Consider the following 245,417-nt stretch of genomic DNA (forward strand, 5'->3'; position numbering starts at 1 on the left):
AATTAACTTTTAGTATGACATAGACATTGCTATTCAGAGACAGTTAGGGTCTTATTTACCTTCGCAACCAGGCAGTGGTTTGAATGAGAGGGAGAAATATGAATAGGAGAGGGACTGAATAGACAGATATGGCATAAAAATTAGCAATAATAAAATTGTAGTCTCACAGACCAATAGTTTTTTGGCTGCCGGGGTCAGTGACCCCCATTTGAAAGCTGGGAAGAGTCACAAGAAAAAGGCAAATAAAAAAACTATAAAATATAAATAATTTAGACCGATGACAAAGTTGCTAGAAATAGGATGGTCTATATCATACTAAAAGTTTATTTAAAGGTGACCCACCCCTTGGAAATATTTGAGACATTTTGAGAGTGCTCCATCACCCTAACATTTGTTCCTGCTAAAACAGATTTATTGAAAAAATAAAAATTTAACATGAACTTCATCTCGGGAAGCAAGGAACTTCCTAAACGTAATTCTGTGCTGTTTCCAGCTTCTCCTCAGATTCCCCCTTATTTCTTTCAGAAACAGTTGAGAATTGATTATATTTCCTGTGAGATGAAGCTGATATTACATTTGCATTTTTGCAACAGTTCCCCTTTAATGATGCATCTTGGCAGCGGGGCATTCCATATCGCTGACTGGGGAACCTGGGAAATAGCTGACACTCCCTCGGCCAGTTTGGCCATTTGTTTAAATTGCCACCAATGTTTTCCTATAGGAGAGGGAGAAATATAGGAGAGTTGATAAAACATCGATCAGAGTCAAGACATTTAGCTGCATCTACTACAATTAAGGGTACTTTTCCTTGTAGGAATTGCAGCCATTGCAATGGCATCATTGCTGGTTCCGCTGTTACCCATCCGCAGCACGGCACTAGACATGAAGTGGGTGGTTTTTATACTTGCGATAGCAAGGATGTCATCTACTGTGTCAAGTGCCCGTGCGGATTAGTTTATGTTGGACAGACATCCAGGCCCATTAAGATAAGACTCAATGAGCATAAATCTACCATACGGAATTATAAACCTCAATCTCAATCTCCCTCGAGAGTGATGAAAAATGTGAAAAGTAAGGAGATCGAAAGGAAGAGGGAGACCCTGCTGGCAAAGCACTTTTTTACATATGGTCATCAGGTGGCGCAGGTTAGGTGGCAGATTTTGGAAAAAATCAATGTAAAACAGGGTCAAGAAAAGAAGAAACTATTATCTCAGAGAGAATGCTATTGGATTTGGCTTTTACAATCTCGCCATCCAAAAGGGTTAAACGATGAATTTAACATGGCTTGTTTTTTATAGTTAACATTTTTTGCAGTTTTTGCTTTAGATAGATGTAATTTGTTTTTTCATTTGTGTCTTTTACAGATAATTTTTTTCCTGGGGGGACATCAGGGATAAATATTCCTTTTCGACGTGTTAGGGTAAGAGGTTCTGTATTTTTGAGCTGTGCTTATCCTATAAGGAAATAGCAATGTTTTTAACTAAGGTTCACTATGTAACATTTTAATCTGATAATTGTTACTTTATTTTTTAGTATCCCATGGGTCCTCTAATGTGATACATTGTTGTTATTCAGTCATGGGACTGAATTTAGAACTGACAGAAAAAGAAAATGAGTGTTTACATGTTTGCACAGAAAAAAGGTTTTTTATTATATTACATTTATATTGCACTTGTGTTTTTTATACTTAAATGTATAATATGTACTGTATTGCACGGATAAATTCACTTTGGTCCTATGTATATGATGCACTGTTTTTATTGTAACTTAATACCACTGTTGGTGTGGAAGTATTTATTCAATTGACCAATTAACTGTGGGATGTGGCTATTGTATTGGTATAAATGTCTTTTGCCTTCACTGATTTGTATGCTTGATAAAGGGGCTAGGTTTGCTCCGAAACGTTGCACCTCCGCAATAAAATTTTTTTAAAGGGTTTTCCCTTGTAGCCCTGAGTGCTTTTGCTTTTTGTTGCTTTGCAGTTTTGGGAGGGTGCCGATCCCTCTAGCAGAGTGCACCGGGCGTTCAATTTTGGAGAGCCAGGGTGTGCGGAAACGGTCTCTGTTGGACTCCCTCGGCCAGTCACAGTGGCAGGACTGATAGAAGCCCTTGCATGGTATCACTCCATTCAGCTTTATATAAGGTTTGTTGGCATAATTATAAATTATCTGTCTAATGAAAATGCTTTTTCTCTTTAAGGATGACTGTGATGTTCTTTTCAGACTGTGTGTTCTTCCTGAAATTAAATGACTTATCTTTTGATGAGAGGAAAGCGATAAAATTCATAATTACCTCGAATGGTGGAGTTATATCCTTTGTGCTAAATCAAAAGGTAAGTGGGCTGTACAGTAAGTGATAAAGTTGAATATGTGTGAAGTGAGGGTCCATTATATATGGCTGACTGGCTGTGACACTACTAGGGACGTCATTAGAGATCACCGCAGGCCACAACCCTCAAAACATCCATGTACAACAGGCTTAAAGTTTTTTAAAGGGGAAGGAAAGGAATTTTGGCATTTTACTGCCAATAGATTAGCCACGTTGGTGCCACCTAGAACGCTATACAGTATTTATTCTGCAGAAAGCATTACCAAACAGCACTAGAAGCTCCCTTTGTTTGTTTAAGATAGAAGCTGCCATTTTAACTTGGTCTCAGTAGCTTCCATGCTGCAGCTCTAGCTGCTGGTAGCTCAGATTACACAGAGTTGGGAGTAAGAAGCAAATTCTAATGGGAGGGGGAGGGAATTGTTATGGGAGGGGGTGGAGGAGAAGGCAGGGGGAGATGGAGGGAGGAGCAAACTGAGCAGACTGCCCTGAAGGATTTTTCTGAGAGAGGAAGTCTGATACCAAAGATCATGTGTACACAAAACGAGAAAAGAAATCCTGTGTTTCTTTTGATAGAGAGAGACAGTTTTTACCTTTCCTTCTCCTGGATTCTCAATACACCATTGCCCATAACCAAACACTTTATTTCACACTGTTACTAAAACCAAACTCAATTCCCTCTCGCAGTACTCTGCCTTCCAACCCTCCTATTCTGCACTAGGGTAACATCAGGGACTGCTGCACCCCCCACTATATTCAGTGCTTTGGTTCATGATTGTTTCTCATGCAGTGTCCCTTCTCAGCATGGATTTAAACAAGAAGTCAATGGTTGGGTTTTTGAGCTGTAAACCTACATTTAAACTGTTTATAAAAGCATCTCCCGGTGCTCAGCTCTATCGAGCAATAGAACCAAACAGAGAAGCAACAGGAGACCTAAGGTGGCCAAGGGCCTGAATCAGCAGCTTAAATCTGCCTGTGTACGGCCACCTTGAGTAACTGAAGCTTCTCAATTGCAAAAGTGCTCAGAAAATCAGTCTGACCAGCTTCATATGACTTTAAACACATGCACTTATTTATTAACAATGGGCATATTTGCACCTGAGCAGTAACCAATGGCAACCAAGCAAATGTGTGATTTCATTGTTTAACCTGCAGCTGGTTGAAAAAAAAAATTGCTGGTTGGTTGCTATGGGTTACTGCCAATGGGCAAACTTGCCAAGTGTTTATAAATAACTCCCCTCACATATATTTTATAAGAGGAGGGTAGTACACTGGATGTATATAAAGCCCTTCCAGTTGTTAGGTGCTGCTGGTCAGTTAACTCATGTAATAATGCATAATGACAAATTCTGAGTTGATTATTCTATGTAATATATACTGTACATTCCCCTGGTTTAATGGCTGTTTAATTCTCTGTATTTTAGTGCACACATGTTGTGGTGAACGCCATTGGCTGTTTAAGTTCTGCTCAGCAGAAGAATGCCCAGAAGCATCAGATTCAGATTGTGGACAGTCAGTTTATATGGCAATGTCTAGAAAAGAAGTGTCTTATCCAGGACTATCAATATCCGACTGCTGGTGTCAAACCAAGTGAGAAAGAACCAGAAGGCTGGCAAGGTAACAATGTTTGGTGTTTAGTATGGTTCAATCTGCTATGCTATTCTTTGTATAATGGTGCCCATACACAGGCTGAGCTTAGGGTTCACTGAATGATCAGCCACCAGGCTAGTTAAGGTGGCCATAAATACATGAATACACTGTGTCATTTCATTAATAATTCAATTCTTACCCTCAGGAGGAGGGTTGCCCATCCCCTGTTCCACCATGTAAATGCAGAGATTGGCAGCGGGCCAGAAACTTTTAGCAATGACTGCATGACAACACTACTGTGTGTAACGCTGCAATGTCCTACTGTAGATTCTTACCCACCGCCAATCTCTGCATCTTTGCTTCACGTCAAGATAAGAGCCGTCTTTAATTTGAAATACATCCAACCTCCTATAGTCTCTTCTAATCCAGATGAGTGGGAGGAGGGGTTTACTTATGGGAATCAGGAAGGATTGGTTTCCAGTGCTATTTAAATTCATTGTGACCTTGGGGAGTGATTGGCTGTGGCTGGGAAATCTGACTGTGTACAGTGATATGTGTAGTACAGTGCTAATTATGAATACAATCCAGCTGGCACTTAATACCGACCCCTCATAATGGCTACTACCTGCCAAGCCTGTATAAATATGGTGATCAGATTTACCTGTAGTCATTTCTGTCCTACTGATATAATGCTATGTGCTGTACATTGTAACTGTGCCTCTGCCAATCCTAGTTATTTCCATGTGGCACTGATCCTCAACCATGCTATAATAGTATTAGGCATGTTAGTGATGTCCATTGAAATGCATCATTTTTATTTGCCTGTCTGTTCAGCCAAGTCTAAAGTGTATCTTTATATTTCTGTAGTTCTTGCTGAATTTGCCTTCATATTTCATCAGATCCTGAAAAAACTGTTGTCCGTGGAAAATTCCCAACCCTGCAGAACATGAATGAATTGGACAGGTAAATTAATTCCTACATAGTATCCCTACTAGTATGTAGTAGGCATGCACCAAACCCTTTGTTTCAGTATTCAGCTGAATCCCCAAATCCCTGAGTTTGGATTCCACCAAACCAAACCATGATGCCGTATGGAAATAGCTGACTTGACTGGAAATGGCTTGGTGAGCGCAAGAAGCGCGTGCACAAAATAACTCGCGGCTGCACACGTAGCACACGTGTTTTCAATACATAGGGTTCTGATTTGGTTTGGCCTGCTCTTGGATTCCGAATCCTGCTAAAAATGGCTTGAATTCAGCCAAATCCCAAACTGAATCTGGGATTCTGTGCATCCCTAATATGTAGTGTACTCAAGGAGTTAAGTCTGCTGCTAGGCCACAAAGTCCCTATTAACTTATAGTAACTTATGCCCTGGTCGAGAAAGGTGTTCCCATAGCTCCAGGAGTAGAGTGAGTTGGTCCTGCCAGGAACTGCTGCTTTGGTTCCTGATGCCCCAGAGACTTCCCCAGTGAGGCTGCACTTAGGCAAGTGGCGTAAATAGATGTTACTGGGCCCCACATCAAATTCAATTTAGAGCCCCAAAACACTGGAAAGTTGACCTATTTTACTAAGATATATTGAAGTTGCTCATTATTTGGGGCCTCACAGGGCCCTTTACACCATTTTATTATTATATTTATCTATAAAATGCCAATATTTTGTGCAGCACTGTACATAAAGGTACATACAAACAAAGTGATACATTAGGTAATGAGGGCACAGTCCACAGGGTTACAATAGGGGTGGGTATAGTTACAACACAAGTTATAAAATTATATGGCTGTGGACAAAGTATATGTTAGGAAAATATTCAGTGTTAGTGAGGAGGTAAGGAGTCAGTAGTATATGACATGTAGAAATGGATGTGCTATGGGATATGCCATATCTGTTTGGTTAGAGGGAACTTTTAAAACTTTGCAGGGTAGGAGAGTGTCTGATGGTATAGGGTAATAAATTCCACAGGTAGGGAGCTGATATCCTGAAGTCTTGGAAGTGTGTATATGAGCAAACAAACCACTCTCAAACCATGCTCTAAAATGTTGAGTTTCAGAAAACGAGAAGACATCCAAGAGAATATGGGAGAGTGGCAGTTGGGCACTTGAGATATATTAGAGGAGGAAAGATTAGGACAAAAAAAATAGATGGTCAAAGGAGCTGATGAGATGACCCAGAGATGCAATGTATAGTAAGAAGAGTAGTGGTCAAAGGTACCCCAAGTGCAATATAAATGTAACAGTATTCTGCTTAGGAGCAGCTGGATTCAGGCCAGTTCAGCCAAGAAAGGATTACAATTATATAGATTTTCTATGGCAATCAGCATTTCACCAGATCCAGCAGGAGAGCCATGGAGGGAGTTGGATTTAAATGGCATTGACCAGAATCTGCTTATGTCGTGCTATTTACTAGGATGTCTCAGCTATTTCTCTGACACTGATTGGCATTATAAATGTTTCATTAATTATTGTTATTGCCTTTCTCTGTAGGGATTACAGTGAGTATGATGCAGAAATCTTCACCAACCCTTCAGATACTGAAGTAGCAAAATACAGTTTTTTTCAGAACGTGAGTGTCTGTTCTCTCAGACTGATATTATTGACATTTTTTCTGGATAAAAAAAAAAGAAATATTTGGGTGTGTGTATTATTCCTCATTCTGCTGAATATTATATACAGTAAATATGCCTGCAGTAAGTAATTTCTGCCTGTGTAAGCCTGCATGAATTTGACAGCGCACATGTGCTGTTTACATATGTAAATGTCACTGAAGATGTGTGAGAGGGAAGATGGCTGCCGGAAGAAAGCTATGTGTTTTAGGAAAATGTGATAGTGCTTGGGGATATATAAAATACAAATGGTGTTGTTTGGGAGAGATGTGCCCAGCCTATATACATGGTAGGAAAAGGTAAGGTTTACAGGTTTACATGTCCTTTAAGGGCATGTACTGTATTTGTGTTTATACCTAGATGTACATGGTGACTGTAGAAGCAGACAAATAATGTGGCTGGAGCATATACATGGCACATATCACAGCACCAGGGCATATGGCATTAGGGAACTGATATTTATTTTTAGGTTGTGAAAGCACTTCAGTTGCTGCTTCTATGGGAATATAGTGGTACACAAGAACATTTTAGTATTCTACCAAATGCTATTAAAAACAGAAATATACACGTTAATGTTTAAACTTTAGTACATTTCGTCACTCAATTTAAATTGATACCAGCACATGTGGCCTAATTGCTGCACTGGATTTCTGGAATAAAGTATCCCTAATATCTGCAATTTAACATGGAAGTCCCACCTAATGACGCTCTGTTATAAATGAAATTAGCCCTGGGATACCATGAAGATGGCCATGATGTGCATAATAGGTTCATGCAATTATTTTTTTCTTTTACAGGGTCCCAATGTGGCAGTTCTGGAGCTGCTGTGCTTTACAGAATCCTCTTCATTACTATTTAAAATATCTAAAATCATTTGTGATTCCAATGGATCTGAGGTAACTGGCACTACAACTGTGTGTGTTTGTGCAGACCCCGCCCCCTCCCACAACCGCAGGATCTGCTGTTTGGTAGTTACGCCACTGTTTGTGTAAAATGTGCAATTGTCTGGTGTTAAATAAAGTTTTTATTAAAAAATGTGCTTCTTTTAATGATCAGTATCTAAATGTTGTTGTATTTTACTATTTATATTATGTAAATGATCTTAGAATTAATAAATTACCAGTTAGGTTTCAATCTACTGCAAGGGGGCCTATGCTTATGGTGGCAGCTTTAGGGGACGGCCTTTGGGTGCCGGTATGGTAAATAAAAAACAAAAATGTTGGTTCTGCTGGATGCTTTCCTATTAATTCTGGAGGCAGAGCTGGGGGAGGGAACGTAACTGAGGGTCTGTGTTGGTGCACTATATAATTAGCATCTGTGCTCAATATTGTATATACTGCTTTCCCCCATATACACACACACATGGAGCAATGACAACTTAAAAGTACAAAAACAGGCCCATCAGTTGCTCTGTCTGATCAGCCTAAGGTCGAATGGACATGCATGATTCCGAGGCATCCTAGGCCATTGTTTTATAATAATCTTCCCTCCACAGGTGATTATTTTACTTGATTGTTCTCTTTCTTGATTGTCGATATTCTATTTTCTGTGCAGCCTGACAGCTCCTTTATGTTCGCAAACACAGCGGAGGCGGCTTGTAACAAGTATGAGAAGTGCACTGAGGATTTAGAAAAAGAAGGCTTTAAGAGAGCAAAGCGTATCCCACCAAAGGTTGCCCTGCTCACATCTGAGGCTCTGCGGAAGGTAACCAGGCTCTATATATCTGACCTGCTTTTAATTCTAATGGGTTACGCAATAAAATACAGCAGGGCTGGAACTAGGGGTAGGCAGAAGAGGCAGCTGCCTAGGGCGTAAGGATTCGCCTCTCCTGCCTACCCCTAGTCTGCGCTCCCTTGTCATGGCCCCCGCTGGTTGTCATTATGCAGTGGGGGCAATGACAAATAACAAAACAAAACATGGTTCACAGGAAAGATAGAGAAATAGGCATGTAAAATATCCAATAACCAGTACAGAGAAAAGCATATAGCATACATAGTGACAAACTGTAGAATAATACTGTCACTTCATCAACTTTTGTTGAGGGAAGCATAATGTTAAAGAAGAAGAAGTTGAGATAGACCACATAAGTGGCTATTAGGATTCAGAAAACATCTATCAGATAAATATCAAGCCAAAGGTTCCATATTTTTTTTACATTTTTCCAGACACCCTTTGAGCTTCATAAGTAAGTTTAATGGAGGAAAGAACTTTATTAATTATGTTAGCTCATTGCTTGATCTTAGGGTGTTATTTCCCATCCGGTGCTTTGCCACCAGTTTTTTAGCATAGTACAGGGTTGCCCTTATAAAGACTAAATTTGGTTCAGAGGTAGTAAATCGTCTATCAGTCTGAACAAGCAAATTACGTGTGCCAGGTTGTCAGCTAAATATTGTATGACCTCCCCCCAAAAGCTCTATATTGAAGGACTTTGCCATTATAGGAATAGGAAGGATGCCCCAGGCTCCTGACATATCAGACCTCAAACACTTGGCCTCTCACTGCTGGCCCAGCACTGGGGTAATGTACAGCTCGTGGATACATTTGTACTGAATTAACCTATTTTGAGGGAGGTTATATCACCATATAATCAATCTGTGGCCTCAACCCATTGTTTCTCGCTCAGGGCTGAGGAGGATTGGCGCTTCCGGGGGGCGGGGTGACATAAGCAATATCAACTGTGCTCTTAATGCATGGCAGAAATGGAGCAGGGGGCTGGGGTTGTCAACATGCATGTAATGAATATGACTGCCCAGAAAATAGAAACATACGTGAGGGAGGTGAGGCCATCTTTGTTGATTGCAGATGTAAGAGAAGTCCAGGCCATGTGTGTAGATTTGTTGGCCCAAGAAAAAGTTGGATAGAAATCTCTTTTCAGAATAGACTCTCAGGGATCCATTTGGGGGAGCTGTGTATTATGCCAATTTAGGCAGGTAGATCACTTGTATAGATTTATCCTACCCCACAAGGTAATAGGTAGCTTAGACCAGACAGCTGTTGCACTCCTGAACTGATCAATAACTATCTTCAATATATAAGGACAGGTCTGCGGAGATGAGAATACCAAGGTATTTAAATTTTGTGTCCCATTTAAGGCTCTGGTTTGTAGGGGTGCGAAAAGTATGCGAAAGGAATATAGTCATGATATGGAAATATCAAATCATGACTAAGATTTAATTGGCTCATTTTCCAGACTGGGGCTGAAGACACATTAGGGCTCATGTATAAAGTGAAAGACTGGGTGCAAACTCTTGGACAGCTTTGCTATAGGTCAAGGGGACAAGCCTTTTCTAGAGATTTCCTTCAATTCTAGTAACAATATGTGTTTTCAATAGCTCCTGCTTGAAGAAGCCATAAATGCTACCAAGTTATCTCCAGATGTTGGATATTTTGTTGAAAGTGTTTGGATTGAGGCTCTTGGCCATTTGGATAACATCCTCTCGCGTCCCGTAAACAGCATCAGTCTGAATGATGTAAGCCTTGTAGGAGACTGGAAACGTTGTTTGAAAATCACAATTCTGATATTACCTATCACATTATAGTATCTCATTTCATTTCTGTTAACACTGACAGTACGAGCAGTTTTGGCATACCTAATGCTGTATATTACCTTCTTACTCATACCTTATGGTTTTTGTTTGTTTTCCCCTAATTTATTTAATAGGTAAGCAAAGCAGAGGGTGTTCTGCTCCAGGTTAGGAAAGCTTTTGACACAGGAACAGAACCTGGAGACATAAGGAAAGCAATGGCTGAGTTTTATCGGCTCATTCCCCATAAGAAACCTCTGCAGGCCAACATTAATAAGAAACTTTTGTCAACAAAGCAGGATCTGTGCCAGGTATGGAACAAATCTTTACTATATAATATATTGGCAAGAACGTAAGATTTAGGAGGGTGAAGCAGTTCAGATATCACTTTATAATCTGCTTTTACACTGGGTTAATCTAAGCATGAAACAAGGTTGGGTCTGGAACCTTCACATCTTGAAGGAAACTTGACAAACTGGTGGCTTTCACAGGTAGCATTTACTGGTCACCTGTATAAATGCTAATATTTGATTGGATGCTGTGGCTTATAAGGCCTGAAAAAAAGTTTACCATTTATTAAATTACCACCTATATTGTGAAACTGCCCTCTGTATGCCGAGTACCCTTAGTTGTGAGAGCTGCTAGGGACACTGATGTAGTTAACTGGGAAACACTTTTTTGCATAATTAATGAGAATTTGGGGGGCCCAGAGTTACTATTCCTTGCTTGGCTCACTACATCAGTGTCCCACTTTACATCTAGGCCATCCAGAGGGAGATAAGTTAATTTATATTACCTGAATCTATAGCATATTTCAGCCTTGATCTGCATCCCTGTATGTGCTGTGGTTATGGCATAATGTAACCTGTAAGTTGGTCTAAATAGGAATTAGGAATCACAGTTCAATGTGGCATTGCACCTTAGAGAGCTGTTAGACTGAGTGGTGAGGATCTTCTATCCAGTGCATGAATGTACTTGGCCACAGTAAAGATGTGTATGTACTGCTAGAACTTGTATGCCATTCTCATAATTTTTACATTAGGCTCTTGCAAACAGCTGATTGAATGTCCATTTATATGTGTATCATTGCAGCTTATTAGAGATATGGTGAGTGTATGTGAAACCAACTCATTGAAGCCAAACCCAAGCAGCCTTGCCAAATACCAGGCCCTGCGATGCCAAATAGAGCATGTGGAGCCCAATACTGAGGAATTTCATCAGGTGTCACAGCAAATTATGGAGAACAAACACTGGTATGTACATACAGGAGCACTAAATATTGTACATAATATGTATCCTGAATAGAGAGGTTTTATGCCACGTTCACTGCTTCAAAGTACATTACACCCGACCTGGACTGGCAATCTGTGGAAAGGCTGCTGTAAGATGCTATAGATAGTCTCTATTTAGTGGGTCTGTGGGGCTGTTGGGCCTCTGTGTACTTGAAATGCACAGCAGAGGTGGGCCAAGACATCCTAGGCAACCTGGCCAGCCACCTCGCGCCCACACCCTCCTCCCACCATAGTGGGTGGAACCATGCAATGACAAGCAGCAGCGGGGGCAAGAGAGCACAGCCTATGTGTAGGCAGGAGAGGTACCTGCCTAGCGCCCCCGTTCCCCCCCACATGGTTGCCACCTGTCCAGTTTTGACCCAGACAGCCCGGTTTACGGGAGGGCTGTCTGGGTCAAAACCTCCTGCCCGGTTTCCAAAATTAGGAAAATCCGGCAAGACTCGGTAACATAGCCCCGCCCCAGTGACGTCACGGCCCCGCAGACCAGTCTGTTGGTCAAATGTTGTGAGGACCATGTGTTTGTCAGTGAGCTGTTTGCTTTAATGAAACAATGTGTATCATTTTGAATGATAACTTGCCTAAGAAAGAATTCTTGTTCATTCTTTTGTCTCTCTGTCTAGTCATTATATTGAGTAGACTCACCACCCACAATACTGTATATGGAAACACAAGACTTCCTGCATGTTATTTGGTTTTTCCTATAGTGAGGAGTCAATTAACATACTGAAAATATTCCGCGTTGGGAAATTAAGTGAAGCCACTGGGTTTCAAAAGAATCTTGGGAATGTCAAGTCCCTGCTCCATGCATCTTCCCCACGTCACTTTGTGGGGATCCTTTCCCGGTAAGAGGGTGCCTTCATGGACTGATATAACAGGGAAGAAGGACACTGAAGACAGCTATATCAAAAGTAGTAATTTACCACCTAACTAAGTAAATGATCGCACCAGTAGTGCTCTTGGTTCTAATTGTACCATGGGCCTTAGCATAGGGAGCACACACCAATGCATTCCACCTTTGTTAATCTAAAGCTCATATAGAGGCAGATTGCTGAGAGTAAATTGATTATTATAGCACTTGTATGGCATATGTACCCCTATAATACGTATAAAGCAGCAAGCAGTGATCATTCATATGTACTTACTCAGTGCAGTTAGCTAATGGAATGAGCTTTATATTATAGGGGTATTTATCTTTAAATGGCTTTAAAGGACAAGTCAAGTGTTATTCCCTAGTGGGGTGCCAATTTGTTAGGCACATCCCCAGTGAATGTAATCACTAACCTTAGGCTGCAGGTCAGAGCTCCTGTTCACTGAAAAGTGTCACAGCTTGTGGTTCTATTCATTAGAGCAGTATGCCGCCATCTTTTCCAGTGTCCCAGCGAACCCCATCACTGTCCTGGACCACACACGTGCTGTAGTATACAAATTCTAATATCTATCTGTGTAGTCCAGGAAGCAAAGGCAATCACTGGGACTTCAGGAAAGATGGCGGCATGGTGCTTAAAGCACAGTGTTAAAGATGGAGGCACAGCCTTATTCAGTTCTGGCATGGGGTTTGAAGTCTATGGTTTCATAAGTCAATAAAGTGAATGTCAGGGATTGTTCCAAGTTTTTGTTACACCTTTAACCCATTTCCAGTGGAAATTCTTACATGTGCATTGAACTGAAATAAATTAAATAGGGTGTCATTTGATAATACTATCTGTTTTGACATGACAGATCAGTAATGGGCAATATGAGCTATATGAGATATGCTTTACAAGATATGCTTAAGTTGGTATTAATTGTTAGTATTTTTTAATAACATTTTTGTATTGTTCTTTTCCCCTCAGTGGACTGCTCTTGCCAAAAAACGTGGAAGATGATTTGGGTTTGGAAAGAACTGATATTGGAAATCTTGGAAGTGGAATTTACTTTAGTGATTCCATAAGGTTTGGAATGCAATGTTTATTCTTTTACACAAGAGAGGCCAGAACTGGGGTTCCAAGGCTGAACTATCTTTCCTAAATTCCAATTCCCCCTTCCAGGTGAAGTGAGGTGCAGTTCAACGGCATCTAGAGAGGTCCAAGGTCTATGGTTTGGACTAAACCATAAATGAACTGGTACTGACAAATTGCTTGAATATCAAGAGGGACATTATAGTTTTTGAATTATTTGTCACCTTCTTCTGAATCTTTCCAGCTTTCAAATAGGGGTCACTGACCCCATGTATGGTTGCTAGGGTAATTTGGACCCTAGCAACCAGATTGCTAAAATTGGAAAGCTGCTGAATAAAAAGGTAAATAATTCAAAATATAAACCACGAAAAACAATTGCATATTTTCTCAAAATATCATTCTCTACATCATACAAAACGTTATTTTTAGTATAGTAAGGTGAACAAGCCCTTTAATTTGATTAAAATGGAGTCTTCGAGAGATGGCCTTCCCGTAATTTGGAACTTTCTGGATAACAGATTTCTGTGTAACAGATCCCATACAGGGGTGCTGCTGTTAAGAGGCAGCAGTGCCCCTGTAGTTACCGAGGGTGGCAAAAAGCCACTCCTGGTAACTTTAAGAGCCAAAGGATCTGCCTCAGGTGGGCTCTTGTCCAAGAATTGCCCCTGATCCATTACTTGTATTATAAAGCTGTCTGTAACCCAAAAGTAGGAGAGTGTGAAATAGGTGCCTGTCACTGTTACACATGTATTATTGTGCCTTAATGGTGTGTAGCTGCCATTTATTCTCTGTCACAATTTATTCTCTGTCACAATATGGCTGCTCTGTGTAACATCTTGTGCTCACAACAAAAATCAACACCAGTTAATTCAGTGGCAAAGTTGCAGTGTCCCAGATGCTTCACTCTGTCTGTTTAAAGCAAATTTGTACCACAAAATGATCTGGCAATTTACAAATATAGCTGGAGGTCACTATAAATTAGCTATATGGTCATAATCCCATTTGTCTGCCTTTGTTTTCCCACAGTACAAGTGTTAAATATTCGGAACCCAGTGTAACCAATGGGGCGCGTCTCCTGTTGGTTTGTGAGGTGGCTCTGGGGAACTGCAAGGATCTCTACAAAAGAGACTTCTCCCTTACTGGAGCTCCAAGTGGCTTTAACAGCGTTCATGGTGTCCGACAAGTGCCACGGAGAAAATCGGATTTTGAGGTAAATCTAAAGAGATTAATCACATTAAGTGCTTTTATTCATAAAGGACCAATCAGCAGATTTATCAAAATGGAAGCTAAGAGCTTACTATATAAAAATTCACCCACATTCTACTCATCCCCATGGAATTTTTAGAAGAATATTTATCAAACAGTGAGTTGTAACTTTCACCCATTGATAAATACACTTCTAAAAATCCCATAGGAATGAATAGAACGTGGGAGAGTGTTTATGTATTCAGCTCTAAACTCACATAAAAAAGCTGCCTCTTAGAGTTAATAAAGGAATAAAATACACCTTTTCTGGGCATGGCATCCCCTTGTGTTTAATACAGTGCAAACTCTACAATGTACAGTATATCTGCTTTAGTAATATGTTATTGTTTGTAGGGGTAAATTGCTATGTCTTGTGTTTGTCTCCTTTTACTCTTTAAAGCCCTGCTGGAGTCGATGGCTCAGTTATGATTTTGTATTTAGCAAACTCTTTATAATGGCCCCATCCCTTATTAATGCTTAAGGATGGTACTGTTTACAAAGATCCCCCAGTCAATTGTATTGCAAAATACTGTGATTAGAACAACACGTTTTGTGCTTTATGGGGGATTTATTTATAGGCTGCCTATGAGTAAGTGCCCCATAAGGCATGAAACGTGTTAGGCTGTATTCCTTGTCCAAATAAATGATCCTTTGAATTTTATTTTTTACTACTGCTTCAATGACTGATGCTCTTTTACATTTAAGATATTCTAGATGTGGGCTTTGTAAAGCTTAATAATAACCCTATCCTCCTATGAATCTATACCCCTTGTAATACAGCTCAAAACCTTGTTTGCCCTTGCAGCTGCTGCCTGGCATTGCTTGCTACAGCCAAGTTTATTACCTACAAGGACTCCAAGGTCCTTCTCCATTATGGATTTGCCTAGTGCAGTCCCATTAAGGGTATAAGTGGCTGCATATTTTTACATCCCAGGTGCATGACCTTACATTTATCCACATTAAATCTCATCTGCCACTTAGCTGCCCAGATTGCCAGTTGGTCAAGATCCTGCTGCAGGGATGTCACATCCTGGATAGAATTGACTGGTCTGCAGATTTTTGTGTCATCTGCAAACACTGATACATTACTTGTAATAATCTCCTCTAAGTCATTAATGAACAAGTTAAACAAAAGTGGACCCAGTATAGAACCCTGAGGGACCCCACTGAGAACCTTATTCCAAGTAGAGAATGTACCATTAACAACCACCCTCTGTACCCAATCCTGTAGCCAGTTTTCTATCCAGGTACAAAGAATATTACTAAGCACAAGAGACCTTACCTTAGAAAAGCAGCCATTTTTTGGATTTTGCCAAAACGTTTGATATAATGCCCCACAAGGGCATTATATCAAACGTTTTGGCAAAATCCAAAAAGATCACATCTACTGCACTCCCACTGTCTAGCTTCTTACTCACCTCATCATGAAAATCCCTTAAATGTGTCTGAATGGCCTATTCTCAAACTTACTGGCCTATAATTGCCAGGCTTAGGTCATAATCCCTTTTTAAATATAGGAAGTACATCAGCTTTCCTTACCATGAAAGTAAGTCTGAGAAAATCATACCCTAATGGGGAAACCTAATACACTTTACAGTTTTAAAATGTTGTTCAAACAAAAAGTAATATTCTTTTTTTTTTTTTTTGAAAGATTTTCTTTATTGCTTTTCAATTTTTAACACATTAACAACAAAAGAAATAAAAGGAGAATAGAAAGAGAGTGAAGGTAGGAAGGAAGGGATGTATTGGGTAAGGGGTGGGAAGGAAGGGGGGGGGGGAGGGGATTGGTTGGGCTTCCTTGTTTCCCTTGAATTCCTAGAATGTACTCATATTTGTTCTGTGATCTTGTTTCATGTCCTTAATAAAAAGTCTTTAAGTCCATATATTGGTCCATTGCTCTTTATTTGTGTTAAGGTATTATGTGTCATTGTCTGGGGTCCCTGTTTCTGAGCCCCCCTTTTTTTTTTTATTTATTTATCCAGTGTGCATTCTCACCGTGATTGCGTGTCTTTCAACCAGTTGTGCCATATTTTGTTAAATTTATCTGGGCATCCCCTAGCCTGGTATGTCAACTTTTGACTCGGAAGAGTGTCGTTTACTAGCTTTTTCCAGAATCCCAGAGTCGGGGGAGCCGTTGCCTTCCAGGTCATTAAGATTGCTTTTTTGGCAAAGTGTAGGATTTGGAGAAGACATAGTTCATCCGTTTTGTTCAGTGATAGTCCTTCTGTGTACCCCAGTAGGCATAGTAATGGAGAGCGGACGTTTGGAAGGTTTAGTATTGTAGTGCTGTAGTCCAGTAGCTCTGTCCAGAACTTTTGGATCTCTGTACAGTTCCAGAAGATATGCATATAGTTTCCTTGTTCCAGGTTACATTTGGGGCAGACATCCGGATATCCCGGGTATATTTGGGCCAGCCTGTGAGGTGTCAGGTATACTCTGTTCAGAAACTTAGTGTGTATGTACCTGTCTCTGGAGGAGATATTGGTGTCTGGTATTTGACTTAGAATTTCCTTCCAGTTAGTCTCATCTAATTGAGGGAAGTCCTGTTGCCACTTATATACAAAATGTTTGAGTGGATCAAACTCATTCTGCAGAAGGATAGTATATAACCAGCTAACCTGTTTGGTGAGGTCAGGGCGCCTCAAGTACTGTTCTAGTGTCGTTATTGTGATATCTGGGGCGTTACCCTGGAATTGGGAGTTTAGTGCATGTCGTAGTTGAAGAAACCTGAATAGCATACGATTATGCAGCCCAAATTCAGTCTGCAGTTGTGTGAACTGCTTGAAACCCCCAGTTGAGACCACATCCCCGAGGAAAAAGTAATATTCTGATGGAACTTTGGTATCTGTTGGTTTCTTCTAACAGGACAATGAATTTGTGGTGTATAGGAAGGATCAAATAAAAATGAGATATGTCGTGCAGTTTTGCACTGCTATTGACCAAGTCAACATGGAACACGATAAACTACATGATCAGGTTGAGCCCCTGGAGAAAGATATTGGAGAACAACCAGTGCAGGCAGAAGGTAAACCATTTCATTTGTGTTGTTACCATGATTAATGTTGTGCATAAACTGAAGCAACAATGCATGTACTTTTTTTATACTTAAAAAGAGCTTGTGTGGTTTAAAACCATGATGATAAAGCTAAGCAGCGGGGAATTGAGGGCTTGAAAGCTCATCTCTTATTCCATGATTGGATGCATGTGTAGAGGGGCAGTGACCATGCAGGCAAGTTGATGTGCAGCAGCAGCAGCCTTCTAGACTTACTAGTCATGAGGGCAATATGATGGACAACACCAAACACTTGACCTACCAAAATGTGCTACTGAACAGCTGTATTTGAGATTACAAAATAAACCCCACAGCTCAGTAGAATGACATCTGTTTGGGACATCCACCCATATTATCATCCCTCTCTTATCACTGTTTAGGTAGGGCAGTGCCCAGTGTTGGAGTGGCCAACCAGGATACCAGGAAAACTCCCAGTGGGCCCTTCTGCTCCTGACCATTTGGCCTACTTCATGGTCATTCCCTATTTCTGAATGGGAACAAAGAGGAGAAATAGATGTAAGGATTGATGCTAGCATGTAAATAAAAGAGACTTGGAGAATAAAGTGGTTGAGTGAGGAAAGTGGGTCCATGGTCTAAGGTTTTCTGGTGGCCCCTAGGGTCCCAGTCCAACACTGGCAGCGCCATAGTAGATAAAGGGAACAGGCTTAATTGTCCCCGTGCCATGTTACATAAGCTTCTTTCTTAACAAAAGAATCAGTCTTAAGCTGGCCATACACGCACCGATAATATCGTACGAAACCTTGTTTCATACGATATTTGCTGCGTGTATGGCAACTTGGCGAGGCGACCGATATTGCAGAAGGCTGCGGATATTGGTCGACTTGCCGATCGGGCAGGTTAAAAGATTTTGATCGGGCGCCATTGAAGTTGTCTGAGCAAAATCTGCCTTCAGGGCTGAATCGGCAGAAGGAGGTAGAAATCCTATTGTTTCTACCTCCATATCTGATGATTCAGCCCTGAATGTCAGTGGAGGGTTGGAACGATCTTTCGTGCGATTGAAAATCGCCTCGTGTGTGTCCAGCTTTACACAACCAAACCATCACTTTCTAATGTGGAGGCATATCCATTGATTAATTTCTTCAGGCAGTCAAGATAACTTTGCCTTTTTCTCATGCTGATCCAGTTCTATAGCAGGTTTTATTGGTAGATCCAGAATGAGTTACATTAATGACCCGTACTACATCATGAATTGCATTACATCAATTTTTTTTATACTGAGTTCTAAGAATTTGGAAAACTATTTTTTTTTAACAGCTCCCATGTTGGAAAATCTTCCGGAACCACAGAGCATAAATGGCGGCCTCCAGAGTGTTCATGGCAACCAGATCCCTTTAAAAAATATTGACGTTAAAGGCAGAATTATAGATTTTGTCGCAGAGGTAAGTACTTTTATATGTTTCATTTAATAAAACAGAACTAACGTTCTCCTATTACTGACAGTAACACTCCTTTTTTCTCTTAGATTAAAATATTCCAGACCTACATAAACAAATCCTCTGTTCCCATCGAGGCTAAATATGTTTTTCCCCTGGACGGCACAGCCGTGTGTGGCTTTGAAGCATTTATAAATGGAAAACACGTTATCGGAGAGGTACAGTGTATTATATGTTGAATACTTTGGATAAGAACATTTCTGTGGTGTGATTAATATAAGGGACCCTTCTGGCAGGTTAAAGAGAAGGAGCAAGCACATGAGGAGTACAGGGCTGCTATCAGCGAGGGACATGGGGCTTACCTTATGGACCAGGACGCTGCTGTGAGTTTGCTTTAGCAAAGTCCCATATAAGCATGGATGTGGGTTATGATGCAAATGAAAGAAGCTCATTCCTAAGAACCCAATTAAGTCTGTAAAGAAGGTGCCCAAGCTTGAGAATATTTATTTCACCTTTCCTTCCCCTTTAAGATAAATGTTATAGAATGTCCATAAAAAATGAGGACCTACTGCATATTGTGTCAGACTGTCACTGTCTGCATCATACTTAAATAAATGTAAAGGTGAACCACCCCTTTAAGGATCTAAAACCATACCTAATTGCTGTGTTAGAATTATAGCATTGACTTTCACAACATACACGGTGAGGTTCAAATAGCACCCTACTGTCTTAAGCTGTGGCCCTCTCTTTGGGGAGCCACCCAGCAGCAACATTGTGCTTACACACACTGTACAAAATAGATTTAAGGGACACTATGTCCCATTGGTACCCAGCATTGTGTGACAGGCCATTGGTGCCCAGTATTAGAGAGAAATAAATGAAGGGTGATTTGTTTAACCCTAAATGCAATACTGGAGTCATATAAAGGGTATATTTTCTTTACAATTTAAAGTACAGGTATGGGATCCATTATCTAGAAACCCATTATCCAGAAAGCTCCAAATTACGGAAAACCTGTCTCCCATAGACTCCGTTTTAATCAAATAATTCAGATTTTTTTAAATTGATATCCTTTTTCTTTGTAATAATACAACAGTACATTGTATTTGATCCCAACTAAGATATAATTAATCCTTGATGCAAAACAGTCCTATTGGGTTTATAAATATTTTACTGATTTTTTAGTAGACTTAAGGTATGGAGATCCAAAATACAGAAAGACCCCTTATCCGGAATACCCTTGGTCCCGAGCATTCAGGATAATGGGTCCTATACCTGTATTGCATTGTGCAGTCAGCTAGACACATATATTATAATGTGCGGCCCATTTGTCTACTCTGGGGCCATACGTGAAGCCCCTGAAATCTTGCAGGTAGTGAGATGTGACCATTCTCCTGCTTTATAGGACGTCTTCACTGTAAGTGTCGGAAACCTGCCCCCAAACGCCAAAGTAATCATTAAAATCACGTACATAACGGAACTGAATGTGGAGCATCGAAGAGTGACTTTCAACATTCCTGGCACAGTGGCATCTTGGCAAAAGGATAAAGCCCTGAAAGAAAATACTCAGGTTTGTACAGCTAGAAGTGTTATTTATCTGGGGCTCAGACTAAGGGCCATGCTGCAGAGTTCATCAAACCATGTGGAAAACAGTAGATTGCTATAAATTAAGCTACATGACCCATAAGCCGGAATATTCATGCAGTACATGATCCAGCCTTTCAGGATATGCTGAGGAGCAGAGCCAGGTTAAGTAGTATTAGTGCCGGAGTCAGTACTGCTTGGCCCCCTGTTCCCTAAACACAAAGAAAATGATATATATCCAGGGTCGGACAGGGGGGTGAAGGGCCCACTGGGGCTCCTGCAGGTGCCAGAACCACCCCCCCGCAGGGGCCCCTCTAACCCCTCTCGCAGGGCCCCCCCACCCGACGATCTCCCCCGAGCACGTAAATATAATGCGTCAGGGTCCACTAGAGCCAGGGCCTACTGGGATTTGTCCTGGTGGCCCAGTCCGACCCTGTATATATCCTACGTGCAGTAGGGGTAGGCAATATACATATTGCTTGGCCTAACATTACAGGCACAATACGGCAAGAAGTGGCCTCCCTTAAAGTTGGTTATGGCCCCTGACAGCTTGCGTTCCACAAGATTCTACCATTATAGTGGCATTTATTTGCCCTTTAATCAATATATTTTCTTCTTTTTAATTGTTGTACATCTCATGTGCTCATCATTTTTTTTTTTTGCAGGATACAGTAGAAAAAATCGGTATTGAAGAAAGTGGCGTAGCACAAGGGTAAGAATGTGACTCTGCTTTAAGGTACCAAACCAGGGAGTCTGACAATATTAGGGATGCAATAAACCCTCAGCTAGACTAGGATTTATATACTGACAGGAACGTTTTGGGGGTTTGTATTAAAGGATCTTCCTAATGAATACTTAGCCAACAGACAGTTTATATCTATTTAGGATTACCCAATGGCACATACTACTAGAAAAGAATATTGTTATCAAAATGGCTTTCTAACTCCTCTCTTTTCTCATATAGAAATGGGTGGTGCCCATTATTTAGGCACACAAGGCTATACGATTGGTAAGAGTGAAAGGCCATTCATACCTGGGCCCTCCGGGAGTTTAGCTGGTACCCTAGTGAGCCAGTCTGACACTGCCTTTAGTTTGTAAAGCCTTGGTTCCATTGATGTCATTTGGCCATTTGGTTTTTGCCTTGTTCCTATTGCACAGCTTTTCTGGCCTTTTTGGTTTAAGCTCTAATTAGTGATTGAACAATTAGCCACATCTAACTTAGCATTTAAAAAGTTACAGCTTTATGGAAACACTGTTATAATAATCACTCTGCTATATGGTTCCAGGATTATTCAAATTTAACACAGCAGCCCAAATTTCAGGTTTCTTCCTCTATGCACTGCTTTGAGCCCACTTAAAGGAACAGTAACACCAAAAAATGAAAGTGTATAAAAATAATTAATATATTATGTACTATTGCCCTGCACTGGTAAAAGTTGTGTGTTTGCTTCTTAAACACTACTACAGTTTATATAAATACCCTGCTGTGTAGCCATGGGGGCAGCCATTTAAATTGAAAAAAGGAGAAAAGGCACAGGTTACTAAGCAGATAACAGATAAGTAGCATAGATTCCCATTGTATTCTACACAGTTATCTGTTATCTTCTTATGTAACCTGTGCCTTTTCTCCTTTTTTCAATTTAAATGGCTGCCCCCATGGCTACACAACAGCTATTTCTATTAACTACAGTAGTCTTTCTGAAGCAAACACACAACTTTTACCAGTGCAGGGCAACAGTACATTATATTTTAATTATTTTAAAACATTTTTATTTTTTAGTGTTACTGTTCCTTTAAAGGTCCTTACATCAGACATTAAGATCATCTAATGCTTTTGACGCATTTGATATTTATATGTGTTATATGTGTCTGTTTTCTTCCAGTTGTTTCTCTCTGGAGATGTCTGTTGAGATGTCTTTCAAAATCGAGACTATATCATGCTTCACTCACAAGATTTTGATGAAAGTAAGCCATTCTGTTGCGACTAGCATTATAGTTCATTTGACTAGTAATTCTTATATTAATATATACCTCCTTGCCTGGGCAAATGAACACTCCAACTAAAAGATAAACCTAAACAAGCAGGGTAGAACCACTAGTTATATAAAGAACAGACTAGTGCTGAGTGAGCTGGAATTTTTGAACCTGCTACTATGTCCAAGGGTGCCTTGGAAACCCTGGAGCTACTGCCTGGTTAGGAGGTGGCATTAGCTCCTGGGTTTCGCCACATCAAGTTGGAACGGGAAGGACTTAGTGGTACCCAGCTCAAGGATATCAAGTGCCAAGAGTGCCCTTTAACTGAAGCTGGCAGGACCACAGCTGCAATATCGATGTAAATAAGCCCTACTGTGTGCAAGCAAAGTTCATGGGATTTCAGTGGGGGCTTTTATCTAAGAGGTTTAGAGCTGTTGGTGGTGGGAAATGGTAGAGCATCTCTGTACTTTAATACTGTACTAAAAAAGCTTACTTTTCCTTATTTACTGTATTTTAAAATTAGGGGCAGATTTTTTAAAATTCAAAAAGTGATTTTGATTTGTCTTTTTGAATGTCATTTTGAAAAATGCAGCAAAAATGATCGCAAAAATATAGTAGGAAGAATCATTTTCAATTTACACAACTTTTCTATTGGTAGAGATGAAAAGATCTAGAAGTCAGGAGTGCAGGAATAGTTCAGCTGGAACATGGAATTAATTTCGGCAGATTTAAAGTAATTTTTGTCAAAAAAAAAATTACAAACCAATGGACTTACCTGGTGTTCTCTCTTTACCCCAATTTATGTCCTCAGTTACTAATTCCCCTCTTTTCTTCTCCTACCCAACTAAAACCTCACTATAAATAAAGGTGAACCATACTTACACCTCCAACCTATCCCTACATATGTCTTGTTATTAATAATATATATGTCAAAGAAAGCAGTATTACATGCTTCACTAATTGAAAGAAACTATGTAAACTGTCATTATTGCTTATGTTTAATAAAAAAGAAGTTTTTTACAAACCAAAAAACTCAATATGTGCAAATCTGATAACTGGCAGTATTTAGTGAGACCTGATTATAGTTTCTTATTTTTCACTGACGTTCGTTCGTTCGTTCGTTCATTCATTCATTGTATTGCCATTTCTTTACAGAAAACGGATTGCACAGCTGTGGTTGCAACAAAAACACCCAGTTCATGGGACGATGAAGGGTTTCAGCTCTACGTCCTACTGAAATGCTCCAGCCAGCCAAGAATGTGGGTAGAAAAACATCCTGATGAGGACAGTGAGGTAAAGCAGTGTTATCGTTATAGCAGGTGTAGTAGGTAAACCACATTCACATGGTCTTATCTACAAAATCAGCATAGGATGCTGTGTAAAGCTGAACCTATAATTCACTGTATTTTACAATTATCTAAGTGTGATTGTGACAGTGAATACAGGGCAGGTTATAAAATTTCATCTGCTGATACACCATGTTGGCCAAAGCATAGGTCGATCGGCTGGAGAGTTCACCTTATTGGTCTGGGTATGGCCGCCTTAGCAGACAAAGCCACTCCTATTGACTAAGACTGTCCATCCCTGCAGTTTCCTCCCAAACTCAAAAACATACAAGAAGGTTAATTGGCTCCTACTAAAATTGCCTGTAGTGTGTGTGAATGTGATAGGGACCTTAGATTGTAAGCTAAACTGGGGCAAGAACTGATTGGAATGATTGTAAGCTCTTTTGGACAGGGCTCTCTTCACCTCTTGTTTCGGTTATTGATTGCTTTATATGTCACTCTGTATGTCCAATGTATGAAACCCACTTATTGTACAGCACTGCGGAATACATGGGCGCTTTTTTAAATAAATGTTAATAATAATGATGTATGATCTCTCTACAGCATTGTGGGATATGCCAGTGCTATAAACATAAATGGTAATAAATAGTCATTTAAATCCCACTATCTGAAGTGTGACTGCTAGTAAAGAAACTCGGAAGCTCAAGTATTTATTTTTCCTTACTTCTACCCTGAACTAAAGAAAGTACTTACAGCAATACCCACCTGGAATTATAGCCACACGGACTGTGAAACAGGCCTGTGGATATGTACTACTGGGAATAGACTTACATACATGTATGTATCCTTCTGTTCCTACAGGCATGCATGCTTGTGTTCCTGCCTAGTTTTGAGACAAGCAGACATTACAGGGATTTAACCATCTTACTTGATTGCTCCAATTCTATGGAATCCACTTTCCAAACTGCAAAATTGATTGCTCTGCTTGCAGCCAGCTCGTTAAACCCATGGCACAACATAAACATAATCAGCTTTGGTACAGGTACGTCATACAATTAAATCTTAAAGAAAGTGTTGTGTTCCTCATCTCTGTGTGGGACATGTTTGCAAAGGAAACACAAGCTATGAGCAAAGGGGTTATTAGTATGTCAGGGTGTGACTATGTGTTTGGGAATGGGGGGGCCTCTGGGCGCCCTGATAACAAATCTGGCACTGCTGAATACTTCACTTTAAGCCCACACACACGCTCCTTGCTAAAGGGACACCCACAAGCAATAGGAGTTCCTTACAATTGTAGGGAATAAAATCAGTATTTACATATATCAGCATTTCTTTAATGTGTTTTTGAGGTTACCAACCTGTTGCTTAAAAGTACAAAGCTGACATGTCCACCACTGATGTACATTTTGTGACTTTCAGGTTATAAGGAGTTTAGAATCCGTCCAAAGGAGAACAAGAACTTGTTACCAGAGGTGGAACAGTTTATTAAAGTAAGAGCCATTTCTTATTGTAAATTGCAAGTGGGCCCCCCGCCTCTATGCTCATAGTTTGCCCCCATACAACCCACCCTTACTACTGCTACTGTATTATTTTAGTGCTTTCAGTTGTTATATAACTGTTCAACTGTTATGTACAGTAGCTTCCTGAATAATTTCTATTTTACAAAATGCATGAGTTAATGGTGATGCTTCAGCAGAACTCTGCACTGAAAAACATTTTTTAAAAGAGCAGATCCCTGTATAATGTAAATAATTAAACACTCCTGACTTATTACTCAAACAGATAAATAACTTAGCTCTGGAGCACCCTCTTTTGCTTTAGACTTGTCAGAAATAGGTCTTATGGGGAAAAGAGAGAAGAAAAAAAGAAAAAGGAAAAACAGTACCATAATACAGCAAGCAACTTTAGCTATTACACTCTCTAGTATATATTTAACATTAATTAGTGACCACCAATATTAATAAACATGCTCAGAGGTCCAGGGTATTAAATGAGCTGAGCGCTGTGATTGCCAAGCCTCTTCACATAATTTTTCAGGATTCGTTGAGGTTTGGCATGGTGCCGAGAGACTGGCGGATTGCTAATGTGGTGCCATTATTTAAAAAGGGATCTCATTCTCAGCCTGAAAACTATAGGCCTGTTAGTCTGACATCAGTAGTAGGAAAGCTTCTGGAAGGGGTAATAAGGGATAGGATAGTTGAATACATTGCAGTTCACAATACTATTAGTTTGTGCCAGCATGGTTTTATTCGTAACAGATCTTGCCAGACTAATTTAGTCGCCTTTTATGAGGAGGTGAGCAGGAACCTTGATGCTGGAATGGCAGTTGATGTCATCTACTTAGATTTTGCTAAAGCGTTTGATACAGTACCTCACAGAAGGTTAATGATCAAATTGAGGAATATTGGCCTAGAACATAATATTTGTAATTGGATAGAGAACTGGCTGAAGGATAGAGTACAAAGAGTGGCGGTAAATGGAACATTTTCTAATTGGGCCAGTGTGGTTAGTGGAGTACCGCAGGGGTCAGTCCTTGGTCCTTTGCTTTTTAACTTGTTTATTAATGACCTGGAGGGGGGCATAGACAGTACTGTTTCTATTTTTGCTGATGACACTAAATTGTGCAAAACTATAAGTTCCATGCAGGATGCTGCCGCTTTGCAGAGAGATTTGACAAAATTGGAAAACTGGGCAGCTAACTGGAAAATGAGGTTCAATGTTGACAAGTGCAAAGTTATGCACTTTGGTAGGAATAATATAAACGCAAACTATCTACTGAATGGTAGTGTGTTGGGGGCATCCTTAATGGAGAAGGATCTAGGGGTTTTTGTAGATCACAAGTTGTCCAATTCCAGGCAGTGTCATTCTGTGGCTACTAAAGCAAATAAAGTGCTGTCTTGTATAAAAAAGGGCATTGACTCAAGGGATGAGAACATATTTTTGCCGCTTTATAGGTCCCTGGTAAGGCCTCACCTTGAGTATGGGGGGCAGTTTTGGGCTCCAGTCCTTAAGAAGGATATTAATGAGCTGGAGAGAGTGCAGAGACGTGCAACTAAACTGGTAAAGGGGATGGAAGATTTAAGCTATGAGGTTAGACTGTCGAGGTTGGGGTTGTTTTCTCTGGAAAAGAGGCGCTTGCGAGGGGACATGATTACTCTGTACAAGTACATTAGAGGGGATTATAGGCAGTTGGGGGATGTTCTTTTTTCCCATAAAAACAATCAGCGCACCAGAGGTCACCCCTATAGATTAGAGGAACAGAGCTTCCATTTGAAGCAGCGTAGGTGGTTTTTCACAGTGAGGGCAGTGAGGTTGGGGAATGCCCTTCCTAGTGATGGGGTAATGGCAGATTCTGTTAATGCCTATAAGAGGGGCCTGGATGAGTTTTTGAACAAGCAGAATATCCAGGGCTATTGTGATACTAATATCTACAGTTAGTATTAGTGGTTGTATATATATAGTTTATGTATGTGAGTGTATAGATTGGTTAGTATAGGTTGTGTGCTGGGTTTACTCGGATGGGTTGAACTTGATGGGCAATGGTCTTTTTTCAACCCTATGTAACTATGTAACTAGAGGAAGGCAGTATCGGCAAAACGCTTTAGCCCGCAAAAAGGACAGATAAGTAAGAAAGGATCCGTTGCTGGAAAAGAGACTCTTGATGGGCGTAAATTTTATGACGTTAGTGCAATTTGAACTTTAAACAATACATTTGCATACAGGGTCACTGTAACACAACACACACTTGTTTATTCATTTTGGTGGTCACTAATTAATGTTAACTATACACTAGAGGGAGTAATAGTACAAGTTGTTTGCTGTATTATGTATGGTTTGGGAGTTTTTTTCCCATAAGACCTATTTTTGACTGAAACAGAAGAGGGCGCTCCAGAGCTAAGTTATTTATCCATTTGAACCTTCACACAAGTTATCATTACATCTTTTGAATTTTTTATTACTCAAACAAGAGGCCAGTATGCTCTGTAGCATTGGCCTGGCGCTGAGCGTACTCATATACCCTATGAGTGTTTTTTTACAACTGCTACATCTGCCCCAACAGCCAAAGCACTAACTCTCAAAGGTTTGTCTTTCCCTGGGGTACATCAAGTTATTTGGAGGATAAAAATCTGCTAATAGATACAGTGTAGCTGAGTGTAATTTGGCTGCCCTTACCATTCTGTCCTATTAAAATAGAAAACCAAAATGGTGGTGGTCTTACTGTATATCTTCCATAAACAAGTGGTTCCATGTTGCATAGATAGAAAAGGAACACTGGGAATCTATAACTTGGTATCTATTAGGACAAAGTCTTTTTATGTTAAGGTTTAAGCTCTATATATTACATGAGATAACTGAGTACAGGTATGGGATCCATTATCCGAAATTCACTCCGAATTACGTGAAGGCCACCTTCCATAGACTTTTATTTTTAAAAATGACTCCTTTTTACTTGTAGGAATAAAACGGTACCTTGGACTTGATCACAACTAAGATATAATTAATCCTTATTGGAGGCAAAACAATTATTTTTTGGTAGACTTAAGGTATGGAGATCCAAATTACAGAAAGACCCCTTATCTGAAAACCCCAGGTCCGGAGCATTCTGGATAACAGGTCCCATACCTTTATTGATTGTCTGGAATGGGTATATTTAACTTTACCAAACAGAGCTCCTGGAGCCTTTTAATGCGTTGCCTATGAATGTGGGAACCCTGCTTTATGTGAGATTGTCCAGTACATAATGTACACAGTCAGTCCTATATTTTACTTTACTGATATTTGGTTTGTGTGTTCTCTTTGGATTGTACTTACCAGATGGCCAAACCAAACATGGGAAACACGGAACTTTGGAAGCCTCTGCAGTCCTTATGTTTGCTGGCTCCTCCCAGTGACATGCACAATGTTCTGCTTATATCTGATGGACACATCCAGAATGAGAGCCTCGTCTTTCAGATCCTCAAAAAGAATGCAGGGAAAGTGCGGCTATTCACCTGTGGCGTTGGGTAAGTAATGGTCACCTTTCATTTGTCAATCACTTTTTGCCTTTGTTGTACATTATTACATGTATGTGGCACCTTTAGATACTCTCAGATACTGACTCCGGCCGGGAATGAAGGATTTTTCTTAGACAGGTACTCAGATACCAAAGTACATCTTTACACAAAACAAGAAAGAAATCCAGTATCACTTTAAGCTGCACCTATACACAGGGCCAATCAGACCAAGGATCACTTTATAATAGAGACCTATGCAGGCCTGTCAGGAGAGGACTGCATCAAAGAGCCGAAGCAATGCTCAATTCATGGGATTTTCAAACCTGCCCATGCTATTTGCAGAACCCATTTGATCATATTAGGATAGTCTGCTGACTTGGGCATTTTCTGCTTTTGGCATTATTGTTAAGGTTGTGATTGAGGCAGAATCAAATCAGCATTGCAATGGCCATATAAATGATATGTCTGCTCAGCAATCTATACAGTTCAGGCGTGTGTATTGTGTGTTTAATATGCAGTTGCTAAAAGTACATTATAACTGGCCAACAGACTAAATATTATGTTTAATGTGCTCTATGGTGTGTGTGCTTTCAGTGCAACAGCCAATCGCCATATGTTGCGGTGTTTGGCTCGGTACGGTGCTGGGTTCTTTGAATTTTTTGAAGATAAAGCTAAGTCCAGCTGGAAAAAAAAGGTAAGTCGCCTATTTATTGTATTCATTTTTTCAAAAAAAGATAGAGCAGTACTCTTTTTAATTACACAGGGCAGCCCCACAAAAAGTTTTTCCACCTCTTCTTTTTCTGTGCTGCCCTTCATTTGATTCCAGCACAGCCCAGGGTTTCTTATTAATTGCAAAAATAGCCAAAGGGGTGGTTCTTCATCAAGTGGTGGGTTAAAGCAAGATCATCCAATCATTTGCCTTACACTGCCCAAGTAAGCCAATGATCAGATCACTTGGGGTTCCATGCTGACCTGTTGTGCGAGGACCCCATCCACAGCCTGATACAGTCCTTGCTAGACAGAATTTCCTAAACTCAATCAATATCCGATGGAAACACTATTCAGTATCAGTCATACAGGTAATACTCTGTACAAGCCAGTAAGCTGCCACTTGGTTTGGCAGAGTTGGCATCCAGTATTCCCCTGTGTATTGCTTTCCTTGCACAGCATTTATTTTTTATCTACATTCCTTCACCCACGGGTACCACAGATGCTGGGAGCCTAGGGCAATGACACACTTGTTTTAAATCTGACTCTGATAAAATGACACTTAACAACTTCCTTTGACAGATGGAGGCACAACTGCAAAAAATGGATTCCCCTGCATGCACTAGTGCATCTGTTAAATGGATGCAGTTCAGTGATAATGACCCAGAGCCCGTTCAAGCCCCAGCACACATACCGGCTTTGTTCAACCCTTGTTGCCTTCTTGTTTATGGCTTTGCTCATCACTGCACCCAGGTAAGGATTCTCTCTTTTCCTGTGCATGGGAACCACAGTTGCTTTCCTTTGTCTGTGTATGTATATGTTTCTTGGGTATTAGGGCTTATTGTATACACCAAACCCACATCCGCATACTGCATTTCCAAGTCCGGCTTTGCCCTTAAGTTTTTCCTATTGGACCAGTTCATTGGTTGCTTGTGCACTTTAACCCGTTGCATTAATTAACAGGCCATCGGTTAATTTCCCCCTTGCAATGGCATAGGCAAACAGACTCAGCATATCACAAATCCAACACACCGTTATTTGCTTTATGGCACTACCACTCCTTGATCTATTTATTAATAATAGGGATTATATAGGAACAGGAGTGGGCATGGTCGTTGTAGGGGTCTAACCTATAGCAGCCAATTATCTGTAAGTAGTAAGTGGTCTAGAGCAGTTGGAATAAAACAAACTATCATTTATTAGACCTGAAAGCCCAGGTCTATTAGATCTCAAACTATGGACTGGACTAAAAAACCTCTAAGGCAGCTTGCAGGAAGTAATTCACAAATACTGTAGTTTGGAAGCCAGGGCATCATATAGATATTTAAAACATAAAAAAAACTTTTTCACATTCTAGGCCAAGCTACAAGCTTTAATTGATGACAATGAACTGGACACTATGGTATCAACTACGGAATTACAGAAGACCAGAGGAACGGTAAATATAGGGACATGGGGTATAGGCAGTTTGTGTAATATACATTAATTCTGCTGTTGGGACTTTCTGCTCTATATATCATTGCTATGAATTGTCTTTGTGGGCCTGGCCGGATACTCCTTGGAGGAATAGAACCTGTAAGTAATATGAAGTAGGTGGAAGCTGGGACTCAACAATTTTAATTTCACGTTGTATAGTGCCTCGTGCTAAATAAAAATGTACTAAAACCCATATTAAATGTATGTGACTGTTTGCGCCTCTCTACTGTGGCCTTGTTAAAGTTGTCCTGATGGAATTCATATCCATACCCAAGATGGAGGGTTAAGTAGAAAAGCCAAGGATGACTGCTAAGTATTTTCAAGAACTTTAGAAGACCACAAAGAACTTTTCTTGAACCACAAAGAACTTTTTATGCTTCAGTTGGTACAAAGTCTGACCTGTGGCCTGTAGCAGATGGGGCAAATACAGGCACTGAGGGGTGCTTTTAGTTTGCATTCAGGGTGCTCTGTGGTCATACATTTCTTCACCATGTGCCCAGCTGAACAATTATTCTTTATTTTGCGGCAGTTACACTATTGTCCCAAAATGTAGGTCTGTTGGGTGCAGGTTAAAGGAGAAGGAAAGTCCAAATCCAAATCACTAGGGAAGCCAAATGTTAGGCACCTCCCAGTGATTGTTACCTGATATGCCGGGCTGGTGCTCCTGTTAGCAAAAAACTGCTCCGACCCAGGCTACTTCTGCAGATATTTCTTCCTCCTCTCTCTTCTTCTCACCGGGCCGCGGGCATGCACATGTGCACTAGAATGAAAGAGCTGGCTTTGTTTGCAAGTTCACATGGAATGCTCACGTGCTGGATGGACTGTAATGAAAAGAAGATGGAAAACTCCATAGAGGGTGGCAAGGATCTTCTGCAGAAATACCTTGGGCCGGTGCAGTTCTTAGCAAACAGGAGCATAGGCCCAGGGTATCAGGTAAGCGATTTTAATCACTGGGGGGTGTCTAACATTTGCCCTCCCCCCTTCTCCTTTAAAAGCCCACTCAATAAAACCAACAATATATACAAGGCAGGTTGGACAGTCTAGTAATAATTTTCCCATAAAGCCTAGTAAATTAGCATTGCACTTTACTACTTTGTCATTTTCTTTCTATGCAGATGCTTCATAAACTGACGGCAAGGGCTGTTATTAGGGATTATGAAGATGGAATCCTGCACGAGAAAGAACATGAACATGAAGTCTGTATTGTTTTAATCTGAATACATGTTATCCAAGATCTTATTGTGCCTAAATAGTTATATTATTCACAGGGCCACTCTATTACCATCACCTTGCCTTGGCAGCATTGTCTCTGCGCCCCAGTTAGTAGCTTGAATTAGCAGAGTGATTTAGATCTTCTAAATCTAAAAGGTCTGGGTTTCCATGAATAGGTATAATGGTTAATTGTGATTGTGAGGTCTGCCTGTCACTGTTCCATCAGCCAAGTAGCCTTTCATTAAGTAACATTTGCCCCATTATGTAATAAAAGGCATTTACTATTCACCTGTTGAAAAGCAAAAAAGGTAGCATTTTACTATTCACCTATTTAAAAGCAAACATGTTATTGGTTGCTAAGGGTTACTGCTACTGGGCAAACATCACTATGTAAATGCTACCTGCTGATTGGTTGCTATGGGTTACTGTTCCTGGGCAAACTTAATGCTGTTTATTACATAACCCCATAAGAATGATATGGATGTTTTTGTTGCCTGTTTGATGACAGCTTTGGACAAAATGCCCTGTGTGCCATTAGCTGTCTGAATCATTAATACCCAATGCAAATTGCAACAATTCAAAAAAATGTTCCAGTGGTGCAAAAGAAGCTGTTAAATGAAAATGCTGGGTATTTTGGAGTGTTAACCACATTACTGATACTATAAAAGTAGCAAAATTACTCTAAACTGGCCCCTTTATTCTTGCTCTTAAGCAGTAAAATGACATATTCTGTGTAGTTTTCAAACACCAGAAACCACAAGATTACCATGTGTGTGTTATATACCTGCTCTGCCTTTGTCTCCTTTATGTAGATGAAAAAGCAGCAAATGAAGTCCTTTATTATTGAGCTGAGCAAGAAGTACTCAATCATCACTCAGTTTACAAGCTTTGTCGCTGTAGAGAAACGGGTAAGTAACTGAGTGGGCATTTACCTTTTTGTGCAACATAAGAGGCAATTTTATTGGCTCACGCTGAATGTGATTTGAGTTCCTGTGTGAATGGCAAAGGGGTTTACCAATATGAATAAAGAATAATATGCTGCCTATTTTTAGGTGAGACAGAAGCCCCCTAACAGTGCATTGACCTCAGAAAATCATATATTTTTGGAAAGTATATATTGTGGGCAGTTCCTGGCCCAACACCAGGGCACACTTCCCTCCCACAGCAAAGTGACAACTAGGGGGGGAGGACTGCTGAGGAGCGGGAGTGGTGGGGGTGTAATGCAAGATGGAAGCGATGTACTGTACTGAGGAGCACACTGAAGCCAAGTTAGGGGTAGGCGAAGATGTACGTGTCCAACAACCTCTCCCCCCTCCTTTGTTGCACACTAGGCACGTGCCTTTTCTGCCTACCCCTAGTTTCTAGGCCTTGGATAGGGGTGACTCCAAATTGCCACTCCAAATTACCAAACTGAAAACCACAAATGTACATAGCGCTTTACAAGGCTTAAACATAAACAGGGGTAAGAATATTATAAATTAAACAGTGAAATGGGGTGTGCCACTCCCTGCGAAATACACATGTCCTTTAAGAAAGATCCAAACTAAGTGAATGTACTTTCCTTTTACAATCAGGATAAAAAAAAGAAATCAAAGGACTATGTCCCAAATGAGTCTGTAATAATATCTGCAGTTAATATATTACCGTACATGACATGGGAAACACAGGAAGGTGACCAGGAAGCTGCTCTGCAGGTAAGTACTTTCTGTGTGGAATACTTGGATCTGCATGGGAGGAGGTGAGTGTCTATCTCTATCTACAGGTATGAGACCTGTTATCCAGAATGCTCAGGACCTGGGGTTTTCCAGATAAGGGGTCTTTCTGTAGTGCGGATCTTCATACTTTGTCTATTAAAAATTAATTTCGACATTAAATAAACCCAATAGAATTGTTTTGCCTGCAATAAGGATTAATAATATCTTAGCTGGGATCAAGTACAGGTACTGTTTTATTATTACAGAGAAAAGGGAATAATTTAACCATTAAATAAATCCAATAGGATTGTTCTGCCCCCAATAAGGGGTAATTATATCTTAGTTGGGATCAAGTACAGGTACTGTTTTATTATTACAGAGAAAAGGGAATCATTTAACCATTAAATAAACCCAATAAGGCTGTTCTGCCCCCAATAAGGGGTAATTATATCTTAGTTGGGATCAAGTACAGGTACTGTTTTATTATTACAGAGAAAAGGGAATCATTTAACCATGAAATAAACCCAATAGGATTGTTCTGCCCCCAATAAGGGGTAATTATATCTTAGTTGGGATCAAGTACAGGTACTGTTTTATTATTACAGAGAAAAGGGAATCATTTAACCATTAAATAAATCCAATAGGATTGTTCTGCCCCCAATAAGGGGTAATTATATCTTAGTTGGGATCAAGTACAGGTACTGTTTTATTATTACAGAGAAAAGGGAATCATTTAACCATGAAATAAACCCAATAGGGCTGTTCTGCCCTCAATAAGGGGTAATTATATCTTAGTTGGGATCAAGTACAGGTACTGTTTTATTATTACAGAGAAAAGGGAATCATTTAACCATTAAATAAACCCAATAAGGCTGTTCTGCCCCCAATAAGGGGTAATTATATCTTAGTTGGGATCAAGTACAGGTACTGTTTTATTATTACAGAGAAAAGGGAATCATTTAACCATTAAATAAACCCAATAGGGCTGTTCTGCCCCCAATAAGGGGTAATTATATCTTAGTTGGGATCAAGTACAGGTACTGTTTTATTATTACAGAGAAAAGGGAATCATTTAACCATTAAATAAACCCAATAGGGCTGTTCTGCCCCCAATAAGGGGTAATTATATCTTAGTTGGGATCAAGTGCAGGTACTGTTTTATTATTACAGAGAAAAGGGAAATATGTTTTAACAGTTAAAGTTATTTGATTAAAATGGAATCTATTGAGACGCCCTTCCCGTAATTCAGAACTTTCTGGACAACTGGTTTCTGAATAACAGATTCCATACCTGTATACTGTATATTGCTATCTATCTATCTGTCTGACTAATATAAATGTTTATGGTTTTTCGAGAATCAAAATGATCAGTTTGTTTCACATTATTATCAAACAATGCTTTCTTGAAATGCCATTTATTATATCACATAAAATATGTTTTTCTTTGTATTTGCAGGAAGAAGAGTTGGCGGAACAAGCTGTAAGTAATTTATTAACACTAGATGAGCAATTTGCTGTTTTAACAGCAACACCATGGTTCTGGCCACATTTAGTTGCATGCAGTTGCCGGGGAGAGTCTTTTATTAACATTTCTGCAATAACATGCAGAAAATTGGGTTTAACAAATGTGCTATGTCCTCTTTCCAAAAATACAAATCAAAATGATGCCTAAATTCCACCTAAAAGCTGCAGAGATGCCATAGATGTCAGTGGGAAGTGTAAACTAAACAGTTTAACCAGGTAACCTCTTTCTAAGCTTGCCTGAAAGTTTGTTAGTTTTCACTTACATAACAAGATATTGGACTATAAATACCAAAAACTTCACAATGACTTAGTTTTCATAATACAGATAACATATCTGTAACAGGCAGTGTCATTCTGTGGCTACTAAAGCAAATAAAGTGCTGTCTTGTATAAAAAAGGGCATTGACTCAAGGGATGAAAACATAATTTTGCCCCTTTATAGGTCCCTGGTAAGGCCTCACCTTGAGTATGGGGGGCAGTTTTGGGCTCCAGTCCTTAAGAAGGATATTAATGAGCTGGAGAGAGTGCAGAGACTGCAACTAAACTGGTAAAGGGGACGGAAGGGTTAAACTATGAGGTTAGACTGTCGAGGTTGGGGTTGTTTTCGGCGCTTGCGAGGGGACATGATTACTCTGTACAAGTACATTAGAGGGATTATAGGCAGATGGGGGGGTTCTTTTAGATTAGAGGAACGGAGCTTCAATTTGAAGCAGCGTAGGGGGTTTTCACGGTGAGGGCAGTGAGGTTGGGGAATGCCCTTCCTAGTGAGATCACTGACTTATATGGAGTGCTTCAAAAACTTGGTACCAACAATTTTACATCCATGATAATTTAGTCACCTGAAAACCATAACATTTTTAACCAATCATTAACAAAAAAATTTCTGAAATACTTACTATGTATTAATAATATATATATATATATTTTTTTTTTTTTATTTTCTGCAGAGAGATGATAGAGCGGAAGGGATACAGGTAAGTGGCTTATTCTTCTACTTAGGAATAAGAAATGTGCAAAACACCTAAAATTTTTCAGTGTCTCATTTCTCTTAATGATCAGCAAAATGGACATACAGTATCTGAGCCCAAACTGAAACTTTTATGGATACTGTATATATTTTTTACCAGGCAGAGAATGCTGCCCAATAACAATACAAACACAATAACAGTGGTACATGTTAAAGTGCACCTATTACCCTCATGTTTACAGTGTTATACAGTGTCATATATATTGAAATCCACCATTTCTCTTTTTAGCAGGGGCATGGTCTAATAGTTTTTTCTTGTGTTCTTCTATTAGGCTATTGCCGAGATTATGAAGGTAAGTAAATTATTCCTTTTGTTAATGCTACAAATAATATCAGTTGGCTAGAATACTCTTTGTCATGGCATAAAGTGGCTTTATTTTTATGGTTTGTTGTACAATTAGAATGAATAACCCAGTACCCCTCATATCCGGTATATACGGTATTTGTAAAGGAAGGCCTTTATCAAATGGACAAACTTTTCTTTTGTTACTAATTATAGTACAGTTATAGGTCTATTATCTGGAATGCTCTGGACGTGGGGTTTCCCAGATAAGGGATCTTGCTGGACTTTATGGGAGATGGCCTTCCCATAACTCTGAGCTTTTTGGATAATGGGTTTTTTGGATAAGGGATCCCAAACCTGTTTCCTCCTTTATTACTTTACCATGCTTTAATATGCCATACCTTACCATACTTTCCATACTATGTAGACATTATGTGGCTTTGCACTTTTGCAATATACTTGGTTTTGAACTAAGCTATACATTGCTTTATACCAGGGGTCCCCAACCTCTCTCACTTGCACTTGGGGAGCAACACAAGCACCATAAAAGTTCATGGAGGTGCCAAATAAGGGCTGTGATTGGCTATTAGGGAGCCTCTATGCACATCAGCTTACAGGGGCTTTATTATCCTTATAATCCTTATTGGAGGAAAAACAATACTATTGGGTTTATTTAATTGTTAAAATGACTTATATTTAAGGTATGAAGATCCAAATTATGGAAAGACCCCTTATCCGGAAAGCAACAGGTCCCGAGCATTCTGTATAACAGGCCCCATACCTGTACAGAATACAGGTAAAGGATCTACTATTCAGAATGCTCAGGACCTGGGGTTTTCTGGATAAGGGATCTCTCCGTAATTTAATTCTCCATACCTTAGGTCTACTAAATAAAATTTGAACATTACATAAACCCAATAGGATTGTTCTGCCCCCAATAAGGGGTAATTATATCTTAGTTGTGATCAAGTACAGGTACTGTTTTATTATTACAGAGAAAAGGGAATCATTTAACCATTAAATATACACAATAGGGCTGTTCTGCCCCCAATAAGGGGTAATTATATCTTAGTTGGGATCAAGTACAGGTACTGTTTTATTATTACAGAGAAAAGGGAATCATTTAACCATTAAATAAACCCAATAGGGCTGTTCTGCCCCCAATAAGGGGTAATTATATCTTAGTTGGGATCAAGTGCAGGTACTGTTTTATTATTACAGAGAAAAGGGAATCATTTAACCATTAAATAAACCCAATAGGGCTGTTCTGCCCCCAATAAGGGGTAATTATATCTTAGTTGGGATCAAGTACAGGTACTGTTTTATTATTACAGAGAAAAGGGAATCATTTAACCATTAAATAAACCCAATAGGGCTGTTCTGCCCCCAATAAGGGGTAATTATATCTTAGTTGGGATCAAGTACAGGTACTGTTTTATTATTATAAATGCATTCTGGTTAATAGATCCCATACCTGTATCATATTCACATTATATTACCTAGAGTACTTGTGTTGTGATATATATTTGTGTCTATTTAAATCCACCATTTTATTTTTAGGAGCGGTATGGTGAATGGTCTAATAGTGTTTTCTTGTGTTCTGTTATTAGGCTAATGCTTCCTTAATTGTGGTAAGTAAATTATTCCTCTGTTAATGCTTCAAATAATAGTCATTGGCCAAAATACCCTTTGTCATAGATGCCATGGCATTTGGTGGCTTCATTTTTCTGGTTAGTGGTGAGTTTACTGCTTAATCCCATACCCCTCACATCTGGTATGTACGGTAAAGAAAACGGAGTTATTAACTGGCCGAACACAATTGGCTCAAACACAAGGCAGTAACCCATAGCAAACAACAAAACATAGCTTTTATCTGCCTCCTTACGGTATAATAGCAAGCCTCTGGTTGGTCGCTATGATTTACTGCACTAATACAAGTTTATTTGTAAGGCCGCCAGAATGAAATTCTAGGTAAGGTGTCAATGCCTGTACTTACACAGTATCTAGCTTGTATCCAACTGGGGCACACAGAATCCTTGGCCTTGCACCTCCCATTTAGTAATTGGGTTAATTCCCAATTGGGGAACAGAGACCCCCTGAGCGAGGTGCTTAGATATAAGTATTGCACCTGTAGGTATAGGTATAGCACTGCTAACAGTGCACTCAAGGCAGACAGGCAGGATAGAAAGAGCAGCACTGAACTCCATTATAGGATAAGGTCATAGGACAGGCTCTCCTGGGTGCTACTCTGCCTGAAAGTGAAGGGATCACAGTTTGGAAAGGGATTCAGGCTAAAGGAATAAAGAGAGGAAAGGTAGCAATCTGCTTAGTATTTGTTTGTAGACTTGGCAGGATAAGATAAGGGCATGGGTGAGTGTTTTAATAGTTGCTTAAAGGACATGTAAAGCTTACATTTGCCTACAATGTATATCAGTTGGGCACGTCTCCCCCACCCAAATGGCACCATTTGTACTGCATATATTCCCTCCGTTTGCCAGCACCATCACATTTTCCTAAAGCAAATAGCAGCTTTCACCCGGTGGCCATTTTTCCTTTGATACATAATCAGATACATTTAAATCTGCAAACAGCATACACACACACAGACCCTTATTCAGCATACATCTAATCAAGAATATAGACTCACACAGGCACAACTGACTCTGATAGAAGTTCTGCTTTGTTTGAGCTGAGCTCAGGAGAGGAGGTTAGGAGACAACAATGAAGCAGACAGCTAGAGCTGAGTTTCTATGGGAACCAGCAATACCATCTCTTTACTGGCTGCTAGACTGGGGGCATGTTTAGGAATCTGAGCTTAGAACAACTGAGCATGCTCACAAGCCAGAAGGCAAAGCGAATTCCCAAGGGGGGGCCGAGTGGGTTACAGGAGGAGAAGGAAATCTAAGTAATTAAGGGGATACTGCAGCCTTACTATTAACCTCTGGACGACCAGTGTGGCAGGTATTGAAAGATTTCAAAGAGGCTGTTCACTGATTACATTTTTGTGTGTGGGGTTTACATGTCCTTTAAAAGTAAAAAGAATGAATCTTATAAATAAGAAAAAGTGGCAGGTTATGGCAGTGGTATCAGTACTCTACGGTATGATGACAGAATAAATGGAAAAAGCCAGAAATTACCCACAAGCATTGTGCTGAACAGGGTTAATGAGCATGCCAGTAATGGTAAAAATGGGAGCAGGAGCAGGGTTGGGATGAAGAGAAGAGGAGGAGATAGTTAGGAGGTGTCTGGATACCCATGGTGTGGACATTTTCTGCATACACCAACTCACATCATACCATATAGAATCCACGATTCAAGTCTGATTAGTAATAAATTTAGATTCTCCTTACATGGAAGCTCAGAAACCAGTAACATTTGTATCAGAATTTAATAATCCCAGGGGCCCCCCTCTACCCCGCCCCCCTCCACCCCGCACAGGATCCCTTACAGAGCACTGGGGACAGGACACGCTTAAGTTTTCTGCGCCTCCTGTTCCCAGTGCTCTGTATACAAGCAAATTTACATGCAGCAGGGCAGCATGCCGACCCTAAATTTGTGCCACCCTAGGCCAGGGCCTTAGTGGCCTTGTCACAAATCCGGGCCCGCAGAGCATACTGAGCATGTGCAGAATCCAAAATGGGGAGCTCCAATGCCAACTATAAACACCTGAATCATTAATACTAGAGATGTTGAACCTTTAGGCTGCTGCAGTAAGTTCAGTGTATAAAAAGTGATAGCCATATTCATTCATGGGATTGAATTCTCCTTTACATGATGATTAAGACATAGGATTTAGGGGCCACAAGAGAAGCTGGGATACCTCTGACACTGTAACAGCGTCAAAAGAATCATAGAGGGGGAATAGGGTTTAATGAGATTTTAAAGAAGTCTTGAAATCATTTTGCTTCTCTTTACAAAAACATCCCCAATATGTTTATATAATATGAACTATTTTTAAAAACCACTCACACAGCATCTTTTACATCTGATATATTTCATGTGCAGGAACCCAGTTACTCGCTAGCAGACGTAAGTCATTTTCTTTTCCTCTTCATGGGCAAACTTGGGCAAGCTTATAAGTTCTACAGTGGCCAGAAGTCAATGACTATGGGCACAGAAACATTTCTTGTTGCTGTAGTTTGTTTGTGGGCCTTGTTCATAATATCTGGCCAAGTGGTCAAATGTTTAAAACTCAGGAGAGAGCTGCGTGTCTCTGGCACAGGAAAAAAAAGAGACAAGTAATCCTGTTTCTTTTGACAGAGGACCAAGTGCAGCGTTTCTGTGAGTGCTTATGGCTGTATTTACACTGACCTTTCTGATAGAGCTTACTTAGTTTTTACTTTTCCCTCTCCTTTAAAGCATTAAGAAATAAGTGTGTACAATGCAACATTAAGGGCTCTGGCACACGGGGAGATTAGTCGCCCGCGACAAATCTCCCTGTCCACGGGCGACTAATCTCCCCGAGTTGCCATCAGTTGCCATCCCACCGGCAGCAATGTAAGTCGCCGGTGGGATGGCACACGCGGCGGCGCAATTTCGGCAAATCGCCGGAAATGCCTCGCGAGGCAACTTCGACGATTTGCCATCCCACCGACGACTTACATTTTCGCCGGTGGGATGGCAATCCGGGGAGATTAGTCGCCCGCGAACAGGGAGTTTTGTCGCGGGCGACTAATCTCCCCGTGTGCCAGAGCCCTAAGGGCCTGGGTGATCTTGTTATCTAGTTGCCCCTGATGCAAGGGAATAGGTAGAGATGTAGGTAGGCAGGTTATTGGGTAGATTTTGGATAGATTGGGATAGAAAAGACTTTAATCGGAGCTGAATTGGTGTGGATCTGGGCCAGGGGTGGAACAAAAGGGAATTACAACTTTATAGACAAGTGCATTTCTGGTAAATTTCTAAAACTGGCCCAGTCTTGGCAGGTGTTTTACTGACTAGTCTGGTGAAATACTGCCCAGGTGGCAACACTAATGGCACAACTGAGCTACTGCATCAGAGAATCTTGGCATCTGCCCTGAAGCAAGAGACCAATATGGATGCCTAGGCTGTATGCTTGTGTAAAAATGTCAGTCACAGTGATTATAATGTGATATTTGTATTTGCAGAAAAGTGCTGAAATACCAGCCCCTGCTTTCCAAGGTCCGCTTATAAGCAGGTTACACTGAATACTGCCACTGCATGGGGTATCTACAGCCTGACCACAACCTGTACATGTATGACCCACATACAGATTGTCCAACAGCAGATATGAACTCTACCATTGGTACCGGCCAATTGCCCTAGCAAGCAGGCATTGGTCGAATTACAACGGCAAGGTATAGGTGTGGTCGGATCGGGAACTGCATCAACGAACTTATGCAGTCCCCAGTCTGACAGACATTCAAACCTGCCCAATCGAGATCTGGGTCAGGTAGGCCCATCCGGGGTTGCACATCCAGGACAGATAAGCTGTCGAACCAGTCTGAAGGACCCGAATCAGCAGCTAAAATCTGTCATTGTAAGGCCACCTTTATTCTTTGTAACTGAAATTAGTGCTTAGAATTGCTTGTACAATCTGTATCTTCATCTCACTGCATATGGGAAAGGGTTAAGTAAGGAACTGTGAACGTAATCAGGGCTGAAGGGGAGGAACATTACAGCAGTTTTACATGCTTTTATCCTCTTGGACAGCTTGGTGGGCACTGTACAGGGCTTGGTTAGGCTATTAGGATCAAATTATTATTAACATGTATTTATAAAGCACCAACATATTCTGCAGCGCTGTACAATAAGTGGGTTTCATACATTGGACATACAGAGTAACATATAAAGCAATCAATAACCGATACAAGAGGTGAAGAGGGCCCTGCCCAAAAGAGCTTACAGTCTATAAGGATAGGGGGGTTAAGACACTAGAGGGTTGATTCACTAAAGGTCGATAAGTTTTATCGCATGCTTTTTTGCGCTAAAATTGACGCGGGAAAAAACGTGCGATTCACTAAAGTATTAACGCATGAGTTAAGTTGCATATCGCGTGTGTTAAATTTTGCGTTAATTAGCATGCAGAAATAACACTAACGCATGATTCACAAACACTTAGACGCGCTAAATATCGCATTAGTCTGCGCGAAAATGAACACCTACTTGGGGCAGGCGGTAATTATAGAAAAGTACAGTTCATGAGCTTTTGGCAACACAATAAGGACTTTGCAGTGGGATTTATTTAAGTCTGTGTTGGCCCCAGAGTGATGCAGCCTCCAGTTTGCAGGGAAATGGTCATTTTCAGTACAGTAGTTTTTCGAAAGTAATGGCGTGTATGGAGCGTTAATTTGCGAAAAATTAGACGCGATAAAATTTTTAACACGCTATAAATAATGCACATTTTATCAACCTTTAGTGAATCGGCCCTTAGGTGTGGGAATGGGCAAGATCAGAATTGGGCAGGAGCAGCAGTGTTTCCAAGATACAAGTCCGGGTGGTCCCCTTCCTCCCGCTCTGGAAGGCCTATGAGCCGGATGTTACTCCTTCTCCCCCTGTTTTCAAGGCCGCCTAGTTTTTTCCGTTCCACCTGCTGCTAGAGATTGTGGGTGGTTTGCCGTAGGGGGTGGCTCATGTCTTCCAGGGCCGAGTTTCGGGCCTCTGCGGCCGTTGTGCGCTCTCTTATGCGTTGCATGTCACGTTTTGTCAGTGACAGCTCGGCTTTCAGCTTGTCTGTTTTTGTCATAATGGTGGCTTGGTAGGTTTGTTGGCATTGCTGTACTGCCTTCAGCAGGTCGTGCAAAGTTGGTTGCAGCGGGGATGCCTCAGACTGTGCGCCTGGTTCGGGTGCCGTGGGCTCGGGCGCCATATTGGATAGTTCAGTGGCGTGTGCGGCCTGTCGTACAAACTGTTCCATGCGGGTAGGTGCCTCTGATTTTCGCTTATTGTGCTGATTTTTACCTTTCATAGTTGGTTGGTGGGGGGGGGGGGGTTGTTACCCCATCAGCAGCCAGTCCCGGTTTCCTCCAGCACAGTATTAAGACAGGAGTACACGAAGCTCTCCCAAGCCACGTCTTACTCCATGAGCAGTCAGGCCATGCCCCCTCACACATGTTTAACCATCAGAAACAAGTAATCCAGAACAACGCAAAGTAAAATGAAAAATAAAATCAGTCAATAATAAAAAATGATTGCGCGTTGAGACAGTCCCAGAGTCCCAGTTGCGCTGGTCTAGCTGTGCAGTGAATGTTTTACAGGCAGAAACAAGCAATCAGCAAAACTGGAAATGCAATAAAATTGCTTAGAGTGCAATAAAATCACCAACTTAAAATAAGAAAGTAATAATACAGTGCAATCACCACTCATATGTTTAAGAAACAGAAAGAGGGGAAACTTGATATAAAAATACAAAGGTGTGTAAATGTGTGTATATATGTGTATGCTTAGAAAATTGTGTGGTCCAATGCCGTGCCTAGAGTTGGGGGCACCCAAGGCAAGTGCCCCGCACCCTCCCACTAGTCTCCTTTCTTTACCTTTTTATACTTTTCTAGGAAACACTGCCATTGGCTGCTCAGGTGAAAGGGAAAGCACTGACCTGCACCCTCTGCCACTGCCCTCCTTGCACCCTTTAGTGCTCTTGCGCTTCTGCTGGGAGAATTGTAAATGCCCCATTATATGATTTAATAAATGTGTGGCAAATTTATCAATAGACATAGAAATATTCTTTTATAATAATGATTTTTTAATTTTGAGGAGATTACAGTTTCTATATAGAAAGCCTTTTAGTAGCCCAGGCTTGTTTGTACCCTGCCTGTATATGTTATATAATGTTTTTAGCATTTTATAGCAATCCTATGTATCAGGATTGTATCACTGGATGACTGTGGATAAAGAATGGTATAATTATGTCATTATGGAAAGCAAAATGCAGTAACAAGAGCTGATCTGTACCCATAGATGCCAAGTGCAAAAGAACATGTGCCCGAGTCTGTTAACTTAAATAATAGCTTTCTGTGTTTTCAGAACTATTGCTACTGTAAATAATAAACTGACACTAAATATATTCTTTGTATAGCCAGAATTTGAACTTAAACGTGAAGGAGCCCCTCCATCTTTGTTCTCCTTTTGGGGTCTACAGTTTAAGGTAAAATTAATATTCTTTCTAATGTTTCCACTGGTTCATGCACTCAATGTACTTGTGTTCCTGTAGAACCTAAAACACAATAGAATTTCAACTGCAGAAAAACAGTTATAGTTGTATTTGATTTGGTTCTTACTGATGCCAAATGCAATTAAAAAAACCCAAAGAAGCTGGGAAGCTGGGAGAAGGCAGAATAGTTTAATAAGAATACATCACATTTTTTAGGTTTTACCTGCACACAAGTTTTAAATGAAAAGCAAGTATAATGGTAAATTGCTCCTTAAAGGGAAAGGAAAGGTCTAATCACCAGTGATTGTAATCACTTACTTTCTACCCCGGGCTGTTAGCAGAAAACTGCATCAGCCCAGGGTACCGGCAACCAAGCCATCCTCTTCCTTTGTCTACCTGCGCACTGCTAGTACAGGTATGGGATCCCTTATCCAGAAACCCATTATCCAGAAAGCTCCGAATTACGGAAAGCCCATCTCCCATAGACTTCATTTTAATCAAATAATTCAGAATTTTAAACTGATTATCTTTTTCTCTGTAGTAATGAAACAGTACCTTATACTTGATCCCAACTAAGATAAACAAATCCTATTGGGTTTAATTAATGTTTAATTGATTTTTTAGTAGACTTAAGGTGTGGAGATCCAAATTACAGAAAGACCCCTTATCCGGAATACCCTTGGTCCCGAGCATTCCGGATAACGGGTCCTATACCTGTACATGCACTGCAGAGTGAAAAGCTGAACGTAAAAAAGAAAGTTGCCTTTATTACTCTACTGAACATAGGCTGGCCCCGGAGATCCGAAGACAGATGAACCCACTCCTGTTAGCAGAAAAATGCACCGACCCGGGGTATCGGGTAAGTGATTACAATCACTGGGGGGTGCCTAACATTTGGCATTATTTATATAACTTATAAAACTTTTATCTATAAATCTTTGAACTTTTGTTGGGCTTTCTAAAGATGCAGGTTGAGGGTGTGGCCCCATTGAGTTATAATAACAATATGGTTACAGCGGATACAGAAAAGGCAGATGTGCTTAACCAGTTCTTTTCTTCTGTGTATACAGTAGAGGAGCCAGTGGGCCAAGTCTCACCCAATAGCTTCACTGTTGCCTCAGCTCCAACTACACAGTGGTTGGCACAGGATATGGTGCTTAAAGGGTTACACACGATAAATGTAAACAAGGCACCTGGGCCAGATGGAATACACCCTCGGGTACTGAGAGAGCTAGGGGCAGAATTGCAGTGGCCCTTGTTTCTGATGTTCTCAGACTCTCTTTCATCAGGTATGGTACCTAGTGATTGGAAGAAGGCGAATGTCACTCCCATATTTAAAAAGGGAATAAGATCTCAGCCTGGCAATTATAGGCCTGTAAGTTTGACATCCGTGGTGGGCAAGTTATTTGAAGGCTTGTTAAGGGATCACATTCAAAATTATGTAGTGGAGAATGGCATTATGAGCAGTAATCAGCATGGCTTTATGAAGGACAGGTCATGTCAGACCAATTTAATTGCTTTTTATGATGAGGTAAGTAAGAAGCTGGACAGTGGGGATGCAGTAGATATAATCTATTTGGATTTTGCCAAAGCATTTGATACCGTTCCCCACAAACGACTGCTTTCTAAGCTAAGGTCTATTGGTCTTAGTGAAGTCGTTTGCACATGGATAGAAAACTGGCTACAGGATCGGGTACAGAGGGTGGTTGTTAATGGCACATTCTCTACTTGGAGTAAGGTTCTCAGTGGGGTCCCTCAGGGTTCTGTACTGGGTCCACTTTTGTTTAATTTGTTCATAAATGACTTAGGGGAGGGTATTATGAGTAATGTATCAGTGTTTGCAGATGACACAAAACTCTGCAGACCAGTCAATTCTATCCAGGATGTGACATCCCTGCAGCAGGATCTTGACCAACTGGCAATCTGGGCAGCTAAGTGGCAGATGAGATTTAATGTGGATAAATGTAAGGTCATGCACCTGGGATGTAAAAATATGCAAGCCCCGTATAACCTTAATGGGACTGCACTAGGCAAATCCATAATGGAGAAGGATCTTGGAGTCCTTGTAGATAATAAACTTGGCTGTAGCAAGCAATGCCAGGCAGCAGCTGCAAGGGCAAACAAGGTTCTGAGCTGTATTAAAAGGGGTATAGATTCACGGGAGGAGGGGGTTATTCTTCCCCTTTACAGAGCACTGGTAAGGCCCCATCTAGAATATGCTGTTCAGTTTTGGTCTCCAGTGCTCAAACGGGACATTATTGAGCTAGAGAGGGTCCAGAGAAGGGCAACTAAGCTGGTAAAGGGTATGGAAAGTCTCGGTTATGAAGAAAGACTGGCCAAGTTGGGTCTGTTTACACTGGAGAAGAGGCGCTTAAGAGGTGACATGATAACTATGTATAAATATATAAGGGGATCATATAATAACCTCTCTAATGTTTTATTTACCAGTAGGTCCTTCCAACGGACACGAGGGCACCCACTCCGTTTAGAAGAAGGGAGGTTCCATTTAAATATTCGGAAAGGATTTTTTACAGTGAGAGCTGTGAAGTTGTGGAATTCCCTCCCCGAATCAGTCGTACTGGCTGATACATTATATAGCTTTAAGAAGGGGCTGGATGGATTCTTAGCAAGTGAGGGAATACAGGGTTATGGGAGATAGCTCTTAGTACAAGTTGATACAGGGACTGGTCCGATTGCCATCTTGGAGTCAGGAAGGAATTTTTTCCCCTCTGAGGCAAATTAGAGAGGCTTCAGATGGGGTTTTTTGCCTTCCTCTGGATCAACTTGTAGTTAGGCAGGTTAGGTATAGGCATTATGGTTGAACTTGATGGACGTATGTCTTTTTTCAACCCAACTTACTATGTTACTATGTTACTATGTAGTCCAAGTCATACAGATGTATTTTCTACAGCTCCTCTTTAGATTGAGGAAAATTGTATCATACTTACCGTGATTTTCCTTTCCTGGCCACTCCATGTCAACACTTACTGGGATAGCCCCTCCCCTCTGCTCCCATCAGAAGGACCCTCCCCAAAGCTTTAAAAGACCAACCCTACCTCCGCTCCGGTGTCTAGTAATGAGCTTCTAGAAACTTACCGAAAAAGGGTGGGAATCTTGACATGGAGTGGCCAGGAAAGGAAAATCACGGTAAGTATGATACAATTTTCCTCATTCCCTGGCCACTCCATGTCAACACTTACTGGGACATAGCAAGCTAATATCCCTAATCGGGAGGGTAAAAGTTCCACAAAGGAAGGAAGTCTGGATCCCAGAGTATAAATCTATTCCAGAAACATCCCAAACCAAGTGAAAACCCCACTGTGGGGTGTAGAAACCAATATCTGGTAAAAACCTGTGAACCCTATATCTGCCCAGGAATCGGGGCTGAAATCAAAGATGATTGAGCTGTGTGAATCGCCAGGGTAACTACTTTACCTATAAAAAGGTAAAGCCCACACCAAAATAATGATACCAAATGTGCAACCCACATCTGGGGAAAGAGGACCAAACACTTACCGATAAGGAAGGAGGATAGTTAGACCCGAAGGTCTTTTTACTTCCACTACTTACCAGCACGCCTGAAACAACGTGCTCTCTCAGCGATCACTGCTGGAAACCGCTAAAGTAGTAAACACCCGAGGAAAAGACTTAGCAGGGGAAACAAAAAAAAAAAACCCATACACATAATTTGAACACCTGTAGCATGCCAGTGCATACGCAGTGTGTAATACCTGTCTGCACTCCGAGTGTGGCCCTTAGCATCTACACAATATAACAGTGCATATGAAGCCAAGATGGCTGCTGGTTTCAGACCAGTGTATCCTACCTAAACACAGTCTTGGCTGTTTGTACTGGTCCCGTATTGAAAGAAGAGAAAAATACATATACACTGTGTTGTTGCCCCCTCAAAATTTAGCTTTTTACAAATATACAGTATAATACCTGCATGCAACACCTCTGTTAGATATAATACATATACAACCACAATTCCGCTTGGTTGTACCCTTAAGTCAGTTGACCACTACCTTAAACACAAATAAAATACAGCGTAGGGACTGCATTAACATGCAAACTACATTATCCTGCTTGGCTGTTGCTTCTACATAAGCCATAGTCAATGGGTGAGCAATACCCAAACAGCCCGTTTCAATAGAAACTATGCTGTAAACCAAAATAAATGTTGTTTAAACAAGCATGATACCGGGTCACTATCAGTGATAATGTTACCCCTACTTACCTGGAAGCTGCATAAGCCAATATGACCCAAAACTGAATCAATACAGTATGGACATTGCCTTAACCCACAGAACCGATAAAATGCTGCAACATATACATTCAAATTGTTAGTTATCTAAGCCCGCCAGGCAACTACAGATGTGTTTCAACATACATATCAGTTTAAATGGCATATTACCCTGCATGAGGACCGCTCAAGTGTTTGAACCTATACATTCAGTATTACATGGAATATTACCCACTAATATGTTTACCCTATACATTCAGCATCGATGGTATTTTACTGGAATGACTTAATCTATACATCCAGTATAAATGGTAAATTGCCCATAGCAACCACTAAAATGATTTAACATATACATTCAGCATAGATGGTATATTGCCCATAGCAACCACAGAAATAATTTAACATATACAATCAGCATATATGGTATATTACAAATGGAAACCACTGAAATGGTTTAACATAGCAACCACTGAAATTAATTAACCTATGCATTCAGCATAGATAGTATTTTACTGAAATGATTTAACATATACATTCAGCATGGATGGTATATTACACCTAGGAACCACTGAAATGATTTAACATATACATTCAGCATGGATGGTATATTACACCTAGGAACCACTGAAATGATTTAACATATACATTCAGCATGGATGGTATATTATGCATGGGGAACCACTGAAATGATTTAACATATACATTCAGCATGGATGGTATATTATGCATGGGGAACCACTGAAATGATTTAACATATACATTCAGCATGGATGGTATATTATGCATAGGGAACCACTGAAATGATTTAACATATACATTCAGCATGGATGGTATATTATGCATAGGGAACCACTGAAGTGATTTAACATACGTTCAGTAGGCTGTTCCAATAATCTGGCCCATAAAGATTCTGCTACAGAGCCATGCTGCCCATTCCAGGCTAGCACATATTCCCATGTACACACTGGCTGAACCAGGTTACATATAAATATTGCAGACACCAGTTCCCTAGCTTAAAAAGACTAGCCCAACTCTTTATGAGAAGCAGTATGAAGGGAAGTAACAGCAACTTACGGCACCAAAACATAAGTGTAACACAGAGACCTTACCTCATACTCCTGGGGCTTCATCCTCACAGCCAGGAAGGAGAAAGGGAAGGAAGGAAAGGGGGAGGGGACCTATCTACCCCATTACCTACAGCTGAATACTGCCCTGCCAAGTAATTACCCAATTACCTGCAACTGGTGTCTGCTCCAACAGGCATTGCATTTGCACAGCTCCCAGAATAGACAAAATTGCAGACTTACCAATTTGCTCCAAGTGTTGAGATTTTGGAAATCAAGCTTGCATCTTGAGCATTACCTCCGTGTGCTGGCTTGAATGGCACCCTTTTTTTTTTTTTTTTTTTTTTTAAATTACCTCAACCTTGGAAAAGACTTGTGAGGAAGGCAGCTGGCTCTGAGACCTGGAATCCTCCATTTAAAGAAAAAAATAATGCCCCAGTATAGGGGAAATAAGGAAAGGAGGCCATAAGGCTCAGGCCGCTAACTAAGTCCATGTTTCCTGATGCTTAGCTAACTGCCACCTCCCTCTCCCATCTGTAAAAATGAGGAGGAGTGTAGGGGCCTCACACTCCACTGCCGCTGGACGCTTCACAAGCAGGCCCAGTAGGGCACACAGATGGGGGGATAAGCACCTGCCACCAGACCTGCTACCCGCAGCTGGGAGGGCACATGGATCAAGGACAAACAAGTGATACCTGCCATAGCACCACGAGCCCTCCTGATCCCAGAGCCCAGACATCAAGGACTCCAAAAAAAAATGAGGTAATGTGCTTGGGGGGATAAAAGATCTCCATGACCAAAAACCCCCAGTCCCTAGGACGCTTTCAGGCAGTCCTAATGCTTCCCCAAGGCTAAAAAGAAAAATTTGCTTCCAATGGGAGCAAAACAAAAAGTGAGGCAGAAGGACAAAAAAGACACCGGAGTGGAGGTAGGGTTGGTCTTTTAAAACTTTGGGGAGGGTCCTTCTGATGGGAGCAGAGGGGAGGGGCTATCCCAGTAAGTGTTGACATGGAGTGGCCAGGGAAAATGTTTTCCAATCTGCTTGGGTGGGTGTTAGTGTATGCAGTGTATAGTAGAGTGGGCAAGCAAACAGCGCAACTGTACCACACTATATCGCTCGTATGATGGGCCCGTTAAAAAGGAACCTTGTAGAGTCATTTCCTAGTATATCCAGTTCTTCCATTCTGAGCTGCAGGCGTACAGTCTCCCTTGTAACTGTCTGTGCCTGAATCTGTTCCCCAGGAGGGATACTGGTTGCTGGATGAAGAGCTCGGATCTCTATTGAACATTAATGTCAATTACTTGATAGATGTGTTTTTATCCAAGAACGGGATTCAGTCTCTTGGTAAGTCTTTTGTTTTATATTTTACTAATAACCTTCTGTAGCACTGATAATCCAAAATCCCATTCCATGCTAAATATTTCAAGTGCAAAGCGTTGAAATGGATGCAACAGTGCACAGTGGGGAAAATGAACAAAAGTCAACCAAATTACCAACTCAGCCTTTTCATTTCTTGGTGATTTAAAGACATGTTTATGATTTTGTCATTAAAACTGAGTACAATGGCGTAAAGCTCAGTGTAACTCTCCCCCACCCGTCCTTAGTTCTGTGTTGCTTCATCTAGTCTCCATCCACCCCTATGCCAACACAAAATAGGCAACAAAAACATGTTTTTCCCTTACATTTGCATTATTTTGCTAGTTTTTGCTTAAAGAATTAGACAGTATTAGTGTGTAGAGTGGATATGGTGTAAACATATTTATGGAAAGGAGACGTAAAGCCTCCCTGGCAAATTTCTGGTTTTAGTACCACTACATAGCCCCTTCCCCAACATTTTACTGACACCTCCCCCAATTTATCTGTGCTCCCATAGCATGTTCAGATTACAGAGCTGCTCAGCAGTGTTGGCCATCACCTTTAGCTGTGTTATTTATGTTCCCAACTGTGAAACTAGCCTACTGCACATGTTCCTAGATGAGACCCATGGAGTGTAAGTCACATGGTCAATAATGGGGGATGTGGCTGTATAGTTCTGGATGTGCTAAGGGCCACAGTTTAGTTGGGGCAAGTGTAACTGATGTGGTGGGGGAGGGGGTGGGTGATGAAGGATCTATGCACTAGCACTAAAACTAAAAGTTTGCCAGGAGGTTTTACTTCCCCTTTATGAAGAGACAACACCTAATGGATAGAATTACTGTGATGCTGCATTCATCAACTGAGAGATGACAAATTAACTGAAATTATAGATGATAAAGCCTATCAGCCTTTATAAGGCTAATATCAGATGAGGTGTAGGGCGGATATTTTCGGTAAGCGGAGAAACGCTTGCCAAATATTCCGCCCTAAGCCTCCTACTTGCGCTTTTCCGCTTACCGAAAATATCCGCCCTACGCCTTGTCTGGCATTAGCCTAAGAAGCAGGGAATCTCTTCTCTGACAACGCAATCATTAGTAGCTGGGAGTCACTTGTGTGAAAAAGATAAAATTGGAAAACTGTCTGTTCAAGACAAGTAGAGATTTTGTAAAGATCAACTAGAGAGGTTTGTGAATATGGCGGGAAATCCAACAAATCTATCTCCAGTTTTATTTTGTCTCAGTATCACCACTTTTGTGAATTCCCCCCATTGACTCCATTTATAAATGGATGCCTGTACTGCTCCTAGCACTTACAGGGATGTGACAGTATTGCCAGCGACACAAATACATCTATCCCAACTTGAGAGTGATTTGCTAGAGGGACACTTTGAGGCCTATATTGAGCTGTACTATTTGGTTTTTATGTTACAGGGAGGAAAGGAAAAGAAGAGGTGCTGGCACTTATTGCGACCCTCTTGGTGCTGCAAATGATTCGCACGTATAAGTTGGTGGACATAACATTTAAGAGTCTGATGAAACTGGACGAATCATTTTGCACAAGGTAATCATTCTTATATCCACAAAATACCAGCATTTTGGAAATGCCAAGAAAGACCTTTTTTACCTAAGGTAACCTGACTGAAGGCTGCATTTCCTTATTGTTTTGAGTTAATACCGGTCACCTTTGGCCGCAGATCACATCCCACAGGAGGTACCAAATGTGCATAAGTACAGGGGAGTTGAAAAGGGATCAGAACCAAGTATGGTGAAATATTGGGTGAGATTGGGCAGACAGCTGAGAATCAAAGCAAAGGATTGGCCTTTAACAAAAGTTAACATTTAGTATGTTATAGAATGGACAGTTATCAGCAACTTTTCGATTGTTCTTTCATTTTTTTTTACTGTTTCCGGCTTTCAAAATGGGGTAAAAAAAACTATTGCTCCTTGAGGTTACAGTTTTTTGTTCAATTATTGTTCCATTTTATTATCTTTCTATTTAGACCCACTCCTATTCATAATCCAGTTTCTTGTTAGAACCACTGCCTGGTTGCTAGAGTAATTTGGACCCTAGCAACCATATAGCTGCTAAAATTAAAAACTGGAGAGTTTCTGAATATAAAGTAAATAAATAAAAAAACAAATAATAAAAAATAAAGACCTATTGCAAATTATTTCAGAATAGCATTCTCTACAACATACTAAAAGCTCATTTATAGGTGAACAACCCCTTTAACAAATATGGCAGAGGATATTCTCATGAGATCATGTAGCAAGCAAGGTGATGCATGGTTAAAGTACAAGGAATATGTTGTCCCTGTAACATCTGGATATGTTGCTACCTTATAGACATACCAAGAGGAGATAGCTAGCTGCATGTCCCCTACCTGGACAGACCAATGGGTCGGTGGGAAAGTCTGTCCAAATTGCCTCTGGGGTCATCCATACATTGATAATAGCTGGAGAGTAAAATTGATATTGGCCATTCTGTCTATCTCAGAGCTTTAAAAGCCACTTTTAGTGTCTTGGCTACTAGTGATGTTATTGAGTTAATGGTTATTGTTATATAATGGCTTTCTGTTAACCCTAGTACTTCTTGTATGCATTTATATGTAAAGCTGGCCATACACGGGCAGATCCGCTCGCTTGGCGATGTCGCCAAGCGAGCGGATCTTCACCCGATATCCCCACCTATGGGTGGCGATATCGGGGAGGCATGTAGGTGAATTCGATCGTTTGGCCCTGGGGCCAAACGATCGAATTCTGCACGCGGCAATGGGGCAGTTGGTTCGGGGACCGCATCAATGAGCCGATGTGGTCCCCGATCCGACAGGATTTTCTAACCTGGCCGATCGATATCTGGCCAATTTCAGGCCAGATATCGGTCTGCCAGCCCACTCGTTTCTGCCCCAAGTCGGTCCAAGGGACCGATATCGGCAGCTTCTATCGGCCCGTGTATGGGGACCTTTAGGGCTCTGGTACACGGGGAGATTAGTCGCCCGCGGCAAAACTCCCTGCTCGCGGGCGACTAATCTCCCCGAGTTGCCTTCCCTCTGCCATCCCACCGGCGAACATGTAAGTCGCCGGCGGGATGGCAGACGTGGCGGGGCGATTTCGGGAAATCGCCGAAAAAGCCTTGCGAGTCTTTTTCGGCGATTTGCGCGAAATCGCGCTGCCGCGTCTGCCATCCCGCCGGCGACTTACATGTTCGCCGGTGGGATGGCAGAGGGAAGGCAACTCGGGGAGATTAGTCGCCCGCGAGCAGGGAGTTTTGCCGCGGGCGACTAATCTCCCCGTGTACCAGAGCCCTTAGGCTAGTAAGTTATGTACTGGGCTGTAATTGTTTTATTTGTTTATCTATTGTTTGTTTATCTATTTAAAACAGAAAATCAGCTGGTATCCAAGCTACTGAATAAAACAGTGTGTACTGGCATATAAATTATATTGGTATTGTTATATAATTCATATTATGATATATATATATACATAATACAGGTACTGTAGATCATTCATTAGTTTGGGGTTCAGGGCAGTACAGTGATTAGGTCCCTATTAGACAGACAAAGTATAGGTATTGGCTGTGTAACAGTAAGGAGCTTCCATATTGTCCCTTGCATGGCCACATCCCGTGACCTTATGGTAATGGCAGGAGGGCTGAGCTGATGCTGTCAGTAAATACTTGTAATATGTAGGCGCAGGAGATAGGATTGGGTGCATTATTACTAGTACAGGTATGGGACCTGTTATCCAGAATGCTCGGGACGCAGGGCTTTCCGGATAAGGGATCTTTCCATAATTTGGATCTCCATACCTTATGTCTACTAAAAATCATTTAAACATAATATAAACCCAATAGGATTGTTTTGCCTCCAATAAGGGGTAATTATATCTTAGTTGGGATCAAGTACAGGTACTGTTTTATTATTACAGAGAAAAGGGAATCATTTAACCATGAAATAAACACAATAGGGTTGTTCTGCCCCCAATAAGGGGTAATTATATCTTAGTTGGGATCAAGTACAGGTACTGTTTTATTATTACAGAGAAAAGGGAATCATTTAACCATGAAATAAACCCAATAGGGCTGTTCTGCCCCCAATAAGGGGTAATTATATCTTAGTTGGGATCAAGTACAGGTACTGTTTTATTATTACAGAGAAAAGGGAATCATTTAACCATTAAATAAACCCAATAGGGCTGTTCTGCCCCAATAAGGGGTAATTATATCTTAGTTGGGATCAAGTACAGGTACTGTTTTATTATTACAGAGAAAAGGGAATCATTTAACCATGAAATAAACCCAATAGGGCTGTTCTGCCCCCAATAAGGGGTAATTATATCTTAGTTGGGATCAAGTACAGGTACTGTTTTATTATTACAGAGAAAAGGGAATCATTTTTTAAAATTAGAATTATTTTCTTATAATGGAGTCTATGGGAGATAGCCTTTCTGTAATTCTGAACTTTCTGGATAACGGGTTTTCCCAATAAGGGATCCCATACCTGTATATAGATATGATAAAAGGATATAATATAATATACTATTGCCTCTATACCTGAAGCTTGTTGCTTTGACTTACCGTGGTGTCATTTATTTAACATATTGCTATCCCCTTGCGCAGCCCCTTTTACCAGATGCTCGAGAAATCCATCAAATGGGCACGAAAAAAAGATGAACAATATCCTGGCATCTGTTCTCGACTTGGATTGGGCAAGGATTGGGAATCTGCCACCCGGAAGTTATTATCCATTGATCCAGTGGATCCTTCCTCTGATCTCTATCCTGCTGTTGTGTAATCTGTAAAACAAATATATTTTGAAATGACTTCATATTACTTTGTGAGAAATATATAAGAGCTTGAAGCTTACAGGGACATCTATATCTGCCAGGTACGGGCTTTTCTGAAAGAGCCTATGAGCTGTTTATGCCTATGGGTTGGGCTCCATTCTTGTACTGTTCATTGGTGCATAGACTGAGCCTTCTGCCTCCTGTTTGCCTCCCCCCCCCCCAAGCACCTCTACACAGCACATCCCTATGTCAGAAACCCACCCTTAGGGAGTATATTATTAGAAGACTCCTTGGAGTCCCTGTATGGAGGCACTTGGATTGTGGCTTTATGCATATGGCCATGCAGTATCCCTCATATAACTGTGCTTTATTAATCAGCTGATACACACATAGTGCCCATGATCACTCTACATCTATCATTTTCCAGGCCATCATACACATTCATATAATATAAATATACATTTCATGACTGCAAAGGATAATAACGCACTTAAAGGAGAATGCAAGTCAAAATTTAAAAAGCATACTGCCCAATAGTCCTCCTATTATTTAGTAAAAACGCCACACTTTTGGCTCACCTAATCAAATATTTACTCAGTCACACTTACTTCACATTTTCTAGAACAGGCAGCCATCTCTAAAAAGGTATTCTCCCTTCCTTTCCCTCCTTGCTTCATACTGCACATGTGTTTCATTCCCTCCCCCCCCCCCTCTGGCAGATCTGCTTCTGATTGGCTGGTGGGCATGTGTAGCTCAGAACAGGAGACAGGATCAAGTTACACACATGCTCAGAGAATAATAAGGCTGCCGCTGGCACCTACAGGAAGGGGAGAGAGATTTCAGTGATGTCACTGTAGGCTTCACACTGCTGTAGGCTGCCAGCACCATATCTCAGAGAAGCAAGCAGGGATCTGGGAATTTAGATATGCAGTAAGTACTTAAAAAGAATGCCTTTAGACTTACTTTTAATTTATATTAACCTTTCATTGTCCTTTAATATGACTTGAATTAACTCTAAATGAAGTACAGGGAGCGCGTGGCACAGAACCCCCACTCCCAGAAAGGGAAAGAGCCATAGCAGCCATTGATGTAATTAGCTTTTTTCGTATTTATCATCACAGTACAATAATCTAATACTGTTTTCATTGTTTGAGTCTCAAATACTGTCTGTATAGTATTCTAATACGTGTGTGTATAAAATGTGGCAATGAATAATGTATAAATATTTATTGAAGCTCTATTTATGATTCAGTTATTAAACACAATCCTTACATTACATTACATTAACATTTATTTATAAAGCGCCAACATATCCTGCAGCACTGTACAATAAGTGGGTTACATACATTGGACATACAGAGTAACATATAAAGCAATCAGTTGCCGATACAAAGGGTGAAGAGAGCCCTGCCCAAAAGAGCTTACAATCTACAAGGATTGAGACACAAGGTGTGACAATATGCAGTTGTATTTCTCTGAATCTTACAGTTCTACAATGGGGTACTTTAAAAAAATATCTAAGCTTGAAAAAGGTCTAGTTACCCATAACAACCAATATGTGGCTGAAAGCAAAAGGCGGACACAGTAGTGTCTATTAGTGATGTGAGGGCTGGCTCTAAACCTATGGAACCCACGGGAGCTTCTAAGCCTTTCCATCAGCCGCTTACCTGATTTTCAGTGTTTAACCCCTTCCCTTCCAGCACCTCAATCCACCTTCAAATTGTTGCTAGGAAACGTGTGTTTTTTTCTTTCATTTGCAGAAATGAGTTTTCTTTGTGTGCTTGGGCTCTTTCTGAGCAAGTGTGGGTGGGAAAGGGCTAATGGCTGTGGAGGTGTGAGTGAGGCCTGCTAGGAATCATGCATGATGTAAACAGCGGTATTCTAAGACAAACAGCCATAAGTTTTTATTTTTGTATTTTTTTTAGGCTTGACATTTCAGCTGCTATACAGTTGTCAGGGCTTAATAACCTTAGCAACCAGGCAGCAGTTTGGAAGCCAGAATGCGATATAAATAAAGGAGTGCCTGAAAGTAAAGATTCACTATTAGAAAATAAGAGACCCCAATTGATCTGTTCTTTGGTTGCCAGGATCAGTAACCCTGACAACCAGAAATCTCCTTCCCAACAAACGCTCTCAAAAGGCCCCGCATACCATCACTGGGCTCTGTAGGAATCGATGCTGTGAAATGAGCAGAAATATGAAAAACCGGATTCAAACCAAATATAGACAGGAAATTACTAGGACTGCAATGCTGCCTTTAGTAGCCATGGTGATTGTGACCGTCAGTGACATTCTTAGTCCAGAAGGTAAATTGTATAGTTCATCTCATGCCCTGGAATAAAGGCAGCTTTCTGTAGCAATGCACTGCTTTCCTTAGCAACTGCCTGGAGTCCAGCAAGGGATTTACTCTCTGCAATATCCCTAGTGACTAAAGGAAAAAAGCCCAGGCCAGCTTGGGGGCCATCCGTATTCTGCACAATTTCCCCATCTCTGCACCTAAACCTTGTCCTCTCAGTATTGGACACTTTGCATTTCTGTAAGTTATAACTCACAAGGTGACATTTACCTCTTGTCTCCTACAGGGGCCCTATAAACTGAAATGGTATTATAAATGTATCAGCTTAATGATTTTTGGTAAAGGGCAACTAAATCCTACCATTAAGACAAGCTATCTCAAAGGGGCATTACATCCTCCTTCAATATTAGTGCAATTAATGGCGTGTACTGAGCATTCTTATTGTTTAAACTAGGAATTGTATTTGCCCTAAATCTCTCCCTACTATACCTGCTATCAACAGGATCAGAATGTTCAGAGGCATCTCCCAAATTCCTTTTTCATTGGGAAAGCAAGGGGTGTCTGTTTCTATGTGGGCCAGCCCAGGCTATGCTATAAATGTGGGTCCAACAGGCATTATGCTGTAAAGTGTAACATACAGAAATGTGCTTTGTGTGGCGAGACTGGGCACCCAAGCAAGGAGTGTGTAAAGGCCATAAAGTGCAACCTGTGTATGCAATCCGGCCATGCTTATAGGGCCTGCCCCGACGCCTGGCGCAACATTAGCAAGGCTTGTCCCAATTTGGAAGAAATAATGAGTACCCCAATGCCAGGGGAGAACTTGCCACAGACTGAGGAAAGGGGGGAGGAGAGGGCAGGTGGGGGAAAAGAGACAGACAAGGGGCGCCCAACAGAGGTGAGAGTGAAAGAGGGAGAGAAAGAGGGCGGGGAGAGTGAAAGGGGGAGGAATACGGGGAATAAAAAGGCAAAGGTACAGATATCCCAAGGTGGGGAGGATGGTTGGATAGTGGTGGGCAATAAATCAAAGGAAGTTAAGGAAGATCAGTGCCCAGGTGTAATGACCCTCCCAACTGAAAATAGATTTGTTTTGCCAGGAGGGAAGTCATGGGGGGATTTGGCAGAAGAACAGGCAGAGTTGGAGAGAATGGAGGAGGAGGAGGAGAGGGAGAAAAGAAAAAGTCTCTCTTCTGATAAGTTCTCCAGCAGAAAGAAGAGCAAGAGGGAAGGGGCTTTTCAGTCTCAGGGGGCAGATTTGGAGTCCTTAGAGGAAGGGGAGTTGGAGGAATAAGGCGGGATGGAGAGTCAGGGGGCAGGTGTAAGGATACAGGTAAAAAGATCAGGTGGGAAAAGTTCCGATAGTTCTCTAAACAAGAAACATAAAGATGCCTCTTGATATACATTTTATAACCATGAATGTTTGCAGCATTAAGAACAGAAAGACTCGCTTTATGGCTTTTGATTTCCTAGAGTCAGTGGCTGCAGATATTATCTTTCTGCAAGAGACTAGACTGACCTCTATCCAAGAGATAAGGGAGGCTAAAAGGGATTGGAAAGGGGGGTTTTCTTTTTGGTCGGTGGCTACTGAGCCAGCTGGTGGGGTTGGTATCCTCTTTAAAGGGGGTAGAAAAATTGAGGTAAAGAAGGTAGTAGACATATGGCTGGGAAGGTGTCTGATGCTGGATGTGCAGATTGATGGGTCCCTGCTGAGGTTGATAAATGTATATGGGCCCCAGACAGTCTCAGAGAGGAGGAAATTATTATCAGAAATTAAGCAGTTCTTATACACATCTGCTCCTGTGATTCTAGCTGGGGACTTTAATCAGGTTCTCAGGGATGTGGACAGAACGGGAAGGTATAAAGGTTATGAGAGCCAGTTTCTGGTGAATTTGGCGGAAGAGACCGGCCTTCTAGACATCGCTACAGCCCATGGGAGAAAGGGGAGGCACACTTATTATTGTGGTGGGAGAAGCAGCAGAATTGATTTGGTTTTTGTTAAGAAAGGGGAGATTTTCTCAGAAATTAAGGAAACAGCAGTAGAATTTTCTGATCATTTAACCCTGTCATTTTGTTATGGTTGTGTAGGGAAACCCAGATTTGGGAGGGGACTGTGGAGATTGGGGGCAGGTTCCCTAGAGGATGCAGAGGTAGGGAAATCCTTTGAGTGTTAATTGCAGAGGGAAGTCACAAAGGTAGATTTTTTCGGCTCACTATCAGAATGGTGGGATGCTACCAAGGATTCTTTTAGAACCTTTTTCAAGTCTGCAGTATAGCCGCTACAAGTCCTTGGTTTTGGAAAGGGATTATGGGGTGTCCAACTCTCCGGACCCTTACCAAAACTGTAAGGAGACAGTTAAGAGAAAGTTGGTGGAAGGTCTGTACGACTCCCAGGGTCACTTACAGTGTACTAGGGAGGGGAATCTGGGAGTTGCAAGATCATACTATGCTGAGCTTTTCAGAAAAAGAGCTTTGGATAGGGGAAAGATGCAAGCCTTCCTAGAGGCGACCCCAGGCCCTAACCTGGATGGTTTAACAGCTGAGTTCTATAAAACTTTTAAGGTGAAGTTGGCACCAATTCTGGTGGAGGTGTTTAATGAGAGTTTAGTGAATGGGAGCCTTCCTTCTTCTATGCAGAACTCCTCGTTAATTCTGTTGTCAAAGGGGAAGGATTCGAGACACATTGAGAATTGGAGGCCTATTGCACTTCTCAACTGCGATAGGAAGCTTCTTGCAAGGATTGTTTCTGTAAGGCTGGGTAAGTTTGCTGGGCTTCTTTTGTCATCTTCTCAGTTCTGCTCGGTGGAGGGACGTGACATCTATGGGGCACTTCTACTTCTCAGGGAGACTTTGGAAAGGTGGAAACTAAATAAATGGGGAAGGTACTTTCTCTCACTAGATCAGGCTAAAGCTTTTGATAAAGTCGATCACGAATACCTATGGGCTACTTTGCAAAAGTACCACATCCCGGGTCAGTTTATTGAATGGTTAAGAGGGGCAAAGAGCTTCCCTTGATGGTTGGCAGGGTGAAGACTTTGAAGTGCAGGCTGGGGTGAGACAGGGATGCCCTCTTAGCCCACTCTTATACATATTTGCTCTGGATCCTTTTTTAAGGGGTTTGCAGACTTGTGGTTTGGAGGGTGTTCCGTTTCCCATGGGTCAGTCTTTTAAGTCAGTAGCCTATGCGGATGATGTGACTTTGGTTCTGTCTTGTCCAGAGGAGGAGTCGCTGGTGTCGGAGCACATCAAAAGTTATTCAGAGGCCTCTGGGTCTCTAGTCAACCAGGAAAAATCAGAAGCTCTTTGGGTTTTAGAAGGGAGACCAAGTTTTAATCTTGAGAATTATACCTGCTATCCCACAGCCCCAGTCCCTTCCCAGAGGCTATTATCCCCCCACTGCTACTATAGGCACCATCTCTCCCTACTATACCTGCTATCCCACAGCCCCAGTCCCTTCCCAGAGGCTATTATCCCCCCCACTGCTACTATAGGCACCATCTCTCCCTACTATACCTGCTATCCCACAGCCCCAGTCCCTTCCCAGAGGCTATTATCCCACTGCTACTATAGGCACCATCTCTCCCTACTATACCTGCTATCCCACAGCCCCAGTCCCTTCCCAGAGGCTATTATCCCCCCACTGCTACTATAGGCACCATCTCTCCCTACTATACCTGCTATCCCACAGCCACAGTCCCTTCCCAGAGGCTATTATCCCACTGCTACTATAGGCACCATCTCTCCCTACTATACCTGCTATCCCACAGCCACAGTCCCTTCCCAGAGGCTATTATCCCACTGCAACTATAGGCACCATCTCTCCCTACTATACCTGCTATCCCACAGCCCCAGTCCCTTCCCAGAGGCTATTATCCCCCCACTGCTACTATAGGCACCATCTCTCCTTACTATACCTGCTATCCCACAGCCCCAGTCCCTTCCCAGAGGCTATTATCCCCCCACTGCTACTATAGGCACCATCTCTCCCTACTATACCTGCTATCCCACAGCCCCAGTCCCTTCCCAGAGGCTATTATCCCCCCACTGCTACTATAGGTACCATCTCTCCCTACTATACCTGCTATCCCACAGCCACAGTCCCTTCCCAGAGGCTATTATCCCACTGCTACTATAGGCACCATCTCTCCCTACTATACCTGCTATCCCACAGCCCCAGTCCCTTCCCAGAGGCTTTTATCCCACTGCTACTATAGGCACCATCTCTCCCTACTATACCTGCTATCCCACAGCCCCAGTCCCTTCCCAGAGGCTTTTATCCCCCCACTGCTACTATAGCCACCATCTCTCCCTACTATACCTGCTATCCCACAGCCCCAGTCCCTTCCCAGAGGCTATTATCCCCCCACTGCTACTATAGGCACCATCTCTCCCTACTATACCTGCTATCCCACAGCCCCAGTCCCTTCCCAGAGGCTATTATCCCACTGCTACTATAGGCACCATCTCTCCCTACTATACCTGCTATCCCACAGCCCCAGTCCCTTCCCAGAGGCTTTTATCCCCCCACTGCTACTATAGCCACCATCTCTCCCTACTATACCTGCTATCCCACAGCCCCAGTCCCTTCCCAGAGGCTATTATCCCCCCACTGCTACTATAGGCACCATCTCTCCCTACTATACCTGCTATCCCACAGCCCCAGTCCCTTCCCAGAGGCTATTATCCCCCCACTGCTACTATAGGCACCATCTCTCCCTACTATACCTGCTATCCCACAGCCACAGTCCCTTCCCAGAGGCTATTATCCCACTGCTACTATAGGCACCATCTCTCCCTACTATACCTGCTATCCCACAGCCACAGTCCCTTCCCAGAGGCTATTATCCCACTGCAACTATAGGCACCATCTCTCCCTACTATACCTGCTATCCCACAGCCCCAGTCCCTTCCCAGAGGCTATTATCCCCCCACTGCTACTATAGGCACCATCTCTCCTTACTATACCTGCTATCCCACATCCCCAGTCCCTTCCCAGAGGCTATTATCCCCCCACTGCTACTATAGGCACCATCTCTCCCTACTATACCTGCTATCCCACAGCCCCAGTCCCTTCCCAGAGGCTATTATCCCCCCACTGCTACTATAGGTACCATCTCTCCCTACTATACCTGCTATCCCACAGCCACAGTCCCTTCCCAGAGGCTATTGTCCCCCTGCTACTATAGGCACCATCTCTCCCTACTATACCTGCTATCCCACAGCCCCAGTCCCTTCCCAGAGGCTATTATCCCACTGCTACTATAGGCACCATCTCTCCCTACTATACCTGCTATCCCACAGCCCCAGTCCCTTCCCAGAGGCTATTATCCCCCCACTGCTACTATAGGCACCATCTCTCCCTACTATACCTGCTATCCCACAGCCACAGTCCCTTCCCAGAGGCTATTGTCCCCCTGCTACTATAGGCACCATCTCTCCCTACTATACCTGCTATCCCACAGCCACAGTCCCTTCCCAGAGGCTATTGTCCCCCCACAGCTACTATAGGCACCATCTCTCCCTACTATACCTGCTATCCCCCAGCCACAGTCCCTTCCCAGAGGCTATTATCCCCCCACTGCTACTATAGGCACCATCTCTCCCTACTATACCTGCTATCCCACAGCCACAGTCCCTTCCCAGAGGCTATTATCCCCCCACAGCTACTATAGGCACCATCTCTCCCTACTATACCTGCTATCCCCCAGCCACAGTCCCTTCCCAGAGGCTATTATCCCCCCACTGCTACTATAGGCACCATCTCTCCCTACTATACCTGCTATCCCACAGCCCCAGTCCCTTCCCAGAGGCTATTATCCCCCCACTGCTACTATAGGCACCATCTCTCCCTACTATACCTGCTATCCCACAGCCACAGTCCCTTCCCAGAGGCTATTATCCCCCCACAGCTACTATAGGCACCATCTCTCCCTACTATACCTGCTATCCCCCAGCCACAGTCCCTTCCCAGAGGCTATTATCCCCCCACTGCTACTATAGGCACCATCTCTCCCTACTATACCTGCTATCCCACAGCCACAGTCCCTTCCCAGAGGCTATTATCCCCCCACTGCTACTATAGGCACCATCTCTCCCTACTATACCTGCTATCCCACAGCCACAGTCCCTTCCCAGAGGCTATTATCCCACTGCTACTATAGGCACCATCTCTCCCTACTATCCCACAGCCACAGTCCCTTCCCAGAGGCTATTATGCCCCCACTGCTACTATAGGCACCATCTCTCCCTACTATACCTGCTATCCCACAGCCCCAGTCCCTTCCCAGAGGCTATTATCCCACTGCTACTATAGGCACCATCTCTCCCTACTATACCTGCTATCCCACAGCCACAGTCCCTTCCCAGAGGCTATTACCCCCACTGCTACTATAGGCACCATCTCTCCCTACTATACCTGCTATCCCACAGCCACAGTCCCTTCCCAGAGGCTATTATCCCCCCACTGCTACTATAGGCACCATCTCTCCCTACTATACCTGCTATCCCACAGCCCCAGTCCCTTCCCAGAGGCTATTATCCCACTGCTACTATAGGCACCATCTCTCCCTACTATACCTGCTATCCCACAGCCCCAGTCCCTTCCCAGAGGCTATTATCCCACTGCTACTATAGGCACCATCTCTCCCTACTATACCTGCTATCCCACAGCCACAGTCCCTTCTCAGAGGCTATTATCCCCCCACTGCTACTATAGGCACCATCTCTCCCTACTATACCTGCTATCCCACAGCCCCAGTCCCTTCCCAGAGGCTATTATCCCACTGCTACTATAGGCACCATCTCTCCCTACTATACCTGCTATCCCACAGCCCCAGTCCCTTCCCAGAGGCTATTATCCCACTGCTACTATAGGCACCATCTCTCCCTACTATACCTGCTATCCCACAGCCCCAGTCCCTTCCCAGAGGCTATTATCCCCCCACTGCTACTATAGGCACCATCTCTCCCTACTATACCTGCTATCCCACAGCCCCAGTCCCTTCCCAGAGGCTATTATCCCACTGCTACTATAGGCACCATCTCTCCCTACTATACCTGCTATCCCACAGCCCCAGTCCCTTCCCAGAGGCTATTATCCCACTGCTACTATAGGCACCATCTCTCCCTACTATACCTGCTATCCCACAGCCACAGTCCCTTCCCAGAGGCTATTATCCCCCCCACTGCTACTATAGGCACCATCTCTCCCTACTATACCTGCTATCCCACAGCCCCAGTCCCTTCCCAGAGGCTATTATCCCCCCACTGCTACTATAGGCACAATCTCTCCCTACTATACCTGCTATCCCACAGCCACAGTCCCTTCCCAGAGGATATTATCCCCCCACTGCTACTATAGGCACAATCTCTCCCTACTATACCTGCTATCCCACAGCCACAGTCCCTTCCCAGAGGCTATTATCCCCCCACTGCTACTATAGGTACCATCTCTCCCTACTATACCTACTATCCCACAGCCCCAGTCCCTTCCCAGAGGCTATTATCCCCCCACTGCTACTATAGGCACCATCTCTCCCTACTATACCTACTATCCCACAGCCACAGTCCCTTCCCAGAGGATATTATCCCCCCACTGCTACTATAGGCACAATCTCTCCCTACTATACCTGCTATCCCACAGCCACAGTCCCTTCCCAGAGGCTATTATCCCCCCACTGCTACTATAGGCACCATCTCTCCCTACTATACCTGCTATCCCACAGCCACAGTCCCTTCCCAGAGGCTATTATCCCCCCATTGCTACTATAGGCACCATCTCTCCTGACAGGGAGAGGGAGATCCAAATCAGTGTACCCATCTACCCTAGAGAAGTATTTCATAATAATTGTATTTGGTTGCCTAAATTAATTTGAGGAATTAACTGTGCTAGAAAAATTGGTTTAAAAATAATTTTAATTTATGTTTTCCATTGTAAGAAAACATTTCATTGCATCAAGAGTATTAAAACAGAGAAAATAAACATAGAGGATGAACACAGAAAATAATAAAACACTATAAATACACAGATCTAAGGGCACTGTGGTAAGACACATAGTAAGCAGTAGGATTCTGACCCATGGAGCTTGCAACCCAAAACTTCCAAAAGTTGGTGATTTATGTTACTAAAATAAGGGCTGGTGTGTCTCACCCCGCCCCAAGCAAGGAATGCTTCTCCTAAAGTAGTTGGCCGGACCGGAGCCCTAGCGGTAACCCCAGCCGCACGGTGCCCGGTTAGTCTGCCCCACGTACCGACGCAAAGGGATTCGCGCATGCGCAACCAGAGCCAGACGGGCACGCATTGCCTCAATTTACCTTTTAGAAAAAATACCTCCCGCCCAACAGGAAAATAAAGCCCGGGGCTCTCCGATTGGCTTAGCCCTTCTTTTCATGAGATATTCCAGCCAATCACAGATAATCTAATTGCCTTTCAAGAACGCCTTACACTCAGTGACGGTGATTGGACAAGCGAAAGTGTCCGGCGCTCGGGCCTTAGTTGCTGATTGGTTGAGCCCCGCTCGTCCCCTTAGAGACGTATTTGGGAGAGGTGTGTGTGAGTGTGGCGCAGAAGGATTTTCCAGTTGTCGTCAATCCAATCCGGAGCATCATGGCGGAGGTCGAGGGGAGCGATGCGGGATTATCCGGCTCTGTTGGAGGCATGGAAGGGGCGCCTGCAGCTGGAGTATCGGATGGAACAGCTAAGGCTGAAACCGTGGAAAGCGAACAGGAGGATGAGGATGATGTGTTTGAAGTGGAGAGTATCCTCGACTCCAAGATAGAAGGGGTGAGCAGTGCTGTCTCTGGGGGAGTGCAGTGCGGGGCTGTCTCTGGGGGAGTGCTGTGGGGGGGCTGTCTCTGGGAGAGTGCAGTGGGGGGCTGTCTCTGGGGGAGTGGCAGTGGGGGGCTGTCTCTGGGGGAGTGCAGTGGGGGGGCTGTCTCTGGGGGAGTGCAGTGGGGGGGCTGTCTCTGGGGGAGTGCAGTGGGGGGGCTGTCTCTGGGGGAGTGCAGTGGGGGGGCTGTCTCTGGGGGAGTGCAGTGGGGGGGGCTGTCTCTGGGGGAGTGCAGTGGGGGGGGCTGTCTCTGGGGGAGTGCAGTGGGGGGGGCTGTCTCTGGGGGAGTGCAGTGGGGGGGCTGTCTCTGGGGGAGTGCAGTGGGGGGGGCTGTCTCTGGGGGAGTGCAGTGGGGGGGCTGTCTCTGGGGGAGTGCAGTGGGGGGGCTGTCTCTGGGGGAGTGCAGTGGGGGGGCTGTCTCTGGGGGAGTGCAGTGGGGGGGCTGTCTCTGGGGGAGTGCAGTGGGGGGGGCTGTCTCTGGGGGAGTGCAGTGGGGGGGGGCTGTCTCTGGGGGAGTGCTGTGGGGGGGGGCTGTCTCTGGGGGAGTGCTGTGGGGGGGGGCTGTCTCTGGGGGAGTGCTGTGGGGGGGGGGCTGTCTCTGGGGGAGTGCTGTGGGGGGGGGCTGTCTCTGGGGGAGTGCTGTGGGGGGGGGCTGTCTCTGGGGGAGTGCTGTGGGGGGGGCTGTCTCTGGGGGAGTGCAGTGGGGGGGGCTGTCTCTGGGGGAGTGCAGTGGGGGGGCTGTCTCTGGGGGAGTGCAGTGGGGGGGGCTGTCTCTGGGGGAGTGCAGTGGGGGGGGCTGTCTCTGGGGGAGTGCAGTGGGGGGCTGTCTGGGGGAGTGGGGGGGCTGTCTCTGGGGGAGTGCAGTGGGGGGGGCTGTCTCTGGGGGAGTGCAGTGGGGGGGGCTGTCTCTGGGGGAGTGCAGTGGGGGGGGGGGCTGTCTCTGGGGGAGTGCAGTGGGGGGGGGGGGCTGTCTCTGGGGGAGTGCAGTGGGGGGGGGGCTGTCTCTGGGGGAGTGCAGGGGGGGGGCTGTCTCTGGGGGAGTGCAGTGGGGGGGGGGCTGTCTCTGGGGGAGTGCAGTGGGGGGGGGGCTGTCTCTGGGGGAGTGCAGTGGGGGGGGGCTGTCTCTGGGGGAGTGCAGTGGGGGGGCTGTCTCTGGGGGAGTGCAGTGGGGGGGGGGCTGTCTCTGGGGGAGTGCAGTGGGGGGGGGGGCTGTCTCTGGGGGAGTGCAGTGGGGGGGGCTGTCTCTGGGGGAGTGCAGTGGGGGGGGGGGGCTGTCTCTGGGGGAGTGCAGTGGGGGGGGCTGTCTCTGGGGGAGTGCAGTGGGGGGGGGGGCTGTCTCTGGGGGAGTGCAGTGGGGGGGGGGGGCTGTCTCTGGGGGAGTGCAGTGGGGGGGGCTGTCTCTGGGGGAGTGCAGTGGGGGGGGGCTGTCTCTGGGGGAGTGCAGTGGGGGGGGGGGGCTGTCTCTGGGGGAGTGCAGTGGGGGGGGGGCTGTCTCTGGGGGAGTGCAGTGGGGGGGGGGCTGTCTCTGGGGGAGTGCAGTGGGGGGGGCTGTCTCTGGGGGAGTGCAGTGGGGGGGGCTGTCTCTGGAGGAGTGCAGTGGGGGGGGCTGTCTCTGGATGGAGGGCAGGGGGGGGCTGTCTCTGGATGGAGGGCAGGGGGGGGCTGTCTCTGGATGGAGGGCAGCGGGGGGCTGTCTCTGGATGGAGGGCAGCGGGGGGCTGTCTCTGGATGGAGGGCAGCGGGGGGCTGTCTCTGGATGGAGGGCAGCGGGGGGCTGTGTCTGGATGGAGGGCTGTGCAGTATCTATTAGGGTGCAAATACTTTGCGGAGCTTGTTTGTTATGATATAGGAGAAAAACGACATCACTTGCCTGTGAATTGTCAGCTTCATGGAAATGGGCTTTACACAGTCCATGTAGTGGGTTCTGGGATTCCATGATTTCCTATGGGCGGCTGTGCTGTTCCACCCCTTGTAGAGTTATTACCCTTTTATACAGATACATTTACACATCAGTCACTGTCCCAGTGGAGCTTACAATCTAAGGTCCTTATCACATTCACACACAGCATGGTCAGTTTTATCACAGTGTGTGAGGGGAGGGTGTGAGGGAAGCAGAGGGAACCCGCCCAGACACACAATTGCACATGGATGGAATCTTTCTCGGGACCAGAGCTGTATGGGCAGGGTCCTCTGCATCTTCTATCTGTTATTATTTCTTGTTTTCTTTTTTCTGTATGCACACTAAACACCCATTTATTGTACAGCACTGCAGAATATGTTGATAATTTATAAACACATCTTAATAATAATAATAATAATAATAATAGTGCAGTATGGCATGCATTCTAACTGGTGTCTATTTTAGCCATGTGCAGCTACTAGTCTCCTATGGCCTATAAGGGCAGCCCAGAGCACTTTTCCCTTTGATTCATTGGCATGCCCTGGGTTAAAGGACATTTATATATGTAATAGTTGTTAGATATCTTCATTGTATCAGAATTTTCTCTCCATCTTTTGGGGCTTTGAATTTGTAACTTGTTTGACAACCGCTGGAGGGCAGCAGTCTAAACATTCCTTATTTATGTTTATGAACCTTTTTCAGAATGGGCCCCTGACCTCCCTGCTTTACCAGTGCCCCCTCCTTAAACCCTGATCCTGCTATTGCTTAATTGCAGTTTTCCGTTGTGGGGGATGCTGGGAGTTGTAGTACAGTGAAAGTTGAAAAGAAGAAGGCCACACTGCAGATAATGAGTTTTCAGTTGGCATTTGTTTCCTTACTCCCTGCATCCATAAAGGTCTTCTAGTTCTAAAACATTGGTTTATGTAGCAACGCCAGATCCTAGCCCATAGCCTTAGGGTGGCCATACACAGCAAGATCTGCTTGTTTGGTAAGGTTGCCAAGTGAGTGGACCTTCCCCCAATATGCCCACCTAAGGTGGGTGATATCAGTCTATTCGATCACTTGACTCTAGGACCAAACTATCAGATTAAAATGGCGAGTATAGGGGCTGTCGGACCGAGGGCCACATTAATGACCTGATGTGGTCCCCAGTTCAGTGGGAAAATTAAACCTGCCTGATTGACACCTGGCTGATTTTCTGCCAGATATTGGTCAGGGGGCCCCATACGGGCAGATCAGCTGCTGAATTGGTCTACTCTAAAGGACTTGAATTGGCCACTTTTACACATTAACAGGCATTGGAAAGGCTTCAATTATAAATGATAATTTCTGATATTTGTGTCTGTGTGCATGTGGCTTGGAAGCAGGGATGTGCAACCTGCAGGAGGGCCTCTTGTTAAGCACGAAATGATAGTTTGTAGCCAGGGAAAGCACTGATTATGTCTGGGGGATTAGTGACTAAGTAAAGTTTGTCATTTGGCCTGTCTGTGTGGGCTTCACTCTCACCCAGTGGCAGACAGCATGGCAGCATTCCCTGTTCTATATTAGTGCGGCCCTTTATATAATGCGCTTCATTAGATAGAAAATCAAACTAAATCAAACAATGGAGCTGCTGTGCCACCCTACTAACTGTGGGCTGAGCCCTGCCCACTGGAACTCGCAGTCTGCCCTACATTCATTCGCTTATGCCGTGCAGTCACAGTGACAAAGAAGGGAGCGCAGTAGCCAGGGGAACTCTCACAAGAACGCTGATTTTTCCCTTATCTGCAGTAGCAAAAAGCCAAAGTGTAAGCGGTGCCTTAGTTACAATAGAACTCTTGGATTATTTCCCACAGTGAGAAGCTGCTGTTATTGCTGCAACCTTTCATATCAGAGAAACAAAGTTGAGGGCTTGATGCAGTGTGCCCAACCTCCGGATCCACAGAGTAGCTGGTGATATTGGAAATCTATTTGGCATTTGTCACATTGTCCTGCTGCTATACAGGCTAAAGAGTTGGAATACATAGATATATACTGTGTGTTGCTCAGTAAGATAGTGCTGTGTCAATTACACACCACAAAGCTGCACCCTGGCCAGTGCCTTTGCCTACAGCAGGAAACCCCCAGACTTGTACAGCCCGTGGCATCTGTGGCACCTTACTGTCCTGGGCTGGCAATCTTCTCTCCTGAATTCACCTGCTTGGTCTGTTACAGGGGTGAGGGCCTTGTGCATTGCAGTAAATAACACCTGTGATAATTATTTTGTGCTGAGAATTGTGCTTTTGCTTATTGTCTTTTCATGTTATAATTTTGCCTTAAAAGTATTTGCCTGATGCTTTTACATCACCTATCTGATCCCCCATGTTCCTCTATGAGGGGGCAGCCATATTTGTGCAGCAGGAGTCCGTTAGCATTAGAAACTATAAGGGTGAAGATGCACAGAGCTACTAGTAGCAGCTACTTGTTGTTGCTACTAAACAAGACAATGCTGATCATTTACTGTTAACTGTCTCTATGTGTGTTTTAGCAGAGGTAATTCTCAGTATTGTCTATGTCGATTGGGCTTAAACAACAGGGTTAAAAATCCTGTTGGGGGATGGAGCATATCAGCAGACTCCATTAAGGGGTTAAACATTATCATGTTTTATTTATGTTTACATTGTTTTTAATAATTGCTCCCATAGTTCAGTGTTAATGGAAACACAACCAAAACTCCTAATAGCTGGTACACAATGTACAATGTAGCTGGGTCTTTCCTTGCAAACCTGGTTTCTAGGTGCTGCACGGATACAAAATCTGGCCACCAAGGTGTTGGACTATGTAATCATTTGGCAGAGATCTAATATTATAAATAGCCTGTGCGTACCCCAAGGGAGAGGTGCCATTGGTCACAATAATGGTCTGTGCAGCGGGAGGTGTACCACCTATGGGCAGATTAGGAAATTTCCTGCCAGCCTGACTCCTGGCCACACTCCTACCAGATATCAGGCTGCTGACTTAGTTACATGTGGCAGTATTGGCCAGGTATGGCCAGCTTTATATGGGAAGCAATACAGTTCTCTTCTGTCTTTTCAGATAAGTGCTTAAATGCATGAATTGTGTGAGCATGGTGTTCGTGACAAATTGTTGTTTGGGTTTTTTTCTTACCCACAATGCCAGCCTAACAGCAGGCACCCACGAAATAGCAGGTGTCATGCAAATGTGTCTGTAAGTCACGCATAACTAGTGGCAGCAGTTGTTCTTAGTTATTGTAGATGTGAATGGCATCATTTTTGGCGCATCAATGCTCACACCCCCAGAAATGAATAAGTATTCCTAAAGCAACATATCCGCAGTGCTGTACAGTACATGGGTGTATACATTGTACATGCAGATCCCAAACAAACAACAACCATTAACCAAGGAAAGCGGTAAAGAGGGCCCTGGCCGTCCAAATGGCTTCTGCATTGGATTCAGGCAGCAGGGAGTGTGTATAGGCAAGTAACCTTGTAAATACTGTTGTCATACATGAATGCTAAGGTTATATACATTTGCTGGAGCATTATATACATTGTGTGTGTTTTTCCATAAATGTAGTCCGAAAACCTGGGTTTTTAGTATTTGTTTATATTTTTTTTTAGCTTTGCACCGCTTTCTTCATACATACACTGTACTAACATTGCATATTATCTGCTTTACTCTTCTGCTAGCCACTTGTCTGCTAGGCTGTTCCTAACTAGAACTTTTTGGCCTTTCAGGGTGAAGTATTGTACCGCGTGAGGTGGAAGGGTTATGACTCTGAAGGGGACACCTGGGAGCCTGAAGCCCATCTTGATGACTGTAAGGAAGTCCTGCTTGAATTTCGGAGGAAACAGGCCGAAAACAAACCGAAACCTGTCAAGAAAGAAATGCCGGTAATTGGACATCTAAGCGGTGGTTCTTAATATTGCTTATTAGAATAATCTCTTAACAGCAGTGTGACCAAATCAATTTTCCTGCACATCACTTTGGCAGATGCTCTCAATTTCACAGTAACCCTAATATAATAATTCAGTCATTTCTGCAGCAGGGGATATTTAAGGCTCGTTTCTGCATTTACAGTGGATAAACTGAAATTGGTGGAGGGAAGAAAAAAAAAAAAAACAACTAAAATAATGTGGTTGCATAAGTGTGCACACCCTTAAACTAATACTTTGCTGAAGCACCTTTTGATTTTATTACAGCACTCAGTCTTTTTGTCTATCAGCATGGCACATTTTGACTTTGCAAGATTTGCCCACTCTTCTTTGCAGAAACGCTCCAAATCTGTCAGATTGCGGGGGCATCTCCTGGGCACAGCCCTCTTCAGATCACCCCACAGATTTTCAATCGGATTCAGGTCTGGGCTCTGGCTGGGCCATTCCAAAACTTTAATCTTCTTCCGGTGAAGCTATTCCTTTGTTGATTTGGATGTATGCTTTGGGTCGTTGTTATTCTGAAAGATGAAGTTCCTCCTCATGTTCAGCTTTCTAGCAGAAGCCTGAAGGTTTTGTGCCAATATTGACTGGTATTTGGAACTGTTCATAATTCCCTCTATCTTAACTAAGGCCCCAGTTCCAGCTGAAGAGAAGCATGATGCTGCCACCACGATGCTTCACTGTGGGTATGGCGTTCTTTTGGTGATGTGCAGTATTGTTCTTGCGCCAAACATAATTTTTGGAATTATGGCCAAAAAGTTCAACCTTGGTTTCATCAGACCATAACACCTTTTCGCTTTTGGGAGACTTCAGATGTGTTTTTACAAAATGTAGCCTGGCTTGGATGTTTTTCTTCATAAGAGAAGGCTTTCCCCTTGCCACTCTACCCCATAGCCCAGACATATGAAGAATACGGGAGATTGTTGTCACATGTACCACACAGCCAGTACTTGCCAGATATTCCTGCAGCTCCTCTAATCTTGCTGTAGGCCTCTTGGTAGCCTCCCTGACCAGTTTCTTCTCGTCTTTTCATCAATTTTGGAGGGATGTCCAGTTCTTGGTAATGTCACTGTTGTGCCATATTTTTTTCACTGTGTTCCATGGTATATCTAATGCCTTGGAAATTCTTTTGTACCCTTCTCCTGACTGATATCTTTTAACAATGAGATCCCTCTGATGCTTTGGAATCTCTCTGTGGACCATGGCTTTTGCTGTGGGATGCGACTAAAAAAATTTCAGGAAAGACCAACTAGAGCAGCAGAACTGTATTTGGGGTTAATCAGAGGCACTTTAAATGATGGCAGGTGTATGCTGACTCCTATTTAACATGATTTTGAATTGGTTAACATGATTTTTTTGGTTTTCTTCCCTCCACGTAAAAGATTTCAGTTTGTTTTTCAATTGAGTGATACAGTGTATAGGTCACATTAAAGGTGGAAAAAGTTCTGAAATGATTTATCTTTGTCTCATTTTTGTACAGCACAGGAACCTGACATTTTACCAGGGGCGTGTAGACTTTTTATAGCCACTGTATTTTACAGATATATAAAAGTCTAGCAAAGCCTGGCTGTGCAAGTCATGCAAATGCATTTGTTGCCACGTTCATCCATTCTCTGGAACTCCATTGATTTTACCCTTTCCTACAATTTTTCTGTCTTAGGGCAGCGGGGGATTTGTGTCAAAAAGCTTCTTTCAATTTCATTAAATAAATGTAAAAATTAAACATTGTAATAAACCTTGTAAACTGTTAGGGCTATAGCAACAGAGGGGGCATATTAACAGCTACTGCTATCCTAGTGAAAAAAGTCCGGTTGTCACTGCTCCATGTTGCTTTCTGTTGGGCAATTTAAATTCAGCACTATCAAAATTGGTGACAGACGGACTGGGGAGTTTGAGCTCTATTTTCTTTTTTTTTTTTTTTTGCCAAAGAACCGCAGGAATCACACAGGCTATGTCCTACTGACCATAGGCTTGTAGTTTTGCCCTGTCCTATAATGCCATTTTGAATTCAAATGAACTCCTTAATTGTTCTATGTTTTTTTTGTCTGATATCTCTTTGTTGGAATGATACTCTTCCTGTACTAATACATACTGGATCATGTTTTCTTTCTACCTTCCCTTAATCCTCACTTCCATTTTAGATGAAAACCCAAACTTTGTTTTTAGAATTGTCAGCTATTTATTCTCCCCAATCTCTTTTCAGCAGCAGAAATTATCTCCAAGTGATCTTTTTGAGGCAGATTCTGAGAGTGAGCAGAGTGACCAAAAGGTCGACTCCCCTCCAAAAAAGAAGAAAAAATCCAAAGAGGAAGATGAAGAATTAGCAAATGAAGAGATGAAAAAGAAAAAATCCAAGTCTGGTAAATCTAAGGAAAAATCTAAGGCAGAAGCAGAGCTGTCTGATAGCTCATCCCCAGACCTAAAACCAAAGAAGAGACTATCTGAAAGCAAGGAAGATTTAAGTAATAAAAAGCAAAAGAAGGATGATCTCAAAGAGTTAAAAAAGGCAAAGAAAGAAGATGTAAAAGACTTAAAGGTCAAGGGAAAAGATGAATTAAAAGACAAAAAGCAGAAGAAGGACAAAGTGAAGGACTGTGACCACCCAGGTTATGCCAGGCAGGTTTCTGAAGAGCTTTCCGATTCCATTAGTGTGAGTTCAGCCATTTTAACAGAGGAGAAAAAACAAACCATAGAGGAGCAAGAGGAAAAAGAACAAGAACCAGTTCAGGATCTGCCAGAGGAAAAGCCGAGTGAGTTACCCGGTATGGAAGAGGAGGAGGACGATGATGAGGAGGAAATTAAAGTTAAAAAGAAGAAGAAGAAACACAAAAAAATAAAAACTGAGAGAGGCGAGGAAACAAAGGCCCTGTGTGAGGAGCTGCACATTGAGAAAAAGAGCTCACAGAAAAAGCAGAAATCCTTTGAGAAGGTAAAAGAGCTTTCTATATTGGAAAGACTGGCACCTCTTCCTGCTCCAGTTCAGAAGGGCTCGCGAGCAAGCACGGAAGACAAGGGAAGGAAGTCCGTGGACTCTGTGTCTGAGGTATGCGTAAATGTCTTCCCTGTTAGTCCCTAGTTACACATTTATTGTTCTTGTACCAGATATTAATATATTTGCTATGCGCTACACATTAATCCTTTGTGCTATAATTCCTTAAACATTTTTAAAATGCAATGGTTAATATTTCCTTTTTGCATCCAATAAGGGTCACTGATCCCTTTCAGACCTTCTAATATTCAATTTCCAATCTCTCGTTCAACCCACTGCCTGGTTGCCAGGGTAAATTAGATCTTAGCAGCCTGACACCTGAGAGTTTTTAAACTGTAGAGCTGCTGAACAAAAACCTAAAATATTTAGGTGTTTCGTTATCTTTCAATTGCAATGAAATATATATGTATGAGTATACTTGGTAACTGCCTGATTTAATTCCTAGGAAAAAGAAGGTAGAAAAACAGACACAGGAAAAGAGAAAACCAGGAAGAAACATGAGTCTGAAAAAGAAGGGAAAAAAGAACAGAAGGTGGTTAAGAGTGAGTGTGCTTGAATTTCCTTGAACGTATATTTATTCCTACATTTCATTGTGAAAGTGCTCTGCACAACACAGAAATCCCTGATATCCCTATCTCTGTAATCTGTTCATTCAAAAAAGAATGAATAAATTCCATTTTTAAATGCAGAAATCTAGCTGCAAAACAGTTCTTCTCTTTTTGAATTGTTTGAAATCCTGGCAGGGAAGGAGGGACTAAAACACTGATGTTACAAATTGTAACAACTTCTCCCCAGCTTACAGACAGCATGCAGGAACTACATAACCCACAATGCATTGCACTGTGATGTTCCTTTCCTTTTTGACATCACGTGTGCAGGGAATTGTGGGATTGGGAGGATGCAGGCTGAGGACAGTCGACTACTGTTACATTTTATTGGAGTCCCAACTTAGTCAGCCAGATCAGCAGGGGAACAGGGGTCCGGGCTTAGGGAAATGTTCCAAACTGTATTATTACATTAAAAAGTCATGAAAAGGCTGCATTTTTTTTTAACCGACTGTATAATGCAAAGTTGCTTGAGATTATGTTTACTTTTCAAAAAGCTTAAGTTGTGTTTGGGTGGAGTTCCCCTTTAATATATTTTATGTGCATTATGGATGTCTTTCAGGTTGCCTTTCTTTTCCTGCTGTATTATTGGCACCTAAAATATATGGAATTATGCCATAAATATATAGAATGAAGGGGAATGTAAAGCTGATACTGATTATTGTACAGGGCAGTTTCTCTGTGTTCACTGGAGTGAGCATACAAAAAGAGGGGTTTGATCAGTGCACATTCCCAGGTCCATAGTCTTACTACTAATGTAGTATGTGCAGGCGCGTGTATTTTAGTTACAAAGTTATGATTATAAAGCTGACAAGCCACCGTCAAAGTATACCCAATAACTAACTATTATTCTCCGGTCATATTTTTCAAAGGCTGACACCTCTCTGCATGGTAGCATTTCTTGGGATAATTGTTCCAGTGTCCGGGCTTAGTCCTCCCCTGCCATTAGCGTTAATAGGAGAGAGATTGCCAAGACCACAGAATTGGTTCACTGGAACATTGACTGATATGCACCAGCAGCATATTGAAAAAATTTTCATCGATTCATTTACAAAATTTGCTTAATTTTAGCGTAAAGCATTTTTTTATATTTAATAGCTGAAGGCAAACACTTCCTGGGTACTTATCTTCGACATATTTCCCAGGGCAGTGTCACACGTGGCGCTTTGTTACCTGCTTAAAATCACATGTTCAGGCCATTTTCCAGGGAATATCAAAGTAATTGCGGTATCACTGCTGGTGCATTTGTGTTTTTAGGGAGCTGCATTAAGAGCTTAGTTACACTAATTACACATTAATACACTTTATATGTTATACTGTGTTTTTATATTATTTACAGCTGTAAAGGAATCAAAGAACATATTTGATGCCTTCACTGTAACTCCCGAAGACAGAAATGAATGCACCGAGTCGTCTAGAATAAAGGAGGAGGTGTCGCTTGACTATAGACCTGTGGAAGAATGCAAAACGAAAGAACTAAAACAGGTTTTCAGGGAAAGACAGAACACTAGAGATGAGAGCGAACCGTGGGCATTTGCAGCTTCAGAAGGGGATCAGGAGGTTGCAGACCCACTTTGCCAGATGCATGATAATACTGGTATGTACGTCTCCCCTAATAACAATGGCGTCTACACTTCCTGTGTATTAAATCATAATATTTTACTGATCTCTGTAATATTAATGTTAACAAAAACATTTGGTATCACATATCTAGTATAAATAAATTTGAAGCAACTGGACTTGTTTAGTAATCATTGAAGACGTTTCACTACTCATCCGAGCAGCTTCTTCAGTTCAACTGACTGGTATGGGAATTTGGTATCACAGTACCCAGGCTTGTTATAAAGTGGATCCTGGCCCTTAAAATACATTTTGTTTTATGGACCTACTCATACTGCAGCCAGTGAAACTAAACAGATATTCAGTAGATATGAGAAGCCCCCTAGTCTATTTCTCTGTTACATTGCTATCCATAGTTCTATGTTAAAACTAAGGGTTACACTGTTATTACACCTGGTTAATACTGAAACGTTGGTCATTGTGTGCATTTACTGAATGTTTAGATAAATATGAAATTCAGATGCCCACACTGCAGTTTAAATGAAGGAAAAAAACAAATGCATTCTAAAGATGGTTGAAGTTGGGTGCAGTAGAAGTCCTTTGGCTGTTGGCTCAAGCTGTGCCATCCAAGTAGTAGTACAATATCCTGCCATGTAAAAAAGTGTTGGATTGCAACCAAGAAGACTTCTCTTCCCCTAGTCCCAGAGGGTAGAACTCGGAATCTCCATCAGTTATGTATGTTGTTCATTTTAGCACCTTTGATGAGTAAAGTGCAAGTTGGCTTAGCAATGGACCTACAGCTGGAGTGGATGACTCTGGAAGACTTTCAGAAGCACCTTGATGGAACTGATGAGATTCTTCCATCTGAAACTATATCCAGTAGTATGTATCCCACTTCTGGCAGATCTTTTCTTCTTCCTCTGTGTTAGATTTTCTTTCAGCTCTGAATCTCTCTTCTTTTCCTGCTAGGTGCACTGAAAGATGCTGTAAAAAATGGAGATTACGTAACTGTGAAGTATGCACTTAATTCAAAAGAGGAATATAATTTAGAACAAGAGGTAATTTCCTGGTTATCCATTTTGTTTGTCGCTCCCCCTCTCCTTTTCATTTATTTCATTAGGCTCACATGTTCCTAATAGTCACATTACTTCCATTGTTACCAAATGAAGTGTTAATGATTACATAGCCCTCAGTATTGGTCACGTAATTCTCACATACTGTAGAAGGTGTTGGATTTTGCTGTTTGTTGATTAAAAAAAACCACTAGACTTGAAATGCCAACAAGTATAGTATTCCACGATATTCTACATTGTAAAGCAAGAAGTGAGTCAGTGAGCAAGCGATGCTTCATTCCTGCAGGATTCTAGCGGCATGACGCTGGTGATGTTGGCTGCGGCCGCAGGGCAGGATGATGTTCTTCGCCTTCTAATAAAAAAAGGAGCGAAAATTAATGCTAGACAAAAAAATGGGACCACCGCTTTGATTCATGCTGCTGAAAAAGTGAGTCTTTCCATCACTCCTCCGGTCTTGCATATATCCACTGGCCATAGCTTTCAGATATTTATACCAAGATTTGTGCTTGTCTCTGCTTTAGTTCAGAGACAAGCACAGTGTTTGGCTACTCATTTTACACTCCATTTTATTGAATAGTAATCGCCTGGGCCCTGTGACACCCTGTGTGCCATTGCCTTTATAGTGCTCCCAGTCAGATGAACTGCCAGTTGGTATGTTCTTCTATTGGTAATAGGCAAGTTACTTTCTTTAAAATGGCATAAACTTTTCCTTAACTTTGCCTTTACTTGCTGCTTCCATCCTTAGTACTATTTAAATAGAGGCATCTCCATGTTATTACTTTGTGGCACACCTACTTCCTATCCAGCACTTGTCATGTTCCTCCACCTAGATCAGCTGTTGGGAACGTGTCAGGGGGGATAATCTATACACATTTTACGCATTTATATAATTTTTTAATACAGACTTTAGATTTGGGAGTTTGTTTACTTTATGATAAAAAAAATGGATTTGTAATGTTTGTGTACGTTTTTTTTTTTTTTTTTAAGAACTATTTAACAACGGTGGCACTTCTTTTGGAAGCTGGTGCTTATGTCAATGTGCAGCAGGCATCCGGTGAAACTGCTCTGATGAAGGTAATATATTGTTTTCTTACTATGTAGGTCAGGGATCCCCAACCTTTGTTATTCGTTAGCCACAGTCAATGTAAAAAGACTTGGAAGCTCATGGAGGTGCCAAATAAGGGCTGTGATTGGCTATTAGGCAGCCTCTATGCACCCTATCAGCTTACAGGGGCTTTATTTGGTAATAATCTTGTTTTTATTCAACCAAAACTTGCCCCCAAGTCAGGAATTCAAAAATAACTCCCTGGTTTGGGGGCACTGAGAGCAACATCCAAGGGGTTGGGGAGCAACATGTTGCCCTGGAGCCACTGGTTGGGGGGTCGCAGATGTAAGTGTTAGGATCCTGTTTAGTTTTTTGCAGATCAAGTCCAACAAATCATGTTTGGTGCTTTCTTATGGGTGTTTTTAGGATACAAGATGATAAAATAAATTAGTACGTTTATTTAAAAGAGGTATATAACATTTGTGAGACCCCCTTAATCTTGTAGGCAGTAATGAATAGTATTTTTTGCTGTGTTGTTTTACTTTGGGCTAAAAAGGATCATGAACTTTAAAAATGGCTCATTTATTGGCGCTCTATAGATCTGATGCTGTCCCTGTCCATGGGGTAAATGAGGGGTGTTCCCTACTAGGATCACAGCAGGAGGGGGATAGCCAATCACAGCCCTGCAGTCACACAAGCAGAGACCGGCCATACCACAGAGAGACATACCACAAAAATGTGCATAGCCAAAAAAGAGAGACACAGGTTAGCGGATACACTTGCCAAAGATGAGAATTACCCCAACGTTTCGGCAAAGAGCCTTTCTCAAGGGGAATCCATATTCAGTTCCCTATCAGGCCAGCCTAATTGCTGTTTGGCATCTGGCCAAACCCTGAATCCTTTTGTAAAAGATTCGCCCAAGTACCAAATCCAACAAAATCATTGTTCCCTTGTTCCTGCAGGCATGTAAAAGGGGCAACTCCGATATTGTGCGGCTCCTGCTGGAATATGGTGTTGACTGTAACGTGCTGTCCAAGCATCAGGGCAACGCCTTGCAGTTTGCTATGCAAAGCAATAATGTGCACTTATATGAGATGATAAAAAGCCATTTAGAAACGTAAGTATTTCTTCCTCTGCTCCTCCATCATGTTCTTCTGTTTTTTTCCTGTACCTCCTTGTTACGCTGATGAGCAGAATGCAGGGTATGGTTCCTCTGCACCACTGGCACAGTCCAACTACATTACACAACTCCTTATCTACACAATGGTGTGTTCACGGGAGTGGCGTTCAGTGTAAATCCACTATGAAGGGCTCCTCCTCCTTTGGAGTAAAGTTAAATGGGAATTCAGGTGACTGAGGCAGTTTTCCCTAATGCCCATTAATGCCTTTCCCACTTAATGAGGTATCCCCTTCCCATAGTTACCAGGCTCAGTAGTTAATTTACCCTCCTTCTCCTGGTGCCTGTAGTGACCTTACTAGTGTATGTTTGGCTGTGGTGCTAGGTGGTTATAGGTGCCACCCTTTAGTAAGTCCTTGGCAGATCCCTAATCCAATAAATGTCCCATTAGCCTTTCCAGAGTGGTAGAAGATGCAATAAAGGATTACTTTGACACTCGCCTCTCTCTGCTGGAACCAGTTTTCCCGCTTGCATGTCACCGACTCTGCGAGGGACCAGATTTTTCCCTGGACTTTTCCTACAAAGCTCCATTTACTACCCCAGAAGGTAAATGGCTTATTGAATGCACTACCCTTTAAGATACATCACTTTTAATTTTAAATGATTTTTTTCATGTATTTGTATATGTGCTATTGAAAGCCGTGTGTTTTAGTGTTCTCTGCGCAGCTTGCCCTGACTGTTTAACCAATGTAGCGAGAGCTTCATCTTCTACAATGAAGTCTCCGATTGTGGCAGTTCCTTGCATACTTTATCACAGAACTTGCAAGGCATTGCTGGACCTGGTGTCTCGGCCGGAGGAGTGTTTGGTTCTGTTACAGTGTTTGCGCAGTCAGGAGAAGCCGTTACATAACTAATTAGCCATACATATTGTTGCACAGACACAGAGTCTTTTCATCCCAGGTCCAAATCATTGAATGGGTTTGTATCTGGTACCAGCACATCATATGACTCACGTTGCCCCGCTCAGCCCATCAGATGACTTACTTCTAAGTAAAAGGCAAATAGGCTTCCAAGAATAGGGAATAGGAGTTTAGTGACACCTGTTGGTGAGTGTTGCTATTGCAGCTGATCTGTTTGTTATGTTAATCCACTTTGTAGAAATCCATCCGCCTGTATTTAGCCCCCACCTAACATGTTCAGTTAGAGAGGCCCAAGACTTGTTAGTGTTTGCTCTCTTTTTGCATCATCATATTCCTGTGTTCTATAGGATCTGGGATCCTCCTGTTTGTGTTCCATGCAAACTACTTTGGTAAGGAGGTGGTGGTGCGACTGTGCGGACCATGCAGTGTACAAGCTGTAGTATTAAATGATAAATTCCAGCTGCCTGTATTTTTGGTAAGTATTTGGATTTTCCCCTTCCCAGTTTTTGTGTAGCGGATCCTCGCTGTTGTGCTGCAGCTGTTCCTACCCCTGTGTATGCAGCATTCACTCATTGCCTGGCTCAGTGTCTGCCCCCCCCCCCCCCTCCTCCATTCACTGAATACACTCATTCCTTTGTGCACCCTGGGCTTTCCCTCTTTCAGTGAATGGAGGTGGTGGCACCGAGCCAGACGGTGATTAAGGCCTCTCTGTTACACAGCATCCGGCTCACTCTGCCAAGGCACAAATGTGAGCAGCTGCAGTGGCGCATCCCCTACTGTAGCACTGAGTAGGGCTCTATAGGGCAGGAGGAAATCACCTATTAACACAGGTGGAGAAGTTGTTGGGAAGTGATGGTCCGTCATATGTTTGCTAAATGCTTTTTATGCACTTTTATTATTAATTTTTGGACAAAAGCTTTAATTTTTTTGCTTATTCTTGCTCTTATTGTACAGTGCTGGTCTGACCATTCTCAATTCTGTTTTCTTATAGGATGCTCACTTTATTTATTCCTTCAGCCCTGTGGCTGGCCTTAATAAACTCTTTATTAGACTCACAGAGGTCCCGGCTGCAAAGGTCAGTCCCTTTCATAGTCATGTAATATACAATAGTGTCATATTAACATAAAGGTTTCCGTGTTAATTGGCTGTGAAATATTCTGTAGGAGCTGTGTGTCGTGATCTGGGGTGGCATGCTTGGCACCATTCAGTCTTGGTTGCACCAGGCACTGGGTGGAAGTGGCCATTGTATAACTGTCAGTATAAGCAGCTAGAGGCAGGCCCAGACTTGGATTTCAAAAGGCCCTGTCATTTAACCCTTAAAGTGCCACAGGACGTAGAATCTACGTCCTGTGTATAAAAGTAACTAAGTGTTACAGGATGTAGATTCTACGTCCTACTGCACTTCCAGGTTTGGGAGCAGACGCTCCTTCGCTCCCCAGCCCCTAGGCAACCAGCACATGGGGGGAATGAGTGGCCCCGGGGCGCGATTGCCCAGGGGCCCCCTAGCAAAAGCCAGACACGTGCATGGCTTTTTTTTTTTGTTCTCTCATTCCCTTCCTCCGCACACTTTCACAGCACTTAAAGCACTCACACTTGCACACAACACATTTTACCTAGTGTACACACACACACACACTTAAGGTCCCTGTACACTGGCCGATCAGCTCGCTTGGCGATGTCGCCAAGCAAGCGGATCTTCTCCCGATAGCGGGAGAATCCAGACTAATTCGATCGTTTGGCCCTGGGGCGTCACACACCTCCCGTTCCTGACAAAGGGATTCTGTTATGATTTTTATGGGGTACTTTTTTTTTTATTTCTAAATGACACTGTTTACATAGCAAATAATTCCCTCTGCCATTTCATATTCTATTCTTGAACCAACAAATGAATTGTTTTTAGTTGTAATATTGGTGTGTAGGTGCCATCTCAGTGCATTGTGTCTGAGTCTGAGCTTTCACAAGGAGCCAGCGCTACTCATTAGAACTGCTTTCTGGCACTTGCCAGAATCTCCTGATTGCCAGTCCGGGCAAGAGGTCATGTAATGAGTTGCCTGTATGAAGCATAAGTTACATGTTGGTAATGTTATATTTTCACTAAAGATCATTCCCCCCCCCCCCCCCCCCCATTCTCTCTTAAAGGTGAAGCTGCTGATCTGTGCGTATAGAGTCCAGCTGCCATATGTGTGACGTGTGTGGAATTGCGATAAAATCGGCGTATTTGGCAATGGGATCAGCGCACAGAATGTTCCTGGATTGGCCTTGCACTGAAGAGACAGGACACTTTGTCTGATCATGTCGACCCATATAACAGCTTTATTTTCAGCTCTGTTTCTGGGTTTTTGTACAGAGCCCCCAGTCACCATTACTGAGCAGTTTGATAACTATGTCCCTACCTCATAGGGCCAGTAGCACCGCAGAATGACTGAATTGTGTATGCCGTTAATAGTACGGTTGCCCGGCATTGGTTAAATGCTTGTCTGTTGCTGTAGCTCTAATATATAGTTTATAGCAATAAGCTACTGTGTAGCCACGGGGGCAGGCATTGAAGTAGGGCAGGAGGGGGCCACACCTGCATAGCACATAACATAAGCTTTATAGGGTGGAAATGGTTTGTTATAAACGGTCACATAGTGGTGTTACTCACCCTTTGGGGAATATTTGTGCTTTTATATACCTGTTTTATTATGGGCCATTCAGTATGTCCCATACACTTCTTCATTTATGCACCTTGTGATCTATGTAATATAGGGACGTTGCTGCCCCCTATTGGGCTGCTGTTGCTGTCAGACTAGTGGGTGTGGTGACATCTGGGATTTCCCATAAACCTTACACAATAGTCTCCTGTTCCTGGGCTGAGATTATACAGGGGCATGGCTGTAGGGAGAACTGGGGGGTCTCTGCTCTTATCTTGCATTTCATTTACAGTTGTGAAAGCCGGGGGCAGAGTAGGAGATAATGTGACTTTATTGGCCCGTAGCCATACTATGATGGTGAGAAACTGACAGATGTATTTCCACAATGTGGAACCCTACTGTTGTTTATTTCTGATGTTTTGCCTAGAGTAATATTTAATGTTAATTATATGGTATCAGTTGTTTTTATCCAATGTGTTGGACAATGAAGAGCAATCTGTTTGTGTGTAAGTACATTGAGTGCAGCCCCCAAGGAACATCTACATTCCCATTCCCCCTAGCAGAGTACCGAGTGGGCTTCCGCCCCAGGTAACCGACTGCTGATACATTGTACCCTGCTGAACCACATGATCCCCCAGTGGGACGGGGGGCTCAGCCATTACTGCACTCTTTCCATTGCTCTTCAGATATGTGGGATCTCGGAGAAGGAATCAATGACGTTACAGTATTTGAAGTGCATTTGTTCATGTTTTGCTTAAGAGTAAAACCGATCATCCATGTGAATAGCAATAGTTTCTATTTTTGTATGTTAGTAAATCCATATATTCCTCTGTTTCGGTACAGTGCTTTAAAAGACTTGTAAAAAAAAATGCAAAAATACAACATACTATAAAATGTAAATTAAATGTTTCTGTGAAAAAACGTCTCCTTTTGGTTTGCTCATGATTTGTGTTTTCCTGGAAAGTTCTGATCCATGTACCAAGTCTTACAGCCCACAGGAACCATGGAACCTAAAACCCTTTGTTTTTTCAAAAAAAAAACCCCCAATGAGCAGGAAGCCGAGGTCTTCGAATGAAAAACTGCGCAAGTTTAGAAAGTCTCGTGTGGTAGTAGCCAAAGGCTCCAGCATTCCTACATCAGCCATTTTGAGAGAGGGGGGCTGCTTATCCCCATGTGTGAAGGGCAGGTGGGAGGTACTGGCAATAGGGCTTACTGGGCTGCCATTACAGGGGGGGAGCTTGTGGCTGGATCAGAACCCAGTAGAACTCTGATTACACACAGAGTAGGGCTGAGTGGAAAACTATGAAAAAGCTGCTTCTCACAAACAACCTGCAGCCACATATTGGATAAAGGAGTTTGTTGCTCTCCATCCTATCGCTCACTATTCACTTCATTATAAGTTTATGGCCTGTAATTCTGATTGTAGGCATTTGTACTGGGTTGGTTGGGTATTGGCTAAGGAGCCTGTGGGCAGGTTACAATAAGGGATCATGGCACTCAAACAAGAAACTTGCTGCCCTGATGGTAGAGCCCTTTTTTTCCTGCAGCCCCTTAGACCCAGCACCTTCCCCATGTGGCATTCTCTGCACCAGCTGTAGGGAACGTAGTTTGGATCATAGGTCTGGGACACCAGTGGAAAGTGGCTCTGCCCCTACAGCACAAGGTCTCCTCCCCTGTGTCCGGCTTCCTAGGAACCTTCGGCCTAATCTGGGCCAGGGCACAGTGACAGGCAATTTAGGCCCCAGGTTTTTGAGTATCGTGGGAGGCACAGATCTCTACCTAAATCTCTTTCTGCAGTGGGACTTTCATCTCAGGGGTTATTTGGCACACAGCCATCTTTATGTTTTACATGTTAATATTATATATCACAGCATGTAAATCTAAATGACTGCCATTTTAGGGAAGGGCTACCTGTGACCTCAGAGAGAAAGGACCTAAAGGAAAAGCTGTACATTCAGATAGGTAAGAGACGGTTTTAAGGGCCCATGGGCCTTGCAGGGAGAAGGAAGGACTTGGTGTATTTATGATTAGTGCTGGCGTTTAATGGCAAATGGAGGTGTCCCTGAATTGAAGCAAATATGGTGTCCCTGCCACTAAATCTAGGTGCCCCCTGCTGTACCTAATGCTCACAAAGCCACGGACTTATTCTCCATAAACCTTACTTAATACATTGTTGGAAAGTGGCCTATCAACTGTCAGTCTAACAACTCAACTCTGTGCCGGCCATAGAAATGGAACCAGAGCAGCAGCCTCTATGCACATGTGGGCTCAGTGCCCAGCAAGGTAAAGCGCCACGCACCTCCCGTTCCTGACAAAGGGATTCTGTCACGATTTTTATGGGGTACTTTTTATTTCTAAATTACACTGTTTACATAGCAAATAATTAACTCTACCATTTAAAATGTATTTTAGCTGTAATATTGGTGTGTAGGGGCCATCTCAGTGCATTGTGCCTGAGTCTGAGCTTTCAGAAGGAGCCAGCGCTACACATTAGAACTGCTTTCAGCTAACCTATTGTTTCTCCTACTCCCATGTAACTGGAGGAGTCCCAAGCCGGACTTGGATTTCTTACTATGAGTGCTATTCTGATACCTACTGGGAGCTGCTATCTTGCTCCCTTCCCACTGTTCCGCTGATCGGCTGCTGGGAGGGGGGGGGGGTTATCACTCTAACTTGCAGCTCAGCAGTAAAGTGTGACTGAAGTCATGGGAAATTTCAAAATTAAATATAAAAAAATCTCATTGTGCTTTTGAAAAACAGATTGCAATGCAGGATTCTGCTTGAAAAGCTCTATTAACTGATAGGTTTAAAAAAAAAAAAAAGGTTTCCCCGTGACAGTATTCCTTTACGGGGTTATGGTCATCCAGGTTTTGTTTGAGGACAAAGGAAAGGAAAGCTCATGTAACAGTGGAATGAATGAGGGTGACATTCTCTCTCCTGGGATTAAAGTGATACTGACACTAATAAGCTACTCTTCAAAATATCAGTGTATATATAACCTTCCCTATAGGTGGCGCTGATCATCTCTCACTGATAGAGCTGCTTTTGTATGTAATTGTTACTATTGTTAATATGGCCGCCCCCTCAGGGGAACATGGGGGATTAGATAGGCAATGTAACAGCATCAGGCAAATACCCTGTATCGCTAAGGTTTGAATTGTTTTATTGAAGGATTAAACAAGCAATTGTGTTAAAACATTTTATGTTTAAAAAAGAAAAGAAAAAAAAGGCACAAATTTTAAAAAGTTTGTTAAAAAAGTCCCATAAAAACCAGTGGACATCAGAGCAAAGCGCCCATCTCCAGGTCTCGGCTTCCACACTGCCACCGATTCTGTAAGAAACAGCAAAGCAAGAGTTAATTCAAGGCACTGGAAGTTGGCAGCAGGTACTGACAGTCTCATTGGCGCCAGGAAATAGTGATCGACCCAAGGACCAGATCCTATTGGCAGTGATGTCACAAAGGTAAAGCTCCATTTTTCTGCGCAAGAGCCATACGGGTGAGTTTACGTGACTGCTAAGTGGGGGGAGCGGCAGTTTCATGCTCCATCAGGTGATATTTCTATAAACTGCCATTGGCTAGTAAGATGCTCATTATAATGGACATGTGCGTCTCGGTGGAGCTGAATCTGCTTAAGCTCCATGTGGAAATGGCCGAGTGAGGAATGCAGGGGGCTGCACTAGTGCAGTTGCTAGGAGCAACCAGTAATGTCTCTGAATTCATTTTCTAATTTGGGAAACTGCCAGTGGAGAGACCTGTGCAGCATCACTTTTTCTAAAGTAGTTTCTTCCTGCGTGCAACTTTGTGCAACTTCGTAAAATCCAAGTGATGTGCAGGCCTTTCTGCTGGCGACTCCGACTATCTCTGGTGGAAAGGCCTGTTAGAGCGCTCACACTCTGAGCAGAGAATACCTGGATTCTCACAATTATTCATCGAAAACTCCAAGGAAAATCTCCAGTTGCAGTTGTTTAACTTACCCTGTCAGGATGGCACGGAGCCAGCTGGGCTACACGGTATGGTGCCTCCCTGCCCCCAACAGGAACCTGCACAGAGAGAGGAACAGAGGCAGCACAGGTTATACAATGAGCATTAGGCCTGCACTGGATTTGTTGGGGTTACATAAATAGGATATTGCCGCACTGATGCATTAGACATTTGCCATATTTCCTACTAAATGCAACGTGTTGGCTCCCAGGGTGGCACAATCCAGTGCATTTGTAAGAAAATGGTATTTATCATGCAGGCCCACTGACCATTCACAAAGTGCTGTTTACAGTCACCAGGCTATTGAGACCACCAAAACCACAGGGATACAGGCTGTCAAAGTGAGGAACACATTAACAAGTCAATGCAGTTCTTGATCCAATGGGAAAAGTCAAAACCTGCCTGATCCACATATTGCTAAAGGTGGCCACACACATGGCGATTTGGCATCTTTCGCACGAAAGATCGTTCCATCAGCCACTAACAGTCAGGGCTGAAACGGCAGATAAGGAAGTAGAAACAATAGGATTTCTACCTCCTTCTGCCGATTCAGCCCTGACGGCAGATTTTGCTCAGGCGCCTTCTATGGCGCCCGATCAAAATCTTTTAACCGGTCCGATCGGCGAGTCGACCGATATCAGCAGCTTCCTGCGATATCGACTCGCCGACTTGCCATTCACCAAATATGAAACGAGGTTTTGTACGATATTATCGGTGCGTGTATGGCCAGCTTAATTTTTGCCCAGATATCAGTCGGGCAGACCTGTCAGATGTCCCCAAATCGGCAGCCTAAATCTACCTGTGAATGGCCACCTTTAGGATAAGTCATCCGATAATCTCATCACTGACAATCCTATAGGCAGCCCCCTAGTGGCTATGGTGGGAAGTACAGAATCACAGGCTGATCACAGTGCTTTCCTAAACTCTCCCATCGATACTCTGCTAATGTTACAATATTTAGGCCCAGATTACTAATTTGGCTCTATATCCTGGTACAGCCATATTATGGTGCAAGTTTTATGTCAGTTTGGGAACATCATTTCACCTAACTTAAATTACATGGTGCGCCATCCCCCCAATAAGGCATATTGGGCCTACAGACAAGGCATGTTTAGACTTGTTTAGACAGGGGCATAATTATCAAAGACCAAATTGGGAATCCCGCAATATTCCTAGCATTTCATCCATGCTGGCATTTTAAAACCAAAGTTATTCAGTTTAAACCTAATAGGCCAATTTGATTGGTTAAAGAAAAAAAATCCACGTCATTGCCCAATTCCAAATGACTGCTCTGAGACTGCACAGAAAGCAATAGACACACGCTTCTTTCTTTCTTATTTATTCTTTGTTTTTTTTAGAAGGTCTTTAGTTATAATCAACTGGCCCATAATGAGCCCGGGGATATGTGCCTCTCAGGGTAAGATGGCGGCCTGGCCTTGCTCTTTGGGTCATTCACTCACAAAGACTTTCCCTTGGAGAGAAGGAGCAAGTTGACTCTTACACCAATGACAGGAGGCGGCCTAGGGAATTTCTGCCACTATTTCCTCCTTGTGGAACTGCTAAAGGCAAAGGATGGATAGTTACGGAGACGCGCCTTACCTGCAGAGTGGGTTGAGGACTTCTAACCAGTAGTAACTTGAGTCACGTGGCTTCCCAAATCAGCTTCATATTAAATCGCCTATCAATAAAAAGAAATATAAAATTAAGACAATAATTGGTATGTTAAGGGAGTATACTATGAAATGCCACATCAGCAAACAGATACTAGAGGGGGAATAGAACTGGGAGTTGTAGTTCTAGAGCAGCAGGTTGGACAGCGCTATTGTACAGTATGTGGGGAGAAGTGAATGTGCTCCCCTCTGCCCCCCGCGTCTCTGTACTGACTGGCACAGCGCTGGCCGGTGGAGCCAATAATGGTGCCGAAACGACCAACAGAGAAACAGCATTTTGCTGCTGACACTCGCTCTGCATGGCTGACACTGTGCCGGTCAGTGCACAGACTTGGGGTACAGACACTGGCATTACAGACTTATTTCAGGGTACTTATTTGTAGTAATGCTACCATCCCATCCCAATCAGCGCAAGGGGCAGGGATCTCCGTGGGATTAGCAGTGGGGACTCAAACTCAAAGCATGGTTCAACAGTTCAGCTGTAGGAGAGAAGCAGTAACTAGAGAAATAAACCAAATGACAAGCAATGGGGCTCTTTCAGCACCAGAAAAGGCCAATATTGTGGTACCAAAGCTCCTGATACCGCCTCCTATAGGCTTGCACTGGAACTGCCTACAGTCCTTGTTTCCTTGCAATGATCGGCCAACAAGCACCAACACTGACAGGCAATTTTAACGCAAGTCCATTGGTGGGAGTTTCAGGAGCTTTAGTGCCACGTTTTAGGGCTACATAAAGCACCCTTGTGCCATTAACCTCATTCATCTTAGTCACTAGCCATGAGCTATTAGCCATAATGTGTATGAATCAATAATGATGTAAATATTATGATGTTAAGGGGCTCACCCCTTAGGCAGGCCACTAGGGCATCTTTGCACATGGAGTACTTTATTCTATTATAGACTGGCACCGGACCAGCAATCTGTGGGTACTAGCAAATGCTAGAGGGGCTGCTGTAAGGTGCCATAGTCACTATTTATTGGGCTGGTGGGGGGCTGTTTGGGCCTCTGTGTACTTGAAATGCCAGGGCCTGTATTGAATCCCAGGTCAGGACTGATATTCTAGTGTGATCTGTTGAGGTCACATTGGTTTCACATGGACATTTATACTGAATTCAGCAATGTCTCTCTCTCCTGCTGCACGTGGCTGCGCACCAAATACTCTTTGGTAAAGTTCAGACTGAGGCTAAATTTTATAATATAATATATTGTGCTACATCCTCGGTGTAGTGTCATATATAATCTATATAGGCTGCGGTTGTGTGTAGGACAGATGTGATTGGCTGCGGTTGTGTGTAGGACAGATGTGATTGGCTGTGGTTATGTGTAGGACAGATATAGTTGGCTATGGTTGTGTGTAAGGCAGTTACACAATGCTGTGTAAAATATCATAAAGTGATATTGACATGTAAAAAATACTTTTCAAAATATTAATGTACATAAAAAGTTCCCTACAGGTCATGTTTATCATTTCTCACTAATAGAGCTGCTTTTGTAAGTAATTGTTACTTGAAGTCCCTAAACCGGACTTTTATGCCAACCTGACTGTCCCTTCTCAGCCTGTCAGTTACAGCTTCTAATGCTAATGGCCTCCTGCAGCACAAATATGGCAGCCCCCTCATAGGGGAACATGGGGGATCAGATAGGTAATGTTAAAGCATCAGGCAAATACTTTTATGGCAAAATTTTAAAGCTCATGGAAGGACAATATTATGATATATTTAATAAACAGTTTAATTTCAGGTGTTAGTATCTTAAGACTGACCAGCCCCCAGGCCAGGCAAGCCCCTACTGAGATACTGAGAGAAGCATCCATTACACTAACTTACCCCCTACAAACTTACTGCCATTTAAAGGGGATTAAAAAGGTCACCTACCTGATGAATTCAGTTATTTAGCAGAACATATGCCTCTATCAGTAAGGGCTGACTTATACAAGTAATACATGGGCAATTTACATGGATATATTTAAATAAAAAAACACCAGACAATAAGAAAGAGACATAAATGAAATGGGATGCCAGGGAAATTCAGGCAGCACACATGTGTGAGCGCGGGCAAAATGATAAAACACAAATCAAGAGAATTTTGCAAAACAATAATACAGAACTATATTATTAGTAAACTATCCTAGTAACCCTATAGAGAAAAAAAGATGCGCAGAAAGGGTGCTCTGAGGGGCACGGGATGGACAACATGCCTGGCACTGCCCCTTATACCGGGGAATGACAAACGCACAATGTACTGGTGCCGGCAGTTTGGTGCCAAGCGGGTTCAGTAGGGCTCGGCCTCCTCTGGTATAAGGAGAGGGGATAGGCAGAGGGGAAGGGGACACCACTGTTTTCTGCCTTAAGGCAGTGATAAACACAGCAAGGTCCCCCCCCCCCCCATATAGAGATGTACAGATTCACTCTTACTACATGTATATTAAGTGGCCTCATCAGATACCAGCTGCTTCATGGTGCCCTCACTTATAATGTGCAGCTTAGTGGTTCCATTAGGAGGTAGTTGCTAGGGGTTACTACACCCATTACATATTCGGGTAGGACCAGAAGCTACAGACCTGGAAGCCACCTTTAAGCCTTTGAACCCAATCCCACGCACTGTGTCCTGTATCTGCACTGTGTTGGTGTGGGTGCCAACACACAGTGGTTTTTGGGGTGAAAATGTATCTTCTTGAGTTTCCGTGCCAGAATCCACTCCATGCGTCTGCACCCTGACCAATGTCAGTGCTGATACAGGATAAATCCAATTGGATCAGGTTGGTAGTTACCTGCATTTAAACACATTTGAGGAAACAGCAATGTCTAGCATTAGCCTTAAAGCTTCAGGAACAATTGGAAAATGAAAAATGAAATCCTGCCTTAGCAATAATCTATCTACAGAAGTACATTTTGGTTAACTACCCCTTTAACAACTAAAATTCAAGATATTTGTACATAGCGTCCAAATGAAGACACCTGGGCCTGAGTTACTACTGGGAAACATGTAGATGGTTTGGAAAGACAAATATAAGACTTTGGGCAATTTGAATTCAAACAAGGCAAATGCAATTAAAGCAAGTTAATTCTAATTGGCAGGAGTAAGTGAGGAGCGGCAGTATATCCCCGAGTGCTTGGCCATGGTGTTCCCCGCAGAGAAGAGAAAGGAACATGGCTTCCGTGCCAGTCTGAAGCAAGGGAGGCCCCACATATGAGGCTAATGGTTAGGTTAGTGCTACTAGAAGGGATGCGGATGAATGAGAATAGACAGTAGGAGTAAAATAATATCACAGAAGCTGAATATGTGACGCAGGAGACTTACGCGGAATTCATGTTGTGCTTACTCTCAGTCTGAAGCTGCAGAATTTATCAGTCATTTTGCCCTTTTGTTCCCTGTGCTGTGGATCTGTGTGGAACTCACATGTGCTCCAATGTATCTCATCACTGACAAATGGCGGGACATCATTTTCTCTCATCCATGTTTGGCTAAAGAATGGTTTAGCTACTCATTGACTTTTTCTTATTCCCATAGCCCCTACACGTGTCTATTTCCCTTTGTCTCGTATATAGATCTTTATCACAAACCAATGTAACAATGGTGACTTTATATAGATGTGTGTGACAGGGTCTCTTGGAACCCCACCCACTAAATAAATTAAATATGCATGTGTTTAATGTTCATCCAATAATGATTGGTTGCTACCTGCGCACTACATCACCTATGTTCATAAATCATCCCCAACAGATTTTAACCAATATTAAAGGCGACGTCCTCCCAAAAATGTCACTTTCTGGGATTACAATTCTTAATTTTAATTGAAGTGGAACTCTGTGCTATTTCCTTCTCAGTTGGGCAGACGTCAGAATTCAGCTCTTTATCGGCCAAGATCCCAATACGCACAATGTGTATATCTATGGGCAGTGCAGGCAGCAGCGCTCTCAACACGCCGTAGCATCAGCCCAAGTAGGGACAGTATACAAGTATCTTTTTAGGGATGCACTTAATCCACTTTTTCGGACTCGGGCGAACCCCCAAATCCTTCGTAAAGGATTTGGACAAATACCGAACCAAATTCTAATTAGCATATGCTAATTAGCTTCCGGAAGGGTTAATGTTGCCACGTGCTGCAGCAACATGTCCGTGTTTACTTGAAGAAGTCACATGATTCTTAGGATTTGGCCAAATCTGAATCCTGCCGTATAAGGCCGAATCCCGAACTGAATCCTGGATTCGGTGCATCCCTAATATTCTCCCCCCCCTCCCAAACTTAAGATAGTTATGTCAAAAGCATGTCCGATGGATAATTGTAATGCGTGCTAACGTCAGTCTGACAGCACTGAGCTTGGCTTGCTAATGGGATGGAAAGATTTCTAACTGCCCTCAAATTGCACAGCTAAAGGTTATTCCAATGCTCTTCAATATGACACCCCAGCCTTGGGCCGACAGGCTGCCCTCACTCACCGTTCCCCAAGTCCTACGCACAAGGTCTGTGAGTGGAACCCGGATACCGGAGTGGGGTGTGGGTTAAGGTAGGTAGGTACTTGACAATTTAGTTACAGTGCAACCTCAACTTTACATCCCCCAATTTTAAGTTTTCCCTCATTTTACAGTTTTTTTGTGGCCCCACCAATATATAATGCATTTCCCTGATTTTTAGATCAGACCATTTTTTCCCCCATCCCCTGAAAAACATAAAATGGGGGTTCTACAGTATATGTACTGTGATTTCCCAACAATGCAACCATTTAATAAACCTCTAAAAAGCCTATTTACATATTCAAGTTAAATAAGCAATGTTCCCAGTACGGCTCTAGTCCCAGGCATTGTCATTTGATTGTTTGACCCAAGGGCCAAAAGCTCGACTGAGACATGACTTTCAGGAGATTGCTCGCCCACAGTAGAGAATATATATCACGGGCAACTAATCTCCACCCATAATATTCCGTGTCCCGCAGGTATAGTTTTTCGTGTCAGGATTATTATATCAGTGGTACTTACACTTGAGCCTCAGCAGATTTAACATACAAGTGCAGTTCACTTTACAGCAAGTAGCACCGATGTAATCAATGATATTCGGAAGATATTTGCAATTTGTTAACATCTTCCACTTGTGGTGGGAAACTGACCCAAATCACCATGTTTTCACCCTTTTCGTATCATTCCTTCCCAGAATTCCAGCAAAATTGCACTGATCGTGCCTGACATGACATGTGAAGGGGGAAGCACAACAACAGACGATGGTGGTCTTGCTTGCTCTGACCTAGGGGCAACATGGAGCTGGTGTCTGGTACATAATCCCTGCTCAGTTCTGCCCTTACTTTATTATTGAGCTCTTGTATCTTCAACATAAAAACTAAAACTGGGTCAGGGACACCTGCAAACTAGAATACAGATGCACACTGAGGGTATGTCTGTCTGTGCCGGCCAGGTCCAACTCATACTCCAGCTTGTCATCCAATCGACTGCCTGATTGCTGGATTGAACAAAATCCTGCCAACTGGTTACAATTGCAACTGGAGAGCTAAAGAACAGAACATTTGAAAAACAGAAAAAATTAGCCCTGATGCACTAAATCCAGAATTCCGTCTGGCATTCGGCCAAGATTCAGGCTTTCAGCAGGATTCAAATTTGGCCAAATCCATGCTAATTGGCGAACAGAACCCTTAAAATCATGAGACTCTTTGCCACATAGACATGAAGCTGAATATTTTTCATCACGTGTGAAGCATGTGGTTCTCTAACACTTCCTTACTAATTTGTACATGGGATGAGGAATCAGTCCAGTATTTGGTGGAATCTTTCAGATACGGGATTTGGCCAGACCCTAACATAGTGGATTCAGTGTATGTCTAGGAAAAATAGCGTTAATTTTGTTTACACCGTTAAGGGAAACTATAACCCAAAATTAAAGTCTGTATTTGTGCCGGAAGAGTAACTTACAGTAAAAAAAACTTTTTTTTAAAGGTTGAACAAGTATGTGGCGTCTCCTTTACTCACAAAGCCGTATTTCAGCCACACTTTATGGCAGAGATTGTCGCTATTTTCATAACATCACTTTTTGAACAAGTTTTCTCTGCAATAATCTGAAGCTTGATGGCTGTTTGATATTACTGGGTATTAGGGTGTGTGTTTAGCAATTCTGTAATGCATTTAACAAACAAAAATTAGATGTGCATTACACCTCCGACACATAATCTCTCTGTAAATCACTGCCTAGGCACAGTAACACTATATATACATAATAAAAAGGCATTTTAGAATGATCATGGACAATGGCACACTTCACAATTTGAAGGTAAATCTCAAACAGATTTCAATGAAACACTGGGAAAGGGTTATGTTATGACAGCTCTCCCGTATGGGAATACACTCTTACAAAAAACATTGTTTTTATCATTCAGAATTGATCAGAGCAAGGTTCCATTGATGAGACTTAAAATTGTAATCCAAAAATAATTAAAAAACATTAAAATAGTTATATCAAGTTTCAACTTATATTTACACCCTGGGTGCAACCACTGAAAGTGTCTTAAACATGAAAGGGAACAGGGCTAGTGATTAACGAATCTGTCCCATTCTGCTTCACCATAAAATTCGCAAAACGGCAAGAAAATTAATGAAACGCGTCTTTGTTGCCTGTGCCCACTTAAAGGCATTCTTGTCATGATTTTCATGTTGTATTTTTTACTTTACACTATACCATTTAAAATTTATTCCTGAACCAACAAATGTATTTGTAGCTGTAATACTGGTGTGTAGGCGCCATCTCAGTGCATTGTGCCTGAGTCTGAGCTTTGAGAAGGAGCCAGCGCTACACATTAGAACTGCTTTCAGCTAACCTATTGTTTCTCCTACTCCCATGTAACTGGAGGAGTCCCAAGCCAGACTTGGATTTCTTACTATTGAGTGCTATTCTGATACCTACTGGGAGCTGCTATCTTGCTCCCTTCCCATTGTTCTGCTGATTGGCTGCTGGGAGGGGGGATATTACTCCAACTTGCAAGCTCAGCAGTAAAGTGTGACTGAAGTTTATCAGAGCACAGGTCACATGGCGGTGACATCCTGGTTATGAAGAATATGGCTAGCCCCATGGGAAACTTCAAAATGAAATATAAAGAAAGATCTGTGTGTTTTTGAAAAATGGATTACAATTCAGGATTCTGCTGGAGAAACTCTAACTATATTACTGTAACTGATGGGCTTTGTAAAAAACATGGTTTTCCTGTAACAGCATTTATTTAAAAAAAAAAAAGAAGATTTAATGCAGGGCTCCTAACCAGAGCAGTCGTGGGATGAGAATTTCTAGTATTCTTTCTTTTTCAATTATTTTTGTTAACATTTTGGAAAATAAACAGGTAGTTATGTACCAATAAAAATATCTAAATAAAGCACGTATTGCCAGGGTGCAAACATTATGAAAAACAACAAATCAAAACTAAACACATTCTCTCTCCACTTGTAACCACAATACTAATCTAGAAGTATGTATTTCTGTAATGTATAAAGGGTAATAATAAAAGAAAATAAAAACATTTAAATCTGCAATAAATCTAAGGAAAAAGTAAAAAAAAATCTTGAATGTGCCCTTATTAATTTAAAAACAACTCTCAAAATGATCACAAAAATGTAAAAAAAAAAAAAAACTACTCGAACACAGCAAGATCACATTCTACCCTTCAATTTTTAATCAAATAATTTTAGACATGAACTTTAAATGACTCCCATTAACTTTTACATGAGACTCGATAACTTTTTTTTGCACTTTTTTTTCAACTGTTGAGAAATCTACCCCAAGTGTTGTAATTACATTTATAGATTTAATCTCTAGCGCTATCTAAGTTTACGTTCGTTTTTTTGTTATTAGAAATTGAACATTCACTTTTTTATATTCATTATTTACTTACATGTTTTTTAAACCAAAAAAGCTTGAATCGTGGGGAAAAAAGGAATGTGGATACATTTTCCCTAATGGTGTGGAAAAAAATCAATATGACGTTGGATTTTATTTTATAGATACAGTTGAAGTATAGTCGTAGAAGATTACCTCCAGCAAGCCCATAGATAGCGGAAATACAGCGAATCAATTTCAAGTTTTCCCGAATTCCCGCTTTAACACATTTCCTTCATTTTATATTTTCCTGGATTTTACTTTTTTTTTTTGCTGATCCCCTGGAAAGTTACATTATATATTTTCCGTAGAAAACAGACATTTTTGTATAGACTATGGAATATAAAGTGTTATGGAACAATATGTGTGTTAGTACTCAAATTGTTTTCTGAAGCAGATTATCCAGTCACATTAAAGGGAACTATTTGCTTTACATAAAAAAACAATATTAATGTGATGTCTAGCATGTTAGCCGAGGCAAAAAGTAGCCTGGTTCTAACTGTAATGGCACTTAGTGTGGGAGTTGAAGACATTCCTCACCCCATTAGTTATCTCTACGCATGCCCCGTATAAGAGCTTGTAGGTTCCAGTCACATGATGAGACTTCAGTAGTGTTTAAAATATATCCTGTTTTATGTAATATGTAATGTTCAGGGGGTGTAGCTTCCCTTTCATTTTGCCAATCCAACTGCACAGTGCGTTTCAGTTTGCTATTCCCATTTAATAATTAATGAGGGATATATAGGATTTCATGGAACACCATATGCACTTTAATGTTATTTTTATAAATATATATATATATATATATATAGAAAAACTCTTTCATGAGCTGTTCCAAGTTGGGCTGATATGATAACTGCTCCAGGTGTCCAACAATCTGCTCATACTGCAAGCCTACAGGGACTCAGCAAAAACTACACGCCAATGTGGTCCTCACCGAACTGATTATCAAACCGGGTGATATATATTAGTTACACAGCTCTTCGGGGGGCCCCCATAAACAGTTCAATAAATTGGCATGGTCTTCAGGTGCCGCATATGGCAAAGATATTGACTAACTATAACCATATTACACAGCATTTAAGAAGCATCTTAGGACACAATCTGGACATGTAACTGGTGCTAAGATTACACACATGCCTATGAATTTTTATTACAAATGTATCCCCATAAAAACAAACCTGCTTCAAGATAACTCGTAAAAGGCCAGAAGGATGTTTCCCAGTCTAGTGAGCAGTACTAATTGCTCCATCTTTCCTTTGGGTCGTGCCAGGTGGCTGCCCGTCTTCAGATGATGAAAGATCATTGATCTATTATTATTACTAAATGCAGAATCCTATCGCATTAAGGAAACATCTGATGGTAGAAAATTGCAGGAGGGAGACAGGGATCAGGAGAATCAGTGCAATACGAAAAAGGAGATACCGAACAAAGACAAGAAAAAAAGGAAAGAGCAGTAAAGATGGCAAAGAATGCACAATTTTGCACAATGGCAGACTATAGAAACATTTTTTAAACAAAGTAATTAGAAATAACATTATATAATTCACAGACTTACAGCTAAATAAATTTGTGCTTCTGACATGTACCTACCTGAAGGGGCAACGCAGCTTTCTATAAGCCAGTACAAAAGTTGCATGGGTTCGAAATATATTTCGGATTTACAGTAACCATAAATAAAATGTAGGTAAATCACACAGTAATTAAGTCAAAACATGCAGTAAAGAGAAAGACCTTAATCATCTTCCACTTTGGTAATTGCTTTAATTTAAAGCAGAACCGCTTGTTTATGGATACAAAGAAATTGTCTACATCAGTGCTGCCGGCGGCCCTTCCCTTGTGTTGCCCCCCCACCTGTCTGGCTACTTTGATGGCTTACCTTTGTGTAAGCTTTAAATGGTATCAGTACTGAGATTAACTAGCTCCTGCATTGTTTACACCTCAGATTCAGGCTGCAAGTCCCTGCATTGTTCACACCTGTTAGGCCTGCCTTGCCCTACCCTACCTGTGTGTACCATACTCTGCCTGCCCTATGCTGCCTGTGTGGGCCATACTCTGCCTGCCCTATGCTGCCTGTGTGGGCCATACTCTGCCTGCCCTATGCTGCCTGTGTGGGCCATACTCTGCCTGCCCTATGCTGCCTGTGTGGGCCATACTCTGCCTGCCCTATGCTGCCTGTGTGGGCCATACTCTGCCTGCCCTATGCTGCCTGTGTGGGCCATACTCTGCCTGCCCTATGCTGCCTGGATAGATATATATATATAGATATATATATTATATATATATATATATATAATATATGAATTTTACATGACACAATACACAAAAACATGGTTAAATATGAAGCGGTGTCAAAAGGAATAAATGCAATTTGAAGCCACCTATATGTGAAGTTCAGTGAAGGGCTCTATCCAACAGTGGTTATGGGTTCGTCAGGTCCACTTCAGCATTTAACATGAAAAATAACAGCTTCAACCGGAGAGCCAAGCAAGTTCTGTGTGTTTATTTAGAAATGCATATGCATCTCTCAATAAACACACATAACTTTCTTAGCTCTCCGGTGGAAGCTGTTATTTTTCATGTTTAATATGAAGCTCTATGACTGCATGCATTAATTGTTATATTACAGGAACATGACATGTTGCTACTGTTAAAAATTAAAATAGTACAGGTATGGGATTCTTTATCCTGAAGCCCATTATTCAGAAAGCCCTGAAATATGAGACGGCCCTCTGCCAGAGTCCATTTTAGGCAAAAACTACTTTCTCTGTAATAATAAAACAGGACTATGTACTTGATGGTAACTAAGATGCATGAATCCATATTGGTGGCAAAACAGTCCTACTGGGTTTGATGTAAGAAGATATTTTTAGCAGACATAAGGAATGGTGTTCCAAATTACAGAAAGATCCCTTATACAGAAAACCCCAGGTGCCACTTAATTCAGATAATAAATCCTATATGTAAGTACATAGGAACTAAACAATTGATTTTGCAAAGATAGATACATATTACCAGATTATTTTCTTTTAAACCAAAGCTTATTTTGTTTAGTACAATTTAATGCTATAATAATAACACACAGCTTAATAGTTAATTCAGTGAACAAATATTAGAACTCATGTTACATTTTCCCCATGGACAATGGGTGCTTAAAACAACACAGGCCCATTGCTTATATAAATATTAGATGAAGATCTTTAGGTTTAATAACCTTTTATTTTAAGTCAAAACATGGACCAATGGGTGGACCAAGCAGTAGAATCACATTTGATTTGCCCACAATTGTGGATGCCAAAATATTTCTAATCCAATTATTTGATTTGTGGGCAGACAAAAAATTCTCCTTCCTTTAGGTTCAATAGTCCTACAGTGCTTACAGGGTCATTGGCCAACCAAATTTACCATTCAAATTGCTTCTGTGATTCCATCAGTTTGACAGTTCAAATACTTGGTGGAACAACCTACGGTTTGAAGTCTCTTGTGTGGACACCTAAAAGGTTACAGAACTAAGAGCAGCGGTTACTTGTGCACCATTTTGCCCAAATGCAGGAAAAGAAGTCCTATCCTTTTGTATACAGGAGCTCCAATAACAGTGAAAAATATTTATTCCACATGAGATCACCAAGTGTAAACATTTTCTTGGAGACAATTTCAGTGCTATGGCAAATTTTTGTTGGGAAATGCAAAGACACTTCAAAGTGGGAATGGATGTTCTGGTATTCTGTTGGCTAACAGGGCAAGGAGATATAGCAGCCCATTGCCTTTCCCCATGCTATTCTAGACTCCAACTTAAATACAGTAATGTTCATATAGTATTCATAACAATAGTCATTTAGGTTTTCAATTACACTCTTGCGTTCTTGAGAGCATTGTGCCTGGCAGTAGAGACTGCAGTCATGTCATGGAGTCATGGAGACTGCAGTGGTTTGCCATGCCTTCTGGCTCAGACACTCTACTTATATTGACATAATGCATATGGCTGCAAATGTCTTGTTCTTCCCACCATGCTTTTTCAAGTTTACCACAAGGAACTGCCATGATTATATACAATTCACTCAAAAACATGGCATTTAAAGCGACATTTTGTTATCCCATGATTGGGTCATAAACTCTTCGGTTATATAGCAAAACAATAACCTTTTGTTTATATAGCAGTAGCAAATAATACAGGACTTTACATTCATAGAACAAAGATTACAGAACAAAATGGCACCAGAGTCCCGCTTACAAGAGCTAACAAATGCTTGGCAGTTCTCTTATTTTTGCACTTTATATTGCCATCAAGTTTATAAGCTGGTGGCTACATTTTTGAACAATTATTACAGAATCTGGGTATAGATCAGGTTCTACCTAAAAGCCAAGAGTTATCTAAAGGAACAATACACAAGAATATTACACCGAATGCCAATGAAAAGGTCTTATGTTCATGAGGTTCACAAGCTCCCTGAATACAACGTGGAAGGTTTTATAACTTTTATTTTTTGCTTTAAATAAACGTGTAAATGTGTATTAAAGAGGTAATGTTGATACTGTGATAGCCTTGAACAGGAAGATTTATTAATAATCTTAAAAGCTTTGCAAATTGTCTCAAAGATCACTAATAAAAATTAAAATGTTACATAAACTGCAATTATTACAGACATATCATAGTATAGATTGCAAGATTATAGTTGAACTATGAAGCAGTGTAGAAGACAGTGTGGAAGTATGGCAGTGCCTACACGGCCACATGAATACTGCCTGATTTATATTTTTTCTAAGGCCCAATACTTGGCACACATTTAAAGCAGGGAGACAGTTTTCTTGTATGGGGTACTTTATATGTATATTTAATAGGCTCTAAGATGTTTCTTAAACTACTACCGCCAATCAATATTGCAAACACTTATTAAATGACAAGTTTTAAAGTGAACCTTCCACTCTGCCATCAAGATGGCCAATAGCATTGTAGCACAGACAGCATCCTCATTAATGTGCAAATATGTATTAGAGCTGATATATGCACTCGTAAACACAAGCATCAGAAGTACAACATACTACCATGTTATTTCTGAACCATTGACATCCCAGTGTTATATTGAAAACAAAGAAATGGTTTACTAGAATAAGCAACATATTTAGATATCCTTTTGAGTTGAAAAAAAAAACAGTTGTCAATGGTCTTTTAAAGAACCGTCCAGTGTAAAAATTAAAACTGGGTAAATAGGTTGTGCAAAATATAAAATATTTTCAATATAAAGGCTGGAGTGAGCAGATGTCTAACATAACAGCCAGAACACTGCTTCCTGCTTTCAGCTCTCTAACCTCTTAGTGATTCAGTGACTTAAGAGGGGGCCACATGGGACATAACTGTTCAGTTAGTTTGTGAGCAGGAAGGACAGATTTAAAAGCAAACTAAATGAACAGCTATGTCCCCACATGGCCCCCTTCAAGTCACTGATTGGTTACTAACTGGGAACAAGTTAGAGAGCTGCATAGTAGGAAGTTGTGTTATTATATGAGACATCCTTTACATTATTGGACAACATTTTTTATTTTTCACAACCTATTTATCAGTTTCAGTTTCTTTAAGCCTACTAGCTTTATAGAAGCTCACTGGAACTGTAATTTTCCCTATTCTCCAGCACCTCTAAACACTATGGATGCACTGAATCCTGGATCTGGTCGAATCAGAGCCTTTATTTAGCAAAGTTCAAATTCAGGCAAATGCAAGTGCTTGGCTGAGACAAATGCTGGAAATCATGTGACACATACAAATTTGGATTCAGTTTGGCATCCCTACTATGTAAGTGTATGGGGCACATTATCCAGAATGCTCAGGACATGACATCTTCCAGGTAAGGGGTCTTTTCAAAATTTGGATCTTCATATCTTAAGTCTACTAAAATATAATTAAACCAAAAAAAATTGGTGTGCTTCCAATAAGGATTAATGAAATCTTAGTTGTGATGAAGTTCAAGATTCTTTTTTATTATTACAGGGATATTTATTTATTTTTTTTTAAATTTGAAATTTTTGATTATAATGGAGTCTATGGGAGATAGCCTTTCTGTAATTTGGAGCCTTCTGGATAATGGGTTTCCAGATAATGAATCCCATACCTGTACTAGAAGATCTTGAAAACAAATTAAAGTCTTCTATTTATATCTGCTGTTCCCAAATACTCATTTTTTTCCCATTGAGCTGCATGTGTTCAAGGTTTGACATTTTAGACACGAGAGACACAGCATGTACAACTGAGATACAACGTATGCATGCCAAGCATAATGTTAAATCCTCTTATAATCCTGCATATATTTATTATTGAAATCGTGTAGTGTCTGTCAAGTGAATTATTTAAATTCATTAACGTTTGATAATATTGTGTTATTGTATTAGTTCATTAAAAAGCCAAGGTTTACTGTCTATTTATAGGGGATAATACATTTGCCTTATCATAAAGGTTCCTCAGATGTAGCCCCGACTAAGCTCTTTACATCACAAATTTACAGAATCAGACTGCACCTTTTAAAGAGACATATTGGATAAATGAGAAAAACCCTAATTTTGTAGGCAATTATGAATAATATACGGTGCTGGTTTCATTCTGTGCCAAAAATGAATCCTATCTGCAAAAGTGGCCCCTTTATTGGAGCTCCCTATAGATCCTATTAGTTCTCTGTCCGTATTTGAAATGAAGGGTGGGCGTGTCCTAACGGTCCCTGCAAGAAGCACAGTAGGAGGGGGGAGAGCCAATCACAGCCCTGCACTTCCCTATCAGGTCAGCCTAGCTGCTGATTGGTTCCTGTCCTACAGTGCAATGTACCAAGATATTCCATGCACATCCAGAGAATTCAGCCAGCAGGAAGTGGCACAGATGGGCGGGGCTAGAGGGGTTTTGGTGGAATTTCTCAATAAATCAGTCTGAAACAACTTTTTTTTAAGCACAATCCTTCTATATCTAGGAGTATAATTCACTGGCACATTCATAATTTTTTATAGGATATGTCTCCTTTAAAGTAAAAGTCTAGTTATCTCGCAGTAATTTACATACACTAGATGCATTGATGAGTATGCAGAAGCTGTGAGCTGACCCTGCATTAACTCGGCATATACACACATTATCAATATTTTGAAGTACACTTAGGTGGTAATTTATTACAATTCAAGATTTGATGTTTTGCGGAGATCCCAGAAAATTGTGGATTTTTTTTGTCCACAACCTTTTTAAGAAGACATCCCCCCTAAAACCTAGCAAGTTGCATTCAAAAAGAGCTGTTAATTAAGGTTTCAAATGTGCTTTGTGGGGGAAAAAAAATAACTAATTAAGGCTATTGTCATCCCCATAGGCAAGCCACACAATGAAATTCAATTTTTCTGTGTTCATACTTTTCCACATCCACCCTACTGCAGATCTGACTTTCAACAAGTGATTATTTCACTACTAAATAAACATACCACATGGCACTTATTCCCTGTGTATTTATACATTTATTGTATTTATTATAACACTTGTCCTCCCTGTGTGTAATTCTGTATATTGTAAGATTCTACAGCGTTGTGTACCCTTGTGGCGCTTTATAAATAAAGTTATACATACATACATACGAACCTCAAGACACTGACAATTACTTTCAAATACTTCAAAAACGTAAGAAATTGCGATAACCTTACAATGCAAATTGCCATTTTTACCCACTGGGTCCTTAAGATGAGGTGGAAGCAATTTTGTGAAAGCTTGCAACACTTATTATTATAACACTTATTATTAAACATTATTATTATTAAATATTGTTAATCAATAAACACATAGGTGTAAGATGGGAAAGCAACCAATGTGACCACTGTTAATAGTTGATCAGAAGAAGATATACAATGAGGCCGTTTTAATTTGTTCATTTTTTATGTTTATGGTGCTAACAGTTTCAGCACTGGCATTCTGTATAATAGATCAATAAATGTCCCTTATGACAGTCATTCAATAGTAATTTTTTTTTTTTTCAGAATTTTAGAGAAAGTATGACGGCGGCCATGCATGCACAAATATAGTTGGGGAGTTTAGCAGATTTGTACCTCTGCCTAATCACCTAGGCAAGCATGGCAACCTTGTGGACTAGAATAGTCTATCCAGCCTGATGGTGTGTGTGTGCTCATCTTTGTGGATGGAGTGCGAGCAGATAGTGAGTTTCCTCTCACTTTTGTTACTATGTATTGGTTGCCATAAGGCCCAGGAGACGTCACCATTTCAAGGTTATACATGACTTGATTTTTATAGTTATAAAAAGTGTTTAAAAGTTAAAACATTAGAAAATCTAACAATGATTAATGATTATGAAGACTGTAGCCTCTGGATAGTGATGTGCGGGCCAGGCTACAACCACTGGGTTGGGCAAGTTCAAATCAACACTTGCACATCAAAAGCGGGTCACGGGCGGGTCTAGGCCTTCTGCCTGCCTTCCCATGAGCAACTTAACTAAGCTCCACTTCCGGCTTCAGCAGCATCTATTTATAGGTATATGCCTGCCTGGCCGCCAGTGACATTATAGGTGGGCTAGACTCTATAAATAGAGGGGGGAATCGAAGCCGGTTTGGATGCGGGTTTAGAAGGGGCAGACTATTTGTCAATCCACACATCACTACAACTGGACAAAGAGGAAGAAATATCAGAGCTTGCACAATTTTTATAACTTCTATAGAACCCATGTACTATAGATATCAGTTGGTTTGATGACTGGCCAGGTTTCAAAGGTTCTTCTGCTGATGCACCATTACACTAGGGCTGCACTTAATTTAAATGCAATTGGCACAGCCCAGCAACTTACATTTATTAGAAATGTTCATGATTTGGTATTTTTAACCAATTCGGTAACCAGGGCTATTTTCTCCTTTTGAACTGATGCAACCAAGCGATGGTCTGGGCAAAAGAAGACAAGAGTCAAGGAATCATATTCAGCATTGGCCAGTACAAAATTAAGACTAACACCACACACCCCTGATATCCCCCCATCATTGACATGAATGGAAATTGCTTGTCCTGACTAGTTTCCTTCATGTCAATGACAGAAGGCACGAGGAGGGTTAGTGGGCATTTTTTCACCAGTTGAAAATACAAGAGGGAATAGGTCATCTGCAGCGACTAGCAAATCAGCAATCCCATAGTTTCCCAGGCAGAATTCATCATCATCATTATTATTATTATTAATCATTGTGCTTTCACTCACTGGTTACCTTCTGACTGTTGTCATTTATAACTGGGGAAATGAACCAGCCCAAAGTACAGAGAGAAACACACTGGAGCTACACGGTGATGCAGGTCTTCTGACAATAACGCATTCTATATCATTTAAGTTACAGAAAAACTGAAAACATTAAACATATAACTTGTGCAGAGCAAATAATCTCATGTCTTCAGAAGTGTAAAAATGTCAAAGACACATGAACACACAGTCTGGCATGCAGAGAACTTTATTTACTCTTCTATTTACTTTTGTATATGAACAAGACATCATTTTGCTCAGAGCCTGAAATTATCAATAGGCTTCAGCAGCTGCCATATTAGTCCAGTTTCCAGCAATATTGGAAGTTACTGATATAGCAAAGTAAATGTAACCCAAATCCCTTTGCTGAGTAGGTATCAATGAAATTTGTTTGAAACATTGGCAAAATCTTGGTTCTACCATATTAAATTACATGACCTGTATATACACACAGGGCAAAGAGAGAAACAAACATACATTTGACTTTTTTTTCTTTTAATTCAACACAATCAATGAGCCACATAGCCTTGTATCTTTCTATTCATGGATGAGCCATATACATGGTTTTTGTATTTGGCAATGAATCCTTTAACTTTTTAATAAAAAAAAAAAATTTGGATGAGAACTGAACGACAACTTACACAGTTAATTAATAAAACTGTCCCGATTCATCTTTATGCACATCTCTTAGCATCACTGACAAGCAAAAATATAATATTATATTGAACATATTCCATACTACCTTACAAAAAGAAAAGTGAAAATTCTGTGAGCAAAATGTTGGTTAACTTAAGTCGGCCATACATGTACTGACGTGCTGGTCCAATAAACCCACCTAATATCTATGTAGTATGGATATGCCTCAATTTGGGCAGGGCCCTCTTTACCTCTTGTATCGGTTATCAATTGCTTTATATGTTACTCTGTATGTCCAATGTATGAAACCCACTTATTGTACAGCGCTGCGGAATATGTTGGCGCTTTATAAATAAATGTTAATACTACATACATACATAATTCATCATTCAGACAGGTTGAAACATTTTACTTATGAATATACCAGGTCGGCAGATAAGAAGTAAAGAGGTGCAAGCAGCTCTCCTGTTGGCCCAAACAAGCAGAACAGTAAAAATGGCCGAACAGTAAATAGTCTCTCGTCTAGTATCTGAGTTCAGGCCACAGACCCATCAGATGGATATTTTTTGGCCTTTATTGTCACTTCTGTCTTTATTTCATCTCACAAAACATTGAGAGCTTGGTTTAGGTTGATGCTAAAGGGGGCTGATTCTTGGCTTGTGGGAAAAAAAAGCATCAGCCTTTTTCTTTGCCTGCACCAGGAATCATGGCATTGGCCTGAGTACAGGCACACAAGAGTTTGCACTTCAGAGGGAATATCCGCCTGCTAAAAATGCCTGTAAGCATGGAGTTAGTATGTAATTTATACTGCAGCCTGTGATTAAAAAAAAAAAAAGTGGTCCTGCATTTTGAAAATTGAATTATACCTCTTTGATAAGAGGTAATAGAACCCTTTAACTAAGTCCAATTGCAATAATAAGCATACAACCTATAAGACAGTGATCCCCTAAACCATTGGCCCGGGGGCAACATGTTTCTCACCAACCCATTGGATGTTCCTCTCAGTGCCCCCAAACCAGGGAGTTATTTTTGAATTCCTGACTTGGGGGCAAGTTTTGGTTGAATAAAAACAAGATTTCCTACCAAATAAAGCCCCTGTAAGCTGATAGTGTGCATAGAGGCTGCCTAATAGCCAATCACAGCCCTTATTTGGCTCCTCCATGAACTTTTATGGTACTTGTGTTGCTCCCCAAGTCTTTTTACATTTGTCTGTGGCTCACGAGTAAGAAAGGTTGGGAACCCCTGGTGTAAGACAAAAACTCTACTTCTGTTAAAAAGCAGTAGTTAGGTCCTCATAGTTCTTTTTAATTAAATAGCATAATATAATAACATAATAATGGAAGCAGTAACTATTTCCAACACACTGATGTATAAATATACGGTAGTCTTACTGATAATGCAATTAGTAAAGGTATTGGACCCCTTATCCGGAAACCCGTTATATAGATAGTTCTGAATTATGGAAAGCCCATCTCCCATAGACTTCATTTTAATCAAATAATTCACATTTTTAAAAATGATTCCTTTTTCTCTGTAATAATAAAACAGTACCTGCACTTGATCCCAACTAAGATATAATTACCCCTTATTGGGGCAGAACAGCCCTATTGGGTTTATTTAATGGTTAAATGATTCCCTTTTCTCTGTAATAATAAAACAGTACCTGTACTTGATCCCAACTAAGATAAAATTACCCCTTATTGGGGGCAGAACAGCCCTATTGGGTTTATTTAATGGTTAAATGATTCCCTTTTCTCTGTAATAATAAAACAGTACCTGTACTTGATCCCAACTAAGATATAATTACCCCTTATTGGGGGCAGAACAGCCCTATTGGGTTTATTTCATGGTTAAATGATTCCCTTTTCTCTGTAATAATAAAACAGTACCTGTACTTGATCCCAACTAAGATATAATTACCCCTTATTGGGGGCAGAACAGCCCTAATGGGTTTATTTAATGGTTAAATGATTCCCTTTTCTCTGTAATAATAAAACAGTACCTGTACTTGATAACAACTAAGATATAGTTAATCCTTATTGGAGCCATAACAATTCTAGTTGGTTTAATTACTGTTTAAATATTTTTTTTAGTAGACTTAAGGTAGAGGATCTGAATTACGGAAAGACCCCTTATCTGTAAAACCCCAAGTCCCGAGCATTCTGGATAATGGGTCCCATACCTGTAATTACAATTGTTAACTAAAAACTTTATAGGCACCAAATACTTATAACAATGTCCCTTTTATAACAATGAAAATAGCAGGAAACAGTGTAATGGAAAGTAATTTTTAATGTAAGGTAAAGGAATAAAAAATCTCCTGCATTCAGAACTTCATTCCATATCAGCATAAAACACCCACTGGAAGAAAGCGCTCAATGCATTTTTAAAATCACGTTTTTTATAGGGACTGAAAATTAGAGAACTCACACCATGTAAATTGTGGCACTTCTAATGCATCCTTGTGTGTTCGACAAAAGAACAACATGGCCTCTGCGCAGATTCATTTAGGCACTGGAACTCTGTGATAGGTGCATAACCCCTGCTAACTACTTTTTAAAAATGCTTGAACACATTTTGCTCTGTTTATAAAATCCCTAGTCACAGCTTTTGGTATCTGGTAAATAGAGTATGGCAAGGCACCACAAATACATACACAAAGATTTTTTTTGTACAAGATAAACTGTAGCGATTCCAAACATCTGCATTATGCAATCCTTAGCAGGAGAAGTATCCACTCATTTCAATTTTATTCAAAATGGCAGTCGTGTTTTGCTTGTTGCGATAGCCACCTATGTCTAAATAAGATGTAGGCATGCACCGAATCCAGGATTCTGCCTCTTTTGGCAGGGTTCAGATTCGCCCAAATCCATGGTCCTGGCCGAACCGACTGATTTGAAGGGTAAAATGTTATTGTGTGAACACGGAAATTATTTGCCGCAGGCTGTGACATTAAACGTATGCTAATTAGGATTCAGATTCGGTATTTGCCCAAATCCCTTACAATGGATTCGGGGGTTCGGTCGAACACAAAAAAAACTGGGTTTGGTGCATCCCTTATAAGATGTAATTTAATTGCAGGCAACTGCTTTAGTCAGATTCTTATTCCATCACTGGGTTTGTGGATAGGAGAACACAATACAGCCCTTAGAAAAGGTGATGTGCTTGATGATGTACTATAGAAGGAAGTAAGGATGTCATTTAATTTAATTTTTTGGGAAAATCATGACCCCCCCCCCACCCCCAAAAAAACCCCATCCCTGTTTGTTACTATGCAAGTGATCACCACAACCCTTATTCAGCCCAACATGTAAGGGTTTCATACACAGCAGTATAGAGAGCACACAAATACTAAATAATGAACTATAAATGTTACTTTTGTTAATGTACATTAGAGCAGATATAAACTATAGAATTACCAAACAGAAGCTTATTTACAGTAAAGGCAGAAGGGACAATTCGTATTGAACATTTCACCCACGCACTCTGCACTCCTTTTTTGGAAAGAGTAGATTTTTTTTTTAAAAATTAGCCTATAAATTTACCCCTTCCTTTAAAGAAGCTTTATTACACATTGTAACATGTAGCTTACTTTTATTGTGATTATATCGGCAATAGGTTTACAGCACTATCAAAATGATATTTAATTTAGTCACATTAAGCTTTCACAAGGAAGTATGTTATCACATTTTGTTTTGACCAAAAAACACAAAACTACGAAGCTACGTAACAGAAAGGTTCTACAAATACTACATATACAGTAAAACAATGGCATCAAATAACACAAAGTAAAAGGCATTCCACTGGAATTTGTGTTTTCTTAACGTATTGTAAGGAATGATGTACTAATAACGTCGTCGCTTGTTAGATCCATCAAAGTTTCCCCCTTGATTTCCTCTACCAAAGCCACCTGGTCCTCCACCACCAACTGCATTTACACCACCCATTGCTGGCTGAGCAGCTTCAGTTCCTGCTCTGTTAACCATGGGGGAGCCCATCTGTGATGGTGAGGCCTGCGAGAATCTATCATTGCGCTATACGTGCATTGGTTCAACACACAGTCCATTAAGTAGAATAAAGTATTGGAAACATTATTGGAAACAGTGACGAAGTTCAGTAGACAGTCCGGCAGAGTCGTTTCATACATAGAGGGAAGAGAGGAGCAATTACATTAGTCACTAAACTACAAGAGAAAAATCAGTATCCAGCATGGCAATAGTCATAAATTGGTTGAAAATGCTATTTACTTAAGAGATTTCTGTACTCTGTATATCAAGGGTGCTATTTTAAAATGTAAAATAAGTAGCATAAAAAGTAATATTATGTAAGCACATTAAACTTCTGTGAAAGGCGGAGGGTGGCTTCTCTCCTAGGACTATAAGTGCACTTGCCTTACATATATTTTCAGGACTTTACAGCCACGACTAAGCAGTTTATGAATGCGTGTGTATATATATAAATGAGCACTTTTGCTGTTTGAACATGTATGTTGGCAGGGGCTAATTCCTTTAATCATACTTTGCTTCAGTGAAAACTTCAAATCAAACTGAATGTAGTAGGACTATAATTAGAGCTCACTTACCTATATCTACAGAAAGTGGAGTAAAACGAAAAAATAATTAAACCTGCAGCTGAAATGCAGAGTTCCTATAGTTTACACTACTAAAATCAAAACAAAAAAAAAAAATAGTGCCTTTGCACTACTTAAAAACAAAGTTAAATACAGGAATACTACTAGAATTTAAAGAAATAGATGTTTAAAGGAACAGTTCGGTGTAATAACGAAACTGGATAAAATAGACAGACTGCGCAAAATAAAAAATATTTGCAACATGGTTGCAAAATGTAATCTATAAAGGCTGGAGTGAGCAGATGTCTAACAAAATAGCCGGAACACTACTTCCTGCTTTCAGCTCTCTAACCTCTTAGTTAGTCAATGACTTTGGGGGGGGGGGCCCACATGAGACATAACTGTTCAGTTAGTTTGCGATTCAAATGCAAACTAAATGATAGTTATGTCCCATATGCACCGACCCCTCCCTCAAGTCACTGATTTGTTACTGACTGCTAACAAGCTTAGAGCGTTAAAAGCAGGAAGTAGTGTTCTGGCTATTACTTTAGACATCTGCCCATTCCATCCTTTATAGATTACATTTTTGCCTAACTATATTGAAACCGTTTTTTATTTCGTGCAGTCTGTCTATTTTGCCCATTTTTACACTGAGCTGTTCCTTTACAACTTTTGAAATATACATTAAGTACTATCCTGGCACGTTTGTAGCATATTATTTCCCCCAATATTCTGCTACCAGTCTGTGTCCCCACAGAAACTCGGTTATGTTATTCTTAGCTTATCAGATTTCACTTATGTGAATAGCCATTGCTATAAACATGCACTGAAACTGCAGTGGGAGCTTTATTACATTTAAAAAATTAAGAGATAAAAGGTTAAGAAGCACAATAATAAATATTTATTTTATTACCACTGCAAACAACTTAACAATGCTGTGCATGTGCATTACATATTGTCCGTTATAACATGTGAAATCTGTAAGTGATTCACAGCATAAGTTTGTCGGTTTCAACGATTTAAAAAAAAAAAAAAAAAAGTGACGTTCCATTAAGGAACAAAATAGGTAAATTCTGTAATAAAAAGACAATTTATCAAACAGATTTATTAAACATCCGCACCACTTTAAAGGGGATCTAAACCCCCCAAAATCAATTGCTATATTCAGAGTGGTCATTGATTTTCTATACAGTATTACCATAGTTTTAGCAGGTTTTATACTGTAAGCAAGCTTTAGCACAACAGATCTCTTTGAAGGCCAAGAGTGCCGGTGGAACTAACTTTCTCTGCGCTTTCTAGATTTAAACATTGCAAAAAGTGCTCAGAAAGGCACCCTAAGTTAGTTTACATGTTTGCCCATTGCAGTAAATATGATCAAATAAACAGTGCTTGTGCAGAAAATGTATTCTGCCATATTTGATTTAAGCAAAATGTTCAAGGGTCCTTATTGCGTTTGAGTTACTAAAAATGCCCAGAATGCAAAATAATAGCCTGATTCTTATGTGTCTTACTGCAAATTAAAATAAATCATGACCCAACACACAAAAGATCACTGAATACCCCTAAATACACTTATTTTATTAATGAGCTTTATTAAACAAGCCTGATGAAGTACAACATTTAAGGTGTTGTATCACATTTTAAATGAAAATCAGGAAAACATATACAAATACCAGGCACAAAAGAATTTGAAAGGGATAAAAAAATCGAACAAGAAAACACAAAACTTTCACTACAACCTGCCTACCCAAACTTATTATTGTAATGCAAATAAAAAAACAAAACCAATGCTGTGTTCTAATTTAAGGGGATGTTCACCTGTCAGAAAAAAAAAAATCTAAATCATCTATATTATTTTTAACATTAAGTTTTGAAGATAAAAGCTGTGCATCAGCAATGCTAGAAGTCTCTCTTCAGGCAGGATGGCCGACACCACTGCTGTATGGTCACGAAGCTGTATACCTGTATGTACAGGAAGCCAATCAAGGAAGTTCAGGACTGAACTGGTATTGCACAAGCCTTTCCACTCAGCTTCATTCATTCCATTGATCCGACTGGCTGAATCTTGCCCAGCCAATCGTATCAAAGATATGCAAAGAAGGTAGGACAGGACATTCAAAGTACTGTTTAAAGTCCTGAATATCTTAATTTGGCTTCTTTATTTTGACACACAATGGTGTCGGCGCCCCTGCCTGAGGAAAAAAGAGAATTTTAGCATCAGGGAGATTCAGGCCCCTCTGCTTAGTTGGTGTCCATAAGGAAACTCAAATACCAAACAGCACTAAAATGTGTAAAAAAAAAAAAAAAAAAAATAGCATAATGGCTAAATTTTTCTATAATCACAGTTTATATAGTATGAATATGTTTAAGAATATACTATTGCCTAGGAAAGAAAACCAAATTAAAAAGAATACTATGAATACATTACCACTGATCCATTATCCGGAATCATTGGTGCTCCCAGACTGGTAGTTCCTTCAGCTCCCATCGTAGCACTAGGACCCATTGTAGGGCCAGGCACAGTTGCTCTGTTGTTCATATTCATCCCCATCATTGGAGGAGGACCTTGGGTACCAGCAGTTGCTGGGCTATAGGTATCTATGCAAAACAATCTGCACTTAGAGCTGTTCTAAAACTACTGCAACACAACAATAATGTATTTTTACGTTGAATGAGTTGGTAAAAGTAGCATCAGGTTCTGCTGGCATGAACAAGATTTTTCAATTACTGCATTTTTTGAGACTGTACACATTATTTCAATAGCCATTCCACTGGAGTAATAAAATATGACTAATATAAGATAAGTCCCGGGTATTACTATTTAAGATAATTGTTGAGATATTCTCAGACAGTCTAAAAGTAAACCACACACATGTATGAACCCTACAGATTTGACATTCATATTAATGAAGATGTGTTCTAGAAATCGAACATACAGTATCTTTTCTAAAACAGGAATATTCCACTCACAATTACTTAAAATTTTAGAGCCATAAGCATAAGAATTTGGTAATAATGATCAAAGATATATCATAATAAAGCACTGCTGCAGGTACAAGTGTGCATTATAAAGTCCAGGAAAACATCCATCATATCACCCAAAACTTTTTTTTTCAGAAACACAATTGTTCCTAAAATATACATTTATTAGTACAAAGCAGATATCAACTGGTCCTTATAAAAAGAAAAATGACACTTAATGGATATAGTACACAGGAGTTATGATATTTATCAGTGCATACAAATGCAAAAAACGTTCATGCTGTAAATTTCCCCGACACATTTGATATATACATAGTTGTATCGGTGCTCTACCTACCATGTCTGACAGGTGTTTAGCGAGGACTAGCACAGGTACAGTATTTGTTTTGCACTAGCATATGTTGCATACACTACGAATCACAAGTTTTAGAACACACTTTTTATTTATGGTAGAATTTCAACAAATGTAACCTTAAATGTAAAAATATAATTTAGCAATATAAATGTCAGGTACAAAAAGTTATTTTATTCAGAACAATCTAGGTCTAATAAGAAATGGACTACATTTTGATGTTGCTTGATGTACATTATCAAACAACATCAAGAATCAGGGAAGACTGTAAAAGGTCTTAAAGACCTATATTTTCAACAAGTTCAAATGTCAAGCATGCATAAGGGTCATTAGTCTGTGAGTGTACCAGACTTATTGCAACAGATATCAAGGCTCAGTTGAACGAGCACAAATGTAAGACTTTGGGAAGCAGAGCTTAAGGGTCATGTAGCAGCTCAGTAACCTGTACAACAAAAGAGGGCTATGAGGTGCCCATATGCGCACCAATATAACCGTACGAAACAAGGCTTTGTATGATATTCGGTGCATTTATGGTGGGTTGATGGGGCAACGGATATCGGCAAAAGCCTTGGATATCGGTCCTCTCGTCAATTGGTCAGGGTGGAACGTCGCCAGTAGTTCTATTTTTCTACCTGCGTATCTGATGATTCAGCTCTTAACGTTAGTGGAGTGGACAATCGATCTATCCTGCAACCAATGGTTGCAGGAAAGATAGTTATTGTAATGTATGGACACCATAAATATGCAATTTGGTTTGCACAGCATCGGATTGGCTTGCAAGCCAAATAGAGAGTGTACAAACATTCAGCTTGACTAACTCCCCCTGCCAAGAACCACTGGCTGCCATGGTGCAATGGCAAATGAAACTTGGAAAGCCTACCAGATCCCCAAACCAACCAATATCCACAGTACATGGATTTTCAGTCAGATCTTTTGGGCAACTCACTTGATATAAAATTTTCATCATTTTATCTGTCAATGTATGCCCCCTTTAGAAACAGAGGAATGGAACTCCTTTAGAATGGAAAATGTATTATGGACAGAGGTTTAATATTTTTTGGTCATGAAGATGAGGTTTTTGTAAATCCACAGATGAGAGAATAAATAATTGGTAAACTACACTACAAGCTATTGCATAGTTAAGGCATAACAATTATCATTTACAGTAATAATGTGTATGCTAAATGAGAGTGTCCCATAATTAAACATACCACTAAAATTTACCTAATGGCAAAGCAGCATGTTATATAATCCCATAAAAACAACTGGGATATTCCATTACATTAAATTGAAATACAACACTCAGCGTCAGTCACAGTTCTTTTGGCCTCAGTCATGTATTGATAAGACTTGATAGTCTGGACACCACCTGACAATGTGTAAGTCCGAAAGTGGAATAAACCGATACCAGTTAAATTGGGATACCATGCCAAAATCACAATAGTATAAATAGCTTTATCAATTGTGGTATTTATCTATTCAGTGTGCAGTATGCCTGATATTTTCTAATATAATCCATTTTTGCAATAGCGCATTGTCAATTTAAATCAGTTCAAACAATAGTGGACAGAACATTCAATATCCCTTTGGCATTTAAACTCCCACCAAGTCCCTCAGGTGGGCCCTTACTAATAATGGAAAAAGGGATAACCGCACTGATGTTGCAAACCCCATTAATCTCTGAAATAACTTTGGCCACCAGTGGTTGGCAACTCATTAATGAACCAAACTCTCTCTTTGGTAGTGTGCTCACCTAAATATACAGATTGAAAAGCAAGTGCCTGGATATCTTCTTACACAAATTGATACCCACACAATATCTCTCTCATAGCTGTTACAAACCACGAGGTAGTATAGGCAGCCTAGCTGGCTAACTCGATCCCAGGGGTCAAAGAACTAAAGGTTTGAAAAACTTGTAGCCTCCTACATTTATTTAAAAGCAACAAGTAGGCATAAGGAAGGTAGTGTAAGTTTTTTGTTGGCTCTAAAGTTGGGGACCCGCATAAAGTTACTGGAATTCTGAATCAAACGAGCTACCACATTATCCGTTACCATGCCATAGCCTCTAATAATAAAGACTTATTGGGCAGCCCTTTGAGATGCAACAAAATAACGGCCCTAAGCAAAATGTCAAGCTCTGCCTGACCAATTTGAAGAAGGAAGATTAAAAAAGTTGAAAGTGGTGATCTTAACCCCACTGACCTCATATGGGATAAAGTGGATAGAAAGGTCAAGGCTAAACAACCCACTAATGCAGATCATTTGTGGGCAGCAGTGTTGGAATTGTACATTGCATACAAATACCTCAAGTCTTACTAGAATGTCCAGAGTTTGTTCTGATGTCATCACTTCAAAAGCTGCCTATTTAGATTTAGCTTGGTTTTGTTTACTAAGGTAATTTTTGTCATTTGTTTTACATTTTTCAGAAATGAATTACCACTTTGTTATGTTCTGCTTTGTTTGAGGCACTGAGAACAGCTTAATCTGTAATACAATATTCCAAACTTTTGACTGGCAGTGGATCTAAAATATAAACCCCGTGACAGCTGTCCATCCAACATCAAGAAAAAAAGGGGCAAATGTCTGCTGCAAAGATTAAAGTAGGTACCAGCAATCTCGAAATCAGAAAAAAATGTTTGATTTTAGCAAAGTGGAGTGATCTCTAGTCTTTGCGATCTATTGTGAGAATCCTACTGAAATGTGTATCACGTAAACAACTACTACTGAAGTATACACACTGGAAATCAAGAGCCAGATAGTGAAACTGAAAAGCTCAAAACACTTACCGATACTCAAGTGACCCTCAAGTGACATATTCCCCTTATGTAAACAGCAGCAGTCCTGTTTTCTTTATGGCACACTAGATATATACAAAGCTAGGGTTGCAGCAATTGTATGGTCTCTGGCTCAGGCCAAATACCAAATCCTTAACAAAAAAGTCAGACTACTGATCCCAATCCAAACCCTAAAAAGTGGCTGCAGAAGCGAACTTTTAGTAATGCATTTAGTTGCATTTAAAGGCTTAATTCACTTTACAGCACAAGAGGCTTTTAAGACTTCAATGGTCCAAGCACCAAAAGTGTGTTTTGATCATGGCGGTCTTCTCCAAAAGAAGTGGGAGAGTCAAACCATTTGTCCACACAAACATAGTAATGCTATTAAGCCATCTGCTTGACAGCCAGATTGCCAATCAGAGTGCTAGGTTAGCCTGTCAATGGCCACCTTAAGTGGATACAGTTAAAGGATCTATTATCCGGAATACTTTCCATAATTTGCTGAGCCATGCATAACATTTTCAAAAATTTATGTAACATTTTAACCCAGTACAAATTTTTGCCATCAACAAAAATCAGTCTGGAATGTACTTATTGCTATTCTATACTGTAGATTTGTTAGCATCTGCCAACATTTTTCTACAAATCTAGCGTTTTTGTAAATAACATATCTGATATCACTAAATAGAGACCTATAGTAGTTAGTATAAGATATCAGCCAGTATGGAAAACAAGGAAGTACCGAGAACCTTTAAATGGGAAAACTTTCATTTTTGAGATGAAAAATGTATTCTGTGCAAAAGGCAGGTAAGGAAACAGCTAAAAACAAGGTATTGTTAGTTACAGAGCAGGTACAGTAATGATAGTAGTAAAATAATATTTAAGTCAATAAAAAAAAAACTGGGGCGTGCCACAAGTAATACATTTCACTTCTGTATATAAATAAGCACTACGTTTCCTTTATAGGGATATCAAAAAGTATTTGTGCCTGAAAACCATATTAACAATCAGTACAGTGTACTTAGTATTTCTTCATCACCGTATTTATTTTAATTTCACTGTATTATACTGCACAAATACTCAATTTCACTGTATTTACTTAACTATACTTCAACTTCACTGAACACTGTGCTATATTGTATATTTTGCACTGCTGTCCCTTGCATTTATGATCACATGCTACAAACCGGATTCCAAAAAAGTTGGGACACTAAACAAATTGTGAATAAAAACTGAATGCAATTATGTGGAGGTGCCAACTTGTAATATTTTATTCAGAATAGAACATAAATCACGGAACAAAAGTTTAAACTGAGAAAATGTACCATTTTAAGGGAAAAATGTGTTGATTCAACAAATCCCAAAAAAGTTGGGACAAGTAGCAATAAGAGGCTGGAAAAAGTAAATTTGAGCATAACGAAGAGCTGGAAGACCAAATAACACTAATTAGGTCAATTGGCAACATGATTGGGTATAAAAAGAGCTTCTGCCATCTTGGCAGAAGCCAAGATGGGTAGAGGATCATCAATTCCCACAATGTTGCGCAGAAAGATAGTTGAGCAATATCAGAAAGGTGTTACCAAGCGAAAAATTGCAAAGATTTTGCATCTATCATCATCAACTGTGCATAACATCATCCGAAGATTCAGAGAATCTGGAACAATCTTGTGCGTAAGGGTCAAGGTCGTAAAACCATACTGGATGCCCATGATCTCCGGGCCCTTAAACGACACTGCACCACAAACAGGAATGCTACTGTAAAGGAAATCACAGAATGGGCTCAGGAATACTTCCAGAAACCATTGTCAGTGAACACAATCCACCATGCCATCCGCCGTTGCCAGCTGAATCTCTACAGTGCAAAGAAGAAGCCATTTCTAAGCAAGATCCACAAGCTCAGGCGTTTTCACTGGGCCAGGGATCATTTAAAATGGAGTGTGGCAAAATGGAAGACTGTTCTGTGGTCAGACGAGTCACGATTCGAAGTTCTTTTTGGAAATCTGGGACGCCATGTCATCCGGACCAAAGAGGACAAGGACAACCCAAGTTGTTATCAACGCTCAGTTCAGAAGCCTGCATCTCTGATGGTATGGGGTTGCATGAGTGCGTGTGGCATGGGCAGCTTTTTTGGAATCCGGGTTGTAAAACTCATTTCGTTACTCTGTATTTATACACGTGTAATGACAATAAAGTTGAAACTAATTGCTAGCCTCCATTTGCTCTCACAAAGCCGTTCTGAGACTCCAGCAATCTTAATACCTCAGATAGGCATTGGCTGAACGCTGTGTTATCTGAATGGTTCACACCACCGAAAGATTATGAATCCTGAAAGATTGTAATTTTTAAACCTATATTCTTCAGCCATCTTCAACCTGTGGTCCACACATAACCACACCATGTAAAAAAACAGTTTGATTTAATAGGACTCTATTGGAAAGGATATTCCTGTATTTTGAACTTTTTAGATAAGGGGTTTCCGGATAATAGATCCCTAGGACGACATTTTTTCAGAGGTTTCCATGATAAATTTACAGTACTGTGTGGTGCCAGGGTCAAAAACAGTAGCACCTGGGCATTAATCTGAATGAGAGTCAATTATCAGCTGCAAAGATGACAGAACAAAATCCCATTTTTAGGGAAGAACGTTCTTTGATTAGTGATAAACTAGCTTAAATTTGTTTTAGACCTCTACCGTCACTTGCAACATTATGTACATTACCACCCTTTATGACCGTTGTAGAACCGCACATAAACCGCTAAAGTATGGCTGTGACACATCAACTAAGCATTAAACGAGAAGGAAAGGTAAACACTAAGCTTTATCAGAAAGGTCTATATCAATACAGCCATAAGCACTCACAGAAACGCTGCACTGAGTTCTCTGTCAAAAGATCATCGGGAGAAATATGGGGAGACTTAAGGGCACTATTGAGAGAACTGAAGGTATGCTTGCAGCTTGAGATTAACTCTTTATTAGCCTTTCCTTCTCATTTAAGTCTCCCCATATTTCTCCTGTTCAGATGATCAGAAAAAAACAACAACGCTGAGCTCTGTAAAGAAAGTTCCCATAATGCCTAATGCCTTGCTCCTGCACCAAGGACAAGGCTGGTGTACATGCTCAGTGTGTAAGACTATGGGGAAGCTTCCTGCTGATTGGCTCAGATCCACATTCCTAAGGGGGGGGGGGAAGTGAGTTCTTAGCATTCTTGAAGGTGGGGGGAGCAGGAGAGGGGAGAGAGCTGCATGTCTCTGGCACAGGAAAAAAAAAAAGACAACAAATCCTTGTTCTTATGACAGAGAACTCAGTGCAGCATTTCTGTGAGTGCTTATGGCTGTATTTAAATAGACCTTTCTGATAAAGCTTAGTTTTTACCTTTCCCTCTCCTTTAAGGTGACCATACAGACACCAATATTATTATACAAAACTTCATTTCGTACAATAATCGGTACATGTATGGCAGGAATCAAGGCAACATATGGCGTCAAAAGGCTTGCATATCAGTCATCTCTTTAATCAGTCCGGACAGTAAATTTTGATCAGGCACTTTTGAAGGCACCCAAGCACCAGCAAACGTTTAGTGCCAAATCATCAGATGGGGTAGAATTCCTATTGTTTCTACCTGTATATCTGACGATTCAGAACTGAACGTTAGTGGAGGGTATGAACAAACTTTCCTGCAACCAATGGTTGAAAAAAAGATCTTAATTGTAACGAGTATGGCCACCATTACAATGCAGCTCATTTCCCAATCTATAGAATAAAAATTGCTAACTTTTAATTTCTGATCCGTGAATAAAAAAACAAACAGTCTCAAAGTCTCTCTGAACAGTCTCAAAGAATGAAGTTTGAGAACGTAGTAAGTTTTTTTTTTTTTTTTGTTTTACCAAAGATCCCTACCTCCCATGTTTATTGCTCCACGGACGCCCATATCACCCATTCTCATATCCTGTTCTCTCTGAAAATAAACATAATTTTTACAGTCAACCTAAAATATGTTATTGATTTGAATGGAAGAAACATTAATCAAGCAGAATAAGACAAGATGCAAATATAACATTTATACAAATAACCATTAACCACAGCTGCTGCATAGCACACAATCAACTAGAGTGTTATCGGACCAATATAAAGCGAAATATGATGTGTTTGTTGTTTGCACACACACGCACAAAAATAAAGGGTAAAGGAGCGGTCTACTTTACAACTTTGTTGAAATCAATCTACTTTAGGTGCGGCTGGTCCTTTGGCCTACCTTGCAACATTCATTATCAGTAGTCTATAATCGTTAGAGTGCAAATAATGTACTTAACGTATACAAAATATAAATAGTTGCTTGAACATATAAGTCCAATGAATTATAAAAAAACCTGTAAAAAAAAAAAAAGGAAATAGAAATACTGAAAACTTTATAATTCACATAACGGCCCAGTGAACTATTAAAAACCTGTAAATAACAAGGATTTAGCCCATAAACTCAAGATTATTTTATGAAGTAAAGTACTTTTTGATACAATTAGAGCACTGATCAGTGTACATTTTCTAAAGAAATATTGGAAAGATAGATACCAAATTCTGAAACAAAGGTCTCCGTGAGCATTTTTTTCTTAACCCCGGAAACATTATACAATGTTATGCATGTATTAGAGTGTTGAACCAGAATTTGATCAGCATTTGATCACTAAGTTTAAGAACAAAAAAACAGCTCTGAATGGGTAGCAGCAGTACTCTAGGATGAGGTTAAGAGCAGTCATTGAATAGATATTCTGGAAAAATGCAAAAGTGAACTTTCAACCTGCAAAGAACATATCTACAAATTATAGTTTAGTAAAATCTAAATAGTTTGACATACTGCATGCAAGGAAATCTTGTTTGTGCACATATTTGAACCAACCAGAACATTCATTACACTGCAGAATCAAATTTGCATACACATAAATATAACATCTTGCAACATTTAGTAATTATCATACACATTTAAACATGTTATATATAACGCTAACCTTGAAAACTATAGAGTGTGGGCCATTTAAAAGTGCAGAAACACTGTATGTTCACCATGTGCACTGCAATAGCGTCTAAGAACAATTTTCTCTGTGAAATAAAAAGTAAAACACAGCACTAGAGAAGGGATGGTTGATAAAAACCATACCCCCATGCTTAGTAAAAGAATTTATTAGTCTTTTGATTTATGGCTCTAAACTAACTGTGCCATAACTCTGATGCGAAAGGCTTAGGGAGCACTCCATGGAAGAAGTTTGTTGGCAATGTTTTGTTCTCTAATAGGAAGGTTGGGCTTCCTCCATCAAAGAACTACTGAGGCATTGTAGGAGATCCACCGTTTAGTTCTTGAGCCACAGCAAAGCTTCTTATACAGTTATTACATTTTGTATGAAATCTGAAATGTTTCCAAATTTTTGAAAGAATGAAACAGATCAAGTTGCTGTATTTCCCACCATCCATTCCACCTCATATTTTACCATAGGTATGGTGTTTGAAGAGTGGACAGTGTTATAACCATTTTAAATAATAAAGATAAATTACAAAAAAGTTTTTTCCCAAACAGGGGCTGTTCAAATTCGGATTATCTGAAGGTGAACATCCACCTTAAGCTGTGCATACACATTAGGATCTACATATTTAGAGAGCTTACCATATGAGGGAGGGGGGCTCAATACGGACACAATCAGAATATCCTATAACAGCTCAGTCAAAGCCCTGCTCTCATACCATACCAAAATGGGTAGGGAAGAACTACAAGCAATAGAGCAGCAGTTCTTTAGCGGTAAGGCAATGGTTGGGGGCTTTAAAGCAGTGGACAGTGAAGGCCACCCTAAAGATTATTAAGACAAAATGTGAGGTTTTATTATGCATTAACCATAATACAGACCCCAGAATTATGCTGGTAATAAACAGTTGGAATCAACTTTCTTCTTAAGCTGTTTAAACCAGGCATACCGCCCAGATACACTCTGCCCCTGCATTGCACACAGAAGAAGGAGATTTCAAACAGAAGCTAGTGCTGAGGCACACAGTCCTATCAGCATTTGTTAAAACTAATATTTTAGAGCACGAGAGATTGTGGAGGCACAATTTATTTTAATGTCTCATCTCGCCTGATTTCTCCCACCCATGTTTTTTTCTAGGGAGAACATTGGCAGTAATGATAGCAATCAGATGGCTGGATTGCAGTACTTTACTCCACTGACTTGCATACAGCAACTTTGGACTAAGAGTGAGTTTGATCATGTAGTCAGGACAACATGCAAAGGCATGTTAATGAATGACAGGATATATTATGTTTATTGTTAAACCCATCCATCTGGCACAATTTGAGTGAGTCCTACTGAAATCAGATTAAAATCACCACAAGGCTTACAATGTTCAACTTTTAATGAAATTTACATATTCGGTTTTTCTAGATAAGAATTCCATTGCCTAAGCCACCACAATTTTACCCTTAACTCAGCTAGAGAGAGTTGCTCTATCCACTATAAAGTGTGTCAAAAGTACTTTCACCCACCTGGAACAATGCCTAAATAAAAAAGCATGAACTGGATTCATGAGGCATGCCCATATGGTTCCAGAGTATTTTTGGCTCTGCATTGTTTTAAGGTTTGCTTTTATGTACATCAGGTAAAGAGAGAACATAAGATCCCTATAGTATTCACACATGAAAGAAGTGTCTCCCTATTTTTAAAAAATCAGATTCAATAAAAATGTGATACTTCCATAATGCATACATAACATACATCTATGATGAGATTTTATATGAGTAGAATTAAATTGTGGGTATGCTCTAGTCATTATAAAATTGCTTGGTAGTCTGGATGCAACATTATATTACAAACATATTAAAAGAAAACAAATACAGGTACCGCCTTGGAGTTGAATAGATTGCTTATTTACAACAGAAGTCACTGGTTTAATGGTTTGATGTTGCAAGTTAATTTATCAGTGGAAAAGTATGTGCACCATTCAGCTTCAGCAGTAATAAAAACTGCATGAATTTATGAACTGGCATCTGTTGTTGTGAATCATTCTGTAAGCATAAATCTTTATAAACATACATACAGCTTCGGTGTGGACATCTTCATACAGGTAATTTCCTGCTAAATTACACAGGTTATTATTATATCTTACAATGTGTAAGAGGCTCCATGTCTAATATTTTTTGACATGTCACAGATGTGTTTTTTCAACTATTTTATGCTGCTGATGTCAACATTGATAATTCCATGGCAGTATTGCTCCAGCTGACTGCAGCCCAATTCAGCTTGCAGGCCATAGCAAGGGCAGATAGCTCCTCCAACTGTGTAAGGGATAAGAGTTAAATTATGTAAAAAAGCAACTAATTTAACATCAAAATATTATATTACCCATTACAAAATACCAGTTTTCTGTTCCATTCTACCTATGGTGTCATAATGGCAAAATTGATCTTAAGTGGAAAGCAAACCAACATAATCCCTAATGGAGCCCTTAAACTGCTACTTATGAAAGAGCCCCACCAAGGTTTCTCTGCCTGCAGCAGCAAGTTAAAGGAACAGTAACACCAAAAAATGAAAGTGTATAAAAGTAACTAAAATATAATGTGCTGCTGCCCTGCACTGGTAAAAGTTGTGTGTTTACTTCAGAAAGTCTACTATAATTTATATAAATAAGCTGCTATGTAACCATGGAGGCAGCCATTCAAAGGAGAAAAGGCACAGGCACAGAGCAGATAACAGATAAAACACTATTGTATTCTACAGAACTTATCTGCTATGTAACCTGTGCCTTTTCTCCTTTTTTCCAGCTTGAATGGCTGCCCCCATGGCCGAACAGCAGCTTATTATATAAATTATAGTAGTATTACTGTAGCAAACACACCAGTTGTACCAGTGCAGGGCAACAGTGCATTATATTTTTATTACTTTAAAGCTCTTACATTTTTTAGTGTTACTGTTCCTTTAATGGTGTTCAACCATAGGTAAAATCTTGTAAATTGTTTCTACAGCCTTGGCCCGAGTAATATGTCATTACAAATAAAATGTTTTCTGGCTTAAAAGGCAGGAAATTATCATAAAGGTATTCTAATTTAATTTGCTAGTATTTGTTGATTGAAAGCTACATGTGTTTATACATTTACAACTGCTAACTGCAAAAGGAAATTAATGAATTTCTAAACCCCTTCTCTTAATGGTTCGTCAAACACATAGCGTAGTGTCTCTGTAAAACAGAACTGTCAGTGAGACATATTTATAGGTTAGAAAAAGGGTTTTAAATATATAGTAAATTTTGTTGTTGTTTTAGCCCAGCCCAGTATGAGTTTTTGTTTTCAAATGTGTTTCATTATGGAGAAATTATTTATTACGCTGATTCCCATCACCCACCCTTTCCCTATAAAACACAATGGAAAAAAATGCATGCTACATGCAAACAATGAAACATAAAATGTACTGATTATCTGAAAGTCGTTGCTTACTCCAATCAGTACTCAGGATCTTCACCAGCTCTAGGTTTCAAACTTTGCCAAAAGGTGTTAAACAATTAATGCATGGGTATCCCTTTAAAGGCATATAAGACCAGAGTGTTTATTTAAAGTACTGGATATTAAACTCACCAAGACAGTAGACTGCAGAAAAAATCAAAACATATGTATATGGCATAACTTTACTTTGGACTAGAAGTTTAAATGTAAAATTGACATTCCTGACCATGTAATAAAACGAACAAGATATGGTTTCAAATTCTGCAGCGATTTTTCTGTATTTCCCCACAGCTACCATTAAACTAGTTAGTTAAATGCCTAAGTGAAACACTTTTGCGACATGTAAGTATGTTGGTGCATGTCGAATAGTCAACAAGACCCAATATAAAGTGACAGAATGGCTTGCAGGAGTAAAGAAAAGCAGAGCTAAATCGAAGATGAGGCAAAAGAGCGGACACTCTATACATGATTGGCAATTAAGTAGAATTGTATATGAAGACTGGCTGAAAGAAAATGCTTTTTGGGGTGTCATTCCCTTTTACGCATCACCAATATATATGGAGAGCAGCACAACTTGCACGTTTTATCAAGAATAGACTTGTATGCTAAAAGAGAAGGTGATAGTAAAAACAAACATTAGTAACATGAAAAAGCACATTTATCACATAATCCACTATAAAAAGCAACTTAAGCAAAAATCAGTGCAGTACATTATACCATCAAAGTATTATAATCAAGTATAATAAGTATATTAAAAAAAAAAAAAAGCATATACAGATCACTAACGCGAGACCTCACATTCAATTTTAAGTTGAGCTTTAAAGGTCTACAATAAAATGAATCTGATGCAACTACTATAATGCATGGCTTAAAGAATATCAAGAAAGGCTCCAAGACCTCAGCATGTTCTGCTTAGACTGGAGAAGGGAGATTTAAAAACCATTGTAATACAGCACTGGCACATCTGCCCCCTCCAAATTACTTAATCTGTAGACCGATATCTGCCCCAATCCCCCATTAGAAATGCAACACAGTGGTGTTTGGTGGTTATCTTGGCAAACATCACATGTGGTTTAAGGTCCCTTGATAAACATTGCTAAGCAGTACCATGTACAATGCAAGCCCATCCTTACTACAAGTGCGCGTTCTTTCAGTAGCTGATCACCATGAGGAAGCATGGGCAAGTGACATGGCTGAGCATGGTGGCTGCCAACCATGCTGCGTTGCTCTGTATTTACCAAAGTGGCATGGGGGAAGGAGACACATCAAATGGGCCTATCCAGGGACCAGTAAATAGAAAGAAGGGAGGGGAAAAAAAAAAAAAAAAAAATATTATATATATATGACTTGGAAGCCAGTAAGCAGACTCTACTAAACACTGCTGTTTTGCATTAATTGACCTTTTTTGATTACATTAATTATAAAGTATGTGCACTTTTGGTCCACGAGGTCATTCACCTGTATCTACCAACTATTTATGTACTAAGCATTTTTGAGATTTATGTGTAGAGAGTTGTCCCCTAGTTACTAGGGGTGTTATAGGATCACCTCTGGCAGGATCTTTTTATGCAGATAGCAGCCTGTTTAGAAATGAGCGTATGGGCAGTTGCAAAGTAGGGATGCACCAAATCCATGATTCGGTATATTGCCTTTTTCAGCAGGATTCGGCCAAATCCAAGTGTCTGGTCGAACCAAATCAGAATCCTGAATTCAGAATTTGGTTACAAGAACACAAAAGTAAAAAAATTGTTAAGAGCGCATGCTAGTTAACCCTTCCGTAGCCTAATTTCCATGTGTAAATTAGGATTTGTATTCGGTATTTGTCCGAATCTCTTGTGAAAGATTCAGGGGTTCGGACGTACCCAAAAGTAATAGATTTGGTGCATTCCTAGATGCTGGGGTTTTCTTTTTCTCCTTTAAAATGTAAAAATTTCCAGCAGTGCAAACTGACTAGAATTACGTGGACAAACAAAGATAGGGGGAAGAAAAGCAAAAGGAAACTTGAACAGAAGTGATAAGCACAAGGAAGCTCTTTCCTACGGATGGGGCAGACGAACTTGCATGGTAAAGGCACCTAAGCAGTGGATCTTTGCTTTCTTTGGCCACCAACATGGCACGTCAACTAAGAAATATCCTAATATGGAGAGGGACTTTCTACCTTGATGATTTCTGGCCAGATGTCATTAGGCCAGGAAAGTCAGGAGGCCCCTTGTACACTAGCCAGTAAGCTGGCAATTCGGTATCTCTTATCAGCCTCTGTATGGCCACCTTGATGCAGTAAAGAAACTGAAATACACGACTTACACATCTTTTGCATCAGGAAGCAAAAAGTTGAGTCTGCAGGATAAAAAGGTTGTTACGTTTCTTAACCTATGTAATGGAAAGGAAAACATCTTGATAATGATACAATGAAATATACAAAATTTAAATGTTAATATTTATTACTAATGTTCTATTGGACTGAAAATGTATTCTATTCTTTAGATTAAAAAAAATCTGTATTTATTTGAAATTACCCTTGTTCTGTCTTACTAATTCCCCTTGCTCCTCTTGCAATAAGTGCAGATGGTTTAAAGAAAGCTAATGAGCTTAATATCATAAGTCCAACCCTCCACTAAGAGCTGTCTCTATATGCAATAACACTGTTTAGGAAAGGTAAAAACTAAGTAAACTTTATCAGAAAGATCTATTTAAATACAGTAATAAGCACTTACAAAACTGATGCTCTGAATCCTCAGTGAAAAGAAACACCAAATGTCTTTCCTTCTATTTTGTATACATGATCTTCTGTGTCAAGACCTTTTTCTCTCAGGCATGAGCCTGCTCAGTTTGCTCCTCTCTCCCCCTCCCCTTTCTGCTGTAATCTAAGCTGAAATCTGTTCCCTGCTTAATGTAGCTGCCTGGAAGTGAAGTCAGACCAAGCTTATATGGCTACTGCTATCTTTAACAAACTGAGAAAGCTTCTAGGGATGTTTATTCAGGTATGGTAAAGCATTATGCAAAATAAAGAGAGAGTTTTAGCTTGCACTACTATTAATGCATTTTTTAATAACTGAACTCATGTTGAACATTAATATAAAAACTGCCCCTTTTAAAGGGTAAGGAAAGGTAAAATTGGTCCTAGAAAAGTTCACAAGTCCCTCTACTAATGTTAAGAACGGAATTGTCAGATATTAAGGCACAAACAGAAATTCCTTAACCCATCTAACGATTCAGCATTAATGTTACGATGTTCGGACACCTTCAAAGGTGGTCAATGAGGCAACAGATATCCATGGCTTTTACCAATATTGGTCGCCATGTCTCCCACTATACATATATCGATTATCATATGAAACGTACTTTAATATCATGATATCGTCTTTGTTTGGTACAATAATATTGGTGTGTGTATGGCCAACCTTTACAGAACTTCTTCTGAGTAAAAAGAAACACTACATCTCTTTCCTTCTATTCTGTATACATAATCTTCTGTGTCGGACTTCTTGCTCTCAGCAAAATCCTTCAGGGCATGGTACAAGCCTGCTCAGTTTGCTCCTTTCCCCCTCTCTTCTACTCCACCCGCCTCCCCCCTCTGCTGTAATCTGAGCCCAGAGGTGCAGGCAGGGAAGTCAGACCAAGCTTTCCTTCTCCTTTATTAGTGGGCCTGTTGGATGTGGTTTGTTGTGTTGACTGCAAGTGTAATGAATACGTTGACTCCTATGTTGCAAAGTGTTCATAGAAGATTGAGTGATACCAGACACAAAGAAGCAGAGCACAAGTTTGTGTTTTTGAGTTTACCATGCCCTTTCAAGTTTGCAAGCTCTTTTGGGCAGGACCCTCAGGTTATCGGTTATGCAGTGATCCCCAATCAGTGGCTCATGAGCAACATGTTGTTAACCAACCCCTTGGATTTTGCTCCCAGTGCCATTAAAGAAGGTGCTTATTTTTAAATTCCTGGCCTGAAGGCGAGTTTTGGTTGCATAAGAACCAGATGTGCTGCCAAACAGCGCCTCCTATAGGCTGCCAGTGAATATAGGGGCTACTAAACAGCCTTATTTGAATGCTTGTTACTCCCCAACTCTTTTTACTTTTAAATATTGCTCACAAGTCAAAAAGTTTGGGGTCTCCTGGTTATTTTTCTATGTACATTTCATGTTTACAGAGGTGCCAAGTATGTTGGCACTTACAAATAATACTAAGATGCATTAACCTACATACCTAAAACGTTGTGCTCTACTTTTCTAGTGTCTGGTATCAACCCATACATTACACTTGAAGTTTAAACTGATTTGGGAAGTGATCAGTGTACTTCCATGATTCCAGGAATTTATATTTTGTGTTTGGCACTTTCACCACATACTTAGAACATTGAACAAGTGCCTAAAATTCATATGCTATATAAATATAATTATAGAATAGTCTTAAAAATGTTTTATATTCCCCCAGCATGCCTCCACAAACCACTTTGAATAACATTATTGTTTTATAAATATCTGGATGCGATGCCATGAATCATGGGTAGCACTGATATAGCCCATGCATTGGTAACATTTTCTATATAGAACAGGTTTTTTTTAATATTCATAAGACACAGACTCTACAAAAATTATGATACTGAGAAATTAAAATACATGACGATATTTTCCATGATGACTTGTCATTAAGGCAGACGATGGAATGGAGATTAATCATTACAATGTTTTTAAATTTTGACAGCAGTTAGTACAACAAACTACAGAAAAGATATGGAATGTAGACCAGTTCAAGATGTCATTCATTTTCCATATTTAATACAACTTATCTATATCTTCGTACAACAGTACACTTTATATTAAGGGTTTGTTCTTTTGGTTAGTTTTGGTCATAGTAACGCCATTATTTTTGCTTCTGAGTAAAATGAAAGCAGAATTAAATGAATATTCAAGATGCAGTACACTCACGATGTATTAAAAAAAAAAAACTATGTTCAGAAAGTTTGATATTTATGCCGACTTAATTGCACATCATATAACAATATGTCAATACAATTGGAGAGCGCAACTTATCAGAGAACGTGGTAAAAGCCTACTTTGTATAAGCTTTGGTAGATTTAAGAAAATTAAAGAGATATAGTGCAAGTAAATACAAATTACCAAAAGGTTTGGCGACAAGCAATATCTTGGCACAAAATCAATTTATCCATATTTTCCACTTTTTTACAACACCTGAAAAGAAAACAGTTTATGATATAATACATGCAATCTATTTCCTGTAAACATACAAAAAATAAAGAGGCCACAGATTATTCTTTACGTAATACCATATAACATGTCGCAGTTAGGGAACTACCCATAAAAATATGTAATGGTTGAATGTCGATTTTGGTAAGGAAAAGTATTGGCCTATAACCTAAGTATATTTACATGCTTCAATCAGCATTCATATGATGCTGTGAACTAGTATCAGCAAAGTAATACTATAATGGAGATATGACTTCTAAAGCATATAGTCATGGCCTATAACTATAACCTTACCCCACATCACAGAAATTCATTTAGAACATGGTAAAGAAAAGATAAGGTTTAAATAATAAATTGCATCCTTGTGTGCCTTTCTATGTGCTTGAAAACAGACCTGACTCCCTTTATTGCAAGGTGCTTTGGATATTCCAGACTGTGCATTAAAGTGACATTGGATTGCTGACAAAAGAGGAGCTTATTATAGAAAGAAATTTACATCAAAGCTTCAGAAAGACCTTTTCCGCTAGATTACAATCATAAAGAACAGATATATTGTGGTATGCATCCCTTAATATAATCAAATGGTAAAGGATAAGTAAAATCTTTAGCAGGTTTTAATATAAAAAAATATTTAAAATAAAGGTCACACAATCCACAGGCAGAGCAGGAAGATTTTTTTTTAAGATGAATATAAATTCGTTATTTTCCTCACAGAAATTAGCATGCCCTAAAGCATATAATGGTATAAAAATATTAGAAGTTCAATACTCGTTTTACATTTAAAGCCTGCAGTACAACGGTTTAATACCAAAATAAAATAGTATCAAACTATTTACTACATGGATAGAATAGCTACAGCTGGAAAAAAATAGAAATAGGTTATAATCAAAAGCCATTGTGGCCAGGGGTAAGATTTAAAACTTAAATGTGTTTATGTTCTATTTGATGACTATTCCAGTGCTGTTAAAATAGGGATACAACAACAATTCCGGTGTTATTTGTAATACATTATAATATGAATATGTAGGTCTTGGATGTATATTTTATAGGCCACTATATCTTCATCTTTTACCTCTTACATTTTTAATGGACCTACAATGAACTGAAAGAGTATTTTTTTTTTTTTTTTTACTTTTTTGCCCTTCTATAAAAGGTTTATCACTCAGTTTGCATTTTAGTAGCACGTTGGGTGATTCTATGGCATTTTGCTTACAACCCTTTTATTGTTCTTTGCATTAAGATCCCATTATAAGCCAGAGAGGGGCACAGTGGGAAAATATAAATCTATATTAACACAAGTATTTCCTGTTAGTAAGCACCATTCTGCAGGAAACTTTAAGGGTATAGTGGCCCTTTAAAGAATTTGCAATAAAGGACAAACTTATAAAATAAGGATCATGTTTCTGAAACATATTAAACTCATAGTAACTGTCTTATCTTACTGGCACAAACAATATGTTTTATGTATGTTATACAGTTCATTATTTTACCAGATGATACCAGTGAGACTTAAAATCACAGTATCTAAAGATTGCTACAATTTTAGGAGCAGGTATGACCAGTTAACCTTGCTACTCTTTTTTACTTCAATTGCCAAAATAGAGACTTCATAATATTGTTCACAATAGCTATACGTACAATATTCAGAAGTGTAATATATACTGTATATTGTAAACAGTATATGCTACAAGTGTGTGTGCTACTGAAGAACTACAATTCCCAGAATACTTGTGACTGACAGAAAGAGAACAGTGGTAAGCCAGTCACTCATGAGGACTAGAACAAAAACAAATTGAAATTCCATGGTTATCAGTCAATGCATGATATGCAATAAACAAGAACTGTGAAGCACTGCACATTAAACCAAGAATCAGTTGGTGAGTGTCAGACTTATGGAAGGAGTAGCACAAATCAAGTAAAATGTAAGGATGCTTAGGAAAGAAAGTGTTTCAAAACAGACTTTTTGAAAAACAGAGTCATCCTGGGTAATGTGCAATATATTTTTGTAGAGGGTGTATGCACAGCCATAACAGCTTCATGACTAAACTGATATGACTGTATTGAAACTATGTTTATCCACTTACAGTGTCCATGTAGTTAGTCTTAAATCCCTCTTGCCGCCTCAGATCATCCTGGTCACGTTGCCTCATAAGCTCTTCCTCACGACGTCTCTGCTCTTCTTCATGCCTGAAAATGCATTTATTTTAGAATTCAACTATATTGCCCAGTTAAAGTCTAAATTATTTATAAGGAATTGAGTGCAATTCACCAGCAATTCATTTTGGGCAGGGCCCTTTCTATCTCTGTTTGTTGTTTTTTGGATGTAAACTGCATATTCAATGTATAGACCCATTTTTGCACAGCGGTGCAGAATATGTTGGTGCTTTATAAATATGTGTTAATAATATAGCTTCATGATCTATTTGCAAAACCTTGCATATGTTAAACGGGTTACATAACCGTGTATAACAAAAGCCCAATACAAAAGACTTGTCAGACCACAGCAGTCTGGACACACAGCTTTCCAGGCTACCATTGCTTAATAAGAGGGCTTGTCAATCGATTTACATTCAAGTCTATGGGGCAACTGCTCAGGCTCTAAACAACGTGTCTGTTTAACCTTTTCAGTGTTACAGGGTATGTCATAATCATTACAGCGAGTTGCAAAGCAGCTCATGCCTTTCTATAAAAGAACGAAAAACAACAGAACTTATGGCTCTGGCATATTATCACTATACATTCTACATCCTGTGCATGGAAGGGGGTTAAAGTTACAGTAGTTTTGAATAAAATGCCTTTACTCCTAAAAAAGTTATGATCACTTTTTGAAATTAATATACAGATACATTAACATGTAAAATCCAAGTCACTGCTGCATAAAAAAATACAGTACCATTATTATATCTTGTGTACAAATTTAAAACAATTTAATGCAAGAAATAAATAAAATTTTCAGAGGCTGAAAGTTCAAATATCCTGTTTTACTTGTCCATACAGATTAAAAAAAAAAAAAAAAAAAATTACCTCATCTGAAACTGCTTGCGCTTTTGTAGTTCCTGATTCCTCAACTCCTCCAATCTTCGTAACTCTTCTTGACGTCTCATTAAATCTGGAAGAAGTTAAAGCATAAAAAATTGATTTGGCCAAATCCGAATCCTAACGAAAAAGGCCGAATCCTGAACTGAATTCTGGATTCGGTGCATTCCTAGCTGCAATGCTGAAGAGAGGTTGAAAATAAAAAAACAGAAAAGGATCAAATACAAGAACTTAAAGAAGTAACATACTTTGTTACTAAAACGTATGAAGAGGGTATACTAACAAAAATGGGAACAAAAATACAGTGAAACAGCAATTTTACATCCCCTGATTGTAAGTTTTCCTGCATTTTACACCATGGTTTTGTGGCCCCACTAATATTTAACACATAATAAACTTCCCTGATTTTGCACCATTTTTTTCTGGTCCCCTGAAAAACTTAAAACAGGGGTTCTACTGTATATTAAATACAAATTGTGCAGACCACATCAGTGTGATATAAATATAAGTATTACTCGTCATCCAGCACTGTGTAATTATTTTCTTACAAAAGTGGCCCTTAGCCTCTGGGCTGGTGGCAGTACAATCATTCCATAGGTTGGAGTATTGTTTAAGTATGTACTTCACCCTATGAAAAGATCAGTGGCCCCCAGCTCAGTATGACCTAAGGAAGCCACAAGCTCAAAACAAAGCCTGTAACCAACGCCCATGCTCAAAGGCAGAGCCAATGATCCTGTAGCAAGAGTACCAAAACTTTAGCACTACAAAGACTATAGTAATGTACCCCTGTCATATAATATAGGCATATTAGAAGTTCCATGACCTGTTCAAATGTACTCAACCTTAGGATTTAGGACATCCCCATATTTTGCAATAGGCAGTATATTATTCACTATATATACACACACACGTCATGTTGAACACAGGTATATTGATCTTTGTCTAACACACAAAATCACAATCCAAATGCAGCAAGACTAGCTTGTTACTCAAGGCCAACTAAGTATTGGTTTGTTAAAAAAAAAAAAACAAGGAAGTGATGGGAAGTGCTGAAAAACAGCAAAAAGCAGCTAAACTTCAGATTTCTTCACTTCTTTGCACCTCATTACCTCCATTTTTTTGTGTCTCAATATGTTCTTGATTATAATTAGATTACAGCACACAGATAGCCCCCAGGCATTGTACTGGTAGACTAATTATCTAACAAGCGTTAACTGCAGATTGCAAGCATTATGGTACAGGGAGCTCCTCAGTCCTGTACATATTAGTACATTGAACTTCAGCAAGAATCAAAAGAAAATAAAGTTATCTTATGAACAACATGCCTTTAGCAGTGTAACTGCAATTTCACAACAGCCCTTACCTTGCCGCATTAACATCAGCTGATGTTCATGTCTCGCAGCCTCCATTTCAGCCTCTAATTTCTCTTTAGCTTCTCTGATATTTCGATCAACTTGATCTCTCTGCTGCTTCTCCATCTCGTCCAGAGCTTTCCACCTAGAGGAATATTCAAACTCAAACGTGCCTGGTTGAGCAAAGCGTGGTGGCTCCTCCCTTTCCCTAAAACAAATTATTCAAGATGATGCTTAAAAGGTGCACATTCACAAGCTGCATTTGCAACCTATGTGGGTCTGGAACCAATGTAATTTTCTACCTGGTTTAATCAAATCTGACCAAGCCGCTTGCAGATGCTGACTGGGATGGGCACATTACAAAGTTTACTTTTAAATTATCTTCTATGGTGTCAGGACTACAATTCTAAACACATTCCCAGTTGTTAGTTTTTGGCTTATTTACATTTTCTGTTCTGGAGCTGTCACATATAAAAAGTATACTGCTATCCAGTTGCAGTCATTCTTGTTACTTTATTGAAGTCTTACTTTTAATTTTTTTTGCTGTAGTCAGCGACCTTTCACAACCAGGTAGCACTTCATATTTTCAAATTCATTTTTCAAATTATCAGTATAGGAAGCCTAATCATTACAGAAAATGAAAAATTAAAATATATGCAAAAAAAAAGTCTAGTCTATGCATTATCCAGAAACCCAGAAAGTTCCGAATTACAGAAAGCCGTTCTCCCATAGAGTCCATTTTAATCAAATAATTTACAGTTTTAAAACAGATTTCCTTTTTCTCTGTAATAATAAAGCAGTACCTTGTACTTGATCCCGACTAAGATAAAATTAATCCTTATTGGGGGCAGAACAGCCCTATTGGGTTTATTTAATGGTTAAATGATTCCCTTTTTGCTGTAATAATAAAACAGTACCTGTACTTGATCCCAACTAAGATATAATTACCCCTTATTGGGGGCAGAACAGCCCTATTGGGTTTATTTCATGGTTAAATGATTCCCTTTTCTCTGTAATAATAAAACAGTACCTGTACTTGATCCCAACTAAGATATAATTACCCCTTATTGGGGGCAGAACAGCCCTATTGGGTTTATTTCATGGTTAAATGATTCCCTTTTCTCTGTAATAATAAAACAGTACCTGTACTTGATCCCAACTAAGATATAATTACCCCTTATTGGGGGCAGAACAATCCTATTAGGAATTTTTTTATATGAAGATGCAAATTACAGAAAACCCCCTTATCTGGAATACCCTTGGTTCCAAGCATTCTGGATAACTGTATTTGAATGAAATTAGGAGCTAATCTGTTTGGCATGCAATTTAAGCATCATTATATAAAGAATTAAAATGTAACCATATAAACAATTAAAACTGAAATATTAAATATAAATAGTGGAGATATTACTTAATTTAATCCCTGAAATCATCACACAATATTTTGTTCAGAAAATAATTCTAACTACCCATAACATACTTAAGATATTGTTGAGTCTTCTGCATAAATTTCTCAGGTAATCCATCTTCATCATCAAATTGTTCCATTGGTTCTACAATAACTGGTCTAGGCGTCCTATAAATAAAAAAGAAAATGTTATTCAAAATGAAAGGTGCATAACTAAGGGTCACACCTCTATAGATGAATAAATATAGAACAAGACGTTGAGTCTAGAAACATACAAAAACTCCCACAGACACAGCGCTTAAAGATGTCAAATGTATTTTGTATAGTTTTAAGAATTAAGCAAACAGGTTCCATAGTCTCAGTTTCACCAGTATTCCTTTTCAAATATTTTTATCAAATTTTAAGATTATTCTTCACTAAGAACAGCATTATAAAATAGTATCCCTGTTGTCCTTTACATATGATACACTCTCTAAAGAGGAATCTTCTGAGCACATAAAAGTATGCAGATCATAGAATAACCCAACTAGCATATCTGAAAATTCAATTACATTTTATGTTATGTGTAACACAGAAGGGTCAAGTCTTAAGTATAAGATCCCATCCCCACACTGATTTCATTATTTGTATAAATTGACCAGTATTGTATGTATTAATAGTTATGCTAGAAACTATTTAAAGCTATGAAAAGTATACAGGAACCTGATGTGGAGAAAATCTGTTTTAAAAAAGAGAGATACTATACATATTACCCCAGCACTCCATTATATAAGCTTTCAAAATAAAACCTAATCTTACACACTGCATTTGGTAAAAAAGAGACACAATATTAGCCCCAGGAAGAGGAGTATTTTCTTTGGGGGGGGAGAAAGACCATACCTGCTTTTCTCTTTATTTGGCATGACCTCTTCCAAAGAAACCCTTCAGCTTTTGAGCTTATAAACACCTTAACTGCAAGGCTGTCCTCAAAGGGGCAAGATTAACGGAGCAAGCATTAAATTAGGGAATAGCCACCTCCCCTCACCCCACAGTTGGACTAAAAAGTGGGTAAAAATGTAGTGTTTTTTTCCCCCACAGTTGCTGATGTAAAAATGACTATTTTACCTCCTTTATTTTTTACAGGTTTAAAAGGGAAATTGCCACTAAAATATATACAGTGGCAAACAACAGTTTACAAATAAGTTTACAAATAAAGTTACATAAAGGTTTATGAGTGTGCAACTGTACTTTATGTAAACATTAGAAGTCACAGAGGATTCCAGGCACTATATAAAAGTACAAGTCAAAGAATAATTTAACAACATTCTAAATTTTAGTAGGGGTGCACTATGCTTTAGAATACAGCAGTTATATGTTTTGGAAAACACAAGTACAATTAAAGTACCCAAGCCATTGCCATTCCATCATAAGCTGCAGCGGTTGCTTCATTCAAATTGTTATAATTCAAGGCTAAAACCTTTTTAGTAGTCACATGTCTACTATGTGTCAATCAATGAACTGTTCACTAACACAAAAGCAAGAATAGCAAGAACATACAGCTATCAGTTAGCCCCCTAAGTGTTGCACTAAGATTACTGGAGGGAGAGTGCATTTCAGATGAGATTTAGGGAGCATCCTTATTTACTCTCCCAGATGCCACGGAAAGCCTGGCTTGAGGATCACTGCACTCTCTCCAGCTCATTATTATCCTTCTTAAGGACTGGAGCCCAAAACTGCCCCCCATACTCAAGGTGAGGCCTTACTAGGGACATATATAATATCGCCCAGATATCACCAACGGTAGAGAACCACACACTGCGCTCGTCAACCAATGATCCTGCACAGGAGCACATAATAATATAACTGAAGCAGTGAGATTTGGCCCTGCATACGGGGGCCCAAATCAGACAAAGGCCCAAATGCTTAGCAATCTTGCCAAACTAGCAGATCTACTTGATCTAAGGCGACCACTGGCCAAATGCTGGACCACAAAAAGGCAAATTTAAAAATACAGAAATCACCAATCTACAGTAAGCTCTAGTGGCTGCCAATACATGAGTTATAATTATTACTTTTTAAGTATTAATAAACCACCAATACATCACCAGTGACAGAAGCATGTACACGTCAAACAAATCACATATAAACACTGACTGATACAGGAGATAAATGCTCAGCTCATTACAGTTAATAATTCTGCAGCCTTTCATAGAAGGGCCTTGTTGATTGTGTGTCTCTCTATGGAGTAGCCAGTAGTCAGAATATTTTACTCCATTATTAGTTGTAATCTTAGTTTTCACTCGAAGTGGCAACTAGAATCAGTAAAACAGCTATCACTTCTTTACAAAGCTGTACTCCACAGATGTACAAAGACAACACAAACTACAGCATCATTGGTCTGAGCTCCCTCTATCTAGATTGTCTATTTAAAGAGGCAGAAACCCCTTGAAGGAATGCAATGAACAGGGCTAATGAAAAACATACTTTTTGACTATTTAAATCATAACAATCTATGGTTTTTGTTATTGCTTGAGCCAAAACAGAGAAGCTGAAGCTACTCCAGGTCTGCTTCTTGCACGGCAGATAATTAAATTACCAGTGCACATATAAGCCCCCTTGCATAATGGGCTGCTAATAAAACAGCAAAGGGTTTAGGGGGTGTTGTATACAGGTAATTGAATTATCTACATCTACAGAACCAAAGAGGAACATAAATCTCTCTATTTAGCACCAGTCCTATTCATTGCACTCATCTTAAACAAGGGTCTATTCTGTTCTTTCAGTCTCTTAAAAAATTTAAAAAAAATGCAATGAATGTATGTATGTATAGACATTGCTCAGAGGATCGTAACAAAGACTAACTTACACAAACTGTATTTTGATTATATTTAGACATATTCCATGAGATGAAGCTTATAGATATACATATACACACACTGAAGTTATGAAACACACAGCCTCTAAATATCTATTTGGTATTTATCAGTCCAAACAAATCACTCCACTTCAGAAAAGAAACTCTGCAAATTGTGTTTATAAGTTCAATTGCAATGAAGTATGCACACACTTATTCCAAACAAGGAACGCTGTAGCAACCCTCATGGAATCTTAATGTGTTAATATAAATATTTCTGCAGATAGATTTTAGACTTAAGGTGGCCATTCAACTGACTGGCGCACGGGCCAGACAGACACATACTGTTTGATTCATGTACGTATGGTTACCTTTAGATTATTCTGTTCAGGCACTATAATCAAAATTAGCCAATCGTGGGCATGTATGGCCAGTTTTATAACAACTGCACATAATCATGCATATATTTCAAATTTAAAAGTAATTATTTGTTGTTTTGAGGATCCGAGTAACAAAGAAGCAAATATGTCCCCCTGATCTGGTATAAGTAATGCAATGCAAATGTGAGACTGAAGTAAACGACCCTTGTGACAAAGACTGGTGCCTCCTAGCCTCTAAAGAAAACTACTAGGACCAGTAAATTCTTAAAGAAGAGGGGTACTAAACAACCAGCCATATTTTCAACTTGAGTCCCAAGCAAGATGCCTAACGGTTCTTTTGACATGTATCATGAACATGTTAAAGGAACAGTAACACCAAAAAATGAAAGTGTATTAATAGATTAAATCTTTTAAAGTAATTAAAGTATAATGTATTGTTGCCCTGCACTGGTAAAAGTTCTGGGTTTGCTTCAGAAACTTTACTGTAATTTATATAACAAAGCTGCTGTGCAACCATTGGGGCAGCCATTCAAAGGAGAAAAGGCACAGGTTATTTAGCAGTTAACAGACAAAGCCCTATTATATTCTATAGAGCTTATCTGTTATCTGCTATGTAACCTGTGCCTTTTTCCCAGCTCGAATGGCTGCCCAGCACCTTATTTATATAAATTACAAAAGTGTTTCTGAAGCAAACACAAGTTTTATCAGTGCAGGGCAACAGTACATTATATTATATTTTAATTACTTTAAAACATTATTTTTTAGTGTTACTGTTCCTTTAAACCTAAAATGCTTACCATGGGACGCTGGAAGTATCTTCCTTTAGAGAGCATTATGCATTGCATAAATGCTTATTTTGTGTATAAAAGAGCGCTGGCAAGATCTGGTGCCGCACAGGGGAGCAACACAACACTAATAATTAGAAATTCATGGTGTAAGAAACCCTACTTACGTTGTCAATATGAAAGCTCCTTCAGTGCATCTTTCTAAAGCCTTTCTTGCTGCTGGTTTTGCCGCAAATTCAACAAAGCCTTTGCCAGTTGGCCTTCCACGGTCATCCACTATGACAACAGCCCTTTCCACTGGGCCAAACATGGAGAAAGCTTCTTCGAGCAACTCATTGGAAACCACAGGGGCGAGATTTTTCACAGTTAGTGCAGCCCCGTGGGTAGCAAATCGAATTCGCAGAGGTCTGTTTTTAAGAATCATTCCATCAAGTTCAGCTTTGGCTATTTCTGCTAGGGTTCTTGATTCCTTAAAGAAAATGGTTAGGAAAAGAATTATGAATATTTGAAAGCAAAGGTTTTTTCCTTGTTATTGATATAAACATTACCAGAAATTCCGGAATGCTGAGCAATACATGGTTGTAACAGACTACAGAAAAATCATTTATATAATATACATACAAGAAAGCTTTTATAATTGACTATTTTACACAGACAATGAGGTTTACACAAATACATATATTACACACACACACAAGTATGGGACTTGTTATCCAGAATGCTCGGGACCTGGGGTTTTCCGGATAAGGGGTCATTCCGTAATTTGGATCCCTACCTTATGTCTGCTAATAAAACTATTTAAACAGTAATTTAACCCGACAGGATTGTTTAGGCTCCAGTAAGGATTAATCATATCTTAGCTGGGATCAAGTACAAGGTACTGTTTTATTATTACAGAGAAAAATCAAATCATTTTTAAAAAATGTGAATTATTTGATTACAATAGAGTCTATGGCCGATGGCCTCTCCATAATTCAAACTTTCTGTATAATGGGTTTCCCCATAAGGGGTCCAATACGTGTGTGTATTATAATATTATTATAATATATATATATATACATACATACATACATACACACACATACACTCACAAAAACACTGCATGTGGAGACTTGAGTGGACAATGCTATGGTTATTATTAGGTGTAGATTTAGTTGAAAATAAGTTACAGAAACTCACTGGTTTCGCTGTCTGGACCATATTTCATTATTAATAATACGAGGAGTTAGTACTGAGGCTCAAGAGCCCTAGATTTATTACCCCTGAATTTGTCTAGGAACCTTTAATCTGGAACTCTACTGCTATTGAGAAAAGCTTTGAGTGATACATAAATTAACAGTGCTGGTGTTAGGCAGCAGAAGCAGCTTATATCCAGCTTCATTTTGGGTGGTTCTCATCCATCCTTTCCTTTAGAGCAGTGATCCCCAACCATTGGCTCAGGGGTAACATGTTGCTCCCCAACCCCTTGGATGTTGCTCTCAGTGCCCCCAAACCAGGGAGTTATTTTTGAATTCCTGACTTGGGGGCAGTTTTGGGTGAATAACAACAAGATTTCCTACCAAATAAAGCCCCCTGTAAGCTGATAGGGTGCATAGAGCCCCCTAATAGCCAATCACAGCCCTTATTTGGCACCTCCATGAACTTTTATGATGCTTGTGTTGCTCCCCAAGTCTTTTACATTTGACTGTGGCTCACAAGTAAGAAAGTTTGGGTACCCCTGCTTTAGAGGATGACCCAAAGAGTGTATCTAAACAGTAATGAGGAGGGCAGCTTTTATTTCAAACAGGAGAAAGTATGTCAAACTACCAAGGCGTGAAAAATGCATGAAATGACAGGCAGCTGCCACACTGTGCAATCCCAATGACAACATAACATCTGCTGGAGAGATGCACACGGAACCCCACACACACGCAGCATACTCAATACGTTAAGTCTGTAATTCTAAGCAATTGTATGCATTTTTATGCTCGGCGGGGCAAAATATTCAGAGCGGTTCTACTTCCATTTCACGGCAAATGACTGGACTTGCAGGTGCACTCACAGGTGGGATGACAGTGGCTCAGAAATGTGGCAGTCAGTGCATCCCAACAACTACTGCCTTATCTTCCATCCCATAACGTTGCCATAGAAATGAATGGGGACCTACCCACCAAGCTGCAAATCACTGGGTTAGCCAGTCAGAGAGGCACTTGTATGCTATTGCCCTGCATGTGAGCAGCCATGTAGGGAGCATGAAGTAAATAGGCAGAACAACCCTGCACCAGAGAGAGGAAAGCCGAGAAACCCGCCTGGGATCCAACCTGCGGCACTCTATCCCCCTGGCCGCGGTACTCTATCATCCAGCCGCAGCACCATGTCTCCTAGCCGCGGCACTCTATCCCCCCTAGCCGCGGCACTCTATCCCCCCTAGCCGCGGCACTCTATCCCCCCTAGCCGCGGCACTCTATCCCCCCTAGCCGCGGCACTCTATCCCCGCACTCTATCCCCCCTAGCCGCGGCACTCTATCCCCCCTAGCCGCGGCACTCTATCCCCGCACTCTATCCCCCCTAGCCGCGGCACTCTATCCCCGCACTCTATCCCCCCTAGCCGCGGCACTCTATCCCCCCTAGCCGCGGCACTCTATCCCCGCACTCTATCCCCCCTAGCCGCGGCACTCTATCCTCCCTAGCCGCAGTACCAGCGCTGGGGGCTGGGTATCCCTTATATAAACATTCCCCCTAAGCATTAACCCTAGCCCCCCCCCTTACCAGGCGAATGAAGCCGAAGCCCCGGTCCCGGTTGATGAACACCTCGCTGGGTTCCCCGAATTTCTCAAAGAGCTTTTTGAATTCCTCCTCCGTGATGTCGGTGGGCAGGTTCCCAACAAAGAGCCGGCAGCGCTGGGTGTAGCTCTTCTCGCCGGGCTTCAGAAAGCTCTTGATATCGATAGTGACCCCTCTTTCTTCCTCTCCATCCTCCATCTTGGGAGGCATCAGAGACGGGTCCCCCTCGGCCACCTCAAAACTGCGCTTGCTGCCTTTTCCTGAGGGGGGCGAGAGCATTTCGCCCCCGCCGCCATTGTTCTTTTCGATGTGGACCTGTTTCAGGTTACGGTTAGCCATTCGCCTCTCTGTGTGTGTCCGCTGCTGGCGTAGCCGCGAAAGGCGCACGCAACTCCCCTGCACCGCACTTCAAAATGGCGCCTGGAAAAAATTCCAACTCTCTTCGCCAGGCTCCGCCTCCTTCAGCCCGCCCTCTCGCACTGTGTGCGGAGCTTTCCCACGCAACTGCCAGGCTTCCAGCGACACCTGCTGGCCAGTGCCGGTCATGCTTCGGCTCGGTGGGTTACAGTGCGCAGCTGAGGTGCTGACATCGCTACAAATTAATAATAAAAATTATAGTTATATTACACATATGTATATATAAAGCTATACGTATCTGTACACAAATATTAGCTGGCAGCTCTTGGTAGTTAACTGCAGATTTGGGGGGGTTACATGGCTTTGTGGGGCAATTATAAAGATTTTTACATCAGTCATGTAACTTGTTGGGCAGGGGTGGTTCACATTTAACTTTTATTAAATACAGAATGGGCAATTCTAAGCAACTTTTCAATTGGTCTTCATTATTTGTTATAGTTTTTTAATTATTTGCCTTCTTCCAACACTTAAGATTTTAAATGGGGGTCAGTGACCCCGGCAGCCAAATAACTATTGCTCTGTGAGGCTAATTGTTATTGTTACTTTTGTAACATTCTTTTCTATTCAGCCCCTCTCCTATTCATATACCAGTCTCTTATCCAAACCACTCCCTGGTTGCTAAGGTAACTTGGACCCTAGCAACCAAATAACTGCTAAAACTCCAAACTGGAGAGCCGCTGAATCAAAAATGAAATAACTAAAAAACTACAAAAAAGAACACCAATTGCAAATTGTCTCAGAATATCACTTTCTGTATCATACTAAAAGATAACTCCAAGGTGAACAATCTTGGCTGCATTTTTAAAAAGCATATCATCACAAATTATGCTTTTATCTTTTGTGCTAAGCATGTCGGGGAGTACATGCCCTAAAGGTTACTAACGGCAATAGCACAAGGCACTTGTAGGAAAACAAGTCCACTTCCACTTTCCAGAGTAGCTCCAGGCCTACCCAACCAATAACTGGACCAAACCCGGCCATATATCAATCGGGCAGGTTCATTTTTGCCATCAGATCGAGCACCAATAGAATGTTGGTATAATATACACTTGTGTAACCCTTTCTTGGTACACGTCCTCAGATATTGGATTACCCTCACCTCTCCAGGCTGTGCCTGTTTCAGTAGACTGAATTCCCTTTGCATGAAAGGTATTGGGAATTGGAATTTACAGCTCAGTGCCGCCACCTAGTGGGCAGTGAGGAGCACACCTCTAGGAAAATAAATCACACACATTTTGCAGCAAAGATAAACTTTCTATAGCAGTTTAGAAAATGTGATAACTAGAAAATGCAAACAGTAAAAACGCTGCCTAACTTCTAGCACAGTCTCTCCCAGGACACAGCCCCACACTCCACTCCAAGTGGACAGGCCCGGATTTGTGGCGAGGCCACAAAGGCCCGGGCCTAGGGCGGCACATACACAGGGGCGGCATGCCGCCCCGCCGCAAGCAAATTTTAACATTTTGCTCCCATACGGAGCAATGGGGACATCTCCCCACTGCTCCGTATGGGAGTTCTAAGCTAGGCGCTTGCGCATGCGCATTAGCGGTGGGGAGGGGGTGTTTGCGCATGCGCAAGGTAGGCGCATGCACATTCGCGTTTTCGCGGCGGGGGGAGCGCCGAATGGGGGCGGCCTTGGGTGCCCCAAGTAGAAATCCGGCCCTGCAAGTGGATATACCCTTTCCCCAATCCAATCTCTAGTCCCTGACCCAGAGCTCTTTAGTTTCCTAGGTAGCGCTATCTGCCCCAAAGTACCTCTCCCTTTGGATAGGTAGTTGCTCCCACGTAGCAGGCACTTGAGAAACATCTGTCCCCACATAGGGGACACACTCTGGATCCTTTTTAAACACCTTTCCCTCAGATGGATCACTTACGAGGACTCACAAAGAGATAAAGGCATCCAACAGCAGCTAAGCAAATCTCTCCCTTTATAGACTGGAGCCCAATGCAAGCAGAGCACACTCAGCTGGTTACTATCTCCGGATCTGTCTCTCTGGCTGGCACTACATCAGGGAATCTTTTATAACCTGCTGGCCCCATCCGAGGTTTTGGCTCCAAAGCCAGGAATTGCCTGGATCCTCCTTTTCTCCCAGAAGTGCACTGGGGCTCCCCGCCAATCAGATTTCTCTCCAGTTTGTAACTGGGCTAGATGATGTCAGAAAAGCAGGGGAAAGAGCCCCTACACTTCCATGTATGGCCAGCTTTAAAGATCCCTAACAGCCCCACTCAATCAATAAGTGGCAAGAAATTGACCAGGTGTTAAATACCTGTAACAGGTATGAAAGTTTTCATAAAAAAATTAATTTCATGTTTTATTTGTGTAGGGGTTTATCAAAAATGGGCCCTTAGGACAGACACCCCTAGACTAGGCCACTGGTTGGTGTTAGTTAGCAGGGACACTGGGATGACTGGGTTCTACATAGTTAACAGGGAGTATACCTGTAGTTTGGGTTATGGCCACAGGGTGGTGCATAGGCTTATATAAAAAGGGTTGCAGCCATCTTGAGGGAGAGTAGGCTGGGATAGCTCCTGGGACCAGGAGTTTCCCCTGATAGAGTTATTAGATAGTAGTTTCTTGTAATAGGACATTCTAGGAGTGTCATGTAGGACACCAAGCTAGAATGGGCGGATATTGCCCCTCCAGGAGTGGTAGTGGGGTTAAGACCCCCCAGCATTACATCTGCTGGAGTGCAGGGCATTAAGTGGCTAGGTAGGTGGACAAGTCCCCGCTAGTCCAGGAGTCCGGATCTGAGGGTGCCATACGCTAGTACCGGTGTGGGTCCTTGTGGTGTAACTCCTAGCATGGGTACTGAGAACTCCAAAGGGAGGGTCTCACAGATAGTACCGGGGATAGCACCTAGATAGGAGCACATTGGGGGAAACCCGTAAGGTAGTACCAACAGGAAAAGGATCTCAATGAGAAGTAAGGAGATATGCCCTGCCGTGTGTATAAATGATATGCCGCTCCTGGAGAGGTCTCTGCCTGAATAAACCATAGCATTCCTTTCATATACAACTGTGTCTGCTGTGAATATCTACCTCGCCCAGAGGACCACTACTACGCCGGTAAGGAATAACTCAAAGAGTGAGTACATCACACCGGGAGTAAGTGGGTCCCAAAGGGGCATTGTATCCGTATCGTTTCCCAGGGGGTGGAATATAGTTCCACAAGACCATCCCTGGGTGGAGGCACGCCATTTAGGGGATAATCCCTTGTAAACCCCCATAGTAAGCGGGGGCTCAGGACTCCTGTAGCGCCAAAGTATCGTGCTCCAACGGGTAGTGCCACTACAGTGCGTAAAGTGGGCTACATTTGAAAAGAAGTTTTATTGTATAGGTTTTTATGTCTGGCTGACAGGTCCCATTTATTACACATGAATAGCAGGCAGTGATAAAATAGCTGCACTGGCAGCCATGAGAATTTGTATTCTCTACCCTAAACTTTGAACCAAAAAATAGCACCACTTTTCCCACAGTATACTCAAACCCTCTTTAAGGGGCAGGGTTAAAATTAGAGCTCACCACATAAAAATTCACTCAATCTGTTCACTTCTATGGGATTTTTAGAAGCATGTGGTGAACCCGTTGATAAATACTAGAACGTGGGTGATTTTTTTTTTTTTGATAAATCCGTCTCTTAAAGTGCTAACAAAAACAAACAAGGTAATATATGTAGTAAGGACAGTGCAAAGTGAAATCATGAGGCAGAACTATGCTGCAGCCACACTGCCCTCACAACATGTTTTGAGTATTAAGAACTCTTCGAGTGAGAAAAGAAAAATTACAATATAAAATATACAGGTAAACCTTCCATTTATGGAGATCCAAATTACGTAAAGATCCCTTATCCGGAATACCCCGGGTCCCAAGCATTCTGGATAGTCCCATACCTGTATGTTAATTTTAATTGATTGAGTTTTTCAAGAATGCTGCTGTAGTTTTATGGCTTATAGTCTTGATAGGGTCCTTGGGACTAGAAGCAATTTGCTAGAAATATACGTTTGGTTGCAGCATAGTTCTGTTTGCTCTCTTCACTATCCTTGCTAAACTAATATGCTCTAAACTTTAGTTATCCTTTGCATACTTTGCATCTAACTTTCCATTCGTCATATTTATCATGAAGACAAAAAGGAACACCAAGGGGCTGATTTACTTACCCACGAACGGGTCGAATGGAGTCCGATTGCGTTTTTTTCGTAATGATCGGTATTTTGCGATTTTTTCGTATGTTTTGCGATTTTTTCGGATTCTTTACGAATTTTTCGTTACCAATACGATTTTTGCGTAAAAACGCGAGTTTTCGTATCCATTACGAAAGTTGCGTAAAAAGTTGCGCATTTTTCGTAGCGTTAAAACTTACGCGAAAAGTTGCGCATTTTTCGTAGCGTTAAAACTTACGCGAAAAGTTGCGCATTTTTCGTAGCGTTAAGTTTTACCGCTACGAAAAATGCGCAACTTTTCGCGTAAGTTTTAACGCTACGAAAAATGCACAACTTTTTACGCAACTTTCGTAATGGATACGAAAAACTCGCGTTTTTACGCAAAAATCGTATTGGTAACGAAAAATTCGTAAAGAATCCGAAAAAATCGCAAAACATACGAAAAAGTCGCAAAATGTTCGTTTTCAAGTCGGAACTTTTCCAATTCGGGTCGGATTCGTGGGTTAGTAAATCAGCCCCCAAGAGTCCCAATAGTGTAATATGTTTTTACAAGGAGTAATGGTAGAATAAACAAATTAATACTCACAAGCAAGGGTTACCAATAGGCAACCACTGTATAGGCAGGTGGGGAGATTATCCTGACCCCACTCAGGAATAAGAAGTCGCTCTCTGTAGAAGGAAGAAAAATGGGGATAACACCCCTCCACTCGGGGTGGACTCGGTATAGTGATAAGACAAAACAGAGGCGCCAAAAGAATAAAATTAGCTAAAAACACTTAAAAACCCAATGGGTAATTCAGAGGAGGTAGTAGTGAACTTACCTCCTCCAGGCAGACACCAAGAAAAGTGGTAATTTTCAGTAATAGTTTATTCACAACAATATTGCAACGCGTTTCACAGGCATTTCCTGCTTCATCAGGCTATAGGTGAATAATAACACCTCCCCCTTTCCCTTCCCTACTTTCTTTTTTCTTTTTCCCCCCCAACTGTTATTATTCACCGTATATCCGCACTCCTCAATACATCACTCACATCAGTATCTTCACTTCCCCACAATTTGAACAGCCGTATACAACAATGTTTTATAATAACTTGCCTGTCTCTGTGTTTTTAGTTGTTTTTTTTTTTTTACGCCTATTCTGCATTGCCTGATGAAGCAGGAAATGCCTGCGAAACGCGTTGCAATATTGTTGTGAATAAACTATTACTGAAAATTACCACTTTTCTTGGTGTCTGCCTGGAGGAGGTAAGTTCACTACTACCTCCTCTGAATTACCCATTGGGTTTTTAAGTGTTTTTAGCTAATTTTATCCTTTTGGCGCCTCTGTTTTGTCTTATCGTCATATTTATCATGTTTTATGCTGTAAAGTGCAATCTAATATGATTTTTAAAATTTTGCATAAAACACTTGAGGTCTCATTTATGTCCACAGATGCGGTGAGCAAAGTGCAATTTTGAGTGCAATTGGCATATTTCCCATAATACAACTTTTTCCCCTAGAATTCCAGCAGTATTGCAGTCACAATGGGACATTGCACCTATCATAAAATGAATGCAGTTGTGCCTGCAAGTGACACAGGCAGGACCACCATCAGAAATTTTAGTGCCCCATAAATATTATTATTCTACGCCCCTCATGAACACTAGCCAGTAAAAACCATATTTGCCTGTGTCCCTTGTGTGAGTGCCACACAAACGATCTGCTAACAGGCAGGTAGGTGTAACTGGTACAAAAAGATTGCTTTTTGGTGCTACTATGATACAAACCCACAAATCATTTTACTGAATGGCAGGGGTGTCAATTTGAGCAAGCAGACCCTGCAACTGCTGGGAGGCCCAGAAACTATGTGGAAGAAATTGTGTAACTTATATTTTCAAAGAATGTACCCAAATAGTATCTCAGTAGAACATAATTGCACATATTTTTGAGCTGTTTAACAGCTTGCCTGCCATAGATCATAAAGTCGAAGGTACCATCTGTCGATACCCTGACTGCCAGCTTTGTAAATCTTACATTTCCTGTTTGCTCTTAGATCTATGCTGTGCAATTATCATTTCTGCACACTTTTAAATACTGCACAGATCATTGTTTGTGTGTGTCGGTTTGCTTAAAGGACATGTAAACCCCACACGCAAAAATGTAATCAGTGAACAGCCTCTTTGAAATCTTTCAATACCTGCCACTCTGGTTGTCTAGAGCAGTGTTTTTCAACCTTTTTTGGGCAAAGGCACACTTGTTTCATGAAAAAAATCACGAGGCACACCACCATTAGAAAATGTTAAAAAATTTAACTCTGTGCCCAGCAGCAGTGCCCCCCTAGTACATTGGTGCCCAGCAGCAGTGCCCCCCTAGTACATTGGTGCCAAGAGCAGTGCCCCCCTAGTACATTGGTGCCCAGCAGCAGTGCCCCCTAGTACATTGGTGCCAAGAGCAGTGCCCCCCTAGTACATTGGTGCCCAGCAGCAGTGCCCCCCTAGTACATTGGTGCCAAGAGCAGTGCCCCCCTAGTACATTGGTGCCAAGAGCAGTGCCCCCCTAGTACATTGGTGCCCTGCCTACGGCACACCAGGCAACATCTCGCGGCACACTAGTGTGCCGCGGAACAGTGGTTGAAAAACGCTGGTCTAGAGGTTAATAGTAAGGCTGCAGCATCCCCTTAATCGCTTAGATTTCCTTCTCCTCCTGTAACCCACTCGGCCCCCTCCCTCGGGAATTTGCTTTGGCTGTTGGCTTGTGGGCATGCTCAGTTGTTACTAAACATGCCCTCCAGTCTAGCAGCCAGTGAATTGATGGCATTGCTGGTTCCCATAGAAACTCAGCTCTAGCTGTCTGCTTCAATTTTTTTTCCTAACCTCCTCTCCTGAGCTCAGCTCAAACAAAGCAGAACTTTTATTAGAGTCAGTTCTGCCTGTGTGAGTCTGTCTTCTTGATGAAATGTTTGCAGATTTAAATGTATCCAATTATGTATCAGAGGAAAAATGGCCACCGGGTGAAAGCTGCTATTTGCTTTAGGAAAATGTGATGGTACTGGCAAGCGGAGGGGATATATACAGTACAAATGATGCCATTTGGGTGGGGGAGACATGCCCAACTGATATACATTGTAGGCAAATGTAGGCTTTACATGTCATTTATGATAGCAGCTGCCATTTTAAGTAGTTTCCTGCCTGCAGTCTAGCTGTTATAGCTCAGATCACATATTTCTAAGGGAGGGGGAAGGGAGTTCTTAGCATTCTTATGGGAGGGGGGAGCAGGAGGGGGGAGAGAGGAGAGAACTGTGCAGACTCTGGCCACGGGAATTAAGGAAGTTTCTGAGAGAGGAAGCCAGACACTGGAACATCATGTTTACAAAAAAGTGACAAGAAATCCTGTGTTTCTTTTGATAGAGGACTCAGTGCAGCATTACTGTAAGTGCTTATGGCTGTATTTACATAGACCTTTCTGATAAAGCTTACTTAGTTTTTACTTTTCCTTCTTCTATAAATATCCACAGCTTTGAAAGGACTGTTTAACTTTAAATCAACTTTGAGTACATTGTACACAATGACAATTTGCATTTGGTCTTCATTTTTAATTTCTTGTCATTTTTTTAACTATTTAGCATCTTGGAATTTTATTATTATTTTTGTTTTTTGCTGCAGCAGTTAGGGACTGTTATTTGAGAGCTGGCAGATGAGGGAGTTGAATAATTAATAAACTATAAAAAAAAATTGAAAGATTCTGATGTTAAAAGCACATGGATAAAAGTTTTGCACCCAAAAGATTGCATATGCATATGTAGGGACCCATAGGGTTAACATGCCCCTATGGCTTTAAACCCTACAAATTCCTAGTTTATGCTGAACTGTGATTCATGTATCCAGTTTAGAGTTTTGCATATGTGCCTTATTGGTTTACAGATTGACTCCACCCTTTACACTCCAATATATTGTTTAGCAAAGGGGTGGGTCTTCCTCTTTGGCTGCCTCTGTGTCTCAGGTGGAAGGTCCATTGAGCCTGGGATCAACAGGGCCCCAGTAAAGCCATCTCTACCCTAGAGTACCTATCTTTTATTCTAGAGAAGTCGGGGACAGGGCCACCGTGAATGAGGACCAGTTATATAGTTACACTCCGTAGAGCACTTTTCAGGAAAGTGAGGTAGTGAGGAAAGGAAGCAAGAGCAGATTTTAGCTCTATCCAGGAGGTTAGCTGGAAGTACCCTTCCATACAGGCCCTGTTGCCTTAGCATAGAGCCTTGGTTAAGACGCAGGATACAGGCCAGTACCTAAGCCTGAACCACAGTCAGCTGTAGGACTCTTTAAAGCTAAAGATATTCAGCCAGAGGACTGAGGTATTTATCCAGACTGCCCTCCATAGTGGTGCCGAGCTGACCAGGTGCTTTACCCTGCCCAGTCTCCCAAAGAAGTGGGATGAACCGGTGGAATCCTCTCTTGTTGTCCAACTGTGTCCAATGAGTGTACAACTGCCTTTGTGAGTATATGAGTTAACCCTGTGCACTAATTGTCTTTGACAATAAACCAAGTTATTATTTGTTCATCAGCAAAGAACCTTCTGGTATCCATTATTTGCTATTTTACTTTGCACACAGTACAGTAAGTTGTGCTACACCCCAGGATATTTCCACTTTGGGAAAGCCCATCTGAGGGATTGAGTCCTATGTACCCCATGCTCTAAACCTATTCTAGCTGGCGCTTGTCTGTTTTACAACCAAACAGGGGTTACACATTTTTTAGCATCTTGCATTTTGTTGATTTTATGGAATACTCTTATGGAAAAACATGTTTTTTTTTTCAAAATACCTCAGTTAATAGAGCTTCTCCAGCAGAATCCTGTTTTGAAATCCATTTCTCAAAAACACAAACAGATTTTTTGATATTTAAATTTGAAACTTCACATGGGGCTAGCCATATTCTTCATTTCCCAGGGTGCCACAGCCATGTGACCTGTGCTCTGATAAACTTCAGTGGCACTTTACTGCAGCGCTGCAAGTTGGAGTGATATCCCCCCCTTCCCTCCCAGCAGCCGATCAGCAGAACAATGGGAAGGGAGCAAGATAGCAGCTCCCAGTAGGTATCAGAATAGCACTCAATAGTAAGAAATCCAAGTCCGGCTTGAGACTCCTCCAGTTACATGGGAGTAAGAGAAACAATAGGTTAGCTGAAAGCAGTTCTAATGTGTAGCGTTGGCTCCTTCTGAAAGCTCAGACTCAGGCACAATGCACTGAGATGGCGCCTACACACCAATATTACAGCTAAAAATACATTTGTTGGTTCAAGAATAACATTTTAAATGGTAGAGTAAATGATAAACAGTTTAATATACAAATAAAAAGTACACTATCATGACAGTATCCCTTTAAGAAAAGTAACGCATTTTTCAATAAGTGGCCCTTATTAATAACCACTTAATGCAATGAAATGTTGTTAAAATATGATTTCCTGCAGTGTAAATGCATTAAAAAACACAAACGTCACCAGGCACGCAACCCCGAAAACATGTTTTACCCATACCTCTAATATAAAGGCACATTTCCGCAGAATTGCTGAATAGTTATGTGGTAGTGTAGGATTTTTTACGTTGCTTTCTGGGAACACTTTTCACAAATACTTACTGATGGTTGAAATGATAATGCATTTACCATTTGTATTTAAATATGGCGACTGTACTGGCAGGAGATGTTTTAAAATCTAACTCCGGCTGGACACAGTTTTCTAAAGCCGGGCGTTTTTATTTTTGCTTTCATTGTTCCATCTGCAGCTGGCTAAACAAAGCTAATCACCAATTGCTATTGGATACTGCCCAGGTGCAGGCAAGTATGTGCACTGCTGGATGCACCTGGTTACTAAAGGTGGCCATACACGTTACAATTACTATCTTTCATAAGACCATTAGTCACAAGAAAGATCGCATGTACCCTCCACTAATGTTCAGAGCTGAATTGTCAAATATGGAGGTAGAAACAATAGGAATTCTACCCCATCTGACGATTCAGCCCTAAATGCTTGCCTTTGCCCAGCTCCTTCAACAGCACCGGATCAAAATTTTGTGTCCCCGCGATCAATGAGATAATCGATATCCAAGGCCTTTGGGATATCGGCTGCCTCGGCAAATCACCATACATGCACCGAATATCGTACAAAGCCTCAGTTCGGACAATAATATTGGTGCGTGTATGGCCAGATTTAAATTACCAAGTTAAATTGATACTGACACTAAAAAACTACTCTTCAAAATAATATACATAAAAATTTACCAACAGGTCATGTTGATCGTTTTTCACTGATAGGCCTGTTTATGTAAGTCATTTTTATTTGGAGTTCCTATAACTGACTGTTTTGCCAACCTGACTGTCCCTTCTCAGCCTGTCAGTTACAGCTTCTAATGCTAACCAATAATGGCTGCACAAATATGGCCACCCCCTCATAGAGGGACAGGGGGGATCAGATAGGTAATATAAAAGCATTGGGCAAACACTTCTATGGCAAAATTATAAATGCATGCAAAGAAAATGTTATGACAGTTACAAAAAAAGGTTTAATTTATGGTGTCTTCGGGTATCTCATTGTGACTGGCTGAAGAGGACGAGAGCCGTGTGGACCAAATGGCAGGTGGGGGTGTTTGTGGACTAAGCAGTGGTGGGGCGGGGGGTGGTATTGCCACTACTTTTTGTGCCCCTCCCACAACTGCCCCATTATCTTGGGTGCAATAGAGGTCCTCCATCTTTCCCTGCTGCTTTCTATACTGCCATGCCTTCACCTAGTAAAGAAACCCACACTTTTTACACACACATGCTTTTTCTTTTTCATGTGGAGGGGGGCTTTTGCACACTCACAGATACACACACACACACACACACACACAATAAACAATTAACAAGTACACACACAAGCATTTTTTTTTACCAAATGTTTTTAGCCCAAAAAGTGTTCAATGTGACTAGCATTTGTGCTAATTCCAATGCTTTTTGTTTTTTAATCAGTTTTGACCACTGATCTTTCTATGCTAATTTTTTATTGCTTTAATTGTTTTTCTGGATTTTTTGTGATTTTTCTGCATTTCTTCGTAAAAAAAGTGTGTATATTATTTATAGTCATTTACTGTGCATCACACTTTTGAGAATACCTCCAAAATTCAAATTTATGATATTTTATCACTTTGACTAATAATATGTGACATGTAAGATAATTAAAATTTTAAGCTTTGAAGCTAAATTCTGAAGTGTTAAAAAACACAAATTTTACCAATACTTTGCAAAGTTCCATGCAGGACGCTGTCACTATACAGTGATTTGACTGTAAAACAGAGCAGCAGAATGGAAAATTAGATTCTGTGTTAATAAGTGAAAAGTTATGCACTTTGGTATACCGTATATACTCGAGTATAAGCCGATCCGAATATAAGCCGAGGTACCTAATTTTACCTAAGAAAACTGGAAAAACGTATTGACTTGAGTATAAGCCTAGGGTTTCGCGCGCAACGGATGCCAGACACTTACATCTTCAAATCCATATACTCGAGTATAAGGCAAGTCCTAGTTAATGAACTCCCAAAGGAATTTAGAAAATTGGTATATGACACATTACATAAGAAAGTTGATCTGTGGCAAGTTTTTCAATTTGCATTGTGTGCCAAATTGGTGAGATTTTAGTGGCTGTCAGTTGTACTATAGAGCTGCTGATACACTAAGGCAATTACCATGATGACCACGTAACAAACTCTAATATGTATACTACCCAACACCTTATAATAGCTTACCCTGTTTAATACCTGCTTAGATTTGCTCTGGAATACTCAGAAGCAGCACAATGAAAGGTTTTCTAAGGTAATTTAGAACATAGCAACCAGATAGCTGCTAAAACTCCAAACAGGAGAAAAAAATGTGAATTAATTAAAAAACTACAAGTAATAAAAAAATGACAACCGATTGCAAACTGTCTTAGACTATAACCCTCTACATCAGTGCTGTCCAACTGGCGGCCCGCGGGCCGCATGCGGCCCGCGACCCCCCTCTGTGTGGCCCCCCACCTGTCTGGCTGCTTTGATGGCTTACTCTTGTGTAAGCTTTAAATGGTATCAGTACTGTGATTAACTGCCCCCCTGCATGGTTCTCACCTCAGATTCAGGCTGTAATCAGGCTGTATTGTTTAAATATGTAATCCCCTGTGTTGTTCACACCTTTTAATCTCTGCATTGTTCACCCCCTGCAGTGTTCACACCTCAGGCTCAGGCTGTAATCACCCATATTGTTCCCCTGTTCACACCTCAGGAGCAGTAGAAACCCACAAATAATCCCTGCACACTACAAAAAGAACATATACTGAGGTGGTACTGCAATTAAAAAGTTTTTTAATATATAGTTATTGTGCAGACTGTAGGAGCAATGCCAGCATTGTGTCACTGTAGGCTGCCCGTGTGTGCCATACACACAGGCATCATAGGGCAAGCAGAGTATGGCACACACAGGCAGGGTAGGGAAGGCAGAGTATGGCACACACAGGCAGGGTAGGGAAGGCAGAGTATGGCACACACAGGCCAAGTATGGCACAAACCAGCCAAGAATGGCAAACACAGTGAAAGTAAGGCACATGCAGGCAGGGTAGGGAAGGCAGAGTATGGCACACACAGGCAGGGTAGGGCAGGTAGAGTATGGCACACACAGGCCAAGTATGGCACAAACCAGCCAAGTATAGCACACAGGCAGGGTAGGGAAGGCAGAGTATGGCACACACAGGCAGGGTAGGGAAGGCAGAGTATGGGACACACAGGCAGGGTAGGGCAGGCAGAGTATGGCAGGTTTTTGCTGTACTACAACCATTAATATGGGTATGGTCATGTGATAACATGGGTGTGGTTTCAAGTGGGTGCGGTTTCAAAAAGGGGAGTAGTCAAAACTGGCTTCCATTATCGGCCCTCCACCACGTAGGTCGGAAAAATTCCGGCCCTCGGTACCACAGAAGTTGGACAGCACTGCTCTACATTATACTAAAAGTTACTTTAAAGGTGAATATCCCCTTTAAAAGGGGGGCATGTAACCCACGTATAGGGTTGCCACCTGGCCGGTATGTTGCCAGATGCCATTGTTTTCAATAGGAAAAATAAATACTGCAGACTGCACTTCTCCTAAGCTGCCATGTAACGTACCTGGATTCACTGCTAATAAACAGTGCAGAATTGGTTTGTATTAGGGTAAAACACAGCCCTGAGCCCCATTCCGTGCAGATTCTGTGGCCCTTACTCATCATCAGGGGGCCCCCGAGCTTTCATGTGTCTGTGCTGATTCAGACGCGAGTCACAGATATAACCCCAGTCCCCCCTCCCAGTCACTAAGGGGGCACAATGCACACAAACAGTTACCAGCCATCGGGGTCAGTCCCAATGCGTCACTCCCGGGCCAATGTCACGGATCTCGCGTCACACATCCATCCGTGCAAAGAGTGGTCCCATAACCAGCCTTGGGCGTCAGTCACAATGCGGCACTCCCAGGCAAATGCAACTGATCTCTCTTCACACATCCGTGCGTGCAGGGAGGGATAGGCGCGTCACACAGCCATGCGTGCAGAGAGGGGTCCCATTACCAGCCATGCCACTGATCACTCATCCGTCCGTGCAGGAAGTGATGGGTGCGTATGCGCGAGCAGAAGGATCCCAGACTCTTACTTTCCAGTCCATATACTTGAGTATAAGTCGAGGATGACTTTTTCAGCCCATTTTTGGGACTGAAAAACTCGGCTTATACTCGAGTATATACGGTAAATAAAATAAATATGTGTAACTCTAGGCAGTGTCATTCAGTGGCTACTAAATCATATAAAGTGCTGTCTTGCATAAAAAGGGCATCAACTCAAGGGATGAAGAACTAATTTATTTTTATAGTCCTCTGGGAAGGCCTCACCTTGAGTATGCAGTGCAGTTTTTGGCTCCAGTCCTTAAAGGAGAAATAAAGTTTAACAGAAGAAGTAGGGCAGAAATGTTGTATATTATGTTTTGGGTTCTGTACCAGCCCAAGGCACCCACAGCCCTTTAGCAGGGAAGATCTGTGCCCCCAAAGAAGCCTCAGTAGCCCCCCATCTTCTTTTCTGCTGATTCCCTGCCCATACTCTGTGCTGCTGTCACTTACCTGAGCTTAGGGACCCACTCACACTATACTGTATATATAGAATATAATGTCACACTATACTGTATATATAGAATATAAATGGCACACTATACTGTATATATAGAGTATAAATGTCACACTATACTGTATATATAGAATATAAATGTCACACTATACTGTATATATAGAATATAAATGGCACACTATACTGTATATATAGAATATAAATGTCACACTATACTGTACATATAGAGTATAAATGGCACACTATACTGTATATATAGAATATAAAGGTCACAATATACTGTATATATAGAGTATAAATGGCACACTATACTGTATATATAGAATATAAAGGTCACAATATACTGTATATATAGAGTATAAATGTCACACTATACTGTATATATAGAATATAAATGTCACACTATACTGTATATATAGAGTATAAATGTCACACTATACTGTATATATAGAATATAAATGTCACACTATACTGTATATATAGAATATAAATGTCACAATATACTGTATATATAGAATATAAATGTCACACTATACTGTATATATAGAGTATAAATGGCACACTATACTGTATATATAGAATATAAATGGCACACTATACTGTATATATAGAATATAAATACCACACTATACTGTATATATAGAATATAAATGTCACACTATACTGTATATATAGAATATAAATGTCAAAATATACTGTATATATAGAATATACTGTAAATGTCACAATATAAGGCTGACTAGTAATTAATACAGATAATTACAACATAGAAGCTCAGAAACCAGTTCAATTAACATCAGAATTTATATGACAGCCCAGCCTTATTTTCTGATTGATAATTTGCAATGATTCCTTAGCTTCCCAACAGCTGCATAGAGTGCATGAGCATGTGAGAGTCAATGACACTTTCCAAGAAGGGGAGCTCCTGTAACAAGTTTGAAGTCCTGGATCAACTTGTAAAGGGGATGGAAGATTTAAACTATGAGGTCAGACTGTCAAGTTTGAGGTTATTTCTCTAGAGAAAATGTGCTTGCAAGAGGACATGATTATACTTTACATGACATTAGAGGACATTATAGATCAATTGCAGGGGAATCTTTTTTTTTCCAAAGAAAAGATTGATGAATTGAGGCCACACTATTAAACTTTACAAACTTATTTGTACCCCCATACTTCTGATACCTGTATAAAATGTGAACAGGACACTGGTTCATATATGCATGTGTTCTGGTATTGCCCAGTTGTGCAAAAGTTTTGGAGATAAATTGTTCAATATGTTTCCGACGCCCTAAATTTTTCTTAGATCTTATCACCAATTGTCTGCCTGCTGAGAGTGGCGGAAGACTTGGGACTTAATCATTATGCCAGACTTTGCTATCTCCAACTTCTTTATTATGCCAAAAAAAACATCCTCGTACAATGGAAGTCTTCGACCCCTCCAACGCTTCTGTTTGGAGGGACTTAGTTAACAGCACTATAACTAATCAAAAGTTGACTTATCTTGCCAAAAATTTGATGGTGTATGGGGCCCCTGGATGTATTTTCCTGCTACCCTGAAAACATAAAATGGAGGTTTACCGTATGATTACAGAGGAAAAATGAAATAATTTCTTAATTATTACAATTATTTTCTCATAATGGAGGTTATGGGAGTGTCACGGTCGGTATCCCAAAACTCAGAACAGACTCCAAGGGTCCGGTCTCGGCTCACTCTTCTGCCTATAACCGCCGCCTTTCACGTCGGGAGGAGCCCTTCGCTACTCGGATGCCGCCAGACTTATTGTGAGAGACCCAAGAAGAGAGTTCTGAGCAGGCACGGGAACCAATCGTATGGCAGGTGGATGGGGAACACCTCGGAGTGGTCAGGACAGGCCAGAGTCAGCAACGGTCAAGCAGCGCAGCACAGAATCAGAATACGAGAGAATAGTCAGGCAGGCAGAGGTCAGTTCAGGCAGCAGACAAGAAAGGTCAAAACAGGCAAAGGTCAATTCAGGCAGCAAGCAAGAGAGGTCAGGTACAGGCAAGGTCAGGAACACGGCAAAACAGCAGAATAATCGCACCCAGGAAGTAACCAAAAGGAAAACCTACGTTGGACAACAATACCATTCAGATTTGGCGCCGAAAATGACTTCACGCGCGTGGCGGCGACAAACGCGAGTGCGCATACGCATAAACAGCAGAGCAAGGCGTACGCGCCTAGAAGGCAACGGTGGGCGTCCCCGCCGCCCCACTAGACCACCAGGTATTGTTACAAGGAGATGTCCTTCCCATAATTCAGAGCTTTCTGAATATTCTTGATAATGGATTTTCTTTCTATTTCTTTTTTTCTTTGTTAAAGGTGAAAAATGCACAAATAAAAACATAAAAGAAAACTTTACAAACTAAATCCCAGCTCTCTCATTATGCCCGTGCCTGATATTACATCTTCATTATTCACATTCTCAGAGTCCTACTTATTGTGTTAATTTTTTGGTGTATTTAAGAACAGGAATGGAATCTAGAAACCAGATATTCTGAAAGCTCGGAATTATGGGAAGGCCATCTCACATGGACTCCATTATAAGAAAATAATTCTAATTATTTAATTTTTTTCTGTAATAATACAGTACACCTCCGTTTTATGTTTTCAGGGTAGCAGGAATAAATATTGTAAAATCCAAGAAAATGTAAATTCAGGGAAATGCTTTATATATTGGCATTGTATAAAACAACGAAAAGCATCTCCCTCCTTTCTTCCTCAATCACTGTATGTATAGCTGGGGTTTCACTGTATAACAGTACTTTGCACTTGATAACTAAGCTGCGTCAATCACTGGATACAAAGAAAGTTGCTTTCACTATATCACACTTTGTGTCGGGTGCAAGCTCCTCCCCACTGCCAGGGGCAATCAATGATTCACAAGGTAAAATACGGTGCAGCACTCTGAAATGGTGAAAAAGGTGCTTTTTATTTGTGCCAAAGATTAGATCCCTTCTTTCTCTTCCTCTTTTCCTTTATATTTATTTTTTCTTTGTTAAAGGTAAAAAATGCACAAATAAAAACTTTGAAAAAAAACTTTACAAACTAAATTTTCATTTGAAGCAGCATATGTGGTTCTTCACAGTTAGGGTTTTGAGGCTGTGGAATGCCCTGCCAAGTGATGTTTTGATGGCAGATTCTATTAGTGTCTTTATGAGTGGCTCGGATGATTTTCTTCTTCAAGCATAATATCCAAGGCTATTGTGATCTTATAGTAGAAGGAAAGGCTACATAACTGGGGGTGCCAACATTTTAGGCACCCCTCAGTGACTTTAATCACTAACATGGGCCAGTGCAGTGGCAGTGCTATTACAATCACTGTAGGGTGCCTAACATTTGGCACCACCAGTGATTTAGCCGTTCCTTCTCCTTTAAGATTTACATGCAGTTTGATATAGGTAAATACCATATACAGTTTATATATGCGAGTCTATTGATAGGTCTGTATAGCGGGGCTCTGCTGCCATGAGTTGACAAACTCCCCTCCAGTGGCAGCAGCCCACAATTTACTGGGGTGGCAAAAGGCCACTCCTGGTGACTTTAAGAGCCACAATTCACATTTTTAAACCAGGATTTTAGCTCTGCACTAGCGTTGCAGCATTAAAAAGACCACCTCAGGATGGCATAGACCCCAGTAATGCCCCTGCTTTATGGGTTTGTGCATTAGAATTCATTTGGAGAGGTTGAACTTGATGGACTTTGGTCTTTTTCAACTGCAATTTAATATTTAACTGTGTACTGGGTCTTTCATAAAACTCAATTTGCGTTGGTTACAGTAGCCAAAATGTCAGCCATGAATAATTATATGCTCTATGTTGGGGTCTCTACATACCACAAACAAAATCATTTCTGTTTAGGGGTTTTAACTACACATACATGTATTCAATCAATGGTTTTGGCAATGAAGATAGTAATACCTGTTTACAATTTGGGATCCCTAGAAATCACATATTTTAGTTATATATTGTGTGTAGTTTTTAAGAGGTGTCAGATATTTGTTATTATAGCATTTTGTCTGTTTCAAATAGCCTGTGGGAAAAAAAATCTTAATTGTGACTTTTCAGTTAATTCTTAAAAAATTGGTGAAAACCATATATTAAGCATGGATTTGCTAGTTTTGTGAACAACCCATTCTGAATTCCTTAGGGATTTTCACTTTCCAATATATATATGTGATATTATGGGGTTACCCTAGTGTTAAAGGCATTTACAATGGAATTATTACCTGGTACTCTGGTCCAGTGCTACTGTTAGCTGAAAACTGCACCATCCTGGGGTATTTTTGTAGAGACCACGTAGCGAACTTCTATTCTTTACGTTGTGTGCGCATGTGTAGTAGATTGAAAAATCAAATTTTAAGCACAAAAGCCAGCTTTTTCACTCTACTGTGCTTGTGCAAGCCTAATATTTGGCACCCTAGTCATTTTATCTTCCCTTGTCCTCTAACAATTTAATTTCTGTATTGGAATGACCTGTTCCAGTGTGGAAAATAATTGCATATATCTAGTCTCATTGCATGCAATTTGCATCAGGGGATCAAAGATTTGTTAGTACAGGTATGGGATCCCTTATCCGGAAACCCGTTATCCAGAAAGTTCCGAATTACGGAAAGGCCATCTGCCATAGACTCCATCAGAAGCAAATAATAATAATTTTTAGAAATGATTTCCTTTTTCTCTGTAATTAGAAACCAGTACTTTGTACTTGATCCAAACTAAGATATAATTAATCTATATTAGAAGCAAAACCATCCTATTGGGTTTATTCAATATTTAAATGATTTTTAGCAGACTTAATATACAGAGATCCAAATTACGGAAAGATCCCTTATCCGGAAAACCCTAGGTCCCGAGCATTCTGGATAAGAGGTCCCATACCTGTACTCATAAAGCACAGGTGTCTTTGTACACTGTGTGCAAAAGGAACATTTTGGGGTCTCTACATGTTATATACTTCCTATGCATATTGGACAAAAATGCTCCTTGGGAGCAATTTGTTCCCTCCTGCTTTGGGCGGCCATACTCTTCATGCATACGAATAATGAGGAGAATCCCAGCTCTCTCATTATGCCCATGTGTGATATCACATCTTCATTATTCACACTACTTATTGAGCTAATTTTTTGGTGTATTTAGGAACAGGTATAGAATCCATTATCTAGAAACCAGATATCAGATATTCAGCTCTGAATTATGGGAAGGACATCTCCCATAGACTACATTATATGAAAATACTGTATTTCTGATAATTAAATAATGATTTCATTTTTCCTCTGTAATAATACAGTAAACCTCCATTTTATGTTTTCAGGATAGCAGGAAAAATGTTGTAAAATCCAAGAAAATGTAAAATCAGGGAAATGCATTATAAAAAAAAACCTGTGTAAACCGATGAAAAATGTCTCCCTCCTTTCTTGCTCAATCACTGTATGTATAACTGGGGTTTCACTGTATAACAGTACTTTGCACTTGATGATAACTAAGCTGCATGAATCACTGAATTCAAAGAAAGTTGCTTTCACTATATCTCACTTTGTGTAACGTCAGGTGCAAGCTCCTCCCCACTGCCAGGGGCAATCAATGACTCACAAGGTAAAATACGGTGCAGCACTCTGAAACTGTGAATTTTATTTTTGCCAGAAACTAGGCGATGTGGTTGCCTGAAATGTCGGCTTATCTTTTTTCACTATTTCAGAGTGCTGCACTGTATTTTACATTGTAAGCTGCATGAATCCATACTGGTGGCAAAACAATCCTATTAAGGTATGGAGATCCAGTTTACAGAAAGGTCCCTTATGCAAAAAAACTGCATTCTGGATATTAGATCCTATACCTGTATATACTAAATATATACAAGATCCAGTATACGCACCATTTCAACATGAGCTTAAACAAGAGGGCTTGTACTGAATATAATGTTAGCCTACTGTATTCACATAAGAAATGTCTAGTCGGTGTAATTTTTGCTATAAACAGCTAAATCTGGAAATGAAAGTCACATTCTACTTCCTGGTCTCAATGAGCACAATCAAACAAATCAGCAGTCCACTGAGAAACCCTCTGTATAATGATCTGCTTTTTATCTTAATGACTAAGGGCTCTGGCACACGGGGAGATTAGTCGCCTGAGCACAATCCAAACAAATTAGCAGTCCACTAGGAAGTCCTTTATGTAAACATGCTCACCTCTATGCCCTCTATAACCCTTAGGGCTCTGGCACACGGGGAGATTAGTCGCCCGCGACAAATCTCCCTTGTCACAGGCGACTAATCTCCCCGAACTACCATCCCACCGGCGAACATGTAAGTCGTCGGTGGGATGGTACATGCACCAGCGAACATGTAAGTCGTCGGTGGGATGGTACACGCTGCGCAGGCGATTTCGGCAAATCACCGAAGTTGCCTCGCAAGGCATTTTCGCCGATTTGCCAAAATCGCGCCGCCGCGTGTGCCATCCCACCGGCGACTTACATGTTCGCTGGTGCATGTACAATCCCACCGACGACTTACATGTTCGCTGGTGGCATGGTAGTTCGGGGAGATTAGTCGCGGGCGACTAATCTCCCCGTGTGCCAGAGCCCTAAGGGTTATAGAGGGCATAGAGGTGAGCATGTTTACATAAAGGACTTCCTAGTGGACTGCTAATTTGTTTGGATTGTGCTCCTTGAAATAAGTCAGTAAAATGTGGCTTTACTTTCATATTTTTAAATTAAAATAATAGGCAAAGCCATGTTCAAAGAAGTACAAACCTGCTGTTTGAACTCATGTATGTATGTATAACTTTATTTATAAAGCGCCACAAGGGTACGCAGCGATGTACAATCTTACAATATCCAAATTACACACAGGGAGGATGTGTTATAATAAATACAATAAATTTCTATGTCCGGTGCACACTGCTGAGGGGATCGGCACCCCCCAAAAACACTGTAACAACAAAAAAGCAGATGGCACTCAGTACTGCAAACAAGGGTAAAACCCTTTTTTTTATAGTTTATTGCGGAAGTGCAACGTTTCGGGGCAATGTGACACCTTTATCAAGCATGCTTGATAAAGGGGTCACATTGCCCCGAAACGTTGCACTTCCGCAATAAACTATAAAAAAAAAAAGGGGTTTTACCCTTGTTTGCAGTCCTGAGTGCCATATGGTATGAGACACAGTAGGAAGGAGGTCCCTGCCCTCTAGAGCTTACAATCTAAGTGGTTGGGTAACATACTTATATTAAAAGATATGTATAGTTACTCATAAATTGTTGTAGCATAGACCATTAGGAGTTAGAAACAGTGATTTAGAGGGGGCCAAGTGTTAATATTTCACCCACAAATTTTATTAGGGTTAAGTATTTTTCTGTGTTGCAATACACATACATTTCCAAGCAAAATAAAAATAGCTCCATGTCAAAGACACTGTAGGAACATCTATACTGCACTTGGGCTCACTCAAACAGTGAGAACTCCTGCAGCTTTCTCAGAAATCATCGAACGAACTTGCAAGTGCAGAGTGTGGGAACAGAGACGTGCAGCCCGCCCAGCCGCCATTTTGTGTCGCATGAGGGAAAAAATAGCGCGTCTGCTCGACCGTGACATTCCCTCAAGAGCTTCAAAGGAAATTCTCCATTGATTAACTCAGTGAAAAGCAAAGCGTGGTTGTGTCGCAAATGGGTGTGTTTCATGGGCTTTAACACTTCATGAGGCGTTAAACTAACCCTATTCGATAAGAGGCATCAGTGGTGACTTGTTACAAAATGGTGGACGGTGCCTCGGGAGAGGAAGCCACGGAGGAAGTGTGTGAGGCACTCGGACACCATTGGTCAGTAATGCCTTCAGCTTCACTGAAACATTGAGGGCTGCGCTGTAGATTGACGGGAACTGGAGACTAGTCGCACGTAGGGAGGAATATCGCCTGGAGCGATAAGCCCGCCTTTGTGTGCAGTCGCCCGCGTCTTGATGCTGTCGCATAACATCGCACGTTGTCACTTTAGACAGATCTGCTGAGAGGGTAGCCCTGCGCCTGTGCTAAATAGCGGGCTGAGGTGATATTAATAGAGATGTGCGTTGCCGAACACTCACAACGCGGCATCTATTTGGTTTCTGTTCCGTGGGCACTGGGAGCGGGATGAAGTACCCTCAGGCGACTAAACACGTATGATTGTGCGGGTAGGAGTAGCGCTAAGAATGCCCAGCCAGCCCTCCGGCCGTTGTTGCCCAGAGCTTCCCGAGCATGGCGCGAACAGACGGAGGCGGTAACACATGGGCAACAAAGGCTTGAGGGTTGCAAAGTGACTGCTCGGTAGAACTAATCACAGGGCACACACGATTCTCCTAACATACTCTTTAATAAATATGTATATATGTGCCCACCCACACTGTGATTGCACGCTGTCTGACTGTCTCCACAGAGCTACATCAAAACCATTCGCGATGTGCGGAGACGTGCGACACTTTTTATAACGCTCAGGAGCGCTCGGAGGGGATCGGGTCCCGCCCATATTTCATGCCAGTCTCCTCCCTTCTGGCCCTATGCCGAGCGCCTGCTACAAGTAAAGAGGCGGGGCCAATGTTTCGCCAGGACAGCGCCAGCTTCATCGCTTCGTCTCCTCCCTGCTCGCCCTTCTCGCATTCACTGCAACGCATGGGTGGTGCCAAGCTTTCTCGCTAACATTTCTGGCTCCGCCCTTCAGTTTGTACCATTGGTGGGCGGTGCACTAACTGTGCGATTGACACTCTATCGCTCCAAACAACGACCTGTTTCTTTTCTTCTCGGTTATATGCTTTCGGCCAATCAGGCTTGAAGTAGGGCGGAGACACCGCTGAGCCCATCCCTCGCCTTCTCCAGCTTGGGAACTAGGTAGACTCCTCCCACTGTGCCCCGGGACTGGACGGGAGTTGGGCTGCGGAGGTAGGAGCGGTGCGTTGCTTGCGGACTAGATTTCCTTAGCGGAGTGGGCCGACGGGCAGCCGGTGAGTGTGTGGGAACTGTGACAGAGGGAAAGCGCGGCAGGCTTCTTACAAAGGGCACCGTGCTGGGGCAATTTTAGCAGCGTAGCGAGATTATGCCCCCTAGCGGGGGTAATTGTTATTGCCCCTGCTCCCATCTGTGGGCTTCTCATGCCTTTCGTGAGGTGAAGGCCGTGCGGCGGCGCTCTGTGCGCACAGTGTGACGGAGCTGCGCTGTTTGCGCCTCAGCCTGCTTCATGTCATTATTTGCCTGTTTGTGCTCTGCCCCTGTGTGTGGGGGCAATGGCGAGACTGCGGGCATGGGGTGGCCCCGCTGAGAGGAGCCCGGGTATCTCCGTATTGTTCCACTCGCCAGCTAATGGCGGACGGGAGGCAGCGCCGGCGGCGGAATACTGAGGGGTAACAATCCTTGGGGCAGATAGGTCAGGGACACTAAATTGTGTTACCCCGGGTTATTAACCCCATCCCCGGTTACCCCCCAGTCTGCTAGCCACGGTTTACCCCGCTGCTAATTAACAAAGCTATGCATTTGCCCCCGCCTGGGGCCTGCTTTGCCCCTGGCCCCGCCCATTTGAGCTTTCCAAGGGGGGAGGGGTCTGGTCACCCTGGCTCACTGCGGCAGGCACTGTGGGATCCCCACCGCCGCTTTATCCCATGGGCACCAATGCGCCTGATCTGCCTCTGCTCTCACAAAGCGTTGCTTCAGGGATCGCTTCATCCGATGGGACTACAACTCCCAGCATCCCACTACAGGTGGAAACGGATGAATGCAGTTCTGCAGTTCAGCATCAATGGATTTAAGATTGTCAATATGTAGTGAATTATACTTCTGTTAGGTTGTGGCAGCAGGGGCAAACACATTCAAGCCCACTGTTAACAAACTAGAACTCCCGGCAACTCCCTGCCCCCTTGCTGCTGTGTGGCTAAGGGTATCTAGTTAGGGTATGTGGGTCTCTATCTCAGGCTATAGGGGCAGTAGAGTTAGTGCATAGTGACATGGTTTTGTGTGTGCATGTGTCTACACTGAGCCTTGTGTTTATTGTTATTGTATGAGCATTCACACACCTCTTCTTCTAGGGTGGGATGGGGACATTGCCTACTGATACTTGCTTCCTATGCTTTGCATGGCCCTGCATGGGTTTTTGTATTGTGTGAGAAGAGGGAAACCCTTGTATTGCGGAGGAGTGTGGGGCTGAGCAGACCCTGGCAGTAATGGCTGTGAAGCTGCCAGTGGGAGGAGGCAGCGGGGTTTCTTTCCATGCAGTACTGACTCTAGCCATGGGGATATCTCTTGCTGCCTGCACTCAGCAGGTACTGTTGAGGGGCAGATTACAAATGCCCTTTGGCACTGTGCGGCACAAAAGCACTTTAACATTTATAGCATTGTTTTTACGGTTTTTTTTTTGGGAGGAATGTCTGCTTACGTTGCTGCCATTTTTTGGCTTTATATACAGTTTTATTTAAGTTTTGTAGTATGTATGTATATTTTTTATTTATAAAGCGCTACTTATGTACGCAGCGCTGTACAGTAGAATACATTAATACAAACAGGGGGTTAATAAGATAATAGATAAATACAAAGTATAACCATAAATACAAGATACAGTAACAGTTGCAATAAGTTAAGAGTCAAAGACACAAGAGGATGGAGGTCCCTGCCCCATAGAGCTTACAATCTATATGGGAGGGTAGTAGGCCACTATTGTTCTACCTATATGTTCTACAGTATATCTGGCTAAAGAAGTTTAAATGATTTTTTCATTAAAAAAAATTATATTTAGTGCTATGCTATCATCCATAAATTTGTTCTCCTAAAGCTTAAATAATTTTTATACAGTACAGGTATGGGACCCGTTATCCAGAATGCTCGGGACCTGCGGTTTTCCGGATAAGGGGTCTTTCCGTAATTTAGATTCCCTACCTTAAGTCTGCGAATACATTTATTTGAACAGTAATTAAACCCAGTATGGTTGTTTTGGCTCCAATAAGGATTAATTATATCTTAGTTGGGACCAACAAGATACTGTTTTATTATTAGAGAGAAAAGGGAAACCATTTTTAAAAATGTGAATTATTTGATTCAAATGGAGTCTATGGGAGATGGCCTTTCAGTAATTTGGAACTTTCTGGATAATGGATTTCCAGATAAAGGGTCCAATACCTGTACAGTATTGTTTAGTTTCTGCAAACCTTGGTTCCTCACTCTCCTTTTTCATAATTTTGAATTGTGTAACCTTGGGTGAGATTAATTACTTGCTTGCATTTTAGTAGCTACTGATGGAGAACTGGGGGACATATTTTGGCTGCTCCAGGTTCCACACTGAGGGACAGCTCCTTAAAGTAGACCATCACCCTCTGAAATAATTGCACATTATGCATTAATCAGAAAGTTCAGAGGGAAGGTCATCTACCATAAAGCCAATTTTATACAAATAGTTCATTTAAAAAAAAAAAAAAAAATATCCCTTTTCTCTGTAAAATAATTAAACCGTAGCCTATACTTGTTCCCAACTAAGATATAATTAATCCTTATTGGAGACAAAACAATCCTGTTGCATTTAATACTTAAATGATTTTTGAGTAGACTTGTGGTATGGAGATCCAAATTATGGAAAGACTCCTTATCTGGGAAAAAACGAGTCCCAAGCATTCTGCATAACAGGTCCCATACCTACATATATCTAGCATGTCAACGTATCCCTCAGCAATATTAAATGCTTACATACACTGAACTCAAATATGTACATACAAAAACAACCAGTGACCAGTACAAGAGGTAAAGTGGTCATTGCCCAAAAGAGCTTACAATTTAAAAGATGCTTTGCTGTCATTTTAATCAAGAAAAATAATAGCACTGCCACCTTTCAGCACTGGCAATGGTGAACTTTGTGATGAAGTCTTTGTTGCTCTAGATATTCTTGGAACACATAGACACACAAAACTGCTCAGTGCCAGCACTTTTTCATCTATCCCAGCAGTGTCTCACAATACGTGACTTACAAGATCACACAAAGAAATTCTCACGGAGTCTTTAAAGGAGAAGGAAAGGCTAATAAAGAGTTAATATCAAGCTGCAGGCATACCTTCAGTTGTCTCAATAGTGCCCTTAAGTCTCCCCATATTTCTCCTGTTCAGATGACCGAGGAAGCTTCCTGCTGATTGGCTCAGATCCACATTCCTAGGGGGGGGGGTGAGTTCTTAGCATTCTTGAGGGAGGGGAGAGAGCAGAGAGCTGCGTGTCTCTGGCAGAGGAAAACCGACACAAGAAATCTTTTGACAGAGGACTCAGTGCAGCGTTTCTGTGAGTGTTATGGCTGTATTTACATAGACCTTTCTGATACTTTCTGCTTACTTAGTTTTTACCTTTCCTTCTCCTTTAAGTAAAACAGAAAATTAAATGTGCTCCAAGTGCTGATGCTTACTTTTGTTTTGTGTATTCAAAAGAACCTGATTGTACTCACTGAATTTTTGTTAAATCCATGCTGAATAAATCTTTATTCAGCTCACTTGTACTAATCACTTTTCACACAGATGTGCTTCATCAGGGGTGTTCTTCTGAGGAAGTGCACCTGTTTCTTCTGCAGAAAAACCCAATAATTAAAGAGTATATCCTCTTAATTCCCACTCCTCATGTCTTTAGTTAGGAGGGTGACTAAAGAATGCAGGCTTTAGGTTATAAATGTTTTATAATGTCAGCTGGGCAAGTTTGGATCCTCCTGGTCTGGCCCGCCACTTTGACCAAATCAAATGGGGTTCAGATCACAAGAACTGGCACCATGGGTGATCTCGTCCCAGACATGGATTAGGGAGGCCAGAAACATCCATCATAGGCTAGCATGGAGCATTAGCAGATCAAATTGTCTACCTTGCAGTACTGGGGTTCTGAGTTCAATCCCAACCAGGGCACTATCTGCAAGGAGTTTGGTCAGTTCTCCCTTTGTTTGTGTGGGTTTCCTCAGGGTACTCTGGTTTCCCCTAACATTTCAGAAACATAGTTTAATTGGCTGCTGATAAAGTTGACCCAAGATAAAGTGTGAACGTGCCAGGGACCTTAGATTGTTAGCTCTCCTGTAAATGATGAACAATCTTTGTAAAGCACAGTGTACATGTGTTTGCTATGTAATAACAGATAAGAGTGCATACTGGCATGGTGCCTCCTTAGGCTGAGGTTTGTTCCCAAGGACCATTGTAAATGTATCTCAAGTGACCTCTTGTAGAAGTTTTTGTTATTACCTGTGGGGAATTTGTTAACTGAGGCAAGTTGGCACCAGATATGCATATAGGCCTTAAACTGTTCTATTCGTTTGTAAAATTTATACAATATCTGCCATACAAAGGCAACATAAATTCTATTCATAAATAAAAGTAGAGCATATTCATTCATATCTTTCATTCATTTTTTGTAAACAATTGTGCAGCAGGGCCCCACCACCTAGGGGGCCAAGATGGCCAATGGCCTAATAATTGCAGTCTCCTGGGAGGAAGGGTTCATCAGTAATTAGTGATTAAATATATATGATACATTTTGAAAGTTTAGTTAGTTTTCATGTATATTTTTAATTGTTGGCAATCATAGAAACAGAAAAAATAATATGGATCCCATCTATTCCTCATTTAGATGGGGTGGCACTGGGGTGCAGTCATGAGTTTAACTTATCCGTTTAAACGCTAAAGAAGATTGGTAGGTGTAGATCAAGCATGAAAAGCTGACCATTTAGGGGAATAAACATGAGGCAATCGTCGCAACTTTTTAAAAAGTTTGTTGCGGAAACTCTCCCACAATAGGTTACAAGTCACTGTGACATAGTGCATGGTTTGCGCTGTGCAGATTAGTTGCCATAACTATATACAAAGTCATGGCTACTAATTGCCGTCTGTGTCTTTGCCCTTGTATTAATTACCTTACACATATCAGAGGGCCAAAATAGACTTCATTGCCATCAAATGTCCTTATTAGATTGCCATTATTAATAATATTCAGATTTTAAGACACAGGCTTCAATTGTGCTTCTTTTATTTCTTGGCAGTGTTATACTTGGGTTACTTCACACTGCTTGTGCCATAAATGTTAGACATCTTTTGCTGTTATTCTGATTGTCTAAAGAGAAATGCTATACACAAAAAATTGCTTGTGGTGTTAAGTAAATTTAAAAAAAAAAACTACTTTTGTTTTTCCTGGTACATCTATAGCTTTTTTTCTGTAATAGAGCTGGTGCTTTAAGGCTTGAGCTTACTATATTACTGGACAGAGCTTAAGTTGGTATTCCCCTTTTAGACATGCATCAGTCATATAGTGGCCTAATGGAAAATGCAGCCCTGTGCTCATAAATCCTCCCTCATTTGTTGCTCGTGGCTTTAGGATTGAGCAGGGTCAGTGACTCTGTTTATGTAACATGTAAGTAAAGATATTTATAAATATGCATTCTAGAAATGGTGCAGAGTTTACAAAAGTGCTCACTACATTTATGTAGGCCAAGTCCAAGGTCTTGTTTTTATGAATGCTTAAGACTTACTCTTACTGCTATTTTAGTCTTGCCCTAATATTAATTAATTAGTATATGCATGGTATAGTCTAAAGAGAGGGCATCAGGCCACATTGGAGCAAGTAGACTGGTTGATGGGGCTGGAATATATGATTTGTAGGTGGGCCTGATAACTCAGCTTTTAATCCTTCCAATCTCTGTTCCAGTTCTCAACATTACCATAAGGGTAAGAACCCATGGATTGAGCGGTACAGCTGTCCATGATAGATCTATGCTATCGCGAACGGCTAACCTTTCCTAAATTGCTTTCCACCGGCAACAATAGGAGTCGCTGGTGGAAAGCCCTTTGCTTCGCTTCTGTATTCTAAAGTCGCTTGAAGTTTCCTCCTGCATGCATGTTTATTGGCCTGCCTTTGCTTAAAGGTAGCACACATAACGTTTTCTAAAAATGCTTACCATGTAGGCAATTAAATACTATGTAGTGTCTGATTTAAATTTGGCTGAATGGATTGATCCCTTTAAAGGACAAGGAAAGGCTGTCACCTGGGGGTGCCAAAATGTTAGGCACCCCCAAGTGACTTTAATCGCTTACCTTGTACCCCGGGCTGGTGCCCCTGTTAGGAGAAAATAGCACCAGCCTTGGGTAGCTGTAGCAAGAGCTTCCTCCTTCCTGCTTTGTTTTGCCGGCTAATTTCCGGGAACGGCGCTTCCGCAGTAGAGTGAAAAGCCGACTTCTCTGTTAAAGTTCCACTATTCACTCTACTGCGCTTGCGCGCGTGAGCGATACAGCAAGGAGGAAGCAATGCAGCTACCCCGGGCTGGTGCTGTTCTCTCCCAACAGGGGCACCAGCCCGGGATAAAAGGTAAGCGATTTAAGTCACTTGGGGGTGCCTAACATTTTTACACCCCCAAGTGAATTCGCCTTTCCTTCTCCTTTAAACAGGACACGGTTACTGGAAATTCCCTCACACCAGTGGTATCTAGCCTTTTTCAGTTTAAGCCCCCCTTGGAGGTCCAACCTTTGGTTAGGGACATTTTTCTCAAAAATCATTAGGTTTTTACCTCAGATCTCACTTAAATAGCCCGGTGGTCATCAGACTGTTTTAGCTTGTGCTCCCCTTGAATGTCCAATGTCTATGACCCTCTTAAATCATAGCAGTGTTACAGATATTATAAAAGAATGGTTTTTCATTCCACAAGAATAAATAACAAAGTGTCGTCTACAAAGCTCACTCTGGCCTTCATGCAGGGATTTTAGGTGTATCTAGGGGAGCAAATAGCCAAATCTCTACCAAAGTAGCATTCAGAGACTCTGTGCCAGTATTTCAAGCCCCTTAGGGGTGGCATCCCCACTGTTTGGTAACTACTGCTGCAGAGCCTGCATAGACTATGGGGCTGATTTACTAAGACACGAATTCGAATCCGAATTGGAAAAATTCCGATTGGAAAAATGAACATTTTGTGACTTTTTCGTATTTTTTGCGATTTTTTCGGCGCCTTTACGACTTTTCGGAAATTATCGCGACTTTTTCGTTACCAATACGATTTGCGCGAAAAAACGTGAGTTTTTCGTAGCCATTACGACTTGCGCGAAAAAACGTGAGTTTTTCGTAGCGTTAAAACTTAAAAGGCGCAACGTTTCGCGCAAGTTGCGCAAAATCTGGCGATTTTTTCGTAGCGTTAAAACTTGCGCAAAAAGTCGCGCCTTTTTCGTAGCGTTAAAACTTAAAAGGCGCAACGTTTCTCGCAAGTTTTAACTCTACGAAAAAATCGCCAGATTTTGCGCAACTTTCGGAATGGCTACGAAAAACTCGCGTTTTTTTGCAAAAATCGTATTGGTAACGAAAAAGTCGCGATAATTTCCGAAAAAAACGCAAAATACCGATCATTACGAAAAAAGCGCAATCGGACGCATTCGGCCCGTTCGTGGGTTAGTAAATGTGCCCCTATGTGTGTATCAGCCCAAGGCAACCACAGCCCTTTAACAGTGAAGATCCGTGCCTCCCTGTGCTGATTCACTGCCTATGCTCTGCTGCTGTCACTTACCTGAGCCTAGGGACCCACTCACAATATACCGTATAGACAGAATATAAATGTAATGATATAAGGCTGATTAATAATTAATTTAGATTATTAGTACATGGCAGCTCTGAAACCAGTGTGATTTGCATCTGAATTTATTAATAAGCCCTTGTAGCATCAGCTTATGTAACGGCTAAACCTAATTTTCTGCTTGGGAATTTGTGACAACCCCTGAGCTTAGCTTCTCAACAGCTGCCCGAGCATACAGAACATGTGAGTGCCACTGATCCTTGTAACATAGTCCAAAATGGGGAGCTCCTGTGACAACTGTAATTCCTGAATAATTGATATAGAGGTGATGGACCTTTATGCTATTGCAATAAGTTTGCTATATAAACTCTTTATAAAATGGCATTACTAGTCATGTTTATTTCTCCTTTAATACATAATCTAAGCAATGATGTATTTGACTGAAATGTACAAATCTGTTGCTTGAGTAGAGACAGACTGCTGAGGTGGGACAGTATTTTGGAAATGATACAGTATTGATTATATTTTGAAAGTTCCATAAGATGAACCTTGATCCATTTTTATATCCACAACACTTTTCCTCTAACAAATAGAAGAATAAAATGATTACAGTAACTGTCAGGGCATGCTTGCAGTTACAGGAGAGTTATTTTAGGCCTGACATTGGTGATGTACTTCATTAAATGTATTTATCCTAGCAGTTCAGAGATTATTTTTGTTTCCTTGACAACTGTATTTGTTTGGATCACAAATAACTTTGCAGTTGGTCTTTACTTTGGATTATTTTCCTTTATGAGCTCCAAATTAATGCGGGCAAACTGGAATTGTTCGTCACCCTAGCAACAAGAAAGCAAATTGTGTTTTGTATGGAAAAATCTTTTTTTTTTTTATGTTTTATCAGTATTTTTTATAATTATTCACTCCCCAGTTCATCTTCCAGCCTTCCTTTTTATACTACTGCCTATTGGTGAGGATAGCCATTTAAAAAGCTGGAATAAACTTTATTAATTGTAATTCCAGTCTTTTTATTGCTGCACTGTGGAGAAAAAGAATTAAAAAAATGGAAAAATGCATATGATGAAAAAAAAAAAGTTATTTTTTTTTAACTATTCAGCTTGATTGCCTAATCTCCCCGAGTTGCCTTCACCTGCCATCCCACCGGCGAAAATGTAAGTCGCCGGTGGGATGGCACACGCGGCGGCGCGATTTTGCGCAAATCGCAGAAGTTGCCTCGCGAGGCTTTTTCGGCGATTTGCGCGAAAACGCGCCGCCACGTGTGCCATCCCACCGGCGACTTACATTTTCGCCGGTGGGATGGCAGGTGAAGGCAACTTGGGGAGATTAGTCGCCCGCGAACAGGGAGTTTTGTCGCGGGCGACTAATCTCCCCGTGTGCCAGAGCCCTAAGGGAGAGGGGCCAGTTGTACATAGTATATTGTAACACCAGGGCAAGACTTTAGCCAAATCTTGTCTATATAGGTAAACTTCCTTGGTTCTTTTAGCAAGGCTTACAGGTCTTAAAGGAAACTGTACAGAAAAAGCATATTTGGGGGGTGTGGATTAACGTTGTCTTATATCAAAGCTTTTGCAATTCCTGCCATCAACAATATTGCTTAGGTGTTTAATACCCAGCTGTGCCCATCTGACAAAGATTGGAAATAGGGAAGATACTTATTGCCCCACAGCGGGTCTGGGGAAACCAAGTCAGCTTCAAATTTAATTAGGGTGATAAATGGAATGATTGCTTTTTTTCTGCCCTTGATATTTATGGAGCTATAGCTAAATGGCTAAAACAGCATTGTTTTCATATATCTTTAACCTTATTTGCCAGTGGGGGCTTAAAAAAAGCTGAACATCAAAGTGGGGCGAAAATCCGTACTATATAGCAAAACGTTTTTTGACATTCCTTATCACCTTCTAAATGTTTTTTTCCCATTTCATTATTTTCATTATACAAAAAAAAAAACTTTATTTTTTTCCTACATTACTTGATACATATTTTTATTTGGTCCTGCTAAGCTTAATCCCTGAGTATTATTAAAATTGCTGTTACAATTAATAAAATAGTAGCTTAGTTTACAGAGTTTGCAGAGAAATATAACAATGTATCTAATTGTAACATTTCAGAGTCTGAATTGCCAAACTGCTACAATACAACACTAGAGAGGAACATCAAAGTTTTTGTGTTTGGAAACAGTAGAGAAAAAATACAAAGCAATTGAAAAAAATGATATAGTGTACTTCAGAAATCAACTAAACTAAAGAAATATCTCTTATATGCATAAATTAATTGGTCAGAATAGGATCCCATAAAAAATACTATTTTGTTATCCCAACAAAAACTGTAAAAATTTCCCAATCAAAACAATAATCAACCAGAAAGTATGTTCAGCACAAACCTTATTTATTGAACCAGTGCTGAAAAATGGGGTATCCTTTTTTGGGAGATGCAATCAATTTTACACTTCAGTTTCACTTCACTTTATTTTATTGTTTACTTTAGGGATCATGCTTTCAGCAAAGGAGCCACTTTTTTGTCAGAATCATTACAGCTCACTTAATGTAGATTACATGCACTTTTCTGCTTTGCCAAAGAGGGTCAAATTTTGACACATTTATCCTACGTTTTACCACTTTGTATTTATTTATTTTTTAATCCTGAGCATATGCTAAAGTGTATTTGTCTTTTATATTTGTCTGCAGATATACTACTGTGAGTTGTAATTTTAAGAACCGTGTATTTAAAAGGTAAAGGTGTGCATGCAGTCTATTGTGTCTTTGCCAAGATGGCAGCATCTTCCAACGGCTGGGGAAGCCTTTAACATTATGTAATAAAGGTAAGTTAATTTTCTATATATGTTAGCATGATTAATGGCACATAGAAGAACTGCTGTTCTGATTATAGTTCTCCACCATTTTTATGTTGTAGAGGGGGTTTTACTACTGATCAGTGCTGAGTATTTGGATCATTTTGAGATACACCTAGATTTATCTTTTTTGTTTCTTTTATCACAGGGTTTGTAATGGATAGTGGTACAGTAAACGATTGGAACATATAAATAAGTTCTCCTTTTTTATCTATTAAAATGGCTACTGGACTAAAAAATGTTGGCACTGCTTTTGGAGGACCAACACCCTCCAATACCTTCCAAAGCACTCCTGTTGATGATGATGATGATGTTGTTTTCATTGAACCCGTACAAATTGCACAGAATACTGCAGCAACTGAACAGAGAAATGTTGGATTTTCATCATCAAAAAATGAATTTCATAGGAATGACTCAAAATCACATTCTTCCAACAAGGATTTGGATTCTTTTAAGGGGGCAATAAGTGAGACAATCATCATTGATGATGAGGAAGATGTAGTTCTCAGTCATGTGCCTGATAAGCATACTTCTAGTTTTAGTGAGCGGAGACCTATGGATTCCAGCAGACCTGTCAGTTTGGATTTCCCTTCTTCCTCCAGCTTCTCAAGAAACAATGTTAATACTGCAATGACAAGTGCTGGTATTACTACAGAGCCAGATTCTGAGATTCAGATTGCTAATGTAACTACTTTAGATTCTGGCATAAATTCTGTGAATGATGGCCAGATTCAGAATGCTGAGGTGCGAGATATGAATCTTATGATAACCCATGTGACATCTCTGCAGAACCCTGGCTTAGGAGACCTGCCAAATGGAATGCAGTCAAGTAATTTTGGGGTTCATGTGCAGACGTATCCCTCTCAAGGTTCACAAAACAAAACTGGCATGGGACCATATAATCCAGGTAGAATTAATGTCGGTGGGGATGTATTTCAAAATGGAGAGTCAGCATCACATCACAATCCTGGTAAGTAATAATTTGAACGTGCATGCTGAAAATGCCTATTGCTGGAGTTTCCAAACAAATATCGTTTGGTTTTACCTGCCCTTTGACAAAACAATGTTTTAAAGATATGAAAATGCATTGCCTTCAATCACTTCAGACAACCGAGGATCTTTAACGTTGGACAAAATTATTTGTGTAGCAATCGCACATAACTTTGCCTTGGTCATAAAATTGCTTTATTTTCCTCAAACATCTTTAGTCAATATTTTGCTTATAAAATATGAAATTTATACTTACAGGCTGAGAACTTGGGCATTATGGAGGGGGGATAAGTTTCTTCAACTTTTTTATGTAACAGTGCTTACTCACTTATGCTGTTCTCATCAGCGATGCAACTGCAATAGTCTCTCACCCAGTTAATCTTTCAATTTTAACCACCCATACGCTACTTGCTGGTTAATTTAGCAGCACCATCACCAATGCTTCAGGAGCATGCTTTGGGCATGCTAAGTAGGCGTGAATGCTGCTACTTGCCTGTGCAAAGTGATATCCATTGGTAGTTGGGAAACTATGAACGTCTAGCCTGTTTCACTAGACATAAGGCATGACTATAGCAGTGTAGTAGGTAGTGTGAATTTCTAGGAAAATTTTATGCATTTAATTCCCAGCAAGACCAATCTTTTTTCAAGTCGTTTATTCAGTTTTAAGAAGTGATTAACAGAACAACATTTAGACAACTATTTGCATATTTCAAACACTTTATTTTGTGATACTTCATACATATTTATTGGCACAACAGTCCTTAAACGTGAGAGATATTAGACAATTTTAATCCCTCATCTGTGGTGTTATCACTTATGACAATTAATAAACATAATACACTGAAGTCTTCTTCAAATAAAGATATTCATGGCCTTCCTGCTATGTTTACAATCTATATTTTTTTAATGTTATTAACAGGATTAAATAGTGCTGTTTTGACGTCAGACATTTAAAAATTCAGCCTTCTTCAGCAGAAGCTCAATGAGCAGACCTTCTTGCCTATTGTTTTAAATCAGTTTCTTGCTTAAAATAAGAAAATTAAACAATTTTATGGCAATGACACACCAGGAGATTAATCTGGCTTGATAAATCTCCTCTACATAACTAATCTCCTTCAAATGCTTTCCCACTGGCTAGATTAAAAATTGCCGGTGGGAAAACATATGTGGAGTGGCTACTTTGCAAAGTTGCCTTTTTGAGGAAACTAGCCAAATTGCTTACGTTTCCCCACCAGCAATTGCAGCTGGTGGGAAAGAAACAAGAAATGTTTTGTCGTATGCAATATTTATTGTGGCCCACAAAACTCCTGTATGTCATTGCCCTAACTTTATTAAATCTGATTCTGTCCAGTGCCTGTTTGCTATATCTAGTCCACAGATAAGTCCTCTCTATAATGAGCAGCTCTTTGTCTTAAAGCCTAACAGAGGCTGCAGCTTGTAGAAGGGAGGGATTTGTTTATACTGAGCTAATTATATCCATTTAAGTAAATGACCCTGTTACAGGGGGTGAGTTCAAGACAAAAAAAAAAACCTTTTTTCATCTGTCCTGTTATAATGCAAAAAAAATAGGAAATGTATTTATTAAAATAGTCATAATACAATTTTAACACCAGACAGCTCAACAATAGATATGTATACATGTGATGATAGGTATGTATTTAAATGGGGTTTAATTTGTCCTAACAGAAAAGGCAATGTTTCTGGTCTCCCAGCTTGCCTACTGAACAGTGGTTTGTGTTGCTTTATTCAGTCTAAAATCATATGGAAAGGCTGAAGCTTTGGGCCTGACCTTTCATGAAACTAGGCTTGAGCAAGGGCCAGGTAGGCCCGGAACATCGCCTTTCTTTAAGCGTATGGGTTAAATAACACACACCGCTGTTTAATGTGCTATTTATTTTTTTAATAATGTTAGTCTTGTGATGTACACATCCCCTTTAAACAAGCCACTGATAACCCCCAGTTTAATTAATTGTATTTATTTTTATTCACCAGATTCCTGGATATCTCAGTCTGCTTCATTTCCTAGGAACCAAAAGCAGACTGGAGTGGATTCTCTTTCACCTGTAGCCTCACTTCCAAAACAGGTTTTTCAGCCTCCACAGCAACAGCAGCAGCAGCAGCAACAGCAGCAGCAGTCCCAACAGCAGCAGCCCTCAAAAGCTGTTAAAGTCACTTGTGCAAACTGCAAGAAGCCACTTCAGAAGGGACAGACAGCATATCAGAGGAAAGGATCAACTCATCTGTTTTGTTCAACAGTTTGCTTGTCAACATTTTCACATAAACCAGCCCCAAAGAAGCTCTGCACTATGTGTAAGAAGTAAGTATCTTATTAAGGAAATACTATCATGGGAAAACATGATTTTTTTTATTTTTTTTTTATTTATTTTCAAAACACATCAGTGAATTGACCTTCTCCAGCAGAATCCTGCATTGAAATCCATTTTTTAAAGAGAGATTTTTTTTTTTATATTTAATTTTGAAATTTCACATGGGCCTAGCCATGTCCTTCATATCCCAGGGTGCCACAGACATGTGGCTTCGATACACTCCCCCCAGCATCTGATCAGCAGAACAAGACAGCAGCTACCGACACCTGTATTGCTAATAGTGGTAGATATCAGAATAGCACTCAATAGTAAAACATTGAAGAAACAATAGCTAAACTGAAAGCCGTTCTAATGTGTAGCACTGGCTCTTTCTGAAAGCTCAGACACAAGGCACTGAGATGATGCCTACACACCAATATCAAAACTAAAAAAAAATACATTTGTTGGTTTAAGAATAACATTTTAAATGGTAAAGTGAGTTCACTTTAGTTGCTATGTAAAGAGCATCATTTAAAAATAAAAAATACACCATAAAAATCATGACCAAATCCAAGGGGAAATGTCGCAATGGTACTGTTGAAATTAAAGGTACAGCACCTTAAAACTAACTTTCAGCATGTAGACATTCATTTAATAATTATTTTTATTTATTTTTTTCAATACATATTCACATTTGTTTTATGGTACTCTCAAGCTTGAAACTTTAAAGGAGAAGGAAAGGTAAAAACTAAGTAAGCTTTATCAGAAAGGTCTATGTAAATACAGCCATAAGCACTCACAGAAAAGCTGCACTAAGTCCTCTATCAAAAGAAACACAGAATTTTTTTTCCCTTTTTATACACAAGTTCTTGGGTATCGGACTTCCTGCTCTCAGAAAAATTAGGGAACAGCAGGAGTCTGCTCAGTTTGCCTTCTCTCTCCCTCTCCCCCACCTATCAGAATTTGCTCTCCCTTCCAACTGTGCTGTGTAACCTTTGCTACCAGCAGCTAGAGCTGCAGCATGGAAGCTACTGAGACCAATCTTAAACTTAAACAGTGTAAGCTTGTAGGGCTGTTTACTCAGGTATGGTAAAGCATTCTGCAGAATAATTATGGTGTTCTAGGTGGCACTAATTTGGCTAATCTATTGGCAGTAAAATGATAAAATGCCTTTCCTTCTCCTTTAACTGCTTTCTGACTGCTGTGGCTTAAGTCATTTAAAAAATAGTCTATGTAATCATGATATGTTTTGCATTTTCTCTTTCTGCATATCTTTATCAAGCCCAAACTTGTATAGTTACAGGGCATATGAGGCAAGCATGTTTCATGTTGCACAATTCCTTTTGTGTTTTTGCTTTCCTGGAAAAAAAGCTCTACAAAATTTAGTTGCAGATGCTCTCATATACCTTTTTAGGTGATAATTGTATTATGGGAAAGTGATATGTTTAATTCCTGTATACAGAAGGATTTTGTAGCAGATGAGAATTATGGAAGAAATACAAAAAGGGTTACTTACTCTGAAGGAAAAAGTGCGCAGCCATTAGTGCTCACTTTCCGAGCAATTGCGGCGCCCTCTGACACTTCCTAACTTCCGCATCTGAATGACACACAAATTTATATTTCTTTTAATTAAAAGAATCAAAAGTTACAAACATATATTACAAATATAGGTAAATTGTAATCGTAATGTATTATAAAATGAATAAACCCCCTGTTGTAAAATATAAGCATATTATAAGTCAGTGATAAGTTCATTGACCATACGAAGGCACAAGGCTGAAGGCAGAGTGCTTTTATACAGGTCATGGAATTCCAAGGTGACTTCTAATATCCTCAAATTTTTTACAAGTTTTAGTAAGTCATGTGACAAATTACGCCACTAGCTAGAGATGTTTATAAACTTTACTACTTCTTTTCAAATCTGTCTGTTTTATTAACTGAAATAAATTGTAACCGTGCATAACAAAAGTAGCAACAACAATAACTCCAGTCTACACTGATTATTCAGGTCTAGCTGTCTCCAGCAAGGTCTTAGCCCCCACTTATATTCCATATGTATACATTTTTAACAGTCTTGGCTCTCCTCAGGAGTTTTAGAAATCTCTCTCCCTCAGCAACTCCTTTTACACTCCTTTGGCAGAGAGCTCCCTGTCCCCAGGTGGTGACTCAACAAAGTGAGATGGTTCCTCTATAAATGTGATGTTATGTTAAAATTATATAATTTGAGCACCACAGATTATGGAATTGTTTAACTGGGTTTTATTCAGATTACAAAACCTGTGTTGAATGTGTCACATCTTCATGTCCTCCCAATACAGTTTTCTGTGGTAATTCTATGAGAAATACTCGATATAAAGTCAAAACCAAAATGTTACATTTTCCCAGGTTCCGTGAAAAAAAGTGTACTTTTTATGAAAACATAAACCTATGTTTAAAAATAAAGCAATTTGCCTGTATGGGGCCAGAAACAAACTTTCTAGGAAAACTTAAAATTGGGGTTCAGCTGTATAACTGGAGGTAAACTGATTGAATAACTAAATGACTGTAAAATAATTATTGCTTTTTATATGGTTTTTTTTATAGTCCTGAGTGACACCTAAGCAGTTGCTATTAAAAGTTTTCATGTGAAATTGTTTTATTTTTTTCAAAGGGATATTACAACGATGAAAGGGACAATTGTTGCCCAGGTTGATTCAAGTGAGTCCTTTCAGGAGTTCTGTAGTACATATTGTTTGTCGGTCTACGAGGACAAACAGAATGCTTCCAAGAATCAGAACAAATCAAGATGCACTATTTGTGGCAAATTAACAGAGGTAAAGTTTTTTTCATATTTAATTCAGCAATAACATTTAAAGGAACAGTAACACCAAAAAATGAAAGTGTATAACAGGAACTAAAATATAATGTGCTGCTGCCCTGCACTGGTAAAAGTCGTGTGTTTACAGAAAGTCTACTATAATTTATATAAATAAGATGCTGTGTAGTATGGAGGCAGCCATTCGAAGGAGAAAAAGCACAGGCACATAGCAGATAACAGATAACAGATAAAACAAACTTGTCTGTTATCTGCTAAGCAAACCTGTGCCTTTTCTCCTTTTTTCCAGCTTAAATGGCTGCCCCCGTGGCTACACAGCAGCTTATTATATAAATTATAGTAGTGTTACTGTAGCAAACACACCAGTTTTACCAGTGCTGGGCAACAGTGCATTATATTTTCATTACTTTAAAGCTCTTATTTTTTGGTGTTACTGTTCCTTTAAAGAGATAGCTACACCACTAATACCTTAAATTGTGCTGGTCCTTTTTATAGGTGTATATGGATGTTGGCAAAACAGGTTTAGAAACATATGCTTACAAAAGTAGACTTATCAGCGAAAATTGTGTAATATGACCTATAGGTAAAGAGAGTTGTGTGTTTTTTTTTTTTTTTTTTTTTATAGTGGATTTATGTACAGTGTTCTACATGTGTGCTTCCAACCAGCTTTGTCTACAATTCCCATCATCTGGCTGACAGCTTGTGGTGTGCTTTGAGCTGTTAGCATCTCAGTCCGTAGTTCTCCAGGTTGAAAATCCCCTGAAGGGCCCAATTGTTGTTAAGGGCCCCCTGTAGTTTACAAACAGGTTACAGATAGAGGAAAACATTGCTGTAGCAGCTGTTTAGACATAGTATAAATTCAAAAAGTGTAATGGTCATATTCAAGCTTGACCCACTTTTCACTTTAACACTATAAGAACTAAAGAATCTCTTTTTTTTCCCTACAGATTCGCCATGAGGTTAGCTTTAAAAACATGACACACAAGCTTTGTAGTGATCACTGCTTCAACCGATACAGGATGGCGAATGGCTTGGTCATGAATTGTTGTGAGCACTGCGGTGAATACTTACCGAGCAAAGGAGCTGGAAATAATATACTTATGGTCGATGGCCAATGGAAGAGGTTTTGTAGCCAAGCCTGCCTCAGTGATTTTAAGATGGTAAACTCTTTTTCAAGTTATCCCAAGTAACGCTACTGAAAGAAAGGAAAAAAAAAAATCACTATTTTGATCCTTTCAGAAAATTTCTGTGCTGACTATGCATTGGTGCCAAAGTCCTTCAATAGGTTAACAATTCAGCAATTATGTATCTCTTATACATAAACACTTGACCAAAAATCTGTAACAAACATACAAATTAAACATACCACATGTTTTGTCATGTTGTCGCTGTTTTTAAGTTGTAGCTGAAATTGAAATGATTGGTTTGTGAAGGTGCATTTTGTAATGGTACGCAAGAAGGACCACACTTTTAAAAAGGGATATTATAATAAGTATAGTTTCAGAAAATACAAGGCTTTGTTTTTTACCACGTATGAAGAATAACTAAGGTTCTTTATGTAGATATGTATGGATTTACTGAACATTTATGTACAGTACATGAAAAATATCAAACTTTTAAACAGGCTATATTTTCCCTTTATAAAAACATCAGTTTGGTAGCTGAATCAGTCAGGGAAGTTGGGGTTTCCCTATCACCCATACAAAAGTGATACAAGTAAAACATGTATGCAGTAGAATATAGGTTGCATTATAGTAATAAGTTTTAAAATAGTTTAATTTCTCACATGTTAAAATATTATGTAAAATATTATGACTATATGAAATAATAGATGTCTTTCTAAAACCTGAGTAAGAGACTCCCCGCATAGACCTCCTATTAACACTTTATTTAATATAACCAAATATGTTCAAGAATATTTAACTTCAGATTTTAATAACCTTTATAAATGCACAAAGCCTAATCATTTGTGGGATTATATGGAGGAGCAAACTTCTAAATGACTCATTTAGAATGATGTTCAATTATTTATTATCCTATGCTGTGTTTTTTTTTTTTAATAACTTTACTCAGGCAGTTTTGTAGCAAGTAAAATTTATTACACATTGATGCTTGCATATGATATGTGTATAGCTTTGTTTGCATATTATGTTGTCGTGATTAATGATTTCTTACCAACAAAAAATGCCTGTGAGCAGGAATGGTTTGTAACTGTCCCATAGGTGCAGAGGTACATATATAAATGAAATGATTGTTTCTTGCTGGTTTGGTACACTGCAAGAGACTTTGTTAGGTTTATATGTGTTGTTCCAGGTGGGCCAAATAGTTATAATATAACCTTACAATTTAGTATAATTGTAAACAACTATAGCTTGCAAAGTATCAGAATATATTATAAATTGCTTTCTGGTCACAGGAAATTTTTGGTGTTCTTGATTCAAGATTTTGTTTCTTCTGGAATTTGTGCTGTTTTGATGCAGTTCCATGGGAAACCTAAAATCAGGATTTTACTGTATTAACTTGTGGCAGACAAAACAAATACTCTGCTTCTGTCAGATATGGTGGCTTGCTGGTTTACTGGAAAAGATTTATGAAGGGTGTGGCCATGCAGTAGTTTTGCATTCTGAGAGTCTTTAATAAATAAGCCCCCCCTGGAACATCAGATCAGCCAGTGAAACCCAAGAGCCTTTGGCTAGTCTGCCAGAGGACATTTCCTAAACATGGCACATATAAACTGCAGCCCCTCACTAATCCTTATTCCTGCACTTGTTTTGTGTTACCCAACCAATATATGTTGACTGATTGGCTTTCATATGGGAAATGGTTTAATGTGGGCGTAGTCACATTTCTGTTCTTGAGGTGGAAGTGTTGATGCAGGTTGTTATTTAATGATTGTGATGTGTGTATATAGATTGCTATTGTTGCTTACACTGCATACTGGTTAATGCTTTTAGATTACACCCAGCATCATTAATTCAGTTTTTAATTAAGTGTATGGTGCTGTATTTTGGTAGTAAAAAAAATAATTAAATAAATTGAGACAGGAAGCATAGAGTGTGTTTGTGAAAAGCACTTCTATTTTAGATGTAATGGAGGAGTTCTACATATTACGGGGCAGTTCTGGCGCTACATTGGCTGCCTGTTTGCTTTTTGTTATACATGCAAATAGTTGTTTTTTTTTTTGTTTTTTTTTATTACAGTTAGAACTGTCAAGTTGGTGGTTTATTTTGATTGTTTTGGTACTTTTTTGATACACAACTCTGTACAGATCATATATAATGTAATTTTGTTACACCTCTTTTCTATTTTTTTTTTTTTTTTTTTACAAGCTATAGCTTTCTATTTGTTTAACAAATAGTGTTTGCTAAACAAATTTGTTTCCTCGCCCCCCTTTAATAAATTGTCTTATGACAATTGTGCCAATTCCTACAGCTATCCCAGAGCTCCCAGACTTACCTTTTAGCATGGGTCTCCTTCTTCAAACCTTGTGCACCATGCATACAGGGTGTCATACAGGCTAGCCATCTTTAAAAGAAAAAAAATAGATTGGCAAATCAGAAGTCTAAAAGAACTGTACCCCGAGGGCTTGTTTAACTGGCCCAGATTGTTGCTTTATGATCCTCATGGGTATTGTGAAGACACAAGGTATAAATCAGATATAAAGGGCCCATATGTGGAAACAGCAGGATAAGCAGAATTTTAAAGGAATCCGGAGAGCATATTTGGTATGGTAACAATTTTTGGCCTTGATATAGGTAACAACTTTGTGGATGGAAAAGCATCTAGAAGGATCTTCACAGGGGACAGAGAAGACAATAGTGGTCTGAGAAAACCATGAAGTTTGATTATAGAAAATTAACTTTACTGTGAGGAAGGAAAAACATGCATTTAATGAGCAGTTCATCTTTACAGAACCTATAGTTTTAAGAAATAAATACTTGAATAATATATATTTTCTTTTTAGTATTTTAATTTTTTCCTTCTGACCTAAGCTCTGTAAATTATGCAGTACATTACAGAGATTATTCATCATTCCTATCAGTCCCTGCTCTAGTGGAGTTTATAATCTAAGGTCCCTATCACATATACACACATTAGAATCAAATTTTTTTTTTTTTAATACGCCAGGTAATCGTGATGTGCATCCACACAGCTTCCGTGGGTTGTAGGCAGGTTCAGGCTGAACTCTTCCATGCGCTGCCCTCGACCTTTACAATGCCTTCCACCTTTTGATGTCAGTATTTGAGCCTTTTGTCCCTCCCCTTATGGATTTGTGCCCACATGTCCTGCCCTTTTTGTCACATCAGAGAGAGATGGGTTTCAGTTTAGAGTCTGATGCAGGTTGAATTTTTGTCAGCCTACACATTAGTGATGTGCGGTTCACGAAAAACCCGACTCGCACCCGACCCAAACCCTACCCGACCTGGCTTTTTCCCTTTCTCCACTCTATTTATAGTCCCGCGCCTGCCCCGCAATGACATCACAAAAGGGGCGGGGCGTGCGTCTATAAATTCACAAGCCGGAAAAGAAAGCCGTCAGTGTTAGGTTGCGGGCAGGTAAGGTGAGCAGAAGAGCTAAACCCGAACCCACCCGCAAGTGATTTTGCGAGACTAGCCCGACACCGAGGTCCCGCGGTTATAGTCCCTGCGTGTATGTTTTGAAGTGTGGGAGGGAACTGGATTCCCCTAAGGAACCTACACAGACACAGTACATTAGTTCATACTTCCCCCAGCAGTTTTGTAGAAATGATCATAATTAATGTATCCATTGTAGCAGCTTGCTCTGGTCCAGACTTTTGTAAATCTGAGGGAGTCTGCTTAGCTTCTTTGGTCACTTCAGAGAAAGCTATCCACTAATAAATCAAATGATGACATTTATAAAGTCAGCAGTCTGCTTCACTGAGAAGGGGAATGAAAACAAATTAATTTAAAGGACATGTAAACCCAAAAAAATAATCATTTGCTTTTGAAAGCAGCATTTACTTAACTTCTGGTAATGACTTTTTAAACAATGTGGCAAAAACCAATCTCCTCCAGCAACACAGGTTTGTCAGTCTGCTGCCTTGTGTTACATTGTTTCAGCAGTCAGAGCCACCAGGGCAGAGAGTAAAGGACAGACACTGCTTGTAATAACGATTACATATACAAATAACCTGAAAACATTACAAATTTGTAATTAATGTGTAAGTGTGATTCTGATTAGAATTATATTTTCTTAGGCAAAATTTTATTTTGGCAGTTGACGTCCTTTAAGAAAAAAAGTAAAAAAACAGAGAAAATTCTATTTTTGTTGTGTGGAAATGATTCTAAACTGCACTTAAAGATGTTTGCAGTTAATGGGGTTCCCTTCTTTTCATTGGCATAAGGTGTTATGGCGTGGCATTAGATACTTTAGAATAAGATTGTTCAAGCACAAACTAGGGATAGTTTCTTCAGGAACCAATCAGATTGCCTTAATGGATTTGACGTCTGCCTTCAGGTGGTGAATGGCCATGGCTTTATGTGGTTTGATTAGGAAATGCTTACAAGATGGTGCACTTTCATTGGGCTTGCAGTTGATATGAATGGTACAGGCAATGCTCTATCAAGCTCATTGCCTTTTATGTACTGGTTACCAGGGCTAGAGATTTGGGCCAGGAAGCATAAATAATAGTTATATATTGAAATATTGACTTGTTTGGTCTAAACCTGTAGTGACTTTACACACTTTTTGCTTTTCAAGGAACCAGTTTCTTTCTATATAGTGTACTGAGGTGAATAAGGGGGCATGTGTAGTTACTGTCTATTTTGGTGTCTTGGTGGAAGGTCTAAATGGTTGCATTTCTGCCTAATCTAATCTTATTTAATGCATCTTACTATGTGATCCTAGGATACTTTTTGTCTTTTTTTTTTTTTTAACTAGATATCAGGAACAGGATTTTACATTGGGAAAGGAAGTAGAGTGCTCTGGAACAAATGATCCAAGTTGTCCTATTAATGAGCAAAGAATCCAAATATTGTAAATTGGAGTAGAGGGTAACATACTTTCACAGCTTGGTCTTGATATTTATGACATTCAGCTCAGGATGGTAATTATGTTTGACCATTTCTGTGTGTAAATAATTTGATAACTGTTATCTGCAGAGTTCATCTGGCAATTTTTATTACTGTATGTTTTTTTTTTCTTGTGTAGCACAAAATTCTAACAATTTTCTTCAACAATAATAATGTTTGCATACATTTATTCTGTAGGCAAAAAAGTAGAATTGTAACTTGTATACTAATGTCATTAAAGTATCAACATTTTATTAAAAAAAATAAAGCGTTGATGTAATTTATTTCAGCCTGCCATCCTGTGGTCACAATGCTGAATAACACTTTATAATGCTTGACTACTTGCACCAATGTAGCGTTATAATGGTTATGCAATTTCCCTGCCTTTCATTAGAGACAATCTAGTTCTGTGCGCTGCAATTAATTTGGATTATCTTGGAGAGATATCACATTGTTTTAAGATGGAATGCATTTTTTCTTCAGCGTTGGTGACAACTCTTGAATTATGTCTGCCCAAGGGGGGAGGAGGAGAGTTGGCTTAGAGGTTCAGTAATCAGCCTTTGCTATGGGATCTCGTGCAGGGGACTTTGGTTCGATTCCCTGTGGCAACTCCTTGTGACCCTGAAGTCACATAATCTCCCAGTTTCCTGAGTGTGCCTATAATGGCTGCCTTGCTGGCTGTAAAAGTGCTTAGATGCCTATGGGAGAAAAGTACTGTATAAATCGCCCACATTTTTTTGTTTCTTACACATATTTTGACACCTCAAAGCAGTATAGTTTAAAAGTAAGCACCCACTCGGATTGTAAAGCTGTTATATCAGTGTGCAGTGTACTACATAAATTCATCAGAAAGAGAAAATATCAGAAAAATTCTAAGGGGCAGACTTATCAAATGTCAAATCTTTTTTTCAGTGCTAATTATAACACTTTTAACTACATTTTCATGAAAAACACTAATGTAAAAAACTTCATTTTAAAACTTGCAAGGTCATGTAGAAGTCAATGGCAGCTGTCCTAGGTGTTTTTCTTGCAGTCCTTTCACTTTGTGGTGCACATTTTGATAAATTTGCCCCAAGCCTTTATTTTGGTTTTTTTTTTTGTTTTGTTTGCTTCCACCCCCTTTTTGTCTAGAGCTCATAAAAATCTATTCTTCTAAAATTGCTTTCCTTCATAGTAGCATTTTATTCGCAGAAAACACTGTTCCAACACTACATGCATCTATGGATCTCTTACACTTTAGAATCTTACACTTATGGACTTAGCAAATTTGAGTTGGTTCTCCTAAATCAAATAAACTCGCATATCGAAGGGTCACTTATTTATTAATAAGGAAAACTTGTTCAAATAAACTCAAATACCTCAAATTTTTGAGTTTACGAGCTCAAAAAAATTTGAGTTTGAGTATATGGCTTGAATTTGCCTGTGACTACTCCCATTGACTTCTATAGAAACTTTCAAGCTTTTACATGGCCAATTTTTACATTCGGGTTTTCGAACCATAACTTCAGTTCAGTTCTTCCATTTTACCAAGGGGTCATATATCCAGCCCTTTCTAGCACTTTTGCAAAATACATGTAGAATTTTTTTAGTGTAATTTTTGCACTGCCTAGGTAATAAGTGGGTAACGGGAGTGCATTCTGTCCATGTGGGGGCCAGAACAACAAAAGTTTGTTATGGATTCAGTAAATGTTTCCTGTCGCTTCTGTCACATTGAGACATTTTCTACTGTTAGGGTGACGAATTGCCTGAAAAAGCATTCCTGCCGGCAACAATGTAAATCAGTAGTGGGAAAACATAAGCAAAACAAAGCAATGAATATGGTTTCCCGCTGACAGTTTACATTATTGCTGTGGGGAAAGCATTTCTCAGAGATTAGTCGCCCACGGTACCAAAAATGTAACTGGGGTTGACCATTTTCCCTGTGTGCTATCCCCCTTATACAGATGAAAATACATCTCTTTAAATCAGCACCAGTCTTTTCTAAGTAGCAGTGTAATAAATGTAAATGAGTGTTTAAGCCAAAGGTAATTGGTCCTACTAAGCATTCTGCGCCGATTGTGTTTCTAGATTCCTTGACATCTAGTAATGCAGAACGGTCACAAGAAACAGTCACAGAAATACTGGAAATATTCTATCCTTGTAATGACGCTAAAATTAACTTTTAATGTTTTCAGAAGTAAATTTCAGAAGAACAAAAAAAAAAAAATAAAACTGTGAAATGATATACAATATTACGGGGGAAACGGCAAACTCCTCTCTATTCGGGGGATGCTATGCAATCGGGGTTCTACTGTATATTATGTGAATATATAGATGTATATTAGTGTCACAAGGACCATTATAAGGATAAGTGGTAGAGGCTGCTAAGGAACCAAATGCAGCAGTACTTAAATACAGAGATGAGATGTTCCTCCAGCTGATTAAACCGAAGGGATCGCTATTTCATGGAGCTGCCTCGTCAGGTGAGTAGCAGTGCAAGTAGCAAAATATCACTTTTACTTTATGCAGTAAGCAGAAGCCCACTTCTGGCAGATTGGAATTCCCCTAGCGTTAATCAGCTGGAAGAGCACTGCATCATATCTTCTTTCTACAAAGATGACCAGCTATTGACATCCATATTTCTGTAGTGTTGAAGGTATTTATTTGTGTGCTCCATGACATAAAACATCATTGGTTGTATTTTTATTTGTTTGCACATCCACTAAGGAGTCATAAGCCCCTATAGCATGTGTGTAGCTTTGCTTTATTTTCGTTTTGTTTTCATGTTGTTTCTCTCCTTCATTTCGCTAGCTTCTATGATTTTAATCATTTGGAAAATGATGTATTGTCCATTTTCTTTAAATATTCCTCTCGCTACCCCGTGGGAGGTTAAATGGGACTAGCAGTTTTCCCAAAGTGGAGGTGTGACTAGGCATAAATATTTGCTAATGGGAATTTATATGCATGATATTAGTAGAAACACAAAAAATTAGTTTTAACTTACTCTGAGTGCTCCTCTGATCACCAGATTTCTAACTTTATTTTCCATTTTGAGTTGAGATATTAAGTTTGTGCATTTTCTCTCTGCCTTGAGAATATTTTCCTAACTTTTGATTTTTTTTCTAAGAATTAAGGCTATGGGCACACGATGGGGAAGAGCCAGTTTCTCCATCTAGGTTTTGTATGCAGGTGGAGAGAAGTGAATCCAAGGGTCCGTCAGTGGAGGGGCACAAAGGTGCGGATGGCAGAAGATCTGTTTATTTTTTTCTTCACCTGCATGCAAAACACAGGCAGAGCAAAGCAGATCATTCACATCGTATGCTCTTAGCCTAAAGGGTGCAGATGAAGGTACCAATCTTAATCATTTATGTGAGCGATTCACTGAATCCAAAATATTTTCTATTCGGATGAGTAACACATACTTTTCAAAAACTGTGGCTAAATAAATATCCCAGCAAGTGACAAACATCAACCAAAAATAGGAGCAATGAAAAAAAAAATTACATTTAAAAAAGAAAAGCATTTCTACGATTTATCATATTGAAAGAGATCTTCTCCTTTAAGATTTTCCCATAAAGTAATGCTACATTGGTTACATATGTTTGTATAGTGCACATAAACACAGTTGAACTGCCAGGCATACAGCTTGATGGAACTGCAGTTTCTTCATTGGATGTAAAAAGATAAGAACAAAGGATTTTTTTGTGAGAGTAGTAATACTTAATATCATGTACAGGTATAGGATCCATTTTCCAGAAAGCTCCAAATTACGGGAAGGCCATCTGTAATAGACTTAAATCACATAATTCGTATTTTGAAAAATGTTTTTCATAGTTCTCTGTAATATTAAAACAGTAGCAGCTTTGGATCCCCTCCTTTTGGGGTTCTCTTCAAATTTTCAAAATTTTCTGGATCGACCAGCACGCTATATGGGCCTCCATATGCACTGTTGAGTGGAATAATTCTGGAGTGGAAGGTGTAGAGTTAACCCTTTCTATCATTTAAGTTAAGATATAAATTAACCTTATTGGATGCAAAACAATCCTATAGGGTTTATTCAATGTTTAAACTATTTTTGTTAGTAGATTTAAAGTAAGTAGATCGAAATAATGGATCCGAGCCCCCGGTCCCAAGCATTCTGGAAAAAAGCTCCTATACCTGTTTGGCCACTTTATGAGATATAGGTTCAAACAATAATAACCCTTGTAGACCAGTTCCAGCTCACATTTATATTTGAATGTAGACCCAGAATCACAGCATCCAGTTCTTCGTAATATTTAGGGGGCACATTTATACCAGCAGTGGAATGGCACAGCAATCTCTTGGCACACCATAAGTTGTTGCTTTCAAATCATGCCACTCTCTGCCCCTCAGATACAACCCTCTTACCACTTCTCCATGTTTAAAGTGTGTCTCAGTTAGATAGAGCTTCTTAGGGCACTGCTTATGGCCTTTAACTCTGTGGTTACTCCTGCTTCATCATGTGTGCTATCCTCTACAGCTTATGGCTCTGTTTACACCTTGAAAAATGGCTGTGCATTCTAACTTGGTTTCCATAAAACAGAAAGGGCAAAGTAAATAGTGCTGTCCTTAATTTTCTCCTATGTCTTTCAGTTTGGCATCTTACAGTGTTCATAGTATTTAGCAATTCAAAAATAATTTTTATACCCCATTATAGGTGCCCAGTATGTTGATGCAGTTCAATATGCTTTCCACACTTCTCACCTTAGCATCCTACTCTCATTGCTCAATATAGAGTGATATCTTTAGGGCAGTGACACAAGGTGCTATTTGTCATGGCTACAAAATGCCAGAAAATACTGAGAATTGTCTGTGCTAAAACACTCAAATCACAATTCTCAGTATTGTCTATGTCAGGGTATTTGCTAGGTTTTGTAGCTGCAACAAATGCGGGTGAAGAAAAGCACCATGTCATTGCTTTTATGGTGAAGTCACTAATAAGCATAACAGTGTTAATAAATTAAACACATACCTACATTAACTTGGGTACATTAACTATAACCAATAAAATCCTGTCTATTCTCCTATGTCCCCTACAATGCATAATTAGGGTAAATACAACAGCAAAAATTAAACTTCATACAGATAATTTAAATAGGATTAACAGATTTGTTATTAATTAAAAACCTGACATCAAGACAGTTATAGATAAAAACCTGCATAACATCCACACACCCCACTAAACACAGCTTTAAAAGATACAGCTATCTGAATTCCCTTATTTAACCCAAATTAATATATGGCTTACTTAAAGATGTATTTTTATTCTTCCCTCGATAAATAAACGTCCCCTCAAATGAATGTTTATCAATAGGACATGACAGATATATATCTTGCAAATCATATCTCTGTTGTGTGTCCTGATGTGTCAATGGCTTATTCTATTTTATTTAGAAAAACAGCAAACTTTCGAGTTGTACGGGATGCAAAACGCAGTGCAGGTCTTTTGATATGACCCAGTGCATTGGATCAAATGGGCACGTCGAACCATATTGTTCTACAGCTTGCATGAACAATCACAAGGCTAAATATGCAAAACCTCCTAGTCAAAGTAAGCACTCGATTCTTTTTTTTTTTTGTTACTGCATGTAAGTTACTGTTACAGTGTTCTCTGCAAGTGCAAGACATCATTAAAATGAACAAGTGAAGCAGCCAATTAAGTGAGAATATATTACACTTAATTGGCTTTGTTGCATGGTATTGCTGCATGAGAAGCTACATGCTAGTTTAATATTTTAGTTAAATATAAAAGTAGCATATTTACATTCCATTTTTTTTTCTATCTTAAAAGACAGTAAAGCATACAGGCATAGCTCACTGTATACAATGTACCTTGTTTGCCTTTTTTCATATCTATGTTTGACTGACAACTTGTTATCTGTGCTTAGGCCTCAAAGGATAACTTAAGCTTAACAAACAAAAACCTTGAAATGTGTAAACGGCTGTAATGCAATGATACAAGACCAGAACACACATTTGTTACAATATGTTGTTTATTGTAAAATTAGTTTTTAGTTTTATTTATTATGTAACAAAATACAACCCGGATTTCATGGTTTGTAAAAAAAATTACCTTTTTTATTAAAAAAGAAATGCTGTATGTACATTGATTTGAGACCCTGTAGCAGCTCAGGGCAGCAGCAGGCCCGTGCACAGCTTTAAAGGCCTCATTTGTTTTTAGGCTTCAGTTCTCTTTTAAGGTGACTGTGCACTGGTCCATCCTCTGTGGTATCAGGCCAGTCAGCCTGTGGACTAAATGAATGCACGCCGTCCAAAGAGCCATACTTGTATATCAGCCTTTCTGTTTGTTTGGGCCATTGGCTTGACAGCTTCTGAGATTGAGCTGCAGCTACTCCTCACTTCCTCAACTGCCAATGCATCATGAACTAACCACATGGTGCCTCACCTAATTACATTCACACTCGATCATTTGCATTCTAACAGGATCACAAAATGAGCTTTCAAAATTGGCATATATACCTAGGTGGTCAGGCACTATTGCTGTATTGGCCAAACTTCATGGCAAAATCTGGGAATGTATTGCCAGTTTAAAGGCTCACAAAGATTTTGATTATTACTGCTTAAAGGGGTGGTTTACCTTTAAGTATTTTATAGAAAGGCCAGTTCTAAGAAACTTTTTGTAATTAGTTTTCATTATTTGTTTTTCATAGTTTTTGAACTATTTGCAGCCGCCGCCTTCTAACTCTTTGCAGGTTTTAAATGGGGGTTGCTGACCTCTGAGCCTAAAAGCTATTGCTATTTGAAGCTACAGTTTTATTGTTACTTATTTTTCTATTCAAGTCCCCTCCTATTCATATATCAGTCTTTCATTCACACCACATCCTGGTTATTAAGTTAATTTGGATCCTAGCAATCAAATAGCTTCTGAAAAGCCAAACTGGAGAGCTGCCGAACAAAAAACTGAAATTATTAAAAAACTACAAATAAAAAATAAAGACGAACTGCAAATTGTATCAGAATATTACTCTCTACATCATACTTAAAGTTAACCCAAAGGTAAACAGCCCCTTTAAAGTCTGCAGTATATGACCATAATAGAGGCTTATTCAAACTTTTTGTAGGGAGGAAGTGAGAGCTTGGTTCATGATTATTTTTATGCTATTAAAAACAGCAAGGAAAGTGTATGTTATTAATTTATTTTTTCTTTTTCTTTTTAGATGCAGGCATTATTTGTCATTTTTGTAAAAGAAACTCCTTACCTCAGTATCAAGCCACAATGCCTGATGGGAAGCTATACAACTTCTGCAGCTCTGGTTGTGTAGCAAAATTTCAGGTTTGTAGGGGCTTTTCATCTGAATTTGTAACTACAACTACAATGTAGACATATACTTTTTAAAAAGTATGTGAATATTTGTGTGAATATTTGTTAACCAGAAAGGTGTGGTTGAGAGAGTTTTAGGGCAGGGGTACACGGGGAGATTAGTTGCTCTGCGACAAATCTCCGTTGTTGCGGGCGACTAATCTTCCCGTGTGTCACTGCCCTTAAGGGCTCTGGTACACGGGGAGATTAGTCGCCCGCTGCAAAACTCCCTGCTCGCGGGCGACTAATCTCCCCGAGTTGCCTTCCCCCTGCCATCCCACCGGCGAACATGTAAGTCGCCGGCGGGATGGCAGACGCGGCGGCGCGATTTCGCGCAAATCGCCGAAAAAGACTCGCGAGGCTTTTTCGGCGATTTCCCGAAATCGCCCCGCCGCGTCTGCCATCCCGCCGGCGACTTACATGTTCGCCGGTGGGATGGCAGGGGGAAGCCAACTCGGGGAGATTAATCGCCCGCGAGCAGGGAGTTTTGCCGCGGGCGACTAATCTCCCCGTGTACCAGAGCCCTAAACTGTTTAATTTATCTCTGCCTTTAATCACATTTTTTGTACCTTTTTAGACTAAGGAGCACTTTTTTTTTTTTTAAAAAGCTGATGTCACAGGTTTAATTAAACGAATGCTAGATACTTGACTGTTCCCTTGATTTATGATTATATTGTGTGATTGGAGGAGTTGGGGACCCAAAGTCACGATTGCAAATTTTGATATTATGAACTGAAATTAATTGGGTGTTTTGTCTCTTCAGCCCCTTTTCTACCAAGACACTACTGACAATAATGAGAGTTAGATATGCTATAGGATTCATATAATTGATTTTTAATTTTTTTTTTAAGTCTAATTTATTATTAACTCATTCAAGATATTTTTTAAATACAGTTATGTTAATGACACATGGGTTGATCTGTTACCATTGGTTAAATCAGCAACTAATTTCCCTAAAATGCTTTTCTTCCAGCAATAACGTAAATCACCTGTGGAAAAACCTACATTTATTTTCTAAAGTTTCCTCATGAGACAACTTCGGAAAGCCGGAGCGACTTGTACGGTTTCCCACCAACAATTTACATTATTGCCAGTGGGATATGATTACTTTTTATACAATGAAAGATTACTCAGTTTTGCAATATAATTCACACAAACACAAGATTTTTGATTAGTGTGCCTGAATAGCTGAGAGGCATGCCTCTGCAGGAAAAAAATGGTATTGTCTTGGGTTACTGTTGTGGATCCATTGCAATCCGCTAACTTTAGAATGCACATATTTCATTCAGAAAATGAACTTATAACAGTAGATACATTACATTGCAGTTCTTTTTGCTGCTTACATTTCTACAGGTGCTTTTGTATTTAATCAGTGTGCTTGTATGTTCAGATTTTTATGTACAGTAACATTAACTTATAGAAGCATCAATGGTTCTTCTTTTCATATTTTTTTTCAGGCCGTTAGTATGCAGTCTACCACGAATGGTCAGCATGTCAGCGGTGATATCCAGTTAAAATGCAACTACTGTAAAAATGTATTTTCTTCTAAACCAGAAACACTGGAGTGGGAGGTGAGATTTTGGTGTTTATTAATGGGATCAGATCTGATTACATGGTTTACTGGTTGACTTAAAGGGGACATATACCATACATATTTACAATGCACTAAACAATGTAAAATAATGTAAAATACAGTGGCTTGCAAAAGTATTCGGCCCCCTTGAACTTTTCCACATTTTGTCACATTACAGCCACAAACATGAATCAATTTTATTGGAATTCCACGTGAAAGACCAATACAAAGTGGTGTACACGTGAGAAGTGGAACGAAAATCATACATGATTCCAAACATTTTTTACAAATAAATAACTGCAAAGTGGGGTTTGCGTAATTATTCAGCCCCCTTTGGTCTGAGTGCAGTCAGTTGCCCATAGACATTGCCTGATGAGTGCTAATGACTAAATAGAGTGCACCTGTGTGTAATCTAATGTCAGTACAAATACAGCTGCTCTGTGACAGCCTCAGAGGTTGTCTAAGAGAATATTGGGAGCAACAACACCATGAAGTCCAAAGAACACACCAGACAGGTCAGGGATAAAGTTATTGAGAAATTTTAAGCAGGCTTAGGCTACAAAAAGATTTCCAAAGCCTTGAACACCCACGGAGCACTGTTCAAGCGATCATTCAGAAATGGAAGGAGTATGGCACAACTGTAAACCTACCAAGACAAGGCCGTCCACCTAAACTCACAGGCCGAACAAGGAAAGCGCTGATCAGAAATGCAGCCAAGAGGCCCATGGTGACTCTGGGGGAGCTGCAGAGATCTATAGCTCAGGTGGGGGAATCTGTCCATAGGACAACTATTAGTCGTGCACTGCACAAAGTTGGCCTTTATGGAAGAGTGGCAAGAACAAAGCCATTGTTAACAGAAAACCATAAGAAGTCTCGTTTGTAGTTTGCCACAAGCCATGTGGGGGACACAGCAAACGTGTGGAAGAAGGTGCTCTGGTCAGATGAGACCAAAATGGAACTTTTTATGTGTGGCGGAAAACTAACACTGCACATCACTCTGAACACACCATCCCCGCTGCCACATATGGGGGGGGCAGCATCATGCTCTGGGGGTGCTTCTCTTCAGCAGGGACAGGGAAGCTGGTCAGAGTTAATGGGAAGATGGATGGAGCCAAATACAGGGCAATCTTGGAAGAAAACCTCTTGGAGTCTGCAAAAGACTTGAGACTGGGGCGGAGGTTCACCTTCCAGCAGGACAACGACCCTAAACATAAAGCAACAATGGGCAACAATGGAATGGTTTTAAACAAAACATATCCATGTGTTAGAATGACCCAGTCAAAGTCCAGATCTAAATCCAATTGAGAATCTGTGGCAAGATCTGAACTGAACTGCTGTTCCCAAACGCTGTCCATCTAATCTGACTGAGCTGGAGCTGTTTTGCAAAGAAGAATGGGCAAGGATTTCAGTCTCTAGATGTGCAAAGCTGGAAGAGACATATCCTAAAAGCCTGGCAGCTGTAATTGCAGCAAAAGGTGGTTCTACAAAGTATTGACTCAGGGGGCTGAATAATTAAGCACACACCACTTTGCAGTTATTTATTTGTAAAAAATGTTTAGAATCATGTATGATTTTCATTCCATTTCTCACGTGTACACCACTTTGTATTGGTCTTTCACGTGGAATTCCAATAAAATTGATTCATGTTTGTGGCTGTAATGTGACAAAATGTGGAAAAGTTCAAGGGGGCCGAATACTTTTGCAAGCCACTGTAGAAGTGCTTTTATTTTAATTGCTTTGGGTTCAAATATGTCCATAACTGCTTGAAAACTGTGCTCTACCCAGCCCTTTTGCAAGCTTCCAGTTTAGACTCTTCAGTATGTGGCTGTGATAGACTTCACTAACAAAGTGCAGTGAATATGCATAGAGTGGGCGGGGCTTTGCAGTGTCACAGGCAGTCCGTTCCTCTGCGTTTTGGAGAGCAACACAAGTATGAAAAAGTTCCTTGAGGTGCCAATTTGATAGCCCCTATGTTGACTGGAAGCCTAAAGGAGGCTCTGTTTGGCAATTACACTGGGTTTTTATGCAACCAAAACTTGCCTCCTAATTCAAAAATAAGCACCTGCTGATTTGCTTATAATGGAGTCTATGGGAGATGGCCTTTCCGTAATTCATAATTACGTTTTTTTTTTTTTTTAAGGGACTCTGTCATGATTGGAGCAACAAATGTATTTTTTTTAGTTGTAATATTGGTCCATGTAACTGGAGGAGTCCCAAGCTGGACTTGGATTTCTTACTATTGAGTGCTATTCTGATATCTACTGGGAGCTGCTATCTTGCTCCCTTCAAATTGTTCTGCTGATTGGCTGCTTGGAGGGGCAGGTGATATCACTTCAACTTGCAGCACAGCAGTAAAGTGTGACTGAAGTTTATCAGAGCACAGGTTGCATGGTTGTGGCACCCTGAGAAATGAAGAATATGGCTAGCCCCATGGGAAATTTCGAAATTAAATATAAAAAAAAAATGTGTTTTTGATAAACCGATTACAATGCAGGATTCTGCTGGAGAAGCTCTATTAACTGATGGGTTTTGTAAAAAATAAAAAAAATAAACATGTTTTCCTGTGACAGAGTTCCTTTATAAAGAAAATGAACTCATTCCACCCTAAAGATTAACTCTTCACTTTAGGAGGTTCTACTTGTGCTTCTGCTTTCAACTGTTTTCTTAAAAGCAACTGTGTTTGGAATGTTGAAGACAATTGTATTTTTTTATTTTTATCATACAGAATAAAGTCCATCAGTTCTGCAGTACGAATTGTTGTGATGACTACAAAAAACTTCACTGTATAGTAACGTACTGTGAGTACTGTCAGGAAGAGAAGACTTTACATGATACTATGAAATTTTCTGGAGTCAAAAAGCCATTTTGTAGTGAAGGTATGAAAAAGGAATCTATAAAGTGCTTTATGGGGAAAGAACAATTTCTAAACCATCTCTGTGCTAGTGGGCATGTGTTGTATAGCAGGTATTCCCTAGGATCTACGCTGTGGGTTTTCTTTAAAACAGAATAACATTACACACAAGTTTATAGACTGACAAAAGGAAAACATGTTCTCTTGTAGCTGTGTGGGGAAAATGTTGCTTTTCTAAAATTCTGGTGAAAGCATTCACATTTATTAAAATTTATTTTTAATTTATTGTGTTTCCAGAACTGGTATATTGCCTAATACCAGCTTGAGCACAGGTTAGCTTCAGTCTGGTGCAGAGTATAGAATAATGATTATTTATTTTAATTTAGTGATATATTAGCTAATTTACATCTCCACGTTTTTATTGGTCTTGTAGTGGTATTGAGAACAAGGAAGTTCATTGTAAGATGAAATAATTACTTGTAATTATACCTTGCCCTAAGAATAAGTGTACTAATACTATTGGTTAGTATTTGCATTTAATCTGTATGTTAAATGTATAGATCCTTACCTGGCAAAACACTGTGGAATATGTTGGTCCTTTGAAATTGTTGTTCTTTTGATAAAATGAAGTATTGTCTCTTTAGGTTGCAAACTGCTGTATAAACAGGACTTTGCAAGAAGATTGGGATTAAAATGCGTGACTTGCAACTATTGTTTTCAGATGTGTAAGAGGGGGCCTTCCAAAGAATATGATGGCATTTTGAGAGATTTCTGTGGAGATGATTGTAGTAAAAAATTTCAGGAATGGTATTACAAGGTAAGGTTAATTAGTAAATTGTGTGTTTTTCTTTGAAAATGTATCTCTAATAGGGAAATTTAGCTTTTTAATTGCCTATAAAAATGATGGAAAAATGGAATAATGATAATAAACCCACATTTGTTTTTATTGTGCTAGTCTGGCAAAATAAACTTTACTTTGGGGGGTGCTCCCGCTTTAAAATAACTAGCTCTGACAGACTTATTTGATTGGTGTATAATTTGGTATAATTTGAATTGTGGCTTAATTGTGGTCTATAAAAATATCAAAGATTAACTGTATAGTAAAGAATAATAATATTATCTTGTGGTCATATAAGTTTGGCATTAATTTACACTGTAGGCACAATAACATACTTATCAAAGGAACTGCAGCAGCACACATCATAAGGACACTGAACAGTATTTTGTCTTCTGTTCTTCTGCATTACAGCTTTTTGTGATTGGAAAAATTAATCCCAGCAGATTGCATATTTATTAATATAAAAAGCTGCAGTGGGAGGTCGCTATTAGTGGGAAATGAGATGGGTAACTTTGTCTCTTCATGCAGTCGTACTCTGGTGCCCCACTCTGCCTGAGGTGCCCTTTGCTGGGAACTGCATTCTGTATAATACATATTATTCATTATGTGTTAGTCCTTTGTATTATAAGTACTGATTTATTTTGTAAATATGTTGTTTTCCTTGTTCTGTTAGGCTGCAAGGTGTGATTGCTGTAAAACTCAAGGAACCCTTAAAGAAACTGTACAATGGAGAGGCGCAGTAAAAAACTTTTGTGATCAACAGTGCTTACTGCGGTTTTACAACCAGCAAAATGAACCTAACATGGCAACTCAGAGGGGGCCTGAAAACATGCATTATGGTATGGACGGTTTAGTGCACTTGTTTTATCTTTTCCTGTGTATGTTGTGCCTCAAGTGCACCTCAACTCTCTACAGTTTGTATCAAGGCTATAATCAGTGAACTAATGCACAGTAACATATAGGGGCTGATTTACTAATCCACGAATCCGAATGAGAAAAATTTGGATTGGAAAACGAACATTTTGTGACTTTTTCGTATTTTTTGCGATTTTTTTTTGTCGTCGTTACGTAAATTGTCGCAACTTTTTCATAGCCATTATGACTCTCGTGAATTCTCGCGACTTTTTCATAGCCATTATGACTTTCGTGAATTCTCGCGACTTTTTCATAGCCATTACGACTTTCGCGAATTGTCGCGACTTTTTCGTATTGAGCGCTCGAAAAATTTGCTACAATTCGCGACAAAGTCGCAAAATACCGATCATTACGAAAAAAACGCATTCGGACGCTTTCCGGATGTTCGTGGATTAGTAAATGTGCCCCATAGTGTTTAGATGTATGCATTGTATCTGTAGAAAGGCTAAACCATCCAAATTTGTTTTCTCTGTGAAGTCCATTTAACACTGGCATATACTGTAATTTGGCACCAGTTTTCAGAATCCCTCATCAACTCTTCTCATTATTAGTTAAAAACTACAAGTGAGAATCTGACTTCAAAGGAGACATATAGCATAACTAAAAATCTCCTTAATCTTGAAGGCAAGAATGGATACTATATGGTGCTGGGTTTACTTTGGACTAAAAATTTGTATCTTTAAAATAGCCCCTTATAGTGGACCCCTTAGCTCTGCTCCAGTCCCTGTCAGTGTTTTAAAGGAAAAGTAACACTAAAACTTTTTAAGTAAAAAATCTATTCTACCTGCTAAAACTTGAAATAAGGCGCTACAGCGATGCAGGGCAGAATCCACTATGCGACGATCGATTGGTCGATCCTAGCCTTCCTTCTGTATAGGAAGGAGTCAGGCTAGGATCAATCAATCGATTGACACATAGTGGATTCTGCCCTGCATCGCCGTATCGCCTTATTTCAAATGACAGAAGCCAAGTTTTAGCAGGTATTTTCTAATAAAGCATTCAAAATAATAAATGGTGTGCAGGATGGGGCAATTATTGGAGCAGGGTAGAATAGATTTTTTACTTAAAATTTTTTAGTGTTACTTTTCCTTTAAAGGAGGGGTGGGCGTGTCCCAACGGTCCCTGCCAGAAGCACTGTAAGAAGGGGATTGCAAATCAGTCACACAAGCAAAGACGGGCTTCATTTTCTAATCGGGACGCTGATTGGTTCCTATTGTACAGTGCAGATGGGCGGGACTAGTAGTATTTTCAGAAATTTTCTTTAAATCAACCTTTTTTTTAAGTTCCTTCTATATTTAAGAATAATATATAATATAATGCACTGGCCCACTCATATTTTTCACACCATAGGTTTTCTTTAATGAGTAAAATGCTTAGTGGTGTTTGTATTTGTTTGTAGATCAGGGTTCTCAGACTGCACGGACAAGAATTCAGGTACCTTCTTTAAACATATACTTGTTGATTGCACAAAATAGTTAATCTGCGTATAGTAAATTAAAAAGAGAAATGTTGAAGCCTTAAATGTCCCAGCTAAAAGATGGATGTATATTACAGGGAGCAAGTTTATCCGCATCTCCTGCTATGACAAAAGACATGAAAAATAAAGCTGTTCTGTGCAAACCATTGTCCATGACAAAGGCCACTTACTGCAAGCCTCACATGCAGACAAAAACCTCCCAGACAGGTAAGGTTGCATATAGAATACATGCATACGTGTTATTAAATATTTCATCATTAAAAGCTATTGCCAACATTTTTTTTCTCATTGAACAGCAAACCATTCACAGCTTACTGGTGTTGATACCATTATTGGTGCAATCTTATTAACTGAACCAGATTCAGATAGTAAGGATACAATCCACCACAATGAGCTTCTACCTCCAAAAACATTTTGTTGAAGAGTAATTGCTGTCAGGGAAAAAATCAGGGCAGGTTTTTGTAAAATATGTGGATGAATCCAATCTGAACCTGTAAAATCATGTCACTTTAGATCATGTGACAATGAAAAGAGACAGGTTTTTTTGCGTGCTTAATTTTTTTCAACATTATACTAGTTTGCAAATTCAAATTAGGGTTTGGTTTTGATTCTGGATTTGGCCGAAAGCTTTGTGAACCATCAGTAATGGGCTGAATGCTAAAAAAAAAAAAAAAAAAAGTAAATTTAGTGCATCCCTACTACAAACAAACGGTTTCTTGGCAACACATGTTTTTATATAAAAGATGTTTTCAGCCTGTAGTCCAGTGTATTTTAGAGAGCTAATCCATTACCTGCTATGCAAACCTGTGCCTTTTTGCCCTGTTCAGCTTGAATGGCTGCCCATATGACATTTACAAAAATGAAAATCCAGAATGTACTTTAGTTTGAGGTAGAACAGAAGTCTGAGTGCTCAAGCCAGTGAATTTTTTTTTTTTATTCACCACGGTAGCATTAAAATGATCAGAAATCCTATTCAGGGCCCTTTGTGGCAGACCTTTTACATTCTGTAGCTCTTCCTACAAGAGCTCAATAAGGTGCTGGCTGGTACCTCTTAATCATCTCTGGCTTCATGTGTCTTACCTAAATAGGTCAGAAACATTCTTTAGATCATTGTCCTGATGAATTTGCAACAGTCAAGCTCTGACCACAGGGAATGACATGACATTGTAAAACAAAGATTTATATGTAATTTTGAACTTTTATTGTATTCATTTTCTAATTGGCTAAAAAAAATGGCAATGGGGTCCTTTCTGTCGGTAGGCATGCAGTGTCACACTACTTCAGAAAGCTGTGTCTTCAGCACAAAGTTGTCAAATAAAAGAACTAGTATAGGATTCATTATCCAGAATGCTTGAAACCTGGGATTTTCCTAGTTAGGGATCTTTCCATAATATAAGTTATAGTATCGTAAGTCTACTAAAAATGTTTAAAAAGCCCATAGGATTGTTTTGCTACCAATCTGAATTTATGCTGCTTAGCTACCATTGAGAAAAAGGAAATTGTTAAAAAAAATTCTAATGATTTACTTAAAATGAATTTTAGTTGGGATGGTATTTCACATATTTAAGAATTTTCTGGATAGTTGGTTTCTGCATAAGAGATCCTGAGGGACACTTTTGAGTAAGTAGACCCTGCAGAGTAGATGAAATATTGCTTCTGAAATTCCAATTTTCATAGAATAAGCTATAGTTTAATGCTTACCCACTTGTTTTTTTAATTTACTGTTTTATTCCATTACATTTGTGTAGATTGTACTTGCCAATCTTGAATGCCACAGTTATGAATTCCTCCTATCTTATATTTCTTCACCCCCCCCCCCCTTCCCCCTTTTTTTTTTTTTTTTTCCTTAAGTAGTGGAAGCGACTTTAGTATCAGGAACATGTTTGAAGAACAGCATGGTTGCTTCTCCCTTATGGAAACAGACAGTGTAGGAAAGGGCTGTGTTACATTAGATACAGGTTTTATTTGGGGTCCGGTCACATTTATTTTGCATTCAGTAAAACCCCATGTTATCTGTGCTCGTTAAAGACACAATAGGTTATCTTTAAAATAAAAAACAATTCTGTGGTAGCAAGAATGACTTATAATTAGAATAGTAAATTGAAAAGATCTGACTACTTTTTTGGGCATTGAAATACTTCATGTTTTAGTGTTCTGGTGTTCTGATGTATTTTATTCTGTTTTACTTGGTAGAGCTAACTCAGTCTTTATGACATGTTAATTTGTTCTTTAGAGGAAGATGTGAATACAAAGTACGTCCCAGTGCCTATTCCTGTTCCTGTGTATGTTCCAGTGCCTGTGCATCTTTACAGTCAGAATGTTCCAGCTCCCACTTTTATCCCACTTCCAGTAAGTGTTATGTGAGGCAGGAATTGTTTATATATGGTTACATATTTATGCAGGTGCAAAGGAATAACTGAAATGCTAAACTGTATTATTAGATCTAGAACATTTAAGATGGATGAAAAAAACATTTGGTAGATGCAGTTTTAAATATGCATACACATGTAAATATACATGCATTAAAGTATGCACAGCATGTACCTGCAATGGGGGTTATGGTATAATTCTCCTCTCCCCTTTTAAAAGTATTTTTATCTTTAGCTCAGAATTGAGGGCACTTTCATCATTGTTTCTTTGCTGCTCAATTGTCTCTTCAGCAACAGACAAGGTGCCACTAATGATGATACTGTATTTTAACTACAGTAAAAGGCCAGTAAAATCTGCTCCTTTGAGGTCAACAAATGTCTCTTTTTTCTGACTTCGACAACCCAAGTAATTTACCAATTATTTGATTGATTGAGGGACTTGGTTTGAATAGATCAATTGGCATTGGACTGTATCTACAATCCAATGTGGTCCTTGCCTCACCTCCAACCAGCCCAATCTGTTATCAGTCGAGGATGCCGTTGTTTTGGTCTCCCAGCACTGGTCTGTCATCTGTCAAATCAGCAGCCAATATGAGACGTGTATAGCCAGCTTGTAATCAAGACATATCTGCTAGATTTTTTTTTTTTTTTTTGAGCTGGAATTTCACAAAAAAATACCAGTATCACCAATTTAAAACAGACCTTTGTTCCTGGGGTCTGAAGTTTCTGAAGTAGACCACTCTCAATGATTAAATAAAATTAAAGGTGTTGTCTGCTACCACACATTGCTTAGGTAAAATTATTTATTTCATTATACAAAAGACACATTGACAAACATCTGGTAAACCACCTTTCCATTATGAGTGACATTAACTCTAATAATACTGCATTCTTTGTCTAGATACCTGTTCCAATTTTCCTGCCAGGCTCTTTAAAAGAAAATGAAAAATTCACTGAGCAGTTAGAAGAATTATTAAGCAAGAGCCCAGTTCAACTTGCTGAATCGGACATGGCGATGACAACAGAACCAGTAAAGGAAGAGAAAGCCGAAGGACAAGATATTAGTCTTGCAAGTATGTAATGTTGATTAACTCTGAATCCAAAGTGCCAAAGTGAGCTGTTAAGTGCCCGGCTTAATTTATTATATTTTAATTGTACAGAGGAAGACAGGGTAGAAGAAAAAGCAGAAGAAGAAGACCCTAAGTGTTGCAGTTCTGAAGTTAAGACTGCTTTGCCTGATATACAGTATGAGCCAGATCTAGATATCGAACTTGATTTCCCAAGAGGTACGTTATTGCTGTTTCTGTTGTTTAAAATGTTGATTGATTGGCTTGTTGCAGTTCCAGAAACTTGTATTCATGTAAACTGTATTTGCCAGAATGTGTTTATTGCCAGTATAAAGTGGAAGTGGTCAGAACAAGAGACAGATTTGAATAGGAGAGGAATAGAAATATGAGTATTTCTATAAGCCTGCATAGAAATATAAGTAATATAAGGAATATAAGTAGAAATATAAGTAATAAAAAAGTAACAATAGCAATAAAATTACCACCTTGCAGAGCAATAGTCTATTACTATTTTTTTTTTTTTTTTTTTTTGCTGCTAGCTGTCAATGGTGCATATTTGAAAGCTGAAAAGGCCAATATTTCGGCTATAAAAAAGACTAGTTGAAAAGTTGCTAACAGGGCATTCTATAATGTTATATTAACATAAAACTAAACTTAAAGGTGAACTGTCACTTTAAATTGCACAGAACGTACCTCTCCCATATCTTGCTGTCTCTGCTTCAATTAATCATCTTTTCATTGAACCTATAGCTTTATGTAAGCAAGCGGATTGGATCAGTTTTAACTTTGTAGCTTTCTGAGATGAGAGCTTTCTGAAATTATTCTTACATTGCATAGGATACTGTCTCACTTAAAGTATAAAATAGATCTCTCTGTAAAGGCATAGTACAGTTTATAGAGCTTTCATAACAATTGCTTTTTCAGCTGCAGAAGAACTTGACACTGAAAATGAGTTTCCTTTGCCACCTGTGTTGGGAGAAGAATGTGAGGAGCAGCCTAAGCCAAGGTGCTTTAAAAAGGTTTGTTTAGATATTTATTTTGGGCGAGGGGATTGATGGGTGTTGCCAATTCTATAATAATACTGGAGCGCTTGTACTGCAGAAACCAGTCACACACTTGGGTTTCAAAGAACATCTCCTTACATAAGGGAACATAAATCTCCTTGAAAACTTGCAGGGTTTTTTTTGTTTTGTTTTTTTAAGTCTAGTGCTCTTTTTGTCCCAGTTTAAGTAGTTCTTGTTTTAAGTGCTGTTCTTATCAGCATGCACATCAATAAATCAGGCTTGTGTGACTCTGACCTGGTTGCAATGATTACATTCTAGTATATCTTCTTTGCAAAAATTCTTGAGTGTTACAAAAGCTAGTTTTTACATTTAAAGCAGTTTTGAGCAATGGCCTTTATTGTATCATGCTGCTTATTGCTAGGGTAGCATGCATTTTTAAGTGAATAGGAAGTGATTCACATCATGTCCCAGGTGTCATAACCCTAACTGCTGGCTACACAACGCCTGTGCTGCTTCCTCTACAGGAAACTCTGTTACTATATGTCATCCCCATAGTATGATGACATGTGGACAGTCATTGAAAATATTTTATTTTATGAAGTTCCAGGCATTTTCATTAACACTTTATTGCATAGGTAATTAAGCTTGTGTGTGTAAGTTTGTGCAGATTTAACCTGAAAAAAAAAATCAAATTTTTGGCCTGTTCACACAGTACATTTCTTTGCAAATGTTTTGTTTTTAACTGTATCCTTCGGCATTATTTTTCCAGGGGAAGAAAAGAAAGGCCATTTCAGATTACCAAACTTCTGATGATCACTCCGAAAACTCAGAATGTATTTTCCCTTTTAAGTATTCTTATGGCATGAATGCTTGGAAGCACTGGTTAAAAACACAGAACACAAGTAGCGATGAGTTATCACCAACAACGGAACCAAGCTTCAGTAAGTATAGCTGTGCATTTCCTAGTTTTCATTTTAGATTGTTTCTTTGTTTTATTGCTATGACCTCAAATACAGCACATACCCTTTTGCAACTGTGTGTCTGCAGCCTGAAACTTGTTTATTTATTTATTTTAGCAAAGTCTGTAAAATTAAAAGAGGAACTCCTGCAGCACAGTCCAAGTGAGCTCAGTTGCTTATTGGCAAGATTTGTCAATGAGATTCGAAGACCGAATGGTAAAATCTATGCACCTGACAGCATCTACTACCTGTGTCTTGGGATTCAGGAGGTCAGTTGTTTGTATAGTATCCAATATTATGTATGTATATCTTTATTTATACAGCGCTACTTATGTATGCAGCGCTGTACAGTAGAATACATTAATACTAACGGGATTATTAAGATAATAATAGATAATAAATATATATATATATATATAATATATATATATGTATATATATTTATATATATATATACATATATATCGTGAGAATCCTGTGAGTGCCGACACTTTCCATTTTTATTCCATTTCTGCTGCTCTGGCAGCCAGGTATTGCATTTAAATTCTGGTGTGCTCTTCACTCTGCATTTTATATATATATATATATATATATATATATATATATATATATATATATATGGAATAAATGGAATAAAAATGGAAAGTGTCGGCACTCACAGGATTCTCACGATAGTACTCACGGACAATAAGTCATAGTTAGATGCAATAAGGTGAGGTTTATCAATCAAACCTCACCTTATTGCATCTAACTATGACTTATTGTCCGTGAGTACTATCGTGAGAATCCTGTGAGTGCCGACGCTTTCCATTTTTATATATATATATATATATATATATATATATATATATATAGTGTAGAATAAGGCTGTGTATTCTGATTTTACACAGCGTTTCTGAAATATAGGTGTAAAATTTACATATTGACTTTTTTATGTTACAAATTTACACCTTAATTTTACTTTACCTTAGAATTAGTCAGTGAGAGGTTCTGCCATAGGGGCTGATATTGAGTAAAATGCAAGTAGCCTTTCAACTCATTTTAACACAGCGATTTGGTTACTGATTCGTGTATATAGCTTTACATGGTATAGAAGTTGTAATATGTGCAGTATTCTAACCTCGCTTTTCTACTATAGCTTTATAAATATGCCCCTTGTGTTCTCAACATCGGCTAAATACTGTGCAATCTGGATGTCTAGCTTTGGGCTAGTGTTCCCGAAAGTTTACATTTATCTTTAGATATGTTTATATTAAAGGGATTTTTGCTATCAACAGTTTTCAAAGCTTTTGTTGTAAATTTCTAAATCAAGTGTTTTTCTTGTCTAGTTCTTGTCCAGCTGCAAAAGAAAAGACAATATATTTTTTGACCCAGACTACCATGCATTTGGAGAAGAGTTCAACAAAATCGTCAGAACTTGGCAGCCTAGCATTCTTCCAGATGGTAAGGGATTTAATAGTAAATTGCCAGTTTCTTTGCAAAGCTGTTATATTTAATGGCAAATCTTTTCCAGCTAAAACTCAGGTGTTTTACAGATCTGTTTTGTGTAATGTGTATTGAGGTATTTACGACTTTTAGTGACCCCTGAAAAGCTAGGGGGGCCATAAGAGCAATAACTATAAAGCACTTCCTAGAAATACATTTATAAAGAATATCCTGTTTGCAAAGCTTAGAGGCACAATGAATAAGGTTCCATGCCATAAAACCTACCAACTGGATCATATATTAATTGTTTGCTTTCCTTGATTTAGGATCTATTTTTCCACGGGTTGAAGAAGAATATCTGTGGCGACTAGATCAACTTGGAACCCAGTCTCCTATGTCCCTTCTGTTTACCTTGTTATATTTCAATACTAAGTATTTCAACCTAAAAACTGTAGAACAGCACTTGAGACTTTCATTTGGCAATGTGTTTAGACAACAGAAAAGCAATCCTCTAACCAATGAAAGTAAAGCCTGTCTTCAGTACCAAGTGTCATCACTTTGTGAAAGTGACAGTGAGGGTAAGTTTAATCTAGCTTTTCTATAAATGATTTGTTTGGTTCAGTTTACCAATGCTAGTTGTATGTGCAGAACATTGCCTGTCAACATACAGTAGAACCCCCATTTTAAGGTTTTCAAAAGGTATAATTTGAAATCTGGGAAATGCTTTGGGACCACAAAAAATTATGTAAAATGCAGTATCACTGTATGTACATTAATATTTGATAAAAGCTGCCTTAAGAGATTTTATTTTAACGACATTCATCAGTTCTTCACCTGCATTCCTTCCGAAAAAATGGGAATCAATATGAGTGCACACACTACTTTCTGTGAAAACAATATTAAAGGGGTAGTTCAGCTTTAAATGAACTTTTAGGGGCACATTTAATAATCCACGAACGTCCGAAAAGCGTCCGAATGCGGTTTTTTCGTAATGATCGGTATTCTGTGGCCTTTTCTGCGAATTGTCACGAATTTTTCAAGCTCAATACGAAAAAGTCGCGACAATTCACGAAAGTCATAATGGCTATGAAAAAGTCGCGACAATTCACGAAATTTGTAATGACTATGAAAAAGTCGCGACAATTTGCGCAAATCGTAACGGCTACGAAAAATCGCAAAAAATACGAAAAAGTCGCAAAATGGTAGTTTCCAATCCGATTTTTTCCCATTCAGGATTCGGATTCGTGGATTAGTAAATCAGCCCCTAAGTGTGATGTAGACATTACCTCATTCTCATTTGTCTCATTCCTATTTTTTATGATTTTTCAGTTATTTTGTTTTGTGTAGCAGCTATCTGGTTGCTAGGGTCTTATTTACCATAGCAACCAGGCAGTGGTTTGTATGAGTGATGGCAATATTAATAGGAGCGGGCCAGAATAGGAAGATAAGTAATAAAAAGTAGCAACAATGAAATTGTAGCTTCAAAGAGCAATAGTTTTTTGGCTGCTGGGGTCAGCAACCCCTCTTTGTAAGCTGGAAAGAGTCAGAAGAGCAAGTAATTAAAAAACCAATTGCAAAGCTGCTAGGAATAGGGTATTTTATAACGTATTATAAGTTAACTTAAATATAAACCACCCCTTTAAGTTAGCTCACATCCTTATACTTAATAATGGACACTAACATTAAATGTAAGGTAAACCTACAGGAAAGTGTTTTTTTTCTTTAAAACTCTTCATCATAAGCATAGGTTAGTGATAATTATTCTTTTATCCTTTGAAGATAAAATCACCCCAGGCAAAAGAAAGCACGAGGATGAAGAACCAGTATATGAGCAGCTTGAAAACACAGCTGATTCTTCTCGGTGCCCTGTGAAAATTTTTGAGTACTATCTCTCCAAAAGGTATGTATCAATATTAACACTGTTATCCCCCCCCCAATATAGTAACTATATTGATATTTGTTTTTGATGAAGTTTATTTAATTAGTGTGACAACCTAATATTGGGAAATTTGGTCAGCCCCAGTACAGAGCTAGCATATTGTGTAGAAGGCACAAAATGTTAGCTCTATAGGACCTGCCACCACCTTCCAGATTTATGTATGTTGGGCCAAGAATCAAGAATAGCTGAGCCTTAAGTTGCAAAACAGTTTTAAAATGAAGCATAACGTAAACCGTATTTTCACATATATGTAGAAACCTGCAGTGGGTAGGCTTGGGTGCCTTCCCATATTTATTAGGCCCTGGAGGGTCATCACAGTGGGAGTTGATTTGCATAGATCATGGAGCCCCTGGAAGATAAAATGTATGGTCCTAGCATTCAACTCTTTGATAGTCAGTGCTGTAAGATTTATTGTCTTCAACATCTATGGGTTACAATATTTGAGCCTCAGCCTTTAAAATGTTAATCTGCACTGTGTAGGTGAGAGAATATTAAAGAAATTATTTTTTTTACTTTTTTTTTTTTTTACTCAGCCCAGAGAATCTGAATCAGAGAATGGACATATTTTATCTGAAACCAGAAAGTTCTGCCTTGACTGACTCCACTATATGGTACTCCTCTTCCTCCCTGGATCGGAACACCTTGGAAAACATGCTTATACGGGTTCTTCTAGTAAAGGATATTTATGATGAAAACAGTAATGAACTGGATGAAGATACAGACTAAATTTTGGGAATTATTGAGCAGTCGCAAAAAAAAGGAAAAACAGCATTAGATAGTCAAGCTGCTAGAACTAATTAAGAAATAAGAGTTAAACATTTTTATGTTTACTCCCCGTGTATTTTATGAGTTTTGTAGCAGAGTACCCAGAGTGGGTACGACAATGTAAATAAGTGTGTGACATTTTGCCATTTTCCTTGTAGTGAATTTTAGGACACATAGCACACACAAATACACAGCTCTTTTTTTTTTTTTTTTTATTATTATTTATTTGATTTAGCTATGTTTGTAAGTTTTTACATTACAGAATCTCAATGAGAATGTGCCATGTGCTTCCCCACCCTCCCCTGATAAACAGTTATTCTCATTATACAGTTCTACTGTTGGAAAACGCCATGAAAAAGGAGCCATGCTGGGTTCTTGAAATGGACAATTGGGTGTGAATTGCACCGGTTAAACCTAGAGTATGCCATGTCAGCATTGGTTTTTAAAATTCTTAGTATTAGTGCATTGTTTTAATTTTAGTTTGGGAAGCCCTGTAAGCTGATATAGAGAGATTCCATCATCTGTACCAAAAACTAGAGAATTGAAAATGTTGTTAATACCTGTGTACTGTACGGTGAAGCTATCTATACATGTGAAAATTTTTTTTTTTTTTTTTTTCCCTCCTTTAATTTTCCTTTTTTTTTATTTGCCTTCCTCCCGTCTTATTTTCCCCACCCTGATTAAAACATTACCATGTCCTTATTCATTATCTGTGATTCCTTTAATGACCCAGTGAAAATAAAGCAGCTAAAAGTGCCTGCACAGTATAAAACTGTAATGGACCGTGGGAAGAAAAGCCACCTTCTTTTCCATAAAGACTGGTTTGCTAGCATTTGAAGTCGTTATTTTGATTTTGCCCAATGAGGTAATGTTGTAAAATTGCATTTGTAAGTTAGCTTCATTTAAAAGGGGGGAACTGCTTTATACTGATTGTATTTCCATGTATATAGTTCATTGTTTTGTTACTGCACTCCCAGCCAATCACTTTTTAACGTGGTGTGGCTAAATGACTTCTTTCCCTTGCCTCTAGCCAGCCACAGTGAATCTTTAATTGAAAAGCACTTGACATTACAAACACAGATTTACAGATTGCTGTTTGCATCTGCCTGCGAGTTAACATGTAGGTATACTTTCTCTCTCCTTTAAACCACACACACGGGAGCAAAATATTGTCTGAAAATGAAGTCCTCTACATTCTTCTTTATCTGTCATGAACAGACAGCGGCACTAGGATGAAACTTGTATGTAGTGCTTCAGGCCTACTGTGTAATGTTTTTTGTATATATATATAACTATATATGCAATGCAGTCATTCAGGGATTAATATCTTATGTAAGGAGGATCTGTCTGAATAAATGTTGCCACACTTGTATGTGTTGTTCAGTTAGAAAGTCAGCAACTAGTTTGTAATAAGTTTTCTTTACCTCAGTCTGTGTCTTTATTAATCAAACTGCCTACTACGATGTGGAACAAGTGTTTCATATACTTTTAATGCCATCCTTGTCCTTCGAGGGAAACTGTTGTAATTTTAAAGTTCATATTTATTAAAAGTACGATTACCTTAAGTCTTTAGTTAATGTTAGATATAATTTAATGTACTTTGTCTGCACGCTGTAATTGAGTTAGGAGGCTTTCTATACATTTTCTTTAATTGCTTTGTTTCGTGATTGATTCTGCCATACACTTCCCCTGCAAATTTAGTTCCTAAAGGTATTCTGTCATGATTCATAGTAATCTTTTTATTACAAATTATTCATTCTACCATTTAGAATTTCATTCTTGAACCAAAAAAATGTATTTGTGTAGGCGCCATCTCAGCGCTACACATTAGAACTGCTTTCATCTAACCTATTGTTTCTTCTACTCCCATGGAACTTTAAAAGTCATGAGCTGGACTTGTTTTTACTATTGAATGCTATTCTCATATCCGCTACCACTTTTAGGGTGAAGACACACAGAGCTACTAGTAGCAGCTACTTGTTACGGCTACAGAAATAGACTTTACTGATAACTGTCTCCAAGTGTATTTTCAAAGGAAGCAATTCTCAGTATTGTCTATGGCAGGGTAAGTTCTGTGGTTTCATAGCTTTGACAAGTAGCTGCTACTAAGTAGCTCTGTGTGTCTTCACCCTTAGCAGTACAGGTGTCAGGAACTTGCTATCTTTCTACCTTCCTATTGTGCTGCTGATTGGCTGCTGGGGGGTGGAGAAAAATGAGGGGGGATTATCACTCCAACTTGCAGTGCAGTAGTAAAGTGAGAGTGAAGTTTATCAGAGCACAAGTTGCATGGCTGTGGCACCCCGGGAAATAAAGAATATGGCTAGCCCCATGTGAAATTTAAAAATTAAATATGAAAAAAAAAAATCTGCGCTTTTAAAAATCTGATTTCAATGCAGGATTCTGCTGGAGAAGCTCTATTAACTGATGCATTTTAAAAATAAAAACGTTTTCCGGTGACAGCATTCTTCAAATGGTATCTTAAACCCAGGATTGGATTTCTTTGGCGAATACCCCACCCCTCACAAAACTTACTCTTGATGATACAGCCACCCAGACTTTGAGATTTGACTCACCAAAGATGTCTGGATGTAAAACTGCTATTTTGTGCACCCATACTGCAAAAATTAAGGGTTTTGTGGGGAAAGAAAATAATCATACCTAGGAAATAGTGTTTTTGCCCTGACACACATTGGAAAATTGTAACTATCCCTTGAAGGTAGCTGCATGGACTGTACAAATACCATGACAGGTAGAAAGGAAAGAATAAGAAACTGCACCTAAGACCAAGATAATGCTTGTTTATAGGAAGGATTTATTTTTGTATCAGTTATCAAAGATATGGTTTTTTTTTAATAGGAATTGTTTGCTTTGATTAATTACAGTTTAGTATTGTCTTTGTATTGTAATTGTATTTTGCTTTGTACTTCAGCCACTGTAGTGAAGATTGGGTAAAAGATGCACTCTCATCTGCAGCCCCCATTGCTGTACTGACAAGCACAGCATCAGCCTGAGAGCCTGAAAAACATAAAAGCAGGCATTTCAGGCTGATCTATGCAGGTTTAGGGGTAAACAGGTTTCTTGATTGTTCTAATTAGATTAGGGCACACTAAGTGAATTCACCACATTTTCATGTCGATATGCACAGTGTGCCTAAATACAGGTTTGAGTGGAAAGCAAGGTTAATGCTTTAATAAGGTAAGCTCATTGTCTGAAAATGAAATTAAAAGTGCCCCCTATTGGGCAAATTTACCAGGTACAGTGTTTAGCTATAGGCAGCTCTCATGAGAAAAACCTTGTCTTACTTGGCAAGGAAAGCTACACAAAGCATTGTTTGTTCTGCCTCCATGATTGGTTAGTGTACTGTCCCTTTAAATGCTGTTTGCTTTGCAGTAACTGTTGAAGGCATATGACAATAGTGAGAAATGTTTCTTTGAAACTGTTTCTCTAGTATCTGTGAAGGTTGGAACTAAATACTTGACAAATTTAGGTGTGTTTTCTACACATTGGCCAGCAGAGGTCACTGCTTACCTGGCAAAATATGGTAAGTATGGCAGCTTCAAGTAATAAAAAATATCTACCCTTAAATACAGCTCCCTAAACAGGATAACCAATGTCTACAGTTTAATGTGTTTTGTGTTTTAGAGCAGTGGTCTCCAACCAGTGGCTCTCTCCAACCAGTGGCTCGTGAGCAACATGTTGCTCTCCAACCCCTTGGATGTTGTTCACGGAGGCCTTAAAGCAGGGGCTTATTTTTGGCTTGGAGGCAAGTTTTAGTTGCATAGAAACCAGATGTACAGACAAACAGAACATCCTGTAGGCTTCAAGTCCATTTGGGGCTACCAAATAGCCAATAACAGTATTTATTTGGCTCCCCCAGGAACATATTTTATGCTTGTGTTACTTCCCAACTCTTTTTATGTTTGAATGTGGCTCATGGGTAAAAAAGGTTGGGGATCCCTGTTTTAGAGAAACAAAAGTGAGTGGAAAAGCTACTTATATTCCAAAGCCGAGTGTATGGGCAGCATGTTATTTTGGTAACTGTATCGTGCACATTTGGGAACTTTCTTGGGAAACGTTGCAGAGGTTGACATGCCAAACTAGATTTGTTTGTTGACAGGACACTTATCTTAAACTACCCTGTGACAAAAGGAAACTAGAAGCATGGTACAAATATAAATAATAAAAAAAACACACAATACTGTAGATGCAGTGCATGATTAAACCAGTAAGTAACCAACCGTGAATAGCAGCATTGATTACCATGTGCAGAGATCAGCTCCCATTTATACGCTTAAAAGTAAATATACTGACAAGGAATGTTGCGTGCACTTGTGATGTAGCATCATGTTCATAAAGACATGTATGTTCCATAAGTATCTAGAGCTGCATTTGTTCTAAACACAAGCCCAGTGCAGAACAGCTAGTCCTGTGGTAGAGAAGCCATATAGGCAGAATGGGGAATCATTAGCCTTTGGAATCTGTGGATTAAATGAACGGGGGGGTTAAGGCTTCATTTGAATCTTCCTTTAGCCCATCACAAGAGGGCTAAAGGAACATTCAAATGAAGCCTTAACTCCACCATTCATTTAATCCACAGATTTTAAGTATTGTGGCAATTTTTATCTTTTTTTTTTTTTTATTTTAATTTACTACTTGAAGTGAAGTCACTTGACAACCTCTTAAGAGCTTGCTTGTTGGTTGACATAAGCTTGATAGCAGCAATGAAAGCCAGACAAACCCAATTTAAAAGGATTTATGTTTTTGTAAACCTGGACTTAAGGTTAGTGAAGTGCTTGAAGTGTGGGTGCCTGGTACACCAGACCTGCAGCTGCTTGGCTTATTTACTTCTGTTCCTCCCAGATGTTAAAGATGCTTAGCACAGATGTCATTTTATTACAGTAAGCAATCTTGTTTAGGTTTCTTTGCTCAGATCCAGGTCCATTAAGATAGAATGATAAAATTGTCAGTATAAACACAAAACATTCAACGTGGTAAAAATTTAGCATTTTAAGTTCTACCTCAGAAGAAAAAAGTGGCTGCAGGATATTTATCAGCTTCCATATTCATGCCTCCAAAGATTTGCATTCTAGCAGCTATGGCAAAGCTGCCCATTCTCAGGTTGCAAACATCACCTTTAATCTACTCTTCTTTTGACTAGAAAGGAATGTAGATGTTCCTTGAAAATGATACAATGTGCATTTCTTATGGTGGGGTAATAACCTTTAATCTGTTCCTTTGTTAATGGTTGGGGTAAAAGAGTGGTACGTGCTTGTAAAGTCAAGTCCCCCTAAACTTGTAGCAGTTTCACATTCATCTTGTTATTGCTCTATTAATATGCTGTTGGTAAAGCGCAGGCTTATAACGGATTGCTGTAAAGGTCTGTTGATTGCCTGTGCTATGTGAATAAATGATTGATCCTGGTGTGAATAATTTCATATTACCCAAAATGCTTTTTGCATTTGGTTTTTCTACAGTGTGACTTGTCAGTGACTTTGCTCAAAATATTGATAATTGGGGCTATGCAAAAGCAATAAAGTTATGCTAAAATGTGTATCTTGAGCATTATAATTTTATGGATATTAATCTCTAAAATGGGCAATACCTGTGCTAGACGTAGTTGAGTATTGTCGCTGTAAAGGCGAAAGGCTAAGGACCCACGGAGTGGGCGACTAGTCACTCGCAAATGGCTTTCCACTGCCAACAATAGAAGTCATGTGAAGTTGCCTGCAGGAGAAAACTTGCCGTTACTTCAGAATACTGTATCAGTGGGATGGGCTTTCCATCAGCAACTCATATTGTTCCCGGTGGAAAAGCGATTAGTTGCCTGCGATACCAGAGATTTATTGCGGACTACTGAACCGCTCTGTGGGTAATAAGGCTAACATGTAGTCCATTTCTAACAGGATCAAGATTGTTTTAGATAATTGACATATATACGTTCCAAGATGCATCTTGAAATGTAAGATGGTAAAAATTCTACCAAATCGCTAAAACTGATCAAAACTTCACAAACAAATTCAGGTAACCGTGTAGCAGAAATAAAACCCTGAGGCTAAGGAGCCATGGAGAGTCACCCACGATAAATCCCTGCTATTGCGGGCGACTAACCACTTCCGAAATGCCTTTCCACCGGTGAAAGTAGGAGTCACCGATAGGAAGACCATTGCATTGCTTTGGTTCTGCAAAGTCGCTCAAAGTTTCCTCCTGCAGGATCTGTTGCCCATCACTTTCTCTCAGGCTGAAAAAAAATGGCAGAGCATTTTAGCCAATGCTCCATGGGGGCCTTACCCTTAGAGGGAACATTCAAAGATATACCTTGAGTCAATTATACAGTATCTGTAGAATCAACTGGACTTTTCTCAGTTATTCCTTGAAAACGTTTCACCACTCAACCGAGTGGCGTCTTCAGTTGAATTGACTGGTAGGGAATTTCCTGGAATTTAAACCCTCGAGCTATACCTGACAGGCTGAGAAGGGACAGTCAGGTTGCAAAACAGTCCGGTTTAGGAACTTCAAGTGACAATTACTTACAAAAGCAGCCCTGTCATTAATGATTACATTAGGCAAATGCCACACGAAGCGTATGGCGCATATTTACGTATGCACCATACGCTTGTAACTCCTCCTACCTGTGCCTGCACCCAAATAAACTGAATACACACTGCTGCAGGCGCATGTAGCCGATATCCACATAAAAACAAGAGCAAATGCGAAGTCTGGTGTTTTTATGTAGATATTGGCTACATGTGCCTGCACCCGAATGTATTCAATTTATTCGGGTACAGGCACAGGTAGGAGCGTATGGTGCGTACTGTCGCCCACCGTTTTCTGGCTTGCCAAAAGTATGCGCCATGCGCTAAGTGTGGCATTAGGCTAAATGACATCATGCATTAGGTCACGACTACTTGGTCAGCAGGTAGGGTTGGGGGAAGTGAGTGCCGTACGTAGAAAAGCCAGAGGTAAGTGTCTTCAGGGCTGGAACTAGGGGTAGGCAGAAGGGAGCAATGGTGGTGGGGTGCTAGGCAGGTACCTCTTCTGCCTACCCCTAGAATTGGCTCTCTTGCCCCATGCAGCTGGTGCCTGTTACTGCAGTTTCCCCCAGGCCCTGCCCTGCTGCATCATTGTGCGTGCATGCATGGGGGGGGGGCCAGACGGGTTGCCTGCTCCTCTAGGCTTGGCCCGCCCCTGAGTAACATAGAGGCAACTAAAATGGTGCCTGCGATTGTATAGGAAAAACAAAATATTCCATTCTTGTTATCTTGGGATAGTCTATTTTTTGCATGTAAATACAGTAGTTTAGTGAGAGGCAGACCTACTTTCTTTTTTTTTGTAATTTATATTTTTATTGTTTTTTTAAAAGAATAGGTAATAATGCAAAACATATAAAACATAAGTTCTGCTGGTTTCAATTATCACACGGTGATAATGGTTGTTATTACATGTCCTTATCATCTTTATGTAAGTGAAAGAAGCTCCCATACAGTCCTTTATGTATCTTATTGTGAAGAAAGGCAATCCTATATTCAAAATTCCTATTCAATTCCTATGTTGGGAGGGCTGGTGTTTTCCACTTGGATGCTATAGAAATGCGGACTGCAGTCAGTACATGGTTGGGGAGTCTCAATTGTGAGTTGGTGAGTCCGATTATGGGTTTAACCAATAGAAACGTGGCTATGTCTTTCCGAACTCTTCGATGCATAAGACATGTCAAGAGGTCTTGGACTTTATCCTAGAGAGGTTGTAAAGGAGGGCAAGAGGCCAATTACAGTTATGAATAACTTTTAAGGCTGATGCCACACATGGCGTTTTTCTGCTGCGTATTTTCTAATTCTCTCGGCGGCTGAAAAACGCCCGATATCATCATCCATAGAAATAACTTGAAAAGACGCGAAGCAAACCACACAAAGTGGAAATACGCTAGAAAACGCCTTAGCGTGGATTTTTCAAGCATAGGCCGAAATACGCCAGTATTTGCAAAGCAAGCTATTCCTATGTATACGCAAAGGCAGCTGCCAGACCTAGCGGAAATACGCAGCGTTTTTTGCTATTTCGCACTATTAGCACCAGGGAAAAGGGATTTGCTTATGTCAACAGTACTAGGCTGAAAAACGCCATAGTCAGGGGCTGTGTGGCTTGTGCTGCGTTTTTAGGCTGATAAAAAACGCAGCGGAAAAACGCCACGTGTGGCATCAGCCTAAATCACTGAAAATGTTTAAACTATGTTAGAAAGTTATTTTCTTTTATAATGCAAAAAAAATATCTAAATTAACTTTGATTTACTATCTTTTTAGGTTAATATTACTATATTATTATATAAGATCACATTTTAATAAGCCAGTTCATAAAGGCCAGTGATTATGCAGACCTATTGTGGCCTGGCTGCTCCAAACTCTGTGAGATGCTTTGACTGAAAGTATTGCTTACTAATGCATTCTTTGGTTTTTCGTGGAAATTGTACCCAGTGGTGTGACTAGAAGTTACAGTGCCCCACAGCAAAATCTATTTCAGCCACCCCCTTGTGGGCACAGCCCAGGGCTCCTATATACCTGCTCCCCCAGCTGCCGTATGATATTGTATATACATTAAATACATATATTGAGTGTTGTGCTTGAGGGATGTTTATTTCCCCTCTTTGCTGTTATTGCAGTGGTGCTGACAGGCCTCAAACCTTTATGCTATTGTTCCAAATTTTTGGACAGTCATGTGACCTAGCTTTGAGCCAGTTTATAACAATGAAGACGGTCATATAGTTGAAAGGTTGATGAAACCACATTGTTATCTGTGTTGAAAAAAAAAAAATGTGAAAAGCTGGTCAGACCGGGCTTAAAGCTCTGACACCTGCCATTAAGAAGAATTGCTTTTTTTTCTTCCCAGTCAAAACAAAAAATAGTTTTAGTGAAAAAATGTGAACATGAAAGCAGCAGTGTGATGTGAAGGTGCTGTTACATTCAGTTGTTTTTTTGCGGAACATAACAGTAGAAAATAATAATACCCTGGGTATAATACTCCATGGTCACTGGATTCTCTGCCCAGTAAGGTTTCTTGGTTTATGCCTAAGGACCTTGTGCAAAACAGCATTAACTAAATGTTGTTTCGTACGTGAAATAATTTAATTGAGGCAATTTTACTCCATTAAAGGGGAACGGTCATTGTGACTGCACTACAGCAAACTCTAGCAAAGGTTTTATAGACCTGTGTGACGAACTGATGTGGCATTTTTTTTGGCACGCAACATGCTAATGAAAAATGCTGTGAGCCTCTGACAGGTAGCAGGCAAACAGGGTTAGTCTGGTCCCACACCCTCCCAAGGGAACCCCACCGTGGTCCCCACACACACACACACACCCCCGGGCCCCACCTCCTTTCCCGAGCACGCATACTTAGGCACGTTGGGAGAGAGGGACCTGCGGGCCCTGGACCACCCAGCAGGGATAGGTTCTGGGCCAGTGGGGCTCACCAGGTTTTTTTCCCAGTGTCCAACCGGCCCAGTCTGACCCTGCAGGCAAACCTAAAGTAGAAAATGGTGCAGGGCTTACAACTGGCAGCACTGTTCCCTCTGTGCATGTTGAGTCTGTGCACAACTTTGAGTCCAGCGCACATGTGGTGTGCACAAAGAATTTTGTGTCAAAACCCATCATTTTGTACTGCACACATCGGTTTTAAAAAAGTGCACACAAAAGAAACATTTTGTGCACACAGCCAAGATGTAATTAGAGGGGACTCTGGTTGGAGCAAGCTTGGTAGCTGCATACAGGGCATGCTAAGAAATCCATTCAAGTCAAACAGTAAGAACTGGCTTGGCCAAACCTGTGGAATGGAGGTACAAGTTTTGGGTCTTTCATAAAAAGGCACTGAGAAGCTGAAACAGTGAAAAGTGTTATAGTAGGGCGACCAGAATATTTAACTGTTTAAGTGCCAGCTGCCGTTTGACATTTTGGGTCTTACCATAGGTTTACATGTAACCTGGGAACACTGAATCTTGTAGCTACATGGATTCCATAATCCACAGCAACTGTAGGATCAAGGCAAACTTTTGAAATACAAAATGTTGGTAATTTTTTTTTGTATTAACATGGACACTTTGAATGTGTAGGGGCAGATTTATCAAAATTTGAGTTAAGAGCTTAAAACATATCTTTCCGACATTCTATTCCGACCAATATCTGGCTGAAAATTGATCACAGTAATTTGATCACTTGGCCCTAGAGTGTAAGAATCAAATTAGCCTGATATTGCCCACATTAGAAAGATCAGCTTATTTGGTAACCTTGTGTATGGCCACCTTTAGGTACACAATCCAAGCTCAATAAATAGTGCCCCCACCCTACATTATACAAAAGCCCCATATGTAATAGAAAGGACTAAGTTTGTCCAGGAGCAGCAACCCATAGCAACCAATAAGATGTTTGCTTTTAAACAGGTGACCAGTAAATTACACCTGCTGGTCTGTTGCTATGGGTAACTGCTCCTAGGCAAACTCAGTGCCTTTTATTACATAGAACCCATACAGTCTTATTGGTAGAGTTAGAGAGGGTGGTATGTATAGGTCCCAACTAAGTTTTTGGTGGAGGGTATTGTTCAGGCCCTGCCACTTATAGTTTACATATTTGGTAAGCTCTTGTGTTCCCAACCTGTAATTACTAGTTCAGCTGCTGAAAGGGAGAAAAAAGTTTGTGAGTGATACTCAGCGCTATAGGTGTCCTCGTGCTTAATTACTTTAAGTCTTCAATGTAGACAATAATCATAGTGCTCAAATCTCCTGCTGCTTCCTCCAAAGAAAATACCCCTCTTGAATGGGTATTAAAATATGTGCAGAACAATGTGTTGAACGCATGAAAAATACAAATACAAATACAAAATAGTGCAATATGTTTCAAAAGTTAATGAAACTAAAGTGAAAGAGTTGTGCCTATAACTCCAAATAATAACAAAGTGCACATAAAATCCACAAATGGCAGTGTGGTGTAGTTGCACACTCACCAGATGGTAGTTAAGATATGCAGAGGTAAATAAAAACCACTGTTGATAGAAGTAGGTTCAAGATCTCCATTCAATTTGGAAAAGCAAAAAATAAAACTGAGTATAGTATAATACCCTTTATTAAAAATAGCCCTGCTGCAGTACAGGCTACTTACAGTATCTGGATCAGAACAAAACGTATCACAAACAGCTCTATGCATTTCACGTGTCTGCCACGCTTCATCAGGAGCAATAAAAATGTGATCTAAAAACATAATCTTAGGCTGATGCCACACGTGGCGTTTTTATGCTGTGTATTTTCTCAGCCTAAAAACGCCGCACAATCCACACAGCCCCCAACTATGGCGTTTTTCAGCCTAGTACTGGTGACGTAGCTAATCCCGTTTCCATGGAGCTAATAGTGTGAAATAGTAAAAAACGCTGCGTATTTCCGCTAGGTCTGGCAGCTGCCTTTGTGTATACATAGGAATAGCTTGCTGTGCAAATAACGCCGTATTTCGGCAAACACTTGAAAAATCCGTGCTAAGGCGCTTTCTAGCGTATTTACACTTTGTGTGGTTTACTTCGAGTCTTTTCAAGTTATTTCTATGGATGATGATATCGTGCGTTTTTCAGCCGCCGAGAGAATTAATAAATACACAGCGTAAAAACGCCACGTGTGGCATCAGCCTAATACTGTCAAATCACATGCATAAAATGGTGATTAAGATGAGAAACAGCTGACCCAAAGAGCATAGGTGCACATTGAGCATAAACCAATGGGGAGGAAGGCATAAACCAATGGGGAAAGGAGGAGGGAGTAGTGCCATAAACCCATATGATTGTGATGCGACGTCACTTCTGCAGGAACACGTCATTTTCGCGTAATTTAGTGAGCACACATAAGCGCGCAAATTTACAGCCACAGGTTTGGGTGTGCAAATCGAGCTCACGTAGAAGTCAGTGGCAGATGTCCCTTTACAACTGAAAGATCTTTCTTTGCTCTGTGGTTTTATAGGTTTTTGACACTGTCACTTGTGCGGCAATATAAAAAAGTTGCGTTCGTGGTTATCGTACAAGAAGTGTGGCTTTCATGACTTTTTTTTCGATTGTGCTTTTTCAGTTCGGATCTTTTTATTAATGACTGCCATTCCTGGAAATGATTTTTTTTGTGGTTTCAAACAAATATAAATCCGAAAGTTTTAGTAAAGCCCTCCACCCCACATGTAAGCCCAGTAAAGTGAGATCTATAGAGGTAGTTGATCAAAATGTTGCAATTTCTAAGAGAAGTTTTGATTATCAGTTACCTGACATGTATGAAGGAGGCCATAGGCTTTGGCATTTACCTAAACACATACAATGATTATTTTCCACTCCAGGCTCCTACATTTCAGCTCACTAGGAAAAATAGAAACTGCCTGATTTTTCCAGCTGTCATAGTAAAGGGTGCAGGCCATCTAAAGTGAACTTAAAAAAAAAAACATGGTGGAACCCTGGCCAGTGTCCCTCCCCTGAGGTGAAGTAAGTTTCACGCTCAGGGGAGGACGTCGAGCGGGTGGTGGAGGTGCGGTGGGGGCCCCTTTGGGAGGTACGGGGGTTTTGGCTAAGCACCTTAGGGAGTGCGGGGCCCCTAGGGCAGTAGCCCCGGTGGGCCCTGCACCCCCCAGTCTGACCCTGATCTAGATATTACTGAGACCTATCTACTGTATCTGTACATCACCTCAGCCTCGATCATTGCTAACCAGATCTTCCCTTACAACTAACAGTGCTAGAAAGTGTAATTCTGGAATAATTGGATTGTGGTGACCAACGTAAAAAAGAGAGAATGTGTGTCCATTTCAATTGGCGCTCCACCATCAATCTGAGTTTGTTTATGTTTATATTAAACTATTTTTATTTCTTAAAGAACATAGCATTAGTCATTGCTACTTCATATTCTTTTCTTTTTGTGCAAAATGGGAGGTGAATCGTTCAGTTTTGGATTTTGTACCTTACGTTTTTTTTTCCTGGAAATCTGCTGATCTGGGATGAGTTGCACTTTCTTCCCAGGCACCGCTTTCTCCCAGACAGGGCCTATATAAATAAGGCTAGACAATTAATCCCAACCTTAACGAATGCATTCCACATCTCATGGTTGAAAATGTTGAATTGGCATATGAAAACATCAGCAATGCACAGGGATTTCAAAGGAAATCTTTATAGTATGTCCACAGGTTGCTGCATACATTCTGCTGCTACTGACAGATAAACAGAGGAAAATAACTTCAGACTTAGGGGGAAAAATACACAACTTTTTTTCAGACTGGTTTAAGACATCTTCTACACAAAAGGGATAAAGTAAGTGTAACCCTACTTTGGCGAATATTTGCCAATGTCCAGCTAGAGGGTATGAGCACGGGCACATATGACTCAAACACGCAGGACAGGCCTTCACAAATGGCAAGAAATGTGCTTATGAGATGTTGCTGAACTGCAACTCCATTGCCAAAGTGTATATAATGGAAATAATGAACTAGAACTTAGAATATGTCAGCACCTTATATCTCAATATACAAAATGTATTCCTTACAATCTAAGAACAATTATTTCTGTGATCACACATATTGGCTAAATGTTGCACTTTATTATTTCACTGGTTGGAGTGAAGACACATCTCCCTGTTTGTTTCTCCAGATGTTATTTTTATAAAACCTGGAAATCATGAACTAGTTGGTCTCATAGGTCACTAGTAGATAGGGCACATGGAATATAGTCTGGCAATTTGGCCATTTGAGCAAAACAAACAGGTTTGGTTGAAAAACATGCAAGCAGGTTAAATGGCTCCCGATAAAAATGACCATAGTTTGTAGTCATGTGATTGGGTCCAGGGGTATAATTTTTGCAGAATATGTCAGCACCTTATAAATAGAAAAATATCCTACAGTTGTATGACCCCAATGGTGCCAATAAGGGCAACTATTTGGGGGTTTTAACCTTAAAAACAGGTAAAACTCAGTCCCTTTGTTAAACATATAATGAAGCAGTAGAATTTGTAATGAATCAGATAAAAATGAGTGTAGGACTGGCCAGACCAGGGGTGGCTTTGCTGTAGTTGGCCAGCTTGTATATATTGCAATATATGGATAAATATATAAAGAAATCCCTGTTTTGCTTAAAGTGGAGGGCATTGCTTGGTTGCTTAATGCACAGAATGTCGTTTGTTGTCACAGCCTCATTGCACCCCCAACTAAAGTTTAAATAGTTAGTGGTGAGCATTACTTTCCCTTGTTTGCTGTAAATAGAAGATTAATCCCTGGACTAAAGAACAAAAATATATTCGTCTCTGCATTACCCAGCAAGGCCACCAACATTTATTCATTGATCTACAATGTAACTGGGGAGAATTTTGCTGTCAACTCAAACCCTCAATACACATCTGCCTTCCAGTATTAATAGCATTGCCCCGTAAGCACATATAGAGACGTATATATATATATAAGTGTAAAATATTTCTGCCCCTAAAGCCACAGTAAAAAGCTGGCATTAAATGTGTCATTATAATGCCTGTTGCAAACCTTAAGAGTAATATAAAACAATGTAAACTGATTGTAGAAATAATAAAACAGCTAATAGTATAGGTATGGGACCTGTATCCAGAATGCTCGGGATCTGGGGGTTTTCAGATAAGGGATCTTTCCTTAATTTGGATCTCCATAACTTAAATCTGCTAAAAATAATTTAAATATTGAATAAGCCCAATAGGCTTGTTTTGGCTCCAATAAGGAATAATTATATCTTAGTTGGGATCAAGTACAGGTACTGTTTTATTATTACAGAGAAAAGGGAATCATTTAACCATTAAATAAACCCAATAGGGCTGTTCTGCCCCAATAAGGGGTAATTATATCTTAGTTGGGATCAAGTACAGGTACTGTTTTATTATTACAGAGAAAAGGGAATCATTTAACCATTAAATAAACCCAATAGGGCTGTTCTGCCCCAATAAGGGGTAATTATATCTTAGTTGGGATCAAGTACAGGTACTGTTTTATTATTACAGAGAAAAGGGAATCATTTAACCATGAAATAAACCCAATAGGGCTGTTCTGCCCCCAATAAGGGGTAATTATATCTTAGTTGGGATCAAGTACAGGTACTGTTTTATTATTACAGAGAAATAATAAACCATTTAACCATTAAATAAACCCAATAGGGCTGTTCTGCCCCAATAAGGGGTAATTATATCTTAGTTGAGATCAAGTACAGGTTCTGTTTTATTATTACAGAGAAATAATAAACCATTTAACCATTAAATAAACCCAATAGGGCTGTTCTGCCCCAATAAGGGGTAATTATATCTTAGTTGAGATCAAGTACAGGTTCTGTTTTATTATTACAGAGAAATAATAAACCATTTAACCATTAAATAAACCCAATAGGGCTGTTCTGCCCCAATAAGGGGTAATTATATCTTAGTTGGGATCAAGTACAGGTTTTGTTTTATTATTACAGAGAAATAATAAACCATTTAACCATGAAATAAACCCAATAGGGCTGTTCTGCCCCCAATAAGGGGTAATTATATCTTAGTTGGGATCAAGTACAGGTACTGTTTTATTATTACAGAGAAATAATAAACCATTTAACCATTAAATAAACCCAATAGGGCTGTTCTGCCCCAATAAGGGGTAATTATATCTTAGTTGGGATCAAGTACAGGTTCTGTTTTATTATTACAGAGAAATAATAAACCATTTAACCATTAAATAAACCCAATAGGGCTGTTCTGCCCCAATAAGGGGTAATTATATCTTAGTTGGGATCAAGTACAGGTTCTGTTTTATTATTACAGAGAAATAATAAACCATTTAACCATGAAATAAACCCAATAGGGCTGTTCTGCCCCAATAAGGGGTAATTATATCTTAGTTGGGATCAAGTACAGGCACTGTTTTATTATTACAGAGAAAAGGGAATCATTTAACCATTAAATAAACCCAATAGGACTGTTCTGCCCCCAATAAGGGGTAATTATATCTTAGTTGGTATCAAGTACAGGTACTGTTTTATTATTACAGAGAAAAAGGGATATCATTTTTAAAAATTAGAATTATTTGCTTATAATTGAGTCTATGGGAGATGGCCTTTCCATAATTCGGAACTTTCTGGATAAGGGATCCCATACCTGTATTTATTCTCTAAAATCTTGAGTACTTGAACATGTATGAAGGTCTACCCCAGGCTAAAACCAAGAATTACACCATTATTTTACAGTACTCCAGGCCTAGGGTTACTCATTGAAGTCAATGGGACAAATTCTTGCATGGAAAGTGGTGTTGCATGCTGTATAACAGCCGTATATTACGTTTCTTTATAAAATTATATTAAATATTATTTTGTAAAAATCCATATGATAGTCATTACACAATTAAATTAAAAATATTATATGTAAACATGATAAAAATGGACAGGGCAGAAATATTGTATCCTTTCTTTATATTTGCTCAATATAGTCAGATCCCTATATAAATGGGAACTTTGGGTTTAACCAACCCATTTCCCCTTCCATTTAATTACCAAACAGATTGAAACTGATAAGGTAATGCTCGTCTTTCATAGGATTGCACATTTATAGAATGGACAACGAAGGCTGCATACATTATTTTATTTTATTTAAAGATATAAAAGTATTTACAGTTGGTAGAACTGTGAATCTGAAAGCAATTTTACCCGGCTTTTTTCTCTTTTTTTTTTGTTTCTGTTCAATCCCTTGTTCTTTTAAGCAGGATAATGAAAGTGCTTCCGTAAGCAGGGTCAGCCAGGATATGCCAGCGAGGGACGTGAAAATGAGACTATAGGCTGCGATTATGGGCTCTAAAGTGCTATGAATCCTTTTTAATCACATGATATGAACTAATGGCACTGTTTATTATTAAACAACAAAGTGCCCCGCATCAGGGGGAACAGAATGGATGACAAGTGCAGTTTTAAATGTTTTGTTTTACGTGACTGCATTGTGAAGTTATAAAACAAGATTCAGTTTAACTTGAAATAATTCTGAGCATGTTTAGCCACAGTGCTTCATATATTATAAAGAAGTTTTTCTTATCCAGAACAACTGATTTGAAATACATTTACTAATCATGAAAGAAAGTGGCAGTTAGAGAGCTAGACTGGTGTATTATATTAAAGGGCATACTAGGGTTTTCACTTAAATGTATGTAAAATTATATATAATATTAATAGCATTATATCTAGTATATATAATATAATAAATATATACTGTAGTATAAAAAATACTATAATAATTTATAATACGTTTGTACGTAAAATGTAAATGTAGATGATTTGTTGTTAATAATACATGTGCTTAGAAACACATGGAGCACATATGTTGGTTTGGTAACAAACAAAACATATTAGCAGGCAATCATTATATGATCTCCAAAAGTCTATCAGCCAAAACTCAACCCCTATCAAACATCTTTGGAAGACCCCAGAGCTATTGTTTGTGCCACACAAACAAAACAAAATGACCCTGGGGGTAAGTGATGCATTGTGGATAAAGAAACATGGCAAACTGCCATGCTTGAAAGCCCAGGAAAGTAAATTAACCCTGTTAATTTGTAAATAATACCAATATTTGTAGAATTGATACCAGAAGGAGCTTAAAGGAACAGTAACACCAAAAAATGAAAGTGTATAAAAGTAACTAAACTATAATGTGCTGCTGCCCTGCACTGGTAAAAGTTGTGTGTTTACTTCAGAAAGACTACTATAATTGATATAAATAAGCTGCTGTGTAGTATGGAGGCAGCCATTCAAAGGAGAAAAGGCACAGGCACATAGCAGATAACAGATAAAATACCATTGTATTCTACAGAGCTTATCCGTTATCTGCTATGTAATCTGTGCCTTTTCTCCTTTTCCCAGCTTGAATGGCTGCCCCCGGGGCTACACAGCAGCTTATTATATAAATTATAGTAGTGTTACTGTAGCAAACACACCAGTTTTACCAGTGCTGGGCAACAGTGCATTATATTTTTATTACTTTAAAGCTCTTTCATTTTTTGGTGTTACTGTTCCTTTAAGCTGTCATTTAGTTTGCATGTCACTAAAGACTAACAAACTTTTGTTTACTAGTGAAAGATTAGCATTTTTCATAAAAAAAACTCGAAACTAATGTAGCAACTTGCCTGGGTGCTGATAAATAGGAAACCATAGGACCGCACTCAATGGGAAATCAAAATCTATTGAAAAAATCCACATTTTTTTCGACTTTTTAAATAAATTTGGATTTTCAACAAGCATTCCCATTGAGTGTGGTACAGGTATGGGATCCCTTATCCGGAACCCCGTTATCCAGAAAGTTCCGAATTACGGAAAGGCCATCTCCCATAGACCCCATTTTAACCAAATAATTCTAATTTTTAAAAATGATTCCTTTTTTCTCTGTAATAATAAAACAGTACCTGTACTTGATCCCAACTAAGATATAATTACCCCTTATTGGGGGCAGAACAGCCCTATTGGGTTTATTTCATGGTTAAATGATTCCCTTTTCTCTGTAATAATAAAACAGTACCTGTACTTGATCCCAACTAAGATATAATTACCCCTTATTGGGGGCAGAACAGCCCTATTGGGTTTATTTCATGGTTAAATGATTCCCTTTTCTCTGTAATAATAAAACAGTACCTGTACTTGATCCCAACTAAGATATAATTACCCCTTATTGGGGCAGAACAGCACTATTGGGTTTATTTAATGGTTAAATGATTCCCTTTTCTGTAATAATAAAACAGTACCTGTACTTGATCCCAACTAAGATATAATTACCCCTTATTGGGGGCAGAACAGCCCTATTGGGTTTATTTCATGGTTAAATGATTCCCTTTTCTGTAATAATAAAACAGTACCTGTACTTGATCCCAACTAAGATATAATTACCCCTTATTGGGGCAGAACTGCCCTATTGGGTTTATTTAATGGTTAAATGATTCCCTTTTCTCTGTAATAATAAAACAGTACCTGTACTTGATCCCAACTAAGATATAATTACCCCTTATTGGGGGCAGAACAGCCCTATTGGGTTTATTTAATGGTTAAATGATTCCCTTTTCTCTGTAATAATAAAACAGTACCTGTACTTGATCCCAACTAAGATATAATTACCCCTTATTGGGGGCAGAACAGCCCTATTGGGTTTATTTAATGGTTAAATGATTCCCTTTTCTCTGTAATAATAAAACAGTACCTGTACTTGATCCCAACTAAGATATAATTACCCCTTATTGGGGGCAGAACAGCCCTATTGGGTTTATTTAATGGTTAAATGATTCCCTTTTCTCTGTAATAATAAAACAGTACCTGTACTTGATCCCAACTAAGATATAATTAATCCTTATTGGAGGCAAAACAATCTTATTGGGTTTATTCAATATTTAAAATATTTTTAGCAGACAAGTTATGGAGATCCAAATTACGGAAAACCGCAGGTCCCAAGCATTCTGGATAACAGCTCCCATACCTGTACTATGCTTTTATATTCCCCCTAAAATAAAATGAGTGGTGTAAAAGGTGCTCTACCAATTCACTATAGACATATCACTGTGAGTCTTCTTTGATACTGTACAAATACAAATACAATTTTAGCTACTGCATAAGTGATATTGATTTATATTTATTTAAGGAATCTATGATTCTTTTAAATGCTTTGTCTGCCGCCACATATTGCACTCCAGTTTATCCATTTAATTGCCTGAAGGTCTAGAAGGTAGTGCCACTGGGATTACATGCATTGACTCGCACACAGCAATAATGTTACAATGTATACTAAAAGACATATTTGAAAAGGTGTTGAATACATCAGAACTATACCTGCAAATATAGACACACGAGGCCCAGTTTGCTAACTAGCAATGCAAGGGATAAGTGATGAAAGACTCTTGAAGTGATACTTCCAACAGTTGGCTCTGGGTGTTTTATCAACAAGCACAGGTAGCTGGCCACTATGTAGTGTCTGGCCTCTCCTGTTAGTTAACCGCAAACAGGGCACCTACCTGAATCAACTAGTAGTTAGGCAGGTTGATTCACATGTGTCTTTTTTCAGCCTTATCTGCTATGTTGTTATGTTACCTCCTTGCTCTCTGGAGCAATTTCTATGGAAAATAGCTGCAAGGGAACACTGTTAGCATTTAGTGGGTGCCATCTTCAGTCTGGGCACCAATCTGTCATGACTGGAAAGCTCTTAAAATGTGTTGAGGTCTGAATCAGACCTGAAGTTATCTTTTTTTCAGGCTGTACTCACTTTAAACCCTGGTGAGTGCTCCGTACCTCCCCTGTACACCTGTTGATTCAGTTTTATAAACAAGTGCTTTGAACATGCGTGGATACAGCCTTATGTAGAGAAGGGCACTGTGTAAGTGAGGGCATGGAGACCCAATGTTTGTGTATAGGGAGAGCGCAACCATACAGCTTCTGCTGCCCACTGTCTGTGCCATCTCTGCATTATCACTCATCTGTCTGGTGAAAGGTTTGAGTTTGGTAAGATGGTCATATTGAACCTAGAAATACAGTTACAAAGAGGAAATAAGGCCATTCATTTTTACATAGTAAGCCTTTAATGTAAAATGCAATAAATGCTCTCAGTAGACATTGTCTTAGCTAGGGGTCCACAACCTTTTTTTTACCTGTGAGCAACATTTAAATGTAAAAAATTTTGGGGAGCAACACAAGCATGAAAACATTTCCTTGGGGATGACTAATAAGTACTGTGATTGGTTATTTGATAGCCCAATGATGACTGGCAGTACACATTATCTTCATGCCTCCAAATCTTGTATTCAAGTCAGAAATTAAAAAATGAAAACCTGCTTTAAAGGAACAGTAACACCAAAACATATATATATTTTAAAGAAATTAAACTATAATGTACTGATGCCCTGCACTGGTAAAAGTTTTGTGTTTGCTTCAGAAACATTACTAGAGTTTATATAAACCCTGGTGTGTAGCCATGGGGGCAGCCATTCAAAAGAAGAAAAGGCACAGGTTACATAGCAGATAACAGATAAACCCTGTAGAATACAATGGTGTTTTATCTGTTATCTGCTATGTAACCTGTGCCTTTTCTCCTTTTTTCCAGCTTGAATGGCTGCCCCCATGGCTACACAGCAGCTTATTTATAGAAACTATAGTAGTGTTCCTGAAACAAACACCCCAGTTTTACCAGTGCAGGGCCACAGTACATTATATTTCAATTACTTTAAAACACTTTCATTTTTTGGTGTTACTGTTCCTTTAAAGCTATTGGGAGCAACATCAGAGGGGTTGGGGAGCAACATGTTGCTCATGAGTCACTGGTTGGGGATCACTGGTCTTGGCAGTCAAGAAGCAGGCACAAGTCGGGATCTGAACATTTTATTTGGTGGACTCAGCAGGAATGGCTTATGTTAATGTCAGAGAGGCATGGATTGGCAATGACATTTTAAGATCAACAAAGGTTCATTTTGGCAGGCTGATGTAGGGCCCAGCACTGCTGGATTGTGTTAGAGATTGGCAGGCTGATGTAGGGCCCAGCACTGCTGGATTGTGTTAGAGATTGGCAGTCTGATGTAGGGCCCAGCACTGCTGGATTGTGTTAGAGATTGGCAGTACCCTAGTTTTCAATTGGGTAGGTGAACTGGTGATCAAAATAACTGATTTTTGATATGGGGCTCGGCTAGAGGTTAATGTTGAGAGTTTAGTGGAACGGCAGTCTCTCTCACCCTCACTTTCAGCTTTGGTTGCCTCCCACTGAAGTCAATGTTACTAGTGGTGACAGCATAATTAGAGCCCCCCAAAAAAAGTATTTAGCCACTTGTGGCTTGTGTCCAATTAAATCTGTGGCATGCAGTTCAAGCACTGACATATAAACGAGCAGTGCTTGGGTGAGAGTACTTGGGCTGTGCAACACCCTTCTTTGTCCATCCAAACACTAAGGGCCGTGGTAGACGGGGAGATTAGTGGGCGTGGGTGACTAATCTCCCTGAAATGCCATCCTACCGGCTTGAATGTAAATCGCAGTGGGATGGCATACGCGGTGACACGATTTCCCAAAATCACGGAAGTTTCCTCTCAAGGCAACTTCAGCGATTTTGGGAATTCGTGGTGCCGTGTATGCCATCCCACCGGCGATTTACATTCAAGCCGGTGGGATGGCATTTCGGGGAGATTAGTCGCCCGTGACAAGGGAGATTTGTCGCGGGCAACTAATCTCGCCTTGTGCCACAGCCCTAAAAGGGAAGACTTAGAGCAATTAGAGATAGTGAGCTCTGGTATCTGACCCATTGAGGCCTCTGATTCCTATGGGACAACTCTATGAATGAACATATTTTTAGTCTGAAGCTGCCACTTCTATAACCCCCCGCCCCCCCATTAATTCATCTAAACCAATGCACAAGCACTAACTGCCCCAAGTTTCAGAGGATTCTTAGTAAAACAGAAGAGGCAAATGTATGGTACAAAAATTTATTTAGTAACAGAGTTGTAAACATTTGAGGTAAATGAACATTTACAACAACTTGTCTTTACAGAATTGAATACACAAGGCACTTCTTTCAAGACTTGAAAACATTTTTGCTGTTTATATTGATATCACAGGTCCCTGACTGCCCGAAATATATTTCCTTTTGTCGTGAGGTTTTGTCATTAAAATACGGACATCCTTCTAAGCAACGAAAAACCTCTATGTAAACTCACATCTGTAACATAAACTGTATTTCTTAAGGCATTTTATAGCTAATGGTTTTTAGATGCTCAAGTAGCTATTGGGGAGCTGTGGGCAGACCAACTGCAATCTGATGCTAAACTGTCTGCCAAAGTGCCTGTAGATGCATCAAACTAAGGGGCACATTTACTAAGCCACGAACGGGCCGAATGCGTCCGATTGCGTTTTTTTCGTAATGATCGGTATTTTGCGATTTTTTCGGAAAAATGTCGCGACTTTTTCGTTACTAATACGATTTGTGCGAAAAAACGCGAGTTTTTCGTAGCCATTCTGAAAGTTGCGCAAAATCTGGCGATTTTTCGTAGCGTTAAAACTTGCGCAAAAAGTTGCGCTTTTTTCGGAGCGTTAAAACTTGCGCGAAACGTCGCACCTTTTAAGTTTTAACGTTACGAAAAAGGCGCAACTTTTCGCGCAAGTTTTAACGCTACGAAAAAATCGGGCGATTTTGCGCAACTTTCGGAATGGCTACGAAAAACTCGCGTTTTTTCGCGCAAATCGTATTGGTAACGAAAAAGTCGCGACAATTTCCGAAAAGTCGTAAAGACGCCGAAAAAATCGCAAAAAATACGAAAAAGTCGCAAAATGTTCGTTTTCAAGTCGGAATTTTTCCAATTCGGTTCAGATTCGTGTCTTAGTAAATGTGCCCCTAAGAGTAAGGTTGAAATTGGCCAAACTTTCCAAACATATCTCTGCACCAATGGCCAACTTCTGTATTATTGTTAGAATTAAACAGCAAGTCACAGGCTCTTCTGTCTAAACGCACCAGGATGTATTGATCGGAGTGTCCTTTGCTGTAACCCTGGTAATGTATAAACTTGATAAAAATGTTTTATAAATGAAGTCAACTGCAGAATATTAATACATTTGGTATGATCCACCTTAATATTATTCACATTTGCATCTATAAATGTATAAAAAAATACCCAAAAGTGTCAATAGGCCTACATTTGGCATATCTGCTGGGGATATAGTAGATTTTACCGTTGATAGGTAAGGTGGTGCAACGATAAGATAAATGGGGCCTGATTCACTAAAGGGCGATAAAACGTGCGCTATTTTTATTGTGCGCTAAAATTTTTACCGCGTCTTAATTTTGGCGATTTTTCGCACGATTCACTATAAGCATACTCGCGTTTTTTTACGCGCGATATTGCATGCATTATTTAACTCGCAAAAAGACTATTTCAATGCGGTATTTGCCGGTACATGCACTAAATTACGCAAATAATCGCCGCATATGAATGGTAGCATATGAATAGTGTATAAAAATTGTTGCTGCATATAAATGATGTATATAAATAGTAGCCACATATAAATGGTATCATATAAATGGTAGCATATAAATAGTAGATGTATATAAATAGTAGCCACTAGTGATGAGCAAATGTGTTCTGGTTTCTTTAGTGAAAAATTAGCAAATCTTTCGAAAGATCCACGAAACGGCAAAAATGTTGTGCGGGCAAAAAAATTGTTGCTGTGACTATTATTTTTTGACACTTGTATCAATTTTTGGATGTGCGGTGAATTTTTGCGTGGCGAATTTTTTCATGCGTTTTGCCATTGGCGGATTGAAAAAATCCGTTGCGAAAAAATTCAACGCACGTCCAAAACTTCGCTGCGAATCCATGCCTGGCGAAACATTTCATCACTTGTAGCCAAATAGAAATAGTTGCACGCCATGTTAGCCATACACGCCAATACTTGCAGAAAATTACTGTATTAAAAATGACCATTTCGCTGCAAACTGGCGGCTGCGTCACTCTAGGGGAAACACAGACTTGAATAAATAACACTGTAAGTCCATATTTTATTGCAAAAAATCATTTACTGTACTTTTGTATAATTTTTCGCCTGCCTGTAGTAGGTGTTAATTTTCGCATAGCCGAATGCGATATTTAGCGCTCAAAAGTTATAGTGAATCATGCGATCGTATTCTTTTCAGCGCGGAAATTAACGCAAAACGGTAAAACTAGTGCGAGAAATACCGCATGCGAAAATGGCGATTTTTCGCACACGATAATACTATGGTGAATCGCGCGCAAATTATTTTGCGTTTTTTAATGCGAAAAAACGTGCAATAATTTTTATCGCCCTTTAGTGAATCAGGCCCATGATATCATTTATAGGCTTAGTGAATTGGGCAAAGCCACAGGTTATAATATGTGTTGACTGAATTACCAAACCACCACTGGGGTCAATTGTCAAACTGTATATCTAACTTGAATAAGAGGTCAGTGTTCTCTAAAGAGATGTTTTGCTTCATATTTTCTTAACTGATGCCTTACGGGTGTTAGTGATTGGGTATTTTCTCATTGTTTTTATTAGGTCAAAACTGGTTTGTTTCATGTATTGCAGTTTTCAGCTTTACAGGTATAGTGCTTGTGTCTGCGGAATACTTCAGGCTTAGAATAATAAAAGTGCATTTGTTATCTTTGTATAAGGCTGTTAATATAGGTTTTTCACATTTATCACATTTTCTGCAATATGTAAGAGGCAAATCACATAGAAATTGTTGGCATTTGAAAGAATCTTTCTGCCCATTGAGCCATTCTGCATTCACAGTTTGGTTCAAAAAATTCTGATCCCAGATGGAATTATTTAACATTCGTTACAACATCGGATATCAACAACAAACATCCGGATTCCATATTTAGTTTTAGGAGAATGGGCTGAAAATGATAAAGTATAAACATATATTATAAAGGGGTTTAGTTAGTTAGGTAGTTTACCTTTAAATTAACTTTTAGTACGATGTAGACATCGATATCCTGAGACAATTGTCACTGGTCTTCATTTTTTATTTTTAGTGGTTTTACAGAGAGTTAGCTTTTTGTTCAGCAGCTGTCTGGTTTATAGGGTTTTATTCACCTTAGAAACCAGGCTGTTGTTTGAATGAGAGACTGGATTATGAATAGGCGAGGGACCGAATATGAAGATAAGCAATAAAAAGCACAGGTATGGGAGCCATTATCTGGAAATTCATTATCCAGAAAGCTCCGAATTATGGAAAGTCTGTCTCCCATAGACTCCATTTTAATCAAATAATTCAGCTTTTTAAAATGTATTTCCTTTTTCTCTGTAATAATAAAACAGTACCTTGTACAGGTATGGGACCTGTTATCCAGAATGCTTGGGACATGGGGTTTTCCGGATAAGAGATGTTTCTGTAATTTGGATCTCCATAGCTTAATTCTGCTAAAAATCATTTAAATATTGAATAAACCCAATTGTTGGGATCAAGTACAGGTACTGTTTTATTATTACAGAGAAAAGGGAATCATTTAACCATTAAATAAACCCAATAGGGCTGTTCTGCCCCCAATAAGGGGTAATTATATCTTAGTTGGGATCAAGTACAGGTACTGTTTTATTATTACAGAGAAAAGGGAATCATTTAACCATTAAATAAACCCAATAGGACTGTTCTGCCCCAATAAGGGGTAATTATATCTTAGTTGGGATCAAGTACAGGTACTGTTTTATTATTACAGAGAAAAGGGAATCATTTAACCATTAAATAAACCCAATAGGACTGTTCTGTCCCAATAAGGGGTAATTATATCTTAGTTGGGATCAAGTACAGGTACTGTTTTATTATTACAGAGAAAAGGGAATCATTTAACCATTAAATAAACCCAATAGGGCTGTTCTGCCCCCAATAAGGGGTAATTATATCTTAGTTGGGATCAAGTACAGGTACTGTTTTATTATTACAGAGAAAAGGGAATCATTTAACCATTAAATAAACCCAATAGGGCTGTTCTGCCCCCAATAAGGGGTAATTATATCTTAGTTGGGATCAAGTACAGGTACTGTTTTATTATTACAGAGTAAAAGGAAATCATTTTTAAAAATTAGAATTATTAGCTTATAATGGAGTCTATGGGAACTTTCTGGATAACGGGTTTCCGGATAAGGGATCCCATACCTGTACTTGATCCCAATTAAGATGATATTAATCCTTATTGGATGCAAAACAATCCTATTGGGTTTAATTAATGTTTTAACAATAAAACTGTAACTTTATAGGGAATTCGTTTTTGGCTGCAGGGGTAAGTGACCCCCATTTGAAACCTAGAAGAGGTAGGCAAATTCATAAACAATAAAAACTAATTAATAAAGACTAATTGCAAAGTTGCTAGGAATAGAATACTAAACAAACCAAAAGTTAACTTAAAGGTCAACCACCCCTTTTTAATTGAATGTCTCAAGTCACTCTTTTTAGACTAGACTGTTTTTGTTATTATATTATATTTTTTATGCTAAATTCTGTCTTTTTCTTAAATTTGCACTTAAAGAAGCAAGTTAGAGGGAACCCGGTAGCCACAGTAACTATTTTTTTTGCTCTCAGCAGGGCTTATTTATTATTATGGAGCAAGGTGAAACATGCTCGCCAAACAGAAAGAAACGCATTGGTTTGATCCACGCAGTGCCATTTCTGCATATATAAAGGTAGGCGGGGCATAGCATCCCCTGTCACGTGCCCTAGCTTGACATGTATTTATATGGTAAGGTGTGCCAGTCTGCACAAGATGCCTGTCCTTACTGCCTCCCTGTATGGTTTCCATCATGGGCACGAAGGGTTACAGTTTTGTGTGTCTTAAATGTAGGAATATAAAGAGAAACTTCAGAATTTTAGGCTTCAGAAGGTTTAGCTTAATGAGAATAGCAGCACTTTTATAAAGGGAATGCCAATCCATTTAAAGGAGAAGGAAAGGTAAAAACTAAGGAAGCTTTATCAGGAAGGTCTATGTAAATACAGCCATAAGCACTTACAATAACGCTGCACTGAGTCCTCTATCAAAAGAAACACAGGATTTCTTGTCTAATTCTTAGGGTATGTGACTTCCCCTCTCAGAAAAATCCTTCATTCCCAGGGCCAGAGTCTGCGCAGCTCTCTCCCCCCTCCTGCTCCCCCCTCCCATAAGAATTCATAAAACTCACTCCCCCCCTCCCTTAGGAATGTGTAATCTGAGCTATAATGGCTAGAGCTGTAGCAGGAAGCTATGGAGACCAAGCTAGAATGGCATCTGCTATCTTAAACAAACAGAGAAAGCTTCTAGGGCTGTTACTCAGGTATGGTAAAGCTTTCTGCAGAATAAATATAACATTCTAGGTGGCACTAATGTAGCAAATCTATTGGCAGTAAAATGCCAAAATGACTTTCCTTCTCCTTTGAGGTATATACAGGTACAAACACCATGCTTTCATAGTGTTGCCAGGTATCAGTGATAATCTAGAAGGAAGCCTGTACTTTATATTTTATTCTTGGCATCACAATTTCTAGGCTAGTGTATCTATACAGAGTGAGCACGTTCAACATTGCTGAATTTATGCATTTAAGGTAAAAACTTGAAAACTTCAATCTGAACTCATTGTTTTACACAAGGATCTCAGTATTGTAGAGAACATACATTACTGCATTATTATTCATATTCATATTCAAAATATAATTCTATTTGCTTTGGGATCTGAAAACAATTCAAGAATTCTCCAGTTATCTATGTAGGTAGCAACCTTCTAACTGCCCCCTTGCTCACCAAATCAGCAGAATCATCTACCTTCATTCACTTAAAAGGCAATGGTTGCTACAAGCGTTAAAACAACTGAACTCAAAGCATCACAGCAGTTTCTGTCCAGTGGATCTTTCTTTAACAAAATGTTCCTTAAGGGCTGTGACACACGGGGAGATTAGTCGGTGCGTGACAAATCCCCCGGAAATGCCATCCCACTAGCTAGAATGTAAATCGCCGGTGGGATGGCATACGCGGCGCCACGATTTGCCAAAGTCGCGGAAGTTTCCTCTCAAGATTTCAGGCAGAGGACCCCTTTTAAAGCTCTTGATATCTGACCCTGATCTGGATATCTAATCGGAATCAGGATTCTCATTAAAAAGAAAACTATCACTGACGGAGGAGTTGAGTTGCAGTAGAATGGAACTCAATGCTGTGACAAGTCTGTGACTTGTACGGGTTCTTTACATAGCAAGCAGATTTATTCAGTGGCGTAAATAGATGTTACTGGGCCCCACAGCAAATTCAATTTGGGCCCCACAAAACATTAGTAAACTGACCCATTCTACCAAGATATATTGGAAATTGCTCATTTATTTGAGCCCCCTACAATACAGGCTTCCTCTATAGTTACACCCCTGGATCTATTTGCTTTTCTCAGTTCCGATGCTGTTACTGTTAAAGGCACCGAATATATATAAATATTTAAATAACCATGTCCTGTCCTAGTCCATGTTCTCCAAAAAAAACAACAAAAGACTCATTTCAGGCATACCCCTCCACCTCCCTATAGTCTCTTATTTTTCCTTTTTGTTACTAATTCTCAAACTGACTTGTCTGCTATCATTTATTTTATAGGACTGTTGAAATATAAAGACCCACAATGGATATACAGGTATGGGATCCATTATCCGGAAACTCGTTATTCAGGAAGCTCCGATTTACAGGAAGGCTATCTCCCATAGTCTCCATTATAAGCAAATAATTTACATTTTTAAAAATGATTCCTTTTCTCTGTAATAATAAA

The 245,417-nt window shown here is 40.0% G+C and overlaps 4 protein-coding genes across 11 annotated transcripts; 3 read left to right on the plus strand and 1 right to left on the minus strand.

The window, feature by feature from the left end:
- The first annotated feature begins 2,200 nt into the window (after positions 1-2,200).
- parp4 (poly(ADP-ribose) polymerase family member 4) lies at positions 2,201-56,290 on the plus strand. 2 transcript variants are annotated; one of them, XR_004221397.1, is made up of 39 exons: positions 2,201-2,332; positions 3,750-3,942; positions 4,815-4,878; positions 6,399-6,477; positions 7,315-7,413; positions 8,072-8,221; positions 9,850-9,987; positions 10,179-10,352; positions 11,134-11,294; positions 12,038-12,175; positions 13,166-13,264; positions 14,297-14,480; positions 17,381-17,540; positions 18,843-18,967; positions 19,051-19,179; positions 19,258-19,344; positions 20,367-20,531; positions 21,211-21,257; positions 22,429-22,510; positions 23,675-23,812; positions 24,667-24,847; positions 25,225-25,295; positions 28,621-28,808; positions 29,394-29,493; positions 30,090-30,260; positions 30,865-30,945; positions 32,099-32,179; positions 33,008-33,103; positions 33,770-33,889; positions 35,345-35,368; positions 36,360-36,386; positions 36,712-36,732; positions 38,333-38,353; positions 40,728-40,751; positions 44,755-44,823; positions 45,616-45,688; positions 51,379-51,481; positions 52,924-53,053; positions 56,111-56,290. XR_004221397.1 is itself a non-coding variant. In XM_031897308.1 (38 exons), the coding sequence occupies exons 1-38, from the start codon at positions 2,201-2,203 to the stop codon at positions 56,283-56,285; spliced, it is 4,227 nt and encodes a 1,408-aa protein (XP_031753168.1). In that variant the 3' UTR covers positions 56,286-56,290. The 2 variants fall into 2 exon arrangements, 1 of the variants encoding a protein (XP_031753168.1); XM_031897308.1 differs by lacking the exon at positions 45,616-45,688.
- Positions 56,291-67,009: 10,719 nt separating this feature from the next.
- On the plus strand, positions 67,010-86,073 carry mphosph8 (M-phase phosphoprotein 8). 3 transcript variants are annotated; one of them, XM_002937957.5, is made up of 14 exons: positions 67,010-67,349; positions 73,012-73,167; positions 75,413-76,252; positions 76,644-76,740; positions 78,143-78,400; positions 79,117-79,245; positions 79,333-79,421; positions 79,723-79,863; positions 80,424-80,510; positions 81,444-81,598; positions 82,050-82,204; positions 82,866-82,993; positions 83,510-83,593; positions 84,658-86,073. In XM_002937957.5, the coding sequence occupies exons 1-14, from the start codon at positions 67,173-67,175 to the stop codon at positions 84,703-84,705; spliced, it is 2,544 nt and encodes an 847-aa protein (XP_002938003.1). In that variant the 5' UTR covers positions 67,010-67,172; the 3' UTR covers positions 84,706-86,073. The 3 variants fall into 3 exon arrangements, with proteins under 3 accessions (XP_002938003.1, XP_004912126.2, XP_012813400.1); XM_004912069.4 differs by having other exon boundaries at positions 75,416-76,252; XM_012957946.3 differs by lacking the exon at positions 79,723-79,863.
- Positions 86,074-88,297: 2,224 nt separating this feature from the next.
- pspc1 (paraspeckle component 1) lies at positions 88,298-145,922 on the minus strand. 5 transcript variants are annotated; one of them, XR_208351.4, is made up of 11 exons: positions 145,437-145,922; positions 142,856-143,157; positions 138,763-138,858; positions 137,294-137,490; positions 135,919-136,003; positions 134,979-135,081; positions 123,121-123,178; positions 115,543-115,712; positions 90,733-90,811; positions 89,127-89,192; positions 88,298-88,482 (listed from the first exon to the last, which is right to left on the minus strand). XR_208351.4 is itself a non-coding variant. In XM_002937958.5 (9 exons), the coding sequence occupies exons 1-9, from the start codon at positions 145,788-145,790 to the stop codon at positions 112,390-112,392; spliced, it is 1,554 nt and encodes a 517-aa protein (XP_002938004.2). In that variant the 5' UTR covers positions 145,791-145,922; the 3' UTR covers positions 112,122-112,389. The 5 variants fall into 5 exon arrangements, 2 of the variants coding, with proteins under 2 accessions (XP_002938004.2, XP_031753169.1); XR_004221399.1 differs by lacking the exons at positions 115,543-115,712; positions 123,121-123,178 and having other exon boundaries at positions 145,437-145,920; XM_002937958.5 differs by lacking the exons at positions 88,298-88,482; positions 89,127-89,192; positions 90,733-90,811 and adding an exon at positions 112,122-112,578.
- A 33,445-nt stretch (positions 145,923-179,367) lies between these two features.
- Positions 179,368-191,933, plus strand: zmym2 (zinc finger MYM-type containing 2). The gene is given in 6 exon segments (NM_001123434.1): positions 179,368-179,496; positions 179,675-180,496; positions 182,509-182,833; positions 185,473-185,635; positions 186,585-186,797; positions 191,539-191,933. Coding segments are annotated over 5 exon segments (1,509 nt in total). The 5' UTR covers positions 179,368-179,496; positions 179,675-179,745; the 3' UTR covers positions 191,596-191,933.
- Positions 191,934-245,417: the final 53,484 nt, after the last annotated feature.

The sequence above is a fragment of the Xenopus tropicalis genome, chromosome 2 (assembly GCF_000004195.4).
Source record: "Xenopus tropicalis strain Nigerian chromosome 2, UCB_Xtro_10.0, whole genome shotgun sequence".
Classification (NCBI taxonomy): domain Eukaryota; kingdom Metazoa; phylum Chordata; class Amphibia; order Anura; family Pipidae; genus Xenopus; species Xenopus tropicalis.

Excerpts from the sequence above, each read along its gene's own strand:
- parp4 (XM_031897308.1), top strand. The coding sequence starts at position 2,201 with ATGACTGTGATGTTCTTTTCAGACTGTGTGTTCTTCCTGAAATTAAAT. Across the intron at positions 3,943-4,814 it reads AGAACCAGAAGGCTGGCAAG|ATCCTGAAAAAACTGTTGTC; the intron begins GTAACAATGTTT and ends ATATTTCATCAG. Across the intron at positions 19,180-19,257 it reads GAAAACACGTTATCGGAGAG|GTTAAAGAGAAGGAGCAAGC; the intron begins GTACAGTGTATT and ends CCCTTCTGGCAG.
- mphosph8 (XM_002937957.5), top strand. The coding sequence starts at position 67,173 with ATGGCGGAGGTCGAGGGGAGCGATGCGGGATTATCCGGCTCTGTTGGA. Across the intron at positions 82,205-82,865 it reads TCCATTTACTACCCCAGAAG|GATCTGGGATCCTCCTGTTT; the intron begins GTAAATGGCTTA and ends TGTGTTCTATAG. Across the intron at positions 82,994-83,509 it reads TCCAGCTGCCTGTATTTTTG|GATGCTCACTTTATTTATTC; the intron begins GTAAGTATTTGG and ends GTTTTCTTATAG.
- pspc1 (XM_002937958.5), bottom strand. The coding sequence starts at position 145,790 with ATGGCTAACCGTAACCTGAAACAGGTCCACATCGAAAAGAACAATGGC. Across the intron at positions 136,004-137,293 it reads GCTGATGTTAATGCGGCAAG|ATTTAATGAGACGTCAAGAA; the intron begins GTAAGGGCTGTT and ends AACTTCTTCCAG. Across the intron at positions 123,179-134,978 it reads AGACTAACTACATGGACACT|AGAGAACAGGATATGAGAAT; the intron begins GTAAGTGGATAA and ends GTTTATTTTCAG.